The following is a 285,025-nucleotide window of genomic DNA, read 5'->3' as shown; positions in this document are numbered from 1 at the left end:
TGGGATCTGAATGCAACCGTATCTGCATTCACCATTGAATGAATGAATTAGACTCAGACTGTCAGCAGTTTTCTCCCTGTCCACGGAGGTAGGAGCATGGGAGTGGGCTGCCTCTGGTGAAGTCCCCACTGGAGAATGGAGTTGTTAATTCATCCTCCAATGAACCTGTGCTTGGCTCCCGCAGGGAGATGCATCCATTCTTTCTAGCTGTGCCAACTAACTCTTTCTCTCTCCACCGCCCCCCTTCCCCGCACACAGAGTGGATGGCTTCCTTTTGAAACTGCTGCAGCTCCCTGCTCTGTGCAGCACGCCGTCTGGCGAAGGACTAAATCCTCTCTTTGGTGGGAAAGCACGAAACTCATTATTGCTAATGAGAGCTGCTCCCACAGTGAGGGACGGGGAGAGCATACAACAGAGAGCGATGTCCTCTCCGAATGCGGTGCAACGTGACCTGTTTGATTCTCCATCCCATCCCCCTACACGGGGGCTGTCATAAACAGATAGCTAAGGGTTAATGTTCTTTTACCTGGAAAGGAGTAACCTGAAACACCTGACCAGAGGACCAATCAGGAAACAAGACTATTTCAAATCTGGGTGGAGGGAAGTTTGTGTGTGATTTCTTTGTTCTTTGTCTTGTGCCTGTACTCTCTTGGCTATGAGAGGGATATTTTCTGTCTCCTGCCTTTCTAATCTTCTGTTTCCCAGTTGTAAGTACAGAAAGATAAGACAGTGTTTTGTGGGGTTTTTTTATATTTACATGTGTGTATTTGCTGGAGTGTTTTGAATTGTGTTCTTTTTGAATAAGGCTGCTTATTCATATTTCTTTTAAGCAATTGACCCTGTATTTGTCACCTTAATACAGAGAGACCATTTTTATGTATTTTTCTTTCTTTTTAAGACCTGTTGGAGTTTTTTTTTAGTGGGGAACTCCAGGGAATTGAGTCTGTAGCTCACCGGGGAATTGGTGGGAGGAAGAGGTCAGGGGGAAATCTCTTTGTGTTAGATTTACTAAGCCTGACTTTGCATACCCTCTGGGTGAGGGGGGAAGAGAGATTAGCTCTCGGTACTTCTGTTTTCCAGGACTGGAAACGGGGAGGGTGGAGTCCCTCTGTTTAGATTCATGGAGCTTGTTTCTGTGTATCTCTCCATGAACCCAGGGAGGGAACACCTGGAAGGGAGAAGGGGGGGGAAATGGTTTATTCCCCTTTGTTGTAAGACTCAAGGAATTTGGGTCTTGGGGTCCCCAGGGAAGGTTGTTGGGGGGACCAGAGTGCCCCAAAACACTCTAATTTTTTGAGTGGTGGCAGCTTTACCAGGTCCAAGCTGGTAACTAAGCTTGGAGGTTTTCATGCTAACACCCGTATTTTGGACGCTAAGGTCCAAATCTGGGAAAATGTTATGACATGGTGGCAGAGGTGGGAAAGATAGAATCCAGAAGCCAGTAGAAATATTATATTTTTCTTTTCTCTGCTAGGGGCTTTTAAACAGAGACAAACAGTTTGGTTTTAAAAGGAACTAGAGAGAATCTTTTTTTCTGCTCTCTCTTGCAGTTTTTGGCTTGCATATTAAGCAAGGAACCATTAAGCTGTGACAAAAGGGTCTTTTGTCAGACATAGCACTCCCATTAGGAGGCAATTACCAGCACAATACACATGCAAATAAAGTGGTTTTTCTGGTTTACTTTACATTTAAAAGATTAGCTAGAGGAAGAAAGGGAAAAAGGCACTGTTGTTAGGCAGACCCCAGGAGGCAGCAGAGCCTGCAGTTCATACAATCAACACCAGAGGGCACCCCAACACAAGAAAACAGGAACCATGCCTTCCAATACAAAAATGGAGGCTGAAGAACAATTCAAAGAAGCTGAACACAGGCGACAACTGGAAAAAAGACAAAAAGAGGTGGAGCTGAAAGAAAAGGAAGAAAACATCAAACTGGCAGCCTACAAAAGAGAACAAGCAGCCAAAGAGGTAGCCCACAGAAGGAAACAAGAAGAAGAGGTAGCCCACAGAAGGAAACAAGAAGAAGAAGAGGTGGCCCACAGAAGGAAACAAGAAGAAGAAGAGATGGCCCACCGCCGACAAATGGAAAAACAACAAAAAGAAAGTGAAGAGAGGGAAAAACAGAGAAAACATGAACTGGACTTAGCGCAGGCTGGGGAGCATGCTCCAGCCAATCCTAACAACCCTTCACCAGTACTTGTTCCACAGCACAGGAAATTTCCCACCTACAAGGCAGGTGATGACACCGAGGCCTTCTTAGAAAATTTTGAAAGAGCCTGTCTTGGGTACAGCATCCCTGAAGACCAGTACATTGTAGAATTGAGGCCACAGCTCAGTGGACCCTTAGCAGAGGTGGCGGCTGAAATGCCTAAGGAGAAAATGAACGACTATAAACTTTTTCAAACCAAGGCCAGATACAGAATGGGGATAACCCCGGATCATGCCCGTCGGCGTTTCAGAACCCAAAAGTGGAAACCAGATGTGTCATTTCCCAAACACGCCTACTACGTTGGGAAAAATTATGAGGCCTGGATATCAGGAAACAATGTTAAATCCATAGACGAACTGCACCTCCTCATACAAATGGAGCAGTTCTTGGATGGTGTTCCTGAGGACATAACACAGTACATACAAGATGGAAAACTCAAAAATCTCACCGAGGCGGGGGAGATTGGAGCCAGATGGATGGAAGTGGCAGAAAGCAAGAAAGCTACTGTCAAGGGGAACGAATACACCAGAGGGCACACCGACCATAAACCCTACAACCGAGGGCAGCCAAAAACCCCACCTACAACCCAAGTAAAGCCACAGACACACTATTCTTCCACCTCACCAGTCTCCAGTAACCCACCTCGACCCAGTGACCAGTCAGATGGAAGATGCTTCAAGTGTAATGAACTGGGACATATCAAGGCCAACTGCCCAAAGACCGCCAACCGTGTGCAGTTCATTACACTACCATCACCCAAACGATCCCCAGGCCCAGATGCCTCTCAAATACCCTTAGAGCGAAGGGAAATTTTTCAAATCTGGGTGGAGGGAAGTTTGTGTGTGAGTTCTTTGTTCTTTATCTTGTGCCTGTACTCTCTCGGCTATGAGAGGGATATTTTCTGTCTCCTGCCTTTCTAATCTTCTGTTTCCCAGTTGTAAGTACAGAAAGATAAGACAGTGGTTTGTGGGGGTTTTTTGTATTTACATGTGTGTATTTGCTGGAGTGTTTTGAATTGTATTCTTTTTGAATAAGGCTGTTTATTCATATTTCTTTTAAGCAATTGACCCTGTATTTGTCACCTTAATACAGAGAGACCATTTTTATGTATTTTTCTTTCTTTTTAAGACCTGTTGGAGTTTTTTTTTAGTGGGGAACTCCAGGGAATTGAGTCTGTAGCTCACCGGGGAATTGGTGGGAGGAAGAGGTCAGGGGGAAATCTCTTTGTGTTAGATTTACTAAGCCTGACTTTGCATACCCTCTGGGTGAGGGGGGAAGAGAGATTAGCTCTCGGTACTTCTGTTTTCCAGGACTGGAAACGGGGAGGGTGGAGTCCCTCTGTTTAGATTCATGGAGCTTGTTTCTGTGTATCTCTCCATGAACCCAGGGAGGGAACACCTGGAAGGGAGAAGGGGGGGGAAATGGTTTATTCCCCTTTGTTGTAAGACTCAAGGAATTTGGGTCTTGGGGTCCCCAGGGAAGGTTGTTGGGGGGACCAGAGTGCCCCAAAACACTCTAATTTTTTGGGTGGTGGCAGCTTTACCAGGTCCAAGCTGGTAACTAAGCTTGGAGGTTTTCATGCTAACACCCATATTTTGGACGCTAAGGTCCAATTAGTGGAAAGCATGCCATGTTGTTATAGGGCGTTGGAGGTTTGTGTGGAGTTAATTTGGTACTCTGAGAGTCACAGCAGCACGGGCTAGAGCTTGGCAGTGCTGGGCAAGCTGTCTCCACAGCTTTCCTCTGGCCCCAGCTGCTATTCCACTCTGGGCTCCCAATGCACCTCTGTACTGACCATGTGCTCTTTCAGTCCTAGGCCCCTTATATGGCTCTCCTAGTGCACCCCGCAGTTCCTCCTGCCTGCCAGCCTTGCTAATACATCTCAGTCCTCACCGGCTGCAGCACTCTCTGCTATCCCGCCATGTTGTTATAGGGTGTTGGAGGTTTGTGTGGAGTTAATTTGGTACTCTGAGAGTCACAGCAGCACGGGTAGAGCTTGGCAGTGCTGGGCAAGCTGTCTCCACAGCTTTCCTCTGGCCCTAGCTGCTATTCCACTCTGGGCTCCCAATGCACCTCTGTACTGACCATGTGCTCTTTCAGTCCTAGGCCCCTTATATGGCTCTCCTAGTGCACCCCGCAGTTCCTCCTGCCTGCCAGCCTTGCTAATACACCTCAGTCCTCACCGGCTGCAGCACTCTCTGCTATCCCAGGATGGGCCTCCTACGTAGCTCTGCCAATGCACCTGCAACAACCCGGCTAGTTCTAGCTTGATCTTCTCCTGACCTTATGCTGCTATGAGGAGAACAATCAGACGCATTTTCACTTGCCAGTCTGAAGTTGCATATTCTCAGGTGAAAGGCTAGTGCGGTAACACCTTTTTAATACCCAGAGAAGTATCTCGCTTTGCCCGCTCTGGCTGACAGAGAGGTAGTGTTGCCTACTGGATAGAACATTGGACTAGGGTACAGAAGACTCTTTTCCCAGCTCTGCCAATGGCCTGTTGACTGATCTTGGGCACATCACTGCTCCTCTGTGCCTCAGTTTCCCTTCCTATTCTTTGTCTGCCTCGTTTACTTAGATTATAAACTCTTCTCCAGGGCAAGGACTGTCTCTCTTACCATGTATCTGTACAGTGCCCAGTGGGCTGTTATAATAATGATACCTAGCAGTAATGTAACCAGTGGGGTGAGGGAAGCAGGTATTATCCTCATTTTACAGATGGGAACACTGAGGCACAGATTGGTTAACAGACTTGCCCAAGGCCATGCAGTGAGTTTGTAGCAGAGTAAAGAACAAAATCTAGGTCTCTTGACTTCTAATCTCATGCTGTAACCACTAGACAATATTTCCTCCCTATTTTAGTGACCAAATAATCTAGCAAGTGCTTCCTGTACAATAAAAGTACTGTATTTAAAGCCTGTGTGCAAATGAAATTAGACAGTTATCGGCACCCTGATGCAATGTCATGGCACCCCTGAAAGAATAGTGTCACAGGGTCACTTTATGGCTTAAAACATCACCAAGATGCTGCAAAAAAATTGTAAGAATGGGGGTGGGAGGAGGAGATGTGTTTAAGATTTATTTTGCATATGTTCCAAATCGGGCACTGTGCTGAACTAGACATAGGGGACAGGACATCCTCTGGGAAATAAACTTGCCCTCCTGAGTTTGAAAATGCGGTGGCCATAAGAAAGATTTTATTGTAGCACCTTGCATCCCAAAGTGCTTTACTCACAATATCCGCAGGAATTGCTCCCCAACACTGTAATGCAGCTATCTCTGGGGTGCAACATACTAGATAGTCATAGTCAGCAATATTAAAACCTACAAGGTTTTAGGAGCTGGCAGTGAAGAATCTCCAGTGGGATCTAGAAGGAGATTTTCAACAAGACCCAAAATGCTACTTAGCCAGAGGTTATTCACCCTACTGCTGCAATAAATGCCAGACCATTGTTTGTGACCAGAGCTTCTCAAATATGGATGCTTAAAGGCTGTCCTTTCGGGTAGAATCAGGATGTTTTTTACAAGAGGATGCTCACATTACTGCTTGCAGTTCATCTGGCCTAAAAATAAAGTGGATTTCAAAAGGGATTGTTTATTCAGGCTGCATGTTTACACTGTGGGTTTGTCTACACTGCAGTTTAACACCTGCAGCTGGCTTGTGTCCTGGGCTCCTGGGCTCTGGGACCTCGCGAGGGGGATGTTTGCAGAAGATACCAAGCTAGAAGCGGATGCAAGTGCTATGGAGGATAGGATTAAAATTCAAAATGATCTGGACAAACTGGCAAAATGGTCTGAAGTCAATAGGATGAAATTCAATAAGGACGAATGCAAAGTACTCCACTTGGGAAGGAAGAATCAGTTGGACACATACAAAATGTGTGGGAAATGACTGCCTAGGAAGGAGTACTGCAGAAAGGGATCTGGGGGTCATAGTGGACCACAAGCTAAATATGAGTCAATGCAAATCTCTTTTCACACTTACCTAGGTCTCAGTTTTCCTGTCACTAACTTATAACTGCATGCTTTATTCACCCATCATCTTCACTTTTTTATAACTGTATCATGCTTTTGTATTAATACTGAAGTATTCTGGGATGCAGTATGTATGAAAGTTTATCTAAAAATAAACTGAGTTGAATGGCAAAAAAACCCCAAAAACTGTAACACTGTTGCAAAAAAAAGCAAACTTCATTCTGGGATGGATTAGCAGGAGTGTTGTAAGCAAGACATGAGAAGTAATTCTTCTGCTCATTTTCATGCTGATAAGGCCTCAACTGGAGTATTGTGTCCAGTTCTAGGTGCCACATTTCAGGAAAGATGTGGACAAATTGGAGAAAGTCCAGAAAACAGCTACAAAAATGACTAAAGGTCTAGAAAATGGCCTATGAGGGAAGATTGAAAAAAAACAATTGGGTTTGTTTAGGCTAGAGAAGAGAAGACTAAGCAGGGACCTAACAGTTTTCAAGTATGTAAAAGGTTGTTATAAAGAGGAGGGACGTAAATTGTTCTCATAAACCTCTGAGGATAGGACAAGAAGCAAAAGAAGCAATGGGCTTAAATTGCAGCAAGAGTGGTTTAGGTTGGACATCAGGAAAAACTTCCTAACTGTCAAGATGATTAAGCACTGGAATAAATTGCCTAGGGAAGTTGTGGAATCTCCATTATTGGAGATTTTTAAGAGCAGGTTAGACAAATGCTTGTCAGGGATGGTCTAGATCAGTGGTTCTCAAACTAGGGCCACCGCTTGTTCAGGGAGAGCCCCTGGCGGGCTGGGCTAGTTTGTTTACTTGCCGCATCCGCAGGTTTGGCCAGTCATGGCTCCAAGCGGTTCACCGCTCCAGGCCAGTGGGGGTTGCAGGAAGGGCAGCCAGCACATCCCTCAGCCCGCTCCGCTTCCTTCCTGGATGAAATCATTCACAGAGGCTGGCAGCCATCAGCCTCTCCAGTGCCAAAGACATGAACTGACCCTACTCTGGCTCCAAAGAGCACATGGACCAAAACTACCCATCTGTGCCGTGACCAGGAAAACATTTCTCTTCCCTGAGCTCCAATCCAACCAGGGAATGCAGCAAGATTCCAGCTGCTGGCCCACAAACCTTTGCTGCAAGCACTTCCTTTGTGATTAGGCCCTGCTGTTTATTCCCCATGGAAATGAAAATAGCAGTTTATCACATCTGCCTGGCAGGCAGAAAGTCATCGAGCGAGTGAGAGAGAGAGAGAGAGAGAGAGACTGTACCAGCCAGCTGGAGAAAGCTGGGAGAATCAGCAAGGTAATAGAGGTATTTATTAAGGGAGAGAGGAAATTTATATGTCACTCCTGCTTCTTCTGCTTTCAGCCACTGCCAAGGGAGAGAGAAAGCAGGCAACTCAAACAGGTAATAGCCAGGAGTCTGTTTTCTACCCATTTGTCAGTCTGGGAAACATGAAAAATGAAGCCGATCCCAATAAAGGAGAAATAAAGTGCACAGAGCTGGTTTGTGCATATTTCTATGTCGCCCACCCAAAGCCACAAACAGACCCAGATTCATGGGAAACTCAGCCCTGTTGTGATTTTTACTGTTTATTACTTGCATTGACATCATGCCTATAAACCCCAATCTGGGATCAGGACCTCATTGTGTTAGGGGCTGTACACACACTCCCACAATGCACAGAAGATAAAAGTCTACTACCACTACCAGTTAATGAAGCTACTCCATTAACTCAAGTGGGTTGAAGCTCAACTTGAAAGTCCTGGATTCAGTATCACTGTCACAAACACAGGCCTTGGTGCTACTCAGTTTGGGAACCCCTGCTCCAAGGTCCAACATGCAGTGGTAGAGTAGAGGAGATAACTCCCACCTCTTCCCACAGTGACTCCCTGCTGAGCTACTTTTGCCATGGAGTTGCCCAGCAATCCCACGGCTCATTGTTGAGTGTCTATAGGAGCAGTAGGCGCTGGTACCAGCTGCCTGGACCCCTGCAACAAAGTAGGTGAGTCTAAATAATGCAAGCGGCTGGAGATGGCTGCTAACGGTAGAGGGTGGCTGCAAAGCTGCAATTTAATGTCGCTGGAGTGGTTTGGCTTCTGTAAAACCACACTTTGGGTGTAAGAATCAAAAAGAAATTTATTCAACGCTTGGTTGGCCCTGGGGGAAAAAAAGCATTAAAATGGCAAGAGATTTATCATGTTGAGATCAGTAAACGGTGAGCAGAGACTGGGGGAGGGAGGGAGAGACCGGGGGAGAGGGGGGGTGGCGGATGAAAGGGGGACGGAAAGCGGAGGGAAGGGAGTTGGAGAAAGAGAAAGCTGGGGGAAAGGAGAGCAGGGGGAAAGGCTGAGGGAGAAATGAGACAGAAAATGGAGAGAAAACAGAACAAAAAGAGAGAATATGCTGTAGGGGGAAGGGAGCAGGAGGCAGAGATACCATAGACAGAACAGGTGAGAGAGGAGGTAGGTGTGGGGGAATAGAGATTGGAACTGGCAGATTGAACAGGCGAGAGAGGGAACAGGCAAAGAACAGGGGGAGAGTTCAGGGAGCACGCTGGGGAAGGCGGGAGCCAGACATTGAGGACTAGAGAGACAGCAGGGGAAGGGCTGGAGGGAGGAAGGAGAGGAATTGACGGCTGGCGGGAGCAGATTGGCACTGGGTTATGAATCAGTTCCGCTCCGAACCATTGGAGACACTTGATGTTTACAAGGATTTTAAAAGCCCAAGACATAAACAGACCTCTTTGTATTTCTGAAATTACAGGGGCAGCTGCAGCAAAGCGATCAATGTGGCTGGAACAGAGAACAGGAGAGTTACAGGGCCCTGGGTGGGCTGGGTGCTTAACCTAAGTGGAATAAAGCTGTGGTCAGGCCCAGAGCAATGACTGTTCTTTGCAGTGCACTGGTAATGACATTGCAGATCCCTGAAGCTTTTCAGGGATTATCCCTGAGGTAGCCCAGCCTTATTCTCAGGAGTCTGCAAGGTCTGAATCATTCAGGCAATCAGAGCAGGCCTGCATTCACAGCCAGCATCAGACCCTCTCACGCATACCCACTGACTGTGCTTAGTGACTCAGCTGCACTAGAGCCAGTGTGGGAAGGACCATTGGAAAATCCTCATTCTCTCCTGCATTGCATGCTGTACTGTTGTTTACACATTGCTGTCAACTGTCAGGATTTTATTACAAGTCTTAAGATACTTGGTGTCTTTCTTCAGGTCCCAGCTCCTGGAGTCATGGGATTAGGTGAAAATCTCAGCTTTTATTTCAAAATGAAAAGTTGCTCATGGTTATGGAGAAAAGCTTGAAAAAAGAACTCAAGTGGACCCTAGAATATCAGAATGCAAATAAAAAGCATTTTTTTTAAATTCATGATTTTAAAACCAGTCTCTTGATTTCTGAATGCTTGGGGTTAGCAATACTCCTTACGCGCTGGGTGTAAAGTGCTACCACATCAGCTTTCTCCTTTCACATCATTGGCAGCATTTTACACCCACTGTGTATGGGTGAAATCCAGGGCACCGGGTGCAAGGCAGGAGAGAATTGTGGAGTATTGATGATGGACTCAGAAGGATTTTGATTGGGAAATGTCAATTTCACCATACACACAATCAAACTGAAAATATTTCCATCAATGGTGATCAAAATGTGCAGATAGGCAAAGTAAGAAAAATGCTGCTTTGGGAACATATTATGTCCCACCCTCATGTGTATAAAGCGTGTTTTGATGTCTGTATTAATGGAGCTGGAGCAGAGGCACCATTTAAATAGTTTTAACTTTTTCAATTGCAGCCTCTACTGTCATTAAATTACTACATTTTTATGCCTTCATAATTTCCCCGCAACTGTGAAAATTTAAATGGCTAAAACTAGAAAAAAATGCTGAAAACCCATAATTTCACACAAGTGTGAAAATTTAAATTGATACAGATATTAAAAAAGCTAAAAAAATAAACTGATTATCTGTTGAAATGATAAAGAATAAAGAAAATTGAATTCTGCCAAGGCTATGTGTTGAAGACGGTGTTAAAATTACAAGCTAGCATTTGAAGCGTAAGGAGTTTCCTGGGCCTGCTTTCATGCTAGCGACTCTGTAGGGAAGCATGTGATTGCAGCAGTCACCCTGCCAGGAGCCAGCCTAGAGCAAAGTGGACTGAGTTGTGTCTCTCTGCCTTAGGAAGCAGCCTGCTTTGTCTCTCTCTGGTTTTGGTTCTTGTGTGTTGAGGTTCTGGATTCTAAGAAATAAAGTAAGGGCTACGTTGCAACTTTCCAGCCATGGTATTTTATGTTTATATGTAACTTCTCGGCTTGTACACCATGAATATAACAAGCAGGGCCCGCTCCAGGCACCAGCTTATCAAGCAGGTGCTTGAGGCGGCAACTCCGGAGCGAGGCGGCACTTTCAGGTATTTGGTGGCAATTCGGCAGAGGGTCCCTCACTCCCGCTGGGAGCAAAGGACCTCCCGCTGAATTGCCGCAGATCACGATCGCGGCTTCTTTTTTTTTTTTTAATTTTTGGCTGCTTGGGATGGCAAAACCCCTGGAGCCAGTCCTGGTAACAAGAATCAGGCCCCAGCTAAGAGGTTCATAAGAAGATTTGTGTTTTACAATCAACTAGAGGCCCCAGCTAAGATCACGGCCCTGTAGTTCTAGGTGATGAATAGAAACAGAGTGAAACAAGCTGATATGAAGAGCTTGTAATCTGGATCCCATTTTACAGGGGGGATATGAGGTGCGGAGAGACTAAGCAATTTGTCACAGATCCCACAGAGTCTGAATTGAACCCCAGTTTCCCAAATCCCTCCACTGCCTTTCATTCCTAGGAGGAGGCCCTCCTCCTTCTCTTAGCAAGAAGGAAAAAGTGGACTCCTACTGGCTTGACTAGTTTAGCTAAAGTACTCGGAGATTTTGGGAGAAAAGCACCAGGGAGTCAAGGAAAATATTCAGTGCTAATAATTCTCTTTATTTGCAGTTATCCACCTACATGAAAGAGGGGTTTTTTGCTGACGCTTTCCTGCTGGGAGCTGAATGCCGCTTGAATCATCTGTCCGGGGGTGACAAGTGCTAATAGAAGTAAGCTATTGCTTTCTGAAGCTCTCTGTTGGAGTTGACATGACATAAGGAGCGCAGATGGACGCATTGGGGGAGGGCTGGGAGCATCTCTGGAGGAGCCTGGGCATGCATGTCACATCCCCTCAGCTCTGCAAAATGGCATGCGCCCAGGTGTTTGCTGTTAGCAGTTAAACAGGTGTCATGCTGGAAATGCATCCCGTGTCCTCTCCTGGGCATATGTACATGCCATCAAGTTCAGAGCCAGACTTCTCCAGAGTTTAGATCTGGCCTGTCTAGTTGTATTGGCAACAGAGAAAACTAGGCTTTAATAAAAGACTAAGAGTCCCTTCTGGATCCCACAATGACCAGCCCCTCGTAACCCAGTCTGGAGGTGTCTCCTGCCAGCCCCTGTGGCTCCCCTGGCCATGCCAGCTCCAACCCTGCTGCCGACTGCTCAGCCATTCTTTAGGGCTCTTTGGGAACATCCATTGGCAGCTACATTCACCACAAACCTTTCCAGCTACACAGGGTCTGGGCAGCTGCAGACCTGAGCAGGGAGTTTGCTCTCCATGGTGAAGCCTTTGCAAAGGACCTGCCATGGGCCCCACATTCCTTAACTAACCTCGGGCTAGAGTCGCTAGACAGAGACTGTACTTTCAGCCCCCAAGGAGCAATCAGGGACTGAGAGTTGTAATTCCCTTCCCAGTTCCCCACCACGTGCCCTTGCTCCTTCTGGCCAGTATGTTGGGGGCAGAGGCAAGGCTCCACCCATCCTTGCCTGCCCATCTGCAGGCAGGGGCTGTCCTCCCATGCCTACATGCTGTGCCCCACTCAGGGCAGTTGGGAGACACACGGGGGCAAGTCACAATCTTGCCCTGAATTAGAAGCTTGCTTTGCTCCCTGGAAATGGTTTCACTCAGTGCAGGAGTGCCACCTTGTGGCCGGGTCTGTGAATTAGCTTTTGCCCCATCTGATGCCCCCTTCCTTCAGTTACTCATGCTGTGACCTCTCTCTCTCCCCACGACTTGGGGTGTTTCCTCTTTGTGACTCACCCCTCTGGCCAGGTCGCTGTATAGTCCTCCCCTTCTGAGGCAACAGAGTGCCACAGATAACAGTCAGGTGCCTGTAGAAAAGGTCTTCAGCCCCAGCTCGGGGCCCCATGGTTCGTGCACCTTCTTGACTTTATGCCACCTTCCCAGGGACTGGAATGGGGAACCTTGTCCTCCCTCTACACTGGTTTCCTATAACCAGCAACCCAAGTCTGCACAGTCCCACTCCTTGTTGCTGCCTCCCTCGGCTTCTTCCTACCCAGCCTTTCTTTCCTGCAATTTCTCTGTGTTGACCCTTCTTTCAGGGCTAGGATTCTGGGCTTATTCTCCCCCTGGGTTTCCTCCTCACAACCCCACAGAAGGTGATGACAGACTTCCTCCCAGCAACCCTCTTCTGCTACAAACGTCCTCTCTTTATAATAACCAGCCTGCTCCTGCCCAGCTCGGCTTCACGGTCAGTAAAGCCCGGCTCTCCCTCCGGGTGTAGCCAGGTACCATAATTGGTCTCTCGGGTCCACAATAACCCATTTAGGGCCTGTGTTGGGTGCACACCCCATCACTCCCCTCTGCAATTCAGCATTGCTGCTGATCCACAACAAAGGCTATTGGCAGGCTGGGAAGCGCAGCAGAATGCTTGCTCAGTTCCAATCTGCTCTACACTCCAGAAAAGCAAATAGAAAGAAGTTTGCTGTCCTGGACTGAGGCAAGAGCCCACTCTCCTGGGCTGGGATGCGGTGTAGTGCGGTGTACCTGGGAATCCCATCCGAAGGCAGAGTACTGCTTGAGTTGACCTGCTACCTTGTGGTGCTTGTGTAGCTGCCCAGTGCACTGTGTGATGCAATGACTGATGGGTCCTCACCAGCAGCGTTGTTGCTGTGGACTTGACTTATCTGAGGATTCCACATTTGTCCACCGGCATGTGCATGTGTGTCCCATGTCCAGCAGTCCACATCTTCATTGCTTTTGACTTTGATTAGTGTGCACCTTGCAGACATCGTTTCACGGTCTTCCCTGATCAAGTTTTATTTGGATCTGGAGCGTTTGTATGTCTGAGCTCTTCAAAGAGTGCAGAACGTGAGCTAGACCTGGGTCCAAACACCCTCTCTTTTCCGTCTCTCATCCCTCCCCCAGACTCTGGTGGAGTTCTGTCTGGACCAATGCTGATCGGGGATTTCTCAACAAAACTTCTGGGTCAGGAAAGTTTCTCAGTTCAGGATGGACTCTCTGGAGAGAGGGGGAGACCTACCCCAGCATAACCAGTAGCTTAATCCCCCACATCCCAGGAGAGTGCCCTAACTGTGGGGCTGTCGAGTCAGCCTCTCTCCCTTTTGGGGCCAATTAATATTTAATTCTTTATACAAAGAACAGCTCCAACAGGAGAAAATGAGATTGAGGAAAAGACTCTCTCGCCCCATGGCTAGAGAAATCACCTGGTGTGGGCCAGGTTCATGGCTCTGCTCTGAATCAGGCCTGGGTCTCAGATGTCCCCAGTGAGGGCCATAACCACTGGTTATTATGGCTATTCTGGGGTAGAGTTTCAGTCTCTCTCTGTTTTTTTCGTTAAAAATTTGGAAAGGTCCCACTTCTGTCTTGATTCAGGAATCAACACATCCAAACTTTTCAGGAAACAGAATTCTTGTTTTCCGGCCAGCCCTCGTCTGGACCCAAACTTCAAATGACTGAATTCCCCTCTCATTCCTAGAGGGAGTCGTCCCAGCCCAGCACAGGGGCTCAGTGGCAGAGGCAATGTTAGGAAAAGCTGCCCTGCCACAGCTAACCTTGCACTCATTCTTCACGTAGAACTTTATAGCCGTATTTTCCCCTCAATATTCCACTGGTGTCAATGGAGTTGACTCCTGGTGCAACTGAGAGGAAGATCAGACCCTTGGCATCCGGGGTTATAAATCTTTTATCAGCACTGAACTGAATATAGATCTTACCCCAAGGGAGTCTCCTTCTACTGGATTGTCTGAATGACGGAAGGGCCAGCAGCTCCCCCAGGGTGAATTCCACCTGCTGGCACTCTCCTGAGTATCTGGTTACCATATGACAGACCTTGTAGCACATCAAAGCAGGGGCAAAGCCAGCCTTGATGGGTGGGAGGCTTCTTCCCCTGTTCAGCATGATGGGGAAAGAGGTTGTCTGAGGTCAGTAATAAACATTTGATGCCCTGCAGCTGCCTGTTGTTGATGTACGAACTAGCAGTCTAGGGGCGGGGGGATTCATTATCCTCTTCCCACCACTTCAAGGTGCTGCCAGATGAGTCTCCCAAAGGGGCCATTTATGAGGCACAAAGAGATGAATAGGACAGTGCCATAGACACAATATTGCTAACCTTGCAGCATCCCGGGGATGCCATTTTTGCCTTCAAACAAGATAAATACTGCAACGTCTTGGGCAATCAGAGGGAAAAAATGTCCCAACCCACAAGAATCCATCATCAAACAAGGGACAGATGCTGTACATCATGGAGCACCAATATAGCCAGCTCTACATCATCATTAGCCATGGGGCAAGAGCGATGAGACAGGAGAGAAGAGAGAGTTTCGTAAGAGTTCAGGATGGAGGAGGCACTCGGCTGCTCTGTCTTGCTGGTGCAGCCCGAGCACACTCTTCCCACGCTGATCCTCTGGGTCCCAACCCTGAGCTGCAGATGCAAATCACGTGCAACACCACTGAAATCGTGGGATTGCACTGCTATATGGGAAGGCCGGGCACTGTAGAAAACCCTCAGACCTCTAGGAACTGTCTCCTATGTCCTATCCTTTGCCCCCTGTGGAGCTGCGCTGCTCCGTAAGGGAACAACAAGTATATGTAATCAGCTTAGTTTGCAGCAAGGGAGATTCAGGTTAGGTATAAAGAAAAACATTCTACTATAGGGACAGTTAAGATCAGGGGCTCTGGAATAATTCATTTATTGGGGGGAGGAGATGGGAGGCTGAGAGCCACTGAACCAAAGTGTAAACCTTGTATATGATGGAAACCACTTCAAGCAAGTGGTTGCGGCAGCACCTCCAGCACCCAGGGTTAGCTCTGAAACTGGTTACCAAGGGAGGTTGGTGGAATCCCTGTCATTGGAGGGTTTTAAGAACAGGTTAGTCAGATACCTGCCAGGGATAGTCAGATAATACTTAGTCCTGCCACAGTTCGGGGGACTGGATTAGATGGCCTATCAAGGTCCCTTCCAGTCCTACATTTCCATGACTGTAATTCACGCACTGACTTATCTCTGTAGGCTGGAACTGGTTGCTTCAAGCTCAACTCTGAATGCTGTGGAAGCCACAAAGGGCACCACTTGACTGTTCAGCCTCTGGAAAGTGCTCCACGTGGAAATTCTCTCTAGGCCTCACCTCCCCCAAACCCCTTCCCCGTCTCCCTCAAGCTCCTTATGGCAGGGAGCAATAGTGAATTGGAGAAGCCTAGTGCCCTCTCCTGTTAAATTCGTTGGACCAAGTTCCCAGGTGGGTCCATCCCTGCCCACTCACCCTTGTGTCTACTTGTTAATTGCAAGAGATCTCTTCCACTTGAAGGACCATGAATAAAAGACAGTGGCTAATGATTAAGGACTAGGAACCATAGTCTCTAGTTAAGCAAAACTCCCACTGACTTCAATGGGAGTTTTGCCTGCCAACGAACTGCAGGGTTGAGCACTAAATTACACCCAGAGACAGTTGCTTCCTCCTTTGGTTATGCTTGCTGTTAACCATGTTTCTCCTCCCTACCCTTCTCCTCTTCAAAACACTTTGTGCTGAATGACTCCAAATATCTCGCAGACATCCCCTCCCAGTCCCCGTTCTCCCTGCCGGGAAAGTAGCTACCTCTTGGATAAGGGATTGTGGTCTCCGAAGACTCACACCTTGTCTTTCCCCCATTCCCACCCGCCACTTCTCTCCCTGCACACATTGTTATAGCGATCCACGTGCTCTTCTATCATTGTAACTTTATTTTAGGCTGCGTGTGTCTGTGTAGGCAGTGTCCCGGTGTGGGATGTCTTTGAGCCGATGGCATGCCATCTTGTGTCTATGTGCTCCCTGTGTCAGTGATGGGTTTGTGTCTGGTGGTGTGATGTCTGCGTCTCAGGGTTTCATCTCTGTACTTGTTGTGTGTTACAGATCTGTGTGCGCCTGGGTACGCACCTGTGGGCTTCTCTGCATCTGTATGTGCCATCTGTGTGCATGGGTTTCAGTGTTGTCACAGTATGTGTGTGTGTCTGCATGTGTCTGGTGGATCAGTGCTGGGTCAATATGTGCATATATCCATGGTGTCTTTTGCGGGGGGGGGGTGCATGTGTGTGAATCAGTGCTGGGGTGTGTGTGTGTGAGAGAGAGAGAGACACTAAGAATCAGTGCTGTGTACTACGTGTATTGGTGTATTGGGAGAGTGTTTTGGTGTCTCTGGGGTGTGTGTGTTTGTCATAAACAGATAGTTAAGGGTTAATATCTCTTTTACCTGTAAAGGGTTAGGAAGCTCAGTAAACCTGGCTGACACCTGACCAGAGGACCAATATGGGGACAAGATACTTCCAAATCTTGGTGGAGGGAAGTCTTTTGTTTGTGCTCTTTGTGGTGTTGTTCACTCTTGGGACTAAGAGGGACCAGACGTCCATCCAGGCTCTCCCAATCTTTCTGAATCAGTCTCTCATGTTTCAAATTTGTAAGTAGCAAGGCAAGGCGGATTAGTTTAATTTTGTTTTTCTCAACTTGTAAATGTCCCTTTTTGCTGAGAGGATTTTACCTCTGCTTGCTGTAACTTTGAACCTAAGGCTAGAGGGGGTTTCCTCTGGTCTATAGGAATCTGATCACCCTGTAAGCATTTCCCATCCTGATTTTACAGAGATGATTTTTACTTTTCTTTCTTTAATTAAAAGCTTTCTTTTTTAAAAACCTGATTGATTTTTCCTTGTTTTAAGATCCAAGGGGATTGGGTCTGGATTCACCAGGGATTAGTGGGGGGGAAAAGAGGGAGGATGGTTAATTTCTCCTTATTTTAAGATCCAAGGGGTTTGGATCTGCGTTCACCAGGGAACTGGTGAAGCTCTCAAGGCTGCCCTGGGAGGGGAAGATTTTGGGGGAAACAAGAAGTGATCCAGACACTGAAATTTCTGGATGGTGGCAGAGTTACCAGATCTAAGCTAGTAATTAAGCTTAGAAATGTCCATGCAGGTCCCCACATTTGTACCCTAAAGTTCAAAGTGGGGGAAAAAACCTTTACAGTGTTTTTGGTGTCTCTGGGGATTGTGCATGTGTGTGCAATGTCTCTGGCAGGGGGTGCCTCTATGTGCTTGTGTGGGGGATGGGCAGGGGTCAGCTGCTGCAAACCTTCCAAGTGATTTGTGGCTCTGACAGGTTGAATTGTGGGTAAAGTGCACTGCAAATGGGCAGCAAATTGGAAGTCTGGCTCCCGGTGGAGAGACCATCCATCACCTCTGCACAAGGCTGCAGCTGCCACCATTTGATCATCCCTCCCCAGATTACACAGAGTTCCTTTGGGTCCTCCCATAATTCACATCCCCCGACGGCCAGAAAGTGTCCCCCCGGCCTCCCCAGTGCTTTAATCTCCTCTGGAAGTGGGGCACTTTGTCACTCCCAGCCTTCACCCTTCCTGCCCTGCCAGCTCAGGAAGCATGGCCATAATACTTCAGGGTCGGTGGCTTTGGATGAGTGATGGAGCAGGGATGGGAAATGATTACATGGGGGCAAGCTGACCCATTCATACTCTTAGCAATTTACCTTCCCTGCATGGAGGGGCACCGGGAAATGGATGTGGCTGCAGTCAGCCTGGGACTATCCAGCTGAGTTCATGCATACCCAGGTCATTCATGCACACAAGCAATGAGGGGGCTGGCAGGGGAGGAAAAACACCCAGTCACAGAACAAAGTCTCCAAAAACTACATTGCCCCTAAACCATTTCCTACAGCACCACCTGGGAGAGGCTGAGACTGGAACGGCCAGGAGCTCTCACAGCCAGTGCTCACATACCATTCCTCATGGCTTCTCCTGCTGGGAGAGACTGGGACCAGTGTCTCTGGGCACTCCCCTCATGACCAGTGCCCCTGCTGGGATAGCAAGGTCTAGGAGAACTGTGAGCTGCCCGTACACCATTCCCAACAGTGTCTCCTGCTTCTGTTAAGTTCCTCTAATGTTGGCTCAGTGTGTTCTGTGATGAGAGAGACTAATACATAGAAAAATATGACCACTAGGAACTGTGGTGGATGGAGATGTGGCAGACAGGTCCACCATCACTGGAATTGTTTTGACTGTTTTACTGTGGCCCCTAAATTGCTTTGATCCAAATGGGGGTTCTGTTCTTGATGCTTGTTAAGCTCTAATCTCAATGTCATTCCTCATTGTTACAGCTGGATGCTGGCCAAGATATTGAAACAAGAAGAAATGAAAATAATTATGAGGTGGCTGAAGGCTCAGCGGAGTAACCTCTAGGCGGGGAGAGCTGGAGTGACCTGACATGAGTGAGGAACTATTTCAAGGCTTACTAAAAAAAGGGGCCAATTATAAATTGTTCCCTTCTAACAGTGGAAGGTTTAGCAAACAGCAACTGGGGTGAAGGTGAATGTGAGGGTAGGAATCTCCAGGAATGTGCCTAGGGACTGAACTTCTGGTTCTAAAGTATGAGTGTCGTCAAGCTGAGTGAAAGTGAGTAGCTCGGAGGCAGTAGCAGACTCATAAAACCTCTGTACTTGGCCTTGGCTCTAGAGCAGTGGTTCATTTTCAAGGTTCTTCTGGATTCTTCCCAGAAGCTTTAGACTTGAGTGGTGTGTCCCCACACCTCCTCTTGGCGGTGTGTAGAGTACATATGCTACGCACACCCCTAGCATGGGACCGTCCCCGCTCACAGAGTCCAAAAGCCTGGGCTCAAACATTCACACCGTAATCTTACAGTCCCACATCCCGAGCTCCACTAGCCTGAGTCAGCTGACAAGAGCCAGCATTTAATTGCTTAATTGTTTAATTGCTGTTTAGACATACACTTAGGGAGTGGCTTCTCTGCACTCTAAGGCCAGGTCTGTGGGACCCAGGCTTGTGGATGTGGTGTTTCCAAACCCGGGCTTAAGCATTCACACTGCATTGTAAACCTGGATTTGCAATTGCTGGACCCGGGAATCACAGCTGTGCTAACACATTCATATTGCACTATGCAGACCTTCTGACATGTGTCTGTGGCTTTATGTACATCCACACAGCAAAATGATAGAGACTTGGACCCTGCTCCTGAGTACTTACTGGCCCGAGTCAGATAGATTTGTGTGTGGACAGAAGTGGGGGTTAGGCTCAAATCTGAGTCAAAGCTTGGACTTAGTGTGCAGTGTAGACATACTCCGAAAGGGTCAGTGTCATCCTGTGACAGGTGCTGTTAATAACCTTAGTCCCAGATTTGGACCTTAGCGTCCAAAATATGGGGGTTAGCATGAAAACCTCCAAGCTTAGTTACCTGCTTGGACCTGGTACCTGCTGCCACCACCCAAAAAATTAGAGTGTTTTGGGGCACTCTGGTCCCCCTGAAAAACCTTTCCTGGGGACCCCAAGACCCAAATCCCTTGAGTCTCACAACAAAGGGAAATAATCCTTTTTCCCTTCCCCCCTCCAGGTGCTCCTGGAGAGATACACAGACACAAGTTCTGTGAATCCAAACAGAGTGAATCTCCCTCTCTGTTCCCAATCCTGGAAACAAAAAGTACTTTCCTATTCCCCCAGAGGGAATGCAAAGTCAGGCTAGCAATCCAACACACAAATCTCCCCTTGATTTCTTCCTCCCACCAATTCCCTGGTGAGTACAGACTCAATTTCCCTGAAGTAAAGAAAAACTCCAACAGGTCTTAAAAGAAAGCTTTATATAAAAAGAAAGAAAAATAAGTACAAATGTTCTCTCTGTATATAGATGATACAACACAGGGTCAATTGCTTAAAAGAATATTGAATAAACAGCCTTATTCAAAAAGAATACAAATCAAAGCACTCCAGCACTTATATTCATGCAAATACCAAAGAAAAGAAACCATATAACTTACTATCTGATCTCTTGGTCCTTACACTTAGAAACAGAAGATTAGAAAACAGAACTACTTCTCCAAAGCTCAGAGAAGGCAGGCAGCCAGCAAACAAAGACCTTAGACACTCAATTCCCTCCACCCAAAGTTGAAAAAATCCGGTTTCCTGATTGGTCCTCTGGTCAGGTGCTTCAGGTGAAAGAGACATTAACCCTTAGCTATCTGTTTATGACAGGTGCCGAGTGGGATTGTCAACAGCACCCTGTCAACTCATTCCCATTGATTTCAATGGACCTTAGCACTTATGAAAACCCCACTAGTTCTCTACGTACCTTTAAAAATCTGGCCTAGGTGACTTATCCAAGGTCACACAGAGTATTGGTGGCACTGTCAGAACTTCAACCCCATTCCAGTGCCTTAACCACAAAGCCATCCTGGCTCTTAGCATGGGGGCCGGAACAGCTGTTCCAGTCCTGAGACCCCATGCAGCTCTGCCTGTACCCCTCGCTCCTGACCTCCTGTTCGTTTAGCCCTGGGCCCTGAGACAGTTCTGCTGATACTCTCCAATCCTGATCCACTTTATTCCCTGCCATTCTGGTCAGAGACTTAAAGCAGTTCTGCCTCTGTGCTTTCAACATGACCTGGTGCACCCCTTCTGCAGAACTGAATTGTGTAGTCATTGGAGGCTTTTCGCTGTGGACCAAATCACCCCCTAGGGGACTGGATTGAGATCTCCAAACTCATTCCACTTGTATTGGGAAACCTAGAAGTCTCCAGATATGTGAGGTGCTTCCCACAACTCGCCACCAAGACAAAAAGCTCCAAAATTAACATTGAAAGAGACAAGTAGGAAAGTCTGCAGGAAAATCAATTAATGATAAAACCCTTCAGCAAACACATGCAATTTTATCATTTTATGCTGCCATCTAAGCAGTAAAATATATGTGTGTGTTATGTATATTAAATTACATCTCCAAGATGCTGGGTCAGAAATCTGTGCTCCTGCAGCCTGCTTTTTAATCTCCTATTAAACAATACATCTTCTGATTGCTTTTGTCGGCTCTCTAAATTTGATAAATGAACTAACCATCTTCTCCCATTGTTCATATATAAATAAGTGTTGGATCAATACAGTGCACCTTAAAAAAGCCCCTGCCTTTGAAAAATGAGAGGAGTGAAGTCTTGCCAACAAATGCAAGAAAATTATGACTTTGTGCCTCCAACACTGTTCATAACCAGAAAAAAACTTCCATTAAATGTTCTGTGGCACCAAAAAAATTGGGTCAATGGGGACTATATGAGCTTTTATTTTCTGAGCTGGGGAGTAGCTCTGTCTGGGTGTCATTCATCCCCACACTCTCCTACACTCCACGGCTAAATTTTGGGATGAAGTTAGGTCACCAGTTACTGCAGTTGCCACAGCCTTGTAATGTTTGTGATGTCCCTGTGATCCTGGCAGACCAGATGCCCATGCACGCCAAAGCTCCAGGCCAATTCACCTGTATATTAGTATAAATCAAAGTGATTGTTAAATTTATGAGAGTATAGTTGGTGTTTAAACTTCATGAAAGCTAATGAGATGTTACTTGCATTGTTTTCACGTATCTGTATCCAGCTATAATGTAGAACAAACATTTACATTGTGTATACTCCTGTAATCAAATAACCCATCAAACGAGAAAGAAGCCTTGTATAATGATGTGATGCAGTAGGGACTGTCTGTGTGGGGAGTGGGAGAGCAGGGGAGGACTTTAGGGGATGGACGATGCCAGGGCCTGTAACCTGAGCTAGGTAAGGGAGGGGAAAGGTCAACACCTTTGCCCGGGAAGGGGACAAAGGAAGGGAGTGGCAGGAGGGAAGCAGTTTGAGTTTGGGCTTGGGGCTGTGTGGGCGGAATTCAGGGGATCCTAGCTAGGATCCAAGCACCCTGAAAGCCCAGAAGGACTCGGTGGAGGGGTCCTGACTGTGCCTGCAAGCTCTGCTGTAACCTGTGTTCCTGTTGTCCAATAAACCTTCTGTTTTACTGGCTGGCTGAGAGTCACTGTGGGTCCCAGGAAGAGGGGTGCAGGGCCGGACTCCCCCACACTCCGTGACAAATGCAAATGAAGAACTTTAACAGACAGATGCTAATTTCAAAGCAAGTGGTCATTGTGTGTGATGATCGGAGGTCAAAGACTCAAAATACATTCCTCGCTCTCTGTCTTCAAAGGAAAAGCCCACATGGGTAGTGACCCTGTCAGCTTGTTTTCTGTGAGAAGAGGCTATAAGTATGGATTCAGGGAAATATCCTTCATCTCTGGACTGTTTGGCTTCTCACAGGGTGGAATAACGGAATGAGAAGACTGAGATCCCCAGAGTTATTCTGGGTAGCCTGGAGAGACTTTTGGGAAACTGGTAGATTACTTTTCAGAGTAGCAGCTGTGTTAGTCTGTATGTGCATAAAGAACAGTAGTACTTGTGGCACCTTAGAGACTAACAAATTTATTTCAGCATGAGCTTTTGTGATCTACAGCTCACATCCAAAGGAGTGAGCTGTAAATCGCGAAAGCTCATGCTGAAATAAATTTGTTAGTCTCTGAGGTGCCACAAGTACTCCTGTTCTTTTTTTGGTAGATTACTACATCTCTGCTACCATTTGGACTTCTAGACTGTGCCTCACCCATACATATGTTACTGGCTTTAACCTCTCAATAACTCTCATTTCTTTTTCTTAACTAATTAACCTTTAGGTAGTTTACTATAGAATTGGCTACCAACGTTGTCTTTGGTGTAAAATCTAGGGCAGGCTACCAAATGATCTGGGGTAAATGACTGGTCTCTTGGGAGTGGAATCAGTTTAAATGTGGTTACGTTTGGTGTAAGTGACCTTTTATCACAAAGTCCAGTTTGTGGCAGGATAGACTGGAGAGTCTAAGAGGACTGTCTGTGACTTCATCATAAGATTGTTATAGTGATCCAGGAGTTCACATTTGTTACTGGCTTGGTGAAATCTGGTTATAGAACACACCACTAGTTTGGAATGTCTTCCCTGTTTTCTGACAGTCTGCCCTAAAGTAGGCACTCACGGTCATGAGTGACTCCAGACAGCGTGACAGTCTTTCTTTAGTGACTGGTGCACATAGAACATAACAGTCTACTATTGTTACTAGCTAATGGAGTCACTCTTGTCGCGCAAGTGGTAGAGGCCTGTGCAATGTTACTGAAGGGGATCAGTCACTATGACTGTAGTACACTTGAAAGTGTTATGCTCCCACCCTGTAATGGCTGGCTCACATAGAGGATAATAGTTTACTACTGCTATCATATAGAGGAATTATTCCTTAAGTTCAAGGGGCAGCAGATCTGTGCTATGGGGATGAAGGTCCTGGATGCAAACCCTGCTAATGACCCGTGTAGGAGGCTTCACTGGAATGACTTCACTGGAATGACGTCTGATTAAGACTGGCATCACTGAGTAAATAATTTGTCCCTGTCTTTGAAAATGCACCAACCTTTGTTCACCACCACCTCCTATCTGCTCTTCCCTGGTGGAAGAGCCTTCTTCACTGCAGCGCCTGATGGTCTCCCTCTCTCTCCTCCTCCTCCTCAGTTCTCCATCATCAAACCCCACCTCAGCATGTCGCTTCTCTCCCCTGCCTGTGCTTCATTCATGCAAGATTTCCAACTGGACTTTTCAGCCCTCGGGGGTTTGGAGAGGCTGCCGGAAGCTATCTGGCACCAGGAAGGAGAGACTGTTTTGGCAGAAGACTGGGTGTCAGGACAGCCTGCCAGAGAGAGACTAAAGGAGCTCCAGCTATTCAGTTTATCCAAAAGAAGATTGAGGAGGAGACTAGATCATAGTCTATAAGGCCCAGATCCTTAAAGGTAGATAGGCACCTAAGTACAGTACCTTTTAGAGCCCTGTCTGAGGTCCCTTCGTGGAGAGCAGATTTCTGAGATTAGGGCGTTTTTTGGTTTAGCCAGAAAAGGCAGAATGAGAGCCAGTGACTGGAAGCTGAAACTCAACAAATTTAGCTGGGAAGTAAGGTGCAACTTTGTAACAAGGAGAGTCATTTAACCATTGGAACGACTTGCCCGGGACCTGATGCATTCTCCATCACCTGGAGTGTTCAGATCAAGCTTGGAGGTCCTTTTCGAAGAAATATGCCCTGTAGTTGAGCTACAGTATCAGGCTAGAGGCAGGAATTACAGAGCAACATTCTCTGTCCTGTGTTGTGCAGGAAGGTCAAACAAGATGGTCTGAATGATCCCTTGTGGCCTTCAAGTCTGAGTGAAATCCTGGTCCTGCTGAAGCCACTAGAAGTTTTGCTGTTGACTCTAATGGGGGCCAGGATTTCACCCTATAAATCTCTCCTCAGCTTTGCTACTGCCTCACTAATTAACCTTGGACAACTCATGTAACCTCTCTGTGCCTCCATTTTCCTATCTTTTCAAATAGGGATGGTCCTACTGACCTACCTCCCAGGAGAGGGATTGGGGTGAATCAATGTTGATAAAGTGCACTGAGATCCTCAGCAGGAAAGCGTGCGAGGGGCCTTCCTTGCCATGTTAAATGGGCTCTCTCGTGCACACATGGCTGTCAAGCAGGGTAGCGTCATTGCAGTCCCTGGCATTGTTCCAGATTCCCGCTGGAGGAACTGAGATGGGAACATGGCTCAGAGACTCTTTGAGCCTGATCGGGTTTGCTCCTCCCTGGTATGTCTCCTCAGTAATGAGTAGAAGGGGGGTAGGGGCCTTTGGGTTCTGGACAGACTCCGCTCCTGCTGCCAGTCTTATCGCTGCAGAGGTTCTCTGCTCCTGCTGTGGGAAGGAGGGAAGCAGGCAGTCTAGTTTAATGAGTATTGGAGCCCAGATCCTTTAACACTCCATTTCTAGGGCCCAACACTCGGTTATAGGCTATGAATTTTTGCAGCTGTTGATTAAAGGGGAAATAAATGTCCAACTCTGTAAAGCCATTGACCTCGATCTCTGGTAGCAACATCCACGCTGCCCCCTCCCTTCTCATCCCTGTCAGCTCCTCCCAAGACAGCAGCTCCCTCCTTACCTTGGTGAAACATGGGCACAGCTAAATGCTTCCTGGTGCATAACTACAGAGAACATCAGATAGCCGCGGAGCTGTGAGTGGGCACGGAGTGTGGCCCTGCAACTGTGAACGATCCTGAACAGACCTACATATGCTGTGTTTGTGTTATGGGGAGAATACGGCCCCTTCGTGGGGCATAAATCTAAGAGTGGGACTGTGCTTGTGTTGGACTGACATTCCAAGGAGGAAAAAATATGCCAGGCGGGGGAATTCCTTCCCCAGAGCCATGTAAATCACTGGCTCAGCCAGTTACAGTTAGATCAAGCCTTATGCAGCCAGGGGCAGTAGCTGGGCTAACAGTGACCTCTGCCTGCTCTGCAAATTTCAGATGGATTTACCCCAGGCTGTCTGTCCTCCTCCTCCCTGCAAGCACTTCACGCTGCCAGCTGCTTCACATGTCAGCAGCTGATGGACTGATGCGCAGGTGCCAGGCAGCTGCCTCGTGTAACAGAGACACAGGAGTGGATCATGGAGTGGGAGTTGGGAAGGGGAAGGGTGGAAGGGAATGTAAGGCAGGGTGGGGGCGGCTATGTGGGGGAGGAAGGGTGAGAGACAGGCACAGTCAGGGGAGGAAGAAAAGGACACAGATTGAATGGCTGAGTCATCATCGCTTTGTTACCAAGGGAGAGAGTGCGATTCCTGCCCAAGACTCATGGCTATTGGAAATGGAGGGCTTTGAAAGAAGTGGTATCATATAGGGCAGGGGTGAGCAAACTACAGCCTGGGAGCCGCATCCAACCCCCCAGACGTTTTAATCCAGCCCCTGAGCTCCTGCCGAGGAGTGGGGTCTGGGGCTTGCCCCACTCTGCACGGCTCCCAGAAGCAGTGGCACGTCCTCCTCTTCAGCTCCTACGCGTAGGGGCAGCCAAGGGGGCTCTGCACGCTGCCCTCGCAGTTCCCATTGGCTAGGAACTGTGGCCTGTGGGAACTGCAGGGGCGACGCCTGCGGACAAGGCAGTGTACAGAGCCGCCTGGCTGCGCCTCCACTTAGAAGCTGGTCGGGGGAGCCTGGAGTGGCTTGAACCTCTACCACAACTGCATGTAAGTTGAGAGGGGAAGGGGGTGTATATTTTGTAGTGTGATGAGTGCCTGGGGGAAGGAAGGGAGTGTGGCTTGCAGCTTCTCTAACCTCACTCCCATTAGGGCTACCCCTAAATGTCCAGGGCCAAAGGGGGAGGGATCAAAACACAGCCCCTCCCCTTGGAATAACTTTCTCACACACCCTGTGGACTTTACAGTCCCTAATTGCTTTCCCTTCTCAAGTCGGTTGGGTCTACAGGTGTTTGCTGCCATAGGTCTGCATGGCAGCATACTCGAAGCTTACTCAAGGCAGCTATGTTATTGTGTTTAACTGTACACGGAGCACAACCTATTAATTAGCACCACCTCGTAGCCAGTAAATGAAAACCCGAGCAGCTTGCTCAGTCTCCGTAAGGTATTTGGGGCCACTGGGATGAACGTCCCAGAGGCAGGAGCCGTGTTTGCTTGGCTTATTAACCAGGGGAGCAGAGGAGGAAAGTTTGTGGCATGTGACTTTGGTCTTTGGTGCTGGATCCGCAGCCCTGGAGACTGAATCTATAGCTCTTAGGTAGTCATATGGCCCTGCCTCAGGAGAGATGCCACGGCCTGAGTAGAAATAGGCCCCAGTGCTGTCACATGCTTAATCAGAGAGGGGGAGAGTGGGGGCTGGATCTATAGGATGGAGTGTAACCGAGCGAGTGCACCTCAGGGTTTAGGGGGCGTGATCTGAGCCCTACTCTCATGTTGGGTGGAGCCAGTGATGTCACAAGAACCTTGCATTAGGGGGATACTCCTCCTCCTCTTTATATTTCACCTGTGGAATTGAGCTGCTTCTCTCTCCATGCTGTGCCTTGTGGGGTGGAGGAAGGTGGCGTGATGGGTGAGGTTGGATGATGCCCTGTCCTGCCAGGTGTTGGGCTGGATCCTGATGGCAGCCATGCCGGCGGAAACATTGAGTAAGCAAAGAGGCTGCTTTGGATTTACACTGCTGTTAGCGAGAGCAGAGTCTGGCCCCTCGTCGTTGGGGTTATCAGGAGCCGGGGCGGCTCCAGGCACCAGCGCAGCAAGCACATGCCTGGGACAGCAAGCGGCGGGGGCGGCCTGCCGGTGGCTGTGAGGGCAGCAGGCAGGTGGCTTTCGGCAGCGCACCTGCAGGAGGTCTGCCAGTCCCGCGGCTTCGGAGGCAACTTGGCGGCGGGGACACCGGTGGCGCGGGACCAGCAGACCTCCTACAGGCGCACCGTGAAAGTCGCCTGCCTGCTGTGCTTGAGGCAGCAAAAAACAGAGAACTGCCCCTGTCAGGAGTTGCACCGCAGTTTGGCTGGTGCAAATGAAGTTGCATTTACTCACTGGAGGTCGTCTGGCTGAGGGACACAATGCTCCTTGGATGATATGCGAGTCAGGATGGTGAAGGGGGAGACAGAGGCTGCATTTCCCAAAGAAATTCCATTAATCTCCACTTTCCCCTCACCAAACTTCTCAGCTCCCCTCCCTAAACTCCTTAATCCTGCTGGCTTGTGTAGCCTGCAGCCGAGAGATTCTTAGCCTGGCGTGGTGTGCGTGGGAAAGCCGAGCGGGTGGGAGAGGAGTGGGGAACTTGGTGGGACTGGCGGCAGTTGGGACAACCCTGGCTGGACAGGAGAGGAGCCCACATGCTGAGCGGACACTGGGTTGCTCCTGTCCTTCAGAATCATTGGCACTCATTGGCTAGCTTAGGGAGGAAGGGAGATAATTGGTTCCTTGCTTTCCCCTTTCATTAATTTAAACCCTAGTTTGGGCCATGTGGTGCCACTGTGTGTGCCATTCAGTGTGAGGGAATGGACCGGGCAGGGTTCTGATACTGGGCATGGTAGGAAGGCGGGGTGTGATCAAGCTAGTTGCTCACACCCCCCTGAGGCCAGTTTCCAGTGTAGTTAAAAGGAACGGTTCCCTGAAGTAAAAGACCTGGGTGCTCACTGATGAGCCTGGAGCTCACGGGATTGGGGAATACCTTGTGGCCTGCACGGGCTGAGGTTCCCCCTTTTAGTACCCTCTGTTACGGGTTGGATCACAGAACTCGTCTTGGGAGTTGCCACCTGATGTGCCAAGACTACCTCTTTACCCCTGCCTTCCCTGCCGGCTCAGGACTCCAGCACCCTGTCTTGCTGAGCCAGACACTCCTGTCTGCTCCAACAAAGACCCAGGGTCTGAATTACTTGCCCCTAAGCTGCAGGCTTACCTGAAAGCAGCTAACAGAAGTGTTCCTGTCTTTAACACTCAGATGCCCAACTTCCAATGGGGTCTAAACCCAAATAAATCCGTTTTACCCTGTATAAAGCGTATGCAGGGTAAACTCATAAATTTTTCGCCCTCTACAACACTGATAGAAAGAGATGCACAGTTGTTTGCTCCCCCAGGTATTAATACATTCTCTGAGTTAATTAATAAGTAAAAAGTGTTTTTATTAAATACAGAAAGTAGGATTTACGTGGTTCCAAGTAGTAACAGACAGAACAAAGTAAATCACCAAGCAAAATAAAATCAAATGCGCAAATCTATGTCTAATCAAACTGAATACAGATAAGATCCTCACCAGTTCCAGAATGCTCCTGTTTACAGACTAATCTCCTTTTAGACTGGGTCCAGCAATCACTCACACCCGTTTGTTCCAGTTTTTTCCAAGTATCTTGGGGGGTGGAGATGCTCTCTCTTTAGCCAGCTGAAGACAAAATGGAGGGGTCTCCCACGGGTTTAAACAGACTTTCTCTTGTGGGTGGAGAGCCCTTCCTCACCCTTATGCAAAGTCCAGCTCCAAAATGGAGTTCTCGAGTCACCTGGTCAAGTCATATGTCCATGCATGACTCACAATTTTTACAAGTAGCATCCATTGTTTACATGCTACCTTGAAGGTCCTCAAGTTAAGTAGACTTCTTATGTGGATTGGAGCATTCCAAGATCCATTGTCCTTTAAGTGTTTCTTGATTAGGTACTTAATTTCAACATTCCTTTCTCTAGGAACTGACCAAATGCTCTACGAAGGTTATTTAGGAATCAAGCCAATGCACAGCCAACATTCATAACTTTGAATACAAAAATGATACATGCATACAAATAGGATTAATACATTCAGTAGATCATAACCTTTGAAATATGTTACATGGCATATATAGCATAAAACACATTCTAAGCATATTTCCATAAAGCCTTATGGGAGATACCCTCTGCCCCCATCCTGGGCTGCAGGGAGAGTGGGGCTCAGAAGAATGAGCTGAGTTCTAGGGTAGGCTGAGGAGGCCGGGTTATGGGTCGTATGGCTGGAGACTCCGGAACTGAAACCACTTAAAACGCCTCGCAGATGAGAGTATGGGGGGCAGGGTGGGTTGTGCCGCTCCCCTGCGTTAAATTGAATAAAGTTGACAGGCTGGTGCATAAAATCCATCTCCTTGGTTGTCCTCAGTTGCTACCGAACCTACGCCGAAGGATCTCAGCTGGAAGGCCGGGCTGCAGCACACCCACGGGATGAGGACAGCACCCCATAGAAGCCAGGGATGGGAGAAGCATCCTTAATGCATTGGGGGCTGGAGGCTCCGTGAGCTCATCCATCGTGTCTCCGTTTTTTGCATAGCTCGTGAGTTAATTGTTCTAATTGCAGGGGGGGCTACAGCGGAGTCCCTGGCTCTTTCTCTTCTACAGTGGCTTCTGTTGTGTCTCACTCGCCTAGGTGGAGAATCTTTGACATGTGGTATTTCTAGTTGCTTCAGGCCGAGAGAGAGAGGGAGGTAGTTGAGAAAGAGAGCAGCAGAAAGAGAATGAGACTGAGATCAGTCACTAGCCAGCTTGATAACAAATTCACTAACACAGGGAACAATTTTTCCCTGACGCTGCCAATTCGTCAATGACTGACGCTGAGGGCCCCAAAGAAGGGGAACTTTGACTCTGCAAAAAACCTTCTGCTGAAGCAGAATTGCTTTATTTAAGGCTACGTCAGGCATGTTTAAATATTAAAGGCTGAGCAATAATGGATGATATTAGTTTAGGTTGTAAGTGCCAATCGGAGCCCTCATTTACCGAAGGCAAGTGGTTGTGGGCATGTGTGTGTTTGTTCCTGATTGTAGATAAAGTGGGGAAATCTCTTAAGAACTCCAAGAGGGGTGGGAAGAGAGAGAAGGATTCGACTGTCTCTTACCTCAGTGATAAATCCCGAGTAATCCCAATGCAGTTACTCCAGATTTACGCTGGTGTAACAGAGCAGAATCTGACACGATTCGGTACGACTACTGATGTAAATCAACGTTGCTCCACTGACCTCAGCGGAGGTCTGTGTCGCTGATCTAGGCTCATTGCTGACCTACCTTTATTACTACTTATTTGTATAATGACAGTGCCTAAAGGCGCCGATCAGGATCGAGGCCTCATTGTGCAGGGTGCTGTACAACACACAGTGAGAGACCATCCTTGCTCTGACAGGCTTGCAAGCTAAATAGACTCTGAGTGGGAGGGGAAACTGAGGCTAAGGGCAGGGGAAGGGGACAGACACACAGCAGGTCAGTGGTAGCACCAGGGATGAGAGCCCGGTCTTTTGACGCCCAGTTCCGTGGTCTGCCCACTAGACTATCCTGCCTCTCTGCTTGAGTCTCTGTTCAGCCTGACACAGTTGGAATATCCTATGTGAGGAGTGCAGGAGCCTATGTCTCATAATAAAACACCCTCATCGGCATATTAACATTTTGCACTTAGGAATAACATGTGTGGCACCTGCAGGACATCCAGGATGGGAAGTCTAACATCATTCAATGGATCCTCTCTTGGCTGGATTTTCCTCTCACTTTAATGCAATGCAACTTCATTGACTTCATTGGTGTCACTTCTGATTTGCAGTTGCATATGTGAGAAGTGAATCCAGCTTCTCTGAGGCAGTCAGGGATAATGCTAGTGCGGTTGCCCTGCATGGTGCTTTACAACAAGAGAATCACTTTAGTATAAGTGGCTGAGGCACACAACCCAGTTGATTAATGGTGCTGAAGTTGGGGGAGGCTCCCCAGCTGCTGGGAGCCTGATCCTGCGATGTGCTGTATGCCTCCTGTGAGGAAAAAAGCACCTTAAACTCTTGCTGGCTTTGCTGGGAGCTGAGGGTGCTCAGCACCTTATAGGATTGGGGACCGTGGTCTACAACAGGGGTAGGCAACCTATGGCATGTGTCCCAAAGGCGGCACGTGAGCTGATTTTCAGCGGCACTATCACTGCCTGGGTCGTGGCCACTGGTCTGGGGGGCTCTGCATTTTAATTTAATTTTAAATGAAGCTTTTTAAACATTTTAAAAGCCTTATTTATTTACATACAACATTAGTTTAGTTACATATTATAGACTTATAGAAAGAGACCTTCTAAAAATGTTAAAATGTATTACTGGCACGCGACACCTTAAATTAGAGTGAATAAGTGAAGACTCGGCACAGCACTTCTGAAAGGTTGCCGACCCCTGGTCTACAACCTCACCAGGATTAGGTGAAGCATGTTTGCACCCGAAGTGACTTGTCTGAGCATGAGGGATGCAAGATGTTGAGCTGTGATGGGGTCATCACATTCTACCCAGATGCTGCTTTCAGTTCCTCAGCAGTTCCCATCTCCCCCTGCTGAGGGAGCTGAGCCACTGACTCAGAAACGCCCCCCCCATTTCCCCCACGGGATGTGGCTTTAGTTCTTTGTGGTTATGGAAGGAGACACTGCAGCAACACAGGCTCACCATATAACCTTGACAAGGGCCTTGGGGGCTGGAACGCAAGCCTTTTTCCCAGTGCACTCAAAACTCCAGGACAAAGACACAGCCTACAGAGTAGGAATGCTGGGGTCTGGCTATGTGAAAGTTTAACACTTGGCTTCTCGCCATGCATAAAGAGGCTTTGTAAATGACTAAGAATAACCCTGTGCTTCTACTGTCAAGCTCTTTGGGGCAGGGGACTGTCTTTTTTCCCGTGTTTCTCCAGCACTTGGCACAGGGAGGTTCTGGTCCATGATTAGGGTTCCTAGGTGCTGGGACAGTACAAATACAAATAATAATAGTGTGGGAAGGATTCTATTTTGTTTCCATACACAACAAGCAAAATGTGCCCTAGAGCTTAAGAGGAAGAGGTAGAGCTGGCTGAAAAACAGATTTTCTGACCCACCAAAAGAAATCAGATTTTGGGGAAAAAATAAATCCCATATTGGGGCAAAAAGCCAGAATTTCAAAAGTTTTTGCAAAATGAAATGCTGAGGAAAAAATTAGTTTCAGGACAATCAAAATGTTTTGTACCATTTTAAATGTTTTCATTTTTTAAATATAAAATAAATTTAGAAATGAAAATTTGTTTTGAAACAAAGAGTTGAATCTTTTTGTTCAGAAACAATCAAAACAAGATGTTTTGACATTTTGAAAACACTTTCCCCCCAAAAAAATTTAACGAAATATTGCAATCTGTAGTTTTGTGAAAAAAATTGGCTTTGACAAAATGGTATTTTTAACAGAAAACTGTTGTGACAAAAATTTCCCAACTAGCCTGTAGCCTGTTGTAGGGGAAACAAGAAAAAAGAAACAAATGTTGGAAAGTCTCCAGGAGAGAGCACAGTGTGTCTTGTTGCATAACATGCTGCAGCAACTCTGAACAAAAATGGCAGCTGCTGAGCTCAGCCTGCAGAGAAAACTCTTAGAAATTTAAAGGTGTAGGATGCAGAAAATGAAAGGCATCAAAGTTTCATAAGTGCATGCACAGATGGCAACGCTTTTAGTAGGTCATTGGGAGTGTGGTGGGTTCATTTCAGCTACCACTGAAATATGGCTGCAGATAAAGGGCAGATGGGAAAGGACTACTCTTCTGTGCCAGTGAAGCACCATCCCCTGGAGGGGGACGATAGGGTCGAGAAATGTAATGATTTCCAAGTACATGAGCAAATATTTACAGGTGCCAAGACAAAAAATATATATCTCCGGTGTTGTCTCCAGGAGAGCTGGGAGCAGCAAAGCCCCCCTCACAGCTCCATTTGTGTTATTGATTTATAAAGACTATGTATATCGATTTTCACAGGCCATGCGTCTGCCAAGGATGCACAGCTCTGACTTTCGCTTGTGCTGGCAAGGGGTTGCAGAGACTGCTCCAGCCATGGATTTTGACACTCCATGTTCTACAAAGTTATGGAACGATGCCTCTGAAACACTCCCGTGAGCTAGAGTAAATGCCACACAAACGGGGAGTCCATTCCAGGTGAGGGATGGGGGGAATCCAGCCTGGGCTTTCCCCAGGACTGTCCTGGTGTTAATGCAATGGAAGCAGGGCCACCCAGAGGATTCAGAGGGCCTGGGGTCTTCAGCAGCGGGGAGGCCCCTGTCGCCGAATTGCTGCCGAAGACTTGGCACTTCGGCATTGGGTCCCAGGATGGAAGGACCCCCTCACCACGGGTCTTCAGGGTACTTCAGTGGTGGGTCCCAGAGCGGAAGGACTCCCTCGCCACCGAATTGCTGCCGAAGACCCAGAGCAGAAGAAGCTCCGTGGGCCCGTGCCCCGTGAGTGTTTTCCAGGGCTCCCAGAGCAAGTGAAGGACTCTGCTCCAGGGGCCCTGAAAAACTGTTGTGGGGGCCTGAGGAAAACTGCCCCACTTGCCCCCGCCTCCCCCACCCTGGCCGCCTTCAATGGAAGCCTAGGAGATGTCTTTGCAGGTAAAGATCTCCCTTTGAGCTGCTTAATTTATTTGGAGTAAATAGGAGAATCTGGGCTGGATTTCTGTGCCCGCCTGGAATGGATCCAGCTGGGCGATGTGCAAGTAGTTACAGCTTCTAATGGGATTTGGTGGTCAGAATGGCTTGTTAGACTGGGATGCCTTTTAAGTAGCCATGAAAGGTAGCTAAGCCAGATGTGAAATTAAAGGCAGTGGCCACCAAATGCTGTTCACTGACTCACTGTAACACAACTGAAAATGCTGATCTCTACACTAAACCCTGATGCCAGTGAACAGCAAAATCCCCACTGATCTGAATGGGACTGGGATTTGTCCCTCCATGTCTTCAAGCTTGTGGAGAGCATAACATGGATTAAATCTACAGCTGAGCAAGGGTTTCCCAGTACTTTAGCTTGAGGCACTGGGAAAAACCCTCCTCTACTTGAGTCTGGGTCTGGCTTAATCCCATTGTATTGCATCAGCTCTGCTTTGCTCTGTTCTGCTCGGAAATGGTGCAGAGGGAGGCGTGCTGCCCTGCATGCAACCTCTCCAGTCCTCATGCAACAGCTTGGGGTGCAGCCAGGCAAAGAAACAAGGCAGCTTCCCTCCCAGCCCCTCTGTGAGTGAGAGGATGGGGAAGATAGTAAGGAACAGAGAGGGAATTACAGACGACAGAAACCTGCTAGTGAACTGCTGTTGTGTTCCATTGCAGCTTCCGACCAAGGAGAGAGCATAATGCCAGTAACCATGCGCTCTGGGGAGAATGCAAGGGTTGGATGTCTTCCCGTCCTGAGTCTACTCACACACAGGCTTTCAGACCCGCATACGTGCGAGTGCTTTTACTTGTGCATGCATGTATTCGTAGACTTTTGTATACACACGCAATGTTGGTATGTGCTCACACATACTCGTGTCTGTACATACACCTAGTGCACAAGCGCTTTAGGCAGGGGGTTTAAGGCTAAGTCAGAGTTTGCGGTCCCCACATTCTTCCTACTGGGCTGTCTTCCAGGACCTGCATTACTGGTGAGCTGGACTTTCCCTCTTGCACGGAATCATTTGCAGTGGTGCCTGATGGTAAATACACCAAAAACAATTCTCTGACCATTAAGAGCTATCCCCTCTCTGCTAGCAAGTTATACATGCTAGGACGCAGCTGGCATGACTGTAGGAGAGCGTGATACCCACAGCTGCTCCCACTGGCATTGATCCTGAATTATCATGGTCCGCTCTAGTGGACTGAGAATGAGAATGGGAGCCAGGAACTCCTGACTTCTAATCCTAGCTCTGCCACTGACCCCTTCTGTGGCCTTGGTCACATCACTTCACCTCTCCATCTTGCCATCTCTGCAATGGGTATAGTGATGCACAACCCAAAAGGGTGTTGTTTTAGAAATGGAGCCACAGCAGCAGCCATTGAGGACTGAAGCAGAGCTAAGAAATGATGCTACCGGCGTGTTATTGTTCTAAAAACACCCATCAAGCACCAGGGTGCTGGACAACTTCCCCTCCGTTGTATGTTACCACTAGGGCTATTTCACTCCATGTGACACAAGCTGCATCACAGAGTGTGACTCATGGGCAGCACAGCTCAAGGGGTTAGCTTCTGGGGCCACTCTCTCACCAAAACTCTTCACCCCCTGCCAACCTAAATCACACTTTATTTTCTTAAATCTATGTGCACAAGGGGGCAGGAGGTCATGAACAAGTGAGCGCAAAGGTCTGCACAAGTTGGTACTGGCTTTGCATGAGTGTGTGGAGCAGGGCATGCAAGGGTTTGCGTGAGAAGGCTCAAAATTCATTAGTTGATATTTGCACAGGTGGCTGCTTGCACAAGTGGTTTGCATATGCACAAGTGAGCCTTTGCATAAGTGGGTTCCGTATGTGCACGGCTATTTGCAGGGGGGGGCACATTCAGTATTGACACCACTATTTTCACAGGGGAGGGCTCTCCTGTGCACACCTGAGCAGGTGTGATATGTGATGATGGAGTACAAGGGAGTAATTGCATGAGACAAGTTCGTGAACCAGAGGATACGTGGGTGCGTCAATTTCTACTTCTTGATCCCAGAGCGTGGCAGGTCCCCCAAGTTCAAACTGTCCATGATCTATGCTGGTGACACTTGACTGGAGGAGACCGAGGATACCTCAGTCTTGCTCTGGGATACGGTCGAGGAGACATCGTCATCCCCAAAGGGATTCTTGCCGCAGCAGATTGTGGTGATCATGCAGTTACGGAACTGAAGGGAGAGAGAGAGCAGTGGCACCTTTGAACAACACATACATCCACGATGGCCAGTGGAGCTGTCCGTCTGATCACCAGACAAAGAGCACTTTACTGGGTTACATATAACACCTCACCAACTACAGAGATGCTACCACCCCTGTGGTGAAATATGGCAGCTGTTCCAACTGCACAGGCAGCATTAAACAAATTAAGGCAGAAAGTGACAGGTACCAGATTCAATTGGAATTTGTTCTGGGACTGGAATAGTGGGGGAGGTGCTATTAGGCGGGAGGAAGATGCATCTGCACAGCTGTGGTGAAGCTCACGACTGGAGTAGCAAGAAGACTGTAGGTCAGAATCAAGGTGCATTGGCAGCACCAACACAGGACTGGGGTAATAGAGGGGCTGTAGGTTGGGATTGAGGTGCGTTGGCAGAGCAGGGTGGTGTCCCAGGGAGCGGAGTAGCAGAGGTGCTGCAGGTCAGGATCAAGGTGCATTTGGAAAGCTGAGTAGAGGGAGACCAGCGATGGAATAGCAGGGGGGAAGCTGCAGGTCAGGACTGAGGTGCATTGGCTGGGAATGCAGAACTGTGAGAGCAGGGAGTGCTATAGGCCAGGTTCAAGGTATGCCCTGAGAGTTCTGGGGGAGGCCTAGGACAGGGACAGCTTTGGCAGGGAGGCTCTGGCCCTGGGAGTCTCACCTGTTTGTTCATGAGCACATAGATGACGGGGTTGTAGAGAGAGGAGCTCTTGGAGAAGAAGGCAGGCACTGACATGAGAGTAGCGGAGAAGTCCACCCCCTTGTTGGTGAAGATCCAGAACGCCACCAAGGCATAGGGTGTCCAGGCCATGAGAAAGCCCAGAACCATTAGGATCACCATGCGGGTCACTTCCCTCTCTGCTTTCTGGGTGCTTGCCGACTCCTGCTGCTGTGCAGCTGCCTGTGGGAATAGGAGAGGGCAGTGAGCCAAAGAGCGCATTGCAGTGCTGAGCTGTCTCCCACCAGGCAAGCTAGAGAGAACTGGATATCTGACATGGCTGGAGTCGGGGAAGAGGGAGCAGGTCTGAACCCATTTGCTGGGAAAGCTGACCCCTGGGCCGAAGATGTTTTAGTTTGTATTTCATTATGCCCAGAATGGATCTAACCTCTGCTCAGAACCTGGACTAGATCTGGAGCACAGACTAGATTTACACAGGGAATGGCTCACACCCAAGGCAGCACGCACCCAGTCATAAAGTGCAGCTGATAAACTCTCTTACCTGGAGAAAGGAGAGGCTGAAACAGGCACACACCTGACCCTGTTTTGTGCTTGCAGAGAATCATCCCTGCTTTCGATCGATCTGTGAGGCCCTGAGCCCCCTCACTGTCCGCTGATAAATTATGGGTGTGAAGTTTTACATCTCTTGCCTCTTTGCTAAGCCTGGGCCTGTCTCCAGAGGAGATGGGGTTGTGAACAGAGATAACACCGGGGGCGATTCATAGATTCCAAGGCAAGAAAGGACCACTGTGATTGTCTAGTCTGACCTGGCCAAACACATGCGGGCTTGTATTGCCCATCGATGGTGCTGCTGGTGCTCCAAAGAGACTGTTCTCCAGCTGAGGACCAACACTCTCAATCCCCTCATGCTCGTTGCCTCTCTTCATCAAACCCTGAGCAGCTAGACACGTATTCTACCTCTCGGACTTTACATATGAGCCGCCCGTAGGAGAAGAAGATGACCACCACTGGGATGACAAAGTGGACCGCGAACATGTAGACGACGTAGGATTCGTTGTGGTAGTCAGGGTTGAGAGTGTAGTAATCTGGGCCACAAGAGCACTGCATGCCCTCGGGAATGTATCTGCCGAGTGAGAGAGCAAGCAAAGCAGAAGGGTTAGGTCATGCATTTCACCGGGCCCTCCCCCGTGTGCGGCCTTCGGATGGGGCTGGGTTGAAACTGGTGAGGTGACCTAGAGTCTCTGTGTCTGCAGCAAGATGTCTTGCCCATGGGCTGGAGAGCCTGCGGCTAAGCCAGCCCTTGATTACAAGATGAGCCCCACAGGAGAGCAACCAGGTGATTGCAGTATAAAAGGCAGCGGCACCTGCAGGCAGGGTGTGTTTGAGAGAGTAGCTGAGACTGCCAGAGGCAGGAGGAAGCCTGGCAGTAACCCGGGGAAGCCCAGAACACAGGAGATTGTGCGTTGCTGCAGCTGATGGAAGAAGCCAGGCAGAGAGCACGCCTGGCACTACAGAGCCCAAGCCAGGTAAAGCCTGTGGGTGGGCGCTGAAGAAGGGAAGATGAGGAACTTTGTGTGTGTTTGGATTTTTGAGTTCTGGTTTTGGACAAACTCCGTTGCCAGCCTTTGGAGAACCGGGGAAGAGTGAATTCAAAGGTTCACTAGAGCCCGATTGAGTTCTTAGAGGGGCTTGGATGAAGGAGAAGTAGAGGCAGAACAGCCACAGAGGCAAACCTCGCCACGATGGGGCTCTCGGCAGGCAGTGAGCAGCCGCAGGGCTGCATTAGCAGCTCTCTGAGACTCTGAGAATGACAGCACCAGCCAAAGCCAATGGCGCTGTGGCCAGGCATTGTGTGTGCTCCTTCCAAATTTCTTGGCCCATGCCCTTCAGTCCTGACCTGCAGTCCTCACCCTCTGCTATGCCAATCCTGAGCTCCCACGCCCAGCTCTGCCAAGGCATCCCTGCTGGCCTATTGGTGTGAGGCAGAGGTGCATGCGTCCACATGGGGCTCTGCTGAGCCTGCTGCACTCCTTCCCTGGGTGATGGGAGCCGTGGCGAAGCGCCGTGCCCCAGTGCCAGGCAGCCTGGGAGAGATCACGCAGGGACAGTGATTGATTCAGGAGAAGGCGGCATGTTTGCCGTTTGCTCTGCGCTGACACATTGCACTTGGATATGTAGACATCAGTTTGTTGTGACAGACGCTACCTCCCATGGGGAGCAGGCTGTTTATTCCTGTCCCTACAAGGCTGAGCATTTGGCTGCCAGGTGCCACCTGCTCTTTCTCCTGAGAAGCAGAGATGACGAGGAACCTACTATGGCTCAATGCAGATATGAACTCTGGGGTGTCCTGGATTCCCTGTTGCTGAGGAGTTGCATCCCTGACCATCTTGGCTAATAGCCATTGATGGACCTATCATTAGTGCCTGTTTACATTTTTGCGTGTAGAATAAGACTCTTTCCATAGGCTTTTCAGAGCATCCTATAGAATTCTATTGGTTTCATTCCTAGTCAGTTCTTTAGTGCTTCTCCATAAAGACAGAGATTTTCAGGGGGGCATGTCCCAAACTAAAAACCCCTCTGATATTTGTTAGTTTATCAGATTTTGGGTTTCTGTGACTCAAAAGCAGCTTTGTCACTTTAATAGCTAATGTCCTGATCCCTGAAGAGTCACATAAGTAAATTGACTTCAATGGGTTTGCTGCCAGGAGTAAATGTTAGTCTTTTTCAGGACCAGGTCCCAAATTTGTGCAGCAGGACAGCTGTGGCTTTACCTGTGCTGGAGGGGAAATGACAAGTGAATTCATGTGAAAGGCACCAGATTGACAGCCCTCCTTAATGCTCAAGTCCTGTGTTTATCCACAAAGCCTATACAGCAGAGGCTTCCCATACTGTGCTTCAGTCCTGGCCAACAGTCCTGGCCAACATGATATTTGGGTTCAACTTGAAACGATAGGGTCCACGCCACGTGTAATCTTAATCTTAATTCATTGATTTAACTGGGAGTTACTGTCATATGTAAGGATTAGCACTGGGAGCTGCCATTGCAGGATTGGGCCCAAACTCTTCTTCACTCCGAATTCTGCTCTAGCTAGGTTAGTCTGCAATGACTGCTGGAATGGGGACAAGTATGTGCACGGCTGGCTCTCCAGAGGAGAACACAGCTGTTCGACGGAGTGCAGCTGATGGCCTATGGCATTAGACAATTGCATTATGAGCAGACCATGCTTCCTCCAAGCTCACAAGCAAGTACAGAGAGTCTCTTCTCTCTTTGTTTGGTGGCCTGGGCTCCTTTGTCCCTTCCCTTCTGTGGTAACGAGCAAAGAGCATATAGGTCTGTATTTGCCCTTGCCATGGTTAGTTCTCACTTCCTGTGGTTGGGCTGATGCACAGAGCTTTCAGGACAAAAACAGCAGGGGAAGGGGTTCCAGGTTGGGATTGTGGTGTCCCAGCAGAACTCTGTGTGGGACTCAGAACTGGAATAGCAGGCGATGATGATGGGCCAGAATGAAATGCATTGGCAGAGCTGGGGTGAAACCTGGGACTGTCAGGAGATGCTGAAGGTCAGGACTGAGGTGGTGCATTAGCAGCGCTGTGTGTGGAGAATCTAGACAGGAATAGCAGAGGGAGCAGTAAGGTAGGACAGAGATGCTTTGGCAAAGCTGTGTGAGGAAGCTTGTAATGCCCAGATGCTGGAGGTTACATTTTCAGGAAGGATCCCGAAGCTCATAGTCTGATTCTGCTCTCAATAGTGCTGGCGTAAATCAGGAGTAAGTCCATTTAAGTCAATGGCATTACACCAGTATAAACCCAAGGTACACAGATCAGGTTCAGATCCATAACCGCTTTTCCTCCCTTGGTATCCTGCTATTAATTGATTTATCTCATTAGACTGACCTCACACTTGGTAAAGCAACCCCCATCCTTTCATGTATTTATACCTGCTCCTGTATTTTTCACTTCATGCATCTGATGAAGTGGGCTCTAGCCCATGAAAGCTTATGCCCAAATAAATGTGTTAGTCTCCAAGGTGCTACAAGGACTCCTCATTGTAATTGCTTCTGTGCTTCAAGGCTAATGCATAGGGGGGTGCCTGGGTATTTGGGATTCGAGTATTTAGACAGCAGTCTTTGTCTGGATAGTGTGAATACTGTCTGTGTTTTGTATTACTCACCTGGACCAGCCAAACAGGGGTGGAGCAGCGCAGGAAAAGGCCATTGCCCAGGTAAAACTGATGCCCATCAAGGCATGGGTGGCAGAGAAGCGGAAGTTGCCCATGGGCTTACACACCACAATATAACGCTCTATGGCCAGGACGACCAGTGACCACAGGGCCACCTGACCTGGGGGAGAAAGAGACAGATAGGGCAATCTAACATGAGTGAGCTGTTCAAGGACTTGGGGAACAAGAAATTGTCTAAACCTGCTCTTTTCTGAATAGAGGGGAAGCATGGTCTGTTGGGTACAGTACAGGATCAGAGTTGGGTCACGGGGCTGAGTTGGACTCAGTACCCTGCAGCCTCCCCATCTCACCATGACTTGAGCAGAGTCTGCCTTTACAGAGCCTGAGTCTGCCCCCAAAATGGCCATAGAAAGCGCTCAAGGGCCGATATGAGTCTCTAAATGTTTTGTTTAGAGCCCGGGTCATTTGTCATCCCCTAAAGTCAATGGGCCAAATCTTGACCTGGTGTAAGGAAGCACAGCTCCAGGCGTGAACCCTTGCTTGCACCATGTCTGAACCTGTCCTGATGGCTCCAAGAGTCTAAATGGGTATTTGGTATGTGTTCCCACTGCAGGAGAATGAACCCGGACAGGTCCTGGTGTGTTTATTTGTCAAAGGATAATCAAACCTTAGGGGATTATGAGCCTTTATCCTGTGCTATAAGCCTGTTAATGCCCCCAGCACGTGCTCATCTGCTGATAGCTACACCTTCTGCTCAGCTTTCGTGAAGAATGGTAACTCTTGCTGCTTCCCTTTAGTATAAACTTTCTTCTTCCTTTCCCCCCCAGTTGGGACCCTCCTTGTTCTTTGCTGGGTAGAAATGGAAAGCCTGGATAAGACGGAGGGCCTGAAAGAGTGTGAAAGATTAGAAGCTGTTGTCAGGCACAGAGATGGGGTCTTTTCACTGAAGGAATTAGTGATGACATTAAGTGGCCCTTCTTCTTCTCCCTGATATAGACCCGCCCCATTTCCAATCCCTGGCATAGACCGGATTCTTTGAGCCTCTTTTCCTGGTGGCAGGAATATCCCCATTGCCTCAAATGTGTTCAGGAGTGAAAATTACCCGGTGAATTTTTAACCATTTTTTTAAAAACTCCTGGCATTGATTGCAAACTGTTCCTTTCAAGAATTTGCTCTCTGATCTGTGTTCGGTTGGCCAGATAAGTCACCAGGTATCATCTCTCTTTGCTGGTTGGATGAGCACAGAGATGTAAAATTAATTCATGCTGCTTGGAAATGGATTTTTTTTTGCAAGCAGTTGTGCCACTGAGATTCAATCGCAACCCTGCCTGCAGGAGTGAAAGATCAAAGAGCCACGAATGTGGTCAGATCAGCTGGGTTTGAAAATGCCTCTGGATAGTCACTGGAAAATTTCTGCACTACTTGCGCAGCTCTGCTCAAAAATATAGACTGAACCCTGGTTCCACTCCTTGAACTGACCATGCCATTTTTCCTCTTCTTGAGAGCAACCACATATTCCTTCAGCTCCCGGATACACAATTAACCTTCACTCTGCTCCCAGATTTAGACCTTTTCTCCTCTTTCATAAGCACCAAACTCCTCTAGCCCAGAGGAGACTCATTTTCTCTTCCCAAATACGGATGGGCTCATTCTATCCTTTGCTGATACTGATTGGCTCTTCCTTTTCCTCCCAAATATCGACCTGCCCCTTCTCTTGTATAAAAAACCTGCCCTTGCTCCAAACTGCAGCATCACTGCTGTAAGATGCATTGCTTTGGACCATTGGTTTTATGTAACAGTGAGAGCATCTTCCGCTGGGAACCTGGGACAATTTTACATGCTCCTGGAGTCTTACTGTTGCACCAGACATTTTTTGTATTCCCCTGGTTATCGATGTCTTCCATTTCTCCACAGAACGGGAACAAAGGGGGGTAAGTTTCCCACATGCTGTTCCCCATTCTAAAAGAACCACCCTAAGGGAATTTGAGTCTCTTGGACCTTTTTAGTCCTTGACCCTTCTGCTGAGGCTACTGACAAAGGGCCCCAATTTATGTTGGCTGTGATGCTGCCTGCCAGGGGATAAAGACTCACCTACCCACCCATTTGAGGCAGACTGCTGACTTGGACTCCGATGTGGTATTAAGGTCTGGCTGGGTTTGACATGACTGGCATAGCCCAGGAAGTAAACGCTTTCATATTAGGGGGCAGTATTCAAACCTGGGCATCTGCATTCAGGTGCTCAGTTCCGTACATGAGTGAGTGCTCCCAGTAGCACTGCAGATGCTCAAATGCACCTTTGAGCCACCTAAACCAGATAGCTCCAGGTCAGACTGTGGAAGGAAGAGTCATTTTCAATCAGGCTGCCAATGAGTGACCTGCTGGGAGGGGCTTCTGCACAATTTTCAGCAGGGCTCATTCTAAACAGTGGTGGAGGATCTTGCTAAGACCATGGCAGTTTCCAGATTAATCTCAAGATGTGCTTGACTTTGTGTAGACCCCAGCGATGGGTTCAAACCCAGCCCTTCCCAATTCAAACACTCCTGAACTTTGGGTCCCAGATCCTTAGCTGAACTTTGCAGCTTGGGCTGATTTCTTTTCATTGCCACCTTTCTGAAACTCCTGATGTGGTTGCAGTCGTCACGGGCTTCCAGGACAATTTTTAAAAGTTCCCAATCTACTTTGGGCCTGGCTCGTAGCTTGTCACTGTGCTGGTTCTCAAGTCACTGTGCCATACTGATGTGGTACCTTAGTATTACAATGCAACATCACCCTTCTGGAAGTGGCATAATGTACTGATGCCGCATAAGACCTGCCTGCACTGCAATTTGAAATTAGGGCTGTCATAGCTAGCTTAGGTACCAGAGCAGTGAAGCCGTGGCAGCACGGGGCTGTACCCGGAACCCTGGGTAATTACTTGCATGTCTAGCCCGTGCCGAAATATGCACTGTCTAGCCCACTAGTGCAGCCAAGCATGTTTCAATGGGGAGAAACAGATTGCATGCAATCCATCTGCCTGGACAGCATGCTTCCAACTGGAAATAAACCCAGGGCAAACTAGACCTTCCTTCCTCCAGCCAGGCAAGCGCATGCATCATTCCCCCTTCCCTGCCCGCTCCCAGCTCCCCCCGCTGAGCTCTTACCTCCCAGCGTGGCAAAGAAGCCCTCCACGGCACAGCCTATGGGCCCGAAGATAAAGTAGCCATTCCAGGCCGTGGAGAAGGTGACGGTGAAGCCAAAGCAAGCCATGAAGAGATCAGCCACCGCCAGGTTGACCAGGATGTAGTTGAGTGGCTGCCGCAGCTTCTTGTGCTTGAAAGTGACAAGGAGGGTGAGGAAATTGATGGGGAGCCCCGTGAAGATGAGAAAGAAGATATAGCAGCACACGATTCGGTACTTCCAGGGTTCGGCTAGGTAATACTGTGGGTACTCAAAGGGGCTCCGCACCAGCCCTGTTTTATTGGAGAATGGCACATAGAAATTGATACCTTCTGTCCCGTTCATCCTTCTGTTATTTTAGCAGCTGCTCTTTATTATTTAATTGTTTCTGTCTCTTTTCAAAACCAATTTAATTTTATTGTCAACCTCAATACAAAAAAATCCCCCCACCCCCCAACAGAAATCCTTAAGAGAATGCAGAGCTGGTGTGGTGTCCCTCATCTATATCCCAGGGCTGGCAGCGCCAGCATCCCATGGGGGTTTTTATATCCTTCGCCCACTTCTGCTGGAGTGGAGGAGGGAGTGAGGGTGGGAGGGGAGGATTAGGGTCTAGGCTAAGTTTGTATGACAAGGACAATGGGATTGAGAGGGGTTGATGGTTTAAGCGCCTTCTAAGCAGCTAGTTGGCCCCAAAACCTGCCTTAAGGCATATTAATTTCCATTAAGTGTTTAATATCTTTGAAGGAATTTGGTTTATTTGGAAGTGAGGTGAGGCAGGAGCAGAGCTGTAAACTGGCAGGTGGTAACCAGGAAAGAATGATAGGTAGGTAGAACGATATAACAGAGACAGGAGTATTGGAGAGGGATTTCTGTACCCACTTGAATTCGACCTAAATGGTAGCCCTTGTGACTGCCCAGTAGCTAAGAAGGTGAGCTGGTCAAATTATTTGAGCGGAAGGATAGTTTGGAAGTTAGTGCACTGGCTTCAGACTTGGGAGACCCGGGTTAAATTCCCAGCTCTGCCACCGACACCCCATGTGGCCATGGCTAAGTCACTTAGTCTCTTTGTGCCTCACTTTCCCATCTATACAATGGGTTCTGTTCCACAGGGTTGGGTGGTGGGGGTTAGTGGTTAGTGTAGAGGATGGGGAGTCAGGAATTTTGGGTTCTATTTTTTACCTGATTCCAGCTTCTGCAATTGTATTTGTTAGTTGCCAATATTCAGCAAATAATTTGGAAAAGCAATTTCTGACTGCTGGGTTGTTTGTAATCTGCTTGCTTGGACTGTTCAGTATTTGATATTTGCTGTGTATGTTTGGTCACTTAAGTTGCATGGTATTTTTTCTGCTCCCTGACTGGTTTGCTGTCTGAAACTTCAGACAGAAGACAATGACTCTCGCCCTTCCAATGTTCAGATTAATAGTTGTTCATGCTGAAATATGTGAAATGTGTGGATTTCATGAACATCTGAATATTCAAACAGTGCAAGTTGTGCTGTAATAGTGAACTGGATTCTGAGCAGAATCAGATCCTCTCACTGCAGGTTCTGGCCTCATAATAGGGACTGCAGAGGCAGCAACACTTGGATTTTGGATCATAGCTGCAGCGCTTGGGAAACCTGAACCCACACCCAAACTGTGTCACAATGGAATGGCATCTGCATAGGCGCCGTGGAACATTGCAACATTAAATGTACTTGGGTCTCATCAGCTTTGGGCACGTCCACATGTTGGAAAGCAACCGGCCTTCTTTTTTCAGAGGACTCTCCTTGACCAGCCACTCCTGTCCAGAGCCAGCTCCTACCTACCTCCTGCCCTTCAGGAGGAAGTTATTATCATTGTTATTTATTAGGGTGTGTTCTGATAGACTCTACTAGTCCTAGTTATGCCCAGGAACCAGTCGTGCTTGGCACTGTACAAACACGGAACAAAAAGACTGTCCCTGCCCCCAAAAGTTTATAGTCTAAGTAAGTTTGGGGGTTTCTAGGCTGACATCTCAATTGAATTACTTTGTAAACCAAATGCTGTTGCGATGCCAGGCTGCAAAATGGAACTAGCAAGAACAAATGCAGATGGTTCTGCCGGGCTTTCATTTCCATGCAATCCTTTCTCACAGCCCATGCTGCAGCTTAGCTGGGAGGTGGATTGCACTGGGTCTTCGTTGCAATTAGGTTTCTGAAATATGTAACTGAACTTCTGATCCTCCACTTGGAAAACCCTAGTGCTTTGAAGGGATATAGTGAGTGGGAAGCATCTCCTCCTTTCCCTCACCCTCCTGCTGCCCTGCCTTGGCGGTGAGATTTTTTTAAAAAGGATATCATGGAGCCAGATCCATTGACTCATTCCGCACAGACTTCTGGAGGAACAACTACCAGAGGGTAATTAGTTCCATTGCCTACTGGAGAGTTGTTGAACCAGAACCCTGGGCATGTTCAGCTCCGAATCCAAACTTTGTAGTTTGGGACCATCTCTGTCAGATGGATCTGAACCAGAACTCCAGCTCTGAACCTTCTCAGATTTTACAGAAGTTTGAATCTGGATCAGAACTTCATGGCTAAATCTCTAAGCATTTCCAAAATGACCTGGATTCAAACCAGTGATTTAGAAGTGAAAAGCTGTATAGGCCATTTCCTATGCCCTGCCCTATCATGTCATTTTGCTATGGAGATTCCGAGGACCACGTCTTCAAAGAGATACATACCAACAAGCGTGCACATGACCTGGGTGCAGAACCCCCAGCATGTCAAAGTCCCAAGCATGCGTTTGCACATGTGTTGTTAAAAGGGTTGGTTCATATGTTTAATCCCCTTGAGCCAAACAGTCTGTAACCTGAATTTTATTAAAAATGTTTCTGGTTTGTCATTGGTAGAAAGATCATATCTTCCCAGGTCAGGAATGGGAGAACATTGTGAAGTCAGTGAAGTATCACTGTCCCCATTTTACAGATGAGTAAATCAGGGTGTATTGAGACATCACAATGAATTGTTATCAGAGCTGGGAATAGAATGCAGGAATCCTGACTTCCATGCCCAGTCCCACCTCTTCTCACTAGTAGGTCACATATCCTCACAGCTGTGGAAATAGAACCCAGAAGTCCTGACTCCCAGTCCTGTTGTGCTGTAACCCTAGAGAACACTTTATTTAAATCGGGCTAGGCCAGAGGTTTTCGATCTTTTTTCATTTGCAGACCCCTAAAACATTTCAAATGGAGATGCAGACCCCTTTGGAAATCTTAGACATAGTCTGTGGATCCCCAGGGGTCCCTAGACCACAGATTGAAAACCCTGGTATAGACAGTAGATGACTCCTGTTGCCTCTGACACACCCAAGTGGCCTGATCCTGCTGGAAGTCAATGGCAAAACTCCCATTGTGGTCTGTAGTCACCCCTACTTCTCCCTGGAGGTGCAGTAAAGGTCACCGGGTTTCCCAGTGGTGCCTCCATTCCTGCACTCTGCTCCCCTTCCCAGGCTTGGGAAGCCAATCAGCGTCACAGCTTTGCAAGGACTTGGGGCGGCCAGAAACTGGGACTGGGCAACAGGGGATGGATCACTCAATAAATTGCCCTGTTCTGTTCATTCCCTCTGAAGCACCTGGCATTGGCCACTGTCGGACGACAGGATACTGGGCTAGATGGACCATTGGTCTGACCTAGTATGGCAGTTCAAGGAGGCTCCTTGGCCACAGCTGTAAAACTAGCTTGACAACTTGCAGTTATTTATTCAAGAACTGGCCACTGGGGGGAGGGGAAAACACTGTGGTGACCTTCCTGCCTGTCCCCTTTTCCCAGAGTGGCTCAGATAGCCACATTAGGTGGTTTATAAAGTTCATTTCAACATACTGGCCAATTAGGAGTCCTCAGGTGTTTCTGGCTCTCCTTCCGCTCCTTGACATGAACTGCCCTGCAAGAACCTGTCTGGTCTACAAGTATGCCGTGGCAAGGCAATAAGATGGTTGAATTAACCCAGCTGGGTCTTTCGTGGCCTCTTTGATTCATTCCAGAAACTGCAGCTACAGCGGATCAGCATTTAATTTTGCAGAAAGCTAGTGTATCTCTCTGTCTATGTCCATATATGTTTGTCTGTCTGTGCTCATCACCATGTTATGTAAGCCTGGGAAAACACACCACCAGCTTTCACAGGAACCTAAATACCTAATTATTTGTGTTTAGTTTTTCTTGGGCTGTTTTCTATTTTTGCATCGGGGATGAAATATTGTATGTCACCCAGATTTAGCCAGTCGTGAGTCCGAGTCCCACTTTAGTGTCTAATCCATATAGGAGAATGAGTCTACTACAGCTGCTAGCTAAAGGAGTTGCTCCCTTAGCAGTAGTGGCTTGTGCTTTCAGTGCTGAAGGGCCAGGGTTCAAACCCTGTTGTCATCCCAAGCATGGTCATTATATACATTCCACACTTGGCTGAGTCCCTCCATGTAAAGTATTGCAGATGGTGGAAATATAGTGACAAGAACCAGTTCTCATATTATTTCAACCCTGAGGCAGAGAAAAGCCATGGAGCTCCACAGCCGACCAAGGATTCATTTAGTAGACTTGGGCGGACACGGTACTGGAGCATTATATTGTTTAACGGTTATATTACAGCACTGCCTGGAGAGGCCTCAGCCAAGTCAGGGCTCCAAGCTCCAGGGCTGTACAAGAATTGACGGCCGGACTCCCTCTGGGAAGAGGAAAATACTGTTTGCACTAGCTGCTAAAAACCTACCGACTATAGACTGACTCCCCTAGAACTGGGTGCAGGCTGTCCCCAGGGACTGGAATGCTGGTAGCATCCCTACCTGCCTGGCAAATGCCTGCTTGGGTGCTGTTCAGAACTGTACCCAGGCAGGGAGAACGCACAGCCAATCAAGCAGCAGCCGGAAAGCCTGGTGAATGATCCGCAATTAGGAGGTGGCTGTTTGGGCAGGAGAGGGTCTGGAGATGGCATAAGAGAGAGTGGCAAGAAAAAACATGGTTGCTCCACACTCAAACTGAGGGAGCAGGTGGGAAGGAAAGGATGGGTTCACCCTGACTCCTCAGTGCTGAATTTGGGTCAAGGGGAAGTTACGTCATGCTGTGAAATCTGTCAGAACTGGGTCAGAACTAGCCCCAAACTCATATGCTCCCTTCCTTGTCCGAGCTCCCCGCTTTTAGTTCAGGATGCTGGACGCTGCTGCAATGGGAGAACTGCCTAAGGCTTCTTAGCAGAGCTCTCCCGCTAATCTGTGACATATGGTGGCGTACATGACCCTGATCTGTTAATACTGTAAGCTTCGGTCCCTTCCCCCCACCCGCCCTCCTCAGTGGTGAGTGGATGGAAAAAGTCAACATTGTCTCCGTGGAGAAACCAGATCGTCCCAAAAGCTGTGTGTGCGTGGGGCTGGGGCGGAGGGAGGTTTTACAGAGAGCTGCAGGGCGGGAACGGAAGGCCAAAGGGTAGGAAGAATGATATCTTTATCGCTGGCATGCTCTGATCCTCCAGCTTTGGACTGAAAGGACAGAGAAGTAGGACAGGGCTGGTGGAGACCAGAATAATCAGGTCATTGAAGCCGGGGTGCCCTGGGGTAAGGGTTCCAGATAGGAAGGCTACCCCCTTGGAAAGGGGCTAATGCCATCTTGATACACGAGTGAGAAGTAGCTGTGGTGCACCAAGTCACAAAATGATCCAACCTAATTCCTGTCTCCTCTCTAGACTCTCCTCGGGCTCCTCGCTGGTAAAACACAAACAACCCTTAGTTCCAGAGAGCTCCCTTGCCATCATGTCTCGAAGATGCATTTCCTTGAAGGTATTTTATATCGCTCCTGAAAGTGGCAGAGGTTTCTACACATACCAAAGCTGGATTCCCCCACAATGAGCCAATTTCAGAAGGTTCATACTTCAGCGTCCATTCAGATGAGCATCCAAAAGTTCATATGTTTCTCTGAACTTTTGTTTGCAAACAGTCAGGGGCCAGTCTAGCTATAGGCAATCTAGGGAACTGCCTAGAGCAGCAGATTTTTGGGTAGTTATCTAGAGTGGCTGATTTGGCCTGGCTTCCCCTTCATCATAACAGAGGGGTGACTGGGCCAAATCTGAGTGTATGGTGATGCGACCTGGTACATGGGGTCACAATACCACTCAGATTTGCCCCAGTCACCCTGGGTCATGAAGGAGGGGCAGCTGGGCCAAATCTGCCACCCTAGGCCTACAAGGAGTGGGGCGGACACTGAACTTTTGCCTAGGATGGCAGATTGTCTTGAGCAACCTCTGAAAATGTGGGCTGGGAATCTCATGGGAATGTGCATTTCCACCTTCCAGACATATTTTCATGAAAATAGCCATCCTGACAACATCTTTGTGCTTCCATGTCCTCTCTTTAGAAGTGTAGACAAACACAATGAAGAATAATTGGGGAAGGAGGAGGAACTAAGGCAGATATTTTTGGACTTCTAAGAAAGGTTCATCTGGAGTTTGGGAAGAAAGTCATATTGTATCCAAGGAGATTCACATATGTGGACCAGTTTACATGAAGGACTAGCTAGAAGTTCTGGACTTATATTCAGTTTTGGAGGATGAAAGTCAAGAAGACTGTATGTGGATTTGAGCTTGGGTCTCCTGAAGCAAAAGGCTGGGGTAGTAACTCGGTGTGCCTGCATCCTCACATGCGCATGGGCATGAATGTTACCTGATCTAATATGATGCCACAGAAAAAGCTCTTTGATTTTCAGCAGAAGTGGGCTCCAACCACAAAGTTCAGGCCTGGATCCAATTCCAAATGTTCATAGAGGTGAAGGATGGATGAATCCAGAGGTACAGACTGACCCCTTTTAGAGATGGGATTGAGCACAAAATATGGGAAATAATAATACCTAGATCCTGTATCTGGATTTGAACTTTACCCAAGTTGTCGGGTATTGAGATCAAATTCCAGCAGATGCCCATGCACCAGCCTGTAGCTACAAAACTAGGGAAAGCTAATAGAATTTTCAAATTCACCCAAGTCTCATGGCCTGTAAGTAGCACTTAGGCTCCTAAACCACTGAGGTGGTTTTGAAAATTTTACCCAGTTTTACATATAACATCCAGATGCTGGTGAATTGGTAGGCTCCATGTTTGCTGGCACCCAGAGATAAAGTCTCAGGACCAGATACCCAGCGGACATAACTCAGATTAGCCCGATTGACTGCTATTCGGGCTCCGGGGATGAGGCTGGCAGATGTCTTTCCAGCATCATCATTCTTTTCATAAGCTGAGTTTTCTCCCTTTGCAGCCTAAGGTTAACATGTAGGTAGAGCAAAGCTCAAGCTAGGTGCAGCAAGCTCTAGTCCTCGGTTGACGTGGATTTAGAGTTCTCACTAGGTCAGCAGCAGTCAGAGCGATACCTAAAGGCCTCAAGTCAACTCGGAGGAGGAAAATGATACAGGGGAGGATGGCTGTTTTTTTTTTCCAGGATGTGAACTTGGATTCCCCGAACCTTCTATGCACCAGTAATGAAAATGGAAAGTGATAGCTTTAATCTGATCTCTGTTAGGCCAGGAAACCTCATATGACGCCTCTCGGAGAGATCTGCACGATTTAATGAACATCATCATACCAGACAGGTAAATGGGGAATTTGGGCCATGTCTGGCAATTCCAGCCCCTCCCCCCCCGACACACACACTTCGGGATGCTCTTTGGGGGCAGGGACTCTCTTTTCCTAGGTGTTTGTATCGTACTCAGCACAAAGGGGCCCAGGTCATTATTGGGGTCTCAAGGTGCTACCGTAATACAAGCAATAATAATAAATGGGAAACCTTCATTAAAAGGCTGTGAAATGTGTTGGACTTGGATGAGAGGCTACACCCCAAATGGCTTAAATCACTGGATTGACAGCCCTGGGAATCCCAGTTCTCCTCTGTCTGCAGACCCAGGTACTGCAGGAGGAGGGATAGTGATTAAGGCACTAGACTGGGACCTAGGAGGCCTGTGTTCAATTCCCAGCTCTGCCACAGACTTCCTGTGTGACCATTGACTTCCTTGGCATAGGCACCTGTTTACGTAGCTGAGGATCTGTCTCCATAGTTCTTTTGCAGCTGAGTTTTCATCAGGCAAAAGCTCAAACTTTCCAAGAGTCTGAGTCACAAGCAGCTCAAGTCATGATCCCTGCCAAGATCAGAGTTGTCTTGTTTCTTCAAAGGTCAAGGGCATTGCAGGGAAATGCAATTCCAGCTCCCGTGCATCGTTCTAATCAATGCCCTGAATGCTCCCCTCCCAATCTGAAAGGGTCACACGTCTCAGTGCCTGCTCTGTAATGGATTCCTCCTGAGTCCTCTCTCTGCTTTCTGCCTTTGTTCTGAACACTGGACCTTTTCAGGAGCCTGACGTGGTTGTGAATCTCAATGACCAGCCCCTTCCCTGCTTTGTAACACCCTCTCTCCCTCTGACCGGTGTGCACAGGTTGACAAAAAGAAAACAATTTAGTGCAGGCCAAATGGGAAAGGCTTTGGTGGCACAGTAGGCTTTGAAAGGTGCATGGCCGAAAGGAGCCGTCGGGAATGATGAGACAGTGTTACCTCTGGCCCGGCTGCATGGTTTGGTGACTCTCTGATGAGGAAGGAGGCCTTTGTGTGTTAAATAACAGGAAAAGTGATTTGTCCCCTGTGCGATGGGAAGATCCTAAGTGAGCAAACTGCGTCAGGGCAAAAACTCCCTGTGTAGTCCAGCAGCATCAGCCCACTGACTTGGCTCCTGTCCTTTCACAGCTGGGGTCTGATTCAGAGGCCTGGACTACACTAGAAAATTGTCGGTTTAAAAATGTCACGCGGGGTGTGAAAAATCCACCCCCCTGAGCAGCGTAATTAAGCCAACCTAACCCCCAGTGCTTCTGTTGACCTAGCTAGCGCCTCTCCAAGAGGTGAATTATCTGTGCTGACAGGAGAACTGTGCTGCTGTAGCATTTCATGTGTAGACAGGCGCTCGGTCACAGGAAGACCCCTTCAGCTGGTGTAGATCTGCTGTAAGGACTCTACGCTGGCCCTGCTCCTAGCATAGGGGAGTATCCAGCTAAGGTACTTAGATGGCTGTTACCATAGTAACTTTAATGTTTTTATCCTCCCAACAGGCTCATAAAGCAGGGCTCTTGTCCCCATGTTACAGATGGGGAACTGAGGCACAGAGAGGCTAAGTGACTTGCCCACAGTCATACGGGGAGTCTGTGGCAGAGCAGGGAATTGAACCTAGGACTCTTAAGCCTCTTCCTAGCACCCAAATCATTAGCCCATCCTTTCAACGCATGTAAAGAAATTAAAGCTCATCAAGAAACAAACAACCCTTCCCCAACCCATACAAGCCCTGACCCCACAATCCTCACCACACCAAAATAAACTCAAAATATAAACATTTCACCCCATTAATGCTTGCAGCCCCTTGTCCCCCATACCTCATCAATCTGGTACAATAGGCTAGTCTTCCACTAGAATGTATTTTGGCAACCTCAGTGAAGGCATCCGACTGGTCATCTAGCAGCTAGACATGTCTAACTAGGAACATTGCCACCCACAGTAAGCCATGTGGATAAATGTGAGTGAAACTATCTGTGGGTGCAAAATTCTGCCCTTAAAAACCAGAAGCCAGTGCTGAAAGCCTGGCCCACGGTGCAGATTTTTGCTATGTGTATTTGGCCAGGTTTATAAATAATGCCCTGACCTGGATACCACTTTGCAGAAAGGTTTGTGCATTCCTCCCAGGGAGGGAGAGGGCAAATCTGGAACTGTAGCATGCTTCTTTGCCTCCCCCCCAAAAGAAGCCCCTCTCCTCATGACAGATAGAAACTGTGCGTAGCTTGTGAGATGAGCTGCTTATCCCTGGCTTGTGAGCTCACCTGCCGGGAAAGGGGTTAAAACGAGATAAAGCCGGAGTGTTATGGAGACCATATGGAAGGGGAAGAAAACCCTTTAGCCTGTAATGGGATTCATTCTCAGAAGCTCCTGGTCAAGGTGAGCCTGACTAGAAGTGACAGGTCATGATCTGTGAGATGCTGTCGGCTGTGCTGCCCAAAGCAGGATGTGTGTCCACAAGCCAGTAGATCAGTCCATTAGGCTGGATCAAATAGATTTAAATGTGTGACAGGGAGAAGTAGAGCACAGATATATATTACAATTCAGTTCGGTGTTTTCAAGTCTGGATTAACTACTGCAGGTGACAGTGCTAAGCAGACGCTCCTAGCCCTCTGGTGGCTAGAGGAACACATGTGTTTGCAGGGGCAGACTGTTCCTCTTTAGCCTGCGTGGTTTGTCCATATTCCAGGCTTTACAGGGTTGTTTTCAGTAGAAGGAGAAATCAGTGCTATGAGTCAGGTACATTCTTGGTGTAGTCTTCTTTACTTACAGACAGATGCCCCTGAAGTCCTGTTTCCCTCAACACATTACCGAGTGTTCCCTCAACCGCAGGCAGCTTGCTCAGAAATCCCTGTGTTGGCCCCTCCAGCGGGCTCTGTGCCCAAGGCTTGCTGTCTCTGCTTCCTCTCAGGGTCCTGCTCATGGCTCCTTCTCCAGACTTCCTGCTGGAGTGCACAGGTTTGCAAGGTACACTGCAAAAACACAAGAGCCCTTGAAAGATTGGTCAGCTGCATGTGTTGTATGTGGATCAAGCATACCCCATCTCCCCTCCCATCCATGGGCTCCCCTCTCACCACAACTGATCAATAGCATCCCTGTGACAGCCCCAGCAATTGCTGACATGGAAAAGTAGGGTTCTCCGGGACACGGTCGTCTCCTGCCCACAGAACGAGGGATCTCATAACAGCTGCAGACCTTGATCTTTTTGTGTGTGGCACTGTCAACATTTTAGAAAAATCAGGAAAACAGGATGTAGTATATTTTATTGCCTTAGAAAATACAGATTAGATAATACCACTTCATACCTAGTGTATTGCTACATGACATGGATATTGCTAACCCAATGCAGTACAAACACATTTTCATGTGTCTGTTAGTTGCTGTGAAACACACCAAAGACATCTTCTAACATGGGTGATCAGTGATGCAAGCAGGAAAATGTTGTCTGTTCCCATGAGGCCTTCCCTCGCTTGCTGCTACTGAAATTAACTCTGAGCAAGCCTTCCACACAGCTTTGCTCTCCTTTCTAAAAATATCACCCAATATTGTAGAAGGGGCAGGGCAAGCAGCAGCATTGCCTAGCGATAGAAGTAGAGGAGAAGGACTCAGGAGACCTGAGCTCTGTTCCTGCCTCTCCCATTGAGTCACTGTATTAAACCAACATGTTAGGACTTGGGTGCCTAACTTTAGGCACCTAAACAAAAACTGCCTGATTTTTAAAAGTGCTGAGTACCCACAGTGCCCTTGGACTTACATGGGATTTGTGGGTGCTCAGCACCTGTGTTGTTATCTATTATCTCTAGTGTGGTAGCATCTAGGAGCCCCAGTGATGAACCAGCACCCCACTGGGCTAGCTGCTCTACAGACACAGAACAAAAGGATGTTCCCTTCCCTAAAGACCTTCTAATCAGGCCATTTATTTAGGTGCCTAACTATGGATGGTTTGAACCCTTTGGGCTTCACCTCTTTGTGCCAGACTCTGTGTGATGTGTATAATAATAGCTCAGAGGTGTGTTGTGAGGCTTAATTACTCTGTGTGAACTATTCTGAGATCCTCAGATTACAGGCGCAATACAAGTGAAAAACATTGATTATCACTAGTAGGTATAGTTACCGTAATGCTCCAGAATACTCTAGGAACGTGGTTGTGAAAAGTGAAGTCTGCGGGTATGTCTACACTGCAGTGAGACAACTGTGGCTGGCCCGTGCCAGCGGGTGCAGGCTAAGGGGCTGTTTAATTGTAGTGTAGATGTTGGGGCTTGTGCTGCAAGGTAGGAGGATCCCAGAGCTCGGCTGCAGCCCAAGTCCGAACATCTACATCACAATTAAATAGTTCCTTAGCCCGAGCCCTGCGAGTCTGAGTCAGCTGGCATGGGCCAGCTGTGGGTTTTTAACTGCAGTGTAGAAAATTCCTGTAGAACAGTGGTTCTCAAACTATTGTACTGGTGACCCCTTTCACAGAGCAAGCCTCTGAGTGCGACCCATGCCCTTATAAATTAAAAACACTTGTTTATATATTTAACACCATTATAAATGCTGGAGGCAAAGCGGGGTTTGGAGTGGAGGCTGACAGCTCGCACCCCCCCTCCCCATGTAATAATCTCGCAACTCCTGAGGAGTCCCAACTCCCAGTGTGAGAACCCCTGAATAATACAATGTCTTTTTATAGGGATTGGGCGGGAAAATGTTTTGAAGGTATTTTTGTTCCCATTGTAATTTTGGAAGTGAAGTTTGGTCCTGTCTATATTAACTTGCACCAGTATTGGAGCAAATTTCTCTAACACAGAGATGGCCTTAACAGACTTAACAGACTTTGACCCCCGAAAGTGAGACTCCCTGGGCACTCATCCCGGTTTTAAAGCAGCACAAGTCCCTCGACACTAATGGAACAACTCCTCATTTCACTCTCAAAAGCAGGGGGAGAACAAGTACTGCCATCTCTTGCCATTTTTGTCATGAGTCTCATGATATTTGTGGTTTTTTTCTTAAAGGCTCAACTCCTAGAGTCATATAATGGTGAGAATCTCAGCTTTCATTGAAAAGAAGTCAGTGTCTAGCCTGCATGGTTGCAGAGAAAAGCTTGAAAATGTAATCCTAAAAGGCTCAGGAACAAAACACCAAATAAAAAGAACCCAAGATTTATAATTATTTTTTAAAATTTCATGATTGTTAAGGTCCTGATTTTTGAACAGTTAGAGCTTCTTGAAAAATGCCAGTTTTTTGTGAGAAATTTTTGGGAAAAAATGTGTTTTGGACAAAAAATGTTTGTTTTTTCAAAATACACAAGAAATTTTTTTCCAGTTTTTTCACTGGGGGATGTGGGATTGTTTTTGAGACACATTTTTGGTAAATAATTTTGTATTTTGTTCAAAAAAAATCTCATTTCAAAAACCAAATATTATTTTTTATCAAAAATAGACCAGTAAACTGAAAACTCTTCCCAAAAGATATTTACCAAATAACTTGGGATGGGCGCGGCCCAAGGTGTTGTCAGAACTGGAAAACTGCAACCAAAATGAAAATGTTCATTTTGCCAAAAAGCCATTTTTCTTTGAAAAAAATGTTTCAGCGGAAACAAAAGATGACCAGCTCTAGTGGCAATGCCAGGAGAAGCAGACCTAAAGTACAGTGAGGCTGGCACTGGAATAGGGACTGGTAGCTGCCCTCCATTAAAATGATTCAGCAAGCCTCTAATTTTGGAGATGCCTAATTGATCCTTGTTTAAGTAGGGGAAGCACGTTCTAAGCTTGTTTCAGGTGCTTTAGTTTTGCCCTCTTTTCATAGCCCTCCTTGTTTTAAAGCCTCGTATGGCTGTATTCCGGACCACCTCATGCACCTTCTCTCTTTGCCCTTTATCCTGTAATTGGATTCTTTCCTTCCTCTCCGCTCATGTTGGCCTCCTCTCTGTCCTTTTACATAAGGGGCCTGATTCTCTGCTGCCTGTGCATAGTATAAGAGGGGTAGCCATGTTAGTCTGGATCTGTAAAAGCAGCAAAGAATCCTGTGGCACCTTATAGACTAACAGACGTTTTGGAGCATGAGCTTTCGTGGGTGAATACCCACTTCGTCAGATGCATGTGCATAGGGGATGTAAAAATGCTGCCACACGCAGGAGCAACAAATTCTGATTTGGCAGCAGGTTGTACCCACTTTGCACAGGTGCAAAGGGTGGTGCAAGGATGCAAAGTAGCGGGAAATATGGGGAGAATTAGGCCCTGTATTGCCACTCTTTGGACCTGATCCAAAGCCCATTGAAGTCACAGGAGGTTTTCTGTTGATTTCAATGGACATTAAATCTGTCCCTTTTTGCAAGAACCTTCTTATTTACAGCTCATGCCATCTGAATCCACTTCCCTGTCTCTCTGCGCATTGCTGACTCTTCGTTTCAAATATAAATTTCTTTTCATTTTTGTCTCTTGCCTATGCCACTTTCTTTAATACTATTATTTGTACTGTGATAACAACTATGGGTCCTGATCAGGATTTGGGGCTCCATGGTGTTAGGTGCTGTACAAACACATAGCATGAGCCCCCAAAAAGCTTATAATCTAAGTATATAGATGCATAGAATATAAGGCCAGAAGGGACCATCATGATCATCTAGTCTGACCTCCTGCACATCACAGGTCACAGAACCTCACCCACTTTCTTCTGTAATAGGCCCATAACCTCTGGCTGAGCTACTGATGTCCTCAAATCTTGTTTTAAAAACTTCAGTTTACAGAAAATCCACCATTTACTCTAGTTCAAATCAGTGAATGACCTGTGCCCCACACTGCAGAGGAAGGCAAATAATAATAATAATAATTAATAACTAATAAAAAAACCCTGTCTCTGCCAATCTGACCTGGAGGGAAATTCTTTCCTGACCCCAAATATGGTGATCAGATGGACCCTGAGCCTGTGAGCAGGACCCATGTGACAGACTCCTGAGAGAGAACTCTCTGTAGTAACTCAGAGCCCTCCCCATCTAGTGTCCCATCTCCAGGTGTTGGAGATATTTGCTAATAGCAGTTATGGATGTGCCATATGCCATTGTAGGCAACCTCATCATACTATCCCCTCCATAAACTTATCAAGCTCAGTCTTGAAACAAGTTAGGTTTTGTGCCCCCACTACTCACCTTGGAAAGTTGACCCAGAACTTCACTCCTCTGATAGTTAGAAACTTTCCTTTAATTTCAAGCCTAAACTTGTTGATGGCCAGTTTCTATCCATTTGTTCTTGTGCCAGCCTTGGCCCTTAACTTAAATAACTCTTCTCTCTCCCTGGTGTTTATCCTTCTGATGTATTTATAGACAACAATTATATCTCTGCTCTGCCTTTGTTTTGTTAGGCTAAACAAGCCAACCTCCTTGAGTTTCCTCTCAAAAGATAGGTTCCCCATTTCTCTGACCATTCAAATAGCCTTTCTCAGCTCCCTTTCCGGTTTGAATTCACCTTTCTTAAACATGGGGGACCAGAACTACACAGAGTATTCCAGATGAGGACTCATCAATGCCTTGTATAATGGTAATAACACCTCCCTATATTTACTGGAAATAACTCGCCTGATGCATCCTAGGATTGCAGAAGCCTTTTTCATGGCTGCATCATATTGGTGGCTCATAGCCATGCTGAGATCAACCAATGCACCCTGGTCTTTCTCCTCTGTTGCTTCCAACTGATATGTTCCCGGCTAATAGCAAAAAAATCTCATTGGTCCCAAAATACATGATTTTGGACTGTTAAATTTCATCCCATTTCTATTGCTCTAGTTTTCAAGGTCATCCAGATTTTCTTGTATGATATTCCGGTCCTTCTCCATATTGGCAATACCTCCCTATTTTCTGTAATCTGCAAATTGTATTAACACCCTCCCACTTCTTGTTCCAAAGTCGTTATTGATAATGTTAAATAAGATTGGTCCTAAGACCGACCCTTGAGGAACTCCACTAGTAACCTCCCTCCAGCCTGACAGTTCACCTTTCAGCATGACCCGTTGTAGTCTCCCCTTTAACCAGTTCCTTATCCACCTTTCAGTTCTCATATTAATCCCCATCTTCTTCAGTCAAACTAATAATTTCCATGTGGAACGGTATAAATGCTTTACTGAAATCTAGGTAGATTAGATCTACTGTGTTTCCTTTGTCTAGAAAAGCAGTCATCTTCTCAAAGAAAGAGAGCAGGTTGCTCTGGCGTGATCTACCTTTTGTAAAACCATGTTGCATTTTATCCAAATTACCATTTACTTCTATGCCATTGACTATTCTCTTTCAAAATTCGTTCTAAGACCTTGCATACAGGTGGAGGTCAAACTACTGCATCACCTTTTTCCCTTTCTTAAATACAGGTACTATATTTGCAATTTTCCAGTCATAGGGTACGACCGCTGAGTTAACAGATTCATTAAAAATCCTTGTGATTGGGTGAGAGACAGCGGGTAAATACAACAAATAAATGGAATGGAAGCAGAAGGTAACAACGAGCCAATTATGAACAGCGTGATCATTCTTTTTCTCTCCCTCTGTTGATATGTATTTTGTAATTCCATAACTCTACTATTTAACTTGAGCATTTTGAAGTTGTTTGTATGAAAGAGGCTCTACATTAACCGCTGAATGCTGCAATTCATTCCTTAGGCAAAATTCCCCTTGACCTGAATGGGAGTTTTACCAGGTGTGGGGCAGATCCTGCCATCAGGCCCTTGAGCCCATACAGCTCAGATTGCAGGGTCAGGGGGTGAAATCTTGGTCGCAGTGAAGCCAGTGGGAGCTGTGCCATTGACGTCAATGGAACGATGATTTCACACAGGTTTCATCACTGTGTTTTAGCTCGGAGTGATTCTCCATTCTTTCTCATGCTCTCTTTGAATCCCCTTTGCCCCCCCTTGTAGGTGTCCATCCACGGTGTCAGAGCTAGATATTATTATTCCTGCTGGAGTCTCACCTCTCTTTTCACCCTGCAGGCATGTGGCTGGATTTCCACCTGTCCTTGTGGAATGAATCAATGCCCTGCTGGTCTGAAACAAGATAAAGAAATAAATAGAGAATTCTTATCCCTAGTTGCAGATAAACTGCAACATTCACCACAAAGGATTCCTGGAATGAAACAGGCACCTCTCCATTGAAAGTGCTGATAAATCCTACGCATCCAAGGCTGGCTTAATCCAGCTCAAGCTATCGGAAAATCTCTAGGGACCCAGCAGCACTGAGAACAGCTATTTCTTGTCATGCGACACTTCACACATTGACAGATAATCTCCTTGGGCCAGGCTGACAAAATGCTCAAGATTGAATCTTTCCCCTGTGGGTTTAGACTTGTTCCTTCCTCTGGCAAAACGTCCATTGGTTTGGGAGGGTTGTGCCCAAGGAAAGATGTGGCCTGGAGTCCGGTGATCATGTTCTCCTGCCGGCTAACCAGGACCTCATTTTGGATCCTCAGTGTGAGAGAGACTACCACACGTCATCTTCCGGCCGATTCGGCTGTGCAAGCCCCCTTGAGTGAGCTATTTAATGCACTTCTCAGTGCCTTAGCATTTCATCTTGCTATGCTTAACCCACTCTGTTGTTCAGTCTGGGAACAATGCAGGGGAGGAGAGGGTGCAGGGAGAAGAAATAAGAAAATAAAAGGTCAGAGGGTGCCCAGTGTGTATGAAGGCTAAATTGCAGTTTTGTAAAATCTAATAACTATTCTCTGGCAGTGGAGAAATGAACTCTTTTCTGAAATGCTAAGTGACTTACCTGCCCCTAGAGCCAGGGCATAGGATTTAAATGGTCAGATGCACATGATGTTTTCCAAGTTGCCTGTGGAGGACCTAGCCAGGTCATCCATTACATGTGTGACAGATATCGCAACCCTATGCAGTCTCCTGGAGGGCTTTGGGAGTCAATTTATGTCTGACTATGTTCTACTCCAGGGGGTGAGTTGCCACAGTTCTGTCTAGCATTAAAAAACGGGGTTGGTTAAGGTGAATCACATTTGTGTTTACCCCTCCAGAACAGTATATTCTCCACACACACACACACACACACACACACACACACACACACACACACACACACACACACACACACACACACACACACACACACACACACACACACACTCTGGGGAGGTTTGAATGTACTAGTTCAAACTGATTTTTCCAAAATCCAGCAGAGTTGTAGAAGAGAAGGTTCCTGACTCTCAGTTTTATGTTCATGCCACTTAAATAACAATTAACCAGATCTCAGCTGGTCGAAATCAGTGTAACTCCATCGAAACCAGTGGTTGATTTACACCAGCTGAGGATCTAGTTCTACGTTTGTAGTAGCTTGGATATATCAGTGCTGTAAGGGTTAAACAGATTTCTGCTTTAAGCTGAAGCTGGGATTGCTGGCTCTAAAATGGATCTTTCCACCACCAGATACTGAGATGACAGCTCATTCAAAATTACTCCCACTGCTTCCTTTCACACCCATTCATAGCCTGGATGCAGCTGGTGTGGGAGCCTGATCCAGAGCTCACTGCAATCAATAGGAAAACTCCCAGTAATTAGGCCCTTGGTGCTCTGGATTTGGTATGTAAACCTGGCAGACACTGTAGGGAGAGAAAACAACAACAGATAAACTCTGCATTAATCTATGGCATCAGTATTTGCCGCTACAAACAGGAGTGTGAAGTGATGTCTGAAATCAGCAGGAGTTAAATCCCGCTATTGATTCTCTCTCCCATCCCCTGCTACGCACCAGTGAATTAACATGATTACACCACTCGAGTAGTCGGGAGAAATTTAACCAGTGTACTTGGAGGGGATGGGGCCAGGAGTTTGTCTGTGCATTTGAAATATTTATGCCACAAATTAGCATGCGTTCTAAGCCCATGAATTTCAAATATTTATATAGCTTTAATATTAAGGAAAATTATTAAAATTTCCCATAGGCGTTTTATTCATTAGTAAGGCTCAGCATTCGTAGACGACAATGCCTGCTTGGTAATGCATCCATATAACAGCCAGGAGAGTGCAGAACAAACCAAGAGTGTGATTTGTCCAGTGCAGTGGTTCCCAAACTGTGGGTCAGGATCCTGTTTTAATGAGTCGTCAGGGTTGACGTTAGACTTGCTTGGGCCCAGGGACAAAGCTGAAGCCCGAGCTCCACTACCTGGGGCTGAAGCTCTTAGCTGTGGGGCTCAGGTTACAGGCCCTCCCCCCACCCACCTATCACCTGGGGCTGAAGCCCTTGGGCTTCAGCTTTGGCCCCCTCACCTAGGGCAGCAGGGTTTGGCCAGGCTCAGGCTTTGGTCCCCCTTCCTGGGGCTGTGTAGTAATTTTTGTTGTCAGAAAGGGGTCACGGTGCAATGAAGTTTGAGAACCTCTGGTCTAATGGCATCAGACCAAGACTTTCAAACCTTGGTGTCTCAAATTAAGCCCCCTCCATCCAAATTTAGCTGCACAAATAAATGGGCCTGATTTTCCAAAAGTTCTGAGCTCCTACTGAAGGTAACCGGAGTTGCGGCATGTGCAGCTCCTTGAAAATTACGCTGCTTATTTAGGTATCCAAAGACAGACTTAACAGACTCACTTTAGGCAAATTTAAGGTGCTTAAATCTTGGTACAGATCGTCTGCCTGTCTGAGGTGTTCCAGGAAAACCCATACAAATATCATTGGCAGATTGAGGCTGTCCAGTCACTGTACATTCACACACCACTGCAGGCAGCTTGGCTCACTGCCTTACCCTAGAGGGCAAATTCAAACTCTGTTGGTTTCTTATCCCATGGTTTTAGGCAACCCTTTTGCCACAACACTCCAAGCACAAGACAAAAGGGGGAGGGGGAAGAGTACAGGACTTTGAGACGAGAGCTCAGTGCAGAAGACCTGGGGAATTCGTTTTGCTATTATTCCTTGACATTACAATTGAAATACATTTCCGGGGGTTTACAGTCACTGCCTGTTCTCTTCTAAAATTACCCCACATTATGGTGAATGTTTAGCCTATTTTAGCTACAAAGCCAGTTTTGCACATGCCTTCCTTGGAAGCAAGCTACATTAGAGGAACTGAAGCTTGTGAGCCGTTGCAGACCAGAGACTGGGTTGGGTATTTTATTTTTGGTCACACTTCTCCTGCACTACACTGCAGAGCAGCTGCTCAGCTGGGGACTGAAATCATGGACCAGGACTCTATTGTTCTAGGCGCTGTACACAGAACAAAAAAACAGTCACAGTCCATGTCCCAAAGAGCTTGCAATCTAGGCAAGGGTTACACTGAAGTTGAAAGACCTACACTAGTTGTGGATTTTAGCCCCTTACTTCTAAATTCTGTATACATGCCCAGGATTGCAGGAGGGGTAACATAGCCTGTGCTGAACCCTGTTTTTCCAAGACTTCACTGCTATTTTTCTCCATGATAACGAGCTTAAAGGTAGCACGGGTGTATCTGCCTGAGCGGCAGCAACGCCTGCTATTTCAGAGGAGCTATACCTTGTTACCTAGGTAAATGGGGGCATGCAGTCACATTGCCCTGGTAAAAAGGGCAGAGACATCTGACAGTTTGGCACTTGGAAAGAGGGACCTTTCTTTTGCTGCTTCCAGACTCCCTCTGCCATCTCGTCAGCCGCATCCATCATAACCATAAAAAAATGGAAAATTCGATTAAAATGAAAGCTGGTGTCAAATGGGTTTTCACAAGTTCTTTAAGGAAGAAAAGCTAATGAGTGATTGCACCCTCCCCTCCTTGCCCTCAATGCACACATGGTCCCTGGGAGCAAAGCTATTTGATCTCTCTTGAAGTTTTATAGCTGCACCCACATTGTGGGCCCTGTGATAAGCCGTAATAAATACAGAGGGATCTTGGAAGCATCTTAACTACTCGTGCATTTTTTAAGGAGTGTTTTGGACCAAATGGAGAGTTATTGACTGAGATGACAGTGGGGGACCTGTTGTAAAGCACAAGTGAGGTTCCAAAGTTAGCAGACGTTGTATTGACCAGCTGTAATGCAGAAGAGAAGAGAAAAAACATTTTAATTAACTTGTTTCACAGCTCCCCCTGCTCTCTCTCTCTCACATACACACAGCTTGTACCTGGCAAATATTGCAGGTGCTCAGCATTCGGGCAGAGGGGCAGGAATGCTACTTCAAACAACAGATGTAGCACCCTAGAAAGCCATTAAGCAGAGTGGGATTTAATACATTGGCTAACTTGTTTATCCTTTTGTTTCTCGCTCTTTTATTTTCAGGCTTCCTTGTAAGCTGCCAGCAGTCAGATGAGATGTGAAGCTGAGGTCCTGACCACTTGCCATCACTTCAGATCCTGTGGAATCGTCAGGAGAGCTGGAGGGTTTCGTTGTAGGGTCAGTGTCAGAGGGTCAGTGGCCAGAGGGTGACTGCATTCTGAGATATTCCCCGGCCATTCTGTGGGACAAGATAGTCTTCAGGTCCTATTCTTAACTGCATGGCTTTGTAACGTGCCATTGAGGATTGAGCCAATGTCCATGGGAATCTTTTTATTTACCTTGGTGGGTTTGGGATCAGGCCCTTAAGGAGCTGACTCTTTTTTTGCCCTAAATGCAGCTGCATTTCAGTGATGGGTGAAACAAGCCTTGGTTGGGATTTTCTAAGCTGTCCAGGCGATTGACTGGCCTGATTCTCTGTTGCTGTGCATCCTGTCATCATTTACACCAGTGCACAGTGGGTGTAAAATGCTACCATTCTGCACTCTCTTTGCACAGGTATAAATGACAACACAAGGTGCAGCGTGACAGAATCTGAGCATATGTGTCTAATGGTATCTAGAGAGGAAGGATGACCCAGTAATTAGGGCACTAGCCTAGGCTTGGGAGAGCTGTGTTCCAGTCCCTGCCCTGCCATGACCTTGGGCATGTTACTTTTAGTCTCTCTGCCTCTGTTTCCCCAACTGTAAAATGGGGATAATAGCACTGCCCTACCACACAGGAGGGTTGAGAGGTTAAATGTATTACAGAATGGCAAGTGCTCAGATATTATGGTAATAGGAACCATACAAATAGATAGATTAACCTCCTAGACTACTTTAAAAGGCTCAAGTTATCCATAAAGTGCTCTGGGATGAATGGTGATAGATAGATTAAATAAGTAAAACATTATTTATTATTTTAATATTTGGCTCTACATTCTTCTAGGTCATTCATTACTTTAAATCCATGCAATTGTAATATCATCGGTTACATTTTATCCTGAATTACATTTATTTCAGTGGCATCATTGTTGTTATCTGTTGGCATTTTGGTTGCATTTACAGCCCTCAGTTAAGATCCAGACTTTATTGTGCTAGGTGCTGTACAGACACATAGTAAGAGACAGCCCCTGTCCCAGAGAGCTCACAATCTAAATGAACCAGACAAACAAAGGTTGGAAGAAAGGAAGGTTAATTACTAAGGCTGCAAATCATTCACGGAGGTCACAGAAGCCATAGCTTCTGTGACTTTCTGTGACTTCCTGTGACCTCCGTGAATTTTGCAGCGCTGGTGGAGCTGACCCCAGGACCACCCCAGCAGCTGGGGAAGCCCAGGGGCCAGCTGCAGTGGCCACTGCTCTGGCAGCCCCAGGCAGCTGATCCCTGTCACTGCCCTGGAGCAGCAGTCTGGGACCAGCAGCAGTGTCCGCGTGACCGTGGGCTGCCCCCGCCTCGACGAGCAGCAGTGGGACCGCAAGCCATACCCCATGTGGACCAGTGGCAGCAGCAGGGGCCTGGGCTGCCCCATGCCCGGACCCGCAATGGCAACAGGGCCCCAGGCCATCCACTGCTCCTACCAGCAGTGATGGCGGCTGGGCCCCGGGCCACCCCTCATCCAGACCGATGACAGTGGGGCCCCAGGCTGCCCTCCACCCAGAGCAGTGGCAGGGCCATGGGCCGCTCTCTGCCTGAAGCGATAGTGGTGCCCCGGGCTGTCCTCCTACAGTGGCAGGGAGCCCCAGGCTGCCCCCCCTCCAGCGACAGGGGGCCCCAGGCAGCCCTCCCTCCAGCTGCATCAGGGCCCCAGGCTGCCTGCCCCCGCAGCAGCAGTCTTCAGGAGCATCCTCCTCTCAGCAGGTAAGATTTAGTCACAGATATTTTTAGTAAAAGTCATGGACAGGTCATGGGGCCCTAACTTTTTGTTTATTGCCCATGACCTGTCTATGACTTTTACTGAAAATACCTGTGACTAAAACGTAGCCTTAGTTATTACCCCTGTTTTGCAGATGAGGAAACTGAGGCACACAGATTATTTTAAGTGACTTGGCCATGGTCGCACAAAGAGTCTGTGGCAGAGCCTGGTATATAACTCAGATATCCCGAGTCGAAATCCATTGTCATAACCACAAGTTCATCCTTCCTCTCTGGCATGAGATATAGGTCAGCTCTGAATTTGACCCACAGTGTTTCCACAGAGCCAAATCTTTTAATGAGAACTTTTGTCATCTTCCAAGGGGCTAGGATTGACTCATGATGACCTCACGCAAGCATTGGGTTCCTAGGTGATGAGTAGACGGGAGCCAACCCAGGAGTACCCCTGCCCATGCAATGCAAAACAGGGTACAGAGGGGTGTGAGGGTCTGCAAGTAGTGGGATGGTTTTCTTAACACGATCCCAGCTAGGTTACAGTCCTGGTGTGGGCAGCACTCAGAACAGCAGAGTCATTCTGAGGACAGCCAGTTGTGGGGGCGGGATGTGATTTTCCTTGGAAACTGGGAACTCTTAAAAAAAAATTCCTTGCAGAAGAAGTTGCTGCCTGCGCAACAAACCCGTTTCTATGCACCCCAAGTATCCAGTGACCGCATCTGGGAGCCATGGGCACCATTGATTATTGGTGATGTAACTGGGTGCTTGCAGTTGGCCTATAAAGGGCTAAGAGATTGAGCAGGAGTCCACAGGAGAGACCAGAAATCCCTGACTGCCAAGGAGAGACGGCTGCACTCTCTAGGTAAGTGATAAGTGTCTTCATTTCTGCTTGTGATAATGCTGCAATGGACAGTCAAAACTCAGTGGTTTCAGACAGGGTCAGCAGAGGACAAAAGTTCCATTTCATGAAGGATTTTGAGATCCTTTCCAAATGGGAGCAGAAAACCAAACCTCCAGGAAGGAAGATTCCAAACAAAAAAAATGGCTTAGACATGATTGAATACAGGGTTTTTTTAAATCAAACCAAAAAGTTTCATTATGGAAATGTCAAAACAGGACATTTCAATGTTGCCAGAACTACTTTTTCCCTCTGGTTTTCTTCCAAAACAAAATTCTGACAAAACTGAGCTTTTTGATTTTGGCAGAGCTGCATGTTCCAGTGGACTTTGGTTCCATTTAAATTTCTCTCACCGGTTGTAGTGATCATTCCTGGTTCCCTTACGTGCACCTTGAACTGGATGTCGCTAATAAGAGAACCAGCCTCTTCCCATCTGGGACCCAATGCTAGAGCTGAGGACAGGGACTCAGGACTCATGGGTTCTCCAGCTTGTTTTGTGGACTTGGGGGGTCTCCATGATTCACATCCCTCTCTGTAAGATGGGGATGATAATATTTACCCACTTCATTGGGGGCGGAGATGGAGATTTAGTTCACTGTTAGGTGAAATTCACCCCTGTGGAGAGATCCTGCACAAGACTGATATTCTATTACAAGTAGGGTTTAAATGGCACATAGATCTCTTGCAGTGAATTTCACCCTGGAGATTTTAAAGCATGTTGAGCTCCTCAGGTGGAAGATACTTTCCACTTTGGGGCGATTGTTATTATTGTGCCTTGTCACCTCGTTTCTTTCCTCTCTTCCTTCCTTTAACATCATTTGCCCCCCAACAATTCCTCTCTCTTAGTTCCTCTGGCCCCTCTGGTAACAACCATTATCATGGTATTTAAGCTCTTCTCCTCTCTGATTTCTTGCATCCATTTTTCCATGGAGTTTAATTTTGTGTTGTTTATGAGGCTGCTGCTGCTCTCAGTCTCCATCCAGATACATCCTGCTGAACGCTCAGAGATAGGAGGGGCCGATCCCGCCTACCCTGCCACCCGCAGAGCTGTCATGGCAAGAGTTAGTTGATTGCAGCTCAACATAAACTTTTAAACAGGAGAGATGCCTTGAGCCTAATAAGGGGGATCAACATCACTGTTTCATCCAGGAGGAAGGTGCTTTCTGCACTACCCTCTCTGTATGAGCACTGATTAAACTGACTCTGTTCTCATTACCTGCTCGTTAGACCCATCAGACAGTGGAATATGAGGCAGAGACTCAGGGAGCAGTACAGGAATAGAGCGCTCCAGGAGATGCCCTGAACACAAGAGATGGAGCAGATGCAATTTCTGCCTAAATTAATCTTTTGATGTCCCTCACTGATCCCGAGCCAATGCTCAGGGGATAAAGGGCTTGACTGCTCATTGTGCTGTGCGTTGTGTCGTCATTTGGACCAAAGGTCCCAGATCAGAATGGTGGCATTTTACCGGAAATGCCAATGCAAGGTGCAGGGCAATGTAGAAACTGGGCCAAAGTGCCCAGAGTACCATGCTGTACTGATGCCCACCCTGGAATCTTCCCTCTTGGCACTATCAAATGCTACCAGTGAAAGTAACTCACAAACAGCAAGCTATAGATTCACCAGGGGAGGCACCGAGCTGGAGTCTTAAAATATGAAAGACGTGTCCTGTTTACAAAGTATGGAAGGGATGTTTAGTAGACCGGCTGGCTACATAAAGTAAAAAAGCAGGAGCTTTTCTCCAGGAACAGAGAACAGCTTCAGAAAGGGGTAGTAGGTAGGAGATGAAGGAGGTGACTGGGGTATTTTGGGATGAGGAGGTAGTAGTTTATTGATGTTATGGAATAAATCAGGTGACACAAAAGAATTATCCTGTTGAAAGATAATGTGCATCAGGACATAAGCATGGTAGAATCCTGTTTTAAGGAGAGACCTAGGCAATCCCCTTTTGATCAGTACAGTAAAGCGATTGCTGCGGGTCACTGGGTCATGTGGTGCAACTAATTTAACAGCAGAATCCCCCAATGCAATCAGTAGGTCTGATAAGCCAGCCACTAACTGCCTAGGGTCAGAAAGAAACCTCACTATGGGGGCAGGATATTACAGAATTGTCTGTTGTGGGACTTTTTAGCAACTAGGACTGGCCCTTGTTGAGAGCGGGGCCAAGCCTCCATTGCCCTAAACCTCATAAAGTCATGTGCACCTGTACAAAGTGATTGCAATATGGGGTAATCCACTCCTGGGCCAGATCCTTCACTGGTGTAAATCAACATAGTTCCATTGATGTCCATGGAGCGACACCAGTTTATACCACCTTAGACCCTGGCCCTACCATTTTGTTTTGGGAGCATTTTGCACACGTGTAAATGACAGCACATAGTGCAGAACAGTGGAGAAGCAGACCCAAGACCCAAAACCAGACTGTGATCTGATAGGTAAATTCTAATGTTGTTTATTCAGTGGCATCTACGATGGCTCTTCCTTGGCTTTCCTGTGTTAGCACAATGCCAAAAAGATCGGGTCGCAACTGCTGTGGGAGAGAATATTTGTTAGTTTCTATTGGTCTGTACAAGTTTATATTTACATGAAATCTAATTCTGGGGCCAGATTTGACCTGACAGTGTCCCTTTAATAATGCTTCAACCAAAAGCTTTATAAAAATAATTAAGAATCAGGAAAAAGTTGGGTAAAGCAGTTATGTAGTGGGACCAGACTTCATTAAATGTGTTCAAGAGAGAATGTTTTAATATTTAAAGAAGAGATTTAATGTTTACATAGATCTTCCCTCTGATATGAAATTGCTGTTAAATCAGGTTGGAAACTGTTTTTTAAATCCTTTAAACTGGTTTCCTGTAGAGCTCTGGTGGCAAATGATGTCTGCAGCACTGTATGACCTAGCAAGATTTATTAAGGGGCTCAGCCCACCTGTGGAAGTTGCCCATACTGTCTTACAGGGCCCTTATGGGATTAGAGTCACTAGCATGCTGGCTTGATTTCCCTCCTCCCCTAAAGTTTATTGAGGGAAAATAAAAATAATTACAATAAAACAGTTATACTAAAGCTGCCAAATCATGACACTTCCCTCACTATGGAAACTCAGTGCAGTAGCTTGAAGCATTTTCCCCTGGGCAAGTCTGGATTTCATACACACTGTAACGGAGGTGTAACGCTGGCAGAACTGAATAGGTATTTAACGCTCCGTAAGACTGTGCTTTAAACATAGGCAGTTACTGCCCAGGAACAGACCCATTCATGAGAAATGACAGTGTCCAGTGCTTAGAGAGCGGTCCTGTTAATAAGGACTCCTGGGTTGTATTCTCATCTTAAGGACAGAAGTGAGAGCATAGGATCTGTACTCTGCTCTGACCACTAGACCCCGCTCCCTAAAGCACGACCCCTTAGTTCTGTTCCCAGCTCTGCCATTGACTCAGTAACCGGGGGCAAGTTACTTTGCCTCTCCATGACTCAGTTTCCCCAACTGTAAGATGGGGATAATGCAGTAGAGCACTTGGAGATCTTGGAGGCAACGTGCTAGGTCAGGAATACAAAGTGTTATATGAAACCTGATTATTAATTATCCAGCTAGCAAAACCCAAGCATTCATTAAGTGCTGTGCATACCATTTAAAGTGCAAACAACTGGTATTACAGAAGAACCTGCTTCATGGAAGCCCGCACTTAAACCGGAGTCTGTTGGCGGAGTTCTAGGCAGGGCTGTGTGGAACCTTCCCTTTCACTGCATAAAGGCAGGATTTCCTCTCTGGAGCTGATTTCCCCTGCCCCACATCCTCTTCTGTGTTCATCTTCCAGGCTGCTAGAAGTCAGGCTGGGAGTTGAGAGGCCCATGGCTTGAACTGCACAGAGGTGCTTAGAAGTGGCCCTTCCTCTGGCTCTTGGTTAGAAAATGAAGCTGCCTCTTGGTTGGGGATTTGGTTCCAGCAAGGATCTTATGCAGGCAAGGAGGCCCAATGTTCCTGTGAACCAGTCTGTCCTTTGCTGACTCAGAGCCTAAACTGTTGTGTTCAAGAGGCAGGAGTCAAGAAGTCCAGTTGGTTTAGATGACCCTCCTATGAAGAAGACGGGGCGGCTGTCAGTCACAGCTGCTGCAGGATCAGAGAGCGTTTGTGTGTTTTAGGATGATGCAATAGTCAAAGCAGCCTGTCAAAAGCTGGCACAGTTCCAAACTCTGCTTGCCAAAGGGAAGCCATTCTAGACACCGCAACCATCTCCAGGTGGGGAACTCAATGGGCATGTGTGCCTTATAGCCAGGATGTCATTCTAACTAGAGACATGCAAATGTACACTTCACGTCTCAGTTTAAGTCAGACCAGGGCCTCGTCAGCCTGCAGTTGCTCCGTACATATTTAGGCCAAGATTTTCAAAAGCAGCTGGTCTGATATGTAGGAAATGCTGAGCACCTGCGCTCTGGAAACAGGCCCCTTTTAAGGTGTCTCAAGTTGGGCACCCAAAATCACCAGTCACTTTTGGAAATCTCAGCCCAAACCTTTAGACATTTGCTTTGTTCAGCAATGCAGAGTTCCAGGGACTTTGGGGGAAACCTTCCTTCCAGATCACTTTTCAGCAGCATGCCAAGAGAGCGCTCCCATATGCAAAATCTAAATGAAAATATTCAGTCTCCAAAGCAGTTTTCTTTTATATGAACTGAGAAATGCTTCTCATCCGGTGAAGTTTCCCAGCTCTGTGATGTGCAAAGTAAGTGCAAACAAACCCAGGTATCTTTACCCAAGTGCTTGCTGAGACCACTTTGCCTCCTATACCAGGTAAGCATCCCCAGCTGCCAAATCATATGGTTCACTGGGTGTAGACCATGTGGAGATGAATCCTGTAGGGAAGTGGGAGTTTCAATTGTGGAGTGTTTATCATTCTTAGGATTGGGCCATTGGCTGGAGGTCAGGCCCTCGAGGGGATGCTAGACTGTCACTCAACACCTAATGTCAGTGACAGAAGCAGCTTGGAGAGCAAATATAAAGTTCTGTGGCTATTGATCAGAAATAAACGCCAAAGAAAGTTGTTTATTAAACCCAAACTCTGTGTCCCAGGAAGGATAAGTTGTCTGAACTATATCTCAGGGTTATTCCTTTATGGATGTTGGCTGAACTGCTGTGCACCGCAGCAGGCAGCCATCCCTGCTGTCATGTTCTGACCCTCCTTTCTCCTGTGTTGCTCAGGCTTTCTCAAGCTCCATGATGGTTTCGAGGAAGGTGGTGGCTTCTCTGCTGGTGGTGTATGTGGTGGCCATGCTGGCTGAACAGATTGAAGGCTACCTAGCCTTCTTCACTCGCAGTGACATTGAGAGGATGCAGGTAACCCCTGAGCACCATACTGCAATGGCCAGAGCCCCATGTGGTGCAGAAAGGCGCATCCTGTGCATGCTTCCCGCACGTAGCTCATAGTTCAGCTCCTCTGAGCAGAGACAGGGCCTGTTTGATAGATGGTTTCATGATGGTGCCAGTCATAGATTTATAGAGTTTAAGGCCAGAAGGGACCACCAGAGGTAGTTTGACCACCTGTCAGGCAGAGGCCACTACATACAACCCAGCCACCTCCATTCCAACCCCAACCACCAGAATTAGACCAAAGTATCACAGCCCTCATGAAACTAAACAGTTTTGTGCCACAGGTAGAGAACAGGAGGCACCGAGGTGCACTAATGCCTGAGGCACCTGGGGTGGCAGGGAATTGATTGAATGAGAACATATCCAGATGACCCTCATCATCCACTAGGGGTCTGGCTGAGAGCAGCAGACCCATTTCTCTTATGCCTTGAGACAACCAGTCTCCAGAGGTGAAGGGCTAGTGTGCTAACCCACTAAATCCTCAAGTGCACCAGTGCCAGGCCTCACACAGCACAGGTAAGAAAAACAAGGGGGATTATTTCTTTAAGCCCGTATTGTTGGAAAAGTGGGGCAAGTTCAGGGGAACTGGCTCAGTTTATTCTCAGTGGTGCTGCGATGGAGCTGGTATCCCTTCAGAGGGTTCAAACCACCAACCTGTCAGGCAACAGCCTAAGACTGTACTTACAGGGTGATCGTCTACAGGCGTGCTCAGAGTGCTGACTTTGGCCCCGGTTCAGGAAATCATGTAAGCCTGGGCTTAACTTTAAACACACATTTATGTGCTTGCCAGAAGAGCAATGCTTTTCTTATCTGGGGCTTTCAATGGGAGACGAACCTCAGGCCAACCTAGTTCTTACTCATGTAAAGCTCTCAATGGGTCAAAGGTTCAGACCAGCTCTCTCAAGTCCATCTCTAGTGGAAATGTAGCTAGAACAGACTCCCCGTAGCACGACAGGTCCCATGGCAGTACTGGGATGAGCTTGGTAGGGCAATTTACAGGATCCTCAAAGAGTGGGAAGCACTTTATTCACCAGAGGACTTTGAGTGAAAGACTCAGGATTAGACTGCAAGAGTCAGGATTCAGTTGAACATAAAATAGGATAGTGGAAACAAAAGGCCCATTTACATTTGTCTGTGGATATTTTTTAACGGTTTTCTTTTATAATTGCTAATGGCTCGGATTTTTATGGAGAAGCTGCAGTCTCCCATCATAATTCTGCTGTGCCTCTTTGTTCTAACAATTAATTAACCGTGCGCCAAATAGGTTTCAGTTCTGGGACACGCATAGAGGAAAATCCTTTTCTTTTGATGTGAAACTAATGCTGTGAAAGATGCCAAGCTGACAGCCCTAGAGCCTAATGTTCTCTGTTTTCACACAGCACAGGCAAGCTCCTCACCCACCACCTCCACCTCCACTTCACTGATGTCTTTCATCTTGGAGAGACCATGGATCAAATCCTGGCCCCACTGAAATAATTAGCCATATTCCCCTTGACATCAGTAGGGCCAGGATTTCACACCCTGTCTAGGAATTAGCAGGGATGGCCTATTCTTCCCTCGGTGTGTCTGCTGAGCATCCATGCAGCCGCTTCTTTTGTGGAGCATGGTTATTCTTTACCACTGTCAGAGGCAAGGGGAAGTATATGGATCCAGTTTAAACAATAAGGCAAACTAATGAGAAATGGGAAGTAGCCATGAAAGCTTCCCCATTGTGTCTCAGCACTAGCCTATAGAATGTACACTGCAATGTATCATTCACCAGTAGCCCATACAAATTCTCTTCCTCCTGGGGTGCTCATCACAATCAAGGGTCCTCTGGGGCAAGAGGGGAGTCCCTCTTATTTTTTGTCCAAAATCTGCCTCTCTAACACTGAAAATACCCTTTTTAAAATTAAGTGTGGCAGTTAGGGCAGCACTATGGCCCCACCTCCAATAAACCAACCCTGCCTTGAACAACCACTCCAAAGACCCCCCCAGCGGGTTCCCAAAGCCATACATCTACTGGGTCACCCCGTAGTGCTTTAACTGAAAGGTTGGTTTGAGCCCAGTGCCCACCCAAGGGATAGCAGCTCTTTGACTTTTTGTCTGTATGACAGGATCTGACCCAGTGTCCACTGAAATCAATGGGAGTCTTTCCAATGGGCACTGGATCAGGGGAATATTCCTGCACTGGTTCCCAGTGGATGGACTAAAGGTGACTCATTAGGTTTCGCCGGTTTCTCACTTCTCTGGTTCAATGCCCTGTTCAGCTTGGCAGTTCTCACAGGTGAAGGATATATCAGCTTGCCCTCTTGATCTGCCAAGGGATGCGCTTGGTACCAATATAACAACTGGTGTCATGTCGGAGCAGCACCAGCAGCAAGGACAAGGCGTCACCAGTAAGGGATGATCCATGCAAAGGGAGCAGGGGATTTGTAAGGAAGGGAATTCCCATTTGCAAACCCAGGTCCAAATCCTGCCCCCTGCTCTTAGCCCAAGTCACTCAGCTTGGTGCTGGAGCACTCCGCTGCATGTGGATTCCCCTCCACCAGGTCACCTCACAGCCATGGAGCTGCTCCATAAACCCTACTCCAGCATGCGTCACCCTTTGCTGAACAAGCAGCCACTCTGCCCCACCCCGACCCTTGTCCCTGTGACCTTCCTGATCCTTGGTGTGTGTTCGTTACTGTACCTTGCCATGTAGCTCCAGGAGAAACAGAGGAACAAAGCGCAGAAGAAATCCCTGATATTGCAGAAGCGGTCGGAAGGTGGAGACATTACTGAGCTCTCTGACGTGGAGCGTGTGGACGAGGGCGAGATCATCAAGGTGAGGGGAATGGTGGCAGGGACCCTTAAGTATATGAGGAAACCACACAGGTGCAATTCAGTATCCAATAACTACGTTCGCTGACCAGATACAAACATATGAGGCCTATCTATATGTGTCAAGTATCAGAGGGGTAGCCGTGTTAGTCTGGATCTGTAAAAGCAGCAAAGAATCCTGTGGCACCTTATAGACTAACAGACGTTTTGGAGCATGAGCTTTCGTGGGTGAATACCCACTTCTTCAGATGCACATGCATCTGAAGAAGTGGGTATTCACCCACGAAAGCTCATGCTCCAAAACGTCTGTTAGTCTATAAGGTGCCACAGGATTCTTTGCTATCTATATGTGTACGCTGCTGCTCTGTTAGGTTCTGGTGGTTTCTGCAATAGAAGACAGTAAGTGAGTGCCACTAGCAGGCTTAGGAATTGTTTAAAGTGATACTATCCAATTCTTATAAACTGGACCCAGGCACTGAGCAAGTTTATATCAGAGGACGGGTGCAGGGTGCACCTCAGCCTTGAAAAATTGTTTCAAAAATTTAGCAGCTCAGCCCCTGAGTCTAATTCCCTGCCTGGCAATACGGATGGTGAAAAATCTACTGATCTTTTACTTGCCTCTCAATAAACACCTCCCACTGCTGCTCAGGATTTTGCAAGTCTGCATCTGGCTTTTGGTTTGGGATTTATCTTGATATTTACTAAAGTAGGCTTGTTATCACTGTGAATTGTCCAGCACCTTTGAACCTGCAGGATTCCTAAGGACCTTGTAGCGCAGGTACCAAGTTTACAAACTTGAGTCCATCCAGCTTCACTGTTGGACTCTTAAATCAGCGCTCTGGGGCAGAAAAATACCTGTTTTAAAACAAAAGAACATATTGGGCCATCTAGCCCAGCATTCTTCCTTCTGACAGTGGCCAATGCCAGGTGCTTCCAAGGGAATGAAGAGAACAGGGCAATCCTCATGTGATCCGTCTCTTATCATCCCATCCCAGCACTGGCAATCAGAGGCTTAGGGACACCCAGAGCTTGGGATTGCATCCCTGACCATCTTGGCTAATAGCTATTGATGGATCTATTCCCCATGAATGTAGTTAATTCTTTTCTGAACCCAGCTATGCTCTTGGTCTTCACAATATCCCCTAGCAATGATTTTCACAGGTTGACTGTGCATTGTGTGAAGAAATACTTCCTTCTGTTTTGTTTTAAACCTGTTGCCTATGAATTTCATTGGGTGACCCCAGTTCTTGTGCTATGTGAAGGGGTAATAAAGCTTCCTTATTCACTTTCTCCACACCAGTCATGATTTTTATAGACTTCTATCATATTCCCCCTTAGTTGTCTCTTTTCCAAGCTGAACAATCCCAGTCTTCTTAATCTCTCCTCATGCGGAAGCTGTTCCATACCCTTAATCATTTTTGTTGCCCTTCTCTGTACCTTTTACATTTCTAATATATCTTTTGAGAGATGTGGCGACCAGAACTGCACGCAGTATTCGAGGTGTGGGCATTCCACTAATTTATATAGGGGCATTATGATACTGTCTTATTATCTTTCCGTTTCCTAATGATCCCTAACATTGTTCACTCTTTTGACTGCCACTGCACATTGAGCAAATGTTTTCAGAGAACTATCCACAATGACTTCAAGATCTCTTTCTTGAGTGATAACAGCTAATTTAGATCCCATCATTTCATATGTATATTTGGGATTATGTTTTCCAATTTGCATTTATCAACACTGAATTTCATCTGCCATTTTGTTGCCCAATGAAATCCCTTTGTAACTCTTCACAGTCTGCTTAGCATGTATCTTGAATAATTATGTATCATCTGCAAACTTTGCCACCTTGCTGTTTACCCCTTTTTCCAGATCATTATGAATTTGTTGAATGGCACTGGTCCCAGTAGAGATCCTTGGAGTACCCCTCTATTTACCTCTCTCCATTCTGAAAACTGACCATTTATTCCTACTCTTTTTTCCTGTCTTTAACCCAGTTAGTGATACAGGAGAGGACTTCCTCTCTTGTCCCATGATTGCTCAGTTTGCTTAAGAGCCTTTGGTGAGGGACTTTGTCAAAGGTTTTCTGAAAGTCCAGGGTTTTTTAGGCATCTGTGTGCTGATCGGAGCCCTTGGAGGCACGTTTGTTCAGTCACCCAAGTTAGAAAATTGGGCTCCTCTATTACAGCCCAGGGATAGCTTCACCCACCAGGCAGTGCAGCCACTTCTGAGTTGGAAACATCACTATTTTTCATCAGCAGCAAAAGGGAAGGAGAAAGAATGTGGATCCATGGGAAATGTAGCTGAGTAGGATGTAAAGTCTAGCTGAGTTGGAATTTGGCCAGGATATTAGTTAACGCATCTGCTCTTCCAAAACTGTCTAATATTAGTGTCTAAACACTGAGCATTCTCAGTCTTAAACATTAAATACCAGGCACATCCTGGTGTCTGACCAGCACCCCCAAATATGGCCTGAGCAACTCGTTCATTTTTGTTACATCCTAGCAACAGCTGTCCTGAGGTGCTGGATGCAGAAATGTGCCTCGTCCTACAGCTCTTACTCAGGCATCGGAGTCAATAGAACGACTGGCCTGAGAAAGAGTTGCAACACGGGGGGTTATCAAGTTCAAGGATCACTTTCTCCTTTGGGACCTCTGCTAATTGCAGAGGTCATATGCTGTTCGTTGCCAGTGGCCTATCCGGCCTACATTTCCAAGCGAACATCTGGATGACCCAATGGATTGAAACTCTGGGACTTCTAGCAACCCAAGAGTGAGTAAAGAGTTCAAGGACTGCCCTCAAGGCCACTTATCTCTTGTGAAGACCCAGTTCACGTCAATGTCCACCATTTTAAGGGTCGGGGCAGCTCTAGACATTTTACTGCCCCAAGCACGGAGGCAACCTGTCTGCCACCCTAGCGGTGACCGGCAGAGTGCCCCCCATGGCTTGCTGCCCCAGGCACACGCCTGGAGCGCTGGTGCCTGGAGCCGCCCCTGCTAAGGGTGCAGTCCCTCTTCCCATTCATGTCCATGGGGAAACTAGCATTGATTTGAATGGTGCATGATCAAGCCCCAAATAGGAGACTAAATCAGCCTAGCTTTAGTCCATGTGATGGAACTTACAGCTTGTTCCTCGTGCTACAACTTCCAGTGGCTGGCTACGGGGTTGACGGAGAAAACTCCAGCAAGTTGTAGCACTTAATTCTGTGCACAAGATCCCTTGTTCTTCAACACTGACGAAGTAGGAGGTGTGGTTATCCATCTCCCCCTACTCCATTTTCCCTTTTTTGTTAACCATGCTTTCCTTCACAGCTGACTGCTCCTGGAGAAACTGGAATGCGGCTTGACGCTAGTCAGCTGGAAAAATACCAGCACGTCCTGGAGGAACTGCTAACTGAGATGCTACTGGACGCTCGAAACGGTACTGTAAGGAACATGAACTGTGCCTCTCTCCCTCCCCTAGTGATATTTGTATTATGGGAATGGCTTTTGTGTCATGTTTGCTCCCTTTACAGAATCCTCATTGTCCCCCTGTTCCACCATGGATACACTCTGCGCTTAAGAATGTTAAGCTCCCTTCTCATTGCCCAGACAGTCTCTCGGTGCTGCTGTCAATCGTTACAGTGACATCGCACCATTTCCAAGCAGCCCCCTTGGTCCTGCACCCCGCATTCATGTCCCTCCTCCGTGGCCAGGGGACAATTTTGTGAACACATTGTTCCAGCTGTTTGAAAATGTGTCTGCATAAAATCAAGGCGGAGGAGCTGCCTTCTCCTCCTGAATGTGCATTAAGGGCAAATCGCACATTGCAAGCCAGCCCAAGTGGGGCACTGAATAGCTAAGGGGAACTCAGTGGGAGTTAGGTACCTAAATACTGAGTTTTTGAGTCTGCTTCTCTCTTCCATTAAGACCAGAGTGTGGCTCATCCTACGCACCAACCCAGGGGACTAAAAGAGGCTGTAAGACCCCCCCTTACTACACTGAGCTGTCTACTCACACCAGGGGTACCAGCGCAGAGGGGACAGCAGCCTCCATGGGGCTGTCAGTCCACATACATATGCGAGTGGAGCTTCAGCTCCACCCCACAATGCAATCAGTGCAGTTGTGTCAGCATGCTGGGGACATCCTCTGTGTGTCAGAGATGGCATATCTATGGGTGATCTTACGGTATTAAATGTTATGCATCATTGTGGGCCAGGGATTGTATATGATTCCCTGAGGGAGCCCTCCAGTAGCTAAGAACAGGGGTGAGTGATGAGGCAAATTCACCTCACGAGAGGTCCCACCCCGGGAGGGCTCACCTATACTGGCTCAGACTGGATTCTCTAGAGACTAGAAGACTTTTGGATAAATAGTCTGAGTTTAAAGTGACTCTGGGCCTACTTTCTGATCCAACAACTGGATAGGACCTTCTGTCCCAGGGACACCCTAGTCCTTCCTGGAAAGAGTTGGAAGGACTTGACCTATTCATGGGGGTTCTTGTTCTGAGCAAAAAGTATTCTGAAGTTATAACCAAAGAAAAACCCCGTGGTGGGGTTGGAAGGGCTGATTCCTACCAGAGCCCTTGTTGAACCGGGGGGGCAGGGGGGCATGATCTCTGATAGGCTTATTAGCACATGTGTAGGTTCTTTTAGTGTTTAATGTTTTCTCTATAATGCTTTCGCCTTAAGAATAAATGTGCTTGCTTAGAAAGGGCTGTATAGTAGCTTGTACCTGTGGGCAATTACGTTCCTTTTAGCCTCTGGGAAGAAGCAAAGCAGATCTGTTTAGTCAGTCTGACTTTCTGAGGAACTCACAGTATAGGCAGGGGACTGTGCAGCCTGCTAAAACCCGGTCAGGAGGGAGAGAGAAATCCATCTGCACCCAGGAGAAGAAGCGGCTGAGAGCCTAGAGGGGATGCCCTTGCTGGACCACAAGGGGAAAATATAGATGCAGTCGTGACACATTGCACCAGCTGTAAGCCTGACACCGTGTAAGTTCCCTTCCACTCCACAGAGGAGGAGAAACTGGGGGACACAGTCTACTTCCCAGTCTACTGCTTAGACAGCACAACTCAGCGCTGTTCTGTACATGGGGCTTATGGCACAGCCATAATTTAGCCTTTGCTTTCTGTCTCAACACCTACTGAAGTCAAAGGGAGACTTTCCATTGTCTCCCTTGAGCATTGGATCGTACCTTTATAACAGTTACATATCAGTGTGGCTCCAGTTTTTTCAGTGCAAATATTCTCTGGTTACAGGGGTCTGACAGAGATCAGAACCAGGCTCTTGGTTTTGCCAAGGTGTAGGTATTTTGGGGAACGTTGCTGTACATAGAAACTTAAGGGCTAATTGAGGTTCTAATTGTTCGGCCCAGAAGTCAATGAGGTTTGCCTTAGTGAGGACACAGGGTCAAATCACACATCTCTTATTCACACTGTTGTGCACATACACAAGTCGCCCCACCAGTGGGACTACGTGACTGAAAGCTCAGCAGAGCAGTATGCAAAAGGACTAAACAATCCAGCCCCAAGTAAACAGTGAGTAACAACTAAGGATCTCAGGCTTTAGAGTGAAATTTTCAGTAGAATGCAGCATCCATAAATTAGGCCACTTTGGCCAAACTGCTCAGCACCTGCAATCGAGGCCAGATTTTCAAAGGAGTTAGGTGTTGAGCTCTCTGGACTTCTGGCCTCTATTCAGGTGTCTGAATGTGAGCTGAACTCTGAAACTCAGGCCCCGATTGTGTTGCTGAGCACTTGAAAGCCTAGCCCTGAGCTCTTCTGATAAGCTGGCCCTCGGTATGTAAAAACTAGAGGCAGAAAAATTCTGTGACAGTAAGTTATTTAGTCAATTTATGCAGGCACTGTTGGGGAGCAGTACAGGATTGTGATTTACAGTCAATTCTCCAGGGCTTTATCCAGTCTAGGTTTAAATAACCCTAGCTACAGGGCTTCCACCCATTCCGTGGGATTACTGTTCCAATTCAACTGTGCTGGTTTCAGTTTGTCATCATTTCTTCCAGAGTGGAAGTTGAGGAGGGTGGGGATTGCACATAAAGCTGTAAAGGGCTGAAAATTGTACGTAAGGCTTATAAAGGATTGGGAATTGTATGCAAAGGATTGGGAACTGTGGAGTGAATCTTGTATAGAACTGTATAAGGCTTATAAAGGACAGGACATTGTACATAAAGGACTGGGCAGTGTATGTGTGGCTTATAAAGGACTGGAAATTTTTTATTTATTTTATATATATATATATATATGTGTATGTATGTGTGTGTATGTATATATATATACATACACACATATACATACACACACACATAAGCCTATGAAGGACTGAATTTGTTCTTTCCTCGCCTTGCAGGTAATTGATATCCTCAGACCCAGAAGAGCAGGGTGATGCTGCCTGCTGGACTACAGGTCTACGCTTCTGCAAGACTAACTCAGTGAAGGGCTGCAAAAGAAAAAAATCTGATGTGAGCTAATAAAATGTGCAGATGAATTAAATAAATGACTTGTTTCTTTCAAATGTCTTTAATAATCAGACGACAAGCTCCAAGTGCATGAAAGAATCAAAATGGCTCTACATCATGATGCTTTCTAGGTATATAGAATAGCAGCTTTTGTCTGAAGAGCTCAAGGCACGTTGCACACACTAAGTAATTAGGGTCATTCACCCCAATGTGGATAAATATTGTTGATCTTGTTTTACAGATGGGGAAACTGAGGCAGAGGGTGGTTAAGTACTTGCCCAAGGTCAAACAGCAAAACCCCTGAGTTCTGACTCTCCATCCCTGATCTAATCACTAGAGGATGTTGCCTTCAAGAGCTTGGAATAGGCCCTGGAGTCCTGACTCTCTGCTCCCCAGTCTGACCACTAGAGGACACACGCTCCCATAGCTGGGAACAGAACCCAGAAGTCCTGACTCGCTATTCCCTGCTTTAATCACTACAGAACACTCCCTCCTACTGGACCACACATCATGATAATACTGGCAATTCACCATAACTATATGAAGATCCATCTTACTGACAGTTGCACTTTACCCATAGCTACTACACTGTGAGTACACATGGCTTATGGTCCATGCTCACTTCTGCCGTGCAATAACACACACAGATCCGTGTTTATTTCTACTTTGCAAACACAACTGAATGTAAATGATTAATTCCATTGTCAAGGTTTTTTCCCCCACTTTGAACTTTAGCGTCCAAAAAGTGGGGACCTGCATGATCACTTTTAAGCTCAATTACCTGCTTAAATTTGGTACGCTGCCACCAGCCAGAAGTCTGTGTCTGGCACACTTCTGTTCCCCCCAAAACCTTCCCTGGGGAACCCAAGACCCAAACCCCTTGCGTCTTAAAACAAGGAGAAATTAACCATCCCCCTCTTTTTCCCCCCCAGACTCTCCCCTCCCTGGGTTGCCCTTAGAGGCTACACAGATCCAAACTCCCTGGATCTTAAACCAAAGAGGAATTAACCCTCCCCCTTCCTTTCCCTCCACCAATCCCTGGTGAGTTTAGACTCAAGCCCTTGGATTCTAAAACAAGGAAAAAATCAATCAGGTTCTTAAAAAGAAAACTTTTAATTAAAGAAAGAAAAGGTAAAAATTATCTCTGTAAAATCAGAATGGAAAATGCTTTACAGGGAACTCAGATTCATACAGACTAGAGGGACTCCCCCGCCCCCAGCCTGAGATTCAAAGTTACAGCAAACAGGTAAAAATCCTTCCAGCAAAAGACGCATTTACAAGTTAAGAAAACAAACATAAGACTAATCCGCCTTGCCTGGCTATACTTATAATTTTGAAACATGAAAGACTGATTCAGAAAGATTGGGAACACCTGGGGGTACGTCTGATCCCTCTTAGCCCCAGGAGCGAACAACGAACAAAAAAAAAAAAACACAAACAAAGACTTCCCTCCACCAAGATTTGAAAGTATCTTGTCCCCCCATTGGTCCTCTGGTCAGGTGTCAGCCAGGTTCACTGAGCTTCTTAACCCTTTACAGGTAAAAGAGACATTGACCCTTAACCATCTGTTTATGACATCCACTTTAATGTAATATTAATTACAATGCATTTACATGCCTTTTGCTCAATTAAGAACAGTCATTCTATAGGTACCATGGAATTTAACATCTGTAAGGTGTGAAATAGTGAGACAAATGATATGTCTGAGTGACAAGTATCCAATTCCAATCCAATTTTATCCTTCCAATTTAACATAAATTCTGATGTCACTGTGGATCATTTAAATAGCTGCAGTGTTAGTGCCAAAATAACACACATGCAATTGGAACTGCTCTGTACTTTGTGTTTTGAAAGTTAGTCCCTCCTTAGGTGAAGATAAATCTCCTCCCATGTAACAGTACATATAGTCAGGAGTGCTTACCAACTTTAACATGCAATTCAAACTCATATTTCCACTGCACAGACTGATCAGGCTAACATAGCTGGAGTTGTGCAGGGATTGTTGCTGAAGGGGCAGGTTACACTATAAAATCACTGGTAATTGAATCTGAGGAGGGAAGATAATGAATGTGATGCATTCAGCAAGGCTGAAATGAAAACAGTGCAGTCTCATAGGGCAGGATCTTTGGCTTTCTATGGAGCTAGCCCAGTTTGCACCAGTTGAGGATCTGGCTCACTGACTTACCAGATTTGCAATGTAAGTGAGATCAGAGATTGGCCTGTTGTTCTTAATGGTGCATTCACTACAAACTTGAGCTGTTCCCTCCTACGAGGGGAAAACCACGGGACAAAGAAGGAAAACTGGGTGAGGCTCTTCTTGAAGGAAGACCTATGAGGTTCTGCTCCCAAGCCCTGCAGATCTCCTGACAGCTGTGTGGGTCTCATACTTGCTCCGGGAACAAGGCTGCACCCGCCTGATCTCTTTCACTCCGCTCTTTGTGACGCTGCCCTGTGAGGGCTTCCCCAGTTGGTAGATGCTCCCAGAGCTCCCCCATGCAGGGACACAGCCCAGTGCAGAGGAGGTTCCCCAAAAGAACCTCTGGCTGTAGCAACTTGAGCTTTGTCCTCAGGGCTGGCAATGGGGCCGAGGCAAAATCTCACCGCCCCAGGGGTGGAGCCCACAACCTGAGGAGACTTCCATGGAGTCTAAGGGAAGGGTGGTTGGTGCCATGGACATGGCTGACCCTGTCTCCCATGCAGGACGCATGAGATCCAGTTGTGGCTCTAAAGGGTGCGACCTCCGACTTCAGATTTTTACCTTGGCAGAAGATGGCTTTGCCAGTCAGCACATAGCTCATGACTCTTCAGCTGAGGCACAAGCCAGAGTAGAACCCAGCTCCCTCTCCACTAGCTCTGCAGGGCTCAGAGGAGTTACAGAGAGAGAGAATGAGAACATACTTTTGTCCCTGTCTGGCTGATTTGGCTCCAAATACACACGAAACAGTTCTGAGCTGTAAGAAGGGGACATCTGTACAGACAATTTTCTAACCCTCACCATCATCAGAGCGGGCCCCTTTCTAGGCCTGACCTATTTTGACAGGGTCTTTCTAACTAGCCTTCTCCTTTCTGCTGGTGCTCTGTACACACACTCCTGTTTCCCTTCAACCTTCCTGCCTCTGATTTGCACCCCTGTAATGAACCAAACAGAAAGCCGGCACCCAACACCCTTCTGTATGCACAGCATCCCGGCCGGCTGCTTAGAAGTGTCAGTTCTTTTCCTTTCCCTTTTTCCTCCTATTGTCAGCATTCGATTACCACCATCAGCTCAAATCATTCCTTTTGCTAGCAGCAGCTCATCCAGTTTCCAGGGCAGCAAACTCCATTACCTTACCGCAAGCCAGTACGTGGGTAGCTGTGAACCCACCTCTCAAGAAACTGATCACATTTTTCTCTAGCTAAGCTGGAGAGTTGGGAAATGAAAAAGAGGAACTAAATACAGGGCCTTAACCTCCTCAGAAAGCCAGGCAGACTCAGGACATGTCATACAATCTGGCCAGAGATAAAAGTTCCAGTCGCACCTGTGCGGCGCTCATGAGTGATAGGGTGTCTGGCAGGCACCAATACCCTGTGAGTATCCAGTGTAAGTGAAGAGTACCCCACACCACAAAAAGGGGTGTCGCCAATTAACCATGTAACTAGAGAGAGCTGCGTCAGGGCTTGGAACTATCTTCCCTCTTGTACTGGGTGGGAGTTAATCGGTTACAGCCCTTTTCGTGATGTGGAATACTCCCCCTCCCCCTGCATCCAGGAGGTGCATGGGGATGGTGCATCCATGACTCCACATCTATCTACTCACTCAAACCTTCCTCTCCCTTCAGGTAGGGAGCATCAGAGAAGCTGCTCCGGCTGGCCCGCTACCACAATCTAGGCAGATCTAATGCAGTCATGCTGCTGTGGGGGGAGTAACTTCTCCCTGCTCCCTCCATGTGGCCACGTTAGTCTCAGCCACAGTCAGTCCTACAGTAACTAAAGTAGGGATGTTCAAAGTCACCACAGGGACTTGAAGGCCCAGTTTCTATTAATTTTTAATGGGAACTGGGAGTTCAAACTTAGGTGGCTTTGAACATTTCAGCCTGTCTCTGCAAACTTCTTAGGGCCTGATTCTGCCATCTGTACGCACACTGGGTGGCACCTCACTCTGCATGTAACCCCTTTGAAATCAGTGTGGCTCCTCATGGATTATGGTACCACACGACATGAGCAGGAGTGACAGAAAAGGGCCCGTAGAAATTACAACTAGCAGACCCAACAGTATCTCTAATCTGCACTCTGGGTGAGACACTGGGAACAAAACAGGTAGTTGCTTAGCAGCTAATGGTACTATGCAGGGCCGGCTTTAGGCCGATTCGACCGATTCCGGAGAATCGGGCCCCGCGCCTAAGAGGGCCCCGCGCCTTAGGCACCTTTTTAATTATTTTTTTTTAACTTACCCCGGTCCCTGGCTGCAGTCTGCTCCGGGGTCTTCCATGGTCCCGCTCCTTTGAGCGAAGCGCCGGCGGGAGCGCTGGCAGGCCCCGCTCTCCCAGCTAGAGCTCCAGCCGGGGCGGCGGGGCTTGCCGTGCTCCGGCCAGGGCTCCAGCCTGGGAGATCGGGGCGGCAGGGCTTGCCGCGCTCCGGCCGGGGAGATCGGGGCGGCAGGGTTTGCCGCGCTCCGGCCGGGGAGAGCACGGCAGCGGGGCTTTGCCGCTCTCTGGCCGGAGTTCTGCAAGCCTGGCAGCTCCAGCTGGAGCGCGGCAAGCCCCGCGACCCCAGCTGGAGCTCTGGGCCCTTTAAATAGCCCCCAGAGCCCTGGGGCAGTGAGGGTCTCCGGGGGCTATTTAAAGGGTCCGGGGCTCCAGCTGCCTTTGCCACCCTGGTCCTTTAAATAGCCGCCGGAGCCCCGCCTCCCCCATGCATTCCCCAGCGCTCCTGCGGCTATTTAAAAGGTCCGGGGCGGGGTAAAAGGGGGTTTGGGGACTACTTAAAGGGCTGGGGTTCCAGCTGTCTCTGCTGCACCCCCTGACCTGCCCACACCAGTCCGGCCCCCCCTGCCTGCAGCCAGCTCTGCACCCCGTGCCCACAGCCAGCCCCTGCCAAACCCCCTGTCCTGTCTCCAGCCAACCCCTGCCACACACCCCTGCAGCCTTGCCTAAAGCCAGCCAGCCCCACACACACTGCTTCCCGCACCAGCCCTGAACACCTTGCCCAGCCCGCACCCTCTGCCCTGTCTCCAGTCATCCCCTGCTGCACCCCTCTGCCTGAAGCCAGCCAGTTCCACACTCTGCTGTCTCCAGACCTGCAAACCCCTGCTGCACCCCCCTGCGGCCCTGCCTGAAGCCAGCCCACCCCACACTCCCTGTCTCCAACCAGCCTCACACCCCTTGCCCTGCCTGCAGCTTGACCCTACCTCCAGTCAGCCCCTGCCCTGCCTCCAGCCAGCCCCATGTCCACTACTGCCCTGCAGTTTCCAGGGCAGTAACCCTGCACACTTGCTTCAATGAGGGGGGCAGGGAGCAGCTGGGACCAACACATGTGCACACCCCCAGGGAGTGGTGGGGACACACATGTGAAATGGCGGTCATTAATAGCCAATCAACAGCATATATGATGCAATGTATATAATATATAATTTTATTATTCATATAGTTATGGAAAGTAAATAATACATGAAAGAAATGAAAGGCTTTTTTTTCCACTTTTTTTTTAAGTAAGTCATCCCTGCCAGGGCCCCGCCGAAAATGTTCGAATTGGGCCTCGCACTTCCTAAAGCTGGCCCTAGTACTATGGGCCAATCTACAGCCTCAAACAGAAGTAGCCATCTATCATCTTAGACGGTGCCCATCACCGTGGTATCTGTGCACCTTTGGCAAGGGTAAGTGGGCAGCCAGGTCACTCCATGAGACTCAGTGTGCACTAGTTTTCTATAAGGGGGGCTTGGGTTCCACAGAAGGAGCAGGGGTGACAGCCTCCCTGGTCCTACACAAGGGATGGAGGCCTTGTCTTGCATAAGGTCAGCCCCTTGCATTCCTCATCCAGTCTCTCTCATCCTTCCTTCTGTGCGGTAGGGATGAAGTGGAGGAGCCACAAATCTATGCCCCCTACACACACACACACTTCCTCACCAGCCAGTTCTGGGACCCTCTACTCACTGACGAAGATGGGTCAACCCAGCCCATAATTATCTATATAATTATCCCACTGTAGCTGCCATTCAGTTGCAAAGGTAACAGCCAAGAGGAATTATAATGAAACCTGTCTTAAATGTTCACTCACGGGACCAAAACAATCAGTTGCTTAAAGAATATAGACTGCTAAAATAGATGGGGGCAGGATTGAAGATTGGTCTTAAAGTCCATGAGTCTATATTTCATGGCGGTTTCTGAAGACAGGCAGTCACCCAGTGAATCCTAATGCTGGGCCAGACTCATTCTTGGCATATCCCCACTGACATCCATGTGAGGTTGCAGTAGGCATGAATTTGGCCTAGTCTCTTAACTAGGGATAGGTGCCCTTAAAATGGGTGGTATTTGGATTGGGTTTGCATGCTTGGGTGGGTTTGAAGTCTGCATACGTGGCCTGAGTTTATCCAAACTAGCTAAAACCCCTGAGTCTGCAGAAATGGGGCATTAGCAGAATATTCTCATTCTGTATTTACATAGCTCCAAATTATTAGCTGTTAATTGTGCTTTCCAGTTAGTGAACACAGGAGGCTAAGATTAGCACTTCCAGACTTCCCAGCAGAATGGAGTGTGATTCTTCACTGGACCGCCTGGTGTCTGCTAAATGGGTGTTTGTGTTTGCTAACTAAATCATAGTGTATTTTGCAACCACCTTCTTCAGGAAGACCTAGAATGGCTTGATCTGATGGCCTAAATTGTAATAAGTGATGAGAGCAAAATGAGTATGAAAGGAGGATACTAGGAGACAGAAGCAACCATACCAACTTTTCCTCTTATTTAAAACATCAAATAAAATCAAAGGCACAATCACTCCCTGAAACTGTACAAGATGCAAATTCTAATCAGATGACATGATTCTGTAATGGTTCTGCCTGCTGATCCAGCCAACTGTAGCCGGTGGAATCCAGCAGAAATGTTTCACACTTCAAAGGTCTCCTCTCAACTTAAAAGGGAACCTAAAGTGTGTAACTGAGGGGAGGAGAAGAAAGAAGATTTTTGTACTGATGGAACCAACTGTGATAGGCTTTAACATACCAGCACTCTGGCAGTGCCAAGTTGATGTCACCTAGAATAACTGTGAGGACACAAAGCAGGAGCACGCCCCAATGTGTGTGTGAGCATGCATATACATGCATGCCTATAACATCTATTCTAAGGTGGTTATGTTCTATTCGAGAAAAGCAGCAACATGTGATCACTACAATTATTTTACCCAGCTTGGCAGTTACACACTGCTGTTAATATCAGATGGTGGGTTGGTGGTCCTCATAGCTCTAATCATAAAAACTCCTACGTAGGCACTGTGCATGTGCATTAGTCACAAGGTCCTCGTTACCTTTAATAACATTCCAAGAATAAACAATATTTCAGCCACTTTGATTATATTATTATATGCAACAGCAAAAAGCAATTACTCAACATCACTGATGCCAAATTTAATTTTCAAATCAAAGCTGGGTTTTTAAGTTATAAGCTTCAAACAACTCCCTTTCCTCCAATAAATCTGAGGGGCCTGCTCCTGCTCCCATCAGTGGTGCAGATTCATACTTTAAATTAATACATTTAAGAAGGGTTGATGAAAGCTGAGAGGGGGCTCGATAAGGAGAAAGTTAGGTGGACCAGTGAGAATTGAAAAGGGACATCTGGCGTTAAGAGCTGTCTCTTTCTCTTCACAAATGTCAACTATTGGCAGGTTCCCCACTGTTATCATTGCACCAGTGATATCAGTTGTCAATGAACACAGGAAGCCACACAACTATGGGCGTGGGAAGTGGTAGAGTTACCAAGCTTTTCTGGATTCATTGACGTCAAACTATTTTCAGTCTGCGGTTCTCAAAGCTGGGTCTCCTCAAGTGAGGGCCATTCCTGCCCATTCCACTATCTTTGATCACTAACCAAGTGTTCACTGGGAATATAAAACGGCACAAGAGAGACTGCTTTTAAAACAGAGACAATTTAGGGTGCCTGGGTTTTATCTCAGGGACAAATCTGGTGCACCCTGGTGACACCTCAAGCACATCTTCTTGCTGTATTGAAACGTGGCATAAAAGAGTAACCTGCTCAGCAATGGCATAGGGTACAAAGAGGCTGTTCCATAACAATGCCAAGGCGCATTCAAGTGTCCGCCTGTTACCCTGCAGCAGCAAGAGCCACCACTATGTCACTTGGCAGCCTGGCGCCAAAGCCCCACCTCCCCCCAGGATGGCACTGCCACCAAAGCTTTGCCCCATGGCAATGCAACATCTCTTCAGTCACCCTCTGCAGTGCAACGGGGTGGCCAAGTGTCACTGCCCTGCAATGCACTGTGCCACCGATGGGTCATGGGAAGCAGTGACACGAGGGCATCTAGCTGGAGCAATCACAAATAAAAGGCTGCGCTACCCCCTTTAGGGTGACCAGAAAGCAGGTGTGAAAAATCAGGACGGGGGTGCGGGGTAATAGAAGCCTATATAAGAAAAAGACCCAAAAATCTGGGCTGTCCCTTTAAAATCAGGACATCTGGTCCCTCTATCCCCCTGTGTCTAACTTGTTTCCCGTGCAAGGCAGACAACAGCCCCCCAGCCGAGCCCCTGCACGATACGGGCTTGAGAGCGAGCCCCTGGGACCGGAGCTCTGACCTCCCCAAGATGGCGTCCATGGGAGGTGTCTGGGACCATTCGACCTTTCCAATATGGCGGGCGCAATAGCCCGGCTGGGCGCTACATAGCGCTTTCCTTGACCTTCCTACGATGGAGGTTAGAGGCCGCCTTTCCGCCTCTCCCAAGATGGCGGTCCTCGCTTCCCCTCTCACAGAGCGCTTCCGGCCCAGGCCCCGCTTGGGCGGCAGTTCCGGGCATGGCCGGCCTGTCAGACGCCCAGCTCGGCAGGGAGCTGCGGACCTTGGGCTTCCAGCCGGGGCCCATCACCGACTCCACCCGCGAGCTCTACGTGAAGAAGCTGGGCCGCCTGCGGGCGGAGGGGGCGCCTAGGCCGCAGTGGGGGAAGACAGCAGCCCCCAGCATGGCCGGCCTGTCAGACGCCCAGCTCGGCAGGGAGCTGCGGGCCTTGGGCTTCCAGCCGGGGCCTATCACCGACTCCACCCGCGAGCTCTACGTGAAGAAACTGAGGCGCCTGCGGGCGGAGGGGGCGGCCGGCCAGAGGGGCCAGAGCACGGGCAGCGCCTCCAGGCCTGAGCCGGCCTCGGCCTCCCACCCTCTCCGCAGTCCCAGCCCCCAGGCACACAGCGCCCATAGCCAGGGCCGTGGGGACAGTGAGGAGGAGGAGGAGGAGGAGGGCTCGGAGGAGGAAGAAGATGATGGATACCAGCCCCCGCGCAGGGATGTAGCAGAGGGGCTAAACCCTTGGGCCCAGCTGGGGAAGACAGCAGCCCCTGGGGAGTTTTCCCCCAGCACTCAGTGGGGGGCAGAAAGGGGGTTCAACCCCAGCTCCCAGTGTGGGACCAGAGATGTCAGGTTAGCCCCGAGGCCCCAGTGGGGGGCAGAGAGGGAGTTAGCCCCCAGGCCCCAGTGGGGGGCAGAGAGGGAGTTAGCCCCCAGGCCCCAGTGGGGGGCAGAGAGGGAGTTAGCCCCCAGGCCCCAGTGGGGGGCAGAGAGGGAGTTAGCCCCCAGGCCCCAGTGGGGGGCAGAGAGGGAGTTAGCCCCCAGCACCCAGTGGAGGATGAGGGATGTGGGGTTAGCCCCCAGCACCCAGTGGAGGATGAGGGATGTGGGGTTAACCCCCAGCACCCAGGGAAGGATGAGGGATGTGGGGTTAACCCCCAGCACCCAGGGAAGGATGAGGGATGTGGGGTTAACCCCCAGCACCCAGGGAAGGATGAGGGATGTGGGGTTAACCCCCAGCACACAGTGGGGGACGAGGGATGTGGGGTTAACCCCCAGCACGCAGCGAGGTGTAGAAAAGGGGTTAACCCCCAGCACCCAGTGGAGGACAAGAGATGTTGGTTTAACCCCCAGCACCCAATGGGAGACAGAAAGGAGGCTAACACCCAGCACCCAGCGGAGGACGAGAGATGGAGGGTTAACCCCCAGCACCCAGAGTGGGACAAGAGATGGGGAGTTAACCTCCAGCACCCAGTGGTGGACAAGAGATGGGGGGTTAACCCCCAGCACCCAGGGGGGGACAGCAACAGTAGTAGGGGGATTAATCCGCAGGATCCCGTGGAGGACAGGGGGAGAAGGATTAACCTCCATGAGTCAGTTGACAGGGGAAGCCCCCAAGCAGGGTGCAGTAGGAAAGGTTAAGGGTCTGGAGTTCTACCTGTCCTGGTTCCTGTACCTGGCCACCCTGATGTTGTTGGTGATTTTCCTGGGCATCCTCTGGGTGAAGATGATCGGGCCAGGCTGGCTTCTGGGGGCAGAGGAGAACCGTACGTGGTGGATTAAACACTTTTTAAAATTGCTTCCTCCTTTTTTTCTCTCTCCTTTCTCTTCAGTCCTCTCTTGTTTCCATCTCCTCTGTTGTCCACCTTCACTGCATTTATTTTTCTTCTCCTTGTCTTCATGTGTTGTCTTTACCTCTTGTCTCCCCAATCCCTGGGACACCTTGTTAGTCATGGAAAAGTGTCTTGTGGGTGGGGTTTTTTTTTTTCTTTTTTTCCTCTTTCCTCTCAGGTGAACTTGGCTTGAGATTCTTCAAATCCATAGATTTTTATGGGGAGTTAAATTTTCATCTAGCACTGAAGACATATTTTATGATCCTCCATCGTAATGATGTACTATCCATGTAATTGCCCATCATCTGTTTTAATGTCATTTTCTACAAAGCACAGTCATCCATTGTCCTTGATCTTGTCCACTTCAAAAGTACAAGACTTGAAATTGCCTTCTGCTGCTTACCTCCAAGAACATTTGAGCTTAAATATGCAAAAAAAAGTGACACCCTATAGCCCTACTGTAGCAGATTAAATTCACAGAAATGTTGTTTGCCTGGTTCCAAAATGAAGGAAAAGGGTATGTGGAAGGAGGTTGCAAAGTGTGGTTGCCAAAACACAACACGAGCGTGAGTGTTTTGTGCATTGACTAGGTGAGCACCTGCCCTGTTTTCTCAAAGTCACTGAATATGGCAAGAGCATAAAACATTTCTCTCTAGAATTATTTGCAAAATGATTTGTAAACTCCAGCCTATTTGCCTACTAAACAGAATTCCTTGTTTCTGCCCTGATATGTGTATGTTACTAATTTAAGTTTCGATATGGCCTACTTTAGTTGTTTCAAAAGCACCATTTAACTAGTAAGGTAATACTCAATGGGATGAATGGTAGAAGAATCAGATGCTTTAAAAGTAGCTATTTTTAACCACTGCTTTAATCACTAGTTATTTTCTCTGTCAGAGTTTTTATTTTCCAGCTGACTAACCCTTATTTTCTTCTCTCTCTCAGTTAAACTGTTAACTGTGGATTGTGAGACAAGGACAGATGATGTAAGTGTAAATTTAAAGTTCGTTTTTTTAAAAATCCATAGAGTAAGGGCATCCATCTCACAGACAGTTAACTATTCTAGCAAATTTCACAAATCAGTTACTGTCAATATCACTGCCAAATAGCCTGTATCATTTTACAGGAGGAATGTAGTGGTTTACCAGAGTCAGGGCTTGTCTACATCACAAAGTTGCAGCGCTGGTGAGGGGGTTACAGCGCTGCAACTTAGGAGGTGTACACATCTGCAGGGCATCACCAGCGCTGCAACTCCCTGTTTGCAGCGCTGACCGTACTCCCGTTTTGTCTCGGGTGTAGAGGATCCAGCGCTGGTGATTCAGCGCTGGTAATCAAGTGTAGACACTTACCAGCGCTTTTCTTGACCTCCGTGGAATAAGCAGGTATCCCAGCGTACCTGAGGAAGCCTTTCCTTCAAGCAGGTCTCTTTGCCTGCGGTTTGCAGGGGTTCCGGGGAACACGAGAGCAAACCGCGGGGAAGTTGGTCTCCTTCCCCGGTTTGCTCTTGCGTTCCCCGAACCCCCGAGCAAGCAGGTCTCCTTCCCTGCGGTTTGCAGGGGGGTTCGGGGAACGCGAGAGCAAACCGCGGGGAAGCTGGTCTCCTTCCCTGCGGTTTGCTCTTGCGTTCCCCGAACCCCCGAGCAAGCTGGTCTCCTTCCCTGCGGTTTGCTCTCGCGTTCCCCGAACCCCCGAGCAAGCTGGTCTCCTTCCCTGCGGTTTGCTCTCGCGTTCCCCGAACCCCCGAGCAAGCTAGTCTCCTTCCCTGCGGTTTGCTCTCGCGTTCCCCGAACCCCCGAGCAAGCTGGTCTCCTTCCCTGCGGTTTGCTCTCGCGTTCCCCGAACCCCCGAGCAAGCAGGTCTCCTTCCCTGCAGTTTGCAGGGGGGTTCGGGGAACGCGAGAGCAAACCGCGGGGAAGCTGGTCTCCTTCCCTGCGGTTTGCTCTCGCGTTCCCCGAACCCCCGAGCAAGCTGGTCTCCTTCCCTGCGGTTTGCTCTCGCGTTCCCCGAACCCCCGAGCAAGCTGGTCTCCTTCCCTGCGGTTTGCTCTCGCATTCCCCGAACCCCCGAGCAAGCAGGTCTCCTTCCCTGCGGTTTGCAGGGGGGTTCGGGGAACGCGAGAGCAAACCGCGGGGAAGCTGGTCTCCTTCCCCGGTTTGCTCTCGCGTTCCCCGAACCCCCGTGCAAGCAGTTCTCCTTCCCTGCGGTTTGCAGGGGGGTTCGGGGAACGCGAGAGCAAACCGCGGGGAAGCTGGTCTCCTTCCCCGGTTTGCTCTCGCGTTCCCCGAACCCCCCTTGAAGCTGCCCAACAGCGCTGCAGTGTGGCCACATCTAACACCACTTGCAGCGCTGGTTGCTGTAAGTGTGGCCACTCTGCAGCGCTGGCCCTATACAGCTGTACTAATACAGCTGTAACAACCAGCGCTGCAAAATTGTAGATGTAGACATACCCTCAGATTTAATAGGCTGTTTGTTTTTGTTTTGTTTTTAGACCAGACTAGATTGTGACTGTATAGTAGAATCTGAAAGTTGTAAATTTCAACTACTGAAGATCTGAATCACTTGGTGTTATTTTCTTTAGTTAATTGTAACATAAGTGACTTTGATTTGTGACAGAGATTTTACCTATATAGTCAACTTTTCTAATAGAAGCTTTAATAAAGCTAAATCCCTAATCTCTGTTGAGACGTGTTTATGCAGCCCTGATTTATTCCATAATGCACTATTGAGAGAGACAGACTTCTGTATCAAATTCAGAGTGGTGATATATGCTGGTAAATTGATAGTGGGTCTCTTGTGATGTTCTGGAGAAGTCTATCATAAACCTATTTACTATACCTGAGTTTGAAGGAACTGCTCCCTCAGCTGCTGTTGGAGTAGAAGGCTGTGATGTTTGGGACTTTGAAGTAATTGCGTTTCACGGGAGGTGCTCAGCTATTTACGGGATTAGGCTCTGAAACTTTTTGCCTCAGTAACACTGTATTTTAATTTTACCAGTTGAAGTAGAGCGCAACTGAACATACACTTCTGTTAGTATTTTATTTTTGTATTTTGGCTGATCTAATTGCTAGCTTGTTGCTATTGATGTGTTGATGTTTATTATTTATTTTTGACTTTCAGTTCTGTCAAGCTAAACAGAAGGACATTTTAATGACCATGCTGTATGAATTATATAACTACCTGGCAGTACAAGCTGGTGAGTTCTGATTGTCATTATAAAGCATTTAGGAGGGTTCAACAAACTGCATCTCCCAGCTGGCTGGACATTTTCCTTGTGCAAAATGACTTGAGGGGCACTGAGAAAGCAGGCAAAAGGTGAAGAAAATGTTTTCTCTGAATGTGAATTGTGCTTTACTAATGCCTTTACTATTACTATAATTGTGCTTTACTAATTGTGCCTAGGTACCTGTGTTTGTATGGAGCTGTTATTTGCAGATCATATATTGGGAATTTGAGATGCAAATACTCAACTTTATAACTTTTTTACCCCAGTGCCTCAAATGCTTGCAAGATACCAGAGTCCAGCAGCAGAGCTTTTCCATATATTTATATAAAACATTGTCTTAGAACACTGGCCAAAACAGTCCAAGCAAACATTAGAATACAAGTGGCTACCCAGGTCAATGACTAATGGTTTCATGTTGGAGAAGGAAATGCAGTTAGAAGTTGCTTATATCTTCTCATTATTCAGTCAAGCAAATCTTATTAATATTGTACTAATGCGTAGAATTGTCAAAAGTGCTTGAGTTCCATTTTGAAAGGGATTTAGTAACTTAGGAGCCCAACTCCTTTACATGTTCAGTGAGTCTTACGCTCCTAGGTGCCTAAATCACTTTTCAAAATTGTATGCAATAGCATAGTAACAGTTATTTAATAGGTATGTTCAGATTTCTTTTCAAGTCAGGTTTTCATGGTCTGCTTTTGTGGACTTTCCTCCAACATTTGTCTTTGTTCTAGTAGAAGGTTGAAGAAGGGAGGTATACCCCACTGTATCATTGATTAGTCAGGTTGAACATGCACCATACCTGATGGAAAGTGTTCCTAGTGCATTTGGCCAAATGTGCAGTTTTGTAGAGTGAGATGACGGTATTCTTCTCGGCTCCTGTGGTGGGTAGCATATACCTTGAAGCAATAGATTTGATTGCCCTTATCTTAGGCCAGTGGTTCTCAAACTTCTGTACTGGTGACCCCTTTCACATAGAAAGCCTCTGAGTGCCATCCCTCCTTATAAATTAAAAACACTTTTTATATATTAAACACCATTATAAGTGCTGGCTGCAAAGTGGGGTTTGGGATGGAGGCTGATAGCTCATGACCCCCCCATAAGAACCTTGTGAGGGGGTCAACCCCCAGTTTGAGAACCCTTGTCTTAGCCTATATACAGTAGCTACAAATTTTATTAAAGGTCATAACATTATCTGGCTAGAATATTTAATTCCAATCTTCTTTGTAAGCATTTTGGCTACAACTAAAACTGATTTAAAAGAATAACGCTTCCAGATCGTTCAGGGCATTTCCTGATTGTGTAAGTTATGGATTTTTTATGGGTTGTTTCCATCTCCTTGACTTGTTTTCTAGGTAGTTTTGAGTGTGGAAACCCTGAGAAGCTAAAAAGTAAATGCATTCTGGTTAGTGAAGCAAAGGATCATGTGGCGGTAAGTAGGATGGGAATGAGTGTTAATTGTTGTGTATTGTAGTTAATGTCTTTCTATCAGTTATTTATTGCTTTATAAAACAATGTACCATCTGGTTCATTTCTTCATCCGTTTCTGAGTCTTTCCAGGCTTTCCAGCTGTTCCTTTGGCCAGTCCTGTTCTCCACATTTCTTTCAGAAAATAATCTTCTACCCTATCTCTCTGACAACATTGATTTAGCTGTTGTAAATCTAACTAATGATTGTTCCTTAGTTGTCAGTCTTTTGGTGCTAGAAATGTCCCTGTATTGTACTGTACTGGCAGCAGTAAGGTTTTCCCCAACTCACCCCAAAGTGATAGAAGGCAGGCTGCTTTGACCTAATGTTCCACTTCTTCATAGAAAATTGTCAGCAAGATTATGTTGTATTTAGCAGAAGTGTAGGGAGAATATTGTTTTATAGTGTGCTTCATGGATGATATACCAAGTTATAAATTACAGTCAAGATTCCAGGCCGGTGTGTAGATTTGGTTTACCTCTCTGCCAGTTTGCCGAGTTAATTAAATTGATGATAAGAGGTAATCTGGGGAGGGGGAATGCAGGTAGAGCAATTTCTTCCATTACAGCAAGGCAATAATGTTGTTCCACCTTCTCAAATGAATGCAGAATTAATCTACTTATGGATTCTTCTATGTAGAATGTAACCGGCAGTTCCCCAGAGAAGTTTGAAGATGCCCTGCAATGGATACTGAACAGTAACAATGATTTAGGGATATGGTGAGTGAGTAGCAGTACAAGCTGTTCACGTTATAATTCACAGCACTGGCTGCTCTTACATAATTTGATATTTAGTGTATATTGGCATGTTGGAATATCACCTATCCTGTTAGATCTCATAAAATAATCCAGGATTGGGGTTGTCAGTACTTGAATGGGAGAACCTCCAAATTAAAAATAGTGTGGTGCAGTAACTATTGGTGATTCGACAGGTGAGTCAGTGTCCCAGCATTGCGTTAGGGTGCATTGTGCTCATGGAGATGCTGTCTTTCAAATGATGGATAAATCTGAGGTCCTGAATTCTTGTGGTTATTAAAGATCCCCTGGCACTTACTGCAAGATTTAGGGGTGAGGTAATACCTTTTATTAGACTAACTTCTGTTGGTGAAAGAGACAAGATTTCAAGCAGCACAGAGCTCTACTTCAGGTCCGTGTAGCTCGAAAGCTTGTCTCTTTCACCAACCGATGTTAGTCCAGCAAAATGTATTACCTCATTGACTGTCTCTAATATCTGGGGAGCAACCCTGCTACAACTGTGCTGCAAAAAATTTTGAAATTAGTCCACATGTCCTGCCCGTGTTCCAAATCTGTGTGATTAGAATCTGCCTTGTAAAATTCTCCCCAACTCTTCATTGGATACTGCTCTCTTCAGTATTTCTGCTGCAAAATGGGGCTTTGGTGTTCTAATGTGCAGCCACATTACCCCGCTGAGGTGACTGAATGTCATTAGTGACTGAAGCAATCCTGTTAGTAAAATGCTGTGCGATCTGAGGATGAAGGTTGCTATTTAAAAAAAAATAAAAGTGTGAATGGCATCTTCAGAGTGTGTCAGCATTAGTATGTATTACTAACAGAATACCTGATCAATGGAAAGGCTCCCATTACCTTCACTGGTGCTGGGTCTGTCTAAGATAGAGTATTACCTCTTATGCTTCATGCATAGCCATGATTTTAACACTTGAGAGGGGAGTGAGGAAGATTTGTGTTTGACAATCTTGAATTTCGTCTAGTTAGAAATCATCATCCTGTGAAAATCAGCTTGAGGTTTTGTTCAGCCCTTTGAAAAATATAAAATGCTGTATATGTGCTTTCTGTATATTTATAAAGGCTACTATGCCTGTCTCATTTGGATGTCCTCTTGAACTGTGTGGGAGATATTAAGAACCACTAATTGTAGGCAGGGACCCATTATAAATGTAGTTTAAAGCACCAAAATGCAGGTACGTTATTTGAAAGCGAACTTTCTTTGGAGAACTGTCAAGGTGGGAAAATATTAGCAATCTGAAGTTGCCCCATTTGCAGTTATTAGAGATTAGATTGAACTAGCGTGAATTGTTATGCCATGCCAGCACATTTCATGTTTCTATCAGTTTCTGAAGGATTTAATGTTGCAGGGAAACAGAACATTAAACCTGTAGCCCTTATAGTTGAATATAACATTCTGAATGTAGCCTAGTGTGGTATTGTCTTCCTGAGTCAGTGGACATACTAACATAACTCACAAAGATGTGACTTATCTCCATTCGGTAATAACTCTGGGGTCTAGTAATGATAATTTAAATGTCAACATAGTTAGCAGTGAAACAGCTAACTATTTATCTCATTTCAGCAGAAACACTGGAGTTGTGGGCACAGCTTGAGTAGAATTCCATTGTTTTTTTTCTCCTAACCTGCCCCCTACAGCTACTGCTGTAATCTAATGTTCCAGGTGTTGTCTAGTTCTTTTAAAAAAAAAAAAAAAAAAAAAAAAAAAAAGTCTGGTGGCTCCTTAAAGACTAGCAGATTTATTTGGGCATAAGCTTTCGTGGGTAAAAAACCCACTTCTTCAGATGCATTATTAACAACTTCATCAACAGCTCACCGAATTGATCCAGTGTTTGGCAGCTCATTATGAAACTCAATAAGAATGTACAGTGTGCTAAAAAACTGCTATTGGCTTTTTAACAGACATTACGTGAAGTTATTGTGACTGTGCACTGGTAAAAACGGAACAAAATAAGATCGTTTTGCTTGGTAATTCTGCTGCCTGTTCTGTACATTCATTTAAGATTTGCACTATAAATCAGACAAAATGGTTGTGAAACAGTTGGGTATCTCCAGTTACAGCAAGGCTCATTTAAACAACTATAACCCACCAATGGCTTGTTGTTTGCATGCTGCCAGACTTAAGGGTTCAAGTAATTTGCTGTGCCTGTCTACAGTGGGCTATTCATTACAACCCTACAGTGAATTGTTAGCTTTAAAAAAAAATCTGATTTAATAGATCCAATAAGGAAGCAAACTTAGATGTAGGTTAATCTATCTATCTGTGCTATAAGTGCAAAGGGTATCTGATTGCATAGTGCATGTACGAGTGAAGTTGGGAATGTGTTATGAGCTGTACCATAAATGTTTTCCAAGGTTGTCTGGTTTACGTTAGCCGTATTTGATTTGGTGTCGCTTTTCCAGCTAAACTGTTTATGCTCATCTGTAGCAAGGAAAACAGTGCAGCCTCCACAGACGTTCACACTCTCTCAGCTGCTCTCTGCACAACTGCTGATGAGTGACTCAGTAAACATTTCCATTTCTCTATGGTGAGAGATGGGAATCCAATTTAAAGTTTAATCTTCTGCACACTGAGAAGTGCTGTCAAAGTGTCTGCAGAGGGAGACTTCAGTTTACCAGTGGGAGTTCTGATCCTGCTGCCTTTTCTAAAGCCATATTCCTCCCTTGCTAAGCAGCCAGTGCTGAAATGTTCTGGAAAGACCAGCAGTGAGAATGCTTTAGTGTTTTCTACATGGTGTGCTGAAAGAGTTACCAGCTGCTGCAATATGTTTGCTCACCTTGTCCTGATTAAAGTCTGTTGCTGGAGTCTGTGCACTCTTCAGGGGTGGTTTTCTGCCTTTTCCCCATCAGGTTAAAAGGGGAAGACCCATCAGAACCGGTTACCAGTGTAGACCAGGTGGTGTGCCTCGAATCCACCCGTCCTCGGATGGGATTAGGCTGTCGTTTCCGCCGGGCAGTAAGCACCGCCATTATGAACCTTTTCATCTTCTTCTGGAGTAAGTCCTTAGCCTTAATAGCTGAGCTTTCCCCGTCCCTACACACACTCCCACAACCACATTAAACTAGTGGTAAATGTTAAAGGAATTGGTGAGTTAATTTCTCTCTAATTAACCTGTGATCTAGCAATAGAAGGAGACCTGTAGAGACCCATTGTCATGCAGTAAGTGCTTTTCCTTTATTTCAAATCAGCAAGTACGTGAGCTGTCCATCTCATTTAAGTGTTTCTCAAGCATTCATTGTGGTGGCCTGCAAAGTTAGTCTATTAATAACCTGCCCAAACACTCTGTTCTCATCCCTTCCATGTACAACACTATTCAGTTTTCTGGCATCTGTTAATGAGAGCTCATCTCAATTGATTAGACTCTTCCTGTTGGTATGCATACTTCCATCTTTTCATGTTCTCTGTATGTATAAATATCTCCTGTCTGTGTGTTCCATTCTGTGCATCTGAAGAAGTGAGCTGTAGCTCACAAAAGCTCATGCTGAAATAGATTTGTTAGTCTCCAAGGTGCCACAAGTACTCTTGTTCTTTTTGCGGATACAGACTAACACGGCTGCTACTCTGAAACCTATTAATGAATTGTTGTATTTCCGTGTCAATTTGTATTGTGGTAGTACCCAAATGAGATCAGGGCCCAGCTGCTGGGTGTTGTACAGACACATAGTGAGAGGCAGTTCCTGCCATGCTGTGAAGAGTCTATAATCTAAATAGACAAGACAGACAAAGGAAGTATCATTATTCCCATTTTACGGATAGGTAACTGAGGCACAGAGAGATTGAGTGACTTGTTCATGGTCATAAAGGGGGTCAGTGGCAAAGTCATGACTTAGATCTACATATCATGAGTCCCAGTCTGGTGCCTTAGCCACAAGGCCTTGCTTTCTCTCCTTTCTGACCCCTTATTTCGAGAGCAGTGAAGCCTGACTGTTCTTCTGGATTATTGTGGGGGTAGGCTCTGTCAAAGTGAGATGTCTTGAATTTTAATGCTGTAGAGACGAGTAGTCATCCTGAGTTTTCTGGCAGAAAGGGAACACTACAGGTGAGGTCTGCCAAGAAATCCCTCTCCTTGGGAGTTTGACTCCAGGCACTGTCAGTTTCAGAATTCCCGTGAGTTGTGATGCCACAATAAACAACATGAATAACACAGATATAGTTCTGGGCAGGTCCTGGAGAGCAGAGAATAAAAACTCTCTCTGATAAGAGTAGGAAATAGAGCAGCTAACATCCACTAAACACATGAATATGAGCGCACATGCTTCCATTTTGTTCGTCCACTCATAGGTCTAATTGCCCTCTGGGGGATCCTGTTACTCCTGAAGTATCGCTGGCGGAAGATGGAGGAAGAGGAGCAGGCCATGTATGAAATGGTGAAGAAAATCATAGGTAGAACCCAACAGCACTTTGGCCATCTAATTTAAAATGGTCTCTTCATTTCAGATAATTTCACTCCCCTTTGCCCCATTCTGTTTCCTCTTACAGATGCTGTCCAGGATCACTACAAAGAGTGGGAACAGAGGTTGGAGCGATACCCATATGTAGGCATCCTTCATGTTCGAGACACCCTCATTCCACCCCAAAGCAGGTGAGCAAATTCTTTCCCTTTAGGAAGGGGGCCTTCAGCTCAGGTCATAGTGCACTTTGTGGGTAACAGACTGGAAGCAGACTTCTTGGGAAACGGAGTGTGAGGAATTTTAGAGGAATGAGTCTGGCTTTTGGGATTGTAAAGGATTCTGACATAACCCAGACTATTGTTGTTATCCACTGGGGATAAATGTGACACTCCTAGTGCTAAGCAGTGTAGTTGTAGCCATGTCAGTCCTAGGATATTAGAGAGAGAAGGTAGGTGAGATAATCTTTTGTTGGACCAACATCTGTTGACAAGAGAGACGAGTTTTCGAGCCACGCAGAGCTCTTCTCCTAGTGCTGATGATTTGAACACTCTCACAGGTGTACTGTCATTGTCATATCAAGCAGAAATTGGCTTTTGTTCGCTTTTCCTGGGTGCTGGGGTGTTCTATTTGTGTTCCGTCATCTAAACTTGAATCAGATGTTATCCTGAACATCACCACTGCTCTGTCATATCATCTGGCCAGGAGGACTGCAGTGCTGTGCCTTTCAGAATGAGGCATCCAGTGTGTAGCCAGAGCATCAGAGTAGCTCTTTCCTGCATGGCTCTGTCCATTGCCTGCCATAGGAGTGAGACTAAGATCACTAATCAAATTTGCGTTTCCCACTGGCCAGAGCAAAGCAATTGCTAATTAGGCAGATGTAAATGGGAGATGCTGTCCAGTTACAGGTAGGTTGCTGGGTTGTTTGCTCTTCGAGGAGGCAGCATGGTTGAGTAGCGGGATCACAAGATGGGGAGTTAGTAGACGGGGTTCTGTTTTTTCTTTGCTGCAGTATGCCATTTGCCTCATCTCTAAAGTTCAGTTTCCTCTTCAGTGAAATGGAGATCATCCCTACTTTGTAGGGTACTTTGAGATACGTGCTGTTATGAAGTACAAAGCCTTAATCATTCTCATCTTTAATCAGTCACAGTACTACCGGTAGGAAAAAGGTCTGATGTGGTTTGATCTAATCGAAAAGGTTTGAGCTCATTTGCCTGCATGGGATCCTGAATTGAAAGTTGGGAGCATAACTAGACACAGATCCAGAACAGGGCAAGTTCCACTTTGTGTTATAATAATAATGATGATGATTGGAGATATACCTATCCCTTAAAACTGGAAGGGACCTTGAAAGGTCATCGAGTCCAGCCCCCTGCCTTCACTAGAATCTAAGGGAGTTCTGCCAACGTTATTGCAGGTGTCCTTGGGGAAAATTACTAATTGCGGTCTCCTTGCACCACAATTCAGGTTTGGAATTGTGTGCAATCTATAAGCGTAGAGGGCTCACCTTCCACAGTATTAGAAACGTGGATAAAGAGTTTATGCCTTGACACCCTGTCTCAGATTTAGCTCTGAATGTTAGCTTTGATCTCCTTTGCTCTTTCTTGAGAGGCAACGGGAGGAGGTTGAGTCACTTTGTTGGCAGTGACAAGTGCGCTAAGCAAGAAAACATAAGGCAGAGATGACTATTCCATTTTGCTTCTGCTTTCAGGAAAAAAATGAAGCGGGTCTGGAACAGAGCTGTGGACTTCCTGGCTTCGAACGAATCACGGATTCAGACAGAGTCACACCGGATAGCAGGAGAGGATATGCTGGTGTGGAGATGGACTCAGCCCTCTTACGTCTCTGATTCAGAGCACTAACCAGGAGCAAAGGAGGAGCCATTAGTTCAGTCTGTGCAAAAGGACAGTTCCCTCTCTGGATGTGGGAAGGGATGGACAGGAATTCTAAATTTCTCAGTTTAGAATCACCCCGACCCCCTTTTCCCTCTGTTACTGAGAGACGCTTAACAGATTATTTTTGAGGCAATAGTCTTGGTTTGTGAGAAGATGGGCTTGAGCTAGAGAAGGAGCCAAAAGCACACCAAAGCTAGCTGTCCAGTGAGTGTTTGAGCTCCATGAGTAAACAAACATATAATCACTCTTTAATACCTAATAGAAAGGGGCAAGGGATCTCTTTGCCCAAGGGGTAGAAGGTTTAAAGCTGACCTTTACTGTGGGAAGACCAACAAGTGGTTTTACCCATCAGCAAATGTTTTTTAAAAGAATTAATATTTCCCATGGAAACATCAGGAATGGGAGTTAGGATCCATTAGTTTAAAACATGCTTTTATCTCACTAGCACACCAAGAATCAAGCATTTAACTGATGCTTAACAGAGAAGAGTTGTGTATTTCTTTTGCCCTTACAGAGGGTGGGTGGGATTGAGTGAGGGCAGTGTCGTGTGCCTTGAAAGATTTGGGATATGGGGTGGGGCTGGAGGAGAGGAGGTGATCTATGCTTTGTATGTCTGCTTTCGTTGTGCTGTGTCTTATACCGGGAACAGGTGGCAAATGACAGAACACAGGTATACATAAGGAACATGCTCTTATGGCTGCAGCCAAAAGTGATCACTCTGTATGTGCAAAAAAAGAACTCGAGAATGAACATCCAGGGTGAATGTACATGTCTATACCTGGCAGCTGTAATGTGTGTGTATTCTTTTGGAGAGCAGATACACAATGCTTACGGTGTTGATGGAGGGCTTGTTTGTGGGTGTTAATGTGGCAATGCCACAACACTTAATAAGCAGAGATCAATTCTCCATGAGCACTGCAGGCATTGTATTTTGTGTATACAACTGTTTGGCTACATATGTTTGGTTTTATGTACAATTAAGAAGTGTTTGTTTTGAGGAGAAAATAGCACCAGAGTGTAGTGACCTAGGCAGGACTGAGATACTGTTGTTCTCAGGCTTCCCAACATCATAAACTTGTTATCCCAATCTCCACTCAGACAGCCACGACCAAATTCACTTCTGGCATAACTTATTGGCTTAACCCTCTTATGCCAGCAGTGATCGGACCCATTATAACCAGTGGAATTTATTTCCATTAGTGTCCTAAATATAGTACATGTGTGGCCATGTTAATGGAGAGCTGCTTCAACATTTGGGATCAGCAGGCAAGCTTCACAAGGCTGCTGAATCCTGGCTTCCCTGTCCATGGAACTGCATTGAGAAGTAATTTTATAAAGTACCCAGGAAGGTTTGAACTGGTTCCTTAATGTATGGAAGTGTGTTCTAACCATGAAGCTTGCACTTCTGCCTCCCCTGCTGGCCACGCTGAAGATTGAAGGATTGCTGGGGCTTTTTCACCTATGCAATCTGCTGGCTGCCTCAGATTCATTTTATATCCTGCTGGCTTGTCAGAGAAACTCAGTACAGAGAAGCAGTCTCCAGAAACAAAGCAACAGGAGGTCTTATTAGTTAAGTAGGAGAAATCCCATGTTGAGTTGAATTTTATCCCCATGTGTTTCCTTGTATGGCATAGGCAGGGTGTTTGAACAAAAGAGGAAACTCAACAGCTGTGTCCAAGACATTAACCATCTTTCCCATGCCTTATTGATTAAAACAGTTGATAAAACAAAGGCAGCATTTATTCTTTTAATGTGCTAGGACAAGCTCTTCATATCCATTGGTGCTTGTGACAACTCCCATCGTGCCTCCTGTCTTATATCTTTTTAAAATACATATGGATTTTGTAATTTTTTTAAACCACCTGATCTAGAGCGAAAAAGGCCAAACACTGCACGTATCTTTTGTACTGTTGATGAAATTCTTTTTTTGTAGGATGAATCTCACTGAGTTGGTGCTATTTATTACACATTTAACTTGTGTCTATACACTTAATTGCAGAATAAATTTGTTAATATTATTTATTAATGTTTATATTGCAGTAGTCAAGGTCCAAGATCCAGGTGTGCTAGGCGCTGTACAAACAGAACAAAAAGATGGTCCCTGCCCCAAAGAGCCTACTGTCTAAGTATAAGACAAGCCAACAGGCAAGCCCAAGGAACCAGTGATACGCTACTGGTCAGCATGATAATCAGTGGTCTTAGCACACCAGGAGCCTAGCTGTTGTCAGGTTCTTGGTAGGCAGGTGAGACTGATTTCTGTGAGGAAATGATGATGATATCCATGAAAGGTATAGACTGAGAAGGATTAATCCTATGTGGACACTTGTGTAAAAGGGGTTGACAGCTTTATGTGTAATGCAATATTACCAACATTAACTTCTAACAGCCGATTGACCAACACTTGGCCACAACATCAGTGGTTAAAGCTGCAGACGTGGGAGCAAGGAGATAGGTAATATATTTAAAAGTGATCATTGATTTTGGGTGCCATGCATTTAGGGTGTCATGTACCCACTCTCTGAAAGCCAGATCCCTTTAAGGCAACTCAGGTTGGGCAGCCATAATCATTGATCACTTCTGAAAATCATGGTCCTGGGTTCTATTCCAACCTGTCACTGACTCTCAGTGATGCCTTGGACAAGTCATTTGACTTCTGTGTCTCAATTAAGAGTAGGATGACACCTGCCTTTCCAAAGTGCCATGAGATCTTCAGATGAAAGTGCTATTTAAATGCCAAGAACTATTGTAGGAAAAACAGGGAAGCAGATGTGTTGCTTAGTGGATATGGTACTGGACTGGGACTCAGGAGATCTGAATTCTGTTCCCACCACTAGCCTGCTGGGAGACCATGGGCAAGTCACTTCCCCTCTCCGCACCTCTGTTTCTCCATTTTACAGATGGGATAATGATACTGACCTCCTTTTGTAAAGCAGTTTGAGACCTGCTGTTGAAATGGCTGTGAGAGTGGTAGGTAGTACTATTTTCTTTACCCTTGTGTGTCTGATGTAGAAGACTCATGTCACGGTAGCACTTCTGCCAAGGACGGCAGGGAGAAAATAGCCATGACAGGAGAAAGGAAAAGGTCAGAAAGTGCCAGCCTACTTCCTAGATAACTGAGAAGCCATCCTTCAAAAGAGTCTGCCAGGTAGAAATAGTTTCTAAATCTTGCAAGAACACTAGCAAGCCTGAATTAATCCTTCTAAGTTCCTGCTAGTATCCATCCACCTAAATATTTCTAATGCATCGCTGTTAGCTGAGTGCCTGTGGGTCAGCATGACTGTGCATCACAAGCTGACAGTGGGTTTAACGTGTAGCTTTCACAAGCAGGCTCTTGAAACGAGCAGTTTGAATCATCAACCCTTAACGTCTATGGCCGCAGCTGACTCATAGGCTCTGGGTTGGTGAGATATGTTTTTGTCATCAAGACATACATTATGAGATAAACAGAGGCAGATCTTCAATGGCATAAAAGAGAATTAGCTGCCCATCTCCCATTGAAAGCTGACAGGAATTGGATACCTAACTCCTTTTGCTGTTTTGGAAAATATTCTCTGAAATGCCTCTCTTGTTGTTGCTAGGTATGTGAACAGAAGGGGGTAGAAAGAGGAGTGGTGCGTAATGAAAGGTTAAACCTCCCTCCTCCAAGACTGCATTTCTGTTTAGATGCTAGTGCCCAGCACAGGTTGCTAAGTTACAGCTGGGATATATGCAGGGTTAGGAAATAGTCTGGGGGTTTGGTGTACCTAGGTGTGCAGTCTGTCTGCCTGCTTCAAACCGAACTGCCAAGAACTCCCCTGTAATGATCCCTTGGAGAATGGGCATGGGGAAGCTTTGGGTAATAAGAACTTTTTGAAAATGAAGAGGGCTTTAACCCTATATAACTAATTTATGGCTATCCTTCCTATCTGTCTCCATTAGGAACCCTAGTTCCTGCTTGCTCTGTAAAACTGTACTGACAATTCAGAACACCTGTACAGCACTTTATATAGATCCCAGAGTGCTTATACAAAAGGTGAAGAATTGTCCGCATTTTCCATATGGTCATTCAGCCACTTGATCAATCTCACATGTTCAGTGCTTTCCTTACCACTTGTACTGACTTTATCATTTTTAAAGTCTCCTCCACTCTCTGTAAGCATTAAGACTACGTGAATAAATCCTCAAACGGTGGGCTGATAAAGCCTTCACATCCCCTTGTTGTCAAAAAAAAAAAAAAAAAAGTAGCAGCAAGGAATCTAAAATAAAATTTGCCCTTTGTTTTTATTTCCTTCTTCCGTTTAAAGGCTTTCATATTAAATGTTTTTGTCTCCCACTGACATGACAGCTGATGCTGTGCTTTATTTATGGGAAGCAGGGTTAGGGAGCAGTGCCAGTTCTGCTGGGAAGAGCATCATGAACTAAAGAATAAAAAGAACATCCAGTGAAATCTGCCCGAAGGGACCCACCTCCAAAGGGCTGCCCCCTTCTCTTAAGTGCTCCCTCCTGAGCAGCTCCAGGGTTTCCACTGCAACTTTGTTCAGCCTTTAGAGAATGACACTTTACACTTGTACAGTACCTTCAGGACAAGCATCAGAAAAGCCTTTACATGTTCCAGTGAATTAAGCCTCAACATCACGGTGAGACAGGTGCCACTGGTGACAGGTAGAAAAGGTGGAAAACAAGTTGCATAAGGCTACATAGAGCCAGGGATAGAAGCCAGATCCCTGGGTTTCCCATCCTGTGCTTTAACCACTAGCCCATGCTGCTTCACCAAAAATCAACCTCTCTGGAGCAATTTTATTCTTAAGGCAGACTGCTGCAGATCAGACCGTTCCTAGAGGGTTCAGATAGGGCCTGATCCAAAGCCCACTGATGCCCATTGGTTTAGTGGTTTTGATCAGGCCTCTAGTGCTCATGTACCTCCAGCTTGGTCTGTTAGCCCTCAGCTGATGTTAAAAGATCTTCCCTCCTTTGTAGCTTGTCATGCCAAACCTGGGACTATTCATCCACCAGGAGCTCTAGGCTGAGTAGATTTAGCTCACCCACTGGGCCACAGATAGGTGGATGGCAGCATGAGACCTACCTGTTCATCCACCTCCTATAGCAAATGTTATTGACAGTGCCTATCACAGCTTAAGACCCCTGTGCCAAAAGCTGGAACTGGGAGACTGTATCCTGCCCCTCTGGACTTCTCAGTCCTCCCCAAAACATCACTTGGCAAAGTATTTATGAGAATTAAACAATCAGCCCCAACAGAGCTGGAATGGCGTGGCTGGGGTTGCATTTGGCTTTGTGCTCAGATCCCAGAGCAAGGCCCCAGTGGTTAAGTAATGCAAACCATGTGTGGTATGGTAGGGACAGTTTAATGCCTCATGGTATATGTTAACTATAGCATGTTTAGAAAGCACAGAACTTTTTCTGTGGGCCTGAATCCATATTCTGTCATTGCAATGGGAGTGGCTGCCCTGGAGATACTTAAATATTCTCTAGCAACTTTGCTGGGACTATAGGGAGTGTCTCAGTACCACCTTTCCTAGTGGGAGAAAGTGTCTTTGCCATTAAATAACATTTAGCTCCTGGAAATCTCCTTTAGGGCCAGGCTCTAGTAGTGTATATAGCACTAACTACTCCAGAAAAACAACTGGATTCTAGAAGAAGAAAAATTAGAATGTGTCGGGAGGGGACATTTCATGGTACAGAAAAAGGGGCTATCGTACCAGCAGGTTAGTGGAGACATGAAAGGAGACAGTGAGTGGATGATAGGTGGCTGTCTTCCCTCATCGGTGCAGTAAAGCAGCCCTGGTTAAGGGTGTGTCCTGCTCGAAGCCAAGCGGTGGCATAGTGATTGTTGGTTTGTTTACATGTTTTTTCCCCTAGGCATAAAGTCCCATATATGCAATTTTCTGGGTTAGTGACAGGATCAGAAGGACGCAGTTGGCCAATCAGAGCTTTGGAGACCAAGGATCAAACCCTCCATTGACATTAACCCACACCACCCCGGGAGGGTCGGTGGGTGGGTAAGTGCCATGACTGGCACCCGACAGCCCCACTGTTACTGGGCTCAGCAGAGGAGGTAAGACTAGATTGGGCCATGGAAGTTGAACTCCCCTCTCACTCCAGCTCCAGGGCAAAGTGCACTGGCAGCACGGGCCTTGCCTGCACAACCCTTGCATTTCCCATCCTGTAGGTAAATAGAGGCTCTCCTGATTGTTCTCTCTGTGTCATGGATATGCACGGCTCTGCATGGGCAAATGAAACATCAGCATCTGTGGGTGTCAAGTCAGCACCAGCCCCAGCCCTATGTTCCCACCTAAGAAGGAAAGACTTGTTCTCAGCCAGGTGGACAGATCACCACATGGAAGTTCTGCAGTCCTGCTTTCAAAATGCTCTCAAACGGCCCGCCTAGTGCCTAAGATATACTCTGCCACCTGAGTGGAACATGGAGATCATCTGTGCATTGACATCCAACAGCCAGGCATGTTCTGAAAACTCTTCTGAGTTTCACACCGAAAGCTGAGCCTCGAGACGTCTGCATGTGAGCGAGAAAAGGAGCAGGCACCGCAGCTTGGCACCAGGGCGTTAGCTCATAAATCACTCTGTGTGCATCATTCCTAAGGATCATTCTATGGGGCTCATGCCTCCTGGTCTCCAGACCCTATGGAAATGCCAAGTGCTGGCCATCATTGTACTTCCCTGTGCATGGCAGATTCAGCAGGATTATAAATGGCCCAGCCTGAATTGCATTCATTTACAAGAAGGAAGGGTATTGAGAATGCTAAGTCAGATGGAGTATTTGAACACCTTTGTGCTCCTCAGCGGGGAGGGACTCACTAAAGGAAGCTCCACCTTCTGGTAGTAACTACAAAAAGCAGGCACATCCTTGCAGGAAAAGAAAAAAATTCCAAGGGGGAGATATGCCAGTTGGCTTTCTCCTGCATGAAACTTGCAGCAGTGGGAAACTGTGTAGCATCAGATGCTCCGGGGAAACAAAGTAGTATCACACGCTCCTGAGTTTCCTTGTGCAGACAACTCCCTATGCAAAGAACGCTCTTGCTGCAGACAGCCTGAGGAATCTGATGTTTCCTGCTGTACCAAGCGCTTTAAGCAAGAGCCAGTGACAAAGGGGCTGTGCCTCTCCTAACACATTGGGGCCTGTGATTCACTCCCGTGCAGGTTTGGCGGTGGAAGTGGCAGTGTAGGATAGTGCTTCCGCTGTTGCTGCTGCTAATGCAGCAGCGATTGATGGGGAGTTGCAGGTCTGGAATTTTTCAAGTCTGGAGACAAGATCAAAACCAGAGCAGACTGCTGCCTCTGTTAGCTTCCAGTAGGTGCTGAGCCTGGGAGATAGGCCAGGGGTATAGGCAATGCACTTTTTCCTACTGTGTGGGGCTCCCCAGGGCCGGTTCAGGCCCGGGCCCAGATTAGAGCAGCTCTGAGGGTTACCTTAATTTGCACCCTAGCTGCACTGGCCCCCTATGGGCTCTTGCACTACCTGGGAGCATGTGGAAGGCCCTGGCCATGCCCCCTGCACCAATGGCTCCTACAGCAGGGTCCCATTGTGCCTGGAGGGCACTGACCTCTGCCGTACACTGCTGGGGGGCTTTCAGCTGCCCCTTTACACCCCCAAGCTGGCGCAAAGGTGTCACAGGGCAAGAGCCATCACCCCCCATTCTCCTCAAAGCTTGTCTGTCCTTAGTAGTGGGTTAGGGATGCAGGGCCTCACCACTTGTTGGTGCTGGTTTGCTGTGTCCTTGACTTAAGACCAGCAAGCAAGCAGCTCTTGCTTTTGCACAACCTGCCGCTGGCTCTCAGGCATGACTTCCTTTCAGTGTGATTTCCAGCTCCAGCTAGCGAGGGGCCATCTCTACCTCGCCCAGCCCTGGCACTTTTTTTTTCCCCCCAGCTGAGTCTGGATTTTTCCATCCACTCTTTTCCCCCGCCCCGTCCCCAAATGGCTGAGCTATGGATCATTCATGTATTTTCAGCCCAGCTCTGAGTGAGATAAAATTAGCCCTTTAATCTGAGAAGTAGCTGCTGCAGTTCACACGGGGGCAGGACACCAGTGTCAGCCGCTGTTTAGATAGCCTAGAAAAGCAGGATTACACGAAGCAGGAGGGGATCCGTTCCTCATCCCCCTCCCTCCAGACATGTATCTTGCTTAAAACTGTGCATCAGGCTTGCATTTTATTAATAACTAGAGCAACCTAGAGCCATCCCCCATGTTAAGTAAAGGCTGGGAAATGAATTTCGCTGTCACCCTGGGAGAGAATAAGATTTCGATTATGTTCTGGCACGGCATGGAGAGACTTGCTCAGCTCAGCTGCTGGCATGGCTGCAGCCTCACACATTTAAAGGGACACAGGCAAGGTGGGTCTTGGGAGTGGGGGTGGGGAGAGTAGAGTGTCCTTTTCTCTTGCCTGTCAGTTTGCAAGAGCAGTCTGTACAATTTGGGCTGTTTTCTTTTCTAAACTAGAGATTTATTTTAAACATTGAAACACTTAAATGGCAGCAGCTGAGTGCACATAATGACCCTGCAAGAAGAAAGCAGAGTGCATGGTGCAGCAATATCAAGACACACTACAATAACTAACCAGCATGCAGAGGCCACCACGCAACAGTAAACCTCTGAGAACAAACTAGTATACACTGTTCTCTTCTGTTGAACAACCTGACATTACTAGAGCAGTGGCTATAGCCCAACATTCATGAGCAACCTGACAATAGCAAAATGAAATGCCCAGAATCCTGCAGGAAATCTCCCTGCCCTCTGCATAAGTCCCTCTATGTTAATAAGCTAGTCTGTGGATCCCAGGGTTAACATACAACCCTACAGTAACAGAGCGGCTTGTATGTAGAGGTGGAGGAATGCCAACTGTGGTAAGAAAGCGAGAGGGGTTCCAACAAAGGAAAGATAGTTAAAAACTTCATTTTAAAGAGTAAAAGAAATGCCTCAATCAAGCACTTTGTGCCTGAGCCTGTGTTGCTGTGGCATACATCCAGTTAGCACGTACCAGACAAATGTTAAAGGGATAGTGTGTACCAAGGATGCGCAAAATACACTTCTAGGAGCCTCTTAATTCAGCAATGCAAGGTGCCAAGAGAGAGTCTTTGACCAATCTCGGCTGTAGCCTTGAGCTGGCCAAGGGTAATATGATCTTTGTGCCCATAATTAGTTCTTATTAGCATAGTTTTAATATGAGAAGGGGCTGATGTCCCCTTAGAACACTTGGCTTTTTAAGTACCTGAGTAATTGCCTCTGGTGCTCTGTGGCCCATTCAGTTAAGGTAATCAGCCCTGCTAACTGTCCCAGAGACCTTGCAAAGGCTACCACCTCAGACTATTTCACAGGCTTCTATCCAATCAATGTCAATATATTTGTCTAATATGGTACCATAGCTGCAAAGGGACATCACCTGGCATGACAATATGCCTAACATAAAAATGAAGTATCTTCAATTAAAGCGTGCATTATAAATATATCTGACATCCAAGAAGAGTGGGGTTTATGGGTGATGGGTGTGGGCAGCAGTTAGGGCTTAGAAGCCAGGTATCCCTGAGTTCTCAGCCTGCTCCATCGCTGATACCCTCTGTGGCCTTGGAACGGTCACTTACACTTCGCTGCCTGGTGTGTAAAATAGGTGCTAATGATGCCTACTTCCTGGGAGTGAGGCTTACTTAGTTAACATATTGGCCTAGGGTCAGTTCCCAGCTCTGCCCCAGACCTCCTGTGTGGCCTTGGACATCTCACATCACCTTCTTCTGTATCAGTTCCCCATCTGTAAAATGGGACTAACTCATCTTCCTTTGTCTACATTGCAAGCTCCTAGGGGCAGATTTGTCTCATGTGAAAACAAAAAAAAATCTCGCTTTTGTCATGAGTGTCTCCTCGACCTTTCGAGTTCTCTAAAGTTCCTAGTCCCACAAAGATTCCTTATAGCTTCTCATGGCTCGGAGCTGGTATGAGGGTTCTTTGGGAGGTGTCTTGAGTTTCGCTTTAACTATTTGTGGGTGATTTTCAGTTGTGTTAGTCTGAAGTGAACCAAGCTAAGGGACATCCTACCATCTCCTTGTCCTCTGGGGGGACTGTTCCCACACACTCATCAAAGTAAGTTTTTCCTGATGTTCTCCTTTCACTTTAGTCATGCCTGTGATGTTCATTTATCACTCTGTGCTTGCAAGAGCTCTGCTTTATTCTATGTCTGGTTCCAAGTTTGGCTATGCATAACAAAAGCTTCAAAGCACCCCAGCCAGACTCTCTGCCTGGGAAGCTCAGCCCTTAAAGGACAGACTCCCTCTCCCTCCCATACCGCAGTCCTCCCTTCCTCTCTTGTCACACACCACCATCCACTTCTCTCTACCCACAGTCTGTGGTGCAAATTTGTTCTGCCTTCATGTCTTCCTAGGTGGAAAATTCCTTGTAGTGCTGCCCAGCTAATCTCATTGCCTCTGCTTTACTTGTTAAATTTTCTCCCTGGCCACAGGATAGCTTAGCTAGCAGAGACAGGGAAGAAACCATCACTGTCTTCCGCAACTGTTTCTCATGAATTAGTACCAAAACCGGGTATATGTGGAGATGACTACGGGTAAGTCTACACTACGGGATAATTCCGATTTTACATAAACCGGTTTTATAAAACAGACTGTATAACATCGAGTGCACGCAACCACACTAAGCACGTTAATTTGGCGGTGTGTGTCCATGGTCCGAGGCTAGCGTCGATTTCCGGAGCGTTGCACTGTGGGTAGCTATTCCGTAACTATCCCATAGTTCCTGCAATCTCCCCCGCCCCTTGGAATTCTGGGTTGAGAGCCCAGTGGCTGATGGGGCAAAAATCATTGTCGCGGGTGGTTCTGGGTAAATGTCGTCAGTCATTCCTTCCTCCGGGAAAGCAACGGCAGACAATCATTTTGCGCCGTTTTTCCCTGGATTGCCCTGGCAGACGCCATAGCACGGCAACCATGGAGCCTGTTCAGCTTTTTTTTTACAGTCACCGTATGTGTACTGGATGCCATGGACAGAGGCGATACTCCAGCGCTACACAGCAGCATTCATTTGCTTTTGCATGATAGCAGAGATGTTACCAGTTGTTCTGTACTGTCTGCTGCCAGTGTAATCTGGCAATGAGATGACAGTTATCTGTCCTTCTGTGCTGTCTGCTGCTATCATGGGTGCCCCGGCTGAGATCGGCCAGGGGCGCAAAAGCAAAACTGGGAATGACTCCCTGAGTCAATCCCTCCTTTATGGTTTCTAAAAATAGTCAGTCTTGCCTAGAATATGGGGCAAATGTACTAGAGAAGCAGTGTATTAGAGAGCAGAGCTGCTCCGTGTCAGATCCCACAGAAATGATGAGCTACATGCCATTCACAGGGGGTACCCCTGCAACAACCCCACCGTTGCTTCCCTCCTCCCCCAACCTTCCTGGGCTACCGTGGCAGTGTCTCCCCCATTTGTGTCATGAAGTTATAAAGAATGCAGGAATAAGAAACAGTGACTTGTTAGTGAGATAAAGTGAGGGGGAGGCAGCCTCCCGGTGCTATGACAGTCCAGGCAGGACATTAAGTGGTGCGGAGGAGAAGAGCCCAGCATGCCGCTGCTATGATAGTCCAGGCAGTACAGAATCTTTTCTTTACACAGGAAAGGAAGGGGGCTGATGGAGCTCAGCCCCCAGTTGCTATGATGAGGACAGTTACCAGCTGTTCTGTCCCATCTACTGGGAATGACCGGGAATCATTCTATTTTTACCCAGGCGCCCCTGAGGCCTGCCAGGGGTATTCAGCAGTTATCAAGCACGGACTGATGGTGACAACGGATAGCAGTCATATTGTACCGTCTGCCACCGGGGAGGGGAGAAGAGCGGATACTGCTCTTCACTGCTGCAGCATCGCGTCTACCACCAGCATTCAGTAGACATAGGGTGACATGGAAAAAAGTCAAGAAACGATTTCTTTCCCTTTTCTTTCATGTGGTGGGGGGAGGGAGTAAATTGACGAGCTATACCCTGAACCACGCTGGACAATGTGTTTGAACCTACGGGCATTGGGAGCTTAGCCAAGAATGCAAATACTTTTCGGAGACTGCTGGGGACTGTGGGATAGCTGGAGTCCTCAGTACCCCCTCCCTCCCTCCCTCCATGAGCATCCATTTGAGTCTCTGGCTTCCCGTTACGCTTGTCACGCAGCACTGTGTAGCCTGTAGATTTTTTTTTCAAACACTTTGGCATTTCGTCTTCTGTAACGGAGCTCTGATAGAACAGATTTGTTTCCCCATACAGCGATCAGATCCAGTATCTCCCGTACGGTCCATGCTGGAGCTCTTTTTGGATTTGGGACTGCATTGCCACCCATGCTGATCAGAGCTCCACACTGGGCAAACAGGAAATGAAAATCAAAATTTTGCGGGGCTTTTCCTGTTTACCTGGCCACTGCATCTGAGTTCAGATTGCTTTCCAGAGCAGTCACAGTGGTGCACTGTGGGATACCGCCCGGAGGCCAATACCGTCGATTTGCGGCCACACTAACCCTAATCCGATATGGTAATACCGATTTTAGCGCTACTCCTCTCATCGGGGAGGAGTACAGAAATCGATTTAAAGAGCCCTTTATATCGATATAAAGGGCCTGGTAGTGTGGACGGGTACAGCGTTAAATCGGTTTAACGCTGCTAAAATCAGTTTAAATGCGTAGTGTAGACCAGGCCTACAACTGGTTTCACCTCTCAGACTGATATCTCAGGAGAAACATTTCAGTGCATTGTAAGGAGCAGCAGATGTATCTTAAGTGGCAGGAAGAAATGCACTCCCTCTGGCCCCTTTCCAAAAGAGCAGCTTCTAGACTGTTACTAACTCTATCCCTTCTGAAAGGAACTTTTTTCTCAGCAGGCTTTTCTAGGGCTGGCCCTTTAAATGTGGCCCAGTCACACAGCTGCAGGGGCCATTTTCTAGAGGCTGCTGACTGCTACATTTCCTGCTTTTTTAGCTGGTAAGTTTTGTGTTTTTCTTCTTCTGGCTGCTGTTTCCTCTTCCCATCATGGAGTTTAGTACCTAGCACTGAGGCACTTGGCATGGGTGGTGGTGAAGCAAAAGTTAGATGAGCACCTTGTCTGCCCTAGTGTCCTGACAAGGCTGCAGTATTGCCAACCCCAAGCATTCAAGAATCTTCAAGCAGGTCCCTTAAAAACTTGGCTTTAGAACCCCCCTGATTTTAAAATCTGGGAACTTTCTGTTTTGCCTCCGGATGCTAGAGCCTTTTGAGTGCAGGCAGGTTGTGTTTTCAAGCCTTTTTTTTCCTGCAACCATGAGAGCTAGAACCATAGGAATAAATGAAACTGGAGAGTCTTGTGTAACTCCTGGAGCAGGGGATTTATGAAAAAGTGAGAACTGGCGGCTCTGAGTGTGGTGCTTGCTGTGGAAAGGGATGAATCTGATCATCTCTTTACTCTGATGCCATGTCACATATGCCATTTTTCCTGCTTCCCTGGGTGACCAGAGAAGCATCTCTATAGCTTTGCCTATGCAGGTAGAAGTTACTGTAGTGGAGAGGAAGGCTGGTCCAGTGGTAAAGTCATTAGCCTGGCCCTTGGGAGACCAGGGTTCAGTTTGCTTTTCTGCCACCAACTTCCTATGGGACCTTGGGCAAGTCATTTAGTCTATCTGGGCCAGATTCGCAACAGTGCTTAGACTCTGCACTTCTATTAATTTCAATGAAAGTTAGGAGCCCACCTCCGATTGCGGCTCTGTGACTCAGCTTCCTATCTGTAACATGGAGATAACCATCCTGCCCTACCTTACAGGGGTGGTGGGAGAACAAACACATGGAAGGCTGTGCGATGCCCAGCTGCTTCTGCAATGGGGGTCCTATAAGTAACTGTAGTTACCCATGTCCAGCCCAGTATCCGGCCACTTACCATGGCCAATATCAGGTGTTTCAGAGGAAGCTTTAAACTTTTGTTTTTCAGTGGGTACCGAGTGAAATTGGAGCTTGGGTGCTTAACTGCCACTTTAGGTGCCAAAGCCCAACACTTTGGTACCACTGGCATCCACCAGCTCCCTGCTCAGCTGCTGCTGGGTTGAAGTAGCAGGGTGGATGGAAGTTTAGTTAATGATAATAAATGATAGATATGATGGAGCCTGCTCTGTATTACCCAAAAGCCTTCAAAAGTTTCCCCAGCTTGCTGCTTTGGGCTGTTACATTTGTGTTGCCGAAGGTTATTTGCTTCTTGATGGGAGGCAGCCCACAGTTGTTCTCCCACCGATACAGGTACAAATTCCCCGCCTACAGCAAATAAGCAAAGTCAAGTGTCCAAGAATTTCCCGCTGATGTCCATCCTTTGTGGCACCTTAGGGCAGGGTGGGAGCTTTGCACACACAAACAAGGTGACATTATTGTTAAGAATAATCCTGTTTCTTACAGCAGTGCCTAAGAGCCAACTGAGAGTGGGGCCCCGTTGTGCGAGGTGCTGTACATACACAGAATAGAATATGGTCCCTGCCCCGAAGAGCTTACAATCTGGATAGACAAGATGGACGTAGGGTGGGGCTGTGGGGAAGGGATATAACACCCAAGCAGAGTGAACAGTGTGATGGCAGCAAAGGGCATGAGGTGACTGCGTAGCTGACGGATGTGCTCTCTCCCATAATGCGAAGAACTCCTAGGGCGAGCAATCCATGGGCAGAGAGCAGGCACGTGAGTCGAGTGAGTTTCTTGGCTGCAAGCTGAGGGTGGATGTGACAGGCTGGATCACAGAAACCCCCGTGGGAGCTGCCAGTTGATGTGCCAAGACTATCTCTGCTCCTGTTTTCCCTGCCAGCTCAGGACTCCAGCACCCTGCCTTGCTGAGCCAGACATTCCCGTCTGCTCCAACAAAGACCCAGGGTCTGAATTACTTGCCCCAAAACTGCAGGTTTACCTGAAAGCAGCTAACAGAAGTGTTCCTATCTTTAACACTCAGATGCCCAACTCCAAATGCGGTCTAACCACAAATAAATCTGTTTTACCCTGTATAAAGCTTATGCAGGGTAAACTCATAAATTGTTCGCCCTCTATAACACTGAGAGAGAGACACACACAGTTGTTTGCTCTCCCAGGTATTAATATATACTCTGGGTTAATTAATAAGTAAAAAGAGATTTTATTAAATACAGAAAGTAGGATTTAAGTGGTTCCAAGTAGTAACAGATAGAACAAAGTAAGTCACCAATCAAAAGAAAATAAAACATGCAAATCTATATCTAAGCAAACTGAATACAGATAATCTTACCCTCAGAGATGCTTCAGTAAGTTTTTTCTCAGTCTGGACACCTTCCAGGCCTGGGCACAATTCTTTCCTCGGTACAGCTCTTGTTCCATCTCAGGTGGTAGCTAGGGGATTCTTCATTATGGCTCCTCTCGTCCCTTTGTTCTGTTCCACCCCTTTATATATCTTTTGCATAAGGCGGGAATCCTTTTGTCCCTTTCTGGATTCCCACCCTCTCCTCCTCAATGGAAAGACACCAGGTTAAAGATGGATTCCAGCTCAGGTAACATGATCACATGTCACTGCATGACTTCAAGCCTTCATTCTTCCGAGCCTGACTCAGAGGAAGGCCTGGCTGCAAACAGAGCCATCCAGTCAATTGCCATGGTGAATGGGAGTCATCAAGATTCCAGACCACCATTAATGGCCCGCACTTTGCATAATTACAATAGGCCCTTAGAATTATATTTCATATTTCTAGTTTCAGATACAAGAGTGATACATTTATACAAATAGGATGATCACACTCAGTAGATTATAAGATTTGTAGTGATACCTTACAAGAGACCTTTCGCATGAAGCATATTCTAGTTACATTATATTCACTCATTAGCATATTTTTATAAAATCATATAGGCTGTAACATCACAGTGGAGTTACTGCCTGGGCTGTGTAAGAGGCGACACTTGGGAGGGTGCTCTTCTCCCACGGGGTCCTCGGGAACCATTCTGGGCACGGCGACTTGATGAGGAGCAATGTGTCTGCTTGTGTATTTCATCACCCCCAGACAAGACTGGACTAGAGCAGGGAGGTTTTGGGGGTGGGGGGTGCAGGAAGTTTATAGCTGGAGTTGGAGAGACGTTAAAGAGCAGATCCAAGTCTAGATGCTGGCAAGTCAGCTACTGCCTTAGGAGTCTGCTTCTGATTCTGCGCCCTTGACTTGGACAGGAGCTGGTTTGGGCCCTAGAAGAATAAACTTGCTTTGGCTGAACCGTAGGGTACTCATGGCCTTTCCGTGGCTAACTTGTCCTGATGGTACGTGCTCACAAAGACGCTTCCGTAGCAATTCCTTAATTCTGGGATGGTCTTGGGACAGCCCAAGGGCTGAGCCACTGCCCTGTCACTCACACAAGGGGAGGTAAGGGGAACCAGAAAGGTCCTTAGCAGCCTCTTCAGCTCCTATGCCCCAAGCACATCTCCCCTGGTGCAAAGTAAATACCAGGCTACTCTATCGGGTCCTCCCGAGACAATTAACTTGCCCATTGGGATTAGTCCACAACCCCTGCTCTGCTTTCTGACATGGAGCATTAGTGGCTCAGCTTGATTGACAAGAGCTACACCAGCCTATCTTCACCATGGAGAATCCCCAGGATTCAAGCAGATTAGAAAAATAGGTTCCAAAGCAAGACAACCATTGCTGGTACAACAAGCGTGGATGTAGCTTCTTGTCATGACCCAGGCAGGATTGGCACTTATGCCCAACTGAAAGACCCCCTTGCGAATAGACCCAATGCCAGTTTAACAGCTGGGCATAAGCTCAGGAATGCCGAAGAGCCAGCATTCTCCATGCGTGATCTACTTTCAGTATCAGAGACCAGCTATCGCTCCACAAGCTACTGTCTGGGATGGGCTCTGATGCCTGAGAACAGCAGGCACAGAAGACCCCAAGTATTGGGGGTTTAAAGGTTTCCCCCAGGTCTGTAGACTGATGCCCTGATCATAGGAGCTTGCAGAGACAGGCTAAGATGATAGCCCTGGGAGAAGTGAGACCCCCTCTCACCTCCATGGGGTGTTAACTCTTTAGTTGAATTACTTACCTGTGTCACAGAAAAGCTCGCAGATTTTTGGGGAGAACTCATGCAGAAATGTTGTAGATTCAGGGAGGAGGCTGGGAGTAAGGAATCCCCAGTGATGCTGGCCAAACTGTCCCTCTGATTTGTATTGTCTCTCTCTCTCTCGGGGGCTAAAATGATAGGCCAGGATTTTCAATAGGGTATAGCACTCACAAACCAGGCCAGATTTTCAAAGAGGGTACACACATTGGGTGCTGAGGTCTTTTGAAAATCCATCCCCAGTAGTGGGTGCCCAGCACTTGAAAATCTGGCCCTGAGCTCTTCAGTAAATTTGGCAATAATGTCCACTTGCTCTAGCCAAATGTGGGGTTGTCTCTGAAAATGGCCTATACAGCCAGAGGGGTACGTCTGCTGGATATATGGCGCTTTGCACCAGTGGAGCATCACAAAGCAGCCAGATCAGGTTGTCCTGGCGATTCAAGAGGAGGTACTTTTGGTCAGCGTCTCACACATTTGTCCATTAACTTAATCCCTATTCAGTGCATCTAGTATTTACCCCTATTCAGTGCATCTATCTTTGCTGCTTCTCTGGGAGCTTTCAGAACAATCTGTTATCACAAAGAGAAGGGACTTTAAGACACAATCTTGTTTGCTCAAGCACTAAAGGGACTAGACAGTTCCTCACAGGGGAAAAAATTAGATTAGTCCCCCCCCCCTTCCTCAGACAAAGGAAAAGAAGAATTATGCTTTTTCATCTGTGCTGTGATGGTGGAGATAGAATGAGCTCGTTGCAGGCGCCTTTCCAGGATGCTGACGTTCTGTAACAAAGAGCTAATGGCACTCTAGCTGTCTGAGCATAAAAGCTCATAGTCTCCTTTACTGGCTTAGGTGAGATTGACTGAAAGAAGCCGGCTTTTACTGCTGTAATTTATAACTCACTGGGAGTGCAGTTATTTCACAGCCCGTGGTGTGCGGCTGACTCCGCGGTGGCAAGAGAATGAAAGTTATCTCTTGACCTTTCCACCAGATGTGCACCTGTTTTCCCCGAGGTGGGGAGGAGATATGATAGGGAGGAATGGGCTGTCAAATTAATCTATAATTACAGGCAGGTGGGCTGATGAGATGGCGGAAGCTCTGATGAGGAGATCATTACGTGGAGTGAAACTGAACCTCTGGTATTAATTTTGGTACCTCACATCCCAGAGTCATAATAATGAGCCTGCCTAGGGCCAGCTGGTCAGCTCCTTGCTGCAATTAACTTCCTCCTGTGTCAGTAAAGACAGGCAATCTTCTTGTGGCCTGTGGAAAGGGCAGGGTTCTGCTGCACAGGACGCTTCCAGCCTCAGAGGATCCGTCTTCACTGCAGATTTAGATGGGGTGATCAGCGCCCAGCGGTGAGCAGCCACATGGCAGAGTCGTGCTTGAGTTATTGTGTCCTCGCTGGTGCCACATTCCAGGGTTGCCGTGTTTCGCCAAGCACAGCTAGCCCCCAAACAAGCTGCTCCTTTGCACACCCATGTTAAGCACGGCAGTTGTGTTGAAAAGCTGTGCAAAGCTTCACCAGGAGAGAGTATGGGAGCCCCATTTCATATCCCACAGCCACTTAGGGCACTCACCTGCAGTCCACAAGGGTCCCAAGGGAGTTGGCTCGAGATGCGGCATCCCATAATAAGTGTCTAGCTGAGCGCTTCTTTCAGGTGATTCCCCAGGGCCAACAGCTCCCATCTCCTGCCCTCAGCTCTGGGTGGGGGAAACTCTGAGTTCACAGCCACCAGCAATGATGCCATCCTCCCTGCTCACTGATGTTCTCTGCCACACTCGCTGGCCGACCACAGCCTCTTTTAGCCTTTTGGGGTCCCCGAGACCTGGACAGCTGCCTCAGCAAGAACCCCACCCCCCGTTGTGGCCCGGCCCCATTCACAGGACACCACCAGAGTAAGACACTCCTACTGCTGGCTTTTGCCTCTGCTGATCCAAGGGATCCCGCTCCACCCTCTGCTCCCTTTATATTCCGCTCTCCCTGCCTGGTCTGTCGTGCTGCACACCCTGCCTCTCACAATGGGGAATGTGCCAGAAGAGAAGCACTGGAGCAACCTTTCCTAGCAAGAATGGGGAGATACAGGCTCCAGTGAGCATGGATTGACTCCCTCCGAGATGGTGGCCTCTGTAGCTGACGACTGAGGTGCCGGTGGTGAAGCAGCCACCAAACTGATCTGAGGAGGCTGAGATCTAGTCCCAGCCTGTTCAGTCTCAGGGAGACCAGCTGTTTCTCGGTGAAAGCCGAGGCACAACACAGGATCGACGCTGGGCCCGCTGCATCCCCTGCAGTGGCGTAAATCCCCCCAGAGGTGCTGAGCACCCATGGTTAACACTGACCTCAGTGGGTGCTCAGCACCTGAGTAGCAGACCAGCTGTTATGGACGTGGGAGCCTAGATTTAGGCAGCTATGGGGATGAAGTGTTGGCCCTGGTCTGTTTGACCTCCCTTTAATGAAAAGGTACTTGACTAGTTTAAGGCAAGAGTGTTATAATCCTGATATACAATGGCCATCCGTGTGTAGGGTGACCAGCCAAAAATCGGGACGGGGTTGGGGGGTAATAGGTGCCTATATAAGAAAAAGCCCCCAAAATTGGGACTTCTGGCCACCCTATCCGTGTGGCCTCTCACGATAGAGAAGAGCTAGGATTCTGTCTCTCTCAGGGACTTATCTGGCCCCCATTACCCGATGGCATCTGAGCACCTCACAGTCTTTAATGTATTTGTGCTCAGAATATCCCCGTGAGGCAGGGCAGTGCTGGAATCCCCATGTGACATAATGGGGAACAGAGCCACGGAGCGACTTGGGGTGTGGCCATTAACGCTGAGCTGACGGTGTGATTTTCAGCTCAAGGAGGCATGCCCCTGCTTGCTCTGATTGAGCTACAAGTAGCAGGGTAGCCATGGTGGCAGGAGGGGCTAACTGCCTCCCATACATACCTATGGTCTCAGACAGGATCGGCTAGCCCCTCCCGCTGCTCGCACTGCCAGGCCTCCTCTCTATCGTTAGCGTGCTAGCTCAATCAGAGCTAGTGCAGAGCTGTCTCCTCCAGCAGGGAATCGCACCCTTCCAGCCCAATGTAGACGGACCATGAGTGTCTCACTCAACGCCATAGGCGCCGTCTGTGGCAGAGCAAGGAATTGAACTTGAGTCTCCAGTTAGTGCTCAAGAAATTGGTTATTGAGGCTGCTGGACTCAGGCAGACCCTGTGATTCCCTCTGACTCCTTCCCTCCCAGCCTGTGCTGTCTAGCATTACCACGCAATCTCCCTGAGATGTGGCCTGGATTAAGCAGTTATAGAAGGGCCTGCTTGACTATCCCCTCTTAGACCTTAAGTTTTGACCATATACTTCTTTCCTCTTTTGCTGTAGCTGGGAAATAGAGGCCCGATCCTGTGAGGGGTTAAGCCCCTTCAGCACCTCACAGGATCAGTCACCAGTAGAACAAGAGAGTCCTTCGGCCTTCAGAATAGCATCCCGATTGTGCTGTTGGTTTCCCATCAGTTTAAGGATTGGCTGGTTTGTTTAATGCTGAATCCCATTAATGACGGCTCTAGCAGAGCCTTCTGATACATTATGGGCATTCACTCACCTGTATTTTAAAGGCACATTCTCTGCCCGCACATGGAATCTCTGTATCTTTACCTCTCCTGTGTGTTCTTGGCCACCATCACATACACATCCCCAGTAAGCTGTATCCCCCCCAGTGTGTGTTCTGCAGAGTCCTTGTCTGACAACCTAGCACAGGGCAGAGCATGTCTCCATGTGTGATTAGCTGCAAATCTTGTCGCTCACGTGACTGTCACCTTCCCTAAATAACCTTCCTCTGTCCCCTGCATCAGCTAGAGCTGCACCTGGGAGCAATCAGGGACTCAGCCACGGAGAACAAGCCTCTCCTTACCCCATCTCTTGCGCAGGGGGAGGGGAGGTGAGGGGTCCAGATAAATTAAACTCTTAAATTCTTGCTCCTCCAGTTCCCAGAGAGGACCAGGATTTGTTGTAGGACGAACTTAGTAAAGTGAGTGGAGAGAGATTAATTCCAAGGACAACGTCTATGATTTTTCTTTCCCTGGGCCCGGTTTTTCCCTATTGGCTTCAATGAACTTAGACCAGAGATGGATCCATCTCCTGGTTTCTTTAATCCAAGCACAATATTGATGTAACCTCTGTCAGTCCCTTTTCTCATGGTTGCGCTAGAAGCTGCAGTCAGAGATGATTGCATTGCAGTCAAGGTGCATTACCTCCCCCCACACACCCCCACCTGACCAATGCAGTCCTGAAACCACTTTCCCCTTAAACAGGAAGCTTTTTAATTGGGGAGGGAAAGGACAAATCAAAACATGATATGAAAGCACATTAATCCTCCCTTGTAAATCAGACCCTTCTGCATACAAGGGCTGATTTGTCACTAGAGCTGAGCAAGAACCAGTTTTCCCATCTCGAGAGAATTTTCAAGATGAAAAATGTTCTCCATCCCAAATCAGAGCAAAAAGCCCAAATCTCAGCTCTCCAGGAACAGGTAATCGGAAGGAAGGCATTTGGATCAAGTTAATCGGAACGGCTCGCTTCTATAACTTGGCGACGGTGTGTTCAGATTTTGACCCCTTCACATTCTTTTGACCTTTTATGCTCTGCAAACGAGCTACAATGTCATATTGAAACATGGCTTCAGACCGAAAAATGCAACTTTGTTTTGAAAATGCCCGAAGCGGATGTTTCAGTTTCAGCACCCCGGCATTTTCTGACCCCAAAAAATCATTTAATCAGAAATTTCTCGTCCAGCTGTGTTTGTCACTGCAATGTGGGTCCAGCCCTTGGTTGGAGGGGGCTTCCCTGGCTGGCGAATGGCTCTGCACCATCCCCTGCTTGTGACAGAGGCCATATATGGTCTAAAAATCTCCCTGTGGCCACATAACATGGAGAGTGGGTCAGGCCACTGCCTGAGTACAGTACAGCCCTTTCCATAGGTACTCAGCAGCTAGCCCCAGCTGCTGCTCTGCTATTCTTAGGTGCCAGTTTGCGCAGAGCTAGTGTGTGTACGTCTACCTGAACACCTCCCTGCTGCTGTGTAGATTGTACCCTGAGGGTGTGCTCCTTGGGGAATGGCGTGTGGCCAGAGCATTGTGTACACCTGCTATCCCCTCCTATTGGACCAGTCCCTGGGGGGCTATAGGCAGCCTGGTGCAGGTGAGAGCAGCCCCGCTGCTGCTCTAACTTGGGTTGGGGGGACCCATTCGGCCCTGGCAGCCTGAGGGATCAGAGGGGCGTGAAGTTGCTATTAAGTCTCCCAGTTTGGCTTCAGTAGACTCTAGGAGCTAGAGCCTGATTCCCAGAGATCCCCAGCCAAACCGGGAGGGTTGGCAACCTACATGTGGATCCTGTGCAGGGGACGCAGAGATGACTCAGTGCCTGGCATAGGGTCCAGTGCGCTGGGGGAGGGGTGGGGGAGTTGGTTTCTTTTTGCAGCAGCCTTGGAGTGACAAAGGGGCTGCAGGGCAGCTGTGAACGTGACCCGTACAGCCCGGTTCTAGATCCAGCTTCCAAGCATTAATCCAAAGCGTTCTCGAGGGGCCAGCTCGTGCCTTGCCCAGCCTTGTGCAACAGGGGGTACAGCACTAGTGTTTTACATCCCCTTGCACAGGTGTAAATGACCACTCATGGTGCAGTTCGGCTGGCAGTCAGGTCGTTAAGCGTAGGAGTCAGCATGAAAGAAGGTCTTTATAACGTCTACTGAGAAGTCTGATGATAACCCGATTTCCTCTGGAATTCTTCCCTTTGGCAAATGCTCATTCCCTTTTCCCCTCCCCTTCGCCAGTCGAATGCAACAGCTGCCGGCACAGCTCCCTATTGTTTATTTCCTTCCTTGTGCGCCAGCAGCTTCAGTTATGTCACTGCAGGATTGCCGGCAGCCCTGGGATTAGTGCTTCTTAGCTAAGCAGCCCAGCCAGGGCGTCTGTGGGGATCCTGTATAAATCTGATCAACAAGGGGGGGCAGGAGTGGGAGGGATGTTCCTTGGTGACAGAAGGTAGCAGGCGGAGAGGTGAGCTGAGGTCAGGCTTGGTCAATAGGGTCCCAGCTGCATGCCTGCCTGGCCTGCATAACAGGGGCAGGAGCCCTGCAGAGAACTCTTGCATGATTTGGGCCCTGGGCTGTAAGCGAAGGTGCCTCAAGGTTGGGGATCCCTGCAAAACCTAGGGCCAGCTCTGGGGTTAAGAAATGCTGGAAAACTTTGCCCGAGACTTAGAGTCTCTCCCTGGATTCTGTACCCAGCCATGGAAAGCCGCAAAGAATGTGGCAGCAGAGGAGAGGGGATCAAATGCAGTTTCCTGGTAGGCTCCCTGTGGAAACACCATCTGTTCTGGTCAGCGAGTTATAAAAAGAGATTGTATCACTTAGGAAAGTACAGAGCTGGGTGGGGGAACTGGATCTTCCCTTGGCCTGCCCCTTGTGTCATTCTCTGCATGCATCTATGCAAAGTGGCTGTGAAACACTGCCATTCTCAAGGGGCTGTTACCCCCACACTGCACAACTGTCAATCACAGCACAAGGTGCAAGGCAGACATGGGAAGGTAGGGATGCTTTAAGCCTCCTCTGCATTCCTTGTATTTTCAGGGTCTTGCCTGCTACCCCAATGTAAATTAGAGCAGCTCCTGGGCTGCTCCTACAGTCTGCTTTCCATAGCTCCCTCTGGGCTCTGGGATGCAGAGAACTGTAATAGGCAGCGCATTCTGGCCTCACCCTGATGCAGGGGGCTGGGAGGAGGGCCAATGCAGAGCCTTTCAGTTGTGGGGGGTGGGGTGGCTATTCTAAGGGGGAATTATATGCCCCCTTTCAGGCCAGAGCAGCATAAAAGGGCCAGACAATAGCTGCAAATCGGATCCGATCAGTGCCTAGATAAGAAGGTGATAAGCATCTTAGAAATACCATACACAGATCAGAGAGGGCAGGTTCCTATTTCTGATCCATGCAGTAAATCCAGAAGTAATTCCACTGACAACAGTGGAGTTACTCCAGATTTAAATGGGCATAACCAAAATCAGCATCCAGCCCCCGGCCTTGAACATACCTTCTTCACTCTGCTGGCCTGACTCCTCAGAATCCCTTAAACCAACCCAGGAACTGCGCCTCTCTAGCCCGAGGAAAAGTTATTCAAAGCAAGGTCTCCAAAACCACATAAGAAAAATGTTTGTTTTTTTTTTAAATGTATAGGCTAAATGTTAGGACTAAGAAAGAAGCAGAAATGACATTTTGGTGAAGGGGGTTCCTCGGGCTATGCAGAGAGAAAGACAAGGGGCAGCGTTGATCGGTTTTCCCGTTGAAAGAACAAGGCATCCTACTTGAAAAGGTTGTTTAATCGTTCTAAATTTTTCAGTGACTTTTTTTATAGCCGACCTTTCTTTCTCACCTGCAAGCCATCTCTTTTCAGAACAGAGGGGGCTGAGTCACAGCTGCCTTTGCTTTGCGTGAGTTACACTGGTGTAAAACTGGAGTAACACAGTAGGCTGTGTGACTACAGAAGGGCATGGCTTTAAGTGAACCAGTGGAGTGAATATGGTACAACCTTTCTAATGTAGGTGCAGTTATATCAGTATAAATGCTTTTACCTGTTTGGGAAGAGAAATAAGTTAGACTGCTGTAACTGCATCCACTCTAATAGTTGTACCATATCAGTAAATAATTGTTATACAAGTACAAAAACTGCGGTGAGCAGACCTAAGTCGGAGGAGAATCAGGTCCTTTGTTTCATCTTCCAGATTTGTCACCTTCTGTCACATTCTTAATCTCAGCCGCGGCCCCAGAGCATCAATTCAATTTCTCAGTGCTTTATGGTCCTGTTTTTCCCTGCCAGTAAGAGGGAATTATTATATCAATAGATTGTTATCTCAACATCAAGATCTTCCTCTCAAACCCCTGCTGTTTTCATCCAAAGCTTTTCAATTCCTTATCCACTGCCACCGTTGTGGCCTTAATTGTGTGCAGTGATTTACTAATATCCACTGAGTTATTGTTTGATTAATCAGATCCCAGGATCCCCGGGTGAGGCAGGTGGAGATGAAAGCAGACAAGTGCCCTTTGTGATCACAGGGATTATTGTGGTGTTAGTTATATTACAGTCATGCCTAAACTAAGCCACGAATTGAGACTGGGGCCCCAGTGTGTTTGATGCTGTACAGACACATTAGTAAGAGACAGTCCCTGTCCCAAGGAATTTATAATTGAAGTAGAAAACACAGGCAAAGGAAGGAACAGATGGAGAGATCAAAGCCCAGAGAGATCAAGTGATTTTACCCAAGATTATGCAAATTGGACCCTGGTGTCCAGGCCAGCACCCTAATCACGAAGCCAGCTTTCCTCTCTCATAAGATTCATTTCTAGAGGCAGTTTGGGAGCAAAATGCTAAAGGCAGCTCTTATCCATGGACTAATCCTGTGGGTAGGCGCTTGCCAGTGTGAGCAAGGGCTGCACTATCTACTCCTGGCTTGTTAGCAGATTTACTGGTGTAAAATCTGGAGCAACTCTTGACTTCAGTGAAAAGGTTCTAGATTTACGCCAGTGCCATTGAGATTAGAATCTGTCCCCTAATAAAAAAAATGAAGTATCTGTCACTGTGAGGTGTCCAGCAAATTTTATCTAGTAAAGGATTACACCGGCTTTGGGGATGGAGAGACATGCAGTCACTCAATATGTATCATTGCCATTCAGAATTATCTTGCCAGCTCTGTGGCCAGTATGTGACTATCATACGCAGGAAGGAAGAATTGGATGGTGGCTGCAGAGCTCTGGAAAGGTGGGTTTGTGGCTAAGGTATTAGGCTAGGACTCATCAGTTCCTGGGTCTGCCACTGACTGGCTGTATGGCCGTGGTCAAATCACGTAGAACATGTACACACTGCAATGAGGAGGGATGACTGCACCATGCACTGGCCAACTTTGAGCTACGTCACTGAAAAGAACAGTACAGATGTTGTCTGAGTACAGACCCGTGACATTGTGGCTAAACTGCTGTTTTGAATGAGCCGGTCAACCAAAGCTGATTCAGGTGTGCTGGCTAGATAGACCCTCCGTCTGGCTTCCTCAACTATAAAATGAGGATAACAAAACTATCTGGGACTGTCTTGTCCCTTTAGATTGCAAGCTCTCCAGGGCAGCAGGTTGTCTCTTACCATGTGTCTGTACAGTGCTTAGCACGCCGCAATCTCAACTTCCAGCTGCTGCTCTAATACAGATGAGTAATAATAGAGAAGTGCACCGTACCTTGCAGAGGGCAGGGTAGTATTCCTGACCCCTGCAGGTGATCCGCTCTCTCACACATAACTTGAGTGCAAATGTTATTCAGGGTCAGAGCCTTGTCTAGCCTCTCTTCAAATCCAGCAACAGCATCTGCTTTGCCCTCCCTCCCCTGGCCCTCACCTCTGCCTAGGGTGACCAGATAGCAAATGTGAAAAATCTGGACAGGGGGTGGGAGGTAATAGGAGCCTATATAAGAAAAAGACCCAAAAATTGGGACTGTCCCTGTAAAATTGGGACAACTGGTCACCCTACCTCCACCCCACCTCACCTGATGAGAACCTCACATGTGCCAACTACATGTGGCATAAAAAACAAATGTCTCTTTGTTCTGGTTACAGCCCCGCATCCCTGGCACTAGGTGAGACTTTAGGGTATGGCTACACTTGAAATTTCAAAGCGCTGCCATGGCAGCGCTTTGAAGTGTGAGTGTAGTTGGAGCGCCAGCTCTGGGAGAGAGCTCTCCCAGCGCTGCACGTAAACCACATCCCTTACGGGTGTAGCTTGCAGCGCTGGGAGCCGCGCTCCCAACGCTGCAGCACTGATTACACTGAGGCTTTACAGTGCTGTATCTTGCAGCTCTCAGGGGGGGTGTTTTTTCACACCCCGAGCGCGAAGGTTGCAGCGCTGTAAAGTGCCAGTGTAGCCATGGTACCTTTTATGGCCAGAAGGGACCATTGTCATCCTCCAGTCTGGCCTCCTGTACAACACAGGCCTGGGAACTTCCCCCGAATAATTCCTAGAGCAGAACTGTTAGAGAAACATCCTATCTTGATTTAAAAATTGTCAGTGATGGAGAATCCACCACGACCCTTGGGAAATTGTTTCAGTGGTTAATTACTCTCACCATTAAAAACGTAGGTTTTATTTCCAGTCTGAGATACAGCCATCTATCTCCATTTTTAGTTGTCAGCGAAAGGAAAGTAGTGAACTAATATGTTGTCCTCACATACACTGTAAGAAACAATCCTGTGTTGGCAGGGAGCTGAATGAGCTAACAGGGCTTTTCCATCTCTCACTCTTGAATCAGGCACATTACAGGGAGATTCTGTGGGTATGTCTTCACTGCAGAGCAGGGATAGGCATACCCATGTTAGCTTTTATCGAATAATAGTGAAGACATGGCGGCATGGACTAGCAACTTGAATATATACCCAGGGTCCCCAGCCAGTTTGTATTTGGGTTCCTAGCCCTTTCTGCCACGTCTAAGCCACTGTTGTTACTGCATGCCTTCCTGTGCTACGATCTCACCTTCACTTTGCAAAGAAGATGCCTTGTGTCAGTTTTCTCTAGGCAGCTGTACCACTAACCTTCAGGGCTGGTGCAAGGATATTTTGCGCCCGAGGCGAAACTTCCACCTTGCACACCCCCCACTCCTTTTTCTTTCCCACCAGAGCATCGCTTATTATAAACTTCCAAAAATGAATACTGCATAATGTGGCATTGTTCGTTAGAATTAATATATGTTCGGCTTGAAAATGTATTAATTTCAATTATTTAGTCTACATATTTAATGAAAATAAATACACCCTTTTTAGTCACGTATACTTCCTTCATTCTTTCATATCAAAATCTACTACATTTTATTCTACCTTTAGAATATCCAATTATTGTTATTAATTCAATTTATAAAATTAGAACGGCGGATACTCTGTCATACAACAACTGACAAGATCAAGAACAAACACACGCATATTCGCACATATTAAATAGATACACTCAAATACTTAACATACACACACGATTGACACGAAGTATTAGTGAAATGATGCAGCAACAATTGCCAGAGTCTTAGATCTGAAACAACTCAATAAAAATAGCCTCAGTAGACAACCTCTGAAAACTAGTAAAGTTAGCATTATAAACAGTCTGTCAGAATGGGTAACGGCTGCACGCGATGAGAAAAATTATGTCATTGCCACATTGTACCGTAGTGAAGCAGTGCACTTGTGACCGCAACGCAGAGCTGGTGTAGGCTATAGCTGTAATGAATGAGAGAAAAATGACAAGTTAAAATGCAAGTTCAACGACGTTTCTCTTTTCTTTATTCATTCATTTTCCAGCAACAGTGTGAAAAAAAATTGGGGAGCACCACCCCCAAATCTTGGGGCCCTAGACAGCCGCCTAGTTCGCCTAGTGGTTACACCGGCCCTGCTAACCTTTCAGCAGTGTGGTCTAGTGCAGTGGTTCTCAACCAGGGGTACGCGTACCCCTGGGGCTACACAGAGGTCTTCCAGGAGGTACTTCAACTAGTTTTACGACAGGCTGCATAAAAAGCCCTAGTAAAGTCAGTACAGACTAAAATTTCATACAGACAGTGACTTGCTTATACTGCTCTATATACTATAGACTGAAATGTAAGTACAAGATTTATTTCCCAATTGATTTATTGTATAATTATATGGTAAACATGAGAAAGTAGCAGTTTTTTAGTACTGGTGGCTGTGACACTTGTGTATTTTTATGTCTGATTTTGTAAGCCAGTAGTATAAGTGAGATGAAACTTGGGGTACACAAGACAAATCAAACTCCTGAAAGGGGTTCACGAGTCTGAAGAGATTGAGAGCCACTGGTCTAGTGGGTAGGGCACTGGACAGGGAGTCAGGAGACCTGAGTTCTTTTCTTGATTCTGCTGCTGAGTGGCCTTGGATGAGTCACTTTCCCCTCTTTGGGTCTGTTTTCCCCTTTATAAACAATCTTTCTTTGCAAAGTGCTTTGAGATCTATAGATGAAAAGTGCTGTGTGAGGGCTAATTGGGGCTGGCTTGCAGCACCTCTGCCATTCTGCTTTCTAGTGCTGTTGCTTTTGTGGAGCTGATATTAGCAAATCACAGGTGCCTGAAGGTGAAAGCCCATTGGGTCTGTCACCCAGCCTGTCTCACTCCAGCACAAAAGCACTAACACGCACACACCCATCTGTCCAGGCTCGTGGGATAAACAGATCAGAAGAATGTTTTTCGAACCACCTGGCTGGCTGTGTAGCTGGCTAGGTAATATCTGTCCGCAAACACCTGCTGAGTTTCACAGCCCATCAAAGGTGAGCAAATGGGGGCCATATCCCCCTACAGATAGCAGCCAGCTTTGCAAAGGCCAATGCTGTCCCAGGTGGAGCAGAGAGCCTTTTAAAAGGGAAACAGGCGAGAGGCGAAGCACAATAGCTCAGTGAAGCTTTTGCGAAAGATGATGCTGAAAATAAATTAGCGGGAAGCAGAGTTGTTTTCCTGGAGTTCTGATTGCAAAACCAAGCAAGGAGCTCGTGCGACTAGCTAAGAAAAGGAACACACTGCTCCCTCTGAGGTGTCACATGCAGCTCCTCTTTATCTTTGCAACTTAATCCTATCCAAGGCATCATTTTGTTTCCCTTAATACTGGTTGCGTTTGTGTTTTCTTTCTCCATTCTTCCTTTAACGCCCCTCCCCCTTCCGCTGCCCACTTGCCTCAGCTGTCGGCTGTACATAACCCACGCCTGGAAGAAATTACCAATAAAGTCAGGTGACTCCCCCTGGATGGCAGCTCACTTCCCTGCCCTCCCCAATTCCATGTCCCAAGGCTGGGCTTTCAAGCCTAGGCTGCATCGGAGGGAGCCAACCGGGCTGACCAGCACCCTGACAAACTGGGATACTCGTACAAAATCTCACTGCTGGGGTAAATGCCCTACCAGCCAGGCCGGCACTGATGGGTGAGTATTTTTGTTGTGGGGTTGGTGTCGTGGGCTCCCTACACGCCTCCTTTAATAACTGCTTATTTGATTTTTGCAAACAGAGGCAGAGAGATGATTAATAGCTCTTTGAGCTTGGCCTGCCACAGTAGTGTGGGTTGGCAAGTGGCAAAGAGAACGTAAGAAAAATGCGGGGTAACTGGCTGAAATGAAAATTCGAAAAGGGCACATTAGGCTGTGCAAAGATGAGGCTAATTTCTTTCCTTTCTCAATTGCCTTTCTGGGCTCTCTGGAAATCCTGCGGCTGACTGGCATAATTCTTACATATTCCTCATTATGTATTTATATTATCGGACACAACCCCTTTGTGTTAGGCGCTGGACATACATAGAACAAACAGACAGTCTTAGCCCCAAAGAGCTTGCCATTTAAATGTAAGACAAAGACAAGAGACAACCAGTCGATATAGGCAGACAGGGGAGCGGAAATGCCCATGACTAGACGACATCTGGCTGTTGAATGGCAGTGTGGATTTGATGGTTATGTTGACTAAGCCCCAGGGATGGACAGAGCCGGGGCTATGTGGGAATCTCGCAGATTTTGCTGGTTGGGGATTAACTTTTCAAAACCAGGGTCTGTTCCAGTCCAGATCCCAATTTATCCAGACCTCAGTGATGATGGTGGGGGGAGTGGGTTGGATAATTATTCTGAGGGCAAGATCCTCAGCTGGTGTAGATTGGTGGAGGGGCATTAAAGTCAGCAGAACTCTGCTGATATGCACCAACTGCAAGATGCTAGTTTGGGTCCATTTCTGATGAACACTGTCTGTAACAAAGCTAATTATTCTCTAGAAATGGGCCTGCTCTCCCCCTGCCCCCATGCTGAGGTGTCTGAAATCTAGCTCTTGCTCAGAATGTGGTACATCAGGGTTCCCTCTCTGCCTTCACATTGTGTATCGATTTGTACATTTGCTCTAGGATGAGGTCGCTGAGCTGCTAAATGAGATGGGCTTTGGGGAACTCCCTGGGGAGTCTAGGGAGATGAAGGGACAGTCTGTGCCTTTGACTCAAAAGTATTTGCCTGGCTACAGTGGAGCAGATTCCTCTGGCAGTTACAGTGGCCTAAATCTAGAGTAACGGCAGTGGTGCCGATGAGCTAACTCTGGATTTACACCGCTGTCAACAAAATCCCAGTCTGTCCTGCTACGTGTAACTAGGGCACTTGGGAAAGGGGAGCTATAGCAGGAGGCAAAACCTTTCCATCCGAGAACAGGAGCGTGTCCTATTCACCCCAGACCACGAGCTTCACTGCCGAGGGGTTAGGTAGACTTAGCAGAACTGGCCCTGCTAGAGCAGCAGCCTTCCTCTGTCTACATTAGCATCAGCCCAGAACGGTGAGCGCAGTGTGCCATAGAGGAGCAACCTGGAGCTAAACTGGAACAAAAGGGTAAAAAGACACTGGTGTCTCCATGAAGTTTCAGGCACCTAAGCAAAGGATGATGCAAGGACAGGGCATTTGTAATCTCAGCTACCAGGGCGCTGTCATATGCCCAAATGTCTTTCGCCGTCACGGCACTGCACCGACTGGGGAGTATTGCCAAGGCATACAGAACATTTACCCAGCTATCTGATAGTGACTGTTACTTTGCACTTTATCTCAAACGCACCAGCAATGGCAGGCAGAGGAAATATGGTTTTTAGCTGCCTATCCATCCAGGCTAATGCAATTTCTACCCTTCCTCCCTGTGTCCTGCTGCTGTACAAAGCAGCTGAATAAATCCTTCGGTGCATCTTTGCATCATGTTCATGAGGGACGTTGGCACCAGCCATAAACTTGATGAACATCAGATTCTTTCAGGAAGGGAGATGCAAGATAAAAAGGCTCAGGGCTTCTGTACCTAAGGATTTCTGAGAGGATGGTTAGAGCTCCTCACAGAGAACAGAGCGGTTCATTCTTGGCACTCCGCCCCCCACATGCAGCTATTCTTTCCCCATTCGGACGTGGTCAAGGGAAGAACAGAAAAAGTGGATTTAAAAATCCCTTGAGCACTGATGTGGCACCTGCTTGGCTGTGCATGAAAATAGAAATACACCGAAGGCCTGATCTGAAGTCCAGGAAAAGGCTTGTTCTGACTCTGATGAATGTTGAATCCAGCCCGAAAGCAGCCTCCCACCGAGGAAGCCAGGAGCCGGATTTGTAAATAAGTTGAGGCTAGAATGAGAAACCCACCTGTGCAAAAGAGAAGGGAGAGTTAATGATTTAATAACATTTGAAAATGGGGAATTTAGGGCTGGTGAAACAAGGTCAGCTCTGGAGGCCTCTGTTGATCCAAGAGAAGGGACACTGCAAGGACAGCATTTACGCCAAACTGTTCCCACACTGCTACAGCCAGGGTGCCACATGCCAGAGCCCTGTGAAAGAGGGGGGATTTAACCCGACCTATCTGCCCCCTCACTGTGCTGCAGGGAGGAGCTTTGGTGTGTTTTGAGGCCAAAGATTAAAGGGAAATGGTGTGGTAATATAGGATGTGGAAGAAATGTCTGTGAATCTGTAGCTATCTAATCTATGGGTCATATCCTCAGCTCCTAAATTGCATTAGCGCCATTGCTGATTTATACCAGCTGACTATCTGCGCTGAATTCTGCCTGTCTATTTGATCAGCTCCAGAGCCTGGATTTATCAATAGACAGACAGATATTTTCTATTTCTTTTTGTCCAAGCCCCCTACCATGTTTATAACCCACAATTTGCAGCATGGGTGTTCAACACATGGGCATTGGAAAGCAGGATCGAGTAGGAATTGACCGCTGAACCGCCTGGTCTGTTTTTGACCTCTACATTGAATGCAGCAATTACATAAACAAACAGGCTAAACGATGGGCAGTAAATTCAGTGCTTTAAAAACAATTTTGCTTTCAATTTCCTAAAGTGTTTTTAACTAGATTAAATTAATGTTTTTATTTTAAATGCAGTAGAACTTCAGAGTTACAAACACCTCGGGAATGGAGGTTATTCATAACTGTGAAATGTTCGTAACTCTGAACAAAACGTTCTGGTTGTTCTTTCAAAAGTTTGCAGCTGAACATTGACTTAATACAGCTTTGAAACTTTACTGTGCTGCTTTCCCTTTATTTTTTAGCGGTTTACATTTAACAGAGTACTACACTGTATTTGCTTTTTATTTTTTTTTTGTCTCTGCTACTGCCTGATGGTATACTTCCGGTTCCAAATGAGTTGTGTGGTTGACTGGTCAGTTCATCTCTCTGGTGTTCGTAACTCTGAGGTTCTATTGTACAAGGCCAGATACAGTCTGTCTGTCTATCTTTATTTTGCCCCATCGCTATAGAATTGAGCAGTGAGATTTTGCCTTGGGAAGAACCTAGTAGAAACTGAGTAAGGCCCTCATAATTTGGCTTCCATAATATATTTATTGTGCATGTGTATTGTAGGATCACAAATAAATAATATCAACTGCTTTCGCTTTTAAAAGCTGGCCTGCTTGAATTGCTGTAACATAATAGCTAAGCCTGCGTGCACTGCAGCCCTCTGCTGGCTAGAGTCTGCTTGCTTATAACTTTCCTATGCCTTGGGCAATATTGTCCAACTGTTGTCCTCTAAAGCGGACATTGACTATAGGACCTGACTTCCGACACACCTGGGATCATTAGTGTTTTTTAAATGGTGGAGAGTTTTCCCCCCTTCTAGTTATTTCATGTGGGAAATGCAAATCACCAAAACACACACAAACGTACTTCTGTGTTTTCATAAGAGCTGACTTGGAGTTTGTGAACATTTTGAAGAAAAATATTTTGAGCAAAATTTTGAGAAAATGTTCAGGGATTTTGACAGAAAAAAATTGGGAGGAAAATTCATGAAATGTGTTTCTTTTTTCAGACAAGCAAAAATTTCAAACATTTTGAGATTTTGTCCAAAAAAGAGGAGGAGCGGGGAAGTTCTAAAAAACATGCCCCACTCCTTATTTTTGGACTATCTCTTATTTCTACCCATAGAGTCACTTTTTGCTACATGGATTGCATCTCACCTTCTTCGGAGAAACAATAAATCCCTGCAATTTCTAATGAGAAAATTTGGAGGATTAAAATTGATGTGTAACCCTTAATGTTTTTTGTGGCCTAAATATCTTTCATCACTTGTGACAATTTAAGCAACAGAGGGGATTAATTTCAAGGCTCCCCTGTTTGAGACAAGCAGAGACACATTACTGGTGACTCATTGAGGGCTCACGGTAACATTTATATGGTCAGGATGAGCTGCTTCAGAATGCCAGCAAATCAAAGCAGCCACTTTCACTTAGTGCAGCTCTTGTTCAGAGTTTTGCTGAAGTGTAAACAATAACAGCCTTGTGAAGTTGGTTTTTTCCCTGACACACAGTTGGGATGTGAAGGTTGCTAGGATGGTAAGCACATTGTGTCAGTTATTTTCCAGCCTTGGAATATCTCAAAAGCAATACATGCTGGATTGAAATCATGCTTTGTTCTCTGGCTTGAAAGGTGATTGATGATAAATCTATTAACGAACAAACAAAAAACACTTTAAAGAGCAAAATAATCTGTAAAAGTCGATGCAACTCAGAAAGGTTAAATACTTTTGTTTGTTCTGGAGTGGCTCTAAAGACATACATTCATCCTAGCTTGAAAAACTCTCTTATAAATGGCTCAGCATTGTGCCTTCAGGAAGTAAGTGCTAGTATAGACTGTATCTGTGCAACTGTGTGGCAAAAATCCCATTCCATGGCATAGGGTGATGATAAAATTGGCAGGGGGAAGAAATCCTGGGAAATGTTTGAGTTTAAACACCTCAGTTTGGGCAGAGTGGAGGGGAAGAAATTTCCCCCATAGAGGACTTGTTAAACCTTTCTGTCTCATTTCTCCATGGGGATGAGTATAAGTTCCCTCAGTCCAGTTCATCTAACTTGAACAAGTCCTCCATGCAAAAACCAGGCACCCAAGCTGAAGTGCTCATTTATTCAGGGATTTCATTATCAATGGGAGAACAGGAGGAAAATGTTTAAGCACTTGAGCTTTGACTCTCCTGGTGTTTTCAAGCCAGAGAACTTGTTAGATTGGGAGTCCGCTGCCACTAAAAGCAAATCAGAGCATACAATATTTATTTTCAATTTGATGCCTCATTGCAAAGAGGGAGAATGGCCCAGTGGTTAGAGCACTAGCCTGGGAGACCATCTTCAATACCTGGCTTTTCCACAGGCTTCCTGCGTGACCTTGGACAAGTCATTTAATCTCTCTGTGCCTCCATTCCCCATCTGCAAGCTGTGCAAAACAGCTCTTCCCTCTCTCACAGGGATATGTGTGCATCGAAGATAGCAATGTGCTTGGATGCTGGGGTAAAGAGGACCATATGAGTACCTAAGATAGGTAGACACTGCTATTCACACTGAATAGTATCTTATGCCTTGAGTTCAGTGACACTTCTTGTCCACTATGGTGCTACACAACATGGGGCAAGGCCTGAAAACCTGTGTCTTTGGCTGAGAGGAAAAGAAGGGCAACAGAAAGGAATTTCTCCAGTCCCTTTCAGTGTGGTCTTTTGACTGGAATAGTCAAGTGCTGGCACATTACTGGAAGGCCAGATCACCATCCCGGAATGTCCCTCCCATGCACTTGTTTACATTCCCAGTGTCCCATTTCACTCACCAATCCTGCATGCAAAAGAACAAACCTCCCTCTGTGTTTTCCAGCATTGTTGGCCATCGGAGTGGGGGCTGGGGAATTGTGAGGAAACTGTTCCTTCAGGTAGATTGGTTTCGTAGGGCCAAATTCATCTTCAGTGCAACTCCAACGCAGGCCCTTCAGCAGAGGGACATTCTGCGGCAGGGGGCTCTCCATGCCTCGGGGGAAACAAACCTTCGCAGGTGGAGCGCTTCTGGCAGCAGAAGTCCTATCCTCGTGTTCAGCTGCCCTGGGGCAGAGTGAATTGGGCCCATTATTGTTATCCCCAATAAGTGAGTCCAGTCTTGCTCCAAATGAAATCAATGTGCAATTTGGCTTAATAGAAATTGGGTAAGAGGGCCACCAGGACAAATACAGGGCTGTGTGTTTATTTTCTAGTTGATTATTCTAGGCCCAGGGCCAATTCCCGTTTCTATGGAAGTCCATGGAAAGCTCCTATGGGATCAGGATCAAGCCTTTTGGTGTCATGCATGTACTAGTTGTGGGTTTCCTTATGTTTTACCCTAGAATGGAGTATGTCTTGGAGAGGTGGGGGGGATTCGGGGTGGGAGCTGTTTATCAGCTTAGCTGTAGATTGTGGTCAGTGTTAATGTCACTACTGTTCCATCCTGACCTAGAATATCCTGATCCCAACATCCTTTAGGAAGAGGGAGGGAAACCTTTACTAATGTCCTAGTTTCAGAGTAGCAGCCGTGTTAGTCTGTATCTGCAAAAAGAACAGGACTACTTGCGGCACTTTAGAGACTAAACAAATGTATTTGAGCATAGGCTTTCGTGGGCTACAGCCGACTTCATCGGATGCATGCAATGGAAAATACAGTAGGAAGATTTTACACACACACACACACACACACACACACACACACACACACACACACACAACAAGAAACAGTGGGTGTTACCATACACACTCTAATAGAGTGATCAGTTAAGGTGAGCTATTATCAGCAGGAGAGAAAAAAACTTTTTGTAGTGCTAATCAAAATGGTCCATTTGCAGCAGTTGACAAGAAGTTATGAGATACAGTGTATGTGGGGGGGGGGAAATAAACATGGGAAAATAGTTTTATTTTGTGTAATGCCCCATCCACTCCCAGTCTTTATTCAAGCCTAATTTAATGATGTCCATTTTGCCAATTAATTCCAATTCAGCAGTCTTTCGTTGGATTCTATTTTTGAAGTTTTTTTGTTGTAATATTGCGACTTTTAGGTATGTAATCAAGTGACCAGGGTTTTTTAATGTTATAATTCTTGACATCTGATTTGTGTCCATTATTCTTTTACGTAGAGACTATCCGGTTTGGCCAATGTACATGGCAGAGGGGCATTGCTGGCACATGATGGCATATATCACATTGGTAGATGTGCCGGTGAACGAGCCTCTGATAGTGAGGCTGATGTGATTAGGTCCTATGATGGTGTCCCCAAATAGATATGTGGACAGAGTTGGCAATGGGCATTGTTGCAAGGATAGGTTCCTGGGTTAGTGTTTTTGTTGTGTGGTCTGTGGTTGCTGGTGAATATTTGCTTCCGGCTGGGGGGCTGTTTGTAAGCAAGGACTAGCCTGTCTCCCAAGATCTGTGAGAGTTATGGATCATCCTTCAGGATAAGTTGTAGATCCTTGATGATGCGCTGAAGAGATTTTAGTTGGGGGCTGAAGGTGATGGCTAGTGGCTTTCTGTTACTTTCTTTGTTGGGTCTGTTCTGTAGTAGGTGACTTCTGGGTACACTTCTGGCTCTGTCAATCTGTTTCTTCACTTCAACAGGTGGGTATTGTAGTTGTAAGAGTGCTTGATAGCGATCTTGTAGGTGTTTGTCTCTGTCTGAGCGGTTGGAGCAAATGCGATTGTATCGTAGAGCTTGGCTGTAGACAATGGATCGTGTGGTGTGGTCTGGATGAAAGCTGGAGGCATGTAGGTAAGTATAGCAGTCAGTAGGTTTCCAGTATAGGGTGGTTATGTGACCATCACTTATTAGCACTGTAGTGTCCAGGAAGTGGATCGCTTGTGTGGACTGGTCCAGGCTGAGGTTGATGGTGGGGTGGAAATTGTTGAAATCATGGTGGAATTCCTCAAGAGCTTTTTTTCTATGCGTCCAGATAATGAAGATGTCATCAATGTAGGGCAAGTAGAGTAAGGGCATTAGAGGATGAGAGCTGAGGAAGTGTTGTTCTAAGTCAGCCATAAAAATGTTGGCATACTGTGGGGCCACGCAGGTACCCATAGCAGTGCCACTGATTTGAAGGTATACGTTGTTCCCAAATGTGAAATAGTTATGGGTGAGGACAAAGTCACAAAGTTCTGCCACCAGGTTTGCGGTTACATTTTCAGGGATACGGTTCCTGATGGCTTGTAGTCCATCTTTGTGCGGAATGTTGGTGTAGAGGGCTTCTACATCCATAGTGGTCAGGATGGTGTTTTTAGAAAGATCACCAATGGACTGTAGTTTCCTCAGGAAGTCAGTGGTGTCTTGAAGATAGCTAGGAGTGTTGGTAGCGTAGGGCCTGAGGAGAGAGTCTACATAGCCAGACAATCCTGCTGTCAGGGTGCCAATGCCTGAGATGATGGGGCATCCAGGATTTCCAAGTTTATGGATCTTGTGTAGCAGATAGAATACCCCTGCTCGGGATTCTGGGGGTGTGTCTGTGCGGATTTGCTCTTGTGCTTTTTCAGGGAGCTTCTTGAGCAGATGGTGTAGTTTCTTTTGGTAACCCTTAGTGGGATCAGAGGATAATGGCTTGTAGAAAGTGGTGTTGGAGAGCAGCCTAGTAGCCTCTTGTTCATATTCCAACCAATTCATGACGACGACAGCACCTCCTTTGTCAACCTTTTTGATTATGATGTCAGAGTTGTTTCTGAGGCTGTGGATGGCACTGTGTTCTGCACAGTTGAGGTTATGGGACAAGTGATGCTGATTTTCCACAATTTCAGCCGGTGCATGTCGGTGGAAGCTCTCTATGTAGAATTCATGTCTGTTGTTTCGACCTTCGGGAGGAGTCCACCCAGAATCCTTCTTTTTGTAGTGTTAGTAGGAAGGTCTCTGTGTGTTAGTATGTTGTTCAGAGGTGTGTTGGAAATATTCCTTGAGTCAGAGACGTTGAAAATAGGATTCTAGGTCACCGCAGAACTGTATCATGTTCTTGGGTGTGGAGGGGCAGAAGTGTCCTAATGTTAATTGACAAGGAATGTCCTGGTGTGAGGTTTCTCTGAGGGTAGAAGGTGAAGAAGCTTCCTGAGGGAGGATAGGGAGTAGGAGGTAGGTTTTGCTGGCATCTTTGTGTGAGAATGTCCTTCACAGGGGTTTCTAGAGTACAGAAGTCTTTATAAATAGCCCCACTGGCAGGGAATGTCCTAACCTTTGCACAACTTCAGAAAAGGTTGAGAACTTCATCAACAACATGATTTTAGGAGATTGGTATTATTATTCCTAACCTTGGTTTACCTTTAGGAGGGGAAAGGAGCATCACGTTCATAGCTTGGTGTTAGCTGGCAGAAGGAATGCCCTGATCTAGCTAATCTCAGAGGGAGTTGCATTAACCCGACAGCTCTCTTCAATTGCCTTTTCCTACTTTTTTTGCCCCCTTACCAGATTTAAATTGGGTCTGCAGCTCAAGCCCTGGACCCCAGCCATGTGCATGTATAGAGATCACCTTACAAGGGTGGGATTTGCATGTGCCTTCAATGTATAACTCTCCCTGTATGTATAGAGGGCTTCTCTTGGGCTGGAGAGTGATTTATGCAGGAGCATAGAGGGAGCCATTGGAGGCAGCCTTAGCCTTGGGGAGAGCTCCACTGAAAAGCAGGAGGGTGTTTGGAAGTGATTTGCCCCTGTTTTCTCACATTCTGTATTTATCCTTCAGTTGGCAAAGACTTTCTCTACGGCACATTGAGAAGACAGAAGACCTATACGTGGTAAAGCAGCAAAGATCTAGGTTCCCCTGGGGCTGACAAACCCATGCCCATCTTCTGGTTGCTTCTCCGCAATAGACCCCAGTTCACTGCTACTAAAAAAAAAAAAAGAGGGCACTTCCGTCAAGGAGTGTGTTTCGCCTCAGCCCAAATACAAGTTGGACCACTGGTCTCCGGACAGCATGGTAGTGCAGAATAAGGTGGACACGAGGGACCCCAGGAAAGCAGTCCTTTTGGAGCCATTCATCCATCAGGTTGGGGGCCACATGAGCATGATGAAATATGATGAGCACACCGTCTGCAAGCCCCTCATCTCCCAGGAGCAGTGGTTCTACGAGTCGCTCCCCACGGCCATTAAGCAGTTCACGCCTCAGTACAAAGGTAAGGAGGAGCTGGATGATCCAGGAGAGAGCTGCAGGGGCAGGGGAGGGAGAGTTTACTAATGGTAGCCATGACCAGAAGAGAAGATGTTAGCTACCCATAATTTCATTGATCCTTTCCTTCCCTTAATGAGACAAAGGGCCCGATTCTCTTCTGGCTCTTTGGGTTTAATGCCATTGGCTTCCATGAAGTCATTCCTCATTTACCCTGGTGTAAGAGGAGATTCTGGGCCAGTCAACATACTTCCAAAATATAGTCCAAGCCCTGAGTGCCTTTGCATGAGTAAAAGTGGAGTAAACTCCCATTCGTTTCAGTGTTTTGCCTGAGTGAAGATGTCAGGATTTGTCTATAAGACTCCAGGACCCACAAATGTAACTGATTTTCTTCACCTTTATTTTAAGTTTCCTGGGTTTGCAAAATTGAGCTGAGAAATTCACATCAGGTTCCATCTATTGAATTCCCTTGTATTTGTTGTTTCCAGTGGGGCTGAAAATAATGCGAGAACATCCTTTCTTGTTGTATTTTGACTCTTAGCCTCCACTGGAAGCAAGTAGTGCATTACATGGGGAAAAAATTAAATGCTATCTTAACATCTTACATCTTCAAAAAAGGCTGTTTCTCTTGTCCTTCAATTGTAATGGAGTCACTGAGGATGAGCAAATTGCGGGGTGGGGGAGAAGACAGCGATTGAGAATGTGTGTGTAAAGGAGGTCTGCTCTTTGGAATCTCCAACACTTTATAGACTTTCTCAACATTCTTAGCAATACTGGATAGTTCTTATACACATTCTCCTTCAATCTTGCAATCATTGTACAGAAAGTTGTGTGGATTACTAAGATCAGCCTTTTTATCTTAGCTTCTAAAAACTAGCCGATCATCTCTGATGTCTAGACTGGGCATCTTTCTAACAAGGTAGAGCGCCTGCTCCACCACATGATTGGGCTAGATGCTGGAATCACTGCATGGCCTGTGTTATGCAGGAAGTCAGACTAGCGGCTCATAATGGTCCCTTCTGAATCTGTGAAGCAGTGAATTTTAACAAGAGGAATAAGTTATAAAGCCCTTGTTGAATTCCAGGTAGGATTCCTGCAGATAACAGGGTTTTGGCTGGACTCTCTAGCGGTTAGTGCTTCTCACTCAACAGAATTGTGAATTCTGGCCAAATGCCTCCTTTTGGAGCGTGGTGTTTGAGCTAGTGAGTCACTGGGAGCTCTCCAAAGGTTAACTGTTCATGCAAAGAGTGAGAGATGTAGCGCTTAAGTCAATGTAGTTAGATCAACGCCGTGTCAGTGTAGACACAGCATTGCTTTCATTCACAGTTGCTGCCTTTCAGACACCACCCCACAATGCCCCACACTAGCAGTGAAATCGGTGCAAGTGCTCCTGGTGAGGACATGCACCGCCGACACAAAGAACTTAGTGTGGTTGTGTAAAACCGATTCAATTACTGGCGTGACTGTACATCAACGTAACTTAAGTCATCTTAATGTTGCCGTGTAGATTTCCCCTTTCTATGTGGAGACTTTACACCAGTTTAAAGTAGGCTCATGTTGGCGAATTAAGAGGTGCAAGCAAAGTGGATGTGAGCCAGGCTTAAACTGATATAAGGGTGTCCACACACAAAGTTGCTCCAGTTTAACTACATGGGTGCAGCCTCACACCTTTAGTTAAACAGGTCCACGCTACGGGTAGGCCAGGCCCCGTAAGAGCAGCTTGAGGGATAACAAGCGCTTGTGGCAGGTGTCATGCTGTCAACTTCAGCCCATGCGACAGTCAGGACTCTGGGCCAAGATCAGCGAAGTGGCAGCAGTCTAGCCAGGAGGAGGATGAGGCTGCTGAATTACGATCCAGGAAGAGGTGGAGGAGTAGGTGGTGCAAGAGGAGGGAAGGGCTCATGATCTTTTCCGAAGAGACAGAAAAAGGAAAAGGGGACGAGGGGGAAGCCCGTTTACATGTGGTGGTGACGAGAGCATCCAAAGACATCCTCGTTTCATGTGCCAAGCCTTTCCCCACCTGACCCAGCCGTTCCGCTTTGGTAACGCGAGACGGTGTCACCGCCAGCCCAGTGTCATGTTAGCGCTCGAGTGCCATCCGCATATCTGAGATGCCAGTGACCAGCCTGGGAGAAACCATCCTCCTCGCTGGGCATTGCTGCCAGCCAGTGGAGCAAATGGCTGCCTCTGTGACAGCAGCAAATAGTTGTTCGACTAGCAAGCTTCCTCCTCAAGATTTTCTCCTGGAGGGTTTTATTTTGGCCGCAACAAGAGTGATGGAAACCTAGGCTTGCGACGGCTGGCTGCGGAGCTCGTCTGTTTCAGAGACCTTCTGCCACTTCTCCTTACTAAGTAGCTGCTTTTATAGTTACCTGCATTCCCTCAGGGTCAAAGTCACCCCTGTGCTGAGAGCCCAGCACAACCTAGGCACTGCTTATGTTATAAGAAGTTCAAAGGGGGTGGGGGCGGTGTGTGATCCATCCAAGGGTTGTATGGTCTTGGCCTTGAGCTGCCACATATCCCTGATAATTTCTCTCCCCTAAAAATACACTGGCACCCTTCCCTGTTTCCCCCTCTTGAGACCCTGGCTGAGCTTTCTGTTCTCTGCCCTCCTTGTCACTGGGCCTTCAGCTGGAGGAAGATCTTCCCCACTAGGAAGCGAGCAGAGCAAGGACCCTGCACTGTTATTCTCTTGCTTCTGAACTGCTGCAGAGATTAACATGAACTAATGAGCTTGCGGCGAGCTTGGTACCTGGGTACCTGCAGCCAACAGGTGCTTCCTGACGGGGCCCAACAGTGAGGACTCTGTGCCTGGGGAGGGAAGTGGGGTTGGGAGGGTGCATCATGCCACTGGGCCTGTTGAAGAGGAAGGATTATTATTCTCCCTGAGCTTCTTGCTGTAACAAGCTCGTATGGTGCTCCCAAATATCTGCCTGCTGCTGGCTAACTGAGCTGAGTGCACACCTGTGACAGACATGCACAGCAGCTGAATTGTCATGGATTATATGTCAGCAGCATGAGTCACATGCCTCTTGCTTTATTGCCAGTAGCTCGGGAAGTGGGTTCTACAGGAGACTGTTTTTGGTGTGCTGGAGAAATGAGCCTGATCTGGCTGCCTCGACTCAGTCCACACTCCTACCCAACGCCCATACCCACTCAGCTGATAATTTCTCCATACACACAGCACATGTCCCTTATAATTTCTCTTCTAACTTAGTACTCATTACATAGGCCTTATCACTTAATATACATGGACCCGTTCTCACACACACATTCTTCATCGGCTTTCATTGTGTGATCTGAGGGCGCTGAAGCCTCAACAACTTTCAAAGTGAGCCAAACAAAATGACAGGTTTCAGAGTAGCAGCTGTGTTAGTCTGTATCCGCAAAAAGAACAGGAGTACTTGTGGCACCTTAGAGACTAACAAATTTATTTCAGCATAAGCTTTCATGGGCTACAGCCCACTTCTTTGGATGCATAGAATGGAACACACAGACAGGAGATATTTATACCTACAGAGAACATGAAAAGGTGGACGTACGCATACCAACTGTAAGAGTCCAATCAATTGAGATGAGCTATCATCAGCAGGAGAAAAAAAAACAAAAATGGAAGCTCATTCATTCCTTTCCTAGAGCCCAGTACTGTGTGTTTTGCCTGAGTAAGAATAGCAAGTTCTGATCCCCTAGTTTGCAGAAAATGAGAGAAATATATGTAGAAGCTGGAGACCTCCAAGCCAAATGGTGCTCTGTACAACTGTTTATCCAGCAAGATATAGTAGAAGCCAGGGGAAAATAATACATTGCATTTTTAAAGTGACTTTTGTCCTGAAAGATTCCAAGGCACAGAGAACCAGTGAGATGCAGCTATCTCTGGGGAGGAGCTGTCAACCAGGCGGATGGGACAGCCCCTAACACAACAGTTTCCCTGCTGAGAGGATGCCCTTTGTTTCTTTGTGGATGTAAGCCCTTGAAGTAGACTTCTCTTTATATACAGGTAGCATTTAATTATCCCTCATTAGGAAATGACTGAGGCTGGCCTGTAAGCTGTCATTCCCTCACTCAGTAATAATCTGACCTTTGGTTAATGAGACTGCCGGGGGTTGTAATGCAGAACTAGCCCAGTGCCCCCTGGGACAATGAGGAGGTTTGTGGCTGTCAGCCCCTGCAGCCTGGCCAGACTCTCACTGATAAAGGAAGTGTTCATTTTTTTTAAGGCTACTTTGGAATAATAGTCTCAGTTAAATTCCTGCATGCTGGCATCTATTAACCCTTTCAGTGCAAGTCAGGAGATGTGAACTGATCTTGCTAAGAGACACAGCTCAAGGCCGCTCTAAGCTATGATGGTTTGTTGCAACCCACTGAAGGTCTTTATGTATGTAGGGATTGCTAGAGTACTGTATGTTCTGGGCATGCCCTCTCCTGATCTAATACACTCCTCTGCTCGGGGACAGGTGGATGGAAATAGAAGAGGCTTGCACCGAGCTGGCTGTACAACATGTGAGGATTCCCCCACGCCTGATCTTCAGAGGTGACAAGTAATTATAGCACCAGGTGAAGTCAATGGAGACTGTGGGTTTCCAGCATCTCTGAAAATCAGACTCAGTATTTCCATTAGCTAGAAAAAGATCCTTAAAACAAAATTAGATTAGCCTTGAAAAAAACATGGTTTAAATTAGCTTTGTGAAACCAAAGTATAATAGAGAGATTTGGAAGACTTCCACAAGGTTTACCCATTCCTGCTTATCCCTTATCACCATCGTTGCTGAGTGACTTCCAATCAATAACAGATTTTGTCCTTTGCCTGTGAGGGAGGGGAGTGTACCATCTCCCTTTAACACATGGGGAACTGAGGCACAGAGAGGCATAGTGATTTACCTGAAGTTGCACAGGGAGTCTGTAGCAGAGCCAGCAATCAAACACAGATCTCAGACTCCAAAGACTTTATCACCTTCCTACTATCAGTCCTTTAGCCCTCTTCCTGACTGGGCCATTGGTAACCTTCTGTCATGGTATAAACCCCCACTCTGAACCTTAGCGTCCAAAAGATGGGGTACCAGCATGAATTCCTCTAAGCTCAATTACCAGATTAATACTTGTAGCGCTGCCACCAACCAGGAATTCCAGTGCCTGGTACACTCTGGTCCCCCTAAAACCTTGCCCGGGGACCCCCAAGACCCAGTCCCTCTGGATCTTAACACAAGGAAAGTAAACCCTTTCCCTCACCATTGCCTCTCCCAGGCTTCCCCTCCCTGGGTTACCCTGGAAGATCACTGTGATTCAAACTCCTTGAATCTTAAAACAGAGAGGAAAATTCACCTTCCCCCCGTCCTTCTCGCTCCCCCTCCCAGACTCTCCCTGAGAGAGAAAGTAATCCTAACACAGAGAGAAATTAACCTTTCTCTCCCCCTTCCTTCCTTTCTCCCCACCAATTCCCTGGTGAATCCAGACCCCGTCCCCTGGGGTCTCACACCAGAATAAAAAAAACAAACAATCAGGTTCTTAAACAAGAAAAGCTTTTAATTAAAAAAAGAAAAAACAGTAAAAATTATCTTTGTAAATTTAAGATGGAATATGTTACAGGATCTTTCAGCTATAGACACTGGGAATACCCTCCCAGCCTAAGTATACAAGTACAAATTAAAATCTTTTCAGCAAAATACAAATTTGAACTCCTTCCAGCCAAATACACATTTGCAAATAAAGAAAACAAACATAAGCCTAACTCACCTTATCACCTAGTACTTACTATTTTGAATCTATAAGAACCTGTATCAGGGAGATTGGAGAGAAACCTGGTTGCACATCTGGTCACTCTCAGAACCCAGAGAGAACAACCACCAAAAACTAACAGCACACACAAAAACTTCCCTCCCTCAAGATTTGAAAGTATCCTGTCCCCTGATTGGTCCTCTGGTCAGGTGACAGCCAGGTTCACTGATCTCATTAACCCTTTACAGGTAAAAGAGATATGAAGTACTTCTGTTCTATTAACTCTTACTTATCTGTTTATGACACCTTCACAGAAGACTATGCAAACCTTAGGCCAGATCCTCTGCTGGTGGAAACCAGCATAGCTCTGCTGAAGTCAATGAAGCCTCATTGATTTCCACTAACTGAGGATCTGGCTCTTATCTCTAGCACTTGTTGACTGGATGTCGGTGACCAGCAGCTGAGGTTTGACATTGATGGAACGAGAAATCGGAGCAGGGATAGACTAAACTTTTAAGATACTCAAGTCTCCACCCTCTCCAGTCCCTACTCTTCTGGGATCCATTGTCAGGGTCTCTAGATAACCAGACAAATAACACCAGCTATCTTCTAACAAACTGATCAGTTGCTGTGTCAAAGGCTAATATTTCTGAGTTCAGAAATGATCCCTCTCTGTTTTCCAAATAAGCAACAAACTCTTTCTGTGCACAACATCCACCATAATACCCCGTCCATGCAATTTCAACATTCAGCAAAATGCCCCGGGTTATGAACTGATTTATGAGCTGACTCTCGTTACTTTGCAGTTTAAAGGGATACACTGTGTTCAGCGTAAGTCTAAATGTTCTATAAACTCTAATTGTAACCCACCATTGCATGATTTTTTAAATTACTTTTTCCTCCTCAAATTTTCCCAGCGATGCCAACTCTCACTATGGTATTGTGTCCCAGGAAACGTAATGTTTTTCTGAAAGCCCCAACTCCTGGAATCCTGTGATTAGGTGAGAAACTCAACTTCCATTTTTTTAAAAGAATAAGTTTATGTCCCTTATACTTGCAGAGAAAAGCTGGAAAACATTTCCTGAGTGCACCCTAAAGGCTCAAAAAACAGAAGACAAATAAATAGAACCCAAAACTTATTATTTATTTATTTTATTTGGTTTTTAAACCAATCTCCTGATTTGGGGGAGGGGGTAGGGGGGGCTGACCCATGATTTTGGAATGCTTGGTGTTGGAAAGAATGCATTTCCCTGCCTTGTTTGCAACCCAGACACCACAGAATTGAAGTCATTTGTGGTAATTAAGGCCTTGATCCTGCAACTGTATCTGCATGGACTTTCCCCCTGCATGCATGCAGAATCCCAATTAAGTCTAAGATGCCCCAGGTGGAAGAAAGGACCTACCCATGCATATGCAGTTTCAGCCTAGTTTCCCTGTCCAATTTATGTGAAATAATAATTAATAATAATAATAATAATTAATAATACCTAACTCTTTTAGTGCTTCTCACCCATTGCTCTCACAACTCTCTACAAAGGAGGTTGGTATCTTTATCGCTATTTTACACATTGACCTAGTGGGTTTACGTGACAATATTACACAGCTGCTTCAGGGAAAAGCACCTGCATTCTAAGCATTTTTCTGTAGCTCACCAGAATGCAGGACTGAATGAGCCTGACCCTGGGGTTTGTCCTGGAACTGTGCAGCGTTGCCTGGAGTAGTTAAGGCATCAAATGCCTGCAGATTTGGCGACAGCCATGTTGTGTTGTTTTGCTTTGTTTTCCCTTTTTGCCTGTGACATCTCAATGAGTTTTGCAGTAAGTGGCAATAAAGCTGTGATCCTTGTCCAATCCATTGTGTTAGCACAGGTAGTTTTTGTCTCTTCCCACTGCACATGCCACTGCTGGGAGAGACAAGGCTGGGCACCTTCGAAAGAGGTGAACTATTTTCCCATAAGGAGGAAGAGAAGGTTAAATGTCAAAAGGAATATTCTTGTGACCTCTATCGCCAATTGGCCCATATAGATGTCCCCTGTCTCTATTGTTAGCCCCTCTTGGGGCTCAGGGACCACTATGTAATGACGACACTGTGCACCGTATTGTTCAAATGTCATCATTTAAATCCAACACCGTGTTAGTGCTCTTTAAAGAGCATCTGCACAGACTTGGCAGCTCACTTACCCATTTCAGGCAGATCAAGTGACCTTGAGACAAGCATTCTCCCTTCCTTCCACCCCCCTATCTCTCAGTGCTGTCTGTCTAGTTTGGAGCTGGCTACAGGATTATGGATTTATTTTTCAGGCCCACTTCTGTTCAGACTCCTATTGCGCATGGCAGTAAATAAGCACACTTTTACATTTAAAAATAAATATGCGAGAGAAGAGGTAGCAGCTACATAGCAAAACAAATTGTAGAGATGCCTCTTGCATGCAGATAGCTTCTGTAAATATAGTCTGTCTGCCTAGCTTGCTTTGTATAGAATGGGACGCAATTTTTGGTGGGACCGAAAGGAAGGGAATGGAAAGCACTTTAATGCAACAAAGCTTTGCTTTCAGATAAGAAACCCACAGTTGGAATAAAAGAGCAGTACAGTAGCAGCCAATATTCTTTAAACCAGGGCCGCCTGGGGGGGGGGACGGGGGGGAGAAGTGGGGCAATTTGCCCTGGGCCCTGCATGGGCCCCCATGAGAGTTTTTTGGGGGCCCTGGAGCAGGGTCCTTCACTCGCTCCGGGGACCCCGGAAAACTCTTGAGGGGCCCGGGCCGCCAGAGTCTCTTCCACTCCGGGTCTTCAGCGGCGGGGGTCCTTCCGGGGCAGAAGGACCCCCTGCAGCCGAATTACCACTGAAGCGGAACCTGCTGCTGAAATGCCAGGTCTTCAACGGTAATTTGGCAGCAGGGGGCCCCCGCCGTGGGTCTTCGAGGCATTCCAGGGGCCCCCTGCCGCCAAAGACCCCAGGCCCCCTGAATCCTCTGGGCGGCCCTGCCTTAAACCATGTATTATATATTTGTTTTGTGAATTTACAGTACGTCAATTATGTGACATAAGCAAAATTAGCCCAGTCCCATAGTGCTATATACCATGAAACAAAATATATTTATTAAAGCTGGGATTTTCAAGTGTGTCCATATTCCATTGAAATTTTGATGCCTCGCTGCCGTTGAAAAATGTCCCTATTAATCTTCATATTAATATAAGATATTTAAGACCTATATGTTTCCTGCTATATAGAACGTATAGGGCAAGACCAGCATGATTCAATGGGGTTATTATGCTGATTTACACCATCTGATGCTATGGGACAGCTTTTGAATGTTGCACCCAGCATTTGAGATATAGCTATAATATATTTGATAAGAAATATACTCTGAAAACAGACTGTAGAGTTAACATTGAGGGGGTCTTAGTTTGTCTCACAGTGATTGCATCGAGTCAGCCTAGATGAAATTGTTTTCATATCTGCTGGCTCTGCAAACTCAAACTGGGAATCTGAGAGGCAAGCTGGATGTATTACTGGTTCTTGCATGATCATCTCTAATCCAGGCTTGGTAACTGGAATTTAATTTACAATTCTGGGGGTGATGCACAAGCCAGAATAAAATCTAGCTCCCTTTCTTTAAACTGTGCTGGTATTGCAATGCTGGCACAAGAGGAGGGTGGGAAAGGAAGGTCCAGATTTTCGAAAATGCTGAGCACCCACAACTCCATCTGAAGTGGATGCTTAGCACCTTCATAATTCAGGCCATGAGCGCTTGTTTTAGTCAGCAAAGTCAGCAGATATGACTTTGAAGATGAGCAGGGGGGCAGTTTAGTGTTGTAAGAAACTGCCATTTTCACAGTCATTTTCTGACGGTAATCTCTCGCTAAATGGAAGGAAGGGGGCTTCCATAATTGTTCCATTATATTTCCTTTGGAAAATGGAATTTCCTTGTTTCTAAGCTGCAAAAATACATCTCCCTTCAAAGACTGATGGGGAGGTTTCCACCTAGTGATTTCTAGATAGGAAAACCAGATCTATATTTTGCCAAGTGGTGTGGTTTTTGCTGTTGGTGGCTTTTATAGGTCCCTAAAGCCATCATTATGAGCTGCTTTTGGACTGTGCTTACCATTGTGGGAGTTGGAAATGACTGGGCACTGCTGTGAGCAGCTCACATGGCTAGAATCCTGTCTAACACTGAAAAGGCGATGCTCTGAAAATCCCTGCACTGCTGGACTCTGGGCTGGCACTGCTGTAAGGAAGTTCACAATGCAGGAGTGATTGATAGAATTGACAGAGGAGTTCTCACTGTCAGATCAGGGCTGTCCTTAGCAAGGGGACCACTGCAGTCAATCTTTACCTGAAAGGTGATAGCTGCCTCATACACAAGCCATGCCCGTGAGTCATTTGTCATTTGAAGCGCCGAGGCAAGGGTCCCTGTTACTAAAACTTTGCTAAGAGAGGGGTAAATACATAAAAGGTTGCATTGCAGAAAGGTTCAGCCATGTGATGCCTATTAAAGTCAGTGGAAGTTGCACAGCTAAAATACTGGGGGATGTTTTGAATAGTTAAGGATGATGCCTAATATTTAGCATTCCAGGCTTTCACCAATAGGTATCACTGTCCGGCCTCATAAGTCAAGCAAGAGACAGGTATGTATCCAATTAGTGTTCTCTTCTGTGCCCCCTAATGGCAATATGAAGTGGTTGCAGAGGCAGTCTTCCATTCCTGGTGGTCTTTAACTCCTAGAGAAAAACCAATACAGTGCATTGGAAGGCCAAACCCATGCCAGCGTAGCTGATACATACAAAGGTAATTACTGTGGGCCACACTTTCAGACCTGCACACGTGCTTTTGGAGATCTGGCCCTGTGTATTTTCCTTGGTTTGCAGTCGGAACAAAGTCCTCCAGCTGGGGCATTATTGGCTAACTCCATGGCCACTGATAGATTTAATGATGCTGTCTACAATCCCCCCACCCCCACCCCAAACCTTTTGGAATTTGGAAGGCTCTAAGTCACCAGGGTATCCGTTTACTTCAACAGTCCATTTGTTACAGTGCAAAGTGTGACAAAATAGGTCACACTGCTAAGATACTATTACACTTGCTCTTGTTTATAATCTGATAAACTATTCAAGACCAGCTTTCTAAATAGTCAGTCTTCCTCTGTATTTTTCAGTGGTAGAGGTTTTTTGTTTTTTTTTTGCAGCCATTAAAAATGCCATTGGCCACTTATAAGAAATCTGAAGATTGACTTCAGTGGAGTTATGTTAGAGATGAGTTTGGCTCTGAGTAATGGGGAAAGCTGCAAAAATGAGTGAGAAATCCTTCGGCAAACAAAGCTATTTTAATATATAATGTATTCATGCATGGATATACAATAGTTCTGCGTGGCACTTGTGTAGGACTTTTCATCGGCAGAGCTTACTGTGCCTTAGAAGAGAGTCCTTGCTGCCAAGTGGGGAAGCCGAAACACAGGGAGGCTTCACCAGCAAGTGAGGGGCTCGACATTGCTGAAAATTAAGCCCAGGGTGTCTCAAATTGGGTTTCCCAAAAACAGAGATATCCAAAATTAGAGGCTACAATTGACGTTGAGTCAAGGCAGAGCTGGGCCTGGAACTGCAGTCTCCTAGGCCAGAGTTCTATCTGCCTCTCCTGGACAGAACGTTAGACCTGCTCAGATGCAACTGCCTGGAGAACCCTTGGAGACCACAAGACCTTATTGCTGGTACAGGCAATGGATATGACTTAATGCTGAAGACCTATTATTTTGGAGCAGAAATTCCTTAGTTCTGTCCATGCTAATGACCACGAAGTCCTGTGTGGCCACAGAATCACTACAATAGGCACTTCCTTACCTGTGCTTTAGCGAAACTCCTTATGACAATGCAGCAAGGTTCCTGCAGCCGTGACTCTTCTAAATTCCAGTGCTTTCATTGATTACAGACACCTTGCGTGCACACTGACATTTGTTTCAAGGATTCTCCCTCTCTTCCCATCCTCATTTTGTTCCCTGCTGCTGGAAAACCGCTTAAGAGCGAGAGACCTGAATGGCTCCTTGTAAGCAAGCCCAGCCCTCAAGAATCCTGCTTCAGGCCCCTGTTGGTTCAGCTGTTGCATAACTTGGAAAGAATGAATGCCCAGAGTGGAGTGGGGAATGCAAAGAACATGATATACAGGACAGCTTCCATGTGAGGCAGGAAGGTGGGGGTTGGGTAGAATGGTAGTACATGAGCAAGAGAAGGGGGCATCTAAAAAGCCGTCAGCTATTTTCCAGAGGGTCAGGGACTGCTTACATTTACAGGGCAGAGGATCTGATTTCAGCAGTTGCTAGAGCACTAAGCTATCCTTGGGTAAGTGCACTGCTAAGTATCAAAGTTCTGATACAAGCACCTTGAACAGAGTGGGATGACACCTGGCTAATCATGTAAGCAATGACTGGTCTGTAATAGCTCAGTGCAGGTTAACCTGTTGCCTGGGAAATTTTTGTCACATTCACATGATTGTCCCTCCTTTTGTAGGTATCATCTCGGTGTGCCTCAGAAAGGACAGTGTGGGCAACCTAGGCCTGATAGCCAGCCCCAGCCTGCCGACTGACAACTGCAGTTCCTTGGATAAGGAGCATTCGGTGATGCTATGTCAGGAGATCAAGCGGACGTCCACCACCAGCAGCGAGCGCTTGTTTGTCAAGTGGAGTCAGGCACCTTTCACAAAGACCATCAAAGACAGGTGAGTGCCCGGTGCGAGCAAGAGGTGGCTGCATGAGTCGAGGGGCTCTGAAGCAGCACTAGCTCCGCTTGCAATCTGAGCCAAATACAGACTGATGGCATTTATAGTCTGTGCCTTGTAGGCACGAAGCCCAGGTGGGTGGTATGCTTATGTCTGGCATAGGAATATTCCAAACAAATAATGGGCTGGCATCGGATCTCACTCTGGTTTTGCCATGGTGTAACTCCATTGGCTTCAGTGGCGTGACTCCTGATTTACTGCAGTGTAAATTAGATCAGAAACCAGCCATTGGCTTCAGTGGCCCTCTCTCCCTGCAATCTCCTAAAACTATGGGCCAGATTCTGATGTCATTTACACAGGTGCCAATCTGGAGTGACTCCACTAACTAGTGGAGTCACTTCAGATTGACACCTAGGTGATTGTGACCAGGATTTGGGCCTTTTTCACAAACACCTCTTATTTGACCTCCACTTGCCATCAGGCAGAATTGCAGCCTCTGAATTCTGGAGAGAGGAGGGGATGCTTTTCACCTCCTCTGCCCCAAAAGCAGCAGGAAGGAAGTGAGGCCATGGCTGTGCCTCCTGTCCCCCAATCACTGCCCAGAGAAGCTCAACAGCAACAGAAGCCGCACAGAGGATAGTGAGATGCACCCTGTAGAAGGCTGTAAAGGGTATGTGTGCAGCCTTTACGCTCAAAAGAATACCTCCTGATAGTCTCCTTGCATGGAGCAGTGCTGGACCAACCTCAATGCTGGCTCATGTCTACAAAACTCAATGGAGCCCTGAACAGTTGCTCTGCTAGAACTGCAGAGGAGATCCACCCTGACTTTTTAAATTCTCAAATGTTTTCAGTGAGATGCAGGATCAATCACTAACTGGTTCAAAACAGACCCAGTTTAGCTATCGTTTAGAAGTACGATCCAGCTCCCATTAAAGCCAGTGGGAGTTTTGCCACTGACCTCGATGAGAGAGGAGGAATCATACCCATAAGATGGATGAAACCAAGGGCTGAATACACAGGGAGAATGAATCCACTCTCCCCATCAGAGGTAGTCCCTCTAACCCAGAGATAAGGCACATTGGCAGGCAGTTTGCCTGTGCTGCACCTGTTAGGTGGATAAATGGAGATCTCCAGGCTTCAGTGCAATGGATCTGGGCCCCTTCACAGAAGCCAAACTCGCTTTAAAATTGCAATAAAAAAAATATTGGCACCAAGCAACCGCCTAACTTCCTGAAAATGACTTTAACTCAGTAACAAAGGATCCCTGCAGGTTAGCCAGGATGAATACTTGTTTCCTCGAGGACCCCTGAAAATTTCCCTTATCGGGTTTCATACTCTACAAAAGGAGGGGAAAAGGCCAACTTCTTTTCTGGGAGCTTACAACCAAATTTGCTTCTTTGGTGTATTTTGTCTAGCTGCCCCGGGAAGGCACTCCTGAGGACGGAACTTCAGTACCATACGGACGTCTCTTCGCTCATGGAGGATACAAATGGGAACCAGCCAGAAAGAAAGAGCTATAACCCCTGGGGACTGCACTGCCACCAACTGCATCTGAACCGCATGTCCTCCAAACTTGATGAGAACAAACTACATCGTATCCTTTTTTATTCCAGCCGTTCTTGTTGCACTTTGCTTATTGCTTATTTCATAGCGGTGATGCTGGGTGGGGGGAGACCAACCTTCTGATGGAGAGTTGATAGTATTTATATTGGCTGCTAATAATGGATCACAATCGTAATCAATGAAACATTTTAATGTGTAGGTTATAACAGGCCCCAAAGCCCTTGGGCATGAATACAATGTATTTAACTGCATTCTGATCCTCTCTATCTGTGTTTAAAAGAAACTCCACATCAGAGGATGTCCATCCAAAGTCAAGGGAGTCCTTCACATAAAGGGATCAAAGCAGCAACAGCTCTTCTCCTTCGTCAGACACGTCATTTGATCACCGGTCACGTGATAAATGCAGCTTAACCCCACCACCAACAGACTTAAGTGACTTTAGTGTTGATGAAAGGTGTTGGATTGACAGCTCTGGGCTACATCCACACTAGAGAACTGAGCCACTGATAGTTTAACTGGTGATATTGCACTTAGAATAAGTTGACTGAAATTGGCAACAAGGGGCCAGTAGCCACAATGAGTGCTGGTGAAGGTGCATTGCAAAGTCTCAGTACAATGGTGAATGATTATGGTGAACTTCAGAGGATGCTCAGAGCCACCCCTGATTTTAAGACCTATTTCAATTGTACATTTAATAATAACTAGTCTCCCTTAACTCATGTGTCCAGAGTTTCTGTTGCTTGAAAACGTGGTGTCAAAGTATCAATATCCCTGCATTCTGGACTTAAAGATGGGAACCAGGCAGCATGGAGATGATGCATCAGAAGAGAAGAAAGCACGCCACATAAAGAAGTGTGAACAGAGCACTTCTGGATCTCTTGGAGTTCGCATCTGCGGAATGCAGGTAGGGCGGCCTCTTGACCCCTTCAGTATTTCTGTTCTTCAAAACAAGCACAAGAAATTACCACTTAATAAACCCTAAGGGCCAGATTGTCGGCTGGTATAAACGGCCATAGCTTCAGTCTTCATCTCAATTGAGCTACCCCATTTTACACCAGCTAAGGATCTGGCCCTAGACACATACATTGTCCTGATTCTCTGCCCATGCTGTTCAGTGTTAGTCAGGACTGGAACCTGGAAGAAAGAAGAACATAAACTTTCCATGCTCATTCATTTCTAGGATCTGGCTAGGCTAGTCAGTGCAAATACCAGACACCTTTTTTGTGCTAAATATTACATCTCTTCATGATGAAATTGTCACCCCCTTCCTGCTAGATACTGAAAGCATAAATTTGTTTCACTTACGCCTCTGAGAAGATTTAGAATATTGCTCTGCTGTGTCTGCAGGATAATTATTATGATTAAAACACATATATAGCACTGTAAATAGCTAGCGTCAAGTAGGTTCCTCTCCAGTCTTCAGTGTTCTGATACTGAACTGATTATGCTTTAAATTACATATGGTATGTAAACTAATTCTGTATCCACTCCCAGATCTTGATCGTGTAAATATTCCTGTCTAGATTTCCTTACAGTTCTTTATTTCTGTGCTTTGGAAAATAAGACTGTCGTACAGCTGAGGGTGGGTACAGCACCTTTATTAAAGCTTGTCTAGCGTGGTTGTTTATTCCAGTTTCAGACACTGGTTTTGCTGCAAACACTTAATGTAGATGGGAGTAAATTGCTATAAATCACTGTTTCCCCTCATGTTTCTTATACCAGTTTCAAGCGGGGGTAAATTGTACCAGTGCAAACTGCGGCTTACAGCCTGTCTACACTAGGGGTTTGTATCAGTGCAGCTATCCTGCTGGCTGGCTAGCAGTAGCTTAAACCTCCCATGTAGACAAGGTTTTAGATTCAGTTAGCAGCCTGCTGCATCAATTGCCATGTGCTGTTGAGACTGGAGAGGAACTAAGCATCCCATGTACCAGCTTGATTGTGGACCCTTTCATTTTAGATTAACTCTAGACTACGTGCTTTTCCTTCTTTTGAACTAGCTGGATTACTTACATGCAGGATGTTTCGAAGGTGCAATAATTTGAGAGAGACACAATCTGGATTATTGTTCTTTTTATTCAAGGTTTACCAAGCAGATACTGGCCAATTTCTCTGCAAAGACAAGTATTATGGAAGGAAACTATTGCCCGATGGCTTCAGACAAGCTCTCTACCAGTTCCTTCACAACGGTAACCACCTCAGAACAGACCTCTTGGAACCCATTCTGTTACAGCTAAAGGCTCTGCTTTCAGTCATCAAAACCCAGAGCTCCTATCGATTCTACTCCAGCTCCCTTCTCATCATCTATGATGGACAGGAAACCAAGGACAACAAAGAAACTTTAGACAACCATCCTCAGGGGTGTTTTCAGAACGTAAATTGCACCATGCCACATGGGACTGGTCACCCCAAAGTTGACATCCGCATGATAGATTTTGCTCACACCACTTATAAAGGTTCAAAGTATAATCACACCATCTACGACGGGCCAGACCACGGCTATATTTTTGGTCTAGAAAATCTTGTCAAAATTCTTGAGAATACTAGAGAAGGAGAATGACAAATGCTGTGACATGGCATGGACTTTGTGGTGCTAGATATCCCAGGAAGGGACTGCCTATGCATTGGGCCAACTGCATGGAGCCCCTCATGGCTTTTGAACATCCTGTGTACTTTTTGAAATGAGAGCATTGGTGGCACATAGCATCTTCTGCGCTTTCCTAGGAAGTCATTACCGAAGCGAACTGTAAAAGCAAAAGATTGAAAAGAATCCACCGTGTTTGTGATCTCACTGAAGATTTATTTTCCTTTCTTCTTTTACTGCTGCCCTTGATTTGTTTACAAGTGAGAGGAAAGCATTACTTGAAAGAATCTTAAAATTAACATAGGGCCTGCTCACCTCCATATGCACCTGCAAAGCCAAGAAGAGTAAGCAAAGACCGTGAGTTGAGAGACTATTAAGAGGTGTTGGCAGGTCTTAACAAGTTGCCGCATTACTTTCAACCCAAGCTCAACAAGGACATTCAATGACACAAACAGAAGAAAACTGCACTTTCTGATTGTCACGCTCCAAACACCTGGCACTTTTAAGACTGTGATAATGTATGAAGCCCTCAAGACTGTGTGTGTGTGTGTGTGTGTGTGTGTGTGTGTAATATATATATATGGTATACGTGGTGCTATATAAGAGGTGCTATGTTTAAGAGGTCCTTCTTGTAGGGAATTTATAGTCCCAAGGCATGAGTGAGGATGCTACAAAGCGCAAACAGACTCATACAAGTACTTAATATCCTCTGGAAGAATAAGGGGACAGACTAAGGAGTTTTCTGAAGGAGAGGATGGAAAGGAGCCAGATATATCAGAGAGTGCTGAGTCTGTCCGATACTGATGTCAGGAGTGCCAATTAGGTCAGATACTGGTCATGAAAGGATTCTCATCAGGACCTGGTAGCATGGAAGAGAATTTGTGACATAAGGCTTGCCTGTGCATGAAAGATATTCCAGAATAAGGTACGGTGTGAATAAAAAGTGGACTAGCTCTTCCAAAATAGCTCTGCGTGTGGTGCTTGTATTCTGGAATAAGAGTGCCTTTTTCTTGCTCAGCTTAATCCACTTGCAAACTGCATTACTCCAGAATAAGAGTGTCCACACATGTAGTTATTCCAAAATAGTTGTTCCAGAATAACTTCATGTTTGGACAGGCCCTGAGTCAGGAACTGGACACTTAGGGTCATCTTTTTGTGTGTGTGTGTGTACATGTGCATGTGTGTGTGTTTGGAGGACACAAAATTGGGAAAATTTAACAAAATGTTTACAATATTAGTGGGCAGATAAGAATACGGAACAAACAATATAACCAATTCCTTCCTGTGCAATGAGGGGAAACCTGTAGAATGTCCTTAAGTCAGGAACAGAGATACAGAATCCAATTACTGGGGAGCTGAAGTGTAAATAAAATTGTCCAGGTCACTGTTGCTTATTGTTGTGCGCCTCTTTTCCTCCCTTCCTGGGCTGCCTGGAGTTATGTTGTGTTTAGCTCTGATCACTTTAAAGGAACCATTCTTTTAAAGGTTTAAATGTTCCTGCAAGGGAAATCCGTTCACGTGTACTTTATTGCATGCAGCTGGTGAATACCCACAAATTATGGCTGGCAAATTCAATCGTCTGGCTGGCTTGCATGTTTTACTTAGGCAGGATGAAATCAAGTTCTTTACTGGAAGTTGTTTACAACACTGCATGTTCCTAGCATACAATCTCAGATGACCACAAAGAGCCACAGTAGCCCCACTTGAGCAGTCAAGGTGCCAAACCACCAACAGCTCTGGCCCAAATTGTACATATGTGATCCTAGCAGCACTTTGGAATGGATCACTTGATGAAAATCTGTTTTGTTCATTCCCCCTGGGGCACCTGGCATTGGACACTGTCAGAAGACAGGATACTGGGCTAGATGGACCTTTGGTTTGACCCAGTACAGATGTTCTTACGTTCACTTTCTGGCTTTGCCCAGACATTGCCCTTTTCTAAGATGCACATGTAGCTCTTTTCTGAGCATCCTCATTCTGCCAATCTTGACATACAACCCTCCACAAGGGAAAATATTCCCTCATTACTTATTGTTTACCTAGATAAATCAATGCACCCTTGTGCTGGTCTTCAAGCATGCTGTAACCCTGCAGCTGTAGTAAAGAGTGTGAGGAGGCAAACTCAGGTCTAACTCCTGTTGTAGCTGCCACAGGAGGGGATCAGGAAGGGCTGAGGGTGAGGGGTTGGGTTGTGGCGTTTGATTACTCCTCTGAAAAGGAGTGTGCATCCTGGCCAGAGCTTCCTGATGGATATAAACTATAGCCCTACTGCTCTGTAGGTGTACAAGAAGGGTGGAGGCCATAAGCAGCACAGCTGCAGACTGTGAAGCGTAGGGACTGCTCCGGCCAGGAGCCCCCTAAATGCAAGACACTGCAGAGGAGGCAGGGCCATGTCCTTGCTTGCCAATGCATTAGGGCATGGGTCGGCAACTTTTCAGAAGTGGTTTGCCGAGTCTTCATTTATTCATTCTGATTTAAGGTTTCGCGTGCCAGTAATACATGGCATGGACACGTATGCAGCACAGCAGAAGCCAGATCTCTTTGTCAGCTGCACAAAGCCTTGTACACGGCAGAATAGGCAGCAGGCTAATAAATGAAGGGGCAAAGCAACACCGTTCAGCAGCAGCAGCCTTTCAAAACACACTGTTCTTATAGCCATGTTATAGCCATGTTAGTCCCAGGATATGAGGAAGACGAAGTGGGTGAGGTAACATTTTATTGAATCAACTTCTGTTGGTGGACAGGAAAGGAAGGCACAAACTTTCGAGCTACACAAAGTGAAGATTTCTGTATAGCTTGAAATCATTTACCTTCCACCACCAGAAGCTGGTCCACTAAAAGATATGACCTCGCCTACTACCTTGTCTCTCTCAAATGACAGGTTATGAACTAGTGCATGGGTGACCCCTTTCACACAAGGTTCTGAGTGTGACTCCTCTTATAAATTACAAACACATTGTTTTATATTTAACTCTATAATAAATGCTGGAGGAGATGCAGGGTTTGGGGGTGGTGGCTGACAGCTCATGACCTCCCACGTAATAACCTTGTGACAACCCCCCGTTTGACAACCCCTGTATAAACCAATGGATGACAGGCTTCAGAGTGTAGATTACGGGGTGATCCTGACTCCCTTCTGCTCTTTAACAATTCCAGGGATGTTTTCCACAAGAGGCGTGGTGAGGTGCTCGTGCTGGTCCCAGGCAGGAGCATGCACCGGGCACTGAGCCATTCCCCTCCCGTCTTAGATTTGCCCCTATCCAGCACGTTCGCTGCAGGCAGCTCAGGAGCATGCACCAGGCTCTGCCCCTCCATCCCCACCGTCTGCTCTGGGAGCGCGCTGCTCCCGGCCACAGGGAGAGCAGGCGCTAGTCCTTTCAGCGCATGCGTATCCGCCTCCTGCTGCCCACAACTCCAGCCCGTAGCACATGGCTTCGCTGGACGATGCTGCGCATGCACTATCTGACGAGCCGCCCGGCCGCTCTGATTCCGCATGCCTGTGGAAAGGTCCCTCTCGCCCTCCGTACTTTTGAATAATTCGAGAGCTTATTCGCAAGTTCGGAGTCATGTGACCTGTTAATTGTCTCTGGGCGGGTGCGCGTGGGCCCCAGTCCCAAGATGGCGGCCACCCGCTACCGACGGTTTCTGAAGCTCTGCGAGGAGTGGCCGGTGGAGGAGACCAAGCGGGGCCGGGACCTGGGCGCCTTCCTGCGGCAGCGGGTGGCCCAGGCCTTCCGGGAGGGGGAGAGCACCCAGGTGAGCGCCGCGGGGCGGGAGCGGCCGCGCCCCCAGCTGGGCCGGAGCGGGGTGGGGGGCGGATCAGCGGATCTCGGGAATGCGGGGCTGGGGGGAGACAGCCGCGGCCCGCGCCTCACACCCCCCCAGTCCCTCACAGACCCCCCGTGTCCCCCCAGCCACCTACACCCCGTGCACACACCCCACAACCATCCCCGGCTTCTCCCCCCTCCCATCTCTGCTGCCAACCACTGCCTCGCGGCTTCCCTGCCCCCCCCGGCCCCTCACTGCCCCCCGTCACCCCCTTACACCTGTACCCCGTACACACCCCTTCAGCCACCTCTACCTGCAGTCACTGCCCCCCGATCCCCCCGTCACCCCCTTACACCTGTACCCCGTACACACCCCTTCAGCCACCTCTACCTGCAGTCACTGCCCCCGATCCCCCCGTCACCCCCTTACACCTGTACCCCGTACACACCCCTTCAGCCACCTCTACCTGCAGTCACTGCCCCCGATCCCCCCGTCACCCCCTTACACCTGTACCCCGTACACACCCCTTCAGCCACCTCTACCTGCAGTCACTGCCCCCGATCCCCCCGTCACCCCCTTATACCTGTACCCCGTACACACCCCTCCAGCCACCTCTACCTGCAGTCACTGCCCCCCGATCCCCCGTCACCCCCTTACACCTGTACCCTGTACACACCCCTTCAGCCACCTCTACCTGCAGTCACTGCCCCCCGATCCCCCGTCACCCCCTTACACCTGTACCCTGTACACACCCCTTCAGCCACCTCTACCTGCAGTCACTGCCCCCTGATCCTCCCTTCACCCCCTTATACCTGTACCCTGTACACACCCCTCCAGCCACCTCTGCCTGCAGTCACTGCCCCCCGATCCCCCCGTCACCCCCTTACACCTGTACCCTGTACACACCCCTTCAGCCACCTCTACCTGCAGTCACTGCCCCCGATCCCCCCGTCACCCCCTTACACCTGTACCCCGTACACACCCCTTCAGCCACCTCTACCTGCAGTCACTGCCCCCCGATCCCCCCGTCACCCCCTTACACCTGTACCCTGTACACACCCCTTCAGCCACCTCTACCTGCAGTCACTGCCCCCGATCCCCCCGTCACCCCCTTACACCTGTACCCTGTACACACCCCTTCAGCCACCTCTACCTGCAGTCACTGCCCCCCGATCCCCCCGTCACCCCCTTACACCTGTACCCTGTACACACCCCTTCAGCCACCTCTACCTGCAGTCACTGCCCCCGATCCCCCCGTCACCCCCTTACACCTGTACCCCGTACACCCCCCTCCAGCCACCTCTACCTGCAGTCACTGCCCCCGATCCCCCCGTCACCCCCTTACACCTGTACCCTGTACACACCCCTTCAGCCACCTCTACCTGCAGTCACTGCCCCCCGATCCCCCCGTCACCCCCTTACACCTGTACCCCGTACACACCCCTCCAGCCACCTCTACCTGCAGTCACTGCCCCCCGATCCCCCCGTCACCCCCTTACACCTGTACCCTGTACACACCCCTTCAGCCACCTCTACCTGCAGTCACTGCCCCCGATCCCCCCGTCACCCCCTTACACCTGTACCCCGTACACACCCCTTCAGCCACCTCTACCTGCAGTCACTGCCCCCGATCCCCCCATGACCCCCTTACACCTGTACCCCGTACACACCCCTTCAGCCACCTCTACCTGCAGTCACTGCCCCCGATCCCCCCGTCACCCCCTTACACCTGTACCCCGTACACACCCCTTCAGCCACCTCTACCTGCAGTCACTGCCCCCGATCCCCCCGTCACCCCCTTACACCTGTACCCTGTACACACCCCTTCAGCCACCTCTACCTGCAGTCACTGCCCCCCGATCCCCCCGTCACCGCCTTACACCTGTACCCCGTACACACCCCTCCAGCCACCTCTACCTGCAGTCACTGCCCCCCGATCCCCCCGTCACCCCCTTACACCTGTACCCCGTACACACGCCTTCAGCCACCTCTACCTGCAGTCACTGCCCCCCGATTCCCCCGTCACCCCCTTACACCTGTACCCCGTACACACCCCTTCAGCCACCTCTACCTGCAGTCACTGCCCCCGATCCCCCCGTCACCCCCTTACACCTGTACCCCGTACACACCCCTTCAGCCACCTCTACCTGCAGTCACTGCCCCCGATCCCCCCGTCACCCCCTTACACCTGTACCCCGTACACACCCCTTCAGCCACCTCTACCTGCAGTCACTGCCCCCGATCCCCCCGTCACCCCCTTACACCTGTACCCTGTACACACCCCTTCAGCCACCTCTACCTGCAGTCACTGCCCCCCGATCCCCCCGTCACCGCCTTACACCTGTACCCCGTACACACCCCTCCAGCCACCTCTACCTGCAGTCACTGCCCCCCGATCCCCCCGTCACCCCCTTACACCTGTACCCCGTACACACGCCTTCAGCCACCTCTACCTGCAGTCACTGCCCCCCGATTCCCCCGTCACCCCCTTACACCTGTACCCCGTACACACCCCTTCAGCCACCTCTACCTGCAGTCACTGCCCCCGATCCCCCCGTCACCCCCTTACACCTGTACCCTGTACACACCCCTTCAGCCACCTCTACCTGCAGTCACTGCCCCCCGATCCCCCCATCACCCCCTTACACCTGTACCCCGTACACACCCCTTCAGCCACCTCTACCTGCAGTCACTGCCCCCCGATCCCCCCGTCACCCCCTTATACCTGTACCCCGTACACACCCCTCCAGCCACCTCTACCTGCAGTCACTGCCCCCCGATCCCCCGTCACCCCCTTACACCTGTACCCTGTACACACCCCTTCAGCCACCTCTACCTGCAGTCACTGCCCCCTGATCCTCCCTTCACCCCCTTATACCTGTACCCTGTACACACCCCTCCAGCCACCTCTGCCTGCAGTCACTGCCCCCCGATCCCCCCGTCACCCCCTTACACCTGTACCCTGTACACACCCCTTCAGCCACCTCTACCTGCAGTCACTGCCCCCTGATCCTCCCTTCACCCCCTTATACCTGTACCCTGTACACACCCCTCCAGCCACCTCTGCCTGCAGTCACTGCCCCCCGATCCCCCCGTCACCCCCTTACACCTGTACCCTGTACACACCCCTTCAGCCACCTCTACCTGCAGTCACTGCCCCCCGATTCCCCCGTCACCCCCTTACACCTGTACCCCGTACACCCCCCTCCAGCCACCTCTACCTGCAGTCACTGCCCCCTGATCCCCCCGTCACCTCCTTACACCTGTACCCCGTACACACCCCTTCAGCCACCTCTACCTGCAGTCACTGCCCCCCGATCCCTCCCTTCACCCCCTTACACCTGTACCCTGTACACACCCCTTCAGCCACCTCTACCTGCAGTCACTGCCCCCGATCCCTCCCGTCACCCCCTTATACCTGTACCCTGTACACACCCCTTCAGCCACCTCTACCTGCAGTCACTGCCCCCCGATCCCTCCCTTCACCCCCTTACACCTGTACCCCGTACACACCCCTTCAGCCACCTCTACCTGCAGTCACTGCCCCCCGATCCCTCCCTTCACCCCCTTACACCTGTACCCTGTACACACCCCTTCAGCCACCTCTACCTGCAGTCACTGCCCCCGATCCCCCGTCACCCCCTTACACCTGTACCCCGTACACACCCCTTCAGCCACCTCTACCTGCAGTCACTGCCCCCGATCCCCCCCGTCACCCCCTTACACCTGTACCTCGTACCCCCTTCGGCCACCTCTACCTGCAGTCACCCCCTTACACCTCTACCCCGTACACACCCCTTGAGCCACCTCTACCTGCAGTTACCGCTCCCCGATCCCTCCCATCACCCCCTTACAAGTATACCCCGTACACACCCCTTCAGCCACCTCTACCTGTAGTCACTGCCCCCATGCACCTCACAGGCCCCTACCCCCCAGTTACCGCCTTACACCTGTACCCCATACACACCCCTTCAGCCACCTCTTCTCTTACATTTCTACCTACAGTCACAGCATCCCCTCTCTGGTACCCCCAGTCACCCCTTTATACCCCATAAACACCCCTTGTAGTCCTACAGCCACCTCTTCTTTTACATCTCTAACTACAGCCACTGCCCCTGCCCCTGCCCTCTACCGCACCTCAGGCCCCTTACACCTATATCCATCCCACACACACCCCTTCAGCCACCTTTTTTTAATTTTTGTTTGTTTTGCAATGCTACCCATTTAATAGCTACTGCAGCTATCGTAATTCAAATACTGGCAGGGTCATTTTAGGTCTGAATACAAAATGTGCATAGTGTGGAGATCAGGTATGGTGATACTATCTCATTTTCCAACAGCAACTATTACCTGATGCTGTGGAGAAAGACCAATCACTTCTTAATTCTCCCAATTTACTTATTATATTATTATGCAGGTTTTTCTGTCTGCTATTTTTATGAAGTTACGCAGATAAGACCTCTACCCTCTAATATCTGCTCAGCCTGAAAGTCTAAAGCGCATATGATAAAACTGTAATGGTTGTCTTTGAGTACAATGAGAAAGTACCTAACGACTCTTAGAAGGACTGTAGAATGTCTTGTATGAATGTATTAAAGTATAACCAAGGCCCTCTCCTAGTTCAGTTTCTCCTCTACCTTATGAGAAAGGACATGTAGCCCCGGGATCTGCTGCATCTCAAGTGAGTGCCCTAATCGCTGAAGTAAGGTATAGTTTGGTGTGGGTTGCTCTTCATTGGTTGTTGAAACTGTTCCACTTTAATTAAGCCAAAGACAGAGCTAACTAAGTCATCTTCCTTAGTTCAGTGGTTATAGTACTGAGCTGTGGTGGTGGAGGCCCTGGTTCAAGTCCCCCCTCTTCTTGCCCTAAAGGGATTTGCTACCTAGGCTGATTTGTTTTTTTAATTAAGTGGGTGCAGGAGGAATAAAAATGAATCACTCTTGTCCCAGACCCCTGCCCAGGCTGTGGGAGATCCAGTCCCCCCTCTGCCAGGGGACTTGAAGCTGGATCTCCCACATCCCAGGGACCGCCCCCCCTCCCTCCACCCTCTGCCCCCCTCCCAACCCCTCCACCCAGTCCCACCCTCTACCCACCCTGCCCCCTGCTAGGTGGATGGGTTCTTAATTCAAGCCCCCTTCCTTCCTCAGGAAGACAATGGCTCCTATGGATGAGAGGGGACTTAAATCAAGGACCCCCCACCTCGGTCACCTGGGAGAGAGGAGAACCCTCTTCAAACCCCTTCTAAGGGGCAGAGGGAAGACTCAAACCAGGATCGCCTGCATTCTGGGCAAGAGTCTTAACCATGGGACTATAGAGTGATTCTAGCTTTTTAGGTGGCCCAATGAATAGTTAATTAAAGTGGAACAGCCTCAATAGGCAAGATTGAGGGAGGTCCCTGTTCATATTCCCATCTCCTCAGCAGGCAGAGGGGGGGACTGAACTAGGGTTGCTAGTATCCCAGTAACAGCCCCAAACCACTATGCTAGAGAGGGCTGCTCACATGTGAGTCTTGTTTGGGCCCAATTAATAGTGAATTAAAATGGAACAGCTTCAATAGGAAAAACTTGAGGGAGCTCCCATCAGGTAGAGGGTAGAATTGAACTAGGGTTCTTACCATCCCAGTAGCAGACCCTAACCACCATGCTAGATTGGGTTGCTCATCTTGGTGTCTTGCTTAGGCCAAGTTAATAGTGAATTTACATGGAAAATCTTCATGAGGAAAGACTGAGGGTGTTCTCTGTTCAGAGCCCTTCTTCTCAGGTAGAGAGGGAAAGGGGGTCAGAGGAAAGGGGAGGCTCTTACCACCCATGACCCCAAAATTGTACTTCAGGCATTATGCTAGGTCTTGATCTGGCATACCAGTTCTCAAGCCCATCTGGCTCTGCACTTGCAGTTTAGAGCACTTTTTAAAATTAAACACAAGTCCTTTGCCAGGAGGAGAGGAAAGTTGTATCTCAAGAACCCCTTGCCCAGGACCCCAAATTTTTACCACTAATGGTACCCAAAGCCTGCTACTAGCATAGTTTACCTTTAAACAGAAATGTTACTGCAGCCTCTGTGGTTTCTTGTGCCTGTTGGCATTCCTTTTCTTGCTCACAGCAGCACCCCTTTACAGAAGCACTGTGGAAGTCTAATAATGCTCAGCTTACTGGGTTTGGGACTATGTGTTGGTCAGATCATGGGAAGGCTGGTAAGATATGGCCTATGTGAACACTGCTGATTTTCCCTGCTAGCTTTGTACAAAAGAAGTGATTTGAGCCTAGCCCAATAACAAGAGCGGCGTATCAGCTGTGGTGAGTCAGTAACCTAATTGGATGCTGTTATTTATAAGCCTGCTCCCATTACCTACCGTGTGAGCAGTTTTCAAAGGTGAAACATTTAGCCTTGGTCACATATCAAAGATGATCTGACAGGCTAGGAGGTCTCTGGTTGTTGATGGCTTTATAAATTTATGACCATTACTTTCAATTCATGGCATGCTCAGACCTGACCTAACCAGAAAGTTAATGAGAAAACAAGCAGAAGCTGAATAAAGTACCATGTGTGTTTGAGACTTTGGCCAAGCAGTTAACATCAAAAATATGTTTTATAATTAGGCACCAGGGGTCTTATTATCTGCATAATGTCATAAAAATAGCAGACAGAAAAACTATTCACAAATCAGTCCATTCTGTAAATAATGACAAGATGGCATGTGACTACAGACTTTTACTTTAACCAAAGGCAAAAAAGGACAAAAATATAGCACTTGGGGCTAAATAGTTCCCAAGCATTCCATCACAGTGCTCTTTCTGAGGACATTTTGCATTAGCAATTGTATTTAGAAGTCTTCTGCCAATTTTGGTCAAAATTAGCCTATGCTTTTTCAAGTTGTAGCCCTTTTTGTGATTTTTATCATTTTTTTCACATTGGATGACCAATAATGTTTAAACACAATGTGATATAGAAAAATGGCACCACTTGCAACACCTACATTCACCCAGATGATGACCACCAGATATGCACCTACCCTGTGATAGCAATGAAATTTTTCTTATGGACAGATTACCCTAACTCATTAATAAGACACCTTTTTAAATCTGACTGGTGGACTGTTGGAGTGAAGGAGCCTTTATTGCACATTACAGTAGTGGCGAATGGGCATGAGGCGAAAACTGTCCAGCTCAATTTCTTTACCATTGAATATTTTGTTCACATTTGATCCAGCAAATCCTTACGAGCAGAGTTTTATCATTTTGACTAGAGGGTTGCACGCTTTGTAGCCTGTGTAGGACCAGCCAGCAGGAGGAGTGAGAACATAGTTTTTATCCTTGAACCTGTAGCAGTTTTACAGGATACTGCCACTTCTGTTCCATTGTTAAGGTGCTCCTCTTCTCTTTTTGCATGTGGCCTGTTACTTACAAGGAGAAGCATTTGTTGTGCAGGTTAGGAGTACAGTTTCATAATGTTTATGTTCCTTTTCAGATTGCTGACCCTGCAAACTGTGACCAAATGTATGAGAGTTTAGTCAGAATCCATACCAATTTCTATAAAAACAAGGTGAGCTTTTCAGGCCAGGGACCATGTGTCTGTACAGCACCCTGGGGCCACAAATCGGATAGGGGCTTTTGAGTGCTGCTATAACAGAAGTATTAATAACAAGCTGTCTGTGGGGCTGACTGGCACCTTCGCTGTGAAAAACAAAGCTAAACTCATTTTGAGCAGCACAAACCTTTGAAAAGTTCAGCCATTTCAGAAGCAGCTCTTACCTTGTCTAAATTGATTTGTGTTTGAGCTTTGCTGGAGATGAGTCTAAAGGCCACAAGGTGGCACTGTGACTCTTCCCACTGCTAGTATTTCAACAGGGATGTTGTGCTTAGGACTTAGCAGATGGCTAAGGATAAGCAAAGCACTGGCTTGAGGAGGGAGAAGAGAAAAAGTGCTGTTGAGTCAGTAAATTCTTTTTTTGTTTTGTTTGGGAAGTATCCACGCCTGAAAGATACGAGCTTCACTGGAGTGACAGTGGAAGAATGCAAGCTAGTCCTAGCAACAGGTAACCAGGTTCTGTTTGATTAGTCTGTGGTTACTCTTCCCCCACTCAGGCTTACAGGAATAGCTTGCACTGCTGTTACCTGGTCCGAGGGATACTCAGAATTTCACTCCTCAGGGCTCTTGGTGTGGCACTTCTTGCAAGCAATACCTTCCCATTAACGAAAAAAAAAATACATTTATGATTTCAGTTCTCTTTACCACCTAGTTTTGGGGAGTCCCTGTGGTTGGTAGTGTTAAGTGAAAAGTACTACTCCTGTGCCCATGGCTATCAAAACTCAGGAGACCTCCATACAAATATGGAGAAGTAACAGGTAAAATGAGCATGTTGGTCAAATGTTGATCAACACCTGGGTTTGCTGCACTGATAGTTTTTTTTTCAGGTCATACTTAAGGTTCACGAGCAGGGCTATGGGGAAGAAACTTACTCTATGCCTTCCACACCATATGTATTAAAAGTGCTAAAATGCAATAAGTTTGTTTCAGTAGTTCTCAGCTATCTCCTCAAAGGTTTAATTTTGCTCTTTACATCATCCCTAATAGCAGGGAGCCTTTTAGAGAAAAAGGAGTACTGCTATGCACAAATATACTCGGCCAACGTATTTATCAGGTGCAGTTGTAGCTTTGCTCTGCTCCTGTTCCTAACTTTGACTGTTGTTGGGAATGGGAAGGACTGCCCCTGCGTTTGTTTGGATGAGAAAATAAATTTGTCTTCTGTTGACCAGAAATCTCATCTGCTTTTCTGCCTTCCCTCTTCTTTCCCCATTGCAGACAGCGGGAAACAGATGGAGGAAATGAAAAAAGGTAAATGGAAAAAACTGCGAGAGAAGTTCTCTACCAAGAATGCTGAAGAGGACTCAAAGTTATAACCTCTCTCCCCAGCTGCCCTCTGTACATATTCCTAAAGCACTGTATATTGCCATGATGAATAAAGCCATTCATTCCTCTTAGCAATAGCATTCAGAACTATGCCTGAGGCCCCCCATTTTGTTGTTCTAAAATCTGGGACTGAACTTGGCATCTCCAAAATTGGTTCAGAACGAATATACTAATTGCACGGGACAGTGTGTTTGTATGGAAAATGAGACACTATCTGAGGTGAGAGAGTCAGGGGCAGGGCAGATGTGCCTGTTTGGACGTAGTGGCGACAGAACCACTGTTAGGATGATTTTAGTTATAATCTTAATATAACACAGCCACTAAAGTCCTGTTATGGTGGTTCTCTTCTGACTAGGTGTTCACAAATTCTTGTGTGTGTGCGCGCTATTGCATGTGCCATTCTCTTGCACATCCTGTGGTTTAAGAATGGATGTTAATGACTGTACTTCTCAGTGTCATTGATCCAAGTTAAAAATCTGATCGCTCCATGTACTGTGGCCTGTTTGTAATCCTCAAAAGCTACTGCATACTTCAGTAGCAGCATCAGTGTCTGTTTCTGGGAGCTAGAGGACTGCTCCATGTCTATGCAGTGCCCTATGGGGGTGCAGCTACAAAGCTGCTTGGAGGGGGAAGAATATAAATCTAAATCATGTACCTGCATTATGCTTGGCTCTAGGAAGAACTGATGGCCTCTTGGTGTTAGGCATTTGAACAGTTTTCCCTTGGCAAGAACTGAAACCATTTGAAACCTGCAGTGGGATCTAGTCTAAAACTTCAGCAGACAAGCTGTGGTGTTTATGGTAGCTCTGCAATAAGAGATCTTTGTATGTCTATAGCACCCATCACCATTCTCTGAACTGAGTTTCCTCTGGGATGGGGACCTGTATTCACACAGCACCTTGCCTAATATGGTCCTAAACAGGATCGAGGCTTCTGGATGCTACTGTGTTATAAATATTATTAATGCATAACAGCTCTCAGAGTGTTGAGAAGAGGTTCTTTGACCTCATTTCAGCTTTTACTATGACTTGATTTTGTGTTAACTTAGTTAAGGCAACTTACATATTAGTTAAGTAACAACAAAATAAAAAGTTTGTAAAACATCACATCAGAGATGAAAATAAACACAGAATACCTCTTCACAGTGAACTGCTGTAAACCTGCAGTTTCCCACTACTGCCCAAATAAAAGTCTGTCCACAGAAGATAAAAGACTCTGTCATGCTAGCAACAGCTTTGCTGTTACTCATCCTCATCAGATACGTTGTACTATCAGTAAATCTTGTTGAGTTTACTGCACCGCAGCGACAGACGGGATTCTTAAAATGGAGGAAAATCAGTGTGAGGTACAGTGAACAAGATGTCTGGCTTGCAAAGTTCCACATCTGCTATGAACTTTACACTGATTACTTGGAAGAAGTTAAATATTGCAACTCTATAATTGCTAGTAACGATATTAATGCTATCCTCCCTGGAGTGGGGCAGCCATCAAAATGTAGTGCCTGGAGATAAAGATAATTCACTTTACAGAATAAAAAGTTATTGCAATGAGGAACCAAAGTCCCAAATAATTAACCTTCCTTTGAGGGCATTAGGATAAATTGTGGGTCCAGGTACAGTGAGGAAATCTGGTAAGTTAGTGGTTCCTGTCTGCTGCTGGGCAAAATGTTTGCGGAGATGTAATGGGGAAGGAAAAGGCTGATGTTGAAACCTTACGGCTGTCACCTTCTAGGCTTTAGTCCAGCTTCTGAAGATGTGATCTATGTGCAGACTCCAGTGAATACATCCTAGCTGATAACATGTATTTAGTCGGTTGGCGAAGCTGATCCTTTCTGTGTGCCTCAGTGATTCAATGTGTTCTGGGCATCCACAAAACCGATCCGCTGTCTGCGCTTCCTTTGCTCTGTCATCTAGAGTTAAAATAAGGACACAATGTAGTCAGGAACACTGTTCTTGTTCCTTTTCCCCCTTTATCCACACTAAGAGGCCCATCCCTTAGGCTGGGGTCAAACACACACCTGCCAAGGGCTTTCAACTCCCAGGGATGCTGCTAAGCAGGTGCCAAAGAAAGCCCAACTGTGGACTGCATCCTGGGATATGGAACAGCCTCCATATGAGGAGAGATTAAAAAGACTAGGATGTTCATCTTAGAAAACAGACCACTAAGGGGGAATATGATTGAGGTCTATAAAATCATGAATAATGTGGCAAAAGTATATAAGGAAGTGTTATTTAACCCTTCACATAACACAAGAACCAGGGGTCACCCACTGAAATTAACAGGCAGCTGGTTTAAAACAAAAAGTATTTCTTCACACAATCCACAATCAACCTGTGGAATTTGTTACCAGTGGATGTTGTGAAGGCCAAAGGTATAACTGGGTTAAAAAATAATTAAGTTCATGGAGGATAGGTCCATCATTGGCTATTAGAAACTCCATGCTTTGGGTGCCCCTAAACCTCTGACTTCCAGAAGCTGGGGCTGGCTGACAGGATGGATCACTCAAAATTGCCCTGTTCTGTTCAGTCCATTCGAAGCATCTGGAACTGGCCACTGTCGGAGACAGGATATTGGGCTAGATGGAACCATTGGTCTGAGCCAGTATAGCCATTCTTATGTTTTGGGAATATGACAATGAGAGAACCAAGGCAAGAGAGTTGTGCTTTAGGATGTAGCTTTCCTGACAGAGGGGGAATCTAGCTGTGTCCTCATGTAGCTGGTGAGAACTTAGCTGTTAAGGGAAACTCTTGGGCCAAGTGCTCCTGACCCAATGAGCTGCAAAAACTTTTTCTTTCCCCTCCCCAGCTGTGCAGATTATGGAAGTCTGCCTGAGGCTGCATGCATTGATTCTGACTCAGGCCATCTTTGCATGCTACCCTAGCCAGAATATGACCCTAGAAACATCTTTCAGTTACTGTGGATCCTGCTCTACTGCTTGGGATTTGTGCTCTACCATGAAGCAATCCCCATTCTGAAGCATCCCTGTTTAAACTATAATACCTGCTCTTTCAGCTCATTCAGCTGTGAAGTGAGGTGAGACACCAGCTTCATAGTGGAGTTGAGCTTGTCTTGAAGACTCCGGATCTCATTCTGTTCCCCTTCCCCTTCGTTGCTGACCAACGACATGGCTCGCATCCGAGGGAACCAGTCCAGGTTCTTGTTCTGAAATGATGGAGGAGCTTGATTTGAGCATAAGTGCTAATTCACAAGAACTGGGTAATTGGCCCTATAAACCTTGTCTGTGCTAAGGGTCTAGTAGAAACATTTAAGAGCTTGGGCTCCCCAGTCCCTTTAAGGATTCTCATTAATAGCCCATTAATTTTCCCAATTTTTTTTTTGTAGACTTCCAGACACAAAGCAATCCCGTAAGTTTGACTGTAGGACATTCAAAGGTTTTCCTAAATCTTCCTGCCCTCCTCCCCCAACCTTTGTCATTGCCTTGAGTTCACAATAAATAGGTTGCTCCCAGTTCTGCTTTTCATTAAGTCCTGGCTTCTTTGAATATCCAGTGGTTGAATATAAAATAATACCAAACAGATGACGCCTGGTTAGCTGGGCCCAAATTGGAAATAATCATACAAGGAAGAAGTGAGAGGCATTTACAAAATTGAAAAAAAAAAAAAATTCGAAGTGTTCTTTTGAAAACAAGTTTTCTCAACAAGTCATTGTTTTCAAAAATGTTTTCCTTGGGGGAGACACGTTGCCAGTGTGTGAAACCCTGTCTTAGGCACCACTGACCTTAATCATTTGTGCCACGTAACTCTCGGGCCCCGTGTAGTCAGTCTTATTCTTCACTCGCACCAGCACGATGAAGTACAAGTAGTTCCACATGTTGTGCTCATATTTAATGTGCTCTTCGAAGGACACAGTCTTATTATCAAACTTGTCCCTTTCGAGACCTGGCAGAGGCAGTGGAGAAAAGAGGAATTGGAAAAAAAAAAAATGGTTTAAAAGGAGGAAAAGATAATTGAATCCTATCCCAGGTGTGAATTTCAAAGGATGCTTTTAATAATTAGGTGGTGTTTAACGTACAGTAAGCATCCCAGCTTATATTAGACAAATTAAATAGAAGTGTTCTAAATACACAGCTAGGTAAAGTGCTACTAAATACACTTCCTGTATATCAAATCGAAACTTTTAGCATAAAAAACACACAGTGGGTCTCTCTTAAACATGATCTGCAAAGAAGGAAGAATTGGGTTTATGTTGTGCTTGTTTTTTTATTATTTACATTTTGATTCCCCCAGCCCCCAGAATAAGGGGAATACTTGCTTCCTTTTTTTGTTTTGCTTTTTGATGCACAAAGGTTGCCTGAAAAGGTTTTTTTTTCCTGCATGTTTTTTCTTAGTAATATCAGGAAAGTCAATTCTGTTTTCTCCCTCTCCCCTTTTTTTTGGAGGACTTCTTGGGTTATTCAGATGAGGTCTGAGAGCTTTCTCAGCCCAGAATTTAAGGATTTGGAGGAGTGACAAACCCTTCACAAAGACACATTACTCCTGAGTGTTTTGGTTAGTGCTTATTTAACAAAAACCAACAGTTTGAATTACAAAAATTGTTTTCTCTCAATTAATGAGGTTCATTTCTTTCATCTAAGCTGCTAGTTCTTCAGTGATCCATGGAGTCTTCTAGGATAGACAAGAGTCAAAATTCTAACACAAACAAATGTGAAAAAATAAATCAAGTCTTCTTTACACATAATAAAGGACCACAAAAAGGACAACTCCCATTTTTCCCTCTTCACACTCTTAAAATAAACAGCTGCTACTGCAATACACAAGTTAAGGGCTTGATCGAGCGAGGATCTTGGTTGGGGAGCACATGTGTTTGTGTGATGTTTTTTGACCTGGAACTCACCACATATGAAACACGTGGTCTTAAGAATTTCTTCCTTCTTTTGCTTCTCACTCCTCAGATCAGCAAAGGTGTCTATGATGACACCAAAGATAAGGTTGAGGACAATGATGATGACAATGAAGAAGAAAAGGAGATCGTAGATAACCCGAGCAGGAAACAAGGACTCCTGCAAACGACAGAAGGAAAATAGCCATAAACAAAACATGATACTTCTCTCGTCCAACCCCTTGCTCTAATGGTCATAGATCATGCTGCTTCCTTACGATGGCCGGAGAAATGGCTTAAGGCCAAGGTAGTGGGAGGCTAGTTGAGGGGCTAAGATCTAAATTCCACGTCATGAAGAAAATTTGGAGTATTGCTGGAAATGGTGGCATAGAAAGAGGCATAAGCATAGGGGATGGAAGAGATAATGCATAAGGTGTGTAATGAAGGAAATGTGAGAAATTAATGAGAGGGGTAAGTCAGTGTATAAATGGAGAGATGAGTGATAGGTCTGGCAGCGTACAAGGATGAGGGAGGGAGACATACATATAGCCGTGAACGTGACAGGTCTCTGCAGGAGAAAAGGGAATCGGCCCTGGACTGGAGTTTGCCCAAAGTGCCGAGTTAACTCACATCCTTGGATGGCTTCCTGAGAATGTCACCCACGCCCCCTCCGTTCCTCAGGCCGTGATTCAGGACAGTGACAATGCACATGAGCAGCGTGTCACAGGCACGCTCTGAGTTATCCTCCTCATTGTCTGGAACACAAGCATAAACCAGTCGGGAGAGAGCAGATAAGGAGATCAGCCCACTGGAGGGAGCCAAGCAGTACAGAGAAGCCTCAGGTCACTAGCTTTGGAGTCTCTCTAAGGGCTTTTCTTTCCTGCTTTTACTTGTTTATCTCCTGAAAGCAGGTGGTCACGGTATATACCAGAGCCAGCAGCAGAACGTGTCCAGAGAAAATCGACTGGCTAACAGTGTTCCAGCAACTGTGTTTTGCACACTAGTTAGTGAGAAGGGTCTCTCCTTGCAGCATATTTTGCTGCTCGGCCCGTTAACAACACGAGGAGATGGTTATTCCCTCTTCATTCAGTGGAAGGAAACTAGAACTTGGTGAGCACCTTGATGCTATGATATTAACTTGCAACCTGGAAGGGTCGAGCAGAACCAGCCTGTCTGCTCTGATGACTCGAGGTCCCTCTGAAATCCCTCCTTTCCCATGCTGCTCCAGCTAGCCATTTTAACCCTTGCTAGGCTGGGGCCAGCCTCACTCTGAAGGGACATAGTTTAGCTACTTGTTAGGTAGTAGGCTGCTTCTAACTGACTCTGTCAAAGGGGCTGGATTTTGCCCAACTGACTGACAAATGAGAGGGCACCACCTCGCTCTATCGATGTCCTGATTTCCACCACTTCTGTATTAATTCAGTGGGATTCCTACCTAGGAGCACAGGCTGGGAAGGCGGGAAGTCTCTCTGCTCTATCTTCAATGTTTCTACCAGGGTAAGATACTTACCTCTCAGCACATCAGGTACTGCAGAGCAGCTAATTTTGTCACCACTGCATGACTCCATAAAAGCCTCCATGTTCTTTTGCATCCCCAAGGGGCCGTCTGGAAGCACAAGAGACTGTGTCATCGTCAGAGTATTGGCTTGAGAACCACTTGTGTTTCCTCTGATTGGGGCCTCTCCTTCACCGCCCCTTAGCTGCAGCTCGAAAGGCTATTTGGGAAAGGTTCTTCTGGGTTCCCACTTATCCCCCCCAAACTCCAGTCCTAGAGCTCCCATCACTGACACACTGACAGCGCTAAGCCCTGCTGGCAATGAGAACGGGACTGTCTAGCTGCATACGCTGAGCCCAGGCTTCCACTGGACCTGTGAATGGATGTCCTGGGGTCTTTTCAGCCTTGAATCCCCTGCTCAGTTTTCAAATGCAGGGGCCTTTAAAGGACAGCTACAGTCCTGAAACTTCCATTGTATCTGCCCAGAACCAGTACCATGTTCCCTTTTACCCCCAAACTCCTGGTTCCCCAGAATGCAGTGCTGGTTCCCTGAAGTCTCCAGGAGCTGCTGTATTCTCTACCACCTGGAAGCTCAGCGGGACCAGGATTTTGACCCTTAAAACATTACGTCTCACATCTCCTTTGTGAAAGAGGTGTTATTTCCCCCATTTTACAGATGGGGAAGGGACAGTCTGGAAAGTGATGTATGAGCAAGGTCATGCAGGGAGTCAATGGTAGAATCTGGAAGACAACCCAGAGCTATCTATCCCCCCGCTCTACGCCCCGCACCGCAAACCACACTTGCTGCGTGGCCGGGCAAGCTGGAGAGACCTTTGGACTTGTTGTCAGGCAGCCGATCCACCTCCATGATGAAATCATCTTTCAGAAAGAGGAAGCCCACGATAGAGAAGAGGTAGACGAGGATGAGAGCCAGGAGGGCGGTCAGCAGGATGGAGCGCCCGTTCCGCGTCACGCTTTTGATGACGTTGAACAAGGTCTCCTCACGGTAGATCAAGTCAAAGAGCTGAAATGGACAAAGCATGCCCATGTGGAGTTTAATTAGCAGGGGGAGAAATACAGCAGCGGGCTTTTTGTGATAACATCTGGTCTTTCTATAGCACCTTGTAGCCTAGGCTCTCAGAGTACTTGACAAACGCTAACTAAATTTCCCAGCAGGCATTCAGTACCATCCCCATTTTACTGGTGAGCAGACTGAGAACAAGGCGGTAAATTCCTAACTCCAACTGAAATCAGTGGGAGTTAGGTTCCTAAATAGCTTTAAGGATCTGGGCAGAAGTGACTTGTACACAAAAGTCAAGCCAGAAATAGAACCCAGGAGTCCCAGCTTGCAATCCTTTGCTCTAACCAGTAGATCACATCACCTCCTAGCTGACCCAGATCAAAGGTAGATAATAGAAAGAGATGCAGATACAATATACACACGCAAAAAGCAGAAAGGCTGACCCACACAAATAACACTGGACAGGAATCTTTCAGTTCCCCATTGGGCACGGCTGTGCTACGTACGTTTCCCTAACAATCGAGTTTACCATACCAAGATGCTGTAGAAGAGTTCGTGTACAAAGAGACCCAGAATGCTGGTCACAATATAGGCCACGTGGTAGAGAAACTCCATATCCATGATCATGGCTTTGTAGCCCCGGATAAATGTCCCACGGTTGCCCACGAAGCTCACCACGAACACAATCTTGTTGGTCAGCTAGGGAACAATCACAAGGAAGCAGGGTGGGTGAGTGCTGTATATTAAGACAGTTTGCCTTTGTGAACTCAATATACAATGACGGTAGAGGGTGAATGCTCTCCCAGTTACATCACTGTAAATCCACTGACTTCATGTGAATGCCAGTGAGTGCAGGATTCTACCCAGATACCTACAGCTACATTTCTGGTGGCCACCGATTTTCATTGCTGGGAGCCCAACTCGACAGATTGAGCCTGGGTTTAAGGGCGCTGCACTAACCTTCCCCAGGTAACTTACATTGAGAGCTCCCAGGATGTTCAGCGTGAGCCCAATCCCTAAGTAATAGATTGATCGCAGGATCAACGCCACGAGAAGCGGTCTGATGCCGTAGCGCCGGGTAAATAGGGCCATGACAGAGAAGCAGATTAGAAACCAGAAGAGCAGGGAAATCAGTGGGGAATCCAACACTCCTGGGAAGAAAAGGGACGCCATCGTTAAAGGGCCTGGAAATCAAGCACGTATGACCAACTGGTCACACTGTGTCAATCCATAGCAAACATCAGAAGGAATTCTCTCTCAAAACTAAAGAACCAGTCATCAAAAGAAAAAAAAGAAACATCCCTGGGTACAAAAAGTAACACAGAATAAGACAGTCCCTAATATTCATTACATGTATTATTTTATTATTAAAACATTAATGCTTTTCTAGCACCTTTCATCTGAGATCTCAGAGCTCTTTAAAAACTCCAATAAATGAAGCTTCATAACACAAGAGGTATCTCATTATTATCCCCATTTTATAACCTGGGAGACTGACGCACAGAGAGAAGTGAGTTTCTCAAGGACACAAAACAAGTTAGTGGCAGAGTTGAGAAGAGAATGCAGGAGTCTTGGCTCTCAGTCACCTGCTCTCAGTCTTAGATAACATTCTCTCCCTCTCACGGTATGTCTACACTGCGGCAGCGAGTCTCAGGGCTTGGGTCTACAGACTCATGCTACGGGGCTACAAACAGCAGTGTAGATGTCGTGGCTCAGACAGGACTCAGGCTCTGCGGCTCACCCCCTCCCCGGGCTTCAGAGCCTGAGCCCGAATGCTGTTTTTAATGCCATAGCACGAGCCCAAGTCTGTAGAGCTAGGCTCTGAGACTCACAGCCGCAGGCTTTCAAATGCAGCTGGCTTTAGAGGCTGAAGAGGAAATAGAGGAAGATACTGAGCAGCTTTGGCCAGGAATGGGGCTGGTGAGATTGTTTCTGCCAAGGGGTCAGTGTGTGTCATTCTCTCTTTGGATGAGAACGCCCTTTCCTCTGGTCTCTAAGAACAGAAGTGGATGGAGCACTTACCCATAGAGGTGGCTTCAACATAGGGGTAGAAGAAAGCAATGATGATATTGATGAAGACAGCCAGGTTGAAGGAAATGCTTCCCCAAAGAGTCATTCTGCGGGAGAACCAGTACATCAGTGGCATGCCTAGGAAGAGGAAGATAGGAGGTGACATACTGCACAGTAAATCTCAGCTGATCATGTGCGACTTGGATATGGATCATAACTTCTCCCAGAGACTTAAGAGGCTCAATTCAACACATGCCCTTGGGGACTGACCTCCCATTTCCTCCAACTAGTAGCAGAAGTCCCCAGCGTTCACCTGAAATGGGGCAGTGAGTTCAAAATGTTACTGTTCACATTCGTGGCTCTTCAAACCTTTGACCCACTCTGGTACTTGAAAATCAGCTCCAGTGTTACACCCCTATTGTCTTTCTCTCATTACATCCTACATCCTGGCATTTGCATGTTTCAAAAAATGGTGCCTCTGCTCTCTTGGCATCACTTCTCCATCCCGTAGGAGTCCTCAACAGTCTGCACTACCAGCCATTTCCTATCCCAATTCAAAACTTGCTTCCTGTCTCATCGCTAACAGAATTCTGTTTGGTTTTGCAAGTGTTTTCACTGCTACTAGAATAGGTCTTAGCTGCTTACTGGCATTTATATGTGATCTCCTCATGATTCATGAATAAAGGCAACCTGATAAGTGCGAGATGAAACTTTAAAATGGATAAAGCACCCAAGTGTTCAGATGCTGATCTGAACTGGATCCAAACTCTCAAGTTTGCAAAAGTGAGCTGGAAACCTCGCAAGAGACCAGTTTCCTTGTATTTAAATGCTCTCTGGAAAGGAGATTTCCAGCGGGAGACTTCCTGAACGTAACCTTTCTAATGGTTCCACACTGAACTGTTTCAACCCTCAAGGATTCAAGTGTTGAACGAAGGTATGGTTCAGTTCTGATTTGGTTTAAGCTGATTCATCCAGCCCTGGCTTGGATATTTGTCCAGGGCGTGTCTGTCTTTCATACCTAGGCATCCATTTATCCATGTATCTATGTAGGCATGTCTGATGTGCCAATCCTCACTGTATTTATACGCAATACAAATCAGCAAAAGGCTAGCATCTGTCAGAAAGGGCCCTTCCGTGTTATGTCACTGTCTTCCGTGGGATTGTTCTTGACAGCCTCCATGAGCTGCAGCCTCCATTACCGAGGAAAGCCTTGTGTGAAGAAATCGGTCTTACAGGTCACATCCTGACCCCCAGAGGTAGGGAGTTCCACAGCTGTGTGCTCCGCCTCTGTACCCTCAGCTCCATCAGTCACAGTGTCCCCAGTGGCTTGCAGTGAGTGAGAGGGTCTCTAAGAGAGCTAGGTCTAAGTCTGTTCAAGGATTTAAAGATTAGGACCAGAACGTGCATCTGGAATCTAACAGGGAGCCAAATATTGAGTGCGCTGACAACCGTTAAACAGTAACAGCAGCTTTGGCCAGCGCATTTAAGTTCATCTGATCCCAAATGTCCAGTCAGCCACTTAAGAAGACAAGATGTTTGTCACTTCATATCCCCTTTTTCCTTGTGAATCGGCACAGGGAATTGCCATCTCTACACTCTGTTTCCTTTAAGCCCATATTTTCAAAACTAGTGCCCGCCTTCGTAATTTTCAGAGATGCTGAGCACCCACTGCTCCAACTGCCTTAAATTGCCTCCATGGGTATTTAACATCTCTGCACATCAGGGCTGGGTATCTGAGGCTTGGCACCCTAAAACAGAGGGACCCAAGTTTAGCAGCTACTTCTGAAAACAAGCTGTCATTACATCTCCTGGCAGGGGAGTTACTTCCCTCTCTCTTCTCCACTCTGTGTCGTTTTCTCTGCTTTATGTTGTTTGCTAAATATGTTACAATATGTTTGTTTTGGGCCACTTAGGAACTCCACTAATGACTTTCTCCCTGGTTTTGCATCTAGAAGCATGCAGCCTGGAGGGACCCTGCATTTTTTATTTGCTTCCAGTTGCCTCATTCAAAGTCAACAAGGGATCGGGAAGCTACAAGTGAGGACGTATTGTCAATGGAAGACTTCAGGGCACTGCATGCAGCCAGGGGCATGGGATGCTGGGGGAGCTCATGGCTGTTTTGGAGCATTGCTGTTCTCAGGGGAGCTCCAGTTCTTACTGCGCAGTTTCTTCTGCCATTCCATCTCGTTGTGGAGGAAGGACGACTGGTCAAAGAAGTCGCTGACTTTGCTGCCCTGCTCGTCTTGTTCCGTGGTGGTGAATAGCCGGTACTTGGTCTCCCTGGTGACGAATTCGCAGATGCTGGGCACTGGGAAGATGATCTGCTCCATGCTCCGGTCCAGACGCACAATCTGAATAGAGCAGGCAAAGAAAGCGGGGTGCTAGCAGTGCTCCATCTGCACCACATTTTCATTTGCTCTGCCATGTAACCAGGAACCAGCCCCACACCAGCTCAGCGAAGGATTCATAAACAGCAGCTCATTCTAAGCCACGCCCACAGATTGATCCAGCTAACACAGGGGTTCTCCAACTTTTGTACTGGTGACCCCTTTCACACAGCAAGCCTCGGAGTGTGACCCCCCCTTATACATTAGAAACACTTTTTAATATATTTATCATCATCATAAAAGCTGGAGGCAAAGTGGAGTTTGGGGTGGAGGCTTGACAGCTCACGACCCCCCATGTAATAACCTCGCGACCCCTGAGGGATCCCAACCCCCAGTTTGAGAACCCCTCCTCTAACACATCCCTGACCAGCACAAGGCTCGTGCAGTGGGAATCCTTGCTCGCATGGACGAGACATGTTGCTGGAGACCCAACAAACAAGAAGGGCAGTAGGAAGAAAATAGCTGGGCACCGCTAAGTTGCTCTACCGGTAAGTGCTAGCCTGTATCTCTAGGGCACGACAGCGATGACACGTGTCTCTGAACTGCAGACACAGGAAGGTGAAGCCCCATGACCTAAATTAGCCGACCATTAGTCCATAAAAGGGAAATCTACCAGGACAACAACAAGTCCCACCTCAATCTGGGAGGTGTGCTTCTCGTAATACGCCAGCGGGTCCTCTTCTTCCTCCTGGACGGGAGCCGTTGATTTCAGCATCTGAGTCAGCTGCTTATTGTTTAAACTGAGCTGGGGTAGAGGGGAAAATAAAACAGGCATCTTCAGCTGGCAAAGGCCTGAGGGATTCTGTTCTAACTGTGCATTAATAATGGTTCCTCATCATTTACCAAAAGCAAATCAACAAAAGCTTTATAAAAGGGCCCCAGGAGCTCTCTCCAGTCTCCCAGGGTTGGCAATTCAACTCACTACCATAATTACCTCCCAAATGGGCTAATCCCTAAATTACAAATCAGTGCCCATAACGCCCAAGGGAAATTGCATTACAGCAGAGTAGCATTCGGGAGCTGAGACTGGGCCACACAAAGCAGGAAAATGACAGCAAAAGGATCAACCCTCCTACCTCTAGGGGAGGGGCAAGGTGGGAACCAGACCCCGGCAGGGAAGCTTAACCCCCATCAGCGCTAATAGGAGCAGACCTTCTCCATGGCAACACGAGAACATGGACCCTTAAGAATGGAACCAGCCACCCGTGAGCTCCTTAAAATACCCTTATGAGCTGCGTAATAATAGTAGCACATGTCCTTGTGCTTGTAGTTTTGGCTCAAGCACCATGCGGACCCCACCGGAGGTGTAAGTTTTGTATCCCCACGGGAATATCTAACAAGATCAAGGATTAAATGATGGAAAACAGAGCAGCTAAGAGCCTTCTGCTTAGCCAGGCCTGGGGCAGTTTCTTAGCAACCCACTGCCACTGGGAAGGTCCTGCATTTGCTCCATGGATCTTTCATACCATAGAGGAGATGCCCTCCTCTTCCTCCTCCTGGATTCGCTTCACTGGCTTCAGGAGATGCTGCAGTTGCTTGTTGTGCCGAGACAGCTGAAGAGAGAGAGAGGGGCAGTGAGGAATGAATAGGAGCATGGGACAGACATGGCAGGGCAGAATGTACTGTGAACATGTGAGGATCCTTTGCTAGATGTGTAAAAGCCATGGAAGGATGAGGCATACACGTGCCAAATCCTGATCCAAATAGAACCAATGAAACTTTTGCCATTGACTTCTCTTGGATCAGGATTTAGCTTTCATACATAAAAAGGAAGTACAACATCTGCAGTGGCACTAGCTAGCATAAAACAAGGGATGTCAATCCCCATGCTTCAGAGAATAAGCTGGCTACCGTACCGGGTCAGGAAGGATTTCAGCCCTGTCGTAATGTACAATTGCCCAGTTGGTGTGGAGGAGGTTCTGCCTTCTGCTAATGCCCTGAGGCTTGGGCACTGCCAGACACCGGATTCCAAATGAGAGGAACCATTGATCTATCCGAGGACAGCACTACTCACATGCCTAGGGCAACAGGACTTGTTGGGACATAAGCAGAATAGTGGATCATGGGGCCCAAATTTACCATTGACGCAAGTGGGTGAAACGTCATTGAAGTCCATGGTGTGGGGCAAGCTTACGCATAGGGCCGGCTCCAGGCACCAGCGTAGGAAGCAGGTGCTTGGGATGGCCAGTTCAAAGGGGCGGCACTCCGTCCGGTATCGGGGCGGCACGCCTGGGTCTTCGGCGGCAGGTCCCTCATTCCCTCTCTTCCTCTTTGAGCTGCTGCCAAATTGCCACCAAAGAGGAAGAGAGGGAGGACCCGCTGCCGAAGAAGCGGTGCGACTGAGCTGCTGCCGAAGTGCTGCCGCTCGGCTTTTTTTTTTTTTTTTTTGCCATTTGGGGCAGCAGAGAAGCTGGAGCCGGCCCGGCTTACGTGAACAGTGACGTTAACCTGTGATATGCCAGCACAAAGTGATCTAGCTCTGAATGAAAGGAACCCTCTACAGTGTCAAGGACCAAGCAAAGGTGCGGGTCAGGACTCAAAGAACCCAATTTCTTTTCCTATGCCCCAAGCAAGTCTTCTAGTCATGGCTCCAGACTGGAACTTCACAGGTATCCCAGCAGAACTGGGTCTTTCTAGATTTGTCTTGAGAAAGTATTTAAATAAATATGGGGGGAACCTGGAAAGACTATCCCATGCTAACCAATGAAGAAAGGCCACCACACCCCAGGACGGAGGAGCTGGGGGAATCCAGCCTTAGAAAGGAGAGGCTTCTGCAGAGGGACACCTGCGGTAGAGAAATGTCCGAAGAGACGGTACCTGTAAGGCCAAGATATAGATGTTGTGTCCAACTTCCCGGGGGGAAACCTCGGAGTTCTCGCACTCTTCCTCCTGGAGATAGGCTTTTTTAATGACATCAACCTGTAAAGGCAACCACGGGAGGAAGTCAGCTGTGCACTTCGCCAGCTAGCAACTTGGCTAAGGATTTGCACTGCCCTGGGGACACTCTGAAACGATAATATTTTGTTTCTCTTCCCTGCCCCATTTGTTGTTTCCCCTAACCAAGGAAGGCTCCAGGGTATGTGTGTGTGTGGGGGGGGGGTTGTTGTTGAGAGAGTGAGAGATGCAGACAACTATCTACTGAGGAAGGATGGATTAGTGATAGAGACTTGTGAGGCCTGGGTTTAGTTCCCTGCTCTGTCACAGACTCCCTGTGTGGCCGTGGGCAAGTAGCTTAATCATGCCATGCCTCAGTTTCCCCACCTGTTCAACAGGGATAACAACAGTGCCCTACCTCACCGGGGGGCGGGGAGGATAAATACACTAAAGATTGTGAGGTGCTCATATAGCGTGGAGGCCAGATAAACTACTTTTGACAGTACTGCACTGAGACTAGGTGCACATGTGCATTTTGATTCCACACACAACCACATGGCTCAACCTCCCAGCCCTGACCCGAGGAAGTCCCAAGAGCATGGGTGAGTAGGATGGGGAGGGAGAGCCATCTAGGCTCGAAGGCTCCTTGGAATTTTAGGTCTGTCCCAATGATTCAGACCTCTGCCTCTTCCCTTCCCACCTTCCCCCCATCTCTAACAAGTCCTGCATGTCTCCGAAAGGCAGTCATGCCCAGGCCGAGAGCATCCCTCCCTGCTCGCCCACCCTTACCAGTTCCTGAGGCCGGAGGCTGATGAGGATCCGCTCGGCATTCTCGCTGTCGTGTCTGCTCTCCATCAGGGCCAGCAGGAGTTTGGAGGCATTGTCCTGGTGAAGACACACCCACTTAGGTAAGCCAGTGTGTCACAGGCACCCTCTACCTCTGCTTGAGGCCCGTGAACATGCCACGCCATGCAGAAGCACGGCCACCCATCCATAGCTCCCCTACGCTAGAGACCCAGCCACACTCCCACCCACTCTAGAGACGCACGTTCTGGAGCCTGCCAAGCAACTCAGCGCTACAGAGCCCACCTGCTCATGCATGCTGGAGAGAGACCTCCCCACCCACGTTCAGTACCCCACACTTTACAGAGACCACCTCCCCACACCAGAGAAACCCCATACAAACAACCCTGCCAACACCACACCCATTCAAGATGTCCACTAAAGAGCCACAGACACACTACAGAGTCCTACAGACATGCTAGACTCATAGATTCCAAGGCCAGAAGGGACCACTGTGGTCATCTAGTCTGACCTCCTGTATAACATGGGCCGGAGAACTTCCACTATATACACTCTCTTCAATACCTGCTCCATGCCCCACGCGCCACAAACACACGAGACATCCCATCCTCACACCCCCTTCCAGGCTGCCCCACTGACCTTCAGCTGGAGGACAAGGTCCATTCTGTACTTGCAGAGGGGACTGATCTCATTCAGGATCAGGGCCGTGATGATGTCAATGCCATTAGATTCGTGCGTCACAATGCAGCTCTGGGGAGTGACACACAGGGTTTACGCCACAGATTCTTTTCTGCCCTCTTGACCTCCGCTTTCCCCTCTGACGTCTCAGACTCCCCACACACTCTTAGGGGATGAAACGCCAGAGGCCCTAGGCCCCATCTGCACAATCAGATCAGCTGTGTTTGACCAACGTGCTCCCAGCACTGTGGCCTAACTAGGTTTTAACACAGCAAAACTGAGGCATACATGGCTAAAAACCATCCAGACATAGAGACTATATCAGGTTTCAACCACGTTATTTGACCTTGTCTGTACTGGCCAGTCATCGTTACAGCCTTGTCAGGCATAAGCCATGTTCAGTCGCTGTTGCCTTGATGATGTTGATGGGATCTTTTTCTTTGATGTATATCAGGATGACCAGATAGCCAGTGTGAAAAATCAGGACGGGGGTGGGGGGAATAGGCGCCTGTATCAGAGAAAACCCCAATAGCAAGATTGTCCCTATGAAATTGGGACATCCAGTCCCCTAACGCATATGAAATCAATGATAAAGGACAGGAAGTTATTCCGTGCCCTGGGCAGGTCCAAGGGGGAAAGCCTCTAGCACACATTCCTTAAGACCAAATGTAACACTAACCACCACATGCCCGCGAGAGCAGCATCAACCCATTTCCAAGCATCGTTTGTGGGTACAGAGTTCCCACCTGTGCAGGAATGAGTCACATGACTACCCTGCTACGAATCCCCATCGGCCAATCACATCGCTCCTTCGCTCTAAGCCCGAAGTTACAGGATGGAGAGATGCAGGATTCTCCCCTGCAGCCCATTCTTCACTGTTCTGCCCTGCTTAATATGAAACAACTCAAGCAACGGGGCTCCCATGCCTTCCCTCTGGGGCGGCTATTGCTGGGAGGTTTCTCCTGAGAGTCAGCCTGAATGGTGCTTTCCTAATTCCATTGCATTGCTTCTAGTTGTGACTGAACAATTCCTTCCCTCCTGGGATATCATGGACAGCAACCAAGTTAGCCCAGCAACACGGGTTAGTGATTGTAACCTCCACCCACACATCAATCTCCCCAACTTTCATTGCTCTTCTCTGAACGGTACCAATTCTGCACCCGCTGACACCCCAAAATCAGGGAGGTTGAACCAGTGGCAGCAGAACCTTGGTCCTATTTGTCCCCAGCCTCTGGAAAGGATTGAGCAGGGCTCCCTCAGCAGTGTCCCCAGAGCTGCCTTGGGAACACCAGGCCATTGGTGCAAAATCCCAGGCATCCTGGGAACAAGCCAGATCTAGGACAATGTGCAAAGGTCTCTAGCTGTGGCTCTAGCTACCCACTCACCCCTTGCCCTCATAGCCAACCGAGCTGTCCCTTCATGGTGTGGGGTGTTTGGATTACCTGGTTCTCATGGCAAGGTCCCTGGCAATACTCCGTCAAAGTCTCCAGGGTCTGGATGATAAGGGCCACGTTGCATTCATTGATGTAGAGGCCCAGCAGGCCCAGCCCCCCCGTGGTGCTGCCGCACATGATGTCCAGGAACTGCAGCGTCTCACACACCAGGTTGTAGTTGGTCTTATTGTTCTGACACCGGAGGAAGTTCTGTAAAACAAACCTCCTGGCTAAAACCTCCAGTCTCTGCATCCCCCCTTCACTGGCTCTCTCTTCTCCAGGGAAGCCAGCGGGGTGTGGGTCAGGGCAGAATTTGGTACTATGCCTCCTACATAACGTTTCGCCATGGGTGTGATCAGAGCTGTAACGGGGGCATCGAGCATGTCTAGCCCATGCCATTTAACTACAGATACAGACAGTGACCAGGACCTATTACAATAACAACACACAAGGCTTATCTAGCGCTTTTCTTCTGTAGATCACAAAGCATTTACAAAGCAGGTCAGTATCATGGGGAAACTGAGGCACGGGGAGGGGAAGTGGTTTGTCCGAAGTCACCCAGCAGGCAAGTTGCAAAGCCAGGACTAGCACCCAGGTCTCCTGAGTCTCACCACACTTCCCAGTGAGCCAAACGCCCCCCCCAGCACCCCTGCTTACGAACCTGGAGGTCCCGGTTGTGGTTTTCGCAGAGCAACTGCAGGAACCGAAGAATAGGCTCCATGATCAAGATCGACATTCCCATCTCATTGCTCTGGCTTCGCTCCCCAGTGTCGTGGCCCTTTCGAAACCCAATGGCCATGGGGTGCCGAGATGGGGCGTGAGACAGAATGAAAGTTCCTCGTCCTAAAGGGAAATCCAGTCTCTATTACTGTCATACCCAGGAACTATGGTTGCCTACCCAGAGAGAAGCACTCAAGGGGGACAAACACATCCCCTGCTGGCTACTTGGATGGGGCCAGCTTGTATGCATCTTCAAGTTGGCTACCTAGAGAGCCTGCCTCTGGCTAGATCAGGATCCTACTGCTAGTCACTGTAACCCTGCCCTAGGGTTAGCGTTCCTATGGGTAGGGTACTTGGAGCTAGGGTTCAGCTCACATAGGTAGATATGGTCCCTGCCCCACAGAACTGACAACTGTACCCTCCCTTCTCATTTACCCTTGGTGCCAGGGTCAGGGGCGTCTTTGTCCTCTCGGGGCTTGTTCCCAATGTCACTCATGTTCACCGACACAATGGACTTGGTCTCCTGCTGCGCCTTCTTCATGCGATCATGCAACACCTTGAAGAACTTCTCACACTTCTTGTCACTCGTCATCAGGTTATAAAACGATTTCTGGGCAGAGAGGGAGGAGTGGAGGAAGCAAGACAAGAAGTAAAAATGTCCACATTACAATATGAAGTTTCCCCAGCTGCCTCTGGGATTTGTCTCTCCCACTAAGCCTGTAGTTTTGAAAGAGATGGGTAGTTTCACGACCAATAGTATCTGCAGTAATACAGCTATGGTTAGGGTGACCACTTCTCACGCATCAGGGCACAAGCTGGTTGAGCACAGGGGTCAGGAAAAAATTCCTGCCCCTGCCTATAACTTTGCACACTATGAAAGAGTTTTCATTATCTCCAACAACATCGAAGTACTGGGCATTGAAGGAAGCAGGATAGCAGACTGAACAGAGCAGTGATCTGGCTGAGTAAACCCAGTGCTCCACTACTTTCTTTTCTCATCACTGAGATGTCAATCAGGATCGCTGACCAAGTCAAATCTCAAGGGCAGGGCCATTCTCATGCAATCCCCCTAGTCAAGTGCCAGGAAATAACAATCCTTTTGGTGTACAGGGAATAGATAATTCACATCCCCTTTCTTCCCTCCCTCATCCCACCCTCTAATATATGCTAAGCTTTAACTATCACGGAAATCCAAAGGTAGAACCTGAAAAACACAAGCTGTAGCCAGTTCAGCATCCTGGACCCTAGACTCATTTTGGGTGATCTCACTAATCTGCATCCACGTTTCCAACAACAATCCTGTCCTTGTTCTTTTATTAGTTGTCCCCCGGAATCAGTTGGGTTATGAGGTCCTGCAGATCCTCCCCTTAGGCTGGGGGGAGTGGGGGGATCTGTTAGCAATGGGCGGGCTTCTGCCCGTCCAGTTCCCAGAAACCGAATAGGTACTAGACTGAGAGCTGCAGCATCCTGTGTTTAACAACCACCCAGAAGAGGGCGCCAGTGTTGCTTTAGAAAGCTGACTCCAATAGCGTCATAGGAATCTTGCATCCCTCTGAGTATGTCTACATCTACAATTTTGCAGCGCTGGTTGTTACAGCTGTATTAGTACAGCTGTATAGGGCCAGCGCTGCAGAGTGGCCACACTTACATCAACCAGCGCTGCAAGTGGTGTTAGATGTGGCCACACTGCAGCGCTGTTGGGCGGCTTCAAGGGGGGTTCGGGGAACGCGAGAGCAACCGGGGAAGGAGACCAGCTTCGCCGCGGTTTGCTCTGGCGTTCCCCGAACCACCCTGCAAACCGCAGGGAAGGAGACCTGCTTGCTCGGGGGTTCGGGGAACGCGAGAGCAAACCAGGGAAGGAGACCAGCTTCGCCGCGGTTTGCTATCGCGTTCCCCGAACCACCCAGCAAACCGCAGGGAAGGAGACCTGCTTGTTCGGGGAACGCGAGAGCAAACCGGGGAAGGAGACCAGCTTCGCTGCGGTTTGCTCTCGCGTTCCCCGAACCCCCCTGCAAACCGCAGGGAAGGAGACCTGCTTGCTCGGGGTTCGGGGAACGCGAGAGCAAACCGGGGAAGGAGACCAGCTTGATTACCAGAGGCTTCCTCAGGTATGCTGGGATACCTGCTTATTCCACGGAGGTCAAGAAAAGCGCTGGTAAGTGTCTACACTTGATTACCAGCGCTGGATCACCAGCGCTGGATCCTCTACACCCGAGACAAAACGGGAGTACGGCCAGCGCTGCAAACAGGGAGTTGCAGCGCTGGTGATGCCCTGCAGATGTGTACACCTCCTAAGTTGCAGCGCTGTAACCCCCTCACCAACGCTGCAACTTTGTGATGTAGACAAGCCCTTAGTTTCTCAGGAGTTTTAGACTGTAAATGTTAATCAGCCAGCGATTTCTGGTTTGCTGAGGGACACAGAGTGAGCAGCCTGTTTCGTGGCATTTTATTATATCTGCCTTGGCCGGAACCACTAAATGCAGGGATGGGCGAATATCCTACAGAGTCGCTTTTTTCAAACTCTCAAATGCAGCATTCACTGCAGTGAGAGTTTTAGACAAAGGTTTGCATTCACACAAACCGAACCCTCTCTCCTAAGTCCTCCGTGTCCGCTCTCCCCAGGGCTGGTGCACACACTGGGAATGCAGGACTATCCCCAGACCTGTATCTCTGTGTTGCCTCCATCCAGCAGCCGGATGGCTAAGAGGATGCTCTCCTGGAAAATCTTCTCATTTTTGGTGTTCATGATAAGGTCCGACACCAGCTTGGTGGCCCCTTCTCTGTCCAGCCGGCACTGGATGGCAGCAATGACTGACCAGTCCTGGTCTTGGCCTACGCACGGAAGAACATGAGAGGTAAGAACAGGAGTGAGTGGCAACATTGGGCAGGCACAGCGATGAATTCTACAGCCAAGCTAAGGAACAGAGGGTGGACTTGGGGTCAAGGCACTGAGCTGCCACAGATTCCCTGTGAGACCCTGGAAAAGTCCCCTCAGTCGCTTGGTGCCTCAGTTTCCCCATTTGTAAAATGGGGATAGTGCTACTGCCCTAACTCACAGAGGCGAGTTATGAGTCATTAACATTTGCAAAGCCCTTTTGTACTACGGCCACAGGGTCCTACGACTCCCTAGAATGGATCAACGGACGGACGGGACTGAAAAGTCCACTTCCAGAGGACCCGTGTCTATTTCCCTGTGTATAGAATTGCAGGCAAAACCCTGCTTCTGCTCAGGGCTGACCTGAGGGAAACGAGGCTGACTCACACCAGGCAATGATGTGGTTCCCTATCCTAAGGATTTGAAATGCAGAAGCCCGAGGCCGAGCCTCAGAAGACACAAGGAAGGAAACTGGCACGGAGGGGAGACAAAGGACATCAAGTTGCTCACCACCCCCAGTCGTTTCAACGATCTCCCCTTTGGAGCTCGACTTCTTGTTCTGCAGGTAGTTACTCACGAGCATTTTTCTCAGCGTGTTGCCCTGGCGTGAAAAATAAACACAGTGAGTCTGCACTGAGGTGGCAGATGCCTGATCGCTCACATACCAATCACCTGCCTTAGGGGCAGCGAGCTAAAGCTCCCGGGTAGGGACAAATCTCCCAACCCGCCCCACCAGCTGCATAAGGTCCTGCATGTGCCGCGTGAAAGGCTGAGGCGTGGGTGAAAGCGGAGTGTCTGCAAGATCCAGAGATGAGACTCCACCGACGGTAATGTGGAGTCACTCCCGATTGACCCCGAGGCCAGGGAGAGGGGAAGCAAGTCTGACAATTGTACGGAAAGGCAAACAGGAGCTGGCTGGTGGAGAAAAGAGGCACCAGGCTGCGGGGTTATTGTGGGTATCCTGACCGCAGTACTCACCCTGTCCCCATATTTGTTCCTCTTCATGAGCATCTGCTGTAGCGTCCTCAGGACTCGGATGCACAGCTTCTCCTCGCTCTCCATCAGGTCCTTAGTGTGCTGGACCAGCCTGGCCAAACACAGCAAGAACCCATCAGTTCCTTCTGCACCCTGAGCCATCCCATCCTCTGCCTCCACCTTCTCCTCCTTCTTCCTGTGGGTTCACACACATCCCACTGCCACACACGGGGGACAACAGAGGAGGGACCAAGCCTTTCCAGCTGGATGCTGGGATTAGAGGCGGCTGCGAGGCTACCCCCACTCCACCCCACCCCCTTACTTGGACAGGAAGCCCCCGCTCTCGCAGCGCTGGTAGGCATCGGTCCCCTCCATAAAGAGCAGCTCTGGGCGGTGCAGAACATCCACCAGGACAGACACTTCAGCTTCCACCAGAGGTTTGAACCGTTCCTCCAGGGCATTGATGATGTCCTACAAAGCACGACACCGTCAGGGTTGAGCCCAGTCCTCGTGTGCACCTGCTAGGCCAGACTGGGCCCACGAGGCACTGGCCTGTGATGGGAATGGGACAGAGCTGCACCGGCTTGCGGGAACTCCTGGATGGATCAGGCCCTAAATCTGGAGAGGGTAAACCGACTGCCTCCTCCTTTTGGAGGCTGCTGCATGCAGGCTCCTCTGCAAGACGGCACACGGGGGGCAAAGCCACAGGGTCTGCATCTTCTCTGGCCCTTTGGAAGTGAGGGGCAGTCAGGAGAGGACAGGGACTGCACTGTGCCTGGGTGCAGGCGTGGCCTGCGTGAAAGAGCTGGTGGCAGTCTCAGCCGACAGGACCAGAATCAAATAGGCTGGGCAGGCTGACCCAGAGGGAGGTCCCTGCAGCTTAGGGGCGTGGGCAGGAGGCACTACTGCTGTTCGAATCTATCGGGAGTCCCCAGTACCATTAGTGCCCCACCCCCAAGTGATTTCACAGGGAGTCAGGACCCCCCCACCGCCCCCAGGAAAGGGCTCCCCCCAGCCCACACCTGCAGCTTCTCAATGATGTTTTTGTAGTCCCACTGGTTGGGCGTGGCCAAGCCGCGGGGGAAGGTCCGCGTGGCTGTCTTGTAGCTGGAAGCGCTCCGCTGCAAGGCGCTGGTGGAGCTGCTGTTCAGCAGTGAGCTGACGTGGGCATCGAGGTCCATGGGCAGCGCGATGGAGCGGCTCTTGGCTGAAAGCAGAACAGGCTCAGCTGGAGCACGGAGGGTGGAGCTCTGCGCCACACCACCCGCTGTGCGGTGGATCCAGACATGCACTGGCTTGGGCTGCTCCGCAGGCCGAGTGCCTGGCACGCCCAGTGCTATTAGGTTGGTCATTACCCTAACCAGGAGCAAAGTAACCTGTGCTGTTGCTTCCCCAGGTCAGTTCAGTGCTCAGCCCACATCCTGCATCCATATGACCCCCAAACTCGAATACATTTATTCCCCTATCCCCCTGAGAAGGAAGGGAAATAGCATTGCCCTCCTTAGGCACAGAGAGATTAAATAACATGTCCAAAAATCACGTTCAATTCCCAGCTCCCCACATCCCAGCCCAGCACCTTTGCCACTAAACCAGCCTCTCGCCTCTGTGACCCATCAGCATTTATAGCCCTCCTCAAGAGTTAGACAGCAGCTGACAGGATGAGGGTCAAAGACTTAAGGGAAACTGGCATAAGTTCCAGCTTTATTTCAGACCCCATCAACAGCTGGAAATACCAGGAATCTCCTGAGACATCCTGGTCTCCTTAGGTTCCCAGCCCATGTTAAATGGGCCCAAGAGACTTAGATGAGAAGCCAACTTTTAGAGGGTGTTCTCCAAGCCACACCTCTGTGTTTTTAGAGGCTTGTTATTAGACATGCAGCCTCAGGCCCAGGAAGCACCTGCCAGATCTCGCCCAGCTCCTGCTTGGCCAGCTGCCTGGTACATGCACAGTCAGAGCGGGATGGAGTCTCCAGATCAATGGAGTTGCCTTCCAACACTGCCTTACCCTGGTATACACCCTACTTCCATCACATCAACCCCTGAAACCACTGAACTAAACCACTGAACCCCCCTGTCCCGAGCACTGAGCGATCGCCGCACGGTCCCCTTAGCACCTTACCAACCATGGCCAGGGTACGGATACAGGCCTCCACCGAAGTCTTGTGGTGCTGCTGTAGCCAGGGGCACTCCAGGAGCCTCATGGTGGACTGGAGGAGCTGCACGACAATAGTCTGGTGGGTCTGCAAGAGACGGGAGGCAGGTCCTTATCTGGGGCCATGGTGTGTGCTCTTATCAGACCCATCACTGCTGCTGGTGCTTCTTACAGGCCCCTGCTAGAGGGAGAGTGGCTGGCCGGTCAGCGAGGGTGCTAACCGATGACACTTCTCCCTCTATCTTGGTAGGATTCATGGTTAACCTCCTGGCCAAGTCCAGCCTCGGAGCAAGGCTGTTTTGGTTCCCAGGGCCCTTACGCAGCCTGCCTCCTCTTTCAGTTCACACTGGGATCTCCCTGAGCTCTGCTTTGAGTTTGAGGGACCACACCAGTTGCTGAGTTTGACCAGGTTTCAGTTCACTCCCCTAGAAATCTTAGTATGGGTGGGACCTTAGCCATCAACACAACCCAGTCAGGGGTCTGCCCTCTGTGAGACCCCTTCGGCCCAACTGAGCTCTGCCCCTCAATACCACCCCAAGCTCTGCTGCCATCCCACAAATTCCACCAGCCCCACCAGCCTCTGCCCCCTTTGCCCTCCCTCGGCTTGTTTGTAAGTTTCCTGAGCTTCTCTGCACACCAGGCCTGTGTCTCAGGTAGGGAAGGAAACCCATCAGCAGGTTTCTGATCTGGTTTCTGGGTCTCCCAGCCCACTTCAGTGTGGGGCTCCTCCCCACATCAGTGCTCCTGACACTCTAGGAGGAGGATCTGACCAGACCCCTGCCACACTCGGCCACTGTAGGCTGGGGCGGGTTTGGCTCTATGATCCAGAGACATCCATCCCTGATGGCAACAGAAGAGGCGAGATCCTTGGGCTGATGCTGAGGGTCATTGACTCTTGAGCCATCTGCAACTTCCAGGTTACAGATGGCACTTCTCTCGGCCGGGCCCTCAACCTATTGTTGTGCTCGATTCTGGAAAGGCCCCTAGTTACCTGCAAGGAAGTGCTGTTCTCCGAGAAGGGAGAGCTGAAGAAGGCATTGATGGTGTCCAGCACCACGGTGAGCACGTACTTCTCCAGGGCGGGGTCCGTCAGACGCTTCTCTCGCTTCTTACACATCTGCAGGGAAGGAGACACTGGGAGCACACACTGGTACAAGTGCAACACCGACATGCACACACCCAGCAGAGCTGGGGGGACCCACGCGGCAGAGGGCATCCTGAGGGGCACTCCCTACCCAGCACCTGCTCCCTGGGCTTCCAGGAGCCAGCTGTACCCTGGAGAAGGCTCTGTACTGCTGCAGAGTGGATGTGTCAGCCCCCCAATCCTGATGGCACAGCAGGGACAGTACGGCATGAAGCAGCTCGTTACGCAGAACACGGGTGCCATGGAGCACTGTCCCAGACATGCCCATCCTGCTCCCAGTACTACAGCACGCTGGGCTCTAGCTATCTCCAGCTCCTTGGACGGCTCCTCTCACCATGGGACCCAGCCTGCACCGCTGCTTCTAGGTTGCTGAGAAAGCTAGTGGAGCATCCAGCGACTTTCATCTCCTGGTGTCCACCCTCCCAAGGGAGAACTGTCAGTAGGAGTCTCCACCCCATTCCCCGTCCCAGGATCCACTCCAGGCCCCGTCCCTCACTGTGGCCATGTCGAGGGTGAAGTTCTCAAAGAGAGTCCAGATGTGGTTGCTGGTGTAGATCTCCTTCATTTCCACCTCGGTGTCCACGTAGCAGTGGTTGACGAAGTTCACGTAGGCCATCTTCACCTGCAGGGGCAGAGTGGAACGGGACGGGGGGAGAGGGGGGAATTCAGTCCCTATACAAGGCCTTGGAGGGCAGCAAGGCAAACACAGCCCCCAGTGGTACAAACAGCCTCTCTGCTGCCCCCTGCCCTTCGAACGATGACTGCCCCCCGAGGGACGGAGGGGCACAAGAGGGCTTCAGCTCAAAGCACTGCAGCCGAATACCCACACGACCTAGGTGGCAGGAGCTCTGAACTCCCCAGCACAAATCCTGCTTTCCACCAGCCAAGAGGTGGGACAAACCACAAGTCAGACCCCCTTCCGCAGCCTGCCTCGTCCTCTCTCCTTGTGTGTGTGTTTCTAGCTTCCTCCTTTTGTTCTCTTGCTTTCCCCCCTCCACTAGCACAGGATTCCTCCCCCTTCCTCATACCACCATTAGGAGGCCTCAGTCCCCTGCTTCCACCTCCTCTTGTCTCTCGCCACCAGCCCCTTCTCTCTCCAATGCACTCATAGCTATGAGTTTCCCCTGCCCATCTTCCCGGTTCTATGAGTGGCAGTGCCACTCCCCCCAGCCCCCAGTACCTCGGTGATGCAGTCCTCGTGTGTCACCACCCGCACAATGTCCTCCAGCGGCAGCAGGGACGTGCACTTGATCTCTGTGTAGACGTTCTTGCCCTCAGCGCAGGCAGCCAGCAGATCCACCAAGGAGATGTGGTACATGAGGGGGCTGTTCTCCTCCACCCCTTCCCGGGCCGCTGTCATCATCTCCAGCATGGTGGCCAGTGACGCCTTGTCATTGTAGAAGACCACCACATCGTCCCCAGCATTGGTGAGCTGTGGGGAAGGAGCAAAGGTCATGGATCTGTGGCAGAGGGGATGGAAAAGCCTTGCAAGGCAACAGCCAGATTCCCCCACAAACACAGCCACAAAGGGGCCACTGAGGGATTAAAGGACAGTACATTTACAGTGGAAATAGGGCATTTTCCAACACAGAACAGAAAATCTCAACCTTTGGAACTCCCTGCTGCAGGATATTACTAAGGCAAGCAGTTTAAAAACAGACTAGGTGTTAAGGCAAATATTCTTAAAGACTGCCACTGACTTTGGGAGCCCAACATGAGACATGTTAGGCCTGATTTTTCAAAGGTAAAAATTCAACTGCGTGACCCTGCCCCCGCAATGATGGAAATGGTGCAAGCAACAACTGTGAGTGTGGGTGTTACCATGGTTTCAGATGTAGTGCAGACAGAGCCTTCTAAGGGTAAGAACAGCATCGGTTCAGGCTGGGGTGAAATAATAAGGGTTCTTGTCCCACTTTCTACTTCTCTGCCAAAGGATGGTGCTTTCAAGAGCACAGTGCCCCCTAGCAATCAGCTGGGGCCCTGGGATCAGCACAGGCATCTGCTGAGCCACCACCCTGCTCCTCAAGACAGCCCTGCTTCTCTGACTGGTCTGTCTATACACCTCAACCCTCCCCCTCTTCCACACCAAGGGGAGGGGGCTCTCACCTCCGTCATGATCATGTCCTGGCACTTCTTGACATACTTGCCCTCCGCCTTGATGATGCTGTGCAGGAAGTCGAGGTACTGCACGTGGCGGCCGTGTGTGGCCAAGCAGTGGACAAAGTGCTGCAGCACCGTCTCGTTAATCTCTGAGCACAGCTGGTAGTTGTTCAGGAAGATGTGTTGCATTGTCTCGGCCTCCAGGAGCTGACGGAGAGCGAGCAGCACCTGCGTGAGGCTGTGGGGCCATGCAGAGCCCCCAAAAGCCCAGGTACACTCCCAGCTTCCCCTGCCCCCCCATTTTCTCTCCTTCTTGCAGGTATGTCTCCTCCTTTCTGTGTGTCTCTCCCTCCTTTGTCCACGCTCTCCAAACACCACCCCTCCCCTCTCCTGGACCTCTACCCCCCTACCCACCCGCTGGGCCGTCACAGCCCTTAGCCCAAGAAACTCCCCCAAGAATCCTGCAGGGTTGGTTAGAACTTTCCTCATCCCCTGTTCTGTTGAGGGGAGGCGGGAGGGGGTGCTTTGCCACCCTCTAGCAATCTCCACATTTATTTGTTGGCTTTTCCATCAGCTTTCCTAGCATCTGAGCCTCCCAGACATTAGTGACTTAGCCTCACAAAACCCATTAGGCAGGGATGCATCCCCAACCCCATTTCACAGATGAGGAAACTCAGACACGGGGCGGTGAAGTGACTTGCCCAAGTTCATACAGCAAGTGAGGGGCTGAGCCACGAATTGAACCCAGGTTTCTAAGCTCCAGTCTAGTGCCTTTATCGCAAGGCCACCCTTCTAGAGAGCAAGCACTATCACGGGACATGTTCGTGAACTATCCTGGACTGGCCAGCGGGGTAGAGGGACCAGGGTGGCCTAGATGACCTACCAGAATTGGTCTCTTCCATCTCTACTGTCTATGAATCTCCATCTATCCCCCAGCCCACTCCTCTGGCCCCATGTTGAGCTCTCCCAGGGGAGCCCCCTCCTTTCTTACCCCAGGGGTAAGGAACAAGTTGAGATGTTTGTGCAGAAGGGCCTGGTTTCCTTGGTTCCCAGCGCAGAACTTCTGTAGGAACTGGTGGGTGTATTTCAGAATCTCCAGCATCTTTGCATCACCCTGAGCAAAGGGGGAACACAGAACAACATGAGTTGTTGGGGGAGGAGCCTGAGGAATTCTACCCAGGAGACATCCTAAGCCACGAGAAGCACAAGGACACCCCTCCCAAGATGGTATTTCCTAGGGTTATATTATGACATATCAAAGAACAAATCAATCGGGTTTGACGGCACCAAGAAGGTTTCTGCACTATTGTGCAGACAGGTGTATTGGACCTGTTCTGAGGCACGGTGCTGTAGATGGCTCCTCGGTCCATTCCTGTCTGGTAGAGCTGATGTTACGCCATAGGACCCTGTATTACACTTAGAAGACCTCTCGAGGTCCCTGCCAGTCCTACGATTCAATAATCTGTGATTCCCGTATACAGACCTTTCCCCACAACACACTTTGCAAGAGTGGGTAAGAGTTTTGTGTCCCATTTTACAGAGAAGGGCACTGAGGCCTGGGGAGATGAAGTGACTTCCCCAGGGTCGTGCAGTGAGTCAGTGGTCAAACTGAGAAGAGAACCCTGGAGTCCCAGCAGCCAGTTTACTGCTCTAGCTACTAGACATGCTGCCTCCGGGCATCCAGTATGTAGGAAATCACTGGCAAATCCAAAGCAGCATAGACCGAGCAACTGACCCCCACCCTGAGATATTCCAGCGGCTTGAATGTGCACTGGGGCTGCTGCCTTTGACTCCCATCCATCCCATCCCATCCCCGCCCTGCTTCCCACTCTCCCACCTTCTCGTAGGGGATCTGGAGCAGATCCAGCATCACTTTGTGGGCATCCATGTTCTTCATCAGGCGTTGCTGCTTCTTGCGCACCTGCTCACCCACCCCGCACATTTTATTGAGCCGCTCCAGGATCTGGAGAGGGAACCCCGCCCCCAAAGCAAAAAAGAAGAATGAGCGTTAGAACACACACGGTAGGACGCAGCCCTACGCTGGCCCCAGTGAGGCCAGCATGCGTGAACAGGCCCATCCTAGCCCTGAATTCTAGGGTTAGGACCCTGGGTGCTCTCTAGTCAAGCTATCAGAGTGACAGCCTGTCTGGGAACACGCTGCCTCAGGCTACTTGCAGATACATTCCATCCCCCAAGAGATCAAAGGCACATTTCTTCTCCTGTCACCTCCTCTGAGCCCAGCTTTCACAAGAGGGAGGCCAGCCTTGGCTGACTGAGTACGCTGGGCTCAGCTTCTCTGAGCATAGTGGCATCATGCTGCATTTACATCGGCGTCCCTGAGAATCCAGCCCGTGATCCTCCAGGTTGCCAAATGGAAGGTGTTGCATTAGGTATGGGCAGCTGAGATCTCGCTTTTCCCCCTGCACCAACATCTGCAGCCCCAGCTGGCAGGCTGCACAGCCAGGCCCCGTCTCGCATTCATGACCCTTCAAGCAGGAAAAGATTAGGATGTCACTCCACCAGCAATTACGACCCTGGCTGCAGAACGTCAGCTGGGATTGTCCTGGAAGCCCTGCAAAATGTTGGGTCAAGTCTCTTCCAGGCTTACGCACTTAAAGTCATTGGGATGCATGGGTGAGACAGAGGGGAGAATAGGCCCCTTTGTGTCCAACTACGCAAGGGAGAGTCAATTCCATAGCACAACTCACCAAGCAGAATAGCAAAAATGAGCACAGGGCCTCAATCAACTGAGAAACCCTCACGTCCAGCAACTTGAGTCTGGTGTCTGATTCACAAATCCCTGCGTCCTTCCTAGTGCAGAGTGTGAGCCCTGGGTCTTATTCATAAATCCTTGTGTTCTTCCTAATGTAGAGTAACAGTCCTGTGTGTCATTCACAAATCCTCACCTCTCTCTCCTAGAACAAGTCCTGCCTTTTACTTTTATTGCACAGGGTTGATGACTTCATAGGGCTCCCCTTGCACTAAGCTTTTAAGTGTAAGCCCAAGTCTCGCAGGTCTTTGCACGCAAGCTGCCAGCTCCACCCCTAACTTCTCACAAGTCCCTTATCCATGGTGCAAGATGCTGTATGTAACACCATGAAGATAACTCCAGTCCAACATTCCCTGCTGACCTGGCTAGCTCAGGCAGTCCCACTGCACAGCTGGCTGGTGCTATGTCATGTTACCAGAGACAATATTAGCTGTTACTTACCCCTTTGACTATCTTGTAATTCTCGCTGCTCTTCTCTTCAGGGGTACTGACCTCCTCATCTGCAGTGTGCTACAAAGGGAAGGAAAGAGAGGAACGTCTCTCAGTACAAAAAGAGACACCCCAATAATAAAGGGGGATTTCAGCTATCCCATGTGGACTGAGTATAGGGCACCTAGGGTGACCAGACAGCAAGTGTGAAAAATCAGGGGGTGGGGGGTAATAAGAACCTATATAAGAAAAAGACCCAAAAATCAGGATTGTCCCTATAAAATTGGGACATCTGGTCACCCTAATGGCACTTCAGGATGGGATAGAATTTCTAGTCACCATTAATGACGGCTTCTTGGAGCAGCTAGTCCTGGAACCCACAAGGGGAGAGGCAATTCTCGATTTAGTCCCAAGTGGAGCACGGGATCTGGACCAAGAAGCAAATATCGCTGAACTGCTTGGTAATAATAGCGACCAGAATGTAATTAAATGTAACATTCTTGTAAGGGGTAAAATACCAAAGAACCCCATCACAGTAGCATTTAACTTCAAAAAGGGGAAGTACACTAAAAAGAAGCAGCTAGTTAAGTGGAAATTACAGAGAAGAGCCACAGGAGTGAAATGCCTGCAAGCTGCATGGAAACTATTTAAAAACACCATAACAGAGGCGCAAACTAAATGTATACCTCAAATTAAAAAAACAGTAAGAGGACCAAAAACAAAATGCCACCCTGGCTAAACAACAGAGTAAAAGAGGCAGTTGGGGCAAAAAGATATTCTTTAAAAATTGGAAATCAAATCCTACTGAGGAATAAAGAAAGGAGCTGGCGTGTCAATTGTAAAAATATAATTTAGCAAGCCAAAAAAAACACATTTGAAGAGGAAATCGCAACAGACACAAAAGTTACCAGCAAGAAAATGTTTAAATACATCAGAAGCACGAAGCCTGCCAGACAATGGGGCCCCTGGATGATCAAAGTGCTAAAGGAGCACTCAAGGAAGACAATGCTGTTGTGGAGAACTAAATTAATTTTTTGCATCTGAATTCACTGAAGAGGATGTGGAGGAGATTCCCACATCTAAACCATTCTTCTTAGGTAACAAACCTGAGGAACTGTCCCAGACTGAGGTATCTATAGAAGAGGTATTGGAACAAATCGATAAATTAAGAGCAATGTCACGCTAATTTTTATAAAAGGCTCCAGAGGCAAACCTGGCAATTACAGGCCAATAAGCCTAACTTCAGTACCAGGCAAATTGATTGAAACTACAGTAAAGAACAGACCCAGAGATGAACACAATATGTTGGGGAGGAGTCAATTCAGCTTCTGTAAAGGGAAATCATCCCTCACCAGTCTATTAGAATTCTTTGAGGGTGTCATCAAGCACGTGGACAAGAGTGATCCAGTTGCTACGGGGTACTTGCACTTTCAGCAAATCTCTGACAAGGTTCCACACCTGCCAGTTTCCCCAGCAGCAGCTGCCTTACTGCACTGAATTCCTCACTAACACCGTCTCTGGCATGCCTAATACAGGGGGCTGAACCCAGAGGCCACTGAGACGCAATATCCTTCAGTCACTGGCCTGAGCTGGATTTGAACCAAAGACACAGAGGTGTCTGTATCCAGCCCCTCCCCTGCAATCTGGAGCGCTGCTCAGGTTCTTACCTCTTTCTTCTCCTTCTTGGGCCCTTCCCCTGTGTCCTCCTCCTTGGGGCTACCCTTCTTGTCCACCCAGAGTTCAGATTTCTCCACCATCATGCGCAGCTTGTCAAGCTCAGACTTTATCACCTTGTAGTTCTCAACATCCTGAGCCGAGATCAAGAGCTGGACCTGCAACGCGAAGAGAACCTCAGCCCCTCCAGCTCACTGAGGAACCGGTGTGCAATGAAAAACCAAGCATGGGTGTCCATCTGCCTTCTCCTCACTCAGCTCTCTGCTTCTCCCCCTTCAGTCCAGAAGGCACAGGGATGGCTGTGGCTAAAACAGCTGATTAGAAGCTACTTTTATGGCACTATCAGGCCTGGGAGTGATTCTGTTACCCAACCCTGAGCATCCGCCTCCCACAGATGAGGATCTCAAGACCACAGACTTGATTCCTGCAGGGCATGGCAAGGATCTGCAGCCTCCCTACTAGAGCAGTTTAAGGAAGGAACCACACCAATGGGACTTCCTTAGCTGGCACAGATCTGGGCATTCCACCAGGCACCTTTTCTTGGTGCCAAACACCGTGGACATGCACCAGCTAGCAGCTGGACTGACCTCACCTGCTCATTTCACACCACATTCAGATGGACTCTATCTTTGCTCACTGCCAGCCTGGCTGGATTTAGACTCACACCTAGTGTAACCTATTTGCAACCCCCTCAGCCAACTGCACCCCAGGTGCGGGCCAGGACTTGTGAGAGGATCTGGGACATCTGGGCTGCTCCCCAGCAGTGTTACCTGTTTAAAGGTGTGCAGCACCTCCTGCCGCTGGCTAAAGTGTTTGAAGAGGAGCTGGAGGGAGCCGGAGACAAGTGGGGGATAGTTGTGCATTGTCAGGTGGATCAGCACACGGAGAAACATCCTCCCTCCTTCATCATCCACCTCTAACATGCTGCTCGACTTCCTGAAGCCAAGGGGAAAGACCATGTTGTGAGTAACGATCAATAAGGACTCCCTCAGGCTTTGTGCTGGCCCTGCGCTCCTTATGGCTGATAAGGGTTCCTGGTAGCCTTTATGGTAGCCCCAGGCCACCCACATTCTCTGCTCCCTATGGCTTTCAGCCTCCAGCAATCCAACTCTTCATAGGAGAGCAGGACTTATCTACAGCGAATAGCAAAGGACAGATTAATTTTCCACTGGAAAGAAGGGACTGAGGCACTTACCCGACCCCAAACATGGCCTCTGCCAGCTCGCCTATCCTCTCCAGGTTCATCGCTGCATCTGAAAGGAGAGAAAGCAAAGGGAACATCAGCAGGGAGTTCGACACCCTCCCTGTACCAATGGAAGGTGACAACGAATCCAGGCGAGGCAGAAACTCCTAGGGAAACAATCCCAACTCCCAATCCAGGGAGGGGAAAGGGGTTTCCTGCCCTGCTGAACTCCGAATGGACTGGGCTATCTCTGGGTCGTCACAAGGCTGTTCATCAGCATGGTACCTGAGCATGCACCACGGTATCCACAGATTCTTTACCTCCCCTGCCTTTAATCACCTTCCTTGGTAGTTCTACGGTGAGCCACTGGCCACTGCTACATGCACATGCGTCCTGCTGCTATTTCATTGGGAGGATGGAGTATATGGGAAGCGGGGAGGGAGGGGTCACTACCTTTACCCTTGGGCTTACAGGGAACAGCTTACAACAACAGAAGGGGAGTGGGGAGAAAATCAGCAAAAGGAAAGAAGCCAGGGAAGGAGGATGCAGACTTTTATTATTGAGCTGATATTAGGTACCACATCTTAGAAACACCAGAGTGAAAGTGTCTGTGCCCCTAACTTCCTTCAACCTCCAATTCCTCCAAGCAAAAGCCTCCCAAACCGCTACTGGGCCTTGGCACCAAACAATCAATAGTTCCAACCCAGTGTGTTCAGTGCAGCACGTATCCCTCTCCATCTGCTAAGAGAGTTTATCAGAGCCATATAGTGCTATTCAGGGTGTTCCCAATAATGACCTTGTATTTAACATGTCATATGTGGCCCTTTAAATCTAATCTGCACTAGAGACTGGCACTGCTGGTAGAGAGCAAAAGAGATGGAAAGACAGTTACTTGTGGAGTCGAAGGCTGGAGCTGTCCCGTCGGCACTGCTGTCCTGCATGGGGTAGACTTCTATGAACTCCTTCTTGAAGACAGAGAGCAGGTAGGAGATCCTGTAGTCCAGCCGCACGTTCAGGATGAACTGGGGAACAGTATGGGCAGAAGGAGTGTAGAAGTGAATCCCCCACCATGGAAACTGCCCTCTTCACACTGCTGCAGCTTCCCAGCCCCCGCTCCCCATCTTCCCCTCTGACTACCACAGCCCTGCATTAACCAGAGGCCAGCGGCACCAGTCCATGGCAGAAGTCCACGGGAACCTGCAGCTTCCTTATTTCATTTGTTCCCTCCCTCTGAGCTTCATGCACCAGCTTTTCCACCTCCGTGGGCGCCCACCTTCAAGATCTCCAAGATCTTCAGCTTGGTCTCCATCACAACGATGTTTTCGTTCTCTATGGTCCTCTCCCGGTCCGTGGGCTCAGAGGCCGCCACGGTGCTGAGGCTTGGGCCACTGAAGATGGACTGCTTCCGGCTCAGGACCATGGTGGACATCATCTGGCCAACACCCTGGATGGACTTCCGCACGTTCTTCCCTAGGGAAGCACCCGCGGTTGGCAGGAGGCTAATGTGTGAGGCCAGCTTTAATACACTGAGGAGGCTAGAGCTGGGTTTTTAAGTCCATCTTGGGGCTGGCATAAGAGCCCACCCAAACTTCCACCAACTTGGAAACTGCTTTAATTTTAAATTTCTAGCTTGCTTGCTAGCACACATATATATACCTGCCCCTGGATATTTCCATTACATGCATCTGAGGAAGTGGGTATTCACCCACGAAAGCTCATGCTCCAAAACATCTGTTAGTCTATAAGGTGCCACAGGATTCTTTGCTGCTTTAATTTTATTGGAGGATAAATAGGGAGGCTGATTATTCATCTGGCATGTCCTTGCATTTCTTTCTTACTATTGTTGGCCAAATTCCAAGCTCCTCCCCGACAACCTGAGAGGGGTCAAGCTCTTGCTAAACCCTGTCTCTCAGGCTTGGTCTATACTACAGAGTTAGGTCGACATAAGGCTTGATGTCAGCATCTACCCTACAGCCTTGCTCCCACCAACGTACGTGCCCTACTACACCAACATCATAACTCCATCTCCACGAGAGGCCTAGGGCTTATGTCGATGAAGTTAGGTCAACCTTGTTGGTTGTCATGCTTGTCAATTTCACTGCCATGACATTGACAAGAAAGCCAGCTTCCCGCTCCCCAGCGGGTCTCTGCTCCAAGCCAGGCTGCCACCCAGGCTCCCAGCTTTGGCTGCCGCTGGGCTCCCCACTGCCCGCTGGGAGCCGTACTGCCCACCACAGTCCCGGCTCCCCACTGGGAGCACGGCAGCTCCAAGTGCGCATCTATCCTTTGGAGGCAAGAAGCTCCATGCGACTTCCCCGCTGCTCCCAGCTGTGAGCGCAGAGACAAGAAGCTCCAGGGTAGCTGACCCCTCTCTCCCGGATGGGAGCACTTCCAGAGATAGTCAGGCCCACCAGTTTCAGTTGAAGTCATCAATGAACTGAGATAGTTAAGAGAAGCACATGCTTACAGGCCAGCCCTGGAGCCTTACCCGCCATATCCTCATTGTACATGGTCTGCATCATGAGCTGAGGATTCTGGACACAGTCTATGATACCCAGCAGAGTCCGCGTCAGGCGCAGCAGCTCACTGAAGCTGTAGAAGCCAAAGTAGATGAGGTTGTGGGCGAGACTGACCACCTGCAGGAAGGACAGAAAGACTTGTCTGCAGTGGCAATTGGCCATTCCAAGATGGCGGCCCAGTTTGCACTAAGAATTGGCAGTTCCAAGATGGTCACCCACGGTGTGACTAGAAACTGGCTGCCAAATTTTCGCAGGGCCCCTGTACAGCAGTGAGATGTGGCCTCCTTGCCTCTTCGAGGGAATAAGGCCCATGCTGTGCTAAAATGCCCCCACTCGGGGTTGCTTCAAAGCTCTGTCGAATGCCCCTTCCCCAGCAGGGCCAGCCCAGGTTTCTCACCTCAAAGGTGAGCTTGTTCTTCTCCTCGTTGGCGAACGGCACCGCCTCGCTCACCACATTGTTGAGATAATCCTCCACGAACTCCATGGTGCTGGCAAACTTGTTCTTCTTGTCGTCCCGGGAGTCATTCAGGTTGGAGTCGTAGCTGCGAAGGGAGGAGAGGTGCAGTGAGCCAGCAGAAGATGGACCAAGTCTCCCTCAATGCCCCAGCCCCTCAAGTGCCTCTCCCAAGGAGGAAGAGCCCCTGCCTCGCTCTCCAGAAGGGCAGTACATTGTGCCAGATGCAGTTCTGTGCATCAGATGGACAGGCCCGGAGGGCAGCATCCTCTCCCCACAAAACCCTGGCCGGGCAGCAGCAGTGGTGACTGTCCCAGTAACCCTGGGTTTGAAAGAGAGAGAGGAAAGCTCAGTCTACAAAGCTCATTGAGTCACTGGCCTTGAGGGCTGATCAGCGCCAGTTATACTGGTGGGTTTTTTAAGGACGAGGGGGGGGGCTTTGCCCCGAGAAGGCCTGGCTAGGACCTGCCAGACCCATTCCACATGTGCCCCCACCCCGCCTGCCTTCAGAATGGCCATTCGATCAGTAATGACACAAGTTGGATCTGAGCCAGGGATCTCTAGGGCAATATGGTCTGGAATCCTCCATGCCACCCTCTTCCCAGTGAGAAGCACCCGTTTGCCTCACTCTTTGATGGTGATGGCGGTGGGGATCTCCGTCCACAGCCGCGCAAACTTCACAGGCATCACCAGCTCCTGGGGGTCCCGGTCCACATGCACGTGCAGCATGAGGTGGCAGAAGGAGGCCCGGAGGTCAAAGGGCAGCATCTCGTCCGCCATGCAGAGGAAGATGAGATCCACCCCCAGCTGCTTGGAGATCTCTTTGATTGCCAGGTACTGGCGGTCCAGGCACATGCGGGCAAACAGCTTCAGCTGGTACCTGTTTGGGGCCGACCGGGGGTGAAAACGCGGAGGGCAGGGAGGAAGAGACACAGAGAAGGAGATGGGGAAGAGATGAAAGGAGAAGGAGAGATTGAGGAAGAGAGGGAGGGGACTGTTTATTAGATCATTTGTGGAAGCAACAGATATCATCCCTCCCCTCTGCCGAGGGAACAAGACCCCGCTTCATGCCCAGCTGGTGCCTCTTGTGTAGCTGGCGAGGGCCTACCGGGATGAGCAAGAAAGTTTAAGAGAGGCAGCTGGGCCAGGAGGCTGCTCTCAAACAGCACAGACCGAGCTCTGTGGCCGGAAACAAAGGCCCAGCTGTGCTCCCATCGCTGAACTCCCACTGACTCCAGCAGCAGAACACACCCCACAGTGGCTGGCTGAGGGAGGTGGCCACAAACATGTTCCTCTTCTGTTCCCCCTTTACCTGCACCCAGCCAGTGTCCCATGGGCACACCCCCTCAGCAGGGCTCCTTCAGAGCAGGGCTGGCCTTTGTCCCCCATTGCCAGACAGGGAGATGGGCAGGATGGTCACCTCCCTGACTCATCCCAGCGCCCGAGGAGGGGGATTAGGCTGGCCCAGGAGTGGCTGAGCATATGGAGACATGGAGGGGGTGGGGACGGCACTCACACAGCCCAGCATCGGTTCCCTTGATGCTGGGTTCCAGTCCCTGGTGAATTCCCTCTAACAGCCTAGCTCAGCCAGCAGTGGATTTACTCCAATCCTCATGCTGTCCCCGTCAGATCCCCAGGAGGGTTGGGGAAGCCGCACGGTGTTACCTGTAGTAACTCAGGACGTTCTCATCATGAGCATTGCCCGCCCGCGCCTCCTGCGCCAGCTGCCGGATGCTTTTCTCATGGCGGTCATTGTTCTTGTCACTCCAGGTCAGCCAGACCTCCTCCTCTGAGTACTCAATGCTCAGGTATTCGTGGGTCTGGGACATCTCCTTCACTGGCCTCAGCCTACAAGCACACCACCATGTTCAACAGGGGTCTTTACTCCCCATTGTATGGATGGGAAAACCGAGGCACGGTGAGGCAATGGGACTCGCCCAAAGTCACACAAGGAGTCAGGATTCCAGACTCCCCGGGCCTGTGCTCTGACTGTTTGACTTCACTACCTCCCATCTCACACGGGGCAGACTGCTGACCAGGGAGCAGAACCAAGGGAGCAGAAGGCTGAGCCCAGAGAATCCACCTGTCCCAGACTGATGCTGAGCCCAGATGCAGGGAATTGTGGCATGGGCAAGCCGAAGAAAGCCGATATTTTATACTGTGTCTTAGGTGCCAATTTCAGGAGGCTACCCGGAACAATGGTCCAGATCCATCCCTCTATATGTTGGCCCCATCACTATAGTATCTGAGAGCCTCACCATCTCTAATGGGTTCATCCTCACAACCCTGCTGTGAGACTGGGCAGGGCTATTCTCCTCATTCTACAGAAGGGCAACTGCGGCACACGGTAGATTAAGTGAGGTACCCGAGGTCAAGCAGGGTGTCAGTGGTAGAGCAGGGAATTGAGCCTGGGTGAGTATCCTGGCCACTGGCCCATCCTTCCTCACTGGACAGATGGGGAATTGGGGCAGAGAGAGAGTCAATGATGTGCCCAAGGAATGGAACCCAGACTCCTGAGTCCCTGGCCAAGGCCTTCATCACCAGATCATCCTTTCTCTACTCCCCTGAAATCAATGGAGCGATGCTAATTTCCACCAGCTGAGGCGCTGGCCCTGAAGATTAACGGGGGGAGGGGGGTAACTGGCCCTGAAGTCTTATTCCACCCTATGGATTGATGGGGGGCAGGTCCTGTGACTCTCCTCACTCCACACACGCTACAGTCCCCCATGGAGGGGTTGGGAAGGGCCCAGCACTCAGAGCTCAGCGGCCCCTGGGATACTCACTCTGTTTTAATCAGGATGTCGCTGTTCTTAGGGTCCAGCACACACTTGCAGATCAGCTCCTGGGTGACGGGGATGGCGATGTGGTTGGACACACACAGGTCCGAGAGGTAATCTAAAAACCTGGGGTGAGCACAAGAGAGCCACAGCTCACTGTCAGATGGGGCGGGGGGGGGTTGACTTGAAGGGGAAGGGTGCCCCCCGGGGATGCTCTGGCCTCTCTCTCTAAGCTATTGTCTTCGCATGAACCTGGACCGGGGTTGCAGACCTTATGGAGCTGTTGGCTTGAGGCACGGGATAGGTCTTTGAGGCTTGGAGAGCACTGGTGAGAAACCCTGCTCTGGCATTCACACCCGGAAGGGTCCTCCTGCGTAAGCAGCAGGCTCAGTGCAATCTCGCCTTCAGCACCTGCCCTTTGTCCAAGTCTCTGCCTCTCCAGGCCTCACGACTCTGCTCCCATTCGGCACAGTGCTGCTTTTACCTCGCCAAGAACTACAGCATCCAGTGTCCCATCTCCTGACAGCATAAGCCACCCAGCAGGGCACTGCCAGCTGCTGCAATCCTCCCAGGAGAGATCTGCCGTCTTACACCACAAACACCCTGGAAGGTGCTTCCACCCCCCCCAGTACCTCCGACCTCTGGAGTTCTGCCCCCGCAGGGCTCTGCTAGCCTCCCTGATCCCTCCATCCCCTTCTAGCATAGGCCACTTTGCAAGGCCTGCTACTCCCTCCACTACCCTAGTCTCTGGATTCCTCATGTTTCCTGCATAACTCCCTTTCCATGGCACTACTAGTCCCTACTATCCATACACCAAACATACCACCCCATTCACAAGCAGCCTCTCTGCTGGCCAGCAACCTTACAGTTGCAATAGAGCAACATTCAGCTGGTTGGACACTACAGTCTTCAAACACCAGCGCACAGGGGGAGGGAGAAATTGAACAGGAAAAAAAGAGGTTCCCCAAACTTCCGTACAGGGTTGTGGCTGGCGGACCTCAGGGGTCCATCGCTCAGTGCACACAGACTGCGGCCAGATTGCACAGCACGCACCTGGGTTCTCGGTTCTTGCGCACCAGGCTGACAAAGGTCTCCACCTCGGTCTTGGTGATGTGTTTCTCCAGCAGCTTGCGGTTGTTGTGCAGGAGGGCTGTGATGGTGTCTTCTGCCAGGATGTCGTAGCCAATCTGGGACTGCATCATGCCGAACTGCTTGGCGATATGTTCCTGGAGGGGAGGGGCACAGATCAGCTTGGGGGAGGGGCAGAGCAGCTGGCAGGGGACAGGGAGGGCCAGGACTAGCACTGGGTGCCAATGGTGACCCAAAAACCCCCAGCATGAGCGACAAGTAGAGTGAGCAACATCTGGAATCGCTGCTCTGACACCAACTGGGGTGCTCTGACACCAATGCAGAAACACAGCGCCCACAGAATCAGCCTCTGGGGAAGGAATCCAGGTTCCCCACTGGCTGACTATGGTTGGGTGTGCACTGGCAGTGGGCTCGGGTCCCACGCTCCATCCAGATCCGACTGCTGCCTCCCCCTCTCAGACCTCCGTGAGTCACTTCCTCAGGGCACTCTCTGCTTCCGGCACCTATCTCCTTCAAGGGCTTCACCCAATAGGCCCTACTTGCTATCTGGCCAGCTGTGGAGAGAAGGATCCCCACCCAGGGGTTCTCCATCACAGTTAGTGTTAAATGGTGGCCAAGAGGAAGATCCAAGCTCCAGAGAGAGAGAGGACAAGGTTCCTGCCTGCCTTGGAAACAGCAGAGCTGGCATGTGGTGAGGAGGCCAGGGGCCTGGAAACTCTGTCACTTCATGGCCCAAGGAGCTGACGACTCCAGTGGGAAGATAGGGAATTATCCGTATGGGTGATTCTGCTAGAGCAGCAAGAGTGCACGGGAATCCTAAAGCCCACAGCTTGCTAGCCAAATCAGCAACCCATACGAGTGGGTTCCTGGAGAGCGGGTTCCTGGCTTGCTCCTTTTTTGTGATATGGACGTACAGAACCTAGCACAATGCTGCCACAATCCCCAATTAGGGCCTCAAGGTGCTACCGCAATACAGATGACAATGTACTACATGGGGCCAGGAGCTGCAGCCAGGACGACCCGGCCACCCTGCCACATGGACCCACCTGGTTCTTGCGATAGTCCTCCTGGGAATGCCGCAGCACCCGGTAGCAGAGGCGGAACATGTACTGATAGGGAGCGTTCTTCTGATCCGACAGCTCCTCCAGCCGCACCAGGGGGCCTTCCCCTCCTTTTTCCTTGAATGGAGCTTTTAGGATCCCAAAGATCTAATTGAACACAAAAGATGGAAGCCGGAGGGAGTCAGATTCCAAGCTGCCGTCCGCAGAGTCCTTCTCTGCTTTCAGAGCTGCAGCTCAGTCCTCTGCATTTAGTCACAGGCATTTCTACGGTGCTCGTTACCTAGGGGGCGAGATAAGGGAGTGCCTGCAGGCAGAGCTTGGTTAAACCCCCACTGCTGCAAACTCAAGGCTGGAGAAGGCCCCTTCCACGGTAGTTCAAAGGATGCAGTGGGTCCCCTCTAGAGACCTCGACTCTGATCACAAGCAGAATGAGTTGGACCATCTAAAGCCTGCGTGGAGATTTTGTGACATCAAAAAAGCACCCTACATTGCATTGGGCTCCAAAGGAACCCAAGGATGGAATAAAAGTGGGGGCTGCTGGTCAAGTTTGATGAGTGTCAGCAGAGCTGCGTGTGGGACACAAGACTGATAGTCGTGGGGAGCTGCAGGTCAGGACTGATTGGCATCCGTGATGGAAGAGGACAGCTTGCATGACACCAGCACCAGGGATGACTGCCCTCTAGCCAATTTCTAAGAGCACCTTATTTTAATGACCTTTCAATTGACCAGCTATGCCCCCACCTCCAACTATGAATAACTTCTAACAATAATTATGTAAAAATGCCCTGAAGAATACAAGCTGGCTGAACAGACACACAGTCTGCAATTCTTTAGTGTCTCTCTGACCAGCCTGTCCCCAAATTCCTGTTCCCCAGCGCACGTTTTCCCCACGGCTCAGTGAGGGTTCAGTGACTAAATCACTTTGGTTCAAACCCAAATCCGTGTCCCTACGTGTCCCTCCTCTCCCGTCCTGCTCACCTGTTTCAGGATGTTCTGCTCCCGCATGAGTTTCTGCCTCTCCCGGTTGGGTTTGGTCACCATGATGTCCAACACATTCTGCCCGTTGTTGGGAACATCACTGACGAAAAACACTAGGTCCTCCAGCAGCTGGATCACAAACCTGCAAAGCGGGCAGCCCGCAACATCATTATCAGCAGCAGGTGCATCCACGCCACCTGGGCCCTCAGCAATGGGAGGGTTAATAACCAGAGAACAGCCTAGAACCGCTCTTAATCTCCAAACTAACCCCCAAATGTTGAGTGGTTCATACAAAACAAATGAGACCCAAGTTGGGTTCTGAGCAACTTACACAGTGTATAGAATGTGTATTGGGCCTCTGTGCAGGAGAGAATTTAAACCCCATAACATCCATGGGGAAGTTATTCCCTGACCTCTTAGAGCTTGATTTATGCCCTGAACATGAGGGTTTAGACTCCTTATAATTGTGTAGAACCAGAAAAAGAATTAGATAAGTTCATAGAAGATAGATCCATCAATGGCTATTAGCCAAGATGGTCAGGGATGCAACCCCATGCTCTGGGTGTCCTTAGCCTCTGACTGCCAGAGGCTGGGAGTGGACAACAGGGGATGTATCCCTTGATGATGGCCTGTTCTGTTCATTCCCTCTGAAACACCAGGTGTTGGCCAATGTCAGAAGATGGGATACTGGGTTAGATGGACCATTGGTCTGACCCAGTATGGCCGTTCTTATGTTCTCACGTGTATTCAAACTAAAGTACATAAAGAATTTGGCTTGGACAGCAGGACTAATATCCTTCCCCTTGTGAAGGGTCATGAGTTTGATCATCATGAGTGGTCAGGACCCTGGTTCTCTTCCACAAAACACAGCCCTTCAGCCAAGTCTATGGCGCGCCGTAGTCCAAGGGGTTCGGCTTGTCTCCTGGCAGAGGGGTGGCAAAGGGGAAGTGGCTCAATCTGTCTGCGTCACCGTATTGCTGTGTTTTGCTTAGGAAATGCCAAGAACCCACCCACCTATAAATAACACCGCGACTAACTAACCCCGTGCTATCACAGGGCCATCTCCCAGTTCCTAATTTATTTCTCTTGTTGCAAAGGAGGGGCTGGCACAGGCCCGACACAATCTGATTTCCTTGCTGCGCCCCTGGGGAGAAGCAGGCTTGGAATCAGGCCACCAGCAGGGAAGCTCTAGGCCGAGAGCCATGCTATGCCATGAGTAACAGGGACACAGCCCAGCCCACAGACCCTGCCTGCTGCCACCCGGCACTGAAGGGCAGGCTGCACTCTAGCTAGTAGGATTGCATGTGTCATTGCTTACTGTAGGCTGGATATCCAACTAGGCCCCTCATCCACCCCCCACCACATCCCTTCTGCATTCTGAGTGATGGTCATGATACAGGGGTGGGGGTGCGAAAGGCCTGGCCACAGTAGGGGTGACAGGATCAGCTGAGGGCGACAAGCCTGACTGGGGGGGCTGGCCAGTGTTGGGGGCTGAGACGCCTTGCTGGGGGTGATCTCAATTGGAATGGAGACTAGGGAGCCTCCCTGGAGGACCCAGCTAACTGGCTTGGAGAGGCAAGAGGCTTCCAGCAGCATAATTTCCACCAAAGTCAGGCCCCCAGAATGTTCATTTGGTACTGCAGGCAACGGAAGATCTCTGGCACACTAACTCTACCCCCTAACTCTGTGCTCACTGCCTCATCCCTGCACCAGAGTGACTCTGCTCCCCTCCCACAGCCATCTGGGAGGCGACATGACCAAACGCTGATCTGAGTGGAAATCAGGCTTTCCTGGGTTTCACCAAAATCCACAGGGCTCAGCACACTGGAGCCTCCGACGCTCCCTGAGACTCACTGGATGCAATGTTCAAAAGTCACCACGTTACAGACAGACAGAGGTGCCTTTGAGTTGAGCGTGGGCCTGGCTTTGCTTGGCTAATGGTCAGGAGCACGACTGGGTTTGTTACCTGCGGTCGTTCTGGCTGATGAAGCCATCGTTCATCTTCTCCACCACGTTGGCCAACATGGAGCTGGCATCATTGGCAAAATCCAGGTCCCGGATTTCTGACACTGGCACAGAAACAATGGCAAAAGCTTCTTTGTCCTCCTTGGTGGGGCAGGTGCCAAGCTGAAAGAGAGAACCCAGTGTCTCCCCTCACCACAACTCACTTTGGCTCCAGCAAGAGCATCTGCCACAGGGTCAGATATACATGGACACCTTTGCAACACTTTATCCACTACAACGCTGGGCTCTGGGTACACCCCTCCCCTCCCACCCCTCCCCCACTGCTATCTACCACCAACACAGCACATTTACTCCATCCATGGTGAGATGAATGACCCACCCTACCCCCTCCCTACCTCATGGCTACTATCAGCTATTGCATTGGACAGCTAAGTTGACTTCTAGGTTGCTTTGGTTGGACTCTAGGTTGCTTTGGTTGGGTCCTAGGTTTCTTTGGTCAGGTCCTAGGTTTCTTTGGTCCTCCTGATGATGATCAAGAGCCTACAGGGACACAAACTCTGAATTCTAAGAGCTCATTAGACCCTGCAGCCAAGCTGTGACCAAGCGTGGGACGTACCATGAGACGAATGGGTCTTTCTTCATCGATGTCAATGGGCACATCAGTGCTCTGGATCCAAGTGTTCGTACAGAGGTGGCGCAGCCTCACGTAGGAGTTCCTGAAATCGATACAATGAAGGTTCCATTCCTATCGCTCTTTCCATCCAGAAAGGCCTGGAAGCACTTTCCAGATGCGTAGATGGGAATCACGTCAAACTTCCCCGTGCTGAAATGCAGCCACCTCTGGGGTGGGACATGACAGTCACTCTGCACCAGCAAGCCTATAGAACACGATTTGGGGCAGGAGAGAAACAATGCAATTCCTGCAGGGGAATTAGGGGAGTCGACATAGTCACCTAAGCGGGAATCGGGCCAGGACTCCATGGTGCTGCTACTGCTTTTCCAACACACAGCAGCTCCAGCCATGCAACTCCCACCAGTGAGCTGGCTCAGCACTGACTCAGAGAGAACAGGGCCACTTACACTTTTCCTTAGAGGTTCCCCAGCCAAGAGTGGACCAGGTTTCAGTGCTAGGCTTTCAGCTTGTGTGACGGCTACTCCATGCTCCCTTCCTTGACCCCAAATCTTCCCCCCTCCTGAAGCAGCCCAGCCTCCGTGAGACTGTGCCCAACTAGCGAATTAGCTCTGAATTCCCACCAGGCCATGAAGCTGACTGAATTGGTGAGGTTTCACAGTGGACCCGGGCATCCCCACGTACCGAGGGACGAAGGAATCCGTCTTCTGCAGCGTGGTGGGGTCCAACTCAAAAAGGGAGGCGATATCATTCCCATGGGGCACGGCCACCAGCCGGTATTTGATCTTCTCCCCTGTTTTCCTCCGGCTGGAGCGAATGGTTCCACCCTGCACCAAGGGAAGCAGCTGTTGAGCATGGTACCAAGCGGTTGGATGTGGTACCAAGCTCCCCCACGCACACGTGCTCTAGGGGGAAGGCGAGTCAGTCTCAAGACACAGCAGAAGCTTCCAAGAAACTGGGCTGGGCCTCACAGCACGAAAACAGTCTCACACGCACATAAGGAGAGCACTGGCATGCACCAGTGGATCTATAGGACCAAATCCACCTCTATGGCTTCCCAAAGGTACTTGGTAAATGGGGTAAAAGAACCCCTCTACCACAGGGCTAGGAAGTCGTCTCTCTTCTACCACCACCTCATCTGCACGCCCTTCCAGCACACTCTGGGCTGTGCGAACCATAGGCGTCGACTTCCCCTCTGCCCGGTGGGTGCTCGACCCATCTCTGCCCCTGGCCCAGCCCCTGCACTACCCTCACCCTGACCCCAAGTCCCTGCCCCTGCCCTGCCTCTTCTCCACCTCCTCCCCTGAGTGTGCCTCGTCCCTGCTCCTCCCCCTCCCTCAAGAAAAGTCCTAAGTGTCACCAAACAGCTGTTAGGCGGCTGGGGAGGAAGGGCAGGAAGCACTGGGAGGGAGGGGGAGGAGTGCGGATGTGGCGCACTCGAGATGGGGAGGAGGCGAGGCGGGGGTGGAGGGAGCTTGGCTGCCAGTGGATGCGGAGTACCCGCTAATTTTTCCCCGTGGGTGCTCCAGCCCTGGAGCACCCATGGAGTCAGCGCCTATAGTGCGAACCCTCCAGGCAGTTAGATTCCAACCAGATGTAATAATACCTGCAGGGGGTGCACTCGGGACATTTGGCCACTGTGCTACACGGAGATGCCTCGTGGAGCAGGTACACTGAGCAAGGCACCCTTCCAGCATTGCCATGAGCACCACATCCATCAGAGCACAATGCCCCTCCAGTGTCACCCTGAGTACCAGGTGCTACTCTTCCCCGGAATCTAACTGCACCTGCTCCGTCCCTAACTGGGCCAATGGCCTGTTCTGTTACGGTGCCGATTCCCTGTGTGAGAGTCTCAGTGGATGAGCACGGAAATTACTTCCAGGCCCAGAGACCAGCAGCAACTCAGCCACTAGCCAAGCAAAACACAGCTCAGAGCTCACCGTGGGTCCTGCCTTGGGATCGGCGGCATCTCCTTTGTAACCTGGGTTTTCCTAAAAAGTGAACGAAATATTAAATAAATAACTATATAAACACAAAAGTTGGGCCGTTGACTCTGACCCTTTCAAATTCCAAGCAGTGAGTTTGTCACCTGGTCTTTCTTCTGCTGACTTCAACGGAGACATGCCAGATAAATCTTTCTTGGATGTCTTGCTCTAAAATATAGGTTCTAGCCTTCACCGCATCATGCGGCCTTGAGGCAGGAATGGGCGGACGAAATGTTCTGGCCTGTGTTATGGAGGTCAGTCTAGATCAATGGTTTTCAACCTGTGGTCCCTGGACCCCTGGGGATCCACAGACTCCATCTTAGATTTCCAAAGGGATCCGCACCTCCATTTGAATTTTTTTTGTGGTTTACAAAGTTTAAAAGGTTGAAAACCACTGGAGTAGATGATCATTCTGGCCCTGAAATCTGTGAATGCCCTGGAGGACGAGCAAGAGCTGAATTTGGTCAGGAGTCAGAAAAGAGTTAAGCACGGCTGGCCAAATTCCTTTCCGTCAAAGCAATGGGGTTGTGGTGAAAGGATTGACAGTAAAGCTTGGCCCGGGATGAGCAAATAAAGGACAGCAGGCCAAGCGGAAAGGGAAAACATGAAGAGCAAGTTTGACAAGTGAGAGCCAGCTCTGGGGGCTTTCTGCTGGGCAAATGGGTAAACAGCAATGTTGTTCATGGCCCTGGTCCAAACTTTGGAATTTCTGCCTCCTGTAAGCCAGGAGGAACTGGGAGGGAGCTGCGGACCGTCCCATCAGCAAGGGCAAGGAGCCTCCCAGGGAAAAATACTCAATGTGCCCTATAAACTGGATTAAAGGTGAGCTTCAGCCCCAAGGAAAATGTGCAGGGCCCCCACGCAGAATGTGGCCCTCCAGAGAGCAGTCGCTGCTCTGCATTACAGGCAAGATTGCAGTCCCTTTGCAAGGGATGGCAAGACCTCAAAGGCAGCAGGAGTGGGCCCTCTCCATCCACCCCCCTCTGCCACTCTTACCTCCGCAGCCAGGTAGTTCCCAGTGGCGAGATGCTTGAAGCGGTACAGGCCGTTCCAGTGCCCAGCTCCACCTCGGCAGGGATCGTGATGGACCACCTGAAAGGCACGCCGGGAGAGGAAGGAGAATCCAGGGATTAGGGAGCTGGCCTGGGACTTGGGAGACCACACTGAATTCTCTGCTCTGCCACAGACCTTGGGAAGTCACTCAGCCTCTCTGTGCCTCTGTTCCCTGCCTGTAAAATGGGGATAATGGCCCTGCCCTGCCTCACAGGGCCGTTGTGAGGGGAAATGCAGGAAAGAGAGTGAGGTGCTCAGAGCCGAAGTACCTAGGACAGCTCTGTGGTGAGTCAGGTAGGGTGGCTGGGACAGGTACACCCCAGAGCAGATACAGCTTCCAGCAGGGAACAGGAACCATCTGAACCCTCTAGTTGTTCATGGTGGTAGATCCCGGGCTCTGCTTTGGGCCTATCGTTAGCACTGTGCAGCGATTAACTGCCCCTTTTCAGTGGGCAGCGCCGCAGCCACCGGTGCTATGGCAGCCTTGCTAAGGGGCAGCATTTTACGATCAGCCCAGGAAGAGTGTCTAGGCCTGAAACACACAGAAACAGCCATTCATTCTGTCAAAGCATCTGCTATGAAAGTGTGAACTCAGCTTCAGCTGCCAGACTCCAGCCTGAAGCTACGCCAGCCTGGGTCACCAGCAGGCCTGGAAGCTGGGACTGTCTGCACCAAAAAAACCCATCCTTCTCCTCTACCACTTGAGCTGCCATCAGTTGTTATCCTCTGTGCGCACCAGCCACTAGAGAGAGAGAGCCGACATGCTCTTCCACAAAGGTGCTCCCCCGGGGCTCACCTCGACTTCCCATAGTGCATTGGAGCTGGTGGCAGACGTGGCAGATTGCCTCAGGGTGGTGCGGAGGAAGACGTGGATTTTGGCCTTGTACTCGTCGCAGGTGAGAAACTTCTCCTGCTCGGCATGGAACAGCCTCACCACATCCCCCTGCCAAGCAGGGACACAGAGAGTAGGTTACGAGGGAGGTACTCACGAGACACACGGTTCTGTGGACACCCTTCCCTAAGTTTCAGAGACAATATATGCACTCATGGGCCAATCAGGCCCATCCGCCTTCTTGCAGGGCTGTTGTCCCACAGAGTGTCTTTGGGATTCAGGCAGCCTCAAGCTTACACTGGTGGTATGCTCAGCAGGGCAATCGCATCCAGACGCCCTACTGCCCCACATCATTTCCTCCTTCCATTTCACTAGGTGGCGCGATGGGTGAAAGCGCAGGTTTTCCCTCTTAAAGGAGCAAAGCGCTACTCCCTGTGTTGGCAAAGAAATTCAGATCGGGAGTCACAGGGGCTTGGCCGTCTCTCCCACCATGTTTGTACAGCGCCTGGCACAATGGAATCCCTATCCAGCAGCCCTGGCGTGAAGAACGGATGCTCGTTCGTTACCCCTTTAAGCACTTCCTCCATGTGGTCCCGGAACTGCATGAACAGGTTGATTTTCCAGCTGGTATTGCAATTGACCGAGTTCACCTGGGAAAAAAGACAGAGAGATCGAGATGCTAGAGACGGGCCTGAAACGAAACAGATTGGTTCCAAACAAGTGCTAAAGAAGCACAGAACCAGACATGAGCATTGTGACTACTAGCCCTCCCACCGAGTCCCTACAGTGGACTCGAACCCTTCCCTCCTCTCTGTTCTTGGTACCTCTTTGCAGCCAGCATTGTCAGCGAGCTCGTAGTTGCTGGCATGCAGTGGCTGCCCGGCATTCACAGGGTTCAGGATCACTTTGTCTCCCACGACTACCTGGGGAGGAGAATTAGAGGTGAGGGTAGGAGTGAGAGCATGAATATGGGGACTCTGTAGCATGCTGGGCATGCTGCCTACATGTCTCTTTCATGGTTGCTGATGCGGAAGTCTGACCCTTAAGCATGGTCCTGCTGCCCTCAGGATCCTCCACCAGCTCCCATTGCCTTTATTCTGCGAGCCTCTCTCTACTCACAGGGATCTGCAACCGGGATGCAGAAAAGAGACTCTCCCTATCTGGGAATACACCATCAGAGTTGCTGCATGAACAGGCTGGCCTTTGGGAAGGTTTGAGGAACAGGGCATATCCCCTCTGCCTCACCCTCATCTGCTTGAGAGTGACAGTCGAGCCCCTAAATCCTAGAGGACACTGAATAGCTCCACTACCACCCACCTGACATCTTGCCCCCCCATCCTGTAGTGAACCTGAGCTGAAGCAGCAGGCGGGAGCATGGTCCAGTGGTCAGGGCTGGAGACCGGGAGTCAGGACTCCTGGATTCTATCCCTGGCTCTGCCACTCACCACTTACTCACTGCCTCAGTTTCCCCAGCTGCCTCACAGAACACCGAGTACAACACCCCCCTGGAGCCTTCCCACCTTGGTTTTCACCTCCTCACCATACTCACATTATCTCCATTGCTCCTTAGTTTCCAAAAGGGCTGGATGAAGAGCCAGGAGCCCTCATTGCCCGTAGCATCCAGTGTCACCCTCATGGCATTCTTCTCCAGCAGGGCGGGGAGACGTTTGTTCACCGTCAGGTACTTGTTACTCTTCATGTGGAGAAGCTGGAAAGCCAAACACAGGGGCATCCCCAGTCCCTTCTAGCCCAGGCAGGGAATTAAGGAGACCCTGCATGGTGACGCCAGGCAGCACAGGCTGGGAGCGAGCGAGACCCATAGGGTCTGTCTGTGTCCAGCAGCCTCCTCCTTTATGTTCACTACTGCAGAGCCCATCTCTTCTCCACCACAAAGGACACTGCACGAAGAAGGCCTGGTCTGCCCACATTGCCTTTGGCTTTTGCCTAGTCCTCCAGCCTGGCTCGCTGCCTTGGTCTGTGTGGCGGCCCAAGTTACGGGGTGGCCCGAGGCTTTCAGGTCTTATGAAGCTGAGTAGTTGTACCCCAAAATCTAACCTGCCAGCAGCAGCCCTCAAACAAAGGTAACTGCCGGGTGACAAACGAACACAGGGTCCCATGGGTGCAGGGCCAAGGCATTGTATGCTCCTTTGGCAGCCAAAGCAATTGTTTTCCTTGTCTGCTAATAGTCGCCTGCACCTTCACTTCCCACGCAAGCAGGCCGGACTGGGCTGCTGTTATAGAAGCCGCAGCACTGCATAGGGCCCCCTGCATTCAAAGGGATGCATTTCCAGCTGCTCATTCAATGGAGTCCACCGATGGGTGAGAATTTACACCAGTGCTTTGTCACATCCCAGTGCGCCCATCCGCTAACCAACAGCCTGCAGGGTCTTAGCAATTCACTACCAGCCACCCAAACCCCTTCGCATCGACCAACAGGCAGGGAATGGACCCATCTTTAGCTACACCCCAGCTGGGGACTGAATCTAGATACCGACAGTTTACTGCTCAGATGCTCTACTGGTCTGGGACAGAGCCCCGTCCCTTCCCTTACTGTCCGTGTAGACCTCTCTGCTCTCATACTTGAGGCCAGGTAACTCTGGGGCTACACTGCAATAACACACCTGCAGCTAGCTTGATGTCTGGGGCTTCGGTTGGAGGCCCAGACTCTGGGAGCCTCCCACTCCCAGGGTCTCAGAGCCAGCTGCAGGTGTTTCCCTGCAGTGTGGACATACCCTCCATTAGCTATTGCCTAGATGCTCCTGCTAAAACAAACACTTGAGTTCACAGGAGAAGCAACCAGGCAGCTGCGTAGGTGGCTGCAGTCCCTATCCCTGGATGTCCTGGGAGCAGATAAGAGGCCACCGCCACGAGCTACAGCTCAGAGCTGCGGGCGATGGTGAGCCCAAGAGAGGGAAGCGCTCGTGGCCCATACCTGGATGACGCTGCCGTACTTCACTACATCCCCGTGCACCTTCTTATTCTCCGTATCGTTCTGCTTCTGCTCCATCTGCGCTGCATGCTGTCCACAAAACACAGAGCAGGGCTCGGTGAGCTGCAGCTGCCTCCCATCAGGGTGTGTGGGGGAGGAGCATGGGGTAACAAGAGCATCTTCACACCAGCTACAGGGGAGGGCAGGCTTTGTGATCTATTTCTGGATCCCCTCCCCCTCCACAGCCATGGGCAAGCTCCCAGGCTTGGGGCCACGTTTCATAAAGCAGCCTGGGATTCGGGCTGCCTTGGTGTCTGAGTGCTCGACCTGAGACAACAAGCAGAGCTGCTCTGGCCGCTCTGAGAAGGGTTCTCAGCAGCTCTGAGAATCCGGGCCTAGGGGACTCCAGCTGGACACCCAGAAACCGATGCACCCCAAATCGGAGGGCACCTTGGAAAAAAGTTGGCCCCAGTCTTCTGGGCAGGTTGGCCCCAGGTCTTACTGTGAACATGAAAACAAGGGAGCACATGACTTTGCACAGGACTGTGTAAACTGCCTCTACTTGAAACCTTGCTGGTGCAGGGAGGCCCCAGGACTCGGGAGGTCCCTAGCAGTTACCAGGGCCAGCTCTCCTCGAAACACTGGCAGTTACTGCACACAGGAGGCTGCACATTCTGACTTGCCAGCTGGAGAAAGAGATGGCTATGGAGTAACCAGGAAGCTTGGAGAGAGATTCTGGAGTGGCCAGCTGCTCTGAGATGCCTTGCAACAGGCCAGCCAGCCTCTCTCTCCAAAACCACGTGTTATCCATGCCTCTCCATGGCGTGTTAAACAGGACAGTTGTTGCTGTTGAAAATATGGCGCGAGGAATGAATTCTCCTACAGGGCATATTGATACAGGGAGTATCGGGGTCCAACTACATCAGCAGTGTCTCTCTGGGATGGAATGCCAGGCTGTCAAACTGTCCAGCCCAGTGCAGCTTACAAGACCTACGTGTGCCCTAAGGATACCAGTTAGCCAGGATTGTTCTAGCAGAGGTTACGCTTACTGCCGGTGTTTTGGGGAGTAAAAGGTTCCTAACATATGGCTATGAAGTCTATTCAGATGACTCACAGCCAACGTCCATAAAGCTCTGGGTAGCCGTGGATTGCTACAGGGTGATTTTGCGAGTGGCTCATTGGGTTCAAGACACACTCAACTGAAATCCTGCAACTGCAGCAGAGTAAGGGGGATGGGAGAACCTCTGCCTTTCCCATCTACTCTTCTACTCCTAAACCAGACTGCACAACCCCCTCAGCCCAGTGGGTCTACACCTTCTCCCAGGGTCATTCAGGGGAGAGGGGAAATGAATATTAGTGAGACTGCAGTTCACATCGGTATCCTCCTGGCAAAGGACAGGAAGGAAGCTGTGGGAAGGGGAAAAGGAGCCCCAAGCTGCTGAGAACGGAACAGACAGAAGATCCAGGGCTAGAAACCTCCCTTGCCATGAGTCAATCCCTTTAAAGAAACAGTTTAAAACAATTACCGATGAGTTAGTCCCTTAAAAGCAAAAGTTGAAAACAACTGCCCAAGCAGGCAGGGCCACAGCTGCAAATCGGCCTTGGCAGACGCTGCTGCTTTCAGTATGCTTCACTGACAATTAAAAGCTCTTTAAAACATTGCTGCTACTTTTCTTTAATTAATCACTAATCCCTCAGAATCTTGGATAAACATTTGCCTCTGTTTCCACTCCAGCAACAGGGGAGCGGGAGCCTGAGCACGCCCAGCTTGGAAGGGACCCCAAGGCTCGGCAGAAACCAGCCTTGCAAAAAGGAACTGTAAGGAAAATAAGCAGCTGACCACACCCAGCAGCCCCCAGGGTGGATTTACAGGCAGCTTGGAAAAGAGCAACCCATTGAAACGGGACCAGGGATGCAAGAAATAGAAAAAGTTACGACCCATTGCACCAGCGCTGCTTCTGAGAGCTCACTGTCTGCAGCACCGTGTGGCACTAAATCCAATTTCCAATCCCCCCCATGAAGCCCAGGCAGTTCAGATCTGGGGGTCTGGCTCCAGTGTGTCTCCAGTGCAAAGAGCTCCCAGATGAGAAAGGAGTTGATGCTCCCAACTGGTTTCTTACAAAGTATTTGTCCATGTCACAAAACCACCAGGTGAGACTGAAGCCTGGTCAACACAAGACAATTAGGTCGATTTAACGACGTTGGTCGGGGGAGTGAAAAATCCACACACACCCCCCCCCCCCGAGCAGTGTAGTTAAGCCAACCCAAGTCCCTGTGTAGGCAGCACTAGGTTGATGGAAGAATTCTTCCATCAACCTAGCTCCTGCCCCTCGAGGAAGAAGATTAGCTACGCCGACGAGAAGTAGTATCTACACTGAAGGTCTGCATTGGTGCAGCTGTAGCGTTTTAAGTGTAGGCAAGCCCTGACAGCCTCTTCTTGGAGGGGTATCAGTAGGGACATGACAAGTCTTCGCTGAGGGGAGGGAGATAGTGGGACTGGAATAGCAGGGAGCTGCAGGGCAGGATGGGAGAGCATCAGCACAGCTGCAGAAGGGAAATCGTGCATAGCACCTGTCTGTGCCTCATGACTCTAGTTGCTACCAGCAAAGTGAGACACTTATAAATATCAAAAACCTCCACCAAAAGAAGCACAAAAGGCGCCTACATCTGGCAACTAAACTAAGCACATTTCAGACCGCTGCAGACAAAACGCCAGGCCTGGATTTCCGCTCTTTATTTCTGGGTGCTACTATTTCAGGAAATTATTTCCTCTGGTTGAAAGATGGTTTAAAACTAGCTGGGGACATGGATAAATACAACCTTGAATACCAGCTCCGTCCTGGGATCTACAAGGGGCTTCAACCTGGGGCCAGTGTGGGTAGTACATTGTATAAAACTCCTTCCCAGTCCAGGGGCTACCTACTGGCTTACAAATTTAAAATGGTGTACACACACACACACACACACACACACACACACACACACACACACACACACACACACACACACTGCTGAGAGGGCAGAAAGGGAGGAGCAAGAAGTTGTATAAGTTCTTTAGTACTAATGAGATGAGGACTCAAATCAGAAACATTTAACAGAGGACATCTCTCCCCAGCCCCAACACATACTCTGCCAGTGCTCTCACTATATTCAGTTGCTAATTTGATTTCATTAACGGCAAGCATATTTGTTGATATTAGAAGCTGTTTTCTAACCTACACAGGAAAAGAGAGGGTGTCTATTCACAAGATAATGTTATCAGCACAGATGAGGAAGAACAAAGTGATCATCTCTTGATGTCTTCAGGTCAAGAGCGGATGCCTTTCTAGAAGACACGTTTTAGTGAAACACAAGTTATTGGGTTCAATACAGGGGTAACTGGGTGAAATTCTCTGGCCTGTGTTACACAGGAGGTCAGACTAGATGATCTAATGGTCCCTTCCGGTGTTAAAAATCTTTTAATCATCCTTACAAATTTACGCAGTCATCTAAGACAACCGGCAATGTTTAGTATGGGCCTTATCCAAAGTCAACAGCAGTCTGACTTCACTGGGTTTTGGGTTAGTCCTATTTGCAGTATTTCCCAGGTTGCTTTGATCCTAATACTGTGGGGCAACCGTATGTATCTAAGACGGCACTTGCTATATTTCAAGGGCAGTCCCTACCAACCATGGACTGCAGTAAGTGGACCTGCGGTCACTAAGGTTCTCTCAATGGTTCAGCCCATTCACTCCATCTATCTTGCACTAGTTTAGTTGTTCAACACTTAAAGACAGCGAGTCATTTTATTAATCATCCTTCTTACGTTTCCATAACGGCTATCTGGATTTGCAGTCACGTCACCCCATCCTCTGCCTGCTGAATCAACAGCATTTTTGCGTTGACTTAAAGGGGAGCAAGTCCAGAGAAGTGAAATGCCAAGACACGAACCCAGAGAAGTGAAGTGGATAACTCCAGTTGCAAGGATCCCGAACAGGATATGTCTCTGATCTCCTGCAGACTTGCCACTATCCAACCTCCTGAAAGTAAGTCTATCACTCACCACTAGGGTGGAAGGAGGCAGGTATTTAACAGTGCAGAGCAGCACGACACAATAAGAGGGAAGATTGCCAGCTACTGAATCACCTAGTACCACTTCTCTCTTGGACTTCCCCTGGAGAATACTGTCCTGCCCTGACACTCCTTAGCTTGGAAGGGCTGGTAAGCTCATGTAGCTACCAGGCTTCTAAAGTTGTTTGTGAATTCAGCAGGGCCCTCCCACTCAAAGGCCGTTGCTGTGGCACTGTCTAGATTCCATGAGAAACTGGAAATTTCTTGACCTATAGGCCTGTCCCCCTGATCACGTCCAGCTCAGTCAGACAAACAGCAGGGCAGCCATTTTGTATTTTTTCCAAGGAGTATGTAGGGGTTGCGTATGAGCAACCTAAGAAATCAGGATCAGTACAAATCTGTAACTGATACAAACACAGTCTCCCTCGTACACAGTGGCCTATGCTATTCTCTAGCCTGTGTTATGCAGGAGGTCAGACTAGATTATCACCATGGTCCCTTTCTGCCTTAAAATCTATGACTTTCTTCTGTTACGGGCATGGATCGGTGGCTCCCAGAACAGTGTTTTACCTTGGCAGAAAATTAGCTGGAAAGATATAAGCTATTGGGACAAATTCCTCACTGGCTTTAGTGGGTGACATTTCACAGAAGCCTCTGGAGATGCATGGACCAGTAGAGTAGTGAATTTGGCCCAAGATATTTCTAACGGCAGTGGAAGCAATAAACCTGTCATCGGTTCCCCGATTCCACTGTCAAAGAGTGGCTCTGGCATGGCAAGGTCACAGTTCCGGGGCATCCCTTTCTGCCAAGGGTGGAGAAGCTGACATGCAATGAAAGCCACAGAAGATCCAAGGCTAGTTTATCTCATTACTGGGAAGGGAGCAGCAGTACACAAAAGCCTGCACAAAGGGTGTGTCATGCAAGTATAACCTACCAGTTCAACCTGTGTTATATGTCCCCCTCTAGTACCTGGACTATATAATAATCATACTCAGCTCTTACCTAGCATGTCATTTGTAGATCGTGAAGTGCTTTACAAACGCAAGTAAATATTGATAACTCTATTTTACAGATATAAGATACATAAGAGCCTACTACTGCTACCTCCTAATGGAGTTACTGCTCTAGCTCAAGGGAGTGAGGTCCATGCTGATGATAGAACATCGCAGGAGGAGGTTGCTAGACAGGGACAGGTAGAAGTGAGAAGAGATGTGTGCCCACAGCTACAGAGATTTCCAAGAGAGGGCTCTGTCCTCCCAGGAGCCTGCCACAGGAAAAGACAATGTGTCAGGTCTTGTGTTGGGAGAAAGGTTGGTAAGTCCTCAGCCAGTACCTCTAAAAACTTCAAGACCTACTGTGAGGATTGTTGCCTGGAATTTCAACGGCACTCACTGGCCGAGCTTGCCTCACCTGGAGTTTCTGTAGCAGCACCACATCAGCAATCTTGTCCTTGTCCTGCTTGGTTTGCTTGGCCTTCCAGTATTGCTTCTGGGCGGAGTAGCGGTTCATGGGACATACTTTGAAGAGACAGTCTAGAATGACAGAAGGCCAAAGGGTTACAGTGTGTCATTATAAGGGCATGCTCAGTTCAGTTAGTGGCACATCCCCCATGGGGACCTACGTCTGTGGCTGGGCAATGGGGAATAAGGCTAGTCACGTTCAAAGCCTGTAGGGACACTGTCCCCATTTCAGGTCTGAGTGAAGACCCTGGTCTTGCAATGAGTCAAGGGCACTACATTCCATTTCCGGAGGCCACACCCTCAGCTGGTGAAAGTCAGTTTACACCAGCTGAGTATCTGGGCCTCAGCTTCACATCTGATAAGTATAGAGGAATGGTCCTCAGCCAGGGTTACACGTATCCCTGGAGGTATATAGAGGTCTTCCAGGACTACATCAACTCATCTAGAGATTTACCTAGTTTTACAACAGGCTACATAAAAAGCACTAGCAAAATCAGTACAAACTAAAATTTCATACATACAATGGCTTGTTTATACGGCTCTATATACTATACACTGAAATGCAAGTACAATATTTATATTCCAACTGATTTATTTTATAATATGGTAAAAATGAGCAAGTCAGCAATTTTTCAGTACTAGTGTGCTGACACACTTTTGTATTTTCATGTCTGATTTTCTAAGAAAGTAGATTTTAATTGAGGTGAAACTTGGGGGCACGCAAGACAAATCGGACTCCCCAAAATGATACAGTTGTCTGGAAAAGTTGAGAGTCACTGGAGAGATGACTCAGTGGTTTAACTTGCTCCCCAACTTTCAGATCTATTTGCTCTCATCAGAAATTACTACACAAACTGGTAAGATTTTCAGCCTGGGTGTTCTGCGGTGATAGTCCAGGTACATGCTGTGACAGATACGGCAATTTCCTGCATTTCCTTGGGGAGACCTTACTGAATTAAGTTTAATTCTCTTTGGGATACATTGAATTAAATGCAAAGTTTCTGTATTAACATGGGCCAGGATTGTAGGTGACCTGTCTAGGTGGGAAATGTAATGTGAGACCTGAGAGTTCAAAGGACCATATTGAAAATGTGCAAGGCAAGAATGGACTCTGGGACAATAACTGTTAAGTGGATTTCCTGGGGAGTACCTCAGGGGAAGTGAATGCAAATTCCCCTACTCTGATTATGCACAAAGCCTGCCTTTGGAAGGGACACCCTCAGGACAGGGTCATTGTCTGCTGATTATCTGGTTCTGGAGACAAGATCAAAGACCCAAGCTGTATAAAGAAATGGCTGAACTGTTCTGCCTGGTTCTGGTACTGAATCTGAGACAGTTATGAATCTGTAACCATGAGGAAAACTCAGTTGTGGGGTTTGAAGGACTGACACCGACTGAAGCCTGAGGCTGGAGCTGGGATGACCTCTGCTAAGTCCATTAGCATGTATGCAGCTTCTTTTATTGTTTTTAATACGTTTCCTCTGTGATGTTTTCACCTTAGGAATAAATGTGCTTGCTTAGCAAGAGCTATGTGGTAACTTATACTGTAGGCAATGCACTGGGAAAGCAATGTGCAGATGCTGGACTTTTAGCCAGTCTGGCTTGCTAGGGATATCACAGAGTAGGGAGGGAACTGTGCAGCCTGGAAAAACCCCGGTCAGGAGGGAGGGAGACGCAGGTCTCTGCCCAGGAGAGGTGACAGCTGGGAGATGGAAAACTTTAAGCTGGTGCCCTTGGTGGACCACAGACAGGGAATACAGGTTCAGTTACTTAAAACTTTGACACTTGCCTCAAACAGGTCCTATCTGCACATAGTTACTACCTCTTCTGGCTACGCCAACACATGGTCTGCACACACGCTGAGCCAAGTCAAACACCGAAGAGGAGATTATGATTTCGTTTACAGCAGCACAATCTAGAATAACTCCTTTCTATTATGTGGAGTCACACAGAATTTACTCTAGTGAAACCAACAGCAGAATCCAGCCCAAAGCTTGAGAGCTGCAGTCCCCAGAATATTAACGAAGACCATATGTGAAATGTTCTAAACAATTGGGGTCTTCCCCTCTGTTGTATTTGGAATAAAGAACAAGAGAAACTAGCAGTAAAACAACAGTTAAGACGATCACTTCAACTGTTCTCTGAATTCACCAGGAAATCCCCCAGGATTCTGAGTGATTGAACATTCGGTCCATGAAGTGCAGCAACATCTCCCTTCGGTTGGGTATACTGTGCAGGAAAGACACCTGGACACAGAAGCTATGGGAGCTTATTACTCTTTTAGTGGGTGTCAAAGTGTGACAAAGTCATGTAAAATGCTGTCTTAGTGTGAGTAAGTGCAATGCTGCCCTCTAGTGAATACTCATGGAGAGGATAATAGACTTACTACTGGTACCAGTAGCTACAAAAATGCTCTTTAAGCTCATTGGGTAAAGGCCTGTGTGTCGGGAGCCAAAGTTCAAGGGCTCTAACCCTGCCTCTCCAAATGTGTGAATTGTCTGACAACACTACCTATCCTCTGCCATAGATAGATGCATTACAGCCTCCCAGATTGTTCCAGTCTGCCCACTTCACCTATGCTGGTCAGTCTTGAGAGGTTTTTTTGCGACGGAAGGGACCACGGAATGATCCAGACACCCTACTTCGTGCTTTGTGAATTGGAAAGCAAGGTCATACCTATGGGAAACAGCCTCAGAGGCTGCATTTTTGATCGGGGTCAGAAGGGACTGGAGGAGGAAGAGATCACAGGCCTCAATCTCCTTAATTGCTCCTGAAAGAGCAGCCCAGAAACTTTAGACAGAAGAAAATCATTTTCCATTCTTGGCACCCATCCCGAGTTGCTGTTGAGCATGTATTTATTTACCTGGGAGTGACAAACAAAGAGGCACAGGGCATAGTTCTCTGTGCCTCTGGAGGGAGGCCAGGTTTCATGTCTCATTTCACAGGTCTGTTTGCTAACAACGGCATATCCTGTGCCAAGGAACCCTTGTGATGCTGTATCACTAGAATGGGACTCCGGGGTGGCTCTATCCTACCCTCATGGTGGCTACTGGGTTTAAGTCCGGGCTCAAATACCACTCTAAGAAAGATGGCCAGGGCGTGAGTCCAGACCAGAGGTCTGTGTTGCTGCCTCCTATGCAGACCTGGAGTTATGTTGGTGTTTTCCTACATTCCCCCACAATGTGGTGGTTTACCAGGGTTACTGATAGAAACACTGTTAGCCTGCAGCAGCTTTTATCCAAGGATTTCAGAATGCTTTCATTAATTTGTTAATTAGGTTGAAAAGGAGCCTCGTGAGCTATTAAGAGATCCAAACCACTCCTCAACCTCTGGGGATTTGCAATCCAGAGCTGAGCATTAGAGCTGGCTGGGAATATTTTTGCAAAATGATTTTGCATCGAAAAATGCCAATTTACCGAGACCAAAACCATTCGCCAAACTGTCAATGCTTCCCAAGCTGCTTCCCAAGCTGTCCAGTGGAAAACAGGTTTATGTTTTGAAATTGAACTTAATTAGACTAAAAAAGGTTTTAAAATGAAAAAATAGGAACAAACATTTTGATTGACCCAAACAAACCAACCAACCAGTTTTTCAGTTTGTGACTATTTGAGATTTCAACTTTCCATCCCAATTTGAGATGGGCAAAACTCTTGAAAATATTCCCAGGCCAGGAAAACGGTTTCCCACCCAGCTCTCCTAAACATGGCAGCTCATGCCCATCTTAGTATTATCCCCATTTTGCAGACAGGGCCACCAAAGCACAGAGATACAGTGCCTTGCGCACCGTCACACAGAAACCAGAAAGCCTGTAGCAAAGGCAGGATTTGACTCCCAGCCCTGTGATCTAACCACTGTTTCACCCACCAACCCTCTGCGAGGGAAGAGTTAATAGTGGCAGGCTGGGGGAAGTTCTCAGACAGCATTAGGTTAGTTTCACCATTGCACTCCTTGGAGCAAACCCAGGGCAGCACACCTGTGCTCAAGTAGATCATGGCAGGGGTTAAACTGAACCGAATTTAAACACCTGGAGAAACCCCCTGAGGAGCAGGAACTAGAATCTTCCAGTGCAAAGGTTGAGCACAGGAGCAAATACATTGCTGAAATGTTTCAGGCCTGGCCAATCCAGCTAGGTGCTGAGCCCCTGCAGGATGCTGAGTGTGCACAGCACCTGAGAGGCGGTACTCAGCACCAGGCAGAATCACGCCCCACATGTCCTTGATCCATATACTCACACACAGCAATTACGCTGTCTGTTACACCCCACACACAAAAGTCCATTAAAAAAATCACACACACGCGGTCATCTGCCCAACACCATGGAGGAGTTAAACGCCTTGTTTGCTTTCTCCCAACATGCCTCAGCGTGGGGCTGTGCCTTTCACAGGAGCCTGGGGGAAAACCACAAAAAGGCAAGTGAACAGGACCTGCCGGGCTCCGTTCAGAAGGATGTGTTGCCCTGGCCAGCCCAGGCACTGCACAGCTGAACTCTGCCTTTCTAGCCTCAGGGCAGCTAGAGGGATAGACTCCCAAGGTAATTTTTCAAATCATTGGGCAGATTCTCACTTGCATGACATCCCCTTTAGGCTGCCCTGGCAGCAGCAAGGGGCCTTAAAGGGGGCAGAAACAGCTCCTTGAGAATCACTGTGTGGTGTAAGGGGTCTATACCAGCACTGCACCCCAGCATAGGGGTTGGATCAGTGCATGGCCAAAATGCAGTGCTTTATGGCTACACTCAGCTTCCTGGGGCCCCTAGAGGCTATGGGAAGCAGGGCATAATTTAGAGCAGAGTTCTCAACCTTTCCAGGCTACTGTACCCCTTTCAGGAGGATGATTTGTCTTGCGTACCCCCAACTTTCACCTCACTTAAAAACTACTTGCTTACAAAATCAGAAACAAACACACAAGAGTGTCACAGCCACTATTACTGAAACATTGCTGCCTTTCTCCTTTTTACCATATAATTAGACAATAAATCGGTCAGAATATAAATATTGTACTTGCATTTCAGTGTACAGTACCTAGAGCTGTATAAACAAGTGACTGTCTGAATGACATTTTAGTTTGTACTGACTTTGCTAGTGCTTTTTATGTAGCCTGTTGTAAAACTAGGTAAATGTCTAGGATGAGTTGATGTACCCCCTGGAAGGCCTCTGTGTACCCTCACAGATACGTGTACCCCCGGTTGAGAACCACTGAGTTAGAGCAGCACTGAGATTATTCTAATTTACACCAGGCAGGGCCGTGCACAGCCACAAAAGGCAGAGAATTCAAATAAGGCTTAAAGTCACCTTATGCCCCCGTCTGTCCCTTGCCCAAGACTGACAATGGAGGAACACACAATCAGGATCATTGTTTGGTTTTTCCCCCCTCCTCTTTCACAGGGAAATGTATGTGACTGCTACTTTCCTAGCCATTATAACAAGGGGCTGAACACTATAGTCTGATTCACTGTGGAGTAGAAAAGGGCTGGGCCAGAACTGAACCTTCAAAGTCTGAAGGAGTCTGGATCCAGGATTTTGATCCAGGCCCATCTCTAGGGAGGAGAGTCTCCTGGTTGTTAGGACAAGGAACCATGACTCCTCAACTGCTAGCACAGGTTTCACCGTGATCACCTTAGGTTGCTCCCATCCAAGTCAAAGACAAGAGTACTACTGGCATCAGGAGAGCAGGATTGTGTCCTGGTGCTGCATAAAGCTCGCTGGCTTTTGCTCTCAGAGTCAAATGTTTGCAGCCTCAGGATGGCAAAGCAGAACCACATACTTGCAAGGTCTGTTCCACCTAGAAAGCCTACCAAAGTCACATGACGCAAGGTTAAGAGTCGGGGGGGAAGAGTTGCACCCCAAGCTCAGGAGCTTTTGTCCCTATTACACATCTTTCCATACCCAAAGCAAACTGCTCACTTTTACTCTGGGTTAGAGCAAGGGAAACTAAGTGAGGACCAGAGTAAAACCTGCACATGAGAACACAGAGAAAGAGAGATAGAAAGTGTGTGGTGTGTCCCAGATCACGCTTAATCAACCCAAAAAACACAAAATGGCAGCTGTCCTGCAGCAGAAAGCAATGCCCATCACTTTCTATTTCAATTGGATACAAGGAGAAACTCCTACTGCAACATGTAATGATGGCTGTGGAACTCACTGCTGTAAGACACTATTAAAGCAAACAGCTAAGATCTGAAAGATTAGGCACACAGCACTGGAAGTTACCGTAGCCAGGATAAAAGAGACATAAATAACAACAACATTCATCATCAAGAATATAACCTGCAGCTGAGGAAAATTTCTCTCCCCTTGGGATACTGTGGTATTGCACCCTATCTGTATTGCTTGCAATGTACACCATGCTGTAGAGTGCCTGGTATATTCTGCATCCGGACTACACCATCTAATCAAATTAAAACAGAAGCTCCTTGGAGTAGGGACTGCTGCTTCCTTTATATTTTGCACAGCGCCAAGCGCCTTAGATGCATGCCATAAACACTAATAATGCACAAGGAGGTGCATTGTGGGGGAGGCATGTTTATACCTTCCTCAGATGCATTTGGCTTGGGTTTTGGGCCATCCCAGCACTGCCCTCTGGCAGCCTCAGGGGGTGACGAGGGGTGCACAAATTACCCAGACATGGGCAAAATGGGAAATGTTTGCATTATTATTTGTAGGTAGTGTTGATGTAGCCGTGTCGGTCAGGATATTAGAGAGACAAGGCAGGTGAGGTAATATCTTTTATTGGACCAACTTCTGATGGTGAAAGAGACGAGCTTCTGAGCTACATAGAGCTCTTCTTCAGGTCTGGGAAAGATAGGGAGAGTATCATAGCTAAATACAAGAGCAAACAGAGAGTTAAGTGTAAAAGTAGTGAGCACATATTCTAAAGGTCCCCTCAAGGCGAAGTGGCCCGTTCACACTCCTGCAGTCATATGTCTAAATCCTATGTCTTCATTCAGACCATGATTTTCAGTGTCTAGCAAAGTTATGAATTTAAGCTCCCAGGCTTGTCTTTTGCAAGTGTCGTGCAGGTTTCCTTTGAGGATGACTGAGAGGTCAGATACGGAGCAATCCCTTTGTGAAAAGTCTTCACCCACAGGTAATATGGTGTTTTTGTCTTTCCTGCGGAAGTTCATTCGAGGGTGTATTGATGGTCTGGTTTCACCCACTTAGTGGTGGACACTGATCATTGTATCAGTGGAGATATGTTTGCAGGTTTTGCATCTGTTGCTCTGCCAGGCTCTGGTGCTGCTTTGAGTTGGTGTGTCCTGGTCTGTGGTGAGCTTGCTTCAGATGAAAGGTGTGTGGGTTGTTTTAAGATGGGGTCCCCATCAAGTTTGAACTGTAGTCATTTGACGATAACCCATATGGGTTCCAGTGTGCAGTGGTAGGTGACAACTAGTGGTGTGCAGTTAGAAGGGGTCTTATTTCTGTATTGAAGCAGGTTCTCTCAGGGTATTTGTGTGGCCTGTTCCACAATGTGATCTACTTTTCTGGTGGACTATCCTTGTTTGGCGACAGCGGTTTTAAGTGTGTTAAGGTGCATATCCTGGACTTTCTCCTTGGAACATGTTCTGTGGTATCTGAGTGCCTGGCTGTAGATAGCAGATTTCTTGGTGTGCTTGGGATAGTTACTGGATCCGTGAAGGTAAGTGTGCTGATCCAGGGTCTCTTGTATATTGTTATCTGAAGGGCACGGCTGCCCAGAGGATTCAGGGGGCCTGGGGCAAAGCAATTTTGGGGGCCCCTTCCATTAAAAAAAGTTGCAGTACTATAGAACACTATATTCTTATGGAGGCCCCTGCGAGTCCTGGGGCAAATTGCCCCACTTGTTCCCCCACTCTGGGTGGCCCTGCTGAATGGATCCATTGCTGACACTGATCATGGTGTCCAGGAAGTTGATGCTAGTGTGGGAGTGTTCCAGAGAGAGTTTAATAAACGGATGGTGGTGCTGAAGTTGTGGTGGAAATCTAGGAGGGAGTTTAAGTCGTCTGTCCAGAGGATGAAAATATCATTAATGTATCCCATGTATTTCATAGGTTTGGTGGTGCATTTGTCCAGAAATTCTTCAAGTTGGCCCATGAAGAGGTTGGCATATTGGGGAGCCATCCTAGTAGGCTGTTCCCATAGTTTGGACAAAGCGTTTGCTGTTGAAGGTAAAATTATTATGGGTGAGGATGAAATGGATGAGTTTAAATTATGTGTTTGGGGTGGATATCTGAACGTTGTCCATTGTCTTGTAAATATTTGGGGCAGGCAGCTATGTCGTCATTGTGAGGGATGTTGGTGGATAGTGAAGTGACCTCCATGGGAGGTTGTTAACGTTGCAGACTTTGTGGAAGAAGTTGGTTCTGTTGTGGAGGAAGTTAGCCCTTTGTGCACTGAGTCGTTTGAAGATGATTTCTATGAGTTCCAGTATTCCTTCAGTAAGAGTGCCGTAGCCAAATAGGATGGGTTTGCCTGGGTTCCCCTGTTTGTGTATCTTGGGAAGCAGTTAGAAGGTCTCTGAGGTGGTTTAATGGGGAATGAGTTGGTAGGTCTTGGAGCTGTTTTGGGAAGGATTTGATGATATTCTTAAATTCCTGGGTAAATTGCGGTGTGGGGTTGTCTCTGAGTTCTTTATAGTAGGTGGTGTCAGAGAGTTGTCAGTAGACCTTGTTTATGTCGTTATTACAGTTGAGGACTATGGTGGTGTCCCCTTTGTCTGCTGGGTTGATCATTATCTGGTGGCTAGAATTCAGGGACTGTATAGCTGTCCTCTCGGCAGTGGAGAGACTATGGTGGATGCGATGTTTGTTAAGGACTTCACAGTCTGTTTTTTTCCTGAAGCAATCAGTGTCATGAACAAGACTGTGGTTTCATCCGCTTGCGATGTCAAGTCGGACGATTCTTTTTTCTAGTGTTTACCAGTGGGGATGTGGCAATTGTGCATGGTCTCGGCCCTGTTGTGAAAGACTTCTTTGAGGCAGAGTCGGCGGAAGGATTCTTCCCATTCTCCACCTGTTAGCACGGTATTAGGTTCTGTGGTGGAGAGGGAAAGTTCAGTCCCTGAGAGAATACAGCTACTTCAGCTCCAGTTAGGGGCAGTCTGGATAAGCTGATGATGTTTGAGTGTCGTGCCCTTAATTATTATTTAACATTTAAACTACAGTCGCACCTGGAGTCCTCCACCAAGTTGAGGCTCCACTGTGCTAGGCACTGTATAGATGTCGTAATGGGACCATATCTTCCAGCCGAACACAAGCATCTGCAAGACCTTCTCGCTGTCCTCCTTCAAACCCCTCTTCTCTGCTGTAGTGCCTCCAATCAGCTTGGCAATGGTGGTGCTGTGACCTCTGCCTTCGCTGCTCCTTGTGTTTCCTCCATCGGTTAGTCTGCATCTACCTAGCATCTCTTGCTCTGTTCTTAGACTGGAAGCTTTTGGGGGAGGGCCTCTCATTTTTGTTCCATGTCTGTATGGTGCCTGGCACAAAGGGGCCCTGGGCCATGACTGGGACCCCTAGGCACAACCCATAAGACAAGTAATAGTGTCCGCCTCTCCCTTCCACTATGCCGTGTGTGGTAGGGAAGGCAGCCCTAGAAAGCCAAATTCCTTCAAGAGCAATATGGCTGAGCTTGAAGTGCCTTGAAGGCCAAGTCCAAGGAGGGAGTCGCAGATCCCAGCGGCTGAGAATCCCTGCTCACTCGTCTTGCCACCTCTGCTTACACCACAGAAAGCAGCGGAGCCGCGACCCAAAAGGAGTGAAGAGGAAGCGAGTGTCTATTGCTCTCCTCAGCTCACAGGCTTAGGGGCTGGAAGAACTGGGTCAGAGACCTGACTCTTGACCCAAGTCCCAACCCGGAGAGGAGCTGGCAGCTGAGGATTGGACACAGAGGGGCTAGAAAATGGAAGGTGTCCAGGAAAGAGAGAGGAAAGTTCTGGCTTCACCAGCCCATTTCCACAAGCCAGGAGCCGCCCTGCTCCTCGCTTGATTCATCACCTTTTCCATTTGGATCGGGACTCCAGAAAGCCAGCTCACAAAGGGAAACTCTGCAGCGGCTGCGTCTCATTGAGACGGGAAATAATGACTGAGGCTTGCACCAGGATGGGGTGGGGTGGCTGGAATGTGACAGCTAAGGACGGATGGGGATTTAATGCATCTTCCTAAATCCTGCCTGCCTGCCTCATGAAAGAGCGGCTTAATCTCTCCCCAAGAGGTGCAGCTAAGCAGGGCAAGCACTAGGCCTCTGGCACAGTTAGCTCCTAGAGCCAAAAACCCTGCCACAGCACAGAGGCTTGTTGCCGTCTCTGCATCCCTCCCAGTTACACATCCCTTCCTTCTCCGAAGGGTTTTGCTCCACCAACAGCCAGGATACATGAATGCAGGCACAGCAAAGAACGCGCCTCATATCAGGCTGACCTTCAGAGAGGAAGGATGGACTGTGGTGAAGGCACTGGATTGGGACTCCAGAGACTGGATTCAATTGCCTGCTCTGGCTCTGACTCCCTGGGCCTTGCTTCTCCACAGGGCTAATAGACCATTTCATCATCTGTCTGGTCTATTCAGATCGCAAGCTCTTTAGACAAGGATTGTCCTCACCTAGTACAATGGAGCCCTGACCTCACGTGCTAATGTAATAGAAACAAAAACCATCATCTCTAGCCATTAAGGAACCAGATCTGGGGAGGGAGGGGTACAAATTCTCCTTTTCCTTCACAGCAAAGCCCAGGCACTGTAAGAGTCAGTTTCTCCAAGTCATAAAGCCAGTGGCCACTGGAGGAATCAAGAACAATATTCTGGCCTCCCATGGTTAAGGAAGATGAATTCAAACTGGAACAGGTGCAGAGAAGGGCTACCAGGATGATCTGAGGAATGGAAAACCTACCTTCCGAGATGAGATGCAAAGAGCTTGGCTTGTTTAGAAGCCTGAGGGGAGATATGATTGCTCTCTATAAATACATCACCGGGGAGGGAAAGGAGTTATTTAAGTTAAGTTCCAGTGTGGACACAAGAACAAATGGGTACAAACTGGCCATCAACAAGATCAGGCTTGGAATTAGAGGAAGGTTTCTAACCATCAGAGGAGTGAAGTTCTGAAACAGCCTTCCAAGGGGAGCAGTGGGGCAAAAAACCTAACTGGCTTCAAGACTGAGCTTGATAAGTTTATGGACGGGATGGTATGATGGGACTGCCTATGATGATATGTAGCAGATCTGCTGCTAGCACTCGCAGGTATCTCCAATGGCCAGTGATGGGACACCAGATGGGATAGGGCTCTTAGTTATTACAGAGAATTCTTTCCCAGGTGTCTGCCTGGTGGGTCTTGCCCACATGCTCAGGATCCAGCTGATCACCATATTTGAGGTTGGGTAGGACTGGCAGAGACCATGAGGAGTTTTTGCCTTCCTCTGCAGCATGAGGCTTGCAGGTTTAAACTAGTGGAAATGGCAGATTCTCTGTAATTTGAAGTCTTTAAATCATGATTTGAGGACTTCAGTAACTCAGCCAGAGGTTAGGGGTCTATTACAGGAGTGGGTGGACAAGGTCCTGTGGCCTGTGATGTGCAGGAGGTCAGACTAGATGATCATGATGGCCCCTTCTGACCTTAGAGTCTAAGAAGTCGGAAAGGCTACGAGGGTGCAGGATGATTATTTCCCAGCTTGACAGTCCTGGAGACTTGACAACTCTGTCAATCCAGAGCATGTGTGGCAGCAGGGCAAGCTTCCTCGACACTGGTGCACAAATGGCATTCCACCCTAATGTAGAGAGGCGCCAAGGACCTACAGGCCATTCAGTCCCTGGCCTCTCTGCTCAGGCTGCCAATACTGGCACCAATTAACACAGAGGAGCAGGGGCGGATTTGCAATATTGATGCCTGTACTACTGCTATAATAGAAGAGTGCAAGCTGGTGCCCACATTCTGCAGCAGAAGGTAGCGTGCCCCAGTAGTAGGTTTCATAAGGAACACAACAGTAGCAGCTCCTCAGGCACCACATGGCCTCTTACCCCGGAACTTCTTGGGTGGATTATCCAGATCGCCAGCTGCCGGCTCCACCACGCACCGATCATCCACCAGCCTGGAAAACAAGCAAGCAAACAACATTTTAGAGACAATCACATTACAGCCCAGACTTCAGCTAGCTAAGCAGCTTCGCCACAAACCACAGAGCTGCAAAAAAAGCTGCGCTATTGTCATATGTTTCTAGTCTAAACATCACTAACGTTACACAAGGCTCGATCCACAAGATGACTTCCTGTGTTGTCTACCTAGATATTGGACTCTATAATACCTATCACCATAGCAGTTAGGTCCTCAATCAACCTGAACATATCAGGATCCTCCTGGGTTTTTCACTGTCCAGTGTTATGGGTTGCACACTTGCCCATTTATTAGTCCACTAGGATGAACCACTGCAGATATGCCTTGCTGGCAAAGCTTCTGATGTTCTCTCTTGAGAATGCCCCCACTAGAACTCCGGGCACGTCTCCTCCATGACTTATTCAACAACCCAGGCTGCAAAATCTCACGTATAAATCCTGACGGTGCTACTAAAAGGGAATCCCATAAGTGGCACCAGAGTCTCTCCACACTAAGTACGGCACAGAAATAGGTGGCTTAGTAACAGACATCATGCCTCCTGGAATAACTGTAGGGTTCCTGGCAGTATTTTGGAGCTTCTGCTTCTAACCCCAGCACAACTTGGTGGGGAAAAAAAAATATGAACCAACTGTGCAAGAGGAAAGCATGGGACAGAAAGATGGGCTCCAGAGTGGAGCTTTCTCAAAAGTTTGGGAACATTTGGACCCAGGGCTTTGCCCTGGGCGTCTCTGTAAAACACATCCAGTTAACCGAACTATTTTGAAGGGAGTTTTGAGCTCAGTTCTCATCTTCTCCAAACCAGTTCAACCATCCCCTTGTTTCAGCCTGCACGGCTCTAGCCCTTTGTATGTAATTATTCCACCCTGATATGATAATTCCGGATCACATAACTTGCTAGGCAAGCATTCCCGTCTTATTAAATGTGCCACTCCATGCTCCTTGGGCCTCGCAATTCTGTGTTACAGCCCCCTTTCCTTCATGCTTTCGGTGGGTCCTCCAAGAGCCACCACTCCTCTTATTTCCAAGCTAACGATCAGATATTATTACTGGGGAAGAGAATGCAATGGCAATACTGTTATGCAGCGGTGCTGGAACAATTTTTATAGTGAGGGTGCTGAGGGCCATTGAACCAAACTGTAAATCCTATATATAATGGAAACCACTTCAAGCCAGTGCTATTATGGATGAATAGTTGATACTAAAAACTAAAGGATCACACACTTCAGTGCTTCTGTCAGCTAAGCTCACTGCACACAACAGGGACGCACATCCTTCCATTTTCTTCACTAGGTCGCTGTGTGCTCCCCTTCCACCCCTCTCTATTTCAGGGACCCCAATACCACCTCTCTCATGCCCAGGTCTCTGCATGCCCCCCCATTCTCACCCCCAGGGCTCTGGGTATGTCCCCTCAGTTTTAGGGGCATACGTAAAAACGTCAGTAGTTAGTTAAGCTTGTATAATTTCTAAAGTGTTGAAATAAGTCATTCAGGATGTCAATATTTAAAACTCCATTTAGATAATGGGCAGAGATGAAATGAGGGTATTATGCAGGAAGCCATTAATAGATGACATCAACCGACGCTTTGATCTATAGACAATTACAGACCTCATTAAAGATGATAGGTCTGCTAATCAAATGCCCGGGGCTCCATGTTCCCCCTATTTCCTTCTTTGGGGCTTTGCTGAATTTCAGGAAAATCCATAGCGTTCTGCCCTTTGATGTCTAGAACTTTCCCTGACATTTTGGCATTGAACGGATATGGTGTTTAGATGTTATTGTGCTCCAGATAGACAGAGAAATGCCATCCTGTTGAGTGTAGGGCTTTACTTTGCCAAACAACAGACCAAAGCCAGACCTCCCTCCCCATGATACCTGATCCAGAACATGCCCAGATTCTGTTCTGCCAAACAAAATAGCTTGACAGACGAGGTCTTGCAAAAGCAAAGCCACGCCCTGTTTTGCCCCTCTCTCATCTAAGGTTACTCAACTGCTGCTCCACATGCCTCACACCCTATCTAAACACAACACCTCATAGGTGTCAGGATCTCCCCCAGGCCCTGCAAGGAGGACCAGGCATAATTGGGAAACAAGCTTCTCCAGTGAGGCAAGACACACTTGCTATGCTACTTCATCCTTCCATCCTGGCCATTGGGAGAGACATGCTGCGGGAAACTGCATGCTCTGGTAAGCACCTGTCTGCCTATGGGCAACATAAGAGCGGCCATACTGGGTCAGACCAACAGTCCATCTAGCCCAGTATCCTGTCTTGTGACAGTAGCCAATGCCAGGTGCTATAGAAGGAATGAACAGAACAGGCAATCATTGAGTGATCCACCTTGTTGTCCATGCCTAGCTTCTGGCAAAGAGAGGCTAGGGACGCTCAGAGCATGGGGTTGCATTACTGCCCAACCCCATTAACGGTCATCAATGGACCTATCCTCCATGAATTTATCTAGGTTTTTTTTTAACCCTGTTATAGTTTTGGCATTCACAACATCCTCTGGCAAGGAGTTCCACAGGTTGACCTGTGCATTGTGTGAAGAAGTACTTTCTTGTGTTTGTTTTAAACTTGCTGCCTATTAATTTCATTGGGTGACCCCTGGTTCAGGTGTTCTGTGAAGGGGTAAATAACACTTCCTTATTCGCTTTGTCCACCTCATTCATGATGTTACAGCCTCTCTCATACCCCCTCCCCCAGTTACCTCTCTTCCGAGCTGAAAAGTCCCAGTCTTCTTTAATCTCTCCTCATACGGAAGCCGTCCCATTCCTCTCATCATTTTTGTTGCCCTTCTCTGTACACCTTTTCCAATTCTAATATCCCTTTTTTTGAGATAGGGCAACCAGATCTGCATGCAGTGTTCAGGGTGTGAGTGAACCACAGATTTATAAAGAGGCATTATGATATTTTCTGTCTTATTATCTATCCCTTTCCTAACAGTTCTTGACATTCTGCTCACTTTTTTTATTGCTGCTGCACACAGAGCTGATGTTTTCTGAGAATAATCAGAGGCTGTTCCCCCCCGCCACAGGCTGCTTAAGGCAATGGGGCTGAATTCAGCCAGCAGACAACTTGTGGAGTGGCTGGAGGAAGGCGGATAGGCTGCAGACTCCAAGGGATTGGAGATCAGCTAATGGGTCATCATCATCCCTCACGCACAGAGGGCTAACTGAGGCAGAGAGAGATTAAGCAATTTACCCAGCATTACCCAGGAGTCTGTGCAGAGCTGGGAACTGAACTGGATCTCATGAGTCTCGGGCCAATGCTCTAACCACCCCGCACCCTTCCTCGCAGGATCATGCCACCTGGTTGCACCGAAGTAATCTCTCAAGTGGTTTTGCCACAAGCCTGCAGGGGGACATGACGCTTTAGGGGACTGATAATGGAGTCCAGGGACTCTGAGGTCTCTGGTTCCCATAAGACACTAACTGGCTTGCCCAGGCGGAGGATTGCACTATACTCCTCTCGTCCCCTAGAGGCTGCTGCTCCAGCTCGGCGTGGAGACACCTTCGTAAGGTTGCAGAACGAGCCACAGGCTGCCATTGCCTGAGCTGAACTTGGTTTGGGCATAAAGAGACTCTGCTCCCACCCCCACTAAATTCTGTCCTCACTACATGACCAAGGGCCAGCCCCCTCTCTGCAGTAACCCCACTGTGATCAATGGGATTATGCCATGGAGCAGCATGGCCCAATCTAATGATGGCAGGTAGAATACAAGGAGGGAAAGTTTCCCAGCACTCTGCCTTTCAGGGCACCCAGGATAGCACCACCCAGCACATCCGCAAGCACAGCTCAGACCTTCCAGCTTGCTCCCCTGAGCCGGAAAAACCACTCCAGCTACCTAGCAGCATTCACGTCTGAGCTCCTGGGAACAAACTGAAAGAACTGAACAGTGCTTGGGCCTGTGCTTATACACTGACATTCTGCGCTGTCTGCAAACAAAATAGATATTCTGTTTGCACACAACTTCCCTCTTCCTCCTCGTCTGAGCGGCTCTCCACCAGCAGCGCTCTGGCTGTGGGGAAAATTCCTTTCGATTGCTCCATCCAGAGGAATTTGGACTTAGCTCTAACTCACGGGGACAACCTGAGACCCCAAAGAGAGGAAAATGACGCGGCATCCTTGAAATAGGAGGCCTGGGCAAGCGGTGACCAGAGAAGAGGTGGTTATAAGAGAGATAGCCAGCATATACTGGTATAAATCCAGAAGCCAGTAGGGTTACTCTGGATTGACACCCATGTTTCTCAGAGGTCAGAATCTGGCCCAAGGCTTTACCAACACCTCCTTCAAGTGACCTCTGATCTCTCCCTCTTCATTCTCTGTTTGCTGGAAGCCTGGGACATGGACGCAGCAGTCTCCTGTTTAATTCCCTTGGATGTCTTTTAATGATATTGCAACAGAAACTCTCAGGCGCCTTAGACATCAGTACAGCACCTGGCACAACAGGGGCCTAAATTAATAGTAATAAAGTTTTATCTGCCACACTGATTCTGCCTGGCCCTCTCCCCATTCTCACCAAGCTACTCAGCAGCAGGTTGGAGGAGCACGACCCTCCAGTAGTTGAGTTTATTGGGAATTGGTCACACATAGCTCTATCCAGTAACCACTGCCAGGACATGGGTTACAGACAGATCCCCTAAACTGGGAGCCTGATACGAAGTCCATGAAACCCACGAGAAAGACTCCAGGTGACTACACTAGGCTTTGGAGGAGAGGATGGGGGATGGGGTGGGCCTTGTACTGAACCAGTGCAATGTCTGTGAACCAGTGTTGCACCGTAAGGAGGATGATTGTGCTGCTGGAGTTGTAAATGACATCAGAAGTGCATTCAACTGTTGTCAGCTCCCAGGCTATCATCACAGGGCTTTGCGAGTCTTGGTGGTTTTCTTCAGGTGCCAGCTCCTGGAGTCATGGGATAATCCAAGACTCTCAGCTTTCATTTAAAAAGAAAAGCAAGGCCCTAGCCCTCTGGTTGCAGAGAAAAGCTTAAAGGCTCAAAAACCAAAAAAGTAAATTAACCCTTCCCCTCCACCCAATGTGTATTATTTTCAAATCTCACAATCTTAAGTCCATTTCATGACAGGGGATGGTGAGGGAGGCTGACTCATGATTTTTGAACACATGGAGTTGCAAGTAGCGTGGATGAGAAGGCGAGTGGATAACAGAGACACTTTGCCCAAGGCCAGCATACTGGCTGCAGTGCGCTGCTAGAAGTAAGGGTGTGCTGCTGGAGTCTGATCTGGCATCAGAAGAGCGTGGCAATGCTAAAGTCTCCACGGGGTGGGCACAGGCCAGAAAGGGAGGGGAAAGAAGGGAGCAGAGAGGAAGAGGGAGCCATATACAGTGAAGTGGGGAAGGGAGGGAAGCTGCATTTTGCACAGCATGCACAGGGGCAGTGAAAGTGCAATGCTTCAATCAGGCTTGAGGTTTTATTACCCCAAGGGGGCAGATTGCTCAAACAAACCTTGACTGTAGTCAAATGGGAGCAGTTAGACTGCAAGCAAATTAGGGGGGTTCCCCCCTTATCTGTAGCCCAGGCTTCCTATGTGTACACACTTCCTCTAAAGCAGCTAATTACGGTCTCCCCTCCTGCCTTGCCGTTCCCCAGCTGTAGCACTAGGAGAAAACTAGAGATACGCGAGAAGGGAGAGTGCCTGTACTCTGCCCTCCCAGCTGGCTACATGCACGCCAGGAACGCGGGTATGTGGAACACACACAGAGCCTGGTCGTGAGGCCCTTGGGCAGGTTATACTCCTGGCAGAACGAGCGTGGACTTCAGCGTGGGCTCAGCCGGAGTAAAGCCCGAGGGAGCGATGTAGGACTTTATCTCTGGAACGGGAAAAGCCTCCACTGCCCCTGCAGCCACGTGCAGCTAGCTCAGCGAGAAGTGGAACGGAGGAGACGTCCTTAAATGAAAGCAGCCAGAATTATATAGACACTCAGCAGGGACCCAGGCGGGGCCTGCAGAAATTGTCTTTGCTCTTTTGTACATCTAACTTCATCAAAAAGCTCCAAGCAGACGCACTTGTCTCCCTCCCTCCCCGTACTGTAATCTGGATTGTGCGCTGATAAACTGGGAGCTTACTGGCTCTGCTACGGACTCACTGCTTGTCCTTGGGCAAATCCCTTCGGCCACAGTTTTCAAATTTAGGGCTGGAATTTTGGACAGAGCTGATGGAGTTCAGTCAGTCGCCCATGGACTTTCAATGGGTGTTGGATGTCTGACACCCTTAGGCCACTCAATCCTTAACTAAAGCCAGATTTCAAAGGTACTTAGGTGCTTAAAGATGCAGCTCCTAAAGCACCTGGGTAAGGTGGGCCCCTAATTCCCATTCATTTCCACAAGAGTTAGGTGCCTTTGTCTAAAGGATTTGCTCTAGGAATTCTTTTGAGGAAATTCTATGGCTGTGCTCTGCAGGTGGTCAGACCAGATGATCACAATGGTCCCTTCTGGCCACAGAATCTCTGACTCTAACCTTCTCTGGAGCTTTTCAAATCCCAGCAGGTGTCCAGCTGCACTTTTAGGTGCCTAAATAAAAGTGGCCTGATCAACAACAGATCCAATCACCCCCAGCTTCCGCCGACTCCAGCCAAGTTCCAAAATTTGGGCCTGAATGGCTTTTCACCTGCATTTACCACTCCCTAACACAGGGTTAACACCACAGACCCAGCTCGCTGCAAGTCTAAATTCATTAAATGATCACAAAGGGGATTCAGATCCTTTGATCCTGGGATTACAAGCTCTATAGGAATGCAGAGTCTTATTTTTATTAAACTGATACCCTGGAATAACATTCTCCCATAAAACACCTGAAAACAAAGGCTCCTAATGCTGTTGACATGAGTCATCCATAATAGCACAGAGGCAGACATGACTCAACTCATGCCTGGTATTAGATGCCACTTTTTGGTGTGCGAAAAGCTCACACAGGTAGAGCTGCCCATCCTAGCAGAAGAGTATGGAGATGTGGAAGCCAATTTACATTCTGGATTTGGAAAGCTGCTGGCAGGGCACTGGGGTGCTAAGATAGTTGCTAAAGTTGGTTTATAAATGAGAATCAGGCCTTCAATGTTTAAGCATCTGAGGAAGATACATTGAGAAGCAGCAGCCCAATGTGTTTGTGAAATAAACAAATCATGCCACCTTTTTGTAAATTTCACCCTTTGGGACCTTAACCAATGTAGGGCCTGATGCTGCGTCCTGTAGTTTAATGCCCTCCATCCAGCAAGGCACATAAGCATCTGACTAACTTTAAGTACTCCTGTTGATATTAATGGGACTACTCGAACACTTCAAGTTAAGTACATGCTTAAGTGCCTGGCTGGATCGGGGCCAGCATACTTGTCCGTTGCAGGATCAGGCTTTTAATGGATAGTTCAGTGGAAGCAGCAAATTTCAGCACTTGAAACACATTTGATAGGTCCCTAACTTTTTCCCAGGGGAAATCAGCCATATATAATGACACTAGCTCTTAGGAAAAAAGCTTAATAACTTTTAGAACCATTTGGCTAGCAGAACGAGATTCCTTGGGAAGATGAAGTGTCACCAGGTCAGGAGAACAGTTGTAGCCTTCAACAGAGGTGCATTGGGCTGGATGGGTTTAGAGAAAAGGGGGCCAAATTCTGCTCTTAGTTCCCTGCAGTAGCACCAGTGCTTTTGAAAGCAGATTTGAGCCCCATGAATTCAAGCTTGCTGCAATGCAGCAGAGATGGACAATCCAAGCTTGCAAGCCAAAGTACAGTAGGGCAGTAGCACTGCGCTAGTTAAGGTGGAGACTAATTGACTGTCTAGCAGCCAGTTTTCTTAAGTGCCCAAAATAACTGTATGAGTAAGTTGCAGCTTACTCACCGATACCCTGCATGAGACTATCTCCCTGGGATGGGGCCTGCACATGCATTGGAATGGATCCTGGCAGCAGCATTAGAACGGTGCACTCATCACATCCCATGAGCTATAAGTTACTGAAGTGCTTCCAGCTGTCCGGTTGCAGGGAAGTACTGAGTTGGTGGCTGTATTTCTTATGGCACTGAGTTGGGGATTAAGCAGGGTTAGCTCAACTCTTCTGGAGCCCTTTAAAAACCAACCACCATGAAGCGAATGTAGTGCTGAGGACAGGGACCTGCTGCACAACTCCGAAGATGAACGTCCTCCCTTCACAGAGCAGAGACAGCACAGATGCTTCTTCATCCCACCTTTGGGAGCCCTGTTCTGACCTTAGCCTCTCTGCAGAGGCTGCTAGTAATGGCACTGGATTAGTGCTGGTTCTGTCACATGGATAACTGTACTCTAAGCTCTGGCCCAAAACCAGCAATGCCTCTCCCACAGGTCACAGTCACCAGCTGAAGTTAACTATTGGTCTTTTTCAGCCACGGCTGGATTCAAGCCAGCCTGTTGAAAGCGAGAGTCTCTGTATCCCTTTACCAGCCCCCAAGCCAGTCAGTTCCCCATCGGCCTCTCTCTCGTCCCACTGAGGACTACACCACCGTGTCTACAACCCCTTCCGAAAGGGACATGTAGAATCACAACCATGGCAGCTACAAAAATGGGGCTGTTTGACTGAGCCAATCTCAGAGCACCACCGGCAGGAGGAAAATACACTTCCTCAGTGTCCCTCTCTCCTCCTAATTGCCAGGAGGCATGCTCTCTTGGACCTGGAGGCACAGTTACCCTTTATCCAGCTCCATTTCCCTGAACTGCCCCTCCTCTTCAATCCACCTGCAATCACAATAACAATTATCAAAGGCGTGATTTCAAACTAAACAACAGACACTTATTCACGTATGTTTACACACAGCCCTTCCCTTCTGCGAGGCCCGGAATATGCAATATGCATGCCCAGTGACTCATGCACACCTGCTGCTTGCCCTACAGTCCATGAGCACTATTCTTCACGTGGCTTAGCTGACCAGCCCCAGGCATTGTATTCCCTGGAGACCCCTGAAAGGGCTTGCTAATGGGTGTGGCCTGAATCAGCTCTAACGTTACTTGCCGTGAGAAACTGAGCCCAAAATGCACTTCTCCACAGCCCTGGTTCCATTTATTCTGCTTTGGCCATTAGAACTCAAGGTTGGAAGTGAGATGGCAAACAGCAAAGAGGCAGGAAGTGATTAAAGCATGGGCTCTAGTCCCTGTTCGGCCCTGGACTTGCAGTGTGATCACATTAAAAAAAAAAAAAACAACCCAAGCCTCTGTGCCTCGGTTTCCCCATCTATAAATGCAGATAATAGTTGTCAGTTTTGTAAAGCAGTTTGAAATCCTTAGATGGAAAAACCTCTCTCAATACCTAGTATTACTCACTACCAGCAATAACACCAGGGGATCTGTCATATCTTGGGGACACCTCTCCAGATTCCTCACCAGGATTTTGAAACCACCGAAGAAGACACTATCCTCCACAGACTCCTTCCCAGGTTTTGCAGTGAGCCCAGTGCCAGGCTTTATGCCTCTAGTCGCTGCTGGGCAAGGTACCTGGGCAGGGAGGGTCCATAAAGCTCAGAATTCTGTACCTCGTGATCAAGGCTCCATGCTTGGTTTCAAGCAGCTAAACAATAACCACAAACCAGGACTGTGGGGAGGGTGAGACCGCGCGAACAAGCCGCACTGGTGGAAGGTGCTCAGATGCTCCGGCGCTGATGGCAGTATAAGCAGCTTCACAGAACTGACCAGACCTGGCCCTAGCACCAGATGTCCCTGTGTAGACTTTGGCTGATGGGAGGGCATGGCTTATGTGTCCCTGTTTCCAAAAGTGTTGCCTTAAGGCGGCACTCCAGGAAACAGGTCAGCTTTCACGCCATCCCACTGTCGTCTTTTAGTGCTTTGTGTCTCTTTCCTGGAAGCATTTTCCCACACAAGGAGAAATAGGTCACTTGGGGATAGAGGTGGCATTGGCCTCTGATGAGTTCCAGCAGTTAAATGCTCCCCCCATCACTCTGCATGGGATGCTTTTAATGGCATTATTACTTAACACTTAATATGTCAGGCACTGGGAGGGGGCCTCAGTGGTTAGACCGCAGCAACTGTCAGGACTCCTGGGTTCCATTTCCAGCTCTGGACGGAGGACGTGCTCAAAGCTCAGAATAGGAAACTGAGAGGCAGGATTCCTGGGTTCCTTTCTCTCTCCTCAGCCACCGACTTGCTGTGTAACCGTGCGTCACCTGTAACAGCGGCTATAACAAAGATCACTGCCTCACCGTAACATGGGGGTTGGGAGGTTTTCTTCGTTAGTGTCTGTAAAGACTTCTGAGATTTCCACTTGCAAGGTGCCGTCTGAGAGAAGCATTAATACTACAGAGGGAGATTTGCTGAGGCAGAAAGGGGACTTAGATGCTGAAAGTCAATAGGAGGTGGATGCTTAGCTACCCATTTTGCCTTTATAAATCTCACCCTGAAGTGATCTGTAGACGTAGGACAAGGAATGAAAGTATATAAATTAGAAACATTTCCTAAGTGGCGAACCTATACATCTCCTACGTTAGAAGGACTAAAGCACCAATGAATTGACTAAAGCTTTTCTCTCCCAAACTCTTTGCTTAGCAAAGCGTGTGACATGCAACTCCATGACCTTTGCAGACGCTTTTGTCCTGGGCTGTTTGAAACTCCCGTTTCTTTAGACATCTTTTGTGGGCAGCAGCCAAACGACTTTCAGCCAAGTCATGCAGCAGCTGTTCCCCTCAGTGCATAAGTCGCTTCTAATCAGGTCTGGGGGGCAGATTGAGATCAGGGTTCGGGTTTCTCCATCAAATGCTCCTGGAGGGCGTACAGCCAGATAAAAACTACTGCAAGGTCTGGCATCATTAATGCTTCTTCCCCCCTCCACCCTTTTCCTCCACTGAGTTAATGGGAAACCTCTAAAACACTAACACTATTGTTAAAGGGTGTAACTGGCACTGTTGGTTGGCCCTAGGATAACTCTCCCCACACATCTAGTCACTGCCACTATTTTAAATCTTTGGAGATCACCCTTTCATTTCTCCAGGGAGTCTTTAATTATCTCCTCTGTTTGTTCATACTTGGTCATTTCTTCTGCTTTCAGCATTCTGGCTAGTTTTATGCTCCAGACCAGCAAAGTGCTTAAGCACCTGCATCGCGTTAAGAAAGCGAGCAGTCCCATTCACTGCAGCAGGACTATTCAGGTATGAAGGTGCCTAAAGGCTGTTCTAGACTGAGACCATGACACCACATGTGACTTGGGGGAACACCTTGTCTAGGGGTTAAAGCAGGAGACTGAAGCTCTGAGTGCCCTCAACTCCCATTGAAGTCAGTGGGAGTTGAGGAGGCTCAGCATACTGCAAAACTCAACCCTGGGTGTTAGGCTCTTGAGTTCTATTCCCGGTTCTGTCACTGAGTGCCCTTAGTCAAGTTTCTTCCCTGCTCTATGCCTCAATTTCCCTATCTGTATGATGGGGTGAATGATACCCTCCCCAGACAGGCTGGGGTTGTGAGGCTTAATTAACATTACTAAAGGACCAGATTCTGATAGCCTTACTCCACAGAGGGTCCCACTGATCTCAGTGAGGTTGTTTGAAGAATAAAGAAATATACAGCATGGATAAAGCTATCGGAATCAGGCTAAAGTGCTTGGAGATCTTCCCATGAGAACTGCAAAGTGATGGCGTTTACTCTTAACAAGGGTCTTCATTCATTGACACAACAGACTCCAAGAATATAAGCTCACACAAGCCTTCATGCTGCCACAACAAAAATTGAGTAGGGTTCCCTTGCAAGGTAGCGATATAACTAGCATTCATGTGTGTTTATGTAGGATATAAGCTTAGAGATTAGTTCGCCAATAGGTTCCTTGGCCACTGCATGCCATAACTGATAGCTCAGTCTATTTCGGTGGCAAAAGCTTGATAATGACCATTAACTGTTCAAGATGCCCCTTGGCCATATTCTGGTCAAATTAGAACACAAGAGCAGCCATACTGGGTCAGACCAAAGGTCCATCCAGCCCAGTATCCTGTCTTCTGACAGTGGCCAATGCCAGGTGCCCCAGAGGGAATGAACAGAACAGGGAATCATCAAACAATCCATCCCCTGTTGCCCATTCCCAGCTTCTGGCAAACAGAGGTTAGCGACACCATCCCCGCCCATCCTGGCTAATAGCCATGGATGGACCTCTTCTCCGTGAACGTATCCAGTTCTTTTTTGAACCCGGTTATAGTCTTGGCCTTAACAACATCCTCTGGCAAGGAGTTGCACAGACTGACTGTGTGTTGTGTGGGAAAAAACAAAACAAAACCAAACAACATACTTTTGTTTGTTTTAAACCTGCTGCCTATTAATTTCATTTGGTGACCCCTACTTCTTGTGTTATGAAGAGTCAATAACACTTCCTTATTCACTTTCTCCACATCAGTCAAGATTTTATAGACCTCTATCATATCCCCCCTTAGTCGTCTCTTTTCCAAACTGTAAAGTCCCAGTCTTATTACTCTCTCTGCATATGGCAGCCATTCCGTACCCCTAATTATTTTTGTCGCCCATTCTGAACCTTTTCCCAATTCCAATATAACTTTTTTGAAATGGGGCGACCACATCTGCACACAGTATTCAAGATGTGGGTGTACCATGGATTTATATAGAGGCAATATGATCTCTTATATTATCTATCCCTTTCTTAAATGATTCCCAACATTGTGTTCTCTTTTTTGATGGCTGCTGCACATTGAGTAAATGTTTTCAGAGAACTATCCACAATGACTCCAAGATCTCTCTCTTGAGTGTTAACAGCTAATTTATACCCCATCATTTTATATGTATAGTTGGGATTATATTCTCCCCTTAGAAACACACACACCACACACACACACCCCTTCCCATTGCCTCCACTAACAAATCATGCTAGTGTCCATGGGCAGAAGTTGGCCCTGTGCCTTCCATCCCACCAGAGGCTCTGAGCTGTAGCAGGGGGATGCTTCAGCTTCATGTACTAACAAGAGAACAAGTCCCACAGTTTAAGACTACCCCTAGATAGATAGCTCATCACAGACAGCAAAAAAATCACAGAACTTCAGCCAGAGCAATTCCCACTTCATAGACCCTTTGTAAAAATTATTTGTATTACCACAGCATCTGGAATTCCAGTCACTGTGCAAAACACAAAACAAAACGACTGCCCCTGCCCAAAAAGCTTCCAATTTAAATAGTTAAATCAAGTTCATCCCCCTGCATGCCTTTGAGGATTGTTCCTTATACACTATTCGTATGAGTTCTACCAGTCTCCTTTTAAATGACTCGAGCAACTACTAATCCTGGTTAGTGTTCTGCTCCATTACAGCCAGAGAAATTCTCTGGAGGAGGAGATCTAAGTTCCATTTCACCAGGTGTAGGCAGCCATCCAACACCAAAGAGATCTTCAGAAAGGCAGAACCTTCTGTGTTAAAAAATGGCCTCTCAATGTCCCCTGTGAGTGCTGGTTTTATTTTTCCTACATATGCCTCTGGGCCGAGTTCCGATTTCGCTCACACAGGGGCCAATCTGCCAGAACCCCAGTGATGTCCATGGAACGGCACTGTCGTAAGCCCCATGACAGTGAGAGGAGTAACTGGGCCCATCACATGGGTAAACTGTTTCAGATACAGTCCTACCCGTAGCCTATGCTACATAACGCTTCCACTCATTATGGTCGCTTGGCACCTAGAACCAGCTTCTGTCATTCAAGACACTCCAGCTAACCAAAAGGATCACACTTCAGATTCTCTGTGTCAGCAGTTCACCTTCCAGGACTGCAGCTTACTTTCCTCTCTGCTCTCTGGCTGCTGCTAGGGAGGATGTCAACACAGACGGATGGGGAGTTTCCGGTACCCTGCTCAGCTGAGTTTGAAGTGCAAAGGCCAGGGCTAGCTAGTTCATTTGCTAGTCAAATAGCTTAAACAAGATGCACACCGTGAAGAGAGCTCGGGAGACGCACTCTCAGCAAGTAACTCCACTTCTTTATCACAGCAATGATTTAAAGTGTGATTTTGCAGTTCCTAGCATCAAGTACAAGGATTTCATGCCCTGGTTACAGCGGGAGTGTAACTGGGATAACAATGAGCAAAGGAAAAGATCTCAGTCCAAATACAATGTCCCAATAGGGAGATCTGTTAACGTGTGGAATCATCTCCCAAGGGAAGAAGTGGAAACCCCATTGCTTGAGTCACTGCCAACAAGACTGAACAAACCAACCATGGGGAAGAGAGACCTGGAAAACTGACCATAGGGGACAATGCTGCATCAGCCTGGGAGGGCCCAGAAGGTCCAATAGGCCTGTGTCAGACATAATGTCACCAATCTGGCATACAGGCTACTCAGAGCAGAACTGTGGAGGTTAAAGAGAGTCTGCGTCAGTGACCGAGACAGCTTTAGCATGGAGCTAGGTGGCCAGCATAGAGGAGATCTCACCAAAATGACCTTGGGAACGTTTTCCCCGCTAGTTCAGGGCCATGCATAGTACTTGCATGTCTGCATATGTATGTGTAAGTTTGCGTGCAGTGGGTCTGTTTATATGTGTGAAAATTTTTGTGGGGTCAGGAAGGAATTTCCCCTGGTCAGATTAGCAGGCGATTGGGGGCGGTTTCAACTTCCTTTCCAGCATCTAAGTGTGGGTCATTTGCAAGGATTCTGCCATTGAAGGGTCTTGGTGCATCTCGGTCCCTCCTATTCTCTGCCTGTAGCACAGTACTAGCTTAGTCTCTCATGGGCTATAATACATGAGTCTCATTTCAGTTGTTGGGTTTAGGGTGTGGGGGGTGTTGGTGGCCTGTGATGTACAGGAGAGCAGACTGGATTATCTGGTAGCTGCCTCTGGCTTTAAACTCTATGAGCACATTGTACCGTGTGTTCATGTACGTATTTATAAACTTGGGTGCATGATTGTACGTGTGTTTTGTGTGGACACGTGCATGTGTCCATATCTGCCATCGCTGTGTGTATTTACACCTGTGGCTGTCCATAGGCAAGCGTGTGGAGCCATATGTGCACATCAAGGTGCGTGAGATGACATCTTATGGGATCAAATTCTGTTGGCGAGAGAGAGAAAAGCTTTTCTATGTTGCTCGAAATCTTCTCTCATCAGCAGAAGTTGGTCCAACAAAAGATTCCCTCATCCGCCTTGTCTCTCTAATATCCTGGGACTGAGACAGCTACAGCTACACTGCAGCTCTGTGTGTGTCAGCAGGGACTCAGTCACAGAGAACCATAGGGTGTGTCCATGTCCAGCAGCCTGAATAAAGAATCCTCTTTGCATGCAACACAGCCCAGGCCTGCCTCCTCACTATGCCACAGGGGAATCCTCTGAGCCTCTCCAGGGGACAAAAGACTCCTATGGGGTAGTTGGGGAGGAAAAGAAACTAGTGTAAATGGAGGGGAACCTTTAACACCCGGGACACAAAGTCATGCACTACCCAGCCAGTCCCCAAGTTGTATCATGGATTTGCTGGCACCACTTCACTAGAGTGGCTTACTTGGGGGAAAGATCAACAAGAAGTTGCCCAAAGCAGGGTGTCAGAGGGTGTGTCCTCTGGCCCAGAGCTGCCTTAACGTCACCCAAAAAAACCACAGAGAGAATAGTCTGCAGAGCCCCAGGGTTAAGGATATAGCCTTCTCCTGCTTCCCCCAGTGCCTATGGTTCAAACACCACGCAGGGGAATCATACAAGTTCAATATGGGAGCGACCTACTAGAGCATCAGCACAGACCTCACAGGTGCAGAACACAGCCTCCCCTCACTGCCCCAGAGCAAGGACCAAAACAGTGCTTAGTTTGGAATGAAAGAGGTGCCAGGGCTCAAGCAATTTAACTTTCTTAACTGATGCAGCAAGCGGCCTAGAGGTGCTGGAGCTTCGAACTGCTCAGCCCTGGCACAAATGAAGCACCGGGACCCTCGGTTATTTAACGGACCCAATACTTCAATATTAGTCTTGCCCATGATCTGCCACGGAACCTTGCTAGCATGTCCCGGTGCACCTCACCCCTACTCCCCAGGGGCAGGGAAACAGATCCCAATTCCCACCCCAGCAACAGGCAGGGGGGAAGCGCAGCTGGCACACGCGAGGGGACGGGGCTTCAGGCGGGCAGCAATTGTCACACTGGAGCAGAGTCCAGGGCCACCCAGTCCAGGATCTTGCCTCCAACAGCTGCTTCTCAGAAAAGTGCAAGTAACCTTATGGCAGAATCTGCCTCATCCTGACCTCTCTAGTTCTCTCTAGCGCCTTTGACCCGAGGCAGCCAGCCAGCCCTTTCAGCCTCTACCGAGCCACACCGTCACTTCCTTTTTTTAACATAAATGAAAGTAATCCAGCTCACTTAGCAGGCGCCCCCCCTCCGGTGCAGCCCCCCCAGGCGCTGGTCCACTCACCCCAGCGTGCTGATGAAGCCATTGACCGACCCTTCGGCGTAAAGGGAGACGATGTCCCCGATGTGCAAGAAGCTGGACATCTCATTCATGATTCCCACGACCTGTCCCCGGCGGCGCCCTGCTTCCCGGAGTCGCGGTCCTCAGCCCGGTTCCACCACCACGTGGGCGCACCGGAACCCGCGGTCCAAAGGATCCTTCCCCACCCCCGGAGCGGAGCCAGGAGGGGAGGGGGGGTTACATGTGCTCCCCAGTGCAGGAGCGCGCAAACAGGCACCGCTGGAGCTGGGCTTGGAGGGAGGGGGGGAATCAATTACAGATTTGCATGAGGGCTCCGGCATAGTTTGCTACCTGCAGCCAATGACAACCGACCAGGAAGTCCTGCTGAACCGGAGCATGCAAATTTCGCCTGCATGGGGTGCCCCGCCGTCCCAGGCCCCACCCCTTCTCCCTCCAACTTGGGGAACTCCTTGCTGCCCCGGAGCGGCCCCCGTGCGCCCAGGATCCCCGTGCAGCGGGGTGGGGGGTTTGACACAGACACCCAGTTCGCCGGGGCTCGCTCCCACCGCGCCCGTTCACACAGGAGAGCGAAAGCTGCTCCGCTTAGTGCAGCCCGAGCGGTCACGCTGCGCTTGTCGCTTCCTGTACTCAGTGGTGCAGGAACAGTTTGTATAGTGTGTGTGGGGAGGGGGGGCTGAGAGCCATTGAACCAAACTACCCCCTGGATATGATGGAAATCGCTTCAAGGTGGTGGGGGGGGGAAGGTGGCATCACCCCCAGTTCCAGCATCTCTGCCCTGTGGGTGCCTAGGTGGGGCAGCCAGCGGGCGAAAGCCTTGGGGGCAGGTTCTCTGCCTTCCCCTCGAGTTTGACTAGCAGCCACTCGCTGGCACAGGCACCAGGGCGATTTCACCCCTGCTGATGTATTTGCATGTTGGTCCTGCACCAGATCCCAGGGAGGCCACTAGGAAAGAGGGGTAAACTGTGCAATGGGGCTTTGCAGCCCCCTGCCCTTCCCACCCCCCAAAAAAGCCAGGAATCCGGACTCCTAGTCCCCCTGCTCCAACCCATAGACCCCACTCTCTCAGAGCTGAGAACTGAACCCAGGAGTCTGCCCTCCCAGCTTCTCCTCTGTTCTAACCCACGCACTCCTCTCCCATCACAGAGCTGGGAACAACCCCAGGGTGCCAGCTCCCAGTCCGCTTTTCCCTCCTAGATGTAGGAGTCCTGACTCGCAGCCCACCCTTCTCTAACCCACTAGACCTCCCTTCCCAAGCTAGGAACTGAACACCCCTGAGTCCTGACTCCCGGTCTCCTTGCTCTGATTTCTGGGTGCTGAGATTAAGGATGAGAAGTTTCCCACTGGAAGGAACATTTGGGAGGAAGAGCAGCGTGTTCAGGAGAGAACGGCTCTTTCACACACTGCTGGAGACGCCTGTGAGGGTTTAGTACATAGGGAGATTTTGACCCACAGCGTTCTCTCTGTTTTCTTTGGGACTTGCTGGGAGTGCGGTGGGGTGGGGGAGAAATTCAGCATTCACTGCACATGGGAATCCCTGGAGCTAGTCCCTTCTGATTGGTTGCAAAGCTCTCTGCGGGCTTGCACCAGCCTGCCTCAGAGACCTTTACCTCTCTCCACCCTCAGCTCATCCATCCCCAGCCCTCCCTGTGCCCTGCAGTCTGGCCCTAGGGGATAAGAGATCCTTCGCCTCCGCAGCCTACAAACAGTGATGATAAAGCCTCATTTAGGGCCAGGTTGGTCCCCACCCACATGTGAGGCAGGGCCCAGCCACCCTTGCAACTCCTGAGGGCTTTGGGGGAGGTGGAATTGGCCAGTTGTGGCAGAGACCGTGCCAGATTCAGCACACTGGGAGGAGGTTTGGCATGGGGCTTTAATATGGCCCATGCTTCTCAAAGCACCTTGCTATGCAGTCTTACTACCCTAGAACACCTTCTGGAGACCTGGGCAGGGGAGCCATCCCCAGAGCTTGGCTGGGTCTTATTGGCACAATACATCTCACTGCACACAACACGGCCAAGAATCTGAGCCATGGAGCCCATGCAAGAAAAAGGATTAGGAGGAGACCTTATGGGGGCAGAATATCCCACATCTGCCTACTGCAGGGTTCCTGGACCTTCCACTGAAGCATCTGCTGCTGGCTAGAGCCAGGTTCCTGGACTAGAGGGATCACAAGTCTGACCCATCTGGCAGCAACTTTGTTCCCAATCAAGTGTCAGTGGAACAGCACGATATCCTCAGAGCACCTTATGGACATTATAGTCATTCCAGTTCCATACATTTAAATGTGATGCTCGCTTTTTCCACTATCAGCAACATTTTTTAAAGAAAAGTCTCATGCTTTTGTGATTCATTTCCCCCAGCCCTTCCTTGCCAACAAACAAACACACAACTTCTGAAATCTAAATCTTGCCCTAAAATGCTGTTTTATTCTGCTAGGAAACAGACAAATCCCCTGGCAGAACAGGGAAAATCTAGTGCAATTCCTACAGGGAAGCTGTGAGTTCAGGTCCAGCAGGAGTAGCTGCCTTTTCAGCACAGGACGAATTTAGCTTCCCCTATCCCAGGGTGGTGGAGGTGAGAATCAGAGAGAAACTTAGCTGGCTTTAGCTGCAGTGAAATTTTCTCAACATGGGCTCAGAGAAAATACCTCCAGAAATCAGACACTGAAAGCTTGCCCACAAATACTCAACTGCTCTGATAAGAAGGGGAAAGAGCCTCTCAGACATCATGTCAGGTGGAATATATTGTTCTAGGGATTAGAGCACAGGACTCCTGGATTCTCTTTGTCGCCCCATCACTCTTTTGCTGTGTAACCTTGGGCCAGTCGTGATCTCTCCATGCCTCAGCAAAATGGGGTTCATGACGTTAGTCACTCACATAGGGTTTGGTTAATCAGCATTTGCAATGTGCTTTTGAGATCCCTAAGTGAAACTCACTTCAGAAGTGCAAAATATTGTACTGAACCAATGCAAAGCTGGCCTGATTTCTGCTCACCAAGAGAATAGGGGACATGAAGCAGAAACCATTTAAAATATTATAAATAAGATCAAGCTCAGACAGTCATACCCCATTTCTAGCGCAGTCTTGTTCACAGCATCAAAGAACAGGTTCAGACACCCGGCACTTACAATCAATGCCCTTTACAACGCTGGGAAAGGCTCATTATACCCATTGTACAGATAGGGAAACTGTGGCTCTGATGAAGGTGACATGACTTATCCAACACAACGCAGTGTTCTTCCCAGCTCTGCTATGGGTAAACCCCAAATCCTCTGCTTCTCCAACTTGATGTTCTAACAATTGGGCCATGCTGCATCCTAGAGGGCAGCTCTCCAGTTAAATGGTTAATCTATGGAGCAAAGATTATCCTCAATCAAAACCTAGGATCCTAGTCACCCCACATCCCCCTCAACAGTAGGACAGATCAGATCCACAAAATCCAAAACTACACAGTCTCAGCCTCCCCACCCCATGGGGTTAAACCCCTTCAAGCTCTGCTGGTGCAAATCTTAAGCTTCACATATGTTAGTACTGGATACAAACATATTCATCCCGTGACATTCAGTAATGGAGGGCCTCAACAGCCACTAATAAACTATTTGAAACAAGAATCCAGCACTGCGGGCAGGCAGTTTCTAGGAGATCACTGTATTTGTCTGTTGGTTCAGGAGCTGAGCCATCAGCCCTCTGCATCATAACCACCACCCGACATGCTACAAATCACTCAGAAAGGCATTGCCTGTCATGTGACTCTTGCCTAATGAATCTCTGCTTATTCACTTTCAGACTGATGGATTTTTATGCCACAGTTTGCTGGGGGAGTATGAAATTGGATGGGTTTTGCACCCCTCGGGTCTCAGTTTAAGATACTGAATTAAATGCAGGAGACAAGAGCAGAGGATGTACTGTATGCACAGAGCATAGTAGAGGACCCAGGGCTCCCAATGGATGCTTAGGTCCTACTGACTGACTTCAGCAGGAGTTTGGGCTAAGGAAAGGGCCAGGGTCGGGCCCATTACTCCATCGCCAGGTAGACCGAGGGCAGGCCTTAAGCCCTTTGGGTCTGAATAGAAGTTAGCTCCTTGGTCAGACAGATGAGCGGCCAAGTGGAGGTGTGAGCCACTGGACGCATGGGTTGTGTGTCCCCAGTCCAAGAGAGCGGGGGTACGTTGCTGCTCCTCACGCCAGAGCCCAGCTCTTTAACTCATGCTGTAATGACTCATGCTTCTAGCACTGCGGACCCTGGGTTCAGACCCAACAGCTTGATAGTTCAAACCTCCAGGGCCGGGCTCGAGCTGAAAAGTTGATGGGGCTGTGGTTGGCGCTGGGTAGTGGTGAGGAAGGTAGCCTCATCATAGGGGTCTAGTTTCTCATTTTGTGTTTTAAAAGGAACCATTATTCTTGCGGGGAGGGAGAGGGGCTCAATTTGCTTCTAGAAGAGCGCGACCAGGGAGCGAGTGCACAGGGGCTATTGGTGGAAGAGGCGGGGGCGTGAAGGAAGAATAGAAAGGACGAGGAGGAGAAGACAAGAGGCAGGACACAAACCTGCCATTGTTTGGGCCACCTCTGGGCCCCCTGCCCTGTCTCACCTCTGCACTCCTCCACTCTACAGGCCTGGTTTTCAGAGGCACGGAGCACCCGCAGCTCCAGCTGAAGTCAACGGGAGCTGCAGATGGCCAACACCTCTAGCAAACTAGGCCAGGAGCACCAAAGCAGAGCAGCCCCTTGGCACAGGACACCACGGGACGCCCTGCCTGCCTTCCTGCTGCCAGAAGCGCTCTCTCCCCACTCCCGCCATTCTTTGGGCCCCAGGCCCCATGGCTGGGGGAGATAGGGCAGTTATAAATAAGAGTTTCCTTCCTCCCCCTTTACGCCACATGATAAATAGCACTAAGTTTCTCCCTCCCAGAAAGGAAACGGCTGTGGATGCGAGGCTGGTGACTCAGTGCAGTAACAGCAGAGTCATCCCCCAGCTCCAAGGTGTGGTCTCCATGACTGGCACAGTTGCAGACACATTCCTTTCCTGTGGTGCAATCCACCCCTCCATGGGCCGCTGCTTCAGCACCAGGTCCTTCCCGCCTCGCCCAGCGCCCCAAAGGCTCCTTTGGCAGAGGCTTCTCTCCTCCCACCCGCATGCCCTGCTAAGCTGGTCACTTCTCACACCACTGCCTTGTGTAGCCAGGCGCCTTCCCTGCTCCTGCCGCCAGCATCTGCATGGACTCAGCCACAGACACTTTTCATCCAACGTGTTCCCACGCAGGCGAGGGGAAGAGGTGGCCATGGAGGACCACTTTGGAGCTAAAAACCTTTTAAAGGCCTGGGCTCACAGCCAGGCTGTCCATTGCCTCCAGTTCGTGATGGGCTGCGCTGTGTAGTCAAAGCGGCAGGAGCAAAGAGCCAGGAAGGGAACAAGGGGGAAGCGCCCACTGGTGGGGCAAGGCTGTAGGATGGGAACATGACAGGGGGCGACCTGTCTGAAGGGACGGTGAAAGCAGGTTGCCTAGCAGAGGTGGGTCTTTGAATATGGAACAAAACTGCGTTCCAGACCACACGGCGATACCTTAATATGAGCCCTTAGGGCAAGGCGGGGGGCCTGTTGGAAATGGTCCTTCACAGCACTAAATAACCAAAATGGGTATTTGTCATCCAAAGCCATTGTGCCCTTAACACCTAGAACCAAAGGGAAGCCAGGGCCGGGCTGAAAGCTCTTCCACAGGTAAAGGGGTGGAGATGAGGAGGAAAAGGCTGAGGTAAAAATACTGTGGCCACGCAGCTAGGGTGTGGGTCACAGGGTTCTAGCCTGAGCTCTGCTGCTGACTTGCTATGTGACCTCATACAAGCGAGTCACTTCCTGTTCTGTGCCTCAGTTTCCCCATCTGTAAACTAGCACGTACGTGAGAGCCAGTGTGTGGTGCTCAGGAAAGAGATGATGAGTAGATGGATCTATAGTTTTACAGGGGAAAGCGAAGGAACTAGCTGGGTATGTCAACGCTGCAGCAGGGATGAAGCTGCCTAGCCCAGACAGATTCCTGCTAGCTCTGCTTGAGCTAATGCACTGAAAACAACAGCACGGACATTGTGGCTCAGGCTGTCAAGCTCACCCCCTGGACTGCTAGCTGGGCTCGGCTCTGCCACCATCCATGTGTCTAATTTTAGTGAACTAGGATGAGTGTCTACACAGGCTGGGGGACCTTGCTCCTAGCTGCAGCGTAGACATACCTCTAGAGACCAAAGGGGGAGCGGGGTGATTGGGGCCAAATAACCTTCCCCCAAGTCAGCGTGTGTTACAGCTCCTCATCTGTGCTCAGTCCTCTGAGGGCAGGAGTCAGCAATAGACCCAGCTCTGGAGTCTTGACCTCAAGCAGGAGCAGCTCATGCTTTGAGCTCTGAGATCCCTGGTCCAGTCCATAATATGCCGGCCCTTACAGGGAACAGAAACAAACTGCAACCTCTGAACAGGACTTGTGCAGAGAGTGCTCCCCGATAGCATCACCTGGGCCACTAGCCACTCCAAAGGGATCACAGACGAAAGCGAGCCAGTGCAGGCATGTGCTAGGAGGTGATATAGCGGGTATAAATGCCCACCTGAGGTATAAGGTCTTCCTAAGCTTGCCTGGGACAATTCAGCACACAGGCCAATGCCCTGGCTCTAGCCATTTGGTGCAATAAGTCAGGGTTGAATGTAGAACAAATAACTTGAAGTCACTCAGCCAGCAACTGCTGGGCACTGGAAGAGCCAAGCAGCTCACAATAGGAAATAGAAAGTAACTGCAGCCTCCTTTGTTTCAGGAAGAGACACTGGGGCCCTTGTATCCGTATCAGAGTCAGAGAGGAAGGAATTCTCTGGCAATAAGAGCACATAAAAGCAGGATTCTTCGGCTGCGAGACAAGTTTCTCTCCCACTCCACTGGCTTTGGCTATGTTCTGAGCTCAGCTGCTGCCCAGACATACAGTGAAATCAGGCAGGGCTCTGTGTGGCAGCTTTCACCCAAGCAGTGTCTGCCCTCCCACCCCAAAACACTTCTCAGAGAACAGTGGAGGGCGGGAGAAGAGACAGATCCAGACTGGCCCGAAGTTCATAGCTATTTGGATCCAGAGGTTTATTTTAGCCTCATTCCCTTCTGATCCCACCTGGGAATTAGGAGAGACAGTAAGAGAGAAAGAGTCAGGGAAGGCTGTTGCACACACCGAGGAGCTGCATGGAAGAAGGCTCTTGTGCCATCAGTAGCGATGCTATGTGAAGAGACAAAGAGGTGGCCCAGCTGGAGTGGAGGATAGGAAAGGTCCAAGAAATCTTGCAGCAGATCTATTGTGGGCATGAACACACATAAATGGGCTATGAAACCTCCTGGCAAAGGTGCATTGCATCCCTCTAGTGGGCTGCTCCAGTACAGAGGATAGAAGTCCAGCGCAACTTCCATCTAATGGAATTGCTACTGTCAATGCTGAAGGTTGCAGGTGTGATCCCTGCTAGCCATCCCATCAAGGGGGTTGATCTGAACTTCTACAATGCTGCACACTGGAGAAACCAAATATAGTTTTCCTTTTAAAAAAGGATGGGGGGGAGAATCATCAATGTTTCCTTGTGCAGAGTTTAATAATCCCCTGTGGTCACTTGATTAATCATCTAAACAAAGGCCACTTTCCTCCCAACCATCCCATCTGCTCCTTCTGCTCACTTATAATGTAGGATTTGTAGCATCCTAAGGGGTCCTTTGCATGGCAACATACCTTGATGAAATATCCTGGGGGACAAAGTCATCTGATCAGCTGGTTAAGGCAGGAGGAGAAGTCGGGCTGGCAGAGAGGGAGCGCTAGTTCAGACCCAGATATCAGTATGGTACAGGTGAAACACACATTTCCTGGCAAAGAACACTGCTCTCTTATTCAAGTTCTTCTCTCCTGTCAATTTCACCCAGAAAGTCCCTCAAGCTTCCAACAGGTCCATTTCTTAATTTTTGGCTGTTTCCTGCTGGTAGACGCTTGTGTTTTAGGGATACTGCAGATAGGGGACGCTTTGTCAGGAAACAAGGAAGATTATCCAGCCCTGTCACTCATCTGCTGCTCAGAACTTTTGTCGGGATCAGCCCCTGAACTATCCCGATTTTGCACTGATCTCTGTGGCCATAAACAATAGCCCCTCCCACTAGTCATCAGCAGGGTGCAAACCTCACCACCAGAGCACAGCTCTCTGCCACTTGAGCTAAAGGAGTAACTCTATTAGGTGGCCACAGAAAGCTGTTATGCTCTGAGCAGACTAGCTACTGGAGGGGGCACAATACATACAGTACACAAGCATGTCACACACACACACCAGCTAACTTCATTCCCTTTGGCAGTTTACAAACACCATGTCCAGAATGTAGCTTGGCTGGGAACATGTGCCCGGAAGCTGGGAATTGGGAATCAGATGATCTAGCTGCAATTGGGAGAGGCAGATCAGCCCTAGGGAGGAGGGGGGTCAGGCCAAGTGAGGAAATTATGAGAGGGGGAAGAGCTGTGTTTATGAAGTGTCATCTCCTAGCTACTGATGAGCAGAAAAAGAGAAACCATGAACCAGAATTCTCATCTTACCACGCTGTGAAGGGTTAATTGAATTCAGTACTGATGACACTTTGTACTTGGGTTTAAAAATATACTCAATTCGCTGTCGGCTTAGCTCTATGCAAGTTGCAGGTAAATTTCCATAGTTGAGCCAATGACCTTCCCTGGGGAAATTTAGGCTTTTGTATGATTAAAAGGGGCAAAAATAATAGTGGAAAATTAAATATAGTATGGAACAGAAAAAAACAATTAGCATCTGCCATTAGCGACACTGGGTCAGCCCTGGGACGGGCGCCGCAGCTGGGTGAAAAGGGATGAGGCTGGGGGAAGCATTAAAAAGCAGCTATCGGAAATCATAGCCAGCTTCTTTTGGCACAGAGGTTCTCTCACTCCCTGGCTGGACCGGGTCTGGTGATTGGACCAGGGAATTCTAGGCTTGGAACCACCAAGGCCCTGCGGGCAGCTTGCCCAGAGCTGGGCAGCCACACATAATCGGCATGTAAATTTGGTAGCATTGTTATCAAAAGCAAACATGTCCAAGAACGATTTGCTTGTGTGTTTAACTTCCTTGGTAGGTGAATACAATCTGAGCTCTCCAATGGAGTGGAGAACTGACATATGCCCTTCCTCTATTAATCAGGGAGCAGCCAGCAGCAGGGACAGGATGACAAGGGAAAGCACTCAACCCTCCTCTCTTTGCCCCTCCACCCACCTTTCACCCCTCAGCCTGCCAACCCCACCGTTGACACTTCCCCTGGTAACTTTCTTCTCAGCACATTTCTTCCACTGGCTGACAGTCACCAGATCGCTCTGGGTTAATTGCCTGGTCTGATTGCCAATAGGGGCCAGGGCCAATGCAGACATGCCTAACTACTTTGCACCTAACTGCCTGATTTGTTGATCACTGGCCATTTCGTTGGCTCCTGTTTAATTGATTCACCGATTACGTGACTGGCTCCCCATCTAATATATTTGCTTTACATTCACGGACCTGTACCCTAATCAAGATCTCCCTTTAACAACCCTGAGCCCTCCCTGTCCTCCTTCTTTCCTACTTCTCTTCCACATCCTCTCCTTTGTCAGCCTCTGCATATCCTACCTCCATCCCACCCCCATATTTCCCACTGCCTCTTCTACCACCTCCTCCTGTCCTCCAGTGACACTCCCCCCACCCCACTCCATCCTAGCTCTCCCACCACACACACACAGATTGCAAGCACACAGGTAAGAATTGCATGGGTTTGATTGTACCCTCTCCTCTCACTCTTCACAAGTCATTTGTCTTCATACTACAAGCCCTTCGAGGCACAGACTGCACAGTGCCCAGGTTTAATTGGGGCCTGTGAGGTGCTCTTGTAATGCAAATATAAAATGACAGTGGTAGTAACAGAAGAACTGCCATTCTTGATCAGACCAGGGGTCCATATAGGCCCATATCCTGTCCCTGATGGCTGACAAGATCAGATGCTTCACTAGAAGGCAAGATACCTGCAAGTTTGAAAATTACATAACAACCTGCTCAGAAAGAGAGTGTCTTCCTCACCCCGGGCAATCGGCTCATGCCCTGAAACCTGATGGTTTTACACTCAGACATTTATGGCCAGATTTTCAGAAGTGCCCAGTTCTCAACAAGCTGAGCATTGCTGCCAACTTGGCTACTTATTATGGAGCCTAGGTGGGAGCTGAGCTCTCTTGAAAACCTGCCATTTCTAGATCAACATAATTTATTCCCAAGAAGAAAATGACAGAGTGCCACACTGAACATGGCCAGCTTGGAGGGTAAAACAACACTGCTTCTCTCAACAGCTCTCCCATGTGCACGGAGAGATTGATCACTGAGTCAATTAGCATTTCCTCTATATCCCAGGGGACAGCACCGGCCCCATCGCCTGGACTGCACTCAGCGTACAGCAATGAAAACCCTTCTTATCGGAGGAGTGAATGGGAAGTGCACTCAAAGTGCTAAGTGCAGGTCGTGGGCACCATAACAGCTGGGATAGTTCCAGTGAAAGCGTGCGTTCCAATCTCACGGCTTCAGAGCTCAGGAAGGAGCTGTTCTGAATTCTTCTGCTGGCTACACTGGGGGTTAGGTCAGTTTAACTACACCGCTCAAGGGTGGGAATTTTTCACACCCTGACCAACGTCCTTTAACCAACCTAATTTTCTAATATAGACCAGGCCTAAGAAGAGAGGGAAAGCGAAGGTCTGGTCTACATTAGAAAATTAAGTCTGCTTAACTCTATCACTCAGGGGTGTGAAAAATCCACACTGAAGTGGATTACCTATGCCAGGGTAAGCACCCTGGTGGGCTGGGCCAGTTTGTTTATCTGCCGCGTTGGCAGGTTTGGCTGATCGTGGCTCCCACTGGCCATGGTTCGCTGTCCCAGGCCAATGGGGGCGGCGGGAAGCCACAGCCAGTACATCCCTCAGCCTGCAGCACTTCCCGCCACCCCCATTGGCCTGGAGTGGCGAACCGTGGCCAGTGGGAGCCGCGATCGGCTGAACCTGCCAACACGGCAGGTAAACAAACTGGTCTGGCAGGTGAGGGTGCTTACCCTGGCGAGCCGTGTGCCAAAGGTTGCCGACCCCTGACCTATGCTGATGGAAAAATCCTTCCTGTCAGCATAGGTAGAATCTACCCCAGGGGTAGGCAACCTATGGCACACATGCTGATTTTCAGTGGCACTCATGCTGCCCAGGTCCTGGCCACCAGTCCGGGAGGCTCTGCATTTTAATTTAATTTTAAGTGAAGCTTCTTAAACATTTAAAAAACCTTATTTACGTTACAGACAACAATAGTTTAGTTATATATTATAGACTTAGAGAAAGAGACCTTCTAAAAATGTTAGAATGTATTACTGGCACACGAAACCTTAAATTAGAGTGAATAAATAAAGACTCAGCACACCACTCCTGAAAGGTTGCCAACCTCTGATCTACGCTGACCTGCTGCAGGGATAGCATTTCAAGTGTGGACAAGCCCTGGGAGGTCTCAATTTCCTCCCTTCTCTCTGGCCTTAAAACTTCATCTAGAATAGCCAGTTTTAGATTCATCCCTTCTCCTGGTAACTTTTATACTCGTGACTGCCAAACAAACTTGAAATTACAGCCTTGGTATAACCACATGCTCTGCTACAGAGTAGCTTGGGTTACTGCTCCACGGGCCTAGGGTCAGGCTTTCCCCCAGCAGGCTGAGCCACTCACTCACTCCCTGGGGAAAGCAGGTAAGATGTGGGAGCTCAAGGAAAAAGATATTGCCTCTCAGCTCAGCTTTCCACAGGCAGCAAGGTGCCAGGAACAAGGGTGGTTAAGTAGCCCCGTGGGAAGCACGGCCTCCAAGGTTTGCATTTGGGATCCGTTTTATGAGCCTCTTTGATGTGGGGATGAAAGGAAATGCACTGTGGGAATGAATGGGCTGATGCAGCTGTTTTATGGCATTGGGCTCCACAGAGCGGCTCTGTGTAAATTGGAGTCACATCAGGGGAAAAAGGAGCATTGGCTCACTGCGTGGGAGTAGTATACTGCTGGGTGGGATTGAGAGGCATAGGAGTTATGCACAGGCCTTGCATACTCTGGGGATATGCCTCCATCTCACTAGTGCAAACAAGGACACTTGCATTGGAAGAACTCAGTGCCATTTCCAGCAGGGGTAGCCACTCTGCTGAGAGTCATGGCTTGCTTGGTCTACCACAGGGGTGTGTGTCACTGCAACCCAGGGCTTAATTTGTGTCAGGTCAGAACCCTGGCACCCCCGGGCCCGGCCGTTCAGAGCCCCGGCGCCTCCAGGCTTTCTGCATCAGATATGAAAGTTTGAAAAAAAAAAATCGCTTGAGCCCCTGGACCTCTTTCATTACAAATGAAGCACTGCTGCACCCACTCTGACAGCTGACATGGGACAAATCTCCAGCGTAGACAAGGCCTTAGGAAGAGATCCTGGTGCTAGTGTAGCTGGAAGAGTTTTGCCATGGGATTTCATGGGACCCTAGCTGGACCCCAGTAGCACTTTTGGAACACTGCATCCCACTTGCATGATTCTTGGGGACCCCCTGGAGCCTGACCTCACCCAGCTGAGCTCCCACAGCATGGTCTGAAGGAACAAGCAGAGGGCTAGGAGTCAGACAGACCTGACTTCTAGTCCCAGCTCTGTCAGGCCATACCCAGTCTCTTCATTTTGTGCCTCAGTTTCCCCAATGATAAAACTAGGCTAACACCACTCACCTCACAAGGAGGTTGTGAGGACTAATTAACTCACTCAGTCTTGCACAAGACTTTGAACATGCAGAGCATGAAATACTGTACATTATTGCTAATTCCCACTGCGGTCAATTTATCACCACCTAAGGTACTCCCAATAGGGCACAAACTGTTACCAAGGAGCAAGAGACTGTAAAGATCCTGCACCTGCTGGCAGGGAGAACCCTGCATAAGATTCACATGGTGCTACAGTCAGACATGCATAGATATTTATAGATTCTAGGACTGGAAGGGACCTCAAGAGGTCATTGAGTCCAGTCCCCTGCCCTCATGGCAGGACCAAATACTGTCTAGACCATCCCTAATAGACATTTATCTAACCTACTCTTAAGTATCTCCAGAGATGGAGATTCCACAACCTCCCTATGCAATTTATTCCAGTGTTTAACCACCCTGACAGTTAGGAACTTTTTCCTAATGTCCAACCTAAACCTCCCTTGCTTCAGTTTAAGCCCATTGCTTTTTGTTCTATCCTTAGAGGCTAAGATGAATAAGTTTTCTCCCTCCTCCTTATTACACCCTTTTAGATACCTGAAAACTGCTATCATGTCCCCTCTCAGTCTTCTCTTTTCCAAACTAAATAAACCCAATTCTTTCAGCCTTCCTTCACAGGTCATGTTCTCAAGACCTTTAATCATTCTTGTTGCTCTTCTCTGGACCCTCTCCAATTTCTCCACATCTTTCTTGAAATGTGGTGCCCAGAACTGGACACAATACACCAGTTGAAGCCTAATCAGCACAGAGTAGAGCGGAAGAATGACTTCTCGTGTCTGGCTCACAACACACCTGTTATTGCATCCCAGAATCACATTCCCTTTTTTTCCAACAGCATCACACTGTTGACTCATATTTAGCTTGTGGAAAATTAATTGGAGATACACTTATGAACAGGAAGGGACCTTAAAAAGTCATTCAGTCCACCACATATGCTCACTAGCAGGACCAAGTACTGATTTTTCCCTACATCCCTAAGTGGCCCCCTGAAGGATGAAACTCACAACCCTTGGTTTAGCAGGCCACTGCTCAAGCTACTGAGCTATCCCTCAGGCCAATAGCTAGATGCACACAGCAGCCCCTGAGTGGTGAATTTTTGGCTAGTACAAGCCAGGACCTTCTCTCTGTCCTGTTATTAATGGGTCTAGGACAAGAATCTCTACAGCAGGCCACTAAATATCAGTCCCTGTCTTCCATAGCAGCCACCTGGGGATCACCATCCTCTCCTGGTGAGTAGCTCCTTACTTTAGAAAGCATGGGAAAAGATTTGGCCATTCCCAGTAAGGAATAGAGAGCATTAGAACAATACACCGATAGTCCTTCATGAAAGGAGCTGGTGCATTTACATCCGGCCCTTCTGAGGTCACCTTGAGGAGAATCCTATGCTGTTTATTGCTCAGGTTCTGGTTAGAAAAACATTAAGATACATCAGAGCCCAGCCCTACACACAAGTTAAATAAGCAGGGTAGGGGTCAGTTTTCAAAGCACCACATGCAATATTGAAGCACAAATGCTGCTCAGACCTCTTCCCCAGATAAACGCTTCCCCCACACATATGTGCATCAGCCATTTAGCAAGGGCATGCATACCCCAAAACCCTGCAATGCTCTGAGCCTCACAAAGGGAGCAGGCTGAGGGACCAAAGTACTCACAGCTGTGCACATTAGCTCAGTGGGTCTCACCTGTTCATCTCTCTGGGGCAGAGAGTCCATGCTGTGTAACCAGGCTGGCCTTGAGTCAGAGCACTTACTTGTTGCATTTTCTTGACAGGGGGTGGCATAGGCTGCTGGCTAGTGAGACAAAGCCCCACAGCTGGCTCCCACAGGAAGTAGCCCCTACCCTTTCAGGCAGAATGACAGATGGACTACTTTAAAGGCCTCATCCCACCTAATTAAGTGGGGCTGAATCAATGTACTCAGGGGCTCTTTTTCCCACCTGGAGCCTGTTCAACAAAGAGAGAAGCAGGAGAACTTGAGGAAAGGGGAAGTGTGGAGATCCTAGTTCAGATCTGTGGTGGCCCCTGCTCCCCATCTGCCCCACTTGATAGCAGACATCACGCTGTACCATGGCAATGCATGTTTCATAAGTTAGCAAGGGAGATGCTAGCTTTGGTGGTGCTAAGGGCTATGCCCTGCCTCCTAAGGTATATCTTCACTACAACATTAACCTGGACTATAGCCCAACGTTGCTCCTTCCCCCCTGCTTCCATCCACACAGAAGAACCTCTAACCCAGGCTTGAGGGTGCTTTAAACTCAGCTTAGCAGACACAAAGATATGAGCTGAGAATTCCCTTCAGCTCAAGCTGGAAACCTGCCTGCTTTATAATGAGAATGCAAGTTAATCAAGCACAGGTGCTATTAATCCTACAATCCTATCTCCTAGTTGGACCAGGCTGTTGTATGGCCAAGCTGTGAACTGGAAACCAAACCAATCCATATCCAGTCCCCAAGCAGAGAAGCCCCGATGTTGCCAGCTCTGGTGATTTAATCACTCTTGTGATTTTTGTTGTTGTTTTTAAAGCACTGCCTCCTAGAGTCCAGTGATTAGGAGTGAGCCTCAACTTCCATTTTCTAGAGTCCTTGTGGCTGTAGAGAAAAGCTTGAAGGCCCCAAGTGTAATTTAAAGGTTCAAAAACAATAAGGTGAACTAAAAGAACCTCAAAATTATTATTTTTTCAGTCTTATGATTTTAAATCATTCTCATGATTTGTTGGGGTCTGACTCATGGCTTGGCACTACTGTGTCCACACAGTGATTGCCTCTTTTGTCCAAAGGTCTTCCAGTGCTTTCCAGTTAACTAAGCCTCCCAGCATCTCTGAGAGCAGTGGTGCTGGAACCATTTGAATGGGGAGGGGGAGTACCCAAGGCAGAAACCATGTGTTTGTGTTGTAATGACTACTTCAAGCCAGCACACCCCCAGTGCCAGCACCTATGCCTGAACGGTATGTATCTTGTACCAACAGGTAAACGGAGGCACTGCTTGTCATCACAATCAGGCTGACAACAGAACTCAGGAGTCCTGATGTCCATGCCCTGGCTCCAGCCTGTAATCTAACTCCCCATAAAAGAATCCTATGAACGTTTTTTAAAACCATATCCTTAATGCATAAGGAACAGTTAGCCATGCTGTGATGCAGTAGGGACTGTCTGTGTGGGGAGTGGGAGAGCAGGGGAGGACTTTAGGAGATGGACGAGGCCAGAGCCTGTAACCTGAGCTAGGTAAGGGAGGGGAAAGGTCAACACCTTTGCCCGGGAAGGGGACAAAGGAAGGGAGTGGCAGGAGGGAAGCAGTTTGAGTTTGGGCTTGGGGCTGTGTGGGCGGAATTCAGGGGTATCCTAGCTAGGATCCAAGCACCCTGAAAGCCCAGAAGGACTCGGTGGAGGGGTCCTGACTGTGCCTGCAAGCTCTGCTGTAACCTGTGTTCCTGTTGTCCAATAAACCTTCTGTTTTACTGGCTGGCTGAGAGTCACTGTGGGTCCCAGGAAGAGGGGTGCAGGGCCGGACTCCCCCACACTCCGTGACAACTGGTGGCAGTGGCGGGAGATACTGCACCCCGTGGACGGCGCTTCCTGCAGTAAGTGACTGGGGAGCAGTAAAACGAAGGGGTGGTTAACCCCTGGGAGTGTGTGCCCAGTGAGAAGGACTTTGCAGTAACAGGGTCCCCCGGGGGATTGCAGCGAGCGGTCCCAGGGGCGGAGGAGTCTGCAGCTCGACCCTGGCAGAGAGGTGGTGACCTCAAGAAGGGCTGGTGCACTAGGGGTCCCCCTGGAAACCGTGGGGAGCGGCGAGCACCCCGGCCTGTGAGTGGTCAGCAGGAAGATGTATGCCAAGCGGCGCAAGTGCGACCTGCTGGAGCTGTGCAAGCAGAGGGGGCTGCACCCGGGGAGACGCACCAAGGACCAGCTGATTGCCCAGCTGGAGCAGGGAGACTGCAAGAATGAACGGAGCCCTGTCTCTGAGGGAAGCACCCGGGCAGATGCAGCGCAGGCACCAGTGTCTGTCCCCGCTGGGAGTGGTCAGCCGGCGGATGAGGGCTTCCCGAGACCCCCCCTTCCTAGGCGTAGAGGAAGGGCGGGGAGGAGCCCAGTGTATACCGAGGGCACCGTGACACCCCCGGCCAGCAGGGGATCCTGCCAGCGAAGCTCACCCCCCAGCAGGGGATCCTCCCGGCAACGCTCGGCATCCGTGGAGCGGATGCGGCTGGAATATGAAAGGGAGCTGAGACGGGAGGAGCTCGAGTTAAAGAGGCGAGAGCTGGAGGAGAAGGTGAACCAGCGTAAACATGAGCGGGAGGAGAAGGAGAAACAGCGTAAACATGAGCTGGACCTGGCCCGGCTGAGGAGAAGTGAGGCCCCGGCTGCGGTGAGTGAGGGGGGACCCAAGCCTACAAAGAGCTTTGATAAGCACTTGCTGCCCCGGCGTAAGGAGGGGGAGGACATAGATACCTTCCTGACGGCCTTTGAGAATGCCTGCGAGCTGCACAGGGTTGACCCTGCAGACAGGTTCGCAGTTCTCACCCCCTTACTGGACTCCACAGCCGTGGAGGTGTACAGCCGACTGAAAGGGGCGGAGGCAGGGGACTACGAACTGTTCAAACAGGCCCTGCTCCGCGAGTTTGGGCTGACTCCTGAGATGTACCGGAAGAAGTTCCGGAGCCAGCGTAAAACCCGTGAGGTCACATACCTACAACTGGTCAACCGGGCGCAGGGGTATGCCCGCAAGTGGACAGCTGGGGCCCAAACTAAAGAGGACCTGCTTGACCTATTCATACTGGAGCACCTGTACGAGCAGTGCCCGTCCAACCTGAGGCTGTGGTTGATGGACCAGAAGCCGGAGAACCCGCAGCATGCAGGCCAGCTGGCCGACCAATTTGTGGACAGTCGGGCAGGGGATGGCAGGGAGGAGTCTCCAAGGAGCAGGCCTGCCTCAACGCAGAGAGAGAGTCAACATGGGACCTCCCAAAGAGGGCCTATGGAGAACCCCCCTAAAAGGGGAACATCCAGCGGCAGGTCCCTCCGACCCACTCAAGGGGACCCACGAGATATGGGCTGCTATCGCTGTGGCCAACGAGGTCACATACGGGCCCAGTGCCCCAAGCTCAGGGACAGACCAAGCAGACCCAACCCGCAGAGGGTGGACTGGGTAAAAACCCAATCGGAGGAGGGGCTACATTCCCAGGAAAGGGGGGTTGGCAACATACCACCTATGGATGCTCCCGGTTCCGGGTTTTTGGTTTACCGGGTGGGCGCGGGGCTGCCCCTCCGGAAAGAGTGCATTGTTTCCCTGGAAGTGGATGGGAGGAAGGTCACTGGGTACTGGGACACGGGCGCAGAGGTGACGCTGGCCCGGCCTGAGGTGGTGGCCTCAGATCGGATGGTGCCCAACACCTACCTGACCCTGATGGGCGTGGGCGGGACCCCATTCAAGGTACCCGTGGCAAGGGTACACCTGAAATGGGGGGCCAAGGAGGGCCCCAAAGATGTGGGGGTACACCAATATTTGCCCACTGACGTGTTAATGGGAGGGGACCTTGAGGACTGGCCTAGTAACACCCAGAGTGCCCTGGTCGTGACTCGTAGTCAGAGTCGGCAAATGGCACTGCACCCCGAAAACGGGGAAGGTACTCGACCTGAGGTGCAGGACCCTAACTCAGGGAGCGGGGAACGCCCAGGGGCACGGTGCAGAGAGGCTGCGGCCTCAGACCCAGCCAGCAAGAGAGAGCCGGTCCCCATTCCTGTCCCAGCTGCTGAGTTCCAGGCCGAGTTGCAGAAAGATCCCTCCTTGCGGAAGCACAGGGACCGGGCTGACCTTAGTGTGGTACAGACCATGAGGAGAGGTTGCAAGGAGAGGTTCCTGTGGGAGAAGGGGTTCCTGTACCGAGAATGGGCTCCCCCAGGGGAAGTAGAGTCATGGGGGATCAGGAGGCAGCTGGTGGTTCCCCAGAAGTTCCGTCACAAGCTGTTGTACCTGGCCCATGACATCCCTCTCGCAGGGCACCAGGGAATCCGGCGCACCAGGCAGAGGCTGCTACAGAACTTTTACTGGCCTGGGGTCTTTACCCATGTCCGACAGTACTGCCAATCCTGTGACCCCTGCCAGAGGGTGGGGAAGGCCCGGGACAAGGGGAAAGCGGCTTTGAGGCCTTTACCCATCATAGAAGAACCTTTCCAGAAGGTGGCCATGGACATAGTGGGACCTCTCAGCAAGATGACCCGGTCAGGGAAGAAATACATCCTGGTGGTGGTGGATTTTGCCACTCGCTACCCCGAGGCGGTGGCCTTGTCCTCTATCGAAGCAGACACAGTGGCAGATGCGCTGCTGACAATTTTCAGCCGGGTGGGGTTCCCCAAGGAGGTCTTAACGGACCAGGGGTCCAACTTCATGTCGGCCCTGCTCCGGTCCTTATGGCAGAAATGTGGGGTCCAGCACAACTGGGCCTCAGCGTATCACCCCCAGTCCAACGGGCTGGTAGAAAGGTTCAACGGGACGCTGAAGAGGATGCTAAAAACATTTATGAACCAGCATCCGCAAGATTGGGACAAGTACTTACCTCACCTGCTGTTTGCGTACAGGGAGGTACCCCAGGAATCTACCGGGTTTTCACCTTTCGAACTGTTGTATGGAAGGCGGGTGAGGGGGCCCCTAGATCTGATGAGGGACGAATGGGAGGGGAAGGCCTCTCCCGAGGGAGAGTCAGTGGTGGAGTATGTCCTGACCTTCCGGGAAAGACTGGCCGAGCTCATGGGCCTGGCCAGGGAGAATCTGGCCCGAGCCCAGAGGAGGCAGAAGGTCTGGTATGACCGCACGGCACGGGCCCGTGCCTTCGCCACCGGGGATCAGGTGATGGTTCTTATCCCCGTGAGGAGAAACAAACTCCAGGCCGCCTGGGAAGGGCCCTTCAAGGTTATCAAGCAACTGAATGAGGTAAACTATGTGGTGGAGCTGTCAAACCGGGCACATCACCGTCGGGTGTACCATGTGAACATGATGAAACCATACTATGACAGGGGGAATGTGGTGTTGGCCGTGTGTGGACATTGGGAGGGGCAGGGAGATGACCCCTTAGTGGATCTATTCCCTGGGACAAAAGCTGGTTCCCCCCTGGAGGCGATTCCCCTCTCTGAGCAACTGACCCCGGGCCAGCACGCTGAGATCAGAGGGGTGCTGCATCTGTACCGACAGCTGTTTTCCAACCAGCCTGGACGCACTAATTTGACTGTCCACCGGGTGGAGACGGGGTCACACCCCCCTATAAGATGCTCCCCTTTTCGGGTCACTGGTAAAACTGCCCAGGATCTTGAAAGAGAGGTCAGGGACATGCTGGCTTTGGGGGTGATCCAGCCGTCTTCCAGCCCTTGGGCCTCGCCAGTGGTGCTGGTTCCCAAGAAGGATGGGTCAATCCGGTTCTGTGTGGACTATCGAAAGCTCAGTGCCATCACCGTATCTGATGCCTACCCTATGCCCAGGCCTGACGAGCTCCTAGACAAGCTGGGAGGTGCACGGTACCTCACCACTATGGATCTTACCAAAGGCTACTGGCAAGTGCCGCTGGACGCAGATGCCAGGCTGAAATCGGCCTTTATCACCCCTCTGGGGCTCTATGAGTTTTTGACCCTGCCCTTCGGCCTCAAGGGAGCGCCGGCCACCTTCCAGCGCCTTGTGGATCAGCTACTGAGGGGGATGGAGAGTTTTGCCGTGGCGTATATTGACGACATCTGCGTCTTCAGCCAGACCTGGGAGGACCACGTGTCCCAGGTTAAACAAGTCCTGGACCGACTCCGAAAGGCTGGGTTAACAGTAAAGGCTGAGAAGTGCAAGGTGGGGATGGCTGAAGTATCTTACCTGGGCCATCGGGTGGGGAGCGGCTGCCTGAAGCCGGAACCAGCCAAGGTGGAGGTGATCAGAGACTGGCCTGCTCCCCAAACCAAAAAGCAGGTCCAGGCCTTTATTGGGATGGCGGGGTACTATCGAAGGTTCGTGCCCCACTTCAGTGCCATAGCCGGCCCCATCACTGAACTGTGCAAAAAGGGGAAGCCAGACAAGGTGATCTGGACTGAGCAGTGCCAGGAGGCTTTCCGGGCGCTGAAGGAGGCTCTGGTTAGCGACCCAGTTCTGGCAAACCCAGATTTTGACAAACCCTTTATGGTGTTCACCGATGCCTCAGACACGGGACTGGGGGCGGTGTTAATGCAGGAGGATGAAAAGGGGGAGAGACACCCCATCGTGTACCTGAGTAAGAAGCTGCTACCCCGGGAACAAAGCTACGCAGCCATCGAGAAGGAATGCCTGGCCATGGTGTGGGCCCTTAAGAAGCTAGAGCCATATCTCTTTGGGCGACACTTCACCGTGTACACTGACCACTCTCCCCTGACCTGGCTGCACCAGATGAAAGGAGCCAACGCCAAGCTCCTGAGGTGGAGCCTGCTCCTGCAGGACTATGACATGGACGTGGTCCATGTGAAGGGAAGTGCCAACCTGACAGCGGATGCGTTGTCCCGGAGAGGGGACCCTGAACTTCCCCAGGTCACTGGGCAGAGTGACCCCGCTCAGTTCAGTCTCGAAGGGGGGAGAGATGTGATGCAGTAGGGACTGTCTGTGTGGGGAGTGGGAGAGCAGGGGAGGACTTTAGGAGATGGACGAGGCCAGAGCCTGTAACCTGAGCTAGGTAAGGGAGGGGAAAGGTCAACACCTTTGCCCGGGAAGGGGACAAAGGAAGGGAGTGGCAGGAGGGAAGCAGTTTGAGTTTGGGCTTGGGGCTGTGTGGGCGGAATTCAGGGGTATCCTAGCTAGGATCCAAGCACCCTGAAAGCCCAGAAGGACTCGGTGGAGGGGTCCTGACTGTGCCTGCAAGCTCTGCTGTAACCTGTGTTCCTGTTGTCCAATAAACCTTCTGTTTTACTGGCTGGCTGAGAGTCACTGTGGGTCCCAGGAAGAGGGGTGCAGGGCCGGACTCCCCCACACTCCGTGACACATGCTATTATTCCCCAACTGCCGAGTGGCTAACCAGCCCTAGAGCCCAGCATGGAATAGGAGGAGAGAGCGATTGTTTACTGATCCATGTGTCAATCAAAGGAAGTTCTGAACATGCTATAAACCAGCGACACTCAGACTGAGGCTTATGTGTCTCCTGTGGCTCTTTGCAGCGCATGGTATTGAAACACTGTGATTTAATGATTAACCAATCAGGATGCTTTTACTATGTTATTAATCCACTGCAGTTGATAAAATAACTTGGTCAGTCAATTTGCTGTGAGAATAATAGAGTAAATGAAACAGTGAATTTACATGACTGTGGCTCTTTGGGGATAATGTTGATCCCTAATTTGGCTCCTGAACCACGGAGGTCTGAATATCACTGTTGTAAACCATAGGAGACAGTCCCAAGCTAACAGAAGGAACAGTAGCTTCCCATGCATGTTTCAGAGGCTATTAGAAAAGGAAATATGGGGTTTTTTATTTAAAGAACCACGGATGGCTTTTAAAACTGGATTGTGGGTAATGGATTAATGTTACATATTATACAGCACCTTCCAGCCCACCAGATCCAAAAGTATTTTGGAAACAACACTAGATAAGGATCCCTTCACTTACCATTAAGGTACAGCAGTTTGGGCAGACTTCTCAGAAGAGCTCGGAGCCCAGCATGCTGGGTGCAGAACATTGTTTAGAAAAGCTGGCTCTAATTGTGGATTGCCCAGCTCCTGAAAATCTGGCCTCAGCTGGGCAGGGGGCACCAGCTGTTTGAAAGGTATCCAGCAGCACTCACAACTCTTTAGGACAGGAAGTGAAGCACGGTTATTGGTGTCAGGCTGCGTGGTGGCAGAATGCAATTGCCCCAACTGGAATATCAAACTGGGACATGAATCACACCGAGTTGTAAAGCACCATGTTCTCTCTAATGGCCCCAAGCAGTCAGGACTACCATTAACATCTCATCTGAAGGCCTCTGGTAGCACTGCAAACCCTAGCACTGTGCTGGGACATTAGTTCATTATTAATTCAGAGAGACAACACAGTTGTGTCTCAGATTACTGGGAGCTGCTCCAATCCAAGCCACAGCACTTGCTGGTGAGGTATCATTAGACCACAGCAGGTGTTCTGCAAGGGTGATGAATGCAGTGTAAAAATATGGATTGAGGGGTGAATAACTGAGGTTCATTGATCTTGTCCGACTGCTTGGCCATGCATCTGGCAATGATTAAATTCCCACGGTCCTCTCCCATCCTGCACTGCGCTTATTATAAAACCTGGGATGGATTTTCAGGGGGCTGGTCCTTGGGTTGTTCCACAGTTCTGGTCAGGAATATAGAAAAGATGTTGTTAGGGCTTTAAACACGCACCGTAGCAGCACATTGGATTTTCCTTGGCCATCTCCCATGCAAATATCGAGCCAGACCCAATCTTGCTTAGTTTATATGCGCTATACCTACTCGGTATGGCACTCTGTCCCCCTCTAGTGGGGCTAAGCCACATGGAGGTTGATGTACCTGCCAGAACCATGGCTAAAGGAACAGCTACACTTACTGTGGCATTAGAGTACAGACACTGCACGTCCAGCTAGCACGGGTATAAACAGCAGTGTAGATGGTGAGGCATGGCTTAGGTGAGTAAAGTGTCCTACATGGCTGTACTCTCAGAGTATATACCCTAGAAGGGCTCTCTACATGCCCAAGAAGTTCTCACCACTGCCAGATCCTTTCCCCACTGCCTTCCACCTGCCAGAGCCTTTCACTACGGCAAGGAAAGGCTCTGGCAGTGTAGCTGCTCTGCACAGCGACAAGTGTGGACACAGCCAGCCTTCACTGTGACATGGAGCTATATGTGTCATACCTGCACTGTGCATGCTGCCATGAGTGCAGACCCAGCCTAAGAGCTGGCTCTTTCAGTTCAGGCAGTAGTGGCTCAGACATTGAGATCCAGAGTTCCCAGGTTTGATCCTTGTTTCTGATGACCCACCTGGGGGCATAGGAGTTATGTCTGCAAGATCCCGTACTAGGAGAATCCAAGGCCTTCATCTGGGAAGAGAAAGGAAGACTCTCCTTTTGTTCAGGGGTGGAGCAGGAAGACAGCCAGGACTGATGCCAAATGATAGGAAGTGAGACGCTAATCGGCTGGAATTGAGATGGCTCAGACTCAGCCCTCCAAGGGTTAAACTTCATGTCTGTTTCCCATCCTCCTCTTATTACCCAAGTGGCCTGCATACGCAGCTCTCTGAAGTTGCTAGGTGCAAATGTCCAGCCCTCAGGATATGTTCAGCCAATGGGAACATTCTGGTGCTGTCATTCTTTTGCCTCATGTTCTTGTGGATGTTATCAATCAATATCTTGTTGGTGGAGGTGTGGATTTAAATTTGGAATAAAACAGAGTGTGTTAGTGTAATGTGCCCCACCACAACAGGGTTTAAATTCAGCGCCTTTAGCATGAAAGCACATACTTCTGCTTTTTACTCTAAAGAAGTAGTGTCATTAGCCTGCCGCAGTAGTAGGCTATTATCCCATGTGGACAAGCCTATAGAAGGGCCATGGTGCATATTTTACAAGCTCACTTATGTAGACGAACTAAGCTCTTCCGCTCTTACTGAACAATGTCTGTTTTCTTTTGCAGCTTGCCTCCAGCATTTGCATGACTTTTCATTTCAAGCACGACATGAAGGATTTGCCTGAAAACAGGATCTTTTTCTCAACAGTGCATCTGCTCATTATTTTCCCCATTATTTTCCTAAGAATCCTTTGTTGGTTAAATTACATCCAGTTCCACAGCAGCCAGTTGTCATGCTACCGATCAAGGTTGGGACATCATCAGGTGCACATCTGAACTGAATCTGAAGATTTTATTTCTGCATAAATGCCTTGGAAAGAGGAAATCTGGGGTGTACACATAGAAAAGCAGGAATGTTAGTGGAAAATATTGGGCCAGATACTCAGCTGTTGTAAATTTGTTCTTGTGTGAGACTGTGACACAGAGGTCAATTGGTGGTTCACTACTCTGTGTCAGGAATTCTTGTGGGGCTTGATATACTCACCACACCTAACACACTGTTGTCATAGTATATACCCAAAACGTCCAATAATATAGCACTTGAAAACTAATAACTCACTGATGATTAATATTCCTGCAAGGTATATGTAGGGGGTGTGCACAGAGTTATAAACACCTGTTAGAATTATGTTCTTAAAATGTGCTTGCTGAGCAATGAATAAGCCCACTCTGCCCTGGACAAAGAAATGTGTATTTGCTTGTCTGTACCAGCCTGATCATCAATGAAGTGACAATGAAGGTACATCTATAAACAAGCCCATCAAACTAATGAGTGGGGGAGATAGCCTCTTAGCTATTTAAGCAGGGGGGTCTGGACCTCAACTGATAAGCAGTTGAATCAACTAATTCTATACAATGTTACTGTATTACGCAATGTCTTTTATGTGACACACTGGGGATTAAATATCATTGTGAAATGTTGCATTAACACTATGAATTAT

At 48.5% G+C, this 285,025-nt stretch overlaps 6 protein-coding genes and 3 long non-coding RNA genes across 20 annotated transcripts; 4 read left to right on the top strand and 5 right to left on the bottom strand.

Annotated features, from left to right (window-relative positions):
- Positions 1–28,930: 28,930 nt before the first annotated feature.
- MLN (motilin) lies at positions 28,931–82,469 on the top strand. 6 transcript variants are annotated; one of them, XM_050953125.1, is made up of 6 exons: positions 28,931–29,994; positions 65,100–65,213; positions 73,027–73,161; positions 75,878–76,000; positions 79,308–79,416; positions 82,343–82,469. In XM_050953125.1, exons 2-6 carry the CDS (start codon positions 65,127–65,129, stop codon positions 82,348–82,350), a joined length of 462 nt encoding a protein of 153 aa, XP_050809082.1. In that variant the 5' UTR covers positions 28,931–29,994; positions 65,100–65,126; the 3' UTR covers positions 82,351–82,469. The 6 variants fall into 6 exon arrangements, with proteins under 6 accessions (XP_050809082.1, XP_050809084.1, XP_050809081.1 ...); XM_050953127.1 differs by lacking the exon at positions 28,931–29,994 and adding an exon at positions 51,838–51,909; XM_050953124.1 differs by lacking the exon at positions 28,931–29,994 and adding an exon at positions 61,176–61,386.
- Positions 36,164–44,681, bottom strand: LOC127051149 (blue-sensitive opsin). The gene is made up of 5 exons (XM_050953088.1): positions 44,321–44,681; positions 41,172–41,340; positions 37,958–38,123; positions 36,983–37,222; positions 36,164–36,295 (listed from the first exon to the last, which is right to left on the bottom strand). Exons 1-5 carry the CDS (start codon positions 44,679–44,681, stop codon positions 36,164–36,166), a joined length of 1,068 nt encoding a protein of 355 aa, XP_050809045.1.
- An 8,900-nt stretch (positions 82,470–91,369) lies between the features above and the next one.
- Positions 91,370–106,794, top strand: LEMD2 (LEM domain nuclear envelope protein 2). Of its 2 annotated transcripts, XM_050953025.1 has the most exons (9): positions 91,375–92,975; positions 93,987–94,027; positions 96,159–96,234; positions 97,617–97,693; positions 98,368–98,447; positions 101,343–101,488; positions 102,775–102,876; positions 102,973–103,075; positions 104,593–106,794. In XM_050953025.1, exons 1-9 carry the CDS (start codon positions 91,445–91,447, stop codon positions 104,741–104,743), a joined length of 2,307 nt encoding a protein of 768 aa, XP_050808982.1. In that variant the 5' UTR covers positions 91,375–91,444; the 3' UTR covers positions 104,744–106,794. The 2 variants fall into 2 exon arrangements, with proteins under 2 accessions (XP_050808983.1, XP_050808982.1); XM_050953026.1 differs by lacking the exons at positions 98,368–98,447; positions 104,593–106,794 and having other exon boundaries at positions 91,370–92,975; positions 102,973–103,076.
- A 27,665-nt stretch (positions 106,795–134,459) lies between these two features.
- On the top strand, positions 134,460–162,700 carry IP6K3 (inositol hexakisphosphate kinase 3). 2 transcript variants are annotated; one of them, XM_050953062.1, is made up of 6 exons: positions 134,460–134,782; positions 144,328–144,757; positions 156,960–157,167; positions 158,583–158,761; positions 159,459–159,634; positions 160,811–162,700. In XM_050953062.1, exons 2-6 carry the CDS (start codon positions 144,559–144,561, stop codon positions 161,285–161,287), a joined length of 1,239 nt encoding a protein of 412 aa, XP_050809019.1. In that variant the 5' UTR covers positions 134,460–134,782; positions 144,328–144,558; the 3' UTR covers positions 161,288–162,700. The 2 variants fall into 2 exon arrangements, with proteins under 2 accessions (XP_050809019.1, XP_050809020.1); XM_050953063.1 differs by lacking the exon at positions 134,460–134,782 and adding an exon at positions 137,177–137,238.
- A 2,185-nt stretch (positions 162,701–164,885) lies between these two features.
- On the top strand, positions 164,886–174,073 carry LOC127051163 (ubiquinol-cytochrome-c reductase complex assembly factor 2). Its single transcript, XM_050953131.1, has 4 exons — positions 164,886–165,067; positions 172,544–172,618; positions 173,042–173,111; positions 173,879–174,073. The coding sequence occupies exons 1-4, from the start codon at positions 164,930–164,932 to the stop codon at positions 173,974–173,976; spliced, it is 381 nt and encodes a 126-aa protein (XP_050809088.1). The 5' UTR covers positions 164,886–164,929; the 3' UTR covers positions 173,977–174,073.
- LOC127051170 (uncharacterized) lies at positions 165,343–166,337 on the bottom strand. 4 transcript variants are annotated; one of them, XR_007774420.1, is made up of 4 exons: positions 166,080–166,337; positions 165,921–166,003; positions 165,698–165,843; positions 165,343–165,545 (listed from the first exon to the last, which is right to left on the bottom strand). It is a non-coding gene; the product is annotated as an uncharacterized LOC127051170 (long non-coding RNA). The 4 variants fall into 4 exon arrangements; XR_007774423.1 differs by having other exon boundaries at positions 165,343–165,469; XR_007774422.1 differs by lacking the exon at positions 165,921–166,003 and having other exon boundaries at positions 165,698–165,814; positions 166,045–166,337.
- Positions 167,619–168,792, bottom strand: LOC127051169 (uncharacterized). Of its 2 annotated transcripts, none has more exons than XR_007774418.1 (3): positions 168,576–168,792; positions 168,343–168,420; positions 167,619–167,804 (listed from the first exon to the last, which is right to left on the bottom strand). It is a non-coding gene; the product is annotated as an uncharacterized LOC127051169 (long non-coding RNA). The 2 variants fall into 2 exon arrangements; XR_007774419.1 differs by having other exon boundaries at positions 168,343–168,455; positions 168,611–168,792.
- On the bottom strand, positions 167,854–168,244 carry LOC127051172 (uncharacterized). The gene is made up of 3 exons (XR_007774425.1): positions 168,141–168,244; positions 167,987–168,063; positions 167,854–167,909 (listed from the first exon to the last, which is right to left on the bottom strand). It is a non-coding gene; the product is annotated as an uncharacterized LOC127051172 (long non-coding RNA).
- An 898-nt stretch (positions 174,074–174,971) lies between the features above and the next one.
- Positions 174,972–260,152, bottom strand: ITPR3 (inositol 1,4,5-trisphosphate receptor type 3). Its single transcript, XM_050953005.1, has 58 exons — positions 259,736–260,152; positions 243,304–243,374; positions 231,283–231,404; positions 225,826–225,912; positions 224,443–224,601; positions 223,718–223,816; positions 223,460–223,543; positions 222,858–223,004; positions 222,005–222,100; positions 220,964–221,014; positions 219,708–219,850; positions 219,009–219,108; positions 218,394–218,554; positions 216,428–216,569; positions 215,435–215,596; positions 214,353–214,525; positions 213,306–213,425; positions 212,188–212,370; positions 211,151–211,402; positions 210,466–210,610; positions 210,038–210,185; positions 208,823–209,019; positions 208,442–208,571; positions 207,562–207,619; positions 207,137–207,302; positions 206,360–206,524; positions 204,705–204,773; positions 203,331–203,456; positions 202,485–202,607; positions 201,500–201,700; positions 200,574–200,825; positions 199,890–200,015; positions 199,241–199,366; positions 198,217–198,337; positions 197,120–197,304; positions 196,420–196,568; positions 196,101–196,209; positions 195,633–195,723; positions 194,910–195,079; positions 192,683–192,857; positions 192,189–192,370; positions 191,537–191,737; positions 190,056–190,166; positions 189,402–189,497; positions 188,556–188,657; positions 187,205–187,291; positions 186,373–186,483; positions 185,510–185,702; positions 183,364–183,489; positions 182,320–182,492; positions 181,876–182,040; positions 181,152–181,344; positions 180,336–180,431; positions 179,456–179,580; positions 178,841–179,006; positions 177,725–177,885; positions 176,987–177,148; positions 174,972–175,895 (listed from the first exon to the last, which is right to left on the bottom strand). The coding sequence occupies exons 1-58, from the start codon at positions 259,822–259,824 to the stop codon at positions 175,827–175,829; spliced, it is 7,992 nt and encodes a 2,663-aa protein (XP_050808962.1). The 5' UTR covers positions 259,825–260,152; the 3' UTR covers positions 174,972–175,826.
- Positions 260,153–285,025: the final 24,873 nt, after the last annotated feature.

The sequence above is a fragment of the Gopherus flavomarginatus genome, chromosome 5 (assembly GCF_025201925.1).
Source record: "Gopherus flavomarginatus isolate rGopFla2 chromosome 5, rGopFla2.mat.asm, whole genome shotgun sequence".
Lineage (NCBI taxonomy): Eukaryota > Metazoa > Chordata > Testudines > Testudinidae > Gopherus > Gopherus flavomarginatus.
The sequence above is the reverse complement of the archived record's forward strand: the minus strand, read 5'-3'. Positions and strand labels throughout refer to the sequence as shown.

Bases quoted from the DNA above. Each gene is read 5' to 3' on its own strand.
- MLN (XM_050953125.1), top strand. From the start codon at position 65,127: ATGAGATGTGAAGCTGAGGTCCTGACCACTTGCCATCACTTCAGATCC. The intron at 73,162-75,877 runs GTAACCCCTGAG...CTTGCCATGTAG, and splicing joins GTGACATTGAGAGGATGCAG to CTCCAGGAGAAACAGAGGAA. The intron at 76,001-79,307 runs GTGAGGGGAATG...TTTCCTTCACAG, and splicing joins ACGAGGGCGAGATCATCAAG to CTGACTGCTCCTGGAGAAAC.
- ITPR3 (XM_050953005.1), bottom strand. From the start codon at position 259,824: ATGAATGAGATGTCCAGCTTCTTGCACATCGGGGACATCGTCTCCCTT. The intron at 214,526-215,434 runs GTGGGTCCATGT...CCTCCCCTCCAG, and splicing joins AGGACTATCGCAAGAACCAG to GAACATATCGCCAAGCAGTT. The intron at 202,608-203,330 runs GTGGGAGAGTGG...CCCTTTGCTCAG, and splicing joins TCCAGATCCCCTACGAGAAG to GGTGATGCAAAGATGCTGGA.
- LOC127051149 (XM_050953088.1), bottom strand. From the start codon at position 44,681: ATGAACGGGACAGAAGGTATCAATTTCTATGTGCCATTCTCCAATAAA. The intron at 38,124-41,171 runs GTGAGTAATACA...CTCACTCGGCAG, and splicing joins CCCCTGTTTGGCTGGTCCAG to ATACATTCCCGAGGGCATGC. The intron at 37,223-37,957 runs GTAGAATACGTG...CTATTCCCACAG, and splicing joins TCATATGTAAAGTCCGAGAG to GCAGCTGCACAGCAGCAGGA.
- IP6K3 (XM_050953062.1), top strand. From the start codon at position 144,559: ATGGTAGTGCAGAATAAGGTGGACACGAGGGACCCCAGGAAAGCAGTC. The intron at 144,758-156,959 runs GTAAGGAGGAGC...CTCCTTTTGTAG, and splicing joins GTTCACGCCTCAGTACAAAG to GTATCATCTCGGTGTGCCTC. The intron at 158,762-159,458 runs GTATCCTTTTTT...TCATGTGTCCAG, and splicing joins TGATGAGAACAAACTACATC to AGTTTCTGTTGCTTGAAAAC.
- LEMD2 (XM_050953025.1), top strand. From the start codon at position 91,445: ATGGCCGGCCTGTCAGACGCCCAGCTCGGCAGGGAGCTGCGGACCTTG. The intron at 96,235-97,616 runs GTGAGTTCTGAT...CTTGTTTTCTAG, and splicing joins CTACCTGGCAGTACAAGCTG to GTAGTTTTGAGTGTGGAAAC. The intron at 98,448-101,342 runs GTGAGTGAGTAG...TTTCCCCATCAG, and splicing joins AACAATGATTTAGGGATATG to GTTAAAAGGGGAAGACCCAT.
- LOC127051163 (XM_050953131.1), top strand. From the start codon at position 164,930: ATGGCGGCCACCCGCTACCGACGGTTTCTGAAGCTCTGCGAGGAGTGG. The intron at 172,619-173,041 runs GTGAGCTTTTCA...TTGTTTGGGAAG, and splicing joins CCAATTTCTATAAAAACAAG to TATCCACGCCTGAAAGATAC. The intron at 173,112-173,878 runs GTAACCAGGTTC...TCCCCATTGCAG, and splicing joins CAAGCTAGTCCTAGCAACAG to ACAGCGGGAAACAGATGGAG.